Source organism: Carica papaya, chromosome 6, assembly GCF_054855325.1.
Source record: "Carica papaya isolate Zhongbai chromosome 6, ASM5485532v1, whole genome shotgun sequence".
Taxonomy (NCBI): domain Eukaryota; kingdom Viridiplantae; phylum Streptophyta; class Magnoliopsida; order Brassicales; family Caricaceae; genus Carica; species Carica papaya.
Genome location: NC_142314.1, coordinates 34,184,925 through 34,429,767, shown reverse-complemented (window position 1 = coordinate 34,429,767; position 244,843 = coordinate 34,184,925). Strand labels below are relative to the sequence as shown.

General features: G+C 34.8%; 28 protein-coding genes, 4 long non-coding RNA genes, 1 other non-coding gene and 3 pseudogenes across 77 annotated transcripts; 17 read left to right on the top strand and 19 right to left on the bottom strand.

The window, feature by feature from the left end:
- Positions 1 to 3,126: 3,126 nt before the first annotated feature.
- On the bottom strand, positions 3,127 to 3,751 carry LOC148253577 (germin-like protein subfamily 1 member 16 pseudogene; annotated as a pseudogene).
- Positions 3,752 to 4,282: 531 nt separating this feature from the next.
- On the bottom strand, positions 4,283 to 5,175 carry LOC110814924 (germin-like protein subfamily 1 member 16). Its single transcript, XM_022042511.2, has 2 exons — positions 5,016 to 5,175; positions 4,283 to 4,873 (listed from the first exon to the last, which is right to left on the bottom strand). The coding sequence occupies exons 1-2, from the start codon at positions 5,137 to 5,139 to the stop codon at positions 4,335 to 4,337; spliced, it is 663 nt and encodes a 220-aa protein (XP_021898203.1). The 5' UTR covers positions 5,140 to 5,175; the 3' UTR covers positions 4,283 to 4,334.
- Positions 5,176 to 8,371: 3,196 nt separating this feature from the next.
- On the bottom strand, positions 8,372 to 9,176 carry LOC110814921 (germin-like protein subfamily 1 member 20). Its single transcript, XM_022042508.2, has 2 exons — positions 9,053 to 9,176; positions 8,372 to 8,910 (listed from the first exon to the last, which is right to left on the bottom strand). The coding sequence occupies exons 1-2, from the start codon at positions 9,174 to 9,176 to the stop codon at positions 8,372 to 8,374; spliced, it is 663 nt and encodes a 220-aa protein (XP_021898200.1).
- A 3,900-nt stretch (positions 9,177 to 13,076) lies between these two features.
- Positions 13,077 to 14,099, bottom strand: LOC110814922 (germin-like protein subfamily 1 member 20). The gene is made up of 2 exons (XM_022042509.2): positions 13,908 to 14,099; positions 13,077 to 13,810 (listed from the first exon to the last, which is right to left on the bottom strand). The coding sequence occupies exons 1-2, from the start codon at positions 14,029 to 14,031 to the stop codon at positions 13,260 to 13,262; spliced, it is 675 nt and encodes a 224-aa protein (XP_021898201.1). The 5' UTR covers positions 14,032 to 14,099; the 3' UTR covers positions 13,077 to 13,259.
- A 1,703-nt stretch (positions 14,100 to 15,802) lies between these two features.
- Positions 15,803 to 16,816, top strand: LOC110814919 (germin-like protein subfamily 1 member 13). The gene is made up of 2 exons (XM_022042503.2): positions 15,803 to 15,984; positions 16,082 to 16,816. Exons 1-2 carry the CDS (start codon positions 15,861 to 15,863, stop codon positions 16,630 to 16,632), a joined length of 675 nt encoding a protein of 224 aa, XP_021898195.2. The 5' UTR covers positions 15,803 to 15,860; the 3' UTR covers positions 16,633 to 16,816.
- Positions 16,817 to 17,010: 194 nt separating this feature from the next.
- Positions 17,011 to 18,220, bottom strand: LOC110814920 (germin-like protein subfamily 1 member 14). Its single transcript, XM_022042505.2, has 2 exons — positions 17,965 to 18,220; positions 17,011 to 17,835 (listed from the first exon to the last, which is right to left on the bottom strand). Exons 1-2 carry the CDS (start codon positions 18,092 to 18,094, stop codon positions 17,297 to 17,299), a joined length of 669 nt encoding a protein of 222 aa, XP_021898197.1. The 5' UTR covers positions 18,095 to 18,220; the 3' UTR covers positions 17,011 to 17,296.
- A 933-nt stretch (positions 18,221 to 19,153) lies between these two features.
- On the top strand, positions 19,154 to 24,645 carry LOC110814972 (U11/U12 small nuclear ribonucleoprotein). Of its 5 annotated transcripts, none has more exons than XM_088222679.1 (7): positions 19,154 to 20,203; positions 20,309 to 20,623; positions 20,929 to 21,043; positions 21,582 to 21,689; positions 22,408 to 23,176; positions 23,266 to 24,149; positions 24,267 to 24,645. In XM_088222679.1, the coding sequence occupies exons 1-5, from the start codon at positions 19,254 to 19,256 to the stop codon at positions 23,068 to 23,070; spliced, it is 2,151 nt and encodes a 716-aa protein (XP_088078805.1). In that variant the 5' UTR covers positions 19,154 to 19,253; the 3' UTR covers positions 23,071 to 23,176; positions 23,266 to 24,149; positions 24,267 to 24,645. The 5 variants fall into 5 exon arrangements, with proteins under 5 accessions (XP_088078805.1, XP_088078804.1, XP_088078802.1 ...); XM_088222678.1 differs by having other exon boundaries at positions 19,154 to 20,623; positions 23,266 to 23,683; positions 24,072 to 24,149; positions 24,277 to 24,645; XM_088222676.1 differs by having other exon boundaries at positions 19,154 to 20,623; positions 23,266 to 23,683; positions 24,072 to 24,149.
- An 8,691-nt stretch (positions 24,646 to 33,336) lies between these two features.
- LOC148253576 (uncharacterized) lies at positions 33,337 to 36,722 on the bottom strand. The gene is made up of 6 exons (XM_088223404.1): positions 36,644 to 36,722; positions 36,444 to 36,505; positions 35,228 to 35,320; positions 34,739 to 34,793; positions 34,450 to 34,537; positions 33,337 to 33,595 (listed from the first exon to the last, which is right to left on the bottom strand). Exons 1-6 carry the CDS (start codon positions 36,720 to 36,722, stop codon positions 33,337 to 33,339), a joined length of 636 nt encoding a protein of 211 aa, XP_088079530.1.
- A 2,267-nt stretch (positions 36,723 to 38,989) lies between these two features.
- On the bottom strand, positions 38,990 to 40,019 carry LOC148253575 (uncharacterized). Its single transcript, XR_015821673.1, has 2 exons — positions 39,549 to 40,019; positions 38,990 to 39,459 (listed from the first exon to the last, which is right to left on the bottom strand). It is a non-coding gene; the product is annotated as an uncharacterized LOC148253575 (long non-coding RNA).
- Positions 40,020 to 40,571: 552 nt separating this feature from the next.
- On the bottom strand, positions 40,572 to 62,765 carry LOC110814928 (ubiquitin hydrolase). 3 transcript variants are annotated; one of them, XM_088222411.1, is made up of 4 exons: positions 62,473 to 62,765; positions 62,126 to 62,377; positions 61,269 to 61,472; positions 40,572 to 40,789 (listed from the first exon to the last, which is right to left on the bottom strand). In XM_088222411.1, exons 1-4 carry the CDS (start codon positions 62,479 to 62,481, stop codon positions 40,739 to 40,741), a joined length of 516 nt encoding a protein of 171 aa, XP_088078537.1. In that variant the 5' UTR covers positions 62,482 to 62,765; the 3' UTR covers positions 40,572 to 40,738. The 3 variants fall into 3 exon arrangements, with proteins under 3 accessions (XP_088078537.1, XP_021898208.1, XP_021898207.1); XM_022042516.2 differs by lacking the exon at positions 40,572 to 40,789 and adding an exon at positions 60,527 to 60,764 and having other exon boundaries at positions 62,126 to 62,371; positions 62,473 to 62,764; XM_022042515.2 differs by lacking the exon at positions 40,572 to 40,789 and adding an exon at positions 60,527 to 60,764 and having other exon boundaries at positions 62,473 to 62,763.
- LOC148253574 (uncharacterized) lies at positions 41,280 to 41,819 on the bottom strand. Its single transcript, XR_015821434.1, has 2 exons — positions 41,659 to 41,819; positions 41,280 to 41,484 (listed from the first exon to the last, which is right to left on the bottom strand). It is a non-coding gene; the product is annotated as an uncharacterized LOC148253574 (long non-coding RNA).
- LOC110814878 (putative serine/threonine-protein kinase PBL28) lies at positions 42,335 to 45,388 on the bottom strand. Of its 2 annotated transcripts, none has more exons than XM_088222713.1 (8): positions 45,230 to 45,388; positions 44,323 to 44,892; positions 44,192 to 44,215; positions 43,626 to 44,111; positions 43,417 to 43,532; positions 43,069 to 43,329; positions 42,792 to 42,992; positions 42,335 to 42,657 (listed from the first exon to the last, which is right to left on the bottom strand). In XM_088222713.1, exons 1-8 carry the CDS (start codon positions 45,327 to 45,329, stop codon positions 42,589 to 42,591), a joined length of 1,827 nt encoding a protein of 608 aa, XP_088078839.1. In that variant the 5' UTR covers positions 45,330 to 45,388; the 3' UTR covers positions 42,335 to 42,588. The 2 variants fall into 2 exon arrangements, with proteins under 2 accessions (XP_088078839.1, XP_088078840.1); XM_088222714.1 differs by lacking the exon at positions 45,230 to 45,388 and having other exon boundaries at positions 44,323 to 44,507; positions 44,614 to 44,681.
- LOC110814850 (uncharacterized) lies at positions 54,805 to 60,564 on the top strand. Of its 4 annotated transcripts, none has more exons than XR_015821433.1 (5): positions 54,805 to 56,102; positions 56,446 to 56,560; positions 57,365 to 57,980; positions 58,191 to 58,478; positions 60,010 to 60,564. XR_015821433.1 is itself a non-coding variant. In XM_088222410.1 (4 exons), exons 3-4 carry the CDS (start codon positions 57,392 to 57,394, stop codon positions 58,271 to 58,273), a joined length of 672 nt encoding a protein of 223 aa, XP_088078536.1. In that variant the 5' UTR covers positions 54,805 to 56,102; positions 56,476 to 56,560; positions 57,365 to 57,391; the 3' UTR covers positions 58,274 to 58,759. The 4 variants fall into 4 exon arrangements, 2 of the variants coding, with proteins under 2 accessions (XP_088078536.1, XP_088078535.1); XR_015821432.1 differs by having other exon boundaries at positions 59,946 to 60,564; XM_088222410.1 differs by lacking the exon at positions 60,010 to 60,564 and having other exon boundaries at positions 56,476 to 56,560; positions 58,191 to 58,759.
- Positions 62,766 to 69,371: 6,606 nt separating the features above from the next.
- Positions 69,372 to 71,112, top strand: LOC110814936 (transcription factor MYB3-like). 3 transcript variants are annotated; one of them, XM_022042532.2, is made up of 4 exons: positions 69,372 to 69,761; positions 69,853 to 69,995; positions 70,290 to 70,419; positions 70,599 to 71,112. In XM_022042532.2, the coding sequence occupies exons 2-4, from the start codon at positions 69,896 to 69,898 to the stop codon at positions 71,029 to 71,031; spliced, it is 663 nt and encodes a 220-aa protein (XP_021898224.1). In that variant the 5' UTR covers positions 69,372 to 69,761; positions 69,853 to 69,895; the 3' UTR covers positions 71,032 to 71,112. The 3 variants fall into 3 exon arrangements, with proteins under 3 accessions (XP_021898224.1, XP_021898223.1, XP_021898221.1); XM_022042531.2 differs by having other exon boundaries at positions 69,376 to 69,761; positions 69,859 to 69,995; positions 70,578 to 71,112; XM_022042529.2 differs by having other exon boundaries at positions 69,379 to 69,761; positions 70,578 to 71,112.
- A 1,839-nt stretch (positions 71,113 to 72,951) lies between these two features.
- On the top strand, positions 72,952 to 77,551 carry LOC110814949 (uncharacterized). Of its 2 annotated transcripts, none has more exons than XM_022042543.2 (8): positions 72,952 to 73,147; positions 74,243 to 74,572; positions 74,679 to 74,853; positions 75,315 to 75,492; positions 75,662 to 75,742; positions 75,990 to 76,097; positions 76,379 to 76,648; positions 77,149 to 77,551. In XM_022042543.2, exons 2-8 carry the CDS (start codon positions 74,272 to 74,274, stop codon positions 77,275 to 77,277), a joined length of 1,242 nt encoding a protein of 413 aa, XP_021898235.1. In that variant the 5' UTR covers positions 72,952 to 73,147; positions 74,243 to 74,271; the 3' UTR covers positions 77,278 to 77,551. The 2 variants fall into 2 exon arrangements, with proteins under 2 accessions (XP_021898235.1, XP_021898236.1); XM_022042544.2 differs by lacking the exon at positions 72,952 to 73,147 and adding an exon at positions 73,189 to 73,394.
- Positions 77,552 to 77,997: 446 nt separating this feature from the next.
- Positions 77,998 to 82,318, top strand: LOC110814985 (chitinase-like protein). Its single transcript, XM_022042599.2, has 5 exons — positions 77,998 to 78,499; positions 79,377 to 79,427; positions 80,890 to 81,023; positions 81,767 to 81,867; positions 81,986 to 82,318. The coding sequence occupies exons 1-5, from the start codon at positions 78,143 to 78,145 to the stop codon at positions 82,165 to 82,167; spliced, it is 825 nt and encodes a 274-aa protein (XP_021898291.1). The 5' UTR covers positions 77,998 to 78,142; the 3' UTR covers positions 82,168 to 82,318.
- A 1,570-nt stretch (positions 82,319 to 83,888) lies between these two features.
- LOC110814945 (phenylacetaldehyde synthase-like) lies at positions 83,889 to 85,497 on the top strand. The gene has a single exon (XM_022042539.2). The coding sequence runs from the start codon at positions 83,889 to 83,891 to the stop codon at positions 85,371 to 85,373; it is 1,485 nt and encodes a 494-aa protein (XP_021898231.1). The 3' UTR covers positions 85,374 to 85,497.
- Positions 85,498 to 89,543: 4,046 nt separating this feature from the next.
- On the top strand, positions 89,544 to 91,577 carry SWEET9 (Nodulin MtN3 family protein). The gene is made up of 6 exons (XM_022042461.2): positions 89,544 to 89,792; positions 89,892 to 89,928; positions 90,036 to 90,246; positions 90,334 to 90,495; positions 90,854 to 90,973; positions 91,061 to 91,577. The coding sequence occupies exons 1-6, from the start codon at positions 89,744 to 89,746 to the stop codon at positions 91,277 to 91,279; spliced, it is 798 nt and encodes a 265-aa protein (XP_021898153.1). The 5' UTR covers positions 89,544 to 89,743; the 3' UTR covers positions 91,280 to 91,577.
- A 41-nt stretch (positions 91,578 to 91,618) lies between these two features.
- Positions 91,619 to 95,487, bottom strand: LOC148253573 (uncharacterized). 13 transcript variants are annotated; one of them, XM_022042577.2, is made up of 13 exons: positions 94,855 to 95,487; positions 94,482 to 94,602; positions 94,210 to 94,342; positions 93,521 to 94,086; positions 93,349 to 93,399; positions 93,176 to 93,226; positions 93,003 to 93,053; positions 92,830 to 92,880; positions 92,656 to 92,706; positions 92,467 to 92,526; positions 92,248 to 92,327; positions 92,024 to 92,113; positions 91,619 to 91,926 (listed from the first exon to the last, which is right to left on the bottom strand). In XM_022042577.2, exons 1-13 carry the CDS (start codon positions 94,875 to 94,877, stop codon positions 91,890 to 91,892), a joined length of 1,365 nt encoding a protein of 454 aa, XP_021898269.2. In that variant the 5' UTR covers positions 94,878 to 95,487; the 3' UTR covers positions 91,619 to 91,889. The 13 variants fall into 13 exon arrangements, with proteins under 13 accessions (XP_021898269.2, XP_088079634.1, XP_021898271.2 ...); XM_088223508.1 differs by having other exon boundaries at positions 91,619 to 91,911; XM_022042579.2 differs by having other exon boundaries at positions 93,527 to 94,086.
- A 10,676-nt stretch (positions 95,488 to 106,163) lies between these two features.
- Positions 106,164 to 110,091, bottom strand: LOC110814976 (uncharacterized). Of its 8 annotated transcripts, none has more exons than XM_022042581.2 (13): positions 109,464 to 110,091; positions 109,091 to 109,211; positions 108,819 to 108,951; positions 108,133 to 108,695; positions 107,955 to 108,005; positions 107,782 to 107,832; positions 107,609 to 107,659; positions 107,436 to 107,486; positions 107,261 to 107,311; positions 107,090 to 107,140; positions 106,901 to 106,960; positions 106,677 to 106,756; positions 106,164 to 106,553 (listed from the first exon to the last, which is right to left on the bottom strand). In XM_022042581.2, the coding sequence occupies exons 1-13, from the start codon at positions 109,484 to 109,486 to the stop codon at positions 106,508 to 106,510; spliced, it is 1,332 nt and encodes a 443-aa protein (XP_021898273.1). In that variant the 5' UTR covers positions 109,487 to 110,091; the 3' UTR covers positions 106,164 to 106,507. The 8 variants fall into 8 exon arrangements, with proteins under 8 accessions (XP_021898273.1, XP_021898272.1, XP_088078057.1 ...); XM_022042580.2 differs by having other exon boundaries at positions 108,127 to 108,695; positions 109,464 to 110,090; XM_088221931.1 differs by having other exon boundaries at positions 108,127 to 108,695; positions 109,091 to 109,208; positions 109,464 to 110,090.
- A 75-nt stretch (positions 110,092 to 110,166) lies between these two features.
- Positions 110,167 to 125,755, top strand: LOC148253570 (bidirectional sugar transporter SWEET9-like; annotated as a pseudogene).
- On the bottom strand, positions 114,650 to 119,100 carry LOC148253572 (uncharacterized). The gene is made up of 2 exons (XR_015821345.1): positions 116,061 to 119,100; positions 114,650 to 115,902 (listed from the first exon to the last, which is right to left on the bottom strand). It is a non-coding gene; the product is annotated as an uncharacterized LOC148253572 (long non-coding RNA).
- Positions 120,536 to 124,328, bottom strand: LOC148253571 (uncharacterized). The gene is made up of 12 exons (XM_088221935.1): positions 123,698 to 124,328; positions 123,325 to 123,445; positions 123,053 to 123,185; positions 122,361 to 122,929; positions 122,189 to 122,239; positions 121,843 to 121,893; positions 121,670 to 121,720; positions 121,495 to 121,545; positions 121,324 to 121,374; positions 121,135 to 121,194; positions 120,911 to 120,990; positions 120,536 to 120,787 (listed from the first exon to the last, which is right to left on the bottom strand). The coding sequence occupies exons 1-12, from the start codon at positions 123,718 to 123,720 to the stop codon at positions 120,742 to 120,744; spliced, it is 1,287 nt and encodes a 428-aa protein (XP_088078061.1). The 5' UTR covers positions 123,721 to 124,328; the 3' UTR covers positions 120,536 to 120,741.
- Positions 125,756 to 126,163: 408 nt separating the features above from the next.
- On the bottom strand, positions 126,164 to 130,259 carry LOC110814978 (uncharacterized). 8 transcript variants are annotated; one of them, XM_022042587.2, is made up of 14 exons: positions 129,652 to 130,259; positions 129,279 to 129,399; positions 129,006 to 129,138; positions 128,314 to 128,882; positions 128,144 to 128,194; positions 127,971 to 128,021; positions 127,798 to 127,848; positions 127,625 to 127,675; positions 127,450 to 127,500; positions 127,276 to 127,326; positions 127,086 to 127,145; positions 126,866 to 126,945; positions 126,648 to 126,737; positions 126,164 to 126,550 (listed from the first exon to the last, which is right to left on the bottom strand). In XM_022042587.2, exons 1-14 carry the CDS (start codon positions 129,672 to 129,674, stop codon positions 126,514 to 126,516), a joined length of 1,419 nt encoding a protein of 472 aa, XP_021898279.1. In that variant the 5' UTR covers positions 129,675 to 130,259; the 3' UTR covers positions 126,164 to 126,513. The 8 variants fall into 8 exon arrangements, with proteins under 8 accessions (XP_021898279.1, XP_021898282.1, XP_088078050.1 ...); XM_022042590.2 differs by having other exon boundaries at positions 126,164 to 126,535; XM_088221924.1 differs by having other exon boundaries at positions 127,276 to 127,314.
- An 810-nt stretch (positions 130,260 to 131,069) lies between these two features.
- On the bottom strand, positions 131,070 to 134,971 carry LOC148253569 (putative receptor-like protein kinase At2g42960; annotated as a pseudogene).
- Positions 134,784 to 140,169, top strand: NPQ1 (non-photochemical quenching 1). The gene is made up of 6 exons (XM_022042514.2): positions 134,784 to 134,989; positions 135,981 to 136,285; positions 136,369 to 136,541; positions 137,896 to 137,992; positions 138,078 to 138,469; positions 139,545 to 140,169. Exons 2-6 carry the CDS (start codon positions 136,010 to 136,012, stop codon positions 140,044 to 140,046), a joined length of 1,440 nt encoding a protein of 479 aa, XP_021898206.1. The 5' UTR covers positions 134,784 to 134,989; positions 135,981 to 136,009; the 3' UTR covers positions 140,047 to 140,169.
- Positions 140,170 to 140,349: 180 nt separating this feature from the next.
- On the bottom strand, positions 140,350 to 141,816 carry SYP111 (syntaxin of plants 111). Its single transcript, XM_022042462.2, has 2 exons — positions 141,661 to 141,816; positions 140,350 to 141,489 (listed from the first exon to the last, which is right to left on the bottom strand). Exon 2 carries the CDS (start codon positions 141,459 to 141,461, stop codon positions 140,520 to 140,522), a length of 942 nt encoding a protein of 313 aa, XP_021898154.2. The 5' UTR covers positions 141,462 to 141,489; positions 141,661 to 141,816; the 3' UTR covers positions 140,350 to 140,519.
- An 11,206-nt stretch (positions 141,817 to 153,022) lies between these two features.
- On the top strand, positions 153,023 to 158,485 carry SIP1A (small and basic intrinsic protein 1A). The gene is made up of 3 exons (XM_088221723.1): positions 153,023 to 153,574; positions 154,432 to 154,704; positions 158,057 to 158,485. The coding sequence occupies exons 1-3, from the start codon at positions 153,278 to 153,280 to the stop codon at positions 158,213 to 158,215; spliced, it is 729 nt and encodes a 242-aa protein (XP_088077849.1). The 5' UTR covers positions 153,023 to 153,277; the 3' UTR covers positions 158,216 to 158,485.
- An 800-nt stretch (positions 158,486 to 159,285) lies between these two features.
- Positions 159,286 to 164,500, top strand: LOC110818461 (apyrase 2-like). The gene is made up of 9 exons (XM_088221722.1): positions 159,286 to 160,196; positions 160,771 to 160,899; positions 161,009 to 161,065; positions 161,152 to 161,244; positions 162,573 to 162,778; positions 163,043 to 163,134; positions 163,385 to 163,602; positions 163,704 to 163,893; positions 164,013 to 164,500. Exons 1-9 carry the CDS (start codon positions 159,879 to 159,881, stop codon positions 164,120 to 164,122), a joined length of 1,413 nt encoding a protein of 470 aa, XP_088077848.1. The 5' UTR covers positions 159,286 to 159,878; the 3' UTR covers positions 164,123 to 164,500.
- Positions 164,501 to 164,847: 347 nt separating this feature from the next.
- On the bottom strand, positions 164,848 to 166,186 carry LOC148253566 (uncharacterized). Its single transcript, XR_015812873.1, has 2 exons — positions 166,031 to 166,186; positions 164,848 to 165,837 (listed from the first exon to the last, which is right to left on the bottom strand). It is a non-coding gene; the product is annotated as an uncharacterized LOC148253566 (long non-coding RNA).
- On the bottom strand, positions 165,198 to 165,285 carry LOC148253567 (small nucleolar RNA Z102/R77). The gene has a single exon (XR_015812974.1). It is a non-coding gene; the product is annotated as a small nucleolar RNA Z102/R77 (small nucleolar RNA).
- Positions 166,187 to 166,189: 3 nt separating the features above from the next.
- Positions 166,190 to 175,692, top strand: LOC110818472 (Tetratricopeptide repeat (TPR)-like superfamily protein). Of its 4 annotated transcripts, none has more exons than XM_088206484.1 (4): positions 166,190 to 168,210; positions 174,395 to 174,768; positions 174,877 to 175,088; positions 175,282 to 175,692. In XM_088206484.1, the coding sequence occupies exon 1, from the start codon at positions 166,328 to 166,330 to the stop codon at positions 168,113 to 168,115; it is 1,788 nt and encodes a 595-aa protein (XP_088062610.1). In that variant the 5' UTR covers positions 166,190 to 166,327; the 3' UTR covers positions 168,116 to 168,210; positions 174,395 to 174,768; positions 174,877 to 175,088; positions 175,282 to 175,692. The 4 variants fall into 4 exon arrangements, with proteins under 4 accessions (XP_088062610.1, XP_088062611.1, XP_088062609.1 ...); XM_088206485.1 differs by having other exon boundaries at positions 174,874 to 175,088; XM_088206483.1 differs by having other exon boundaries at positions 174,395 to 175,088.
- A 3,391-nt stretch (positions 175,693 to 179,083) lies between these two features.
- NAC047 (NAC domain containing protein 47) lies at positions 179,084 to 181,388 on the top strand. The gene is made up of 3 exons (XM_088206486.1): positions 179,084 to 179,491; positions 179,735 to 180,057; positions 180,240 to 181,388. The coding sequence occupies exons 1-3, from the start codon at positions 179,329 to 179,331 to the stop codon at positions 180,804 to 180,806; spliced, it is 1,053 nt and encodes a 350-aa protein (XP_088062612.1). The 5' UTR covers positions 179,084 to 179,328; the 3' UTR covers positions 180,807 to 181,388.
- A 13,355-nt stretch (positions 181,389 to 194,743) lies between these two features.
- On the top strand, positions 194,744 to 196,936 carry EULS3 (hydroxyproline-rich glycoprotein family protein). The gene is made up of 4 exons (XM_022042568.2): positions 194,744 to 195,431; positions 195,802 to 195,924; positions 196,275 to 196,502; positions 196,623 to 196,936. The coding sequence occupies exons 1-4, from the start codon at positions 194,799 to 194,801 to the stop codon at positions 196,629 to 196,631; spliced, it is 993 nt and encodes a 330-aa protein (XP_021898260.1). The 5' UTR covers positions 194,744 to 194,798; the 3' UTR covers positions 196,632 to 196,936.
- Positions 196,937 to 199,445: 2,509 nt separating this feature from the next.
- THO1 (nuclear matrix protein-like protein) lies at positions 199,446 to 232,530 on the top strand. Of its 3 annotated transcripts, none has more exons than XM_088206366.1 (22): positions 199,446 to 199,691; positions 199,830 to 199,983; positions 201,693 to 201,776; positions 206,881 to 206,955; positions 207,632 to 207,725; positions 213,410 to 213,555; positions 213,683 to 213,754; positions 216,384 to 216,456; positions 216,547 to 216,612; positions 216,725 to 216,771; positions 218,948 to 219,019; positions 219,262 to 219,387; positions 219,465 to 219,530; positions 219,613 to 219,654; positions 221,015 to 221,131; positions 221,242 to 221,324; positions 224,331 to 224,397; positions 225,724 to 225,795; positions 225,994 to 226,044; positions 228,423 to 228,482; positions 228,624 to 228,773; positions 232,129 to 232,530. In XM_088206366.1, exons 2-22 carry the CDS (start codon positions 199,981 to 199,983, stop codon positions 232,390 to 232,392), a joined length of 1,830 nt encoding a protein of 609 aa, XP_088062492.1. In that variant the 5' UTR covers positions 199,446 to 199,691; positions 199,830 to 199,980; the 3' UTR covers positions 232,393 to 232,530. The 3 variants fall into 3 exon arrangements, with proteins under 3 accessions (XP_088062492.1, XP_088062493.1, XP_088062494.1); XM_088206368.1 differs by having other exon boundaries at positions 199,447 to 199,691; positions 207,642 to 207,725; XM_088206367.1 differs by lacking the exon at positions 213,683 to 213,754.
- A 6,388-nt stretch (positions 232,531 to 238,918) lies between these two features.
- LOC110819852 (NAC domain-containing protein 87-like) lies at positions 238,919 to 240,808 on the top strand. The gene is made up of 3 exons (XM_022049177.2): positions 238,919 to 239,333; positions 239,423 to 239,703; positions 240,035 to 240,808. The coding sequence occupies exons 1-3, from the start codon at positions 239,144 to 239,146 to the stop codon at positions 240,683 to 240,685; spliced, it is 1,122 nt and encodes a 373-aa protein (XP_021904869.1). The 5' UTR covers positions 238,919 to 239,143; the 3' UTR covers positions 240,686 to 240,808.
- Positions 240,809 to 244,843: the final 4,035 nt, after the last annotated feature.

Genomic DNA, 244,843 nt, shown 5'->3' with positions numbered 1-244,843 from the left:
AGTAAATAGGTAAGAAAGAAAAATTGTCATTTTTTGTTCACTTGTGCATGAAATTAAAAAGTTGTATGGATATTAATTTTTATAGGTTGATTTTTGAAAAACTCGAGTATGTATAGAATAAATGATTTTCTTCATGATAAATGAATTTACTTATATTAAAGCTCCATTAGTTATTTTGTGATTTTTATCAACATTTTTTTTTCGAATCATTGATTAACATGATATTCTTACTATGCTAATGTAGCTCACCCTTCTATTAATCATTTTAGATCAAGAGGAATAGGATTTAGATTCCGATCAGTAAGAAGGTTGTGAGTAGTTTACCTTTCCGGACTCCTTTAAGAGCTAGTGGAGATTAACCCATAAGATATTTATCTATTTGCTTTAAATAATTTATTTGCTTCTTTTTACGACCCATTGTAGTAGAAATACTCCCGTAACCCTATTGGGTATTCTAATTTACTGTGTAGGGAATGTAAATTCTAAAATTATTATTGGCTTCCGCATTTAAACTAGAAATTCATTTCCTTTAAGGTTTTAGGCCTTTATATTATCAGATAATTTGTAACTACAGGGATTGAACTTCTTCAACATTGGATTGCATCTAGTATAATTGGTTGTGTTTCATAGGGCCTTATAGAAGTAATTACTAATAAAAGAAAAAAATAATAAAAAAGAACTTTTAATTTCTTACCCCATTTAAGTAAGAAAAATGAAGAGGAAGAGAAAGGAGACAAACTTCAAATATTTATATTACAACAAAAATTAAGAGAAAGGTAAATGATCAATACTTCTTTCCATTACATTTTATCGTAATTATTAGCCATTATGTTCAGGAAATATTATTATAACATATATCAAATAGTAGATATTATACTAAAATATACTTTGTAAATATTTCACTACATCAATATCTAATTGAAATGTCTTAACAAGAATATAAGGCTTTTATAAGTGGATTTGACCCAAATATAGTGTTAGGTATTACCGTAAGTTGTGAATTTTGACTGTTGTAAGTAACAAAAATAATAGTAGTAGTATTTTCAATATTATAGGCGAAAGTGAATTTGTCCGATCGGGACCAGAAAAACATCTCCACGACCAAGAATTTTGTAGAAGAAAGTATTGTTAATTTGATCCGATGAAACAAAACCAATAAACAAAGTTCCTTCCAGAACTGTAATAATTTGATAGCCTTGAGGGTAAATATTAAGCGAAGCTATGCCACGAGGTACAAATTTAGCATACCCTAGTGTTATAGAAAGAGTGTTAAGTCCTAAAACTTTATCAACAAAAACAAATGTGGCACTAACTCCAAGTTGACTATCAGTTACTGAAGGAACGAAAAGCTCTGAATAAAAAAGTCATATGACGTGATATCTTTTATATTCTTACAGAAATTTTCATTCACAAACACTGCATAAAAATAATTATACATGTACATGTGTTATCATTTCCAAATGAAAATTGTCGAAATAATATTATGTATTGTTCTTTTGTTATTATCATTTTTGTCATATTCTTTTGCTATTATCATTTTTGTCATTTTTCAAAAGGAAAAGAGAAGGAAATATCTTTTTTTTACAAAAAGAATGGAATGAGAACATGGAGGTTTTAAACTCATTAAATATAAAAATTCCAGAAACTCATCAACCCATAAACCCAAGCCCATTTAAACCCAAAAAACAAAAGGAAAAAGAAAATCGATATTCACTAGAAGAACATAACATAATCTTGAAGGTTTAGAGCTTGAAGTCTGAAAAACATCTGAAAAGGTAAAGATTGGATTAATCCTTTGCGTTTTTCAGAAGAGGGTTTCAGCCTTGATTTTGCATACAAAATCTAAAGAGATGAGAAGATGAACATGTTGAGCCTTCACTATAAAGGAAAGAAATTTGAGGGAGGTTTCCAATTTCCAAAACTTTCAATGTCCCTTTGAAATGAGCTCACATAAGCTCTAGCTTGTTCGGTCAATCTGAGTAGAATGTTATTCTTTCAAGTTGTGGTTGACTAATTGCTAAAATATCAAGCTAGAACTTAGTGATGTTCAGTTTTCATTTTTCAATATGTTCTTTTGATTTATCAATGTAATTCTCACGTTATAAGTATAGGATTTTAAGATAAAATTACTTCAAAAATTCTAACGTAATATATAATATTATAATTATTGCAAACAAGCAACACACCACACATTTTGAACTTTTTTTTTTAGATGTACATAAAAAATTATATATCACCAAAAAACTCTCTCGATGAAAGCTCTCTCTATCTATAAAATATTGTGGCAAGCTAAGATGCATGATGAGAGAATTGGATTTTAAGTAAGCAAATAGAAGATTTCTTATGTGATTTTTAGCTTACTTTCTTACATCAAGAAATATGTTATTTACAATCTTTTGGGATGATTTTTAAATGAATTTGATAGCTGTTGAAATAATTATTCTAATAATATCAACAACATACCAAGTTCCAATTCATTAGGGATTGAAAGATATTGGTAATGATAATTCATTCTAACGTGAAAAAAAATTTAGATAGAGTAATATATTTCACTCTTGAGCCAAGCAAAAGTGTGGTTTACCTACGATCTTTCTGAATAAATTTGAAGTATAAATTTTTGTCTCCCATTAAATAGATGTTTTATGAACAAATCGATTGTTCTAGCAATGTTTCATATTCTCTGGAGAATAATTTTCTCCAAAATTTGTGAATTTTGTGAAGTAATTATAGGAAAGAATTTGTTTGATTTTTAAGATTTTAGAAATTCAAAAATTTATAATAAGTATTTACTTTGATGATTTAGTATCTAATTAAAGAGATTTTATATTATATTAAAATCATAATCACGAAATTAATACGAGATTAGTGTATTTTGTACTTCATTTCATTTATATTAAAAATAAAAGTTTAAAAAATTATTAAAAACAGATAAAAATGACCAAATATCAGAAAAATTAAGGAAAAAAACATACAGGGTTTATATTCAGTAAAATTAAAATGAGAATGAACATTGATGTATCCCTTTATTCATTACATTTTAATAGCATGATACAGCAAGGAAATTAACATCACAAAGCATTAAAGAAAAGTTCAATGGAACCTCCATTTTCATATCCAACTGCAAAACTAAAATAACATTTGTAACTTCTCCACCACATTAACGTCCAATTGGAATGCCCTCGCAAGAATTTCAAGATTAATAGGTGGATTCGATCCAAAAACTGCATTAGCTATTGTGACGATACCTGGATTTTGGCTGCCCAAAGCAGCAAAAGCAACAACATTTGTTTTTCCAATATTAAACTGAAAGTGAATCTGTCCAATTGAGAAGACAAAAACATCCCCGGGGTATAGTGATCTAATTTGATTATCTGTATTTCCAGGGATGTTAAACCCTGAAAAGAAGAAGTCTTTTGCTCTTATATCCATTGGGTTCTTATAGAAATTACCATTCACAAACACTGCATATAGAGAAATATATGTTTTTCAGCTACCTGTTGCATAACTTCTAATAAATATATTTGTTATAGTGCCAAGCTTGTGAATATCTTATCAATAGCTAGGCTAAAGAAAAGATTAAATCAAGAGAAAATAAAACTTTACTACCATGCTCGAGATCATCAATATCTACACAGAAGTCTTGAAGAGGACTAGGATAATAGGCAGAGGCAAAGGAGAATGCAAATGCCACGATTTGTTTTTCCAATATTAAACTGAAAGTGAATCTGTCCAATTGAGAAGACAAAAACATCCCCGGGGTATAGTGATTGATTTTATGAATTTGTTTATGAAATATATGTTATTTGCCGTTGTTGTAAAAAATCTTCAAATACATGAATATATATAAACACTAACACAATCTCAAAATTTTAAGTATATGAATTATAATTAAGTATAATTCATGAAACATAATTAAATTTAAGATATAAACTATTTATGAAAACTTAAAACACATATATTTAAATTTAATAAATAAAATATTTAAGAAATTAAAAATACATATATTTAAATCTAATATATAAATTACTTTAAAAAACTAAAAAAAAAATAGATACAAGCAAGATTTTGGTCTAACAATTAGTTTCCTATTGTGTATTAATCTGGCAGCTTCGTTGGATAACGTTTGTACTAGGCTTTCAATACACTAAAATATGAATTTTGTTTATGAAATATATGTTAAAATGAGCATGAAAAGAGAATATACCAACATTGAGGTATCCCATTCACCCCTTTATTCATTATATTTAATAGCGTAATACAGGCAGGAAATAAACTTCACAGAGCATTAAAAAAAAAGTTTAATGGAACCTCCATTTTCATATCCAACCGCAAAGCTAGAATAATATTTGTAACATCTTTACCACATTAATGTCCAACTGGAATGCCCTAGCAAGAATTTCAGGATCAATGGGTGGATTTGATCCAAAAACTGTGTTGGCTATTGTGATAACACCTGGATTCTGGCTGCCCAAACCAGCAAAAGCAACAGCATCTATTTCTCCAATATTAAACTGGAAGTGAATTTGTCCAATTGGAAAGACAAAAACGTCCCCAGGATATAAGGTTTTGAAAAAGAATGTGTTGTTATTTTGGTTGGACGCAACAAAACCAACAAGGAGAGTTCCCTCGACAACTACCAAGATCTCAGAGGCCCGAGGGTGAGTATGAGGTGGATTTTGTCCACCAGGTGCGTAGTCAATGCGAACTAGAGAAATACCGAGAGTGTTAAGTCCTGGTAATTGATCAACAAAAACAGCAGTCACATTTGATCCAACTTGATTGTCTGTGTTTCCAGGGATGTTAAGCCCTGAAAAAGAGAAGTCTTCTGCTCTTACATCCATTGGGTTCTTGCAGAATTTACCATTCACAAACACTGCATATGTAAAAATGTATACGTATTAGCAACCAGCTGCATAACTTATAAAAAATATGTACATTATAGTGTCAAGCATTCGAATATCTTACTAACAAATAGGCTAAAGAAAAGACTAAATCAAGAGAAAATGATTAATTACCAGCATCCTTGGGCTCATCAATGGCTACACAGAAGTCTTGAAGAGGACTAGGATCATAGCCAGAGGCGAAGGAGAATGCCAATGCCAAGATGGCAACAACGACATGAAGCTGAAACCCTTTCATTTTTACAAGGCTGTGTTGCTATATGTATTGAAAGTTAATCTGGATGGGGTGTGAGGATTTTGCATGCAGAAGCTGCAATATATATAGGCAGATCACATGCATATGTATCTTTTCAAAGAAGCAAGTCAATTACCGAAAATTCAGCGGTTGTTACTTATTCCATTCTTGTGTTTTTCTCATTTAATTCCTTTTAGCAATCTGTAGGAGACTCGTCGATTTAATTACTTTGCAGTAAAACCCAAGATATTAACGTTAAATGATGGTGGAGAAGTTCACCCTTGCTTGATTGTACTAATGAACAGAATTGCATAAAATTTTAAATGTTTGTTCCAATTTAAAATATTTTGCTTATTAAAACTTTTAATTAACCATTACTCTTCTTTAACCCATAATCCTTGTATTATTATATAACTACACATCTATAGTTCAGATAAATTAAACCAAGGAGTCTTAATTTATTAAGTACTAATTTTTTTTTTTTATCAGAGAGAAGAAACAGTCTATTTTCGGTTTAATCATACTTGGTAAGAAATTATCTTAATTAAATAATATTATCTAATTTATTTTACTTAAAATAAAAAATAAAAAATAATTAAAAAAAAATTTAAATGGGTATCTAGGGCAAGTGTAATTTATGCTATGAATCTTAAAAGGGTTAGTAAAATAGTTATTCACTAAAAATAATTTTAGTTAATAATTATTTTATATAAAAAGTTTAGTTATTTAAAAAAATAAATAAAAATTATATGTTTAGTTAAATTAATTTTTAAAATTTTAAGTGTAAATTTTTTATAAAAGTTTAAATCGTTGTCTAAAAATTGCATATAATAGCTTTTTGTTTTACATATATCAAAAAGTTCATTTTAGCTTTGATTGTTACTAAAATTTGATTATAAAAAAAACAAAAGCTGAAGTTAAAAGCTGAACCAAACATCCCTTGAATAGCTCAGAACAAATGAACAAATAGGAAAAAGAAAGTGTGAGTAGCACCAAGCACGTTAATTTGGCTGGTAAGTTTTGGTTCTATGCATGCATCTTCTGCCATAAGCATTGCATGGCTCCACATTTACTTTCTATATATATATTCAATTCCCTCGATGTACTCTCCTGCATCAGCTGAAATAGAAACAATTATATACATACATATATATGGATCTTAAAAATTTTAGGAATATAATTGTAGTGTTACTTGAGACATGTTTATTATGTATTTTTTGTACGAAAATAGACTTCTGAGTTACTCTTAAAATCCGGCTGTATAAGGAGGTCGCGCAATTTCGTGTGTGTGTGTGTGTGTGTGTGTGTGTATTGTATATGTACTGTCAATTATAAGTCATGTATTTATATATACCTATTTTACAAAATAAACATATGGTAAAAAACTTCATAAATGAATTACACCAAATAAATTATCTTCATCTGGCTGGAAAGAAAAAAAAGAAATGAAAAAAGAAAACAAACTTATATTGAAGTAAATGTGACCATTATATATACATATGGATAAGACTATTGGAGTAAAATTTGAGCTTTAATTTTAAATCTAATATTTATTTTATATAGTTTAGATATTAATCTCTTAATTTGGCCGGCAGAATAATCTACTACCGTTTATATTAAATTATTTATTATCAACTCTTTTTTTTTTTAATAAATAACGAGGTTGAACCGAATTTTTAATCAATTCTAACTATTGAATTCTAACCGTTAATAAATATTTTATTAATCTAAAAAAATAATTAATTCTGTAAACTTAATCCAATTTTATCGTTGCAGTTTTATTATATTCGTTATAACTATTCCAATTAAAAAAAATTGGTCTTTACAAAATATCTGAATTGATACTTTTGGTATTTATCTTGTGTCTATTGATTATGTAACAGGCAATTAAACCCATCCCACTTCCACCACCAATGCATTGAGATTGTCGTGGTTGTCGAGAGAATTCTCCACACTAGATTTGTGTCATTGAGTTAGGATGTAATCACTTGTTTACAAAAATTTAATACCTCGGAGATGTGTTGTTGTTCCTAATAAAAATGATTCACTTTCAAGTTAATATTAGAAAGACAAATGCAATTGCATTTACTGGTTTGAGTGTTAAATTGTCGGGTTGATCACAATAGTAAAGTTAGTTTTTAGGTCGAATTTGTTTGGAAATTATATAATACTTTATAAGAAATGGAAAAAAGTTAAAGTTGGAAATATTTAATTTTTTATTTATATTTATTGTAAAAAAAATTTCAAGTACATGAATATTTATACGTAATAGTACGATTTGTAAAATTTTAAATATATAATATCATAATTAATGAAGCATAACTAAGTTCAAAATATGAACCATATAGAAAAATTCAAAAACACATATTTAAATCGAATATATAAATTATTTAGGAAAATTTAATATTAAATCGAATATATAAATTATTTAGGAAAATTTAATAGTGAGGTATCTACGAGCACGATTTTGGATAATGTGTATTAAACTGGCAACTTAATTGGATAATGTTTGTTGTACTAAGTTCTTCCATCCTCCAGTGCAATGCACTAAAATATAAAGTATATCTTGCAGCGTTAAGCTTAATATGCATATAGCAATTTCCTTGTTTACACTCTCTAATGAATATGCGCATATAAAGGTAAATGGGTAAAAAGATGACAAACTGGGTCTTTTTTTTTTGAATCATTTTGAAATTGTAGTTTCTTGAAAGATATACTAATGCAGATAAATATAGATAAAATGCACGAAAAGTTTTTTAAGTGCATGTTAATAGTGCATATGTATGGAAATATAAAAATAATAATGCTGAGACATCATATATATATATATGTGTGTGTGTATATATTCAATCACAGAAGGAAAATATTTTTAAAGTGCTGCCATGCATATATATGTATGTTAAATTTTAATGTTATTTTTATATATTTCTTCAAGTATTATATGAATGTTTTTCAAAAGACATTGTGAATTTTATGAAGTAATTCTCTAGTGTGATTGGGTTTTATGATCATTTTATGAACTAAAAATCTTTAATTTTAAGAATTTTGTTGGTGAAATATATGTTGTAATGAGCATAAAAAGAGAATATACCAACATTGAGGTATACCATCGACTCCTTTATTCATTACATTTTAATAGTATAATGCTGGGGGGAAATTAACATCATAAAGCATTAAAAAAAAAAAAAAAAAAAAAAATTCAATGGAACCTCCATGTTCATATCCAGCCGTAAAGCTAGAATAACATCTGTAACTTCTTTACCACATAAATGTCCAATTGAAATGCCCTTGCAAGAATTTCTGGATCAATGGGTGGATTTGATCCAAAAACTGTGTTGGCTATTGTGATAACACCTGGATTTTGACTGCCCAAACCAGCAAAAGCAACAGCATTTATTTCTCCAATATTAAACTGGAAGTGAATTTGTCCAATTGGAAAGACAAAAACGTCCCCAGGATATAGGGTTTTGAAAAAGAAGGTGTTGTTATTTTGGTTGGACGCAACAAAGCCAACTAGAAGAGTTCCCTCGAGGACTACCAAGATCTCAGAGGCCCGAGGGTGAGTATGAGGCGGGTTCTGTCCACCAGGTGCGTAATCAATACGAGTTAGAGAAATACCGAGAGTGTTAAGTCCTGGTAATTGATCAACAAAAACAGCAGTCACATTTGATCCAACTTGATTGTCTGTGTTTCCAGGGATGTTAAGCCCTGAAAAGAAGAAGTCTTCTGCTCTTACATCCATTGGGTTCTTGCAGAATTTACCATTCACAAACACTGCATATATAAAAATGTATATGTATTAGCAACCAGCTGCATAACTTATAAAAAATATGTACATTACAGTGTCAAGCATTCGAATATCTTATTAACAAATAGGCTAAAGAAAAGACTAAATCAAGAGAAAATGATTAATTACCAGCATCCTTGGGCTCATCAATGGCTACACAGAAGTCTTGAAGAGGACTAGGATCATAGCCAGAGGCGAAGGAGAATGCGAATGCCAAGATGGCAACAACGACATGAAGCTGAAACCCTTTCATTTTTACAAGGCTGTGTTGCTATATGTATTGAAAGTTAATCTGCATGGGGTGTGAGGATTTTGCATGCAGAAACTGCAATATATATAGGCAGATCACATGCATATGTATCTTTTCAAAGAAGCAAGTCAATTACCCAAAATTCAGGGGTTGTTACTTATTCCATTCTTGCATTTAATTCCTTTTAGCAATCTGTAGAAGACTCGTAAAATTTAATTACCTTGCAGTAAAACTCAAGCCATTAACGTTAAATGTTGGTGGAGAAATTCACCCTTGCTTGATTGTGTTAATGAACAGAACAGCATAAAATTTTAAATGTTTGTTCCAATTTGAAGTATTTTGCTTATTAAAATATTTAATTAATTATTACCGCATTAACCCATAATACTTAATACTATTATATAATTACACATGTATGGTTCAAATAAATTAAACTAACAAATCTTAATTTATTAATTACTATTTTTTTTGTAATAGAGAAAAGAGTTTAATATTGGGTTCAATCATAATTGATAAGAAAGTGATTTGACCACTTAATTAAATAATATTACTTAATTTATTTTAAGTAAAATAAAGAGTAAAAAAGATAAAATAAATTAAACAGCCATATATATATTATGAACCTTAAAAATACTGATAAAATAATTATTCAATAAAAATATTTTTAATAAAAAATTATTTAATATTTGATAAAAATAATTATAAATTTTTTTATCAATTTAAGATGCAAAAATCATATATTTTGTGAAATTGATTTTTTATTAATTTGAAGTGTAAATTTTTATTAAAAATTAAAAGTTATTTTTTAAAAAATGTATGCACATAGTATTTTTGGATTTTAACTCTATCAAAAGCATATTTTATTTTTAATTATTACCAAAAACACTTTATTTTTAACCGTTTGATTATAAAAGTAGATATTGAGACATAAAAGCTGAAATCTAAAGCTGACCAAACATCCCTTAAGTGGCTTAGAACAAATGAACATATAGGAAAAAGCAAGTGTGTAATTTTGATTACTGTTTAGTACTAAGCACGTTATTGGGTTGGTAAGTTTTGGCTCCTGTGTATGTATCTTCTGCTGATCACTCGTCTACTATTTGACCATAAATATTGCTTTGTGTATATATCTTCACATTTACTTTCTTTGTATATTTTCCATTCCTTTGATTTACTCTCCTGCATCAGCTGAAACAGAAACAATTATACACACACACACACATATATATATATATATGGATCTTACATATTCTAGGAATATAGTTTTAGTGTTACTTATGAAATGTTTATTATGTATTTATAGGATTCAGTAACTATTTTTTTCAAGTACTTCATTCCAAAAATAGGCGACTGAGATTTCTTACTATATAAAGCATTATAAAGCCATCTAAAGGCTTGCATTATAACTATTGTTACAAGCAAACTTAGTAAGTGACAATCCTAAAAACCTTTTAAATTTATTATACGAGCTCCCAAACATATCTCTCAATATTTTGAGAGTTAATTTTATCATTTTATTAAGAATGAAATATAGTGTTAAAATTTAAAATGATTCCGAAAATTTTTTATAAATTATTATAAAAAATGAGCAACAAATCAAAAACTCAAAATAGAATAATTATTGGAAGGATGCTATACAACTTCATAATTTTATATACATATAATTTTTGTAAGTGGATCCAAGGTTAGACCAAATAGTTTTTTATTCAAAACTGTTTCAAATATTATTCTACCGAAATATTTCCGAAAAATCCCCATGTATTTGTGTACTCTATAGGTGGATCTTATAGACTATTGTGATGAGTTTCCTTTACCTCATGTTTCATTCCTATTGAGTGATAATGAACTTTACATTCATATGATTTTTATATGTTTTACAAGTCTCATTGTGAGGTAATGTCTGTTTATTTTTAAAATAAATATAACAACTGTTGATTACAGAGGTATTTTTCCTTTTATTCCGAACTCCTTTTCCTCATCAGTACCATGATTCAACTTTTAGGATATGGGGAGGGACTTCTACCTTTGTTGTTGTAATAATATACGACTTCTCGAAATGATTATTTTTACATTACGACAAGTTGAGCAACAGTAGCTTGAGATCATCAGGTTTATCAACATTAACTTATTTTAAGTGTCATATGTCAATCTGTATATTAATATTTTATTCTTATAATTTTATAATACTGTAATACGTAAAATTTTTATCATAAAATGTTCTATTAAGTTCGTTCAAATAATAATCATAATAAAAAAAAAATTTATTTATATAAAATAAAAATTTTTAAGATAAAATAATTATACAGTACAAAATATATGAAACAAATGTTATTAACATTCATAGATAAATATATTTCTAGCCAACACATCTCTTCACGTAAACAATGCTGAACTACTAAATTTGAAGTTAAATGGAAAGAAGGGCACGTGTGCTTACTCAAGAGCTTGGTATGGCAGAAGTAACGACTACTTGCCTCAGTTGGGGTTCAACAAGGGTTCAAGTAACGCTACACGTTCTGCGTAGCAAAAGGGAAATAATTTTTGATTACCTTACTCCTTGTCACATAGAGTAATAAATTTTTTGTGGATACAGAGATATACGTAATATGATAGATTTGAGAGAATGTCCTAATTCATTCGGATTGAGCTACATCAATTTGAATCAGAGTCTATCATCAATAAAAAGAAATACACTAATGATGTATTAAGGAATTTCAAATGGAGAATTATAAAGAAACATCTTAGGGCTCAAAGTGAAAATTGAGACTCAGAGTTGGCAAAAATTCAGCAAGATGTTTGCTTCATTTAACTGTCACTAGACCTGATATAATGTGTCGTTTAGTGGCTATAAACATAACATATATGTTTACAATTGTTGTCTGAAATTTAGTGTCTGGAAACTTGACTTTCATGATTTATGCAATCTCCAAATTGAGCTCGTCTATAAAGGTAAGATCTCGAAGGCCAAATTAATGGACTATGGCAGTTGACCTAAATGATCTTGGCTTTTTTATTGTTTAATTTCTGCTCTTGTTTTTCATGGACTTGACATAAGGAACATTTCATTAATAATAAAGCAACAAAGCTAAAGCATTAGTCTTTCCAACATTACATTAGAAATGAATTTGTCCAATTTAGAACACGAAGACGACTGTGCGGTACATTATTTTGGAGAAAAATGTATTATTATTGTAATTAGATACAGCGAAGCCAACAAAAAGAGTTCCCACAACAAGTACAGTGCCAAGATCTTTGTGCCTCAAGAATGAGTGTGAGATGTATTCTACCCACCAGGTGCGTAGTCTATACGAATAATCCAGAGTGTTAAAGTTCCAGTAATTGAGCAATAAATACAACAGTCATATTTGAGCCAATATGATCATTTGTGTTTCTTGGCAATCACTAAGCTCCATAACCATTACTAAAGATCAAATTTCAACAAAACAATGATCCAGATAAAAAGCCTAAGCAAAGAGAGTTAGAGAGGCTGACTCTACCACCATTCTTCAGATCTTCAATGGTAACTCAGAAGTTCACAAGGGGACTAGGATCTTATGCAGATGCTAAGGAAGAAGCCAATGACAAGAGAGCAACCGCTGCAAGGAACTTAAGACCTTTCATTCTTGAAAAAAGATAGCAGTTGCTGCATGCCTTGCTTTTCTTTTCTTGGTAATTGTTCTTCACTGAGTTAAGAATTTTGCATCGAAAAACCTGCCAACTTAGACGCAGATTGTAGGGATGAATTTTTTGATAAATTAGTAAACTTAGAGACTTACTAAATCCTCAATTAATGTAATTTACTAGTCAACGTTTGGTTTTGATCCTTTATTCCTTTTAGCAAGTAGATGAGTTGTCATATATCTATCTATATATAATATTTCAGGAGAGAGATTGAGGGAGGGATAAAGAAAGATCAAACCTGTTTATTATGTTATAATACTTAACTAGCATGAGCTAGAGACCAAAACATAAACAAACACACATAAGGCATTAAAGCCAGTACTTGAAGGATATTACACTATCCCATGTAAGGTGTGAACAACTTCTTCCTTATTGATTAAGAAATTATATCAAACTTAAAAATTTTTAATTGTAGGACGAGAATCGGGACTGCAGATGCTTCACGATATCTACATCCAATTGGAATGCCCTGGCAAGAACATCGGGATAAATTGGTGGCTTCGACCCAAAAACTGTATCTGCTATGGTAATCACCCCTGCATTTTGGCTGCCCAAACCGGCAAAAGCAACAGCATTTGTTTTTCCAACATTAACTTGAAAGTGAATTTGACCTATTGGGAACACGAACACGTCTCCAGGATACAGAACTTTGGCAAAAAGGGTGTTGTTGTTTTGGTTGGATGCTACAAATCCGACATACAGACTTCCTTCTAGGAGTACAAGGATTTCTGTACCACGAGGGTGAATGTGAGGTGGGTTTTGGCCCCCTGGTGCGTAGTCAATACGAACCAAAGATATACCAAGAGTGTTTAGTCCTGGAATTTGATCAACGTTCACTGTTGTCACATTGGAGCGTACTGGATTTTCTGTGTTTCCGGGAACATTCAGCCCTCGGTAGAAGAAATCATCTGCTTTAACTAGCTTTGGGTCCTTGCAGAATTTTCCGTTCACAAACACTGTCCACACACACACACACACACATATATATATGACAGTATTCTCAAACAAATGGAGAAACACTAAGATCAATGTGGTAGAAAAAGAGAAACTTACCACCATTGTTGAGATCAGGGATGGCAACACAGAAGTCCTGAAGGGGGCTAGGATCATAAGCAGAAACAAATGGAGAAACCAGAGCCAATATGGCAAAAGCTGTAATCAACGGTAAACCCTCCATTTTTTTTTAATTAAGCTTGATTATTAACTGATGATCTTAGGCAAGGGTGAGAAAACTTGTATGGTAAATCATTGTTTATATAGGCAGGATCTTTGAATTGGTCTATTTGTTTTTCTCTGAAGCAGGTAAAGATTTCAAATTTTTTCAATGGTTTTGTTAATTTTTTTTTATAAATTCAATGGTTAGTAATTTTGGAACAACTAACGATATTTATCTTCTTATTAATTGACTATTATGCTTACATGATCCATGTATTATATATACTTGGTCTAGAAGAACAAATCACCCCATCCCCTTTAGTTTAATGAGCAGATAATTTTAAGTTTCTACCATCATGATCTTTCATTTATATATATATATATATATATATATAGTAATGTAGTATGAAAAGTTAAGACTAAGTTAATCAAAATTAATTAAAATAATCAAAATGGATTAAAAATCAGATATAATTTTTTTAACATTAAAAAAAACATTATTTTTAATATATAAATATCCATAAAAAATACATAATACATAATATATATAATATATAGCTTAATCGCAACAATGGGATTTTGACAGAAAACCCTATACTCGGATTCGAGCAAATTTTTATTTTTCCATCTTTTCTTTCTCGGGTTTGAGCAAATTTTGATTATAAGTATATAATCCTCTTCATTTGAATAACAAGATTGATGTTGTTTCTATTAAATTTTGGCTTAAGTATGTATCACCAAATACAGCACCGTAGATAAGTCTTTTATTCTACTTTTCAACAGATTAGTAAAGCAGTACTGTTGGATTAATCTCAGTCTCTAAATTATGTGTGTGTGTGTATATATATATATATATATATAAATCATTATATTTGTCTTCTAGATATATATAGATCCTAGGAATCATTCTTTTGCATTCCATCTACCCTGTTTATGAGCCAATAACCATCATCCTTTGGCAACAACTTCTACCAACCAAATAAATAATAAAGTCATATACAGCATAGCATTTATCATGTAATGCAATATATATATACACACATTTAGTTCTCTGTAGATGTTGACACTTCATCTAAAAACTAGTTAATACCAAAATTCCCGTTGACCCAACTACTTCCTTTTGGTTTTCAGCAGCATGCAAGACTTGGTTTCTTCTAGGGTAATATAATCCATTCAAGCCCACATGACACTGGCTTTGTGTTAGCCTAAGATCATCTTACATGATGAATTAACTGTTAAAAACAACTTCTATACATATATATATATAGGAGTTTCTAATTTCAACAAATATTATATATAAGGGTATTATAATGGTCTATCTGTCCCTGCATTTTCCTTGTTCTTAAAATGGGAAAAGAGAAATATAGAAATTAAAGATCAAAGAATCTATGCAGACTGTTAGGTGGAAAAGATTACTTCCTTGCCATTTCTGCATAACTTGTTTTTTCCATGTCAAGCATCGTATTCATGATCTTCCTAAGTGAAATTAATTAAAAAAATGTGACAAAAAGCAGGTATGTACACCTAATATATTGAATAAATTCATCTTCTAGACACTAATTACCAACCATAAACATATATTTATGATAATTAAGAAAATATTTCTCATGTGTTTATCCAGTCAAAGAAGTTTAAATTATCATAATTACTAACCATAGACACTAAGTACTAACCACTGAAATTATTAAAAAAAAAAATTAACAGAAACCAATTGGAAGTAAGTGAAATCTTTACCTGCTTCAGAGAAAAAACAAATAGACCAATTCAAAGACTCCTGCCTATATAAACAATGATTTATCATGCAAGTTTTCTCACCCTTGGCTAAAAGCATCAGTTGCTTAATTGAAAAAAATGAAGGGTTTACAGTTGATTACAGCTCTTGCCATATTGGCTCTGGTTTTTCCATTTTCTTCTGCTTATGATCCCAGCCCCCTTCAGGACTTCTGTGTTGCCATCCCTGATCTCAACAATGGTGGTAAGTTTCTCTTTTTCTACCACATTGATCTTAGTGTTTCTCCATTTGTTTGAGAATACTGTCATATATATATATGTGTGTGTGTGTGTGTGGACAGTGTTTGTGAATGGCAAATTCTGCAAGGACCCAAAGCTAGTTAAAGCAGATGATTTCTTCTTCCGAGGGCTGAATGTTCCCGGAAACACAGAAAATCCAGTACGCTCCAATGTGACAACAGTTAACGTCGATCAAATTCCAGGACTAAACACTCTTGGTATATCTTTGGTTCGAATTGACTATGCACCAGGCGGCCAAAACCCACCTCACACTCACCCTCGTGGCACAGAGATCCTTGTGCTACTAGAGGGAAGTTTGTACGTTGGATTTGTTGCATCCAACCAAAACAACAACACCCTTTTCGCCAAAGTTCTGTATCCCGGAGATGTGTTCGTGTTCCCAATAGGACAGGTTCACTTCCAGGTTAATATTGGAAAAACAAATGCTGTTGCTTTTGCCGGTTTGGGCAGCCAGAATGCAGGGGTGATCACCATAGCAAATACAGTTTTTGGGTCAAAGCCACCTATTTATCCCGATGTTCTTGCCAGTGCATTTCAATTGGAAGTAGATATCGTGAAGCATCTGCAATCCCAATTCTGGTCCTATAACTAAAATTTTGAAGTTCGGTATAATTTCTTAATCAATAAGGAAGAAGTTGTTCACACCTTACATGGGATAGTGTAATATCCTTTTAAGTACTGGCTTTATTGCCTTATGTTTGCTTGTTTATGTTCTGGTCTCTAGCTCATGCTAGTTAAATATCATAATATAATAAAGCTTCATAATATAATATTCATATGTGTGTATATATATTTGAACAAAGTCTGTTTGTGTTAAGCTTAATCCCCTGAACGACTAGAATTGATCTATAACTCATTAAAAATTAGAAAGTGAGTTGGAATGGTAATTGATAATGATATGAAATATAGAAAAATGAAATTGGAAGTTACTGATTCTCTGTTTCTATAAAAAAACATATTTATATATATATATAGAGAGAGAGAGAGAGAGAATATTATTAGCTTTCACAAGATTCTGCCTCTGCATACCACAGACCATTAAAAATACATTGCTCAACTTCATAATATTCCACACTAATGCTGACACTCATAAATATATATATAAAGGAACTATTGCATAATATCCAAAACCAAACACAGAGAGGTCACTATCAACCTCTTTATACAATAAATGGCATACACCATAGACTTCATCCGAAAAACATACTACCATCGCAAGTGAGCTTAATGAATTATTCCGGTTTCTCTAACCTTTATCAGAACACTGATTGCAGAAACTTTATCACATTCATGTCTAATTGGAATGCTTTGGTGAGGACATGAGGGTCGATGGGTGGATTGGACCCGAAAACTGAATTTGCAATCGTGATAACTCCTGGATTTTGGCTGCTTAAAGCAGCAAAAGCAACAGCCTTTATCTTTCCAATATTGAACTGAAAATGGATCAATCCTACCGGGAACACGAAAACGTCACCAGGATTCAAAATTTTAGTAAAGAGAGTATTGTTATTTTGGTTAGATGCCACAAATCCAACGTACAATGTCCCTTCCAAGACCACTAGGATTTCCGTACCACGGGGATGAGTATGAGGTGGGTTCTGGCCACCAGGGGCATAGTCAACACGAACAATGGATATGCCAAGAGTGTTCAGTCCTGAAATCTGGTTGACATTAACAGTTGTGACATTTGAACCAACTCGATTCGTAGTATTTCCAGGCTTTGTAAGGCCTGAAAAGAAAAAATCATCTGCAGTCGCCAGTTTTGGATCTTTGCAGAATTTTCCATTCACAAACACTATAAAAACACAAACAAAACTTTATTAGTTGCAGTCTAAGAAATCAATATAAAACTAACACAAGCTCAATGAGAAAATGTAGGAAAGCTCGAAAGAATTCCTGATACGATGATAAGACCAATGCATACCGATATTCGATGGCTCATTGGTACCCACACAGAAGTCCTGTAGAGGACTAGGGTCTGATGCAGAGACAAAGGAAACTGCTATGGCTGCCAATAGAGAAGACATTACTGCAACGAAGCGAAAAACTTTCATGGTGATTTCGGATACTTCCCTTCACTTAATTATTGCTTGGTTGAGCGGAAGATGAATGATGGGTATTTATAGATGATACAGGAAATTATCTGCTCATAAGCTTTTCTCATAGCAAACAAAAATCGCCGGCTGTTTAATATTTGTTTCTTTTTAATAATATCAGGGCTGAAATCATTCTTCAACAACTACAAAATTCAACTAGTTTCTTCATATACTGACATAAACTGGTTTTGGATCAGAGTTTCCATAGCTGATAATTAATACAGTAGTTATGTATATATAGTATGTATACATATATATATATAATATTTCATATTCTAAGTTGTTAAAGCTGCAATGAAAATGACCCAACATCTACATGGCTAAGTAGAATGGTAAAAATCCTTACTTTTTATTGAATTTGACAGCTTCTTATCAGAATATATAAGTAAACATCAGATTTTAAAAAATGTTTCTTTTTTTTTTTTTATAAATTATCTAATAGAAATTAAGCTGTAAAAATGAGTCTTCTTTTATCTATTTAAGGTTAGATGATTAGGATGTGTTAATTAATTATTTGTCTTTTTGTTAGAATGTATGTATTCATCAGAGTATACAAATATCTATAACAACAAATGTTGAGTTTAAAATTTAAAAAAAAAAAAATTAACAGGTTAAACAATTTTTTCAATATCAAATAATTAATTTTAAAAAATATAAATTTAATAATATGTGACTTAAAATTTTATAGATAATTCAATAATTATATATATTTTTTAATAAAAAATTTAAATATTATAATTTATTTATTAAAATATATAAGAGCTTAATATTTAAAAAATAATCAGAACACAATTAAAATAATTTTTTTAAAAAAATATAAAAACTAGATTTTTTAAATTTTAACATCAGTTTTATAATTATTTGGTACACTTAAATTATTTCAAACCTATAAATTATTAAATAATATGGTTAGATCTTTATAAATATAAATTTATTTTATGTATGTTATATTTTTATTTTTGTTTTATAAAATTAAATAATAAAAAAAAAGTTATATAGAATTCTAAAATGTTATATGTTCTACTTTCTTCGGCGTTCTTCTTTCTTCGGTTATGGATCGTTGAGTTCTTTGGTTATAGTTCTCTCTTCAAATTATGTTTACCCAAACTCCATAACCATGAATCTATTCTCCCACCCTCAGAACCCTAATTTTTTCTTCCACTCTCCTCCCCTAACCACTAACCTTTCCCCTAATCTTCCCACTCCTCCTGCTCCTCCAGTTCCTGATCTCTCTGCAGCTCTCTCTTCTCTCAAAGCCCTCATCTCTCACACACACCAAACCCTCGACTCCTTCTCTAAAATCCTTTCCCTAAACCCTCATTCTCTCCTCCGGAAACCCGGAAATGACAATCTCGTCGCTTGCCCCGTCAATCCTCACCATCTCATGCCAACTGAGTCTCTCTTCCTCCACTCCCTTCACTGCCCATCTCCTCTTGACCTCACTCCCCTCGTTGCCTCTTTGCATTACCCAAGTTCCTTCAAGTCATCTTCCGAATTACAACACGAGACTCACTTTATTCAGTCTCTAGAAAACGCCGGCGATTCCGAGCTCTGCTTCTCTTTGGATGATTACGTAAATTTTGGGACTAATTTTTTTTACAAAGATTGTCCGGGTGTTGTCAACTTCTATGAGGTTGATGGTATAAGGAGGACCTTTCAATTGCCTAGGGTTTTATCTGTTGAATGCGCTAATTTTGTGGGTTTTGGTGAGAAAGAGGTGAAGAAGGGCTTTGACATCGAGGGCTTTAGTGTATTGCCATCAGATTACTGGGCAATTAGAAGTGAGATTGATAGCTGGGCGGATTATCCCTATACGTGTTCTTTTAATGTTCTCTGCGCCTTTTTGGGGTTGAAAATGGTTGATGAGGGCGATTTGAGGAAATGGCTAATAGCTAATTCTCCACGCTATGGAGTTATAATTGATGTGTACATGAGGGATCATATGTCGGTCCTGTTTCGATTGTGTTTAAGAGCAATCGTCTGGGAAGCATTTGGTTTGGTAGAATCAGCCTTGAAAGGTGGTGACTTAAAAGGGAAAGAACCAGAGATGAATTTGAAGTGTAAAAGGTTTAACTCTCCTGTTCTGGTTCAAGTGTTAACATGGTTTGTCTCTAAGCTTTCTGTTTTATATGGGGACGTTAATGGAAAGTTCTTTGCCATTGATATTCTTAGGCAATGTATAACAGAATCTGCATCACGGCTGTTGTTGTTTCCGTTGGAAAAACAGGGGATTGACATTCATAAATCGACAGAAGGATCTGAGAGATTAAAAAATAATGGCATACAGATTGAGGATATGAAACTGGAAGAGCCACTCGAAAAAGGTGGAAAGTGTGAACTGAAGAACAGAATGGAGGGATCTGTTGTCAAAGGTGTGGTTTTTGTGTCTCAAGTAGCTGCAGCCATTGCAGCATTGCACGAAAGGTCCCTTCTTGAAGAAAAGATCAGGGAATTGCGGTTTAGTCAACCAGTAACGAGATACCAAAGGTTCGTTATCTTTTACTTTGTGAACTTTTAGCGTTTATTTTCGTATTTAAATGATGATTTTTCGTTTTAACTGCTTGCATCTAGTTTATTTAGCACTACTACAAATGCAAATTTCATATTTACTTTGTTGTCTTACTTATGATAATGGTATTGTTTGAACAACTAATACTTGATTGTAATTAGACAACTAACTTTTCTATTATTGTTATTGCTTTGTGATAGTGTTATTTTTTATAACATGTACATCTTATAATATCTTGAGTTGTAAGGAATATACTCATAAATGTTAGTTGCCTTGATTATAGAATGACTGAACATGATATTCTATCAAAGAGAGCTGAAGAGGAGCGGATAAACCGTTCCAATTATAAGGCTATCATTGGGCATGATGGGCTTCCTCGACAACAAACATCTAACCAGGTATTGATTTTTCATTTTCAAAATTAATATTTCCCAAGTCATGCATGGGTTGTGTTTGAATTTAAGACCATGGTCTAAGTATATTAAAGAATTGACATAATCTTTTATCAAATGATACCATCCCGAAGTCTTCTCTATTCTCCTTTGTTGCTTTTTTCTTTGAGAACTTACACCTTTTAGTAGCTCTCAGTTGGGATGTTTCATGTCTGGTTGTAATTCTTTAGATGTTGCACAAAGTGCAGAGGCTGCGTTGCTGTTGGGAATTGAGTTGCTAAATAAGTCACACGGAACATTACAAGAGTCTGTATGTCTAAGGGGTTGTTAATTGAATCTATGAATAATTACCAATTTAGGTGTAAGCTTGTAAATTTGAAAGTTGGTTCCTAAAGTTGTTATTGACGAGCATGGCATCAGAGTCTTCAGTCATGAGATTCCATTTTTCTAGAGAAATCATTTTTAACTCTCTTTCTCATAAATTGATAAACGCTTTTATTTCTAAAAAAAAAAGAAGTTGATAAATGCTTGTGTTCATGTAAAGGAAACAAAGAGGACAAAGACTAGAGAAGAGTTATTGGCTGAAGAAAGGGATTATAAACGCCGAAGAATGTCATACCGTGGAAAGAAAGTAAAGCGAACAACTTTACAGGTGAGCAACGGATCTTGTTCAGAAGTATTTTTTAAGAAACTATGGTGCGGAAGCTCTGACTGTTCCTATGAAAACATGTGTAAAATGTTTGTCCATACTTTTCTTTTGGAGGTTTCTACCATCCTTTTAGAGTAAAGAAAAAGTAATTTAATGAACTAATGGAAGCTGCAGGTAGATATACTGTTTGAGGTTTGGCAGAAGTTACGTAGTGAGCCAGAGGGTCTGCCAAAGTATTCAAAAGAAATTTTGAATTTTTCATGTACTTAGTCATTTTGATTGTATTATAATTCCAACTGAATGTCCAGATGGTTTTGCCAGTATTAATACCCTGGTTCTCTCTGAAATTTCTTTCGAAAAGAAGCTGAAAAATTTTCTTAGTTCCTATATATTTTCACAGCTCATTTGGTTCATCTTTTATTCCGTTCCTTTCAAACTCCAATTCTAATTTTTTATGTTAGTTTTAGATGTGCAATTAAAACACAATTTGTTGTGGTTTAGTTACCCCAGTCTCCACTTAGAGTAAAAAATGAATCAAACATGACCTTGGCATAAAGAAATTATAGTTTTCTACATAAGTTTGTCTGTTTTCCTAGGTGCAGCACTGCGATCTGTCATTTGGTCTTAGAAACCTTCTTCTTTTGCTTTATATTAAACCTTTGGCCCCAAGCACACAAATATATATATTGAGAAAAGCTTGATGTGTATGCTTAATTTACAGGTTATGAGGGATATAATAGAGGAGTACATGGAAGAAATCAAGCAAGCAGGGGGTATTGGGTGCTTTGAGAAGGTAGATGAAGACAGAGGAATGCTACCGTCCAAATCAACGTCTTATCATGTAAACACTATGAAAGTTGATAAGCTTAGAAGAAGCAATGTTGACATATCTGAAGGAGCAAGAAGTACAAGAAGCACGGAAGACTATCATGGGAAAGAAGTAACAAATGATTATGATACCAAATCTAGAATGTCTGAGGATGATTTGCCTAAAGCTTATGAGAGATCAAGACGGGATCATCATGGGCACTATGAACATTTTGTAGATGATAGGAGGAATGATAGAGGAAAACCTAGTAAGGAGTATTATTCTGGAAGCTCACAAAGACACAAAAGTCATGGCAGATCATATGAGCAGAGCGGTCATCGGATGGAACAGGATGTTGATAATTTAACTATAACCAATAATCATGCTGTTAGAAGGTCTTCTTCTAGTCAAAACCATAGATCAGCATATTTTTCCAATCGTAACCTTCAGAGGAGTACCTTTGACCATCATGGTTCGAACTCTAGAGTACAAAATGCATTTGAAGATAGATATGATCCATCTGAATCAAATGATTTGTATGAAGATGATATCTTCAATGACCGGAAGTTAGACTAGAATAATAAAGTTTTAGAGTACTAGAAATGCTGTGTAAAACCATGAACTTTGCCATTCTATAAAGAGCATTATCCAGGGTGCTGTATAAATTCATGAGCTTTGCGGGGTAAGTTACTAAATTCTCTCTTATTGTACTTTTGGTGTTTTTCAACATAAGTTTTGTGTTTGACATGATTTATTCTCATAACTTTGCAGTAAGAAGTTATCAAGCTTCAGCTTTATGCAAACTTGTATCCTCCTCTGTATCCTTGATTATTTTATTGTTTGCTTTTAATCTTCCAGAAAACTTGGTAGCAATTATTTCTTTCTCCTCATCTTCATTTATTAGAAAATAATGGAAATGATGGGTATCCATATTAGGATATCAACTTCATCATATCACTTATAACACAAGAGTACCCGTTCATTATATTGGGACTGTCTGTATTTTAGTCACTGCCTTTTTTATCATTGTGATCACTTGCTATGGTTTTCTTTTGTTAATTCTTAAGGTACAAGGATGAAGTTAATTGGAGTAATTAAGATATTTGGGGAAATTTTTAGTAATTTGGGAAATGGATGAGCCATGTCTTATGAATGTGCATCTGAGTTGGACAAGCAGGATAATGATTCAGTATGCACCTTTAGCTTCATTTTTAAATTTTAAATTGGACAAGATGACTTGCTACCAGGTTTTTGCTAGAACTTTCTGCAGATTTTATCTGCAGGATGGAACTCCATTTCAGACTAATAAGAGATTTTTACTTGTTTTACTCTCATAGCTGGTTCCAAATTAAAAAGTCATTTTTATATTCCAACAATTCTTTTGCTGTTTCGCTGGTCATTTACAATCTGTACTATGAATTCTCTGTTGTCAATTGTTTGTCTAACCTTGTGGAAGCCAAAAAATTTCCAAAACACTCTTCAGAGAACAGTATACTGCATGTTGATAGGCTAAGGTAGTAGTTTGTATATGCTATTGTATTTCAAATGATATTCTCATGAGTTAATTCTTCTTTTAGGATGTATCTTTTTGGGGGTTCTCTAAATTCTAGATGGAGGTTGCTTGCACATATGGAAGTAGTTCCCACATTCATACTGTGAGTTAATTTTGCTTGTAGTTACAATTTTAGATTACAGCTTACAAATGCCAAGATCGCAATTAATAGGTTCTGCGAGAAACATGAGGAATTTTGTTGATCTTTGTTTTTATGAAGGGATTTGCAGGAACCATTTGTTACAAGGCGGTTGAAAGAAATCTTGATGATGGCCTTCCCAAACTGGTTGATTTTGTTTTTAAAGACAAAACGGCATGGTATACCTTTCTTCCTATGTATTCACCTTGTGTTGTTTGATATCATCCCAGGTGGCTATTCTGCTGACAGACATAACAAGGTAGCCATAGTATTAGCAGCAACTTGGTGACTTTTATGTAAAATGGATGATATGGTATACTTCCCTCTTCTCAAGAAATCTTTACTTATTTGAACAACCTTAGACTTGTTAGCTTGCTTTTGTAAATCATCTTCTTTTAATCAACACGTACAAGAATGTAATATTTTGTTGTCTATATAAGGTAATATCATATATGGTGAACTTTAATTTAAAAATAATAATTCTGAAGTCATTTTTAGTAAATTACTTAGAAGTGAGTTTGATTTTTTTTTTTTTTTCTTTTGTGGGTAGAATATTTTCCTAAGTGTTCTATGCACCTCCAGTTCTTTCCCCTCCCCCACTCTCTTCCCTTATTCTTGAATTTCTATTGATCCATATGGTCTCCCTTCTCCTGTAGGTTCTTCTATGCTTACCCTTCCATAACCAACATCTCACACCTTAACCCTTATCTTTCTTTATAACTACACCCGTCAGAGACTAGATTTTTATTTTGGGAAACTTGTAATCTTCTGTTCCGACCAAAAACAGGCGGACGAAGAGTTTTGACACCTAGCTCATCTTTCCAATTTGCTTTTGTTGGGTCTTCAGATATCATTTCCCATTGTTGAATCCCTATCAATGGACAGAATCGTTGATGCTTATCCTGACCTCCATAACATCTTATTACAACAACTTATCCATAAGAACAAGAGATTACTACCACTTGCAGAACACTGATGATGCTCTTAGGCATCTACTTCATCTTCTACACGAGAAAGAGAAAGGAACTTACTACATACATTTCCATAGTTCATTTCGAAGGAACTCAGAATTCACTTGCTTTAAACTGGTAGGTTTTTGCCAGAAAAAAAAAAAAAAAAAAAAAAAAAAAAAAAAAAAAGAAAAAAAAAAAATTCTAGACAATATTAATTATATCTAATTCCAAATCTACTAAAAATCTATATAGGTTTATTTTTTCAATTGAGATCTTCAACTTTTATTGTGTCATCTGACTTAAATGCTATTGACAATTTCAATCTAATTTATACATTTTGATATTTTCGTAAACAGTGCCTACTAATTACTATATTTTGTTTAGAAATTAGAATAATCCTTTGAACCTAAATATGAACTTCATGAACTGCTAGATGACCTTCATTTAACTCCCAAATGAATATTCAACTGCCCCTTATCTTTTTAACCTTTCAGAAAAAGTCACCCCTACACTTTTTCATTGTTGAAAAGTAAAAAATAGAAAATTTGTCTTCACGAAACAGGCAATCCATCATTTTATTTTGCATAATGGTTAAATTACATTGTCAGCTTTTTGTTGTCATTAGTCTTTGGGTTATGATGTCACGCCTCAATACTCAATATAAGGTGTAATTTTTGTTCATACCATTTTCATACAGTAGGTGTATAAAATATATACATGCATATATCAAAATATAATACAACTTAATATTTTACATAATATATACAGTAATTATATATACAAAATATGATGTCAAAATTTAGAGTTTAACAAAATAAAGTGGAAATTTTTCGAATATGTACAAAATATACAAAAATAAGAACTTTTTTTATGGATTCTACTCGTCTGACAGCGGTGCTGGTTCTTCATTCTCCTCTAAAAAATATTATGGTAAAATTTAATAAGTTTTATGAACTCAATAAATATTTTGGTTCTCTCAACTCAAATAAGATTTCATACAAAATACACAGAATGAAACAAATGTAATAGTGATGTTTCAATGCAAAATCCATTTACTATTTTTACCACTTCACATGTTTCTGATTAATTTATGAATTCTCTCGAATATCATATACAATCCTCAAATGTATATCCACATACTCTCAAAAGAATACAAATACACTCGAATATCATTTATCATCTCGAAACATAATCACATATACACAAAAGATCATATATACACTCGAAAGATCATTTATACGATTTCATCGCGCGATGTCATTTATGTCATCATCGAGGAAATGTGAAATGGATCCCCCCATCACATAGATAGCACACACACACACACACAAATCTTACAATTTTCACAGCAAGTACGTTTGTTAGGTGACTCACACTCATAAATACCTATCCACGTCTAAATCAAGTTTCAAACTCTATACATGTGTAGGTTCACCATGTCCACTGAACTTCAGCCACACACACACACTTTTCTCAATTCAGATTAAACGAGAAGGTATTCAAGGTCCCTACCCTATTCACTCCTACTCTCTCATTCCAAAATTCTTATCTACTTACCTCTTATTCCGTTTTTCTCTTAATTTTATTTCATTGACTATTTCACGACCTCAATTATTTCTTTTCTTTTTTATTTTTATCTTTATATTTTATTTCTTTTTCAATTTTTTATTTAATTAGAAATTTTCTTAATTCTCAATTTCGTATCTCATCACAGTCCAAATAAATTCTCAATATTTTAGATTTGTCGTCTAGTTTTATTTTTTCATAAATTTCTAATTGTTTAGGTTCACCGATCATAATTTGGGTTATGTTTTTCATCGAAAATTGGGTCAGTATTCGTTCAAATTTCAAAATTCATAATTTAATGAAATGAACGCAATTTTTTTAAATTCAAACCCGGTTGAGATTTAGAAATACTTACACTCATATACATCTTTCCAAATCTACCTGAATGTCCAAATTTCCGGTATATACACAACATAAATTAATTAAAATAACTTAAAATACTAAACAAAATTAATTTAATTAATTCTCAAGTTCCAATGACAACCCAACGGAATACTTGAAATTTTCGAGATCCATACCCAAAAAAATTTTCAGTTCTTCGTTCGGTGGATCGAATTTTCGTTTTGAATGAAAACTTTTCAACTTCTCGAACGGTGAATCAAAATCCCAAAAGACGATTCCGACCTCCATTCATGTGGAAGATCCTTCGGCTTCCATGGTGGATGGGTTTTTCCCATTCCTGAGGAAATCTCCTCGGTTCCCACGCGGGTGGGTGGCCCGGCCGAGCTCGCATGGCTAGCCTGACACCAGTCCCTCTCCCCCGCTGCTTAAACAACCACCAAACACAAAAAAATGGTTTTACCTTTGGTGTGAGCAATTCGGCCACGGCTTAGCTCCCGGTGGTCTCCTCTCGATCACCCCCCGACTCTTTAGCTTGTTTGAGTTCCGGATGTGATTTTCTCAAACCTATAAACCGATTAGTAAAAAGAATAAAAGAATCTAACGAAATAGGAAAAGAATTATCAGAAAATAGAGATGAAAGGGACGAAACATATTAGCTTTTTGTTCAGACACCAACGTCGCGATAGTTCGGCTTTGTATTTCGTTGTCACGCGGAGCTCCTTGGCCATGATTTCTGTTAAAATTAATGATTTTTTATGTTAAGGTTAAATTCAAAAAAAATGAAAATCCACCATGAGGATGTTTCACGGAAGGATACGTAAAATCCCATGCAATGTGTATGCATGATTTTCGGACAATCTGATTTGATCGATTGGTTGATGTAATCCGTTTAAATTTGTATTGTTATATATATGATGAAATAAAAGAAGAAAACAACTCCTTCTCTCCAGAAAAAGCACGCCTCTTTAGAACAGCAAAACAGAGGCAGTTGTATAAGCTTGCTCTGTTTTGTTGCCCTTTCTCTCCTCAACTTTCTCTCTCTAAGTTTGTTCATTCACAAAGCCTCCTTTGAAGCTTATTCTCCTTCGATCAACAAGTGGTATCAGAGCTGTTATCTTAAGGGACCTGTAAATCAATATACCCTCAAAAATCCAATGACATCCACTGGAACAACACCCTCTCCACACTTCAATGGAGAAAACTACCATGTATGGGCAATCAAAATGAGAGCTCATCTGAAAGCCTTAAGTCTGTGGGATGTTATTCTGGATGACAATGATCCTCTTTCACCAGGGGACACTGCCACTATAAATCAAATCAGAAGGCACGAGGAAGATAAAGCCAAGAAACCAAAGGCAATTGCTTGCCTTTTCTCGATCGTTTCGGATAGGGTATTTTTAAGGATTATGAACTTCGAATCACCAAAGGCTGCTTGGGAGAAACTTAAGGAAGAGTTCGATGGGGGAGTCAGAAGCAGGAAGGTAAAAATCTTGAGACTGAAGAGTGAGTTTGCATTGCTCAAAATGCAGGAAAATGAATCAGTGAAAGACTATGCATCCAAACTCTCGGATGTGGTAAACAAAATAAGACTACTTGGGGAGGATTTTCCAGAATCAAGGGTAGTAGAGCAGATTCTTATCAGCTTACCCCCCAAATTCGAGTCTAAAATCTCAGCCTTGGAGGAGCTAGCAGACATAGAGTCTATCTCCTCAGCTGAGCTGATAAACAAGCTTCAATCCAGTGAGCAACGTGTAAATATGCATGTTCGACAACATACTGAGGGAGCCTAAATTTCAACTCAGATCAAAGACAACTCTTCAACACAGAATCAAGGAAGAAGGAGTGGATGGAATCAAATTGGAAACCAGAATTCCAGTAAACAAAGAAAATATTCTCAGTATAGTATCTGTTCGTTGACAAATTATTCAGAAAATGAGTGCTGGTACAAGGGAAAGAAAACCGTTCGGTGCAATTTTTGTAAAAGGCTTGGTCATAAGGAAAAATTCTGTAGACAGAAACAGAAGCAGGAAGGATCACGACCAAAGCAGGAACAACTGCAAGCCAATATCACCAAGGTATCCTGTGAGCCAAGTGACACAATTCTTGTTGCACTAAATAGGCTGCCAGTGGAGGATGATACTCTCTGGGTGGTAGACAGTGGATGCACCTCCTACATGTGCAAGGATGAGGGCTTATTCGTATCACTTGACAGAACAATCACAGGCCAGGTCCGACTTGGAAATGGTATGCTGGAAACCATCAAGGGCAAAGGCAACATAGCCATTGAAACCAAGGAAGGTAGAAAACTTATCACTGATGTAAATTTTGTTCCTACCCTCTCATAGAATCTTCTCAGTGTGAATCAGATTACTGATCGAGGCTACTCAGTTGGATTCAAGGATAACTGCTGCAGGATATATGATCATGAGGATCGCTTGATTGCTTCCATCCAAAAGAAGAATCAAGTCTACTCCTTGAAACTCAGAGAAGTAGTTGAGAAGGCCAGTGTTGCCTCTGTAACTGAAGGTGAGATTTGGCACAGGCGCTTTAGGCATTTTCATGCGGCTGGGCTACAACAACTGTAGAAGGGAGGTCTAACCAAGGACTTCCCAAATATTGCAGTTACTGAGACAGTATGTGGTGCATGTCAGATGGGGAAATTGGCAAGGAATTCTTTTCCTTCGCAAGCAGATTGGAGAGCAAAAGATAAGCTGGCACTTATTCATTCGGACATTTGTGGTCCAATGACAGAAAACTCCATGAGTGGTTGCAGGTATTTTGGCTTGTTCATAGATGATTTTTTTAGGATGATTTAAGTTTGTTTCCTGTAGAATAAAGCTCAAATTTTTGGTGAATTCAAGAAGTTGAAGGCTATTGTAGAGAAGGAAAGTGGCAGTGTACTGAAGTGCCTTAGGACAGATAATGGGCTTGAATTCAATTCCAGCCAATTCAATGATTTCTGTTCTGAGAATGGGATCAAAAGGCAGCTCACAGCACCATGTTCTCCTCAACAAAATGGTGTCTCAAAGAGGAAGAACATAACCATTATGGAAATGGCAAGAAGCATGCTTGCTGACAAGCACCTGCCTAAAGCCTTGTGGGCTGAGGCAATGAACACTGCTGTGTTCCTGCTCAACATGCTGCCTACAAAGGCTGTAAAGCAGATGACACCGGCGGAGGCTTGGAGTGGCATTAAACCATCAACTAAGTATCTAAAGGTGTTTGGATCAGTGTGTTACTGCCATGTCTCGGATGACAGGAGATCCAAGCTAGAAATGAAGGCTGAGTTTGGAGTATTTTTGGGATACAGTATTGAAGCAAAAACATATAGAGTTCTAAACCTAAAAACCAACAAGCTTATGATTCGAAGAAATGTAACGGTGGATGAAAATAGCTACTGGAATTGGGAGAAGCTGAAAGTCGAAAGAGACTATGTCACAGTTGAAGAATGAAAGAAATCAATGACAGTATCAAACCCAACTCAAAGTGATGAAGAAGATGAAGAAGATGAAGAAGGTGAAGCAGAAGAGAGAATAAAAATGAAAAGTCTAACTGACATCTATGAGAGGTACAGCTTTGCCTCAAAAGAACCTTCCTCTGTTGAGGAAGCACTTCAGCAGCAAGAGTGGAGACTTGCCATGGAAGAGGAAATAAGGATGATTGACAAAAACAATACTTGGTCTCTGGTAAAATTAAGTACAAACAAAAAACCAATTGGAGTAAAGTAGGTGTTCAAAGTGAAACTCAATCCGGACGGGACAACAAACAAGCACAAGGCACGGCTTGTGGTAAAGGGATACTCCCAGCTTCCAGGAATCGACTACACAGAAACCTTTGCTCCTGTGGCCAGATATGAAACAATTAGACTTATTCTGGCCATGGCAGCTCAGTTTGGTTGGACTGTGATGCACTTGGATGTGAAATCGGCCTTCTTGAATGGTAAACTGAATGAAGAAATTTATGTTGAGCAGCCACCGGGGTTTATTCAACTTGGAAATGAGAGTCACATCTATCTTCTTCACAAGGCCCTATACGGCCTCAAACAGGCTCCACGAGCCTGGTATGATAAGTTAAATACATACTTACTTCACTGTGGGCTTGAGAGAAGCATGACAGAAAACATACTGTATGTGAATAGAGATGAAGACCGACTTATCACTGCAGTATATGTTGATGATATACTAGTGACAGGCAGCAACAAAAGGAAAATGATAGAGTTCAAGCTAAAATTAGAAAAGGAATTTGAGATGTCTGATCTTGGGGAAGCTACCTACTTCCTGGGAATAGAGATTCAACAAAGCAGCTTGGGTATTTTTCTTTCACAAGGCAAGTATGCCAAAGAAATTCTAAATAAATTAAACATGAATCACTGTAAATCAGTATCTACACCACTGGTGTCCAACCTAAAATTTTTAAAGGACGAGAAAGGTAGTAAAGTTGAAGAAGGGAACTACAGAAGTCTGATTGGGAGTCTTCTGTATCTCATAGCTACCAGACCAGATATTTTATTTGCAGTGAGTTTACTTTCAAGGTACATGGCTTCACCGAGGGAATCACACTTACAAGCTGCCAAACATGTGCTGAGGTACTTGAAAGGAACCTGGAATTTTGGTGTTCAATTCAAAGCAAGAGCTGAGGGTGGGTTAGTCAGCTACAGTGACAGTGATTGAGCAGGAAGCGTAGAAGATGCACGTAGCACAACTGGGTACTTGTTCAAACTAGGCTCCGGTGTTTTTTAATGGGCATCTAAGAAACAGGATACTGTGGCTCAGTCCACAGCTGAGGCTGAGTATGTAGCCGCAGCTACAGCAACTAACCAAGTAATTTGGTTGAGGAAGGTGTTCAACAATCTTAAGCTAGACAAACAAACACCTACAGTGTTGTATGTAGACAACAAGTCTGCAATTGCCATTGCAAAAAATCCAGTAATGCACGGAAGAACTAAATACATCAACGTTAAGTATCATGCTATACGTGAGGCTGAAAGGAATTAAGAAATAAAGCTGATACATTGCTCCACTGATGATCAGCTTGCGGACATTCTAACCAAGGCCCTGTCTAAAGCTAAATTTGAGGATTTGCGGGAAAAGGTGGGGATTGGTGAAAAAAGTCATTAAGGGGGAGTGTTAAAATTAATGATTTTTTCTGTTAAGGTTAAATTCAAAAAAAATGAAAATCCACCATGAGGATGTTTCACGGAAGGATACGTAAAATCCCATGTGATGTGTATGCATGATTTTCGGACGATCTGATTTGATCGATTGGTTGATGTAATCCGTTTAAATTTGTATTGCTATATATATATGAGGAAATAAAAGAAGAAAACAACTCTTTCTCTCCAGAAAAAGCACGCCTCTTCAGAACAGCAAAACAGAGGCAGTTGCATAAGCTTACTCTGTTTTGCTGCCCTCTCTCTCCTCAACTTTCTCTCTCTAAGTTTGTTCATTCACAAAGCCTCCTTTGAAGCTTATTCTCCTTCGATCAACAATTTCCTTTCCTTCTTCTTCCTCCTCCGTGATTTTCTCTCTTCTCCTCTCCCCGTGCGTGGCCATTCACGACTTTCCCTCTCTTCCCACTCGGCCACCCTTTTTTTCCTTTCCTTTCTCTCTTTTCTTTTCCCTTCCCCTCTTACTTTCAGGTCTCTCTCTTTTTCCCTCTCTCTTTTATCTCTTTTAGTTCCTCGCGTGACACCATTTTTTCCTTCTCTCCCCGATCGCCTATCTCAGTTTCTCCCTTTCTCTTTTTCGGCTTCTCTATCAAATAAAGGAAACCAATCTCTTTCCTTTGTGTACCCGTTTCCTCAACCATTGGATCCCTCACAAAATTGATTTGGACCGTCTATTTTTTTTAAAATCTCCTCTATCCGATCGCCTCAAGCGGTCAGATCTGGGCCGCCAATTTTTCTAATTTCCTTTGCCCCCTTCCACTTCTCCTTATTTATGTTTTTACCATTTTTTAATATACTTTCATTTTGGTCCTTAAAATTAATTAAAAGCCCCAAATTTTAAAAATTCTTTTCATTTACATATAAACTCCAATTTTATTATTTTTTTTATTTACATTTCTTTTCTTTCTTTAGGTGGATGTTATAATTCTCTCCTCCTTATAAAAATTTGGTCTTCTAAATTTGATATGTCACTAAAGTAGGTGAGGAAATTGAGCTCGTATTGAGTCTTCAGTCTCACAAGTAGCTTCCACTGGCGAATGATGTCGCAGAGTATATTGACTATCAGAATAGTCTTATTCCTCAATACCTGCTCCTAATAGTCCAATATATCTATGGGCATTTCCTAATAGGACATATCTTCCTCAATAAGAATCTCATCATACTGAATTATATGTGATGGATCATAATGGTATTTACGTAATATAGACACATGAAATACATCATGAACATTAGCCAACTCTGATAGCAATGCCAATCGGTAAACAATAGATCCAATTCTCTCCAGTATTTTAAACGGTCCAATGAAGCAAGGGCTTAATTTATCTTTTCTTCCAAGTCTTATAAGGCCTTTATTGGTGACACCTTCAAGAACACATGATCCCCTGCTTCAAATTCCAAACTCCTTCTACAATTATCTGCATAATTTTTTTGTTTGTTTTGGGCGGTTTGAAGGTTTTTCTTAATTAGGACAATCTTGGAGTAGTTTCTTCAATTAATTCAGGTTCAATTAATTTTTAATCCTTAATCTCTTTTCAACACACAGAGATCTGCAAAGTCTATCATAAAGTGCTTCATATGGAAGCTGTAGATGGTCGTCCCAACTTCCTCCCATCTCTAGTGCACAAGCCTTAAGCATATCTGCTAATGTCTGGATGGTTCTTTTCGTTTGGCCATCTGTTTGTGGGTGAAATATTATGCTGAATGATAAAGTGGTACCTAAGGTCTGTTGAAGACTTGTCCAAAATCTAGATGTGAAACGAGCATCTGGATTTAAAACTACTGATATTGAAATTTCATGAAGTCTAATAACTTCCTTAATATATAATCTGACAAGTTTATCTAGAAGATCTGTAGCTTTTGTTGGAATAAAATGGACTGACTTCATTAATCAGTCCACTATCACCCAAATAATATCATGGTTCAGTTTTGTTCTAGGCAAATCCATCACAAAGTCCATAGTGATGTGTTCCCACTTTCACTCTGTAATTGGTAGAGGTCGGAGTAATCACCCTACCTTTTGGTGTTCGGCTTTAATCCTCTGACATGTGAGATATTTACTAACAAATTCAAAGATATCTTTCTTTATCTTATTCCACCAATACCGAGATCGTAAATTTTGATATATTTTGGTGATGTCTGGGTGTATGGTAAATCTAGAATTATGTGTTTCTCTAATATGAATCTCTTTAAGTTAGGGTCATTAGGAATGCACAATCTTCCTCTGAATCAAAGCAACCCATCATCGTGAACACTGAAATCAGACCTTAAACCATGTTCAGTTTCTTTCTTCAAGGTTCCTATAGCAGTGTCAGTTTCTTGAGCATCTTTAATTTTCTAAATTAATACCGGTTCAATTCTTAAGCTGGCTATATACATTCTCCATTTGTGAATATGCCATTATAATTCTTGTAAGGTCTCTATAGTATTGCATTCAGAAGCTACTAGTTTTGTAATCATGTCGGAGGTACCACAACTCAGTGTATCAGCCACCACATTTATTTTCACTTGATGGTAGGATATCTTACAATCGTAATCCTTAAGAAGATTCATCCATCTATGCTGGCGCATGTTCAGTTCCTTCTGCATGAAGAGATATTTAAGACTCTTATAATCAATATAGATCTCAAACGTCTCTCCATACAGATAATAACGTCAGATCTTAATGCATGTACAATTGCAGCCAATTCCAAATCAATGAGTCAGGTAATTTCGTTCATGATTCTTTAATTATCTTGACCCGTAGATAATGATTTTGTGATTTTACATTAGCACGCATCCTAATCCCTAACCTGACGCATCAGTATATACTGAATATATCCATTGGGTAATATTAGTATTGAAGTTGTCATAAGTCGGTCTTTAAGTTCTCTGAAGCTATTTTCATAGTCTAAGGTCCATTCAAATTTAGTATCCTTCTTAATCAGCCGGGTAAGAGGGGTCGCAATCTTAGAGAATCTTTTTACAAATCAACGATAATACCCAACCATACCCAAAAATTTTCAGACACCCTTTACCATAGTGGGACATTCCAATCCCATGATAGACTCAACTTTTGCTTGATTTATAGATACTCCGTCTTTAGAAACCACATGACCTAAAAAGGCGATCTGTTCGAGCCAGAATGCACACTTACTTCATTTTGCATACAACTTTTCTTTTCTAAGAGTTTGCCTAACTTGTCTTAAGTGCTCAACATGTTCTACTCGACTCTAGGAGTAAATCGATATATCGTAAATGAACACAATAATAAATTGATCTAAGGCTCGAACATCCAATTCATCATGTCCATAAATACCGTTGGAGCATTCGTCAATCTAAAAGGTAAGCAAAAAATTCGTAATGGCCATACCTAGTTCTAAAGGCAGTTTTGAAAATATCTTCATATTTAATCTTCACTTTATGGTAACCGGATTGTAAATTAATCTTGGAAAAGATTTGGGCCCCTTATAATTGGTCAAATAAATCATCAATTCTGAGCAAATTGTATTTATTCTTGATGGTGACCTGGTTTAATTGTCTATAATCAATATACATTCGTTTAGTTCCATTTTTCTTATTAGTAAATGTTACAGGAGCACCCCAAGGAGAAACACTAGGGCAAACAAATCCTTTCTATGAGAGTTCTGTTAATTCTTTCTTTAATTTTTCCATTTTAGCTCTCACAGACTGTAAAGAGCAATAGAGATTGGTTAGGTGTTTGGTTGTAAATCAATAGAAAATTCTATTTCACGGTCCAAAAGTAAACCTAGAAGTTCGTCAGGGAATACATCTAGATACTCACGGACTACCAACACATCATAAAAATCAATCTTCTTATCTTTATCACCTACCACGTCAACTTTTACGTGTTAGGCTCAATAAATTATATAACTTAAATAACCATATTATATAGTAAATAACACCGTTCAATTACGAGGTAAAAGTTTCTTCATTAAGAATATTAAATACAATCTTCTTGTTACAACAATCTAAAGTCGCGTAATAAGCTGCTAGTCAGTCTATTCCTATAATTACATCAAAATCTCCTATATCTAAAAGTACAAAATCTATTTTTAATTTTCTACCAACTATCTCTATTGTATAATTTTTATAGATAATATCATAATGTAATACATTTGTGCTTGGTGTGGATATCATCAAGATATGCTCCAAATAAACAAGTGTAACACCCAATCGTGGTGTAAAAGTGTGTGGCACGAATGAGTGTGTGGAACCTGGATTTACTAATACCTTAGCTAGGTTCTTTGAGATAGGATACATACCTTGAACCACGTCTGGGTTTGCTTCAGCATCTAATGCCGTAAGGATGTACACTTATCCCCATCTTTAAACTTCTGGTTGTTCCTTCATAAGTGGGGAGTTACGGATCAAATGTTGTTGGCTACCACACTTGAAACAGGATCGAGTGACACGATGACACGGCTGATTACCATTATTTTTTCCACAAGTACGGCAGGTCTGTGCCTTACCAAGAGTTGATGGTGGTATAGGAGATATCTCTGTTACCATTCTGGGCCTCTTATCTTGTGAACTAAACCCTGGAATCTACTTTCTCGGAGGTACCGGGGGTCTAGAACTGCCTGCTTCAGAGGATGAACCCCTCAGTTTGCTTTCGCCAAAACCTCATCATAGGCCTTCAATTCTAGAACTGCAAGAGCATCCTGGATCTCTAAGTGTAGTCCCCACTAAATTTTTTTCGCCCTCTATCATTCATCAATTAGAATGGCTAGAGTAAAACGGGTCAATTCAGTGAATTTTCGAGCATATTCAACCATTGACAAGTTCCCCTGGGTGAGCTGCATGAACTCTAATTCTTTCTGGTGTCAGAGTCGTGCTGGAAAGTACTCGACGTTGAACGCCTCCAGAAATCTCTCCCAGGTGATGGGAACAGGTAAAGTTGTCCGTCTGAATTCCCACCAACAGTCACATTCACCCACAAGCAGGTACGTAGCTAGGATCACTTTCTGTTTAGAAGTCACCCCTAAAACTCGGAATGTCTTTTCAATTTCTTTCAATCATTCTTCAGCTTCAATAAAATTCTTAGTACCAGCAAATGTAGGAGGATGGAGTCTCAGGAACTTTCTATGACAATCTGGATCCATAACGACTAGTTCTGGTTTGTATAGAGTCAGTACTGGAGGAGGGCCAAGTATCCCTTCTCTAGGCTGGTTAACAAGCTTCTCTACCATGTGGTACAATCGATCAATATGCTCCTGTAAGGACATGTAATCAGGAGGTTGCTCCGATGGAGTCCATCCACGTCTCATCTTACAACCCTTCATTCAGAAAAAAAAAAAAAGAATTAAAACATTTTAAAATAACATTTCCTACTTCTCAACACACCAATAGTTGCAAAAAATATTATATTTAAACTCTACAATCTCATAAACAATGGATGATTCTAGAAATGTGGGCTCTGATACCACCTATCATGCCCTGACACTCAATATGAGGCACAATTCCTGCTCATGTCATTTTTATGCAGTGGGCCCATAAAATATATACATGCATAGATCAAAATATAATATAACCTATCATGTCACGTGATATATACAGTAATTATATATACAAAATATAAGGTCAAAATTTAGAGTTTAATAAAACAAAACGAAAATTTCTTAAATATGCACAAAATATATAAAAATAAGAACTTTTTTTACAGATTCTACTCGTCTGACAGTGGTACTGACTCTTCTTTCTCCTCTAAAAAATATCAAGGTGAAGTTTAATGAGCTTCATCAACTCAATAAATATTTTCATCCTCTCAATCCAAATAAGATTTCATGCAAAATACACAGAATGAGACAAATGCAATAGTGATGTTTTCATGCAAAATTCATTTATTATTTTTGCCACTTCACATGTTTCTAATCTATTTCTGAATTCTCTCGAATATCATATACAATTCTCAAATATATATCTACATACTCTCGAAAGAACATAGATATACTCGAATATCATTCATCATCTTGAAACATAATCACATACACACGAAAGATAACATATACACTCGAAAGGTCACTTCTAAGGTTTCATCACGTGATCGTTTATGTCATCATCAAGGAAAGACGAAATAGATCCCTCTATCGCATGGATAGCATACACACAAATCTTATAATGGTCATAGTAGGTACGTTTATTAGGTGACCCACACTCACAAATACTTATCTACGTATGTATTAGGTTTCAGACTTTATCCATGTGCAGGTTCACCATGCCCGCTAAACTTCAACCACACACACACACACACTCCTCTCACGATAAGATATGCAAGGTCCCTATCTATTCACTCCTACCCTCTCATTCCAAAATTCTTATCTATTTACCTCCTATTCCGTTTCTCTGTAAATTTTATTTAATTGATCATTTCACGACCTCAATTATTTTTTTTCTTTTCTATTTTTACATTTTTATTTTATTTCTTTTTTTTTCAATTTTTCACTTAATTATGAATTTTCTTAATTCTCAATTTTGTATCTCATCACAATCCAAATAAATTTTCAATCTTTTGGGTCGTCGTCTAGTTTCGTCTCCTCATAAATTTTCAATTACTTAGGTTCACTAGTTATAATTTGGGTTTTCTTTTTCATCGAAAATTGGGTCAGTGTTCGTTCAAATTTTAAAATTTATAATTTAATCAAATGAATGCAATATTTTAAAATTCAAACCCAATTGAGATTTAAAAATATTTATACTCATACACGTCTTTTCGGATCCGCTTGAATGTCCAAATTTCCTATGTACACACGACATAAATTAATTAATACACCTAAAAATACTAAACAAAATTAATTTAATTGATTCCCGAGGTCCAATGACAACCCACAGAATCCCTGAAATTTTGGGGATCCATACTCAGAAAAATTTTCAGCTTCCTGTTCGGCATATCAGATTTTCATTTTTGAGGAAGACTTTTCAGCTTCCCGAACGACGAATCAGAATCCCAAAAGGCAATTCCGACCTCTATTCCTACAAAAGATCTTTTGGCTTCCACGATGGGTAGGTTTTCCCCATTCTCGAGGAAACCTTTTCGGTTCCGGCGTAGGTGGGTCGCCCAGCCGAGCTCGCGCGGCCAGCCTAACACCAGTCTCGCTCCACCGCCGCTCAAACAACCACCAAACACGAAAAAAAAATAGTTTTACTTTTGGTGTGAGCAATTCGGCCTCGGTTTGGCTTCCGGTGGTCTTCTCTCAGTCACCTCGCGATTCTTTAGCTTGTTTGAGTTTCGGATGTGATTTCTTCAAACCTATAAACCGATTAGTAAAGGGAATAAAAGAATCTAACAAAATAGGAAAAGAATTATCAGAAAATAGAGATGAAAGGGACGAAACTTACCAATTATTTTTTTCGAACACCAACGTTGCGACAATTCGACTTTGGATTCCGTCGTCACGCGGAGCTCCTTGGCTGCGATTTCCTTTTCTTCTTCTTCCTCCTCTGCGATTCTCTCTCTTCTCCTATCCTCTTACGCGGCTGTTCATGGCTTTCCCCCTCTTCCCACTTGGCCACCCCCTTTTTCCTTCCATTTCTCTATTTTCTTTTCCCTTCCCCTCTTCCCTTCTGGCCTCTCTCTTCTTCCCTCTTTCTTTTCTCTCCTTCGGCTTCCCTACGTGACAGCCTCTCTTCCTTCTCTCCCCGATCGCCTATCTCTCTTTCTCCCTTTCTCTTTTTCGACTTCTCTCCCAAATGAAGGAAACCTTAATCTCTTTCCCTTTTATACATGTTCCCTTAGCTGTTGGATCTCACAAGCTCGACCTGGACCATCCATTTTCATTTAAATCTCCTCCATCTGATCTCCTCAAGCGGTCCGATCTAGGCTGTCCAATTTTTCTGATTTCCTTTGTCCTCTTTTATTTCCCTTTATTTATGTTTTTACCCCATTTTTTCTAACATACTTTTATTTTGGTTCCTAAAATTAATTAAAAATTTTAAATTTTGAAAATTCCTTTCATTTACATCTAAATTCTAATTTTATTATTTTTTATTTACATTTCTTTTCTTTCTTCAGGTGTATGTTACATATGAAGCAAAGTTGAATTATGCATACAATGATATTTGGCATTTTACAGATTTAAAAGTGTTTTGGATTTTAGAGACTTTGGTATCTTCTTTTGCTGGATTAGTTTCTCTCAATCCAAACATTCTCATCTGATATGTCCCGTTAACCACCAGCATCCATAATACCAAGTTGGACTTTTCTCTGATGGCCATTGAAAGAGGAAAGATTAGAGTGAGTTTGAGGGCGAAGATGAAGAAAATATTCATATAGATGGATTGTCAGATTTGCTTTCAGTTTTAGTATTAGGGTTTGTTTCTGTATTGGTTTCAGTCCAAGGAAGATAAAGAGCAGGATGAGCATTTCACCACTAGCAATAATATTGTCTCACTGTCATATCTCATCCATGAATAAGTTTGGTCTTAGCTACAACTAAACCATATATTACTAATAATTAATGTACTTTTAACTAATAAATTAAACATTAAATTACATATTTAACCTTCTGTATTAATCAATCAAACCCATTTCAAGTTGCACAGGCCGGTACCAAGCATGAGAATAGTCCTGGCATTTTCTTCTGCATATTACAAATATATATTAGTTCCAAATAAATTAAAAAAATTAAACTAAATTTAAATTAATAACCCAATTTTTTAAAATTTATATATGTAATATACATTTCAAGACACATGAATTCTTTTAACTTTTTTTATTAGAAATAAAGAGTTATACCACTATATTTATTTGAATTAAGAACACACATTACACCCATATATACCAAAAGCAAGATCAATATCATATATATTCATTTCAGAAGAATACATACATACATACCCATCTGAATTGTCAGTCGGCAAAACAACATTAAAATTTATTTGAATGGTTCAGTTGGCATCTGGTGATTTTTTATTCAACATAATAATCACTCATTTTGATTGATATTTCTAAAAACATACCATACCCCACCCCCCAATAATGACAAACACATTCATAATTTTCTGAGAGAAAAAAAATTTGAAAATTTTGAATAAAATAAAAATTATATAAATGGGGAAGGCAAAACGCACCCGTTTTGACGAGCGGAGGAGCTCCGGAGGAATCTTGTAGAGATCTTCATCAACGGGTTTGTGGGGCCTAACAGGCAATCTGGATCTTACGACGTCGTTTTGTAGCTGCTTACTCCCTTTACTTGCCGGTTCACTCACGTCACACACCTTTCCTTTGCTTTCTCTGCTCCTTGACGTGCGCGCCTCGCTTTTCCCCCACTCTCACCTGCAATTTTCCCTTAATTTTAATTTTAATTTTATTTACAAGTTTCATTCGTTAATTATTTCTTGTACATCAATAATAATAAAATTAATATAAAAAAAAAACAAACAACTAATTCTTTTAACGATAATACATAAACGTATAGCTCGACTCGAAATAATAATTTCATAAACATACAGATTTTCCTTCCTCATTTTCTTTCGACAGATTATCTGATGATCTTGCAGGAAAAGTGAACGAATAATGAGAATTAGAAGCGACAAAGAATTGACAAAATCGGATGATATTACGCAGGGGATGAAGTGTCGTGGGAAAGACGAAATGTTGGGTATTTTATACAGTAATAATGATAAAAACGATGCCGTTTGGGTTTGTATATAAACGATGTCGTTTCGGGTGTTTAAAGAAGATGGCTCAAGCTTTTCCTCTGTTCCTGCTTGGCTTTAGATATTATTTTGGGCTAATAGATTAAAAGAGATACAAAAACTTTCTAATTCAAATCATTAACATACAAATATTTAAAATAAATATTAATGGTATATAACTTAATTTATAACTTAATTTGTTATGTAAACTTTAAGAATATATTTAGAAATAATAATTGAGATTAACATAACTCTTAAGATACATGAAATTATTATATGATTCTTATAATTCTTATATATATTAAAATTCCTAAGAAATTAAGTATTTTTTAAGGAATTTAATCATTATTTAAAAAATATATTTTGGCATTATTCCATAAATTAAGAATAATTTAGATATGTCTCTTAATCTTTTTTAAAAAAGTTTGGATTGAGAACTGCAGGATAATATAAAATTTCATTTAAAAAAAATTAACTTTAAACTCCTGAATTTGAATTTATAAACTAAAAGGAATGAATGCTGATTAAGAGCTCAAGCTCTTATTTTCTCTAATTGTGCCAATAAAAGAACACACTCATCTGTACTTGATCACAATGAGTGAAGTAGAAAAAAGACTTGATTACAGTAATATAAACATCACAAAGTAACCTAGTTCATCACTAGTTTCAATGATACAATACTCGTTAACAATTATATATGAGTATGAATCAATGACAAAAAGATATAGCTCAATTTGATGTGTCAAACTGGAATCACTTCCATAGACTTGGCCATGGATGTTTCTGTCGAGTTTATCTCCACATTACTTTTCTGCAAACATAAGAAATGGAAAAAATCAGATGTTCTCCCCTGTGATTCACTCTGTTTTGAAAAGCTATATAGAGTTGTATATGTATTTGTTTGTGGGTGTGTTGGGATAACTAGAAAAAATTTGGCAAACAAACCATTTCAGTCACTGTGTTCTTCCAAGCCTTCTCAATCTCCTCGAAGACAACATCGATGGTGGGGCGACCTTTGCTTGATTTTGCGATACATAGAACAGCAATGTGCAAGATTGATTCGAAATCTGCACTATTGACATTTCCATTTAATCGTGGATCTTCGAAGTCAGTAAGTGGTCGCCTTCCCATACTCACATCCTTTGCCTAAATCTCAAAACCAGTACTCTGTTATTTTCATATGAATATGATCTTATAGACACTCGTAAGAAAAAAATATTACCTTTCTGGTGAGGTGTTCTCTGGCATCGAGATCTAGTTCAATGACTCGTTGTCCTGATAAAAGCTGCAAAGTAACAATACCAAAACTATATATATCACTAGCACATGTTAGCTTGGCATTGCTCATGTATTCTGGGTCCATATAGCCTATGGTACCCCTCACATCTGTGAATACTTTACTTTCTTCCATTCCAAGCATCCTTGCCAATCCAAAATCGGAGAGTTTTGCTTCCAAGTTCTCAGTTAAAAGGATATTAGTAAGCTGCAAAACAAAATACCCATATGCATATATAATGTCAACATTAAAGAATAAACAAACTGTATGAAGCTAGAAATTAAGTTGTATTACCTTAATGTCTCTGTGTACTATACATCCATCTATATAGTGATGGAGATATCTCAATGCAAGTGCACAATCTCTTAAGATTTTTACCCTTTTTTCCCATGTAAGAGCAGTATCTTTTCCTGAATTTAAACATACAATAGATTAGTATTAATTCAGAAACTAATATACTTCTGAATCTGATATAATGAAAAAATGTGGAAAAGTAATTTTACTTAGTAGATGTTGAGCTAAATTTCCTGCAGCACAATATTCGTAGACCAAATATTGTTCTCCATCCTCAATGCAGACACCGAATAAACAAACAAGGTTAGGATGTCGAATCCTAGAAAGACCTTCAACTTCCCTTACAAAAGAATCAGACGAGCTACTTTTATTGATATGCTTGATGGCAACAGCTTGCCCACTAGGCAAGTAACCTTTATAAACCTGCCCAGCACTTCCTCGGCCTAGGTATTGTCTTCCATTTTCAAGGTTTATTGCATTTTCAATCTCGTCCTTGTTAAATCTATAGAGGCTTGAAAACGTAACCTCTTTGCCATCAACATTTTTAAGAGGACTTTTTCTTCTCATATTGCTCTTGTTCTTGTTCTTGTTCTTGTTCTTGTTCTTATTCGTTGCGAGGTACTTTATCAGAACAAGGATGAATATTAGTGTGATTGTCGCGATAATTATTGCCAATAGTGCTTTTGCGAGGATATCTGATGAGCTAAACAATTTCAATCAATATTCAGAATAATCAAATTAAAAAAATCTGGAATTAAGAGTTTCATATACTCACTTTTGACTTTGAAATAACCTGGTTCTGTCAATAAATAAAAAAAATCATGAATCAGAATTTATACATAAAGAAATTATATCAATCTATCTCTCGTCCAATTAGCATGCGTTGACACAGTCTGTTTCCCTTACCAATCACATCCAAAGCTGATAAACACCTATAAAAATCATCAGTTGCATACGAATCATTCAATAATGTAGCAGCAATAGAAGTAACAACAGCGAATCCACACACTGCCTTCTCGTTATCATCATCATGCCTTCTAAGCTCCTCAAGCATAGACTCGATTGCAGACGATACAGCAGCATAACATGCGCTGCAGGCATCATCAAATGAAGGATTAAACCCAGAACACCAAGCTACAGCTGTTTGATACGTCTTCTTATTCTGAATTACTTCCAACGAGAGTTTTGAGCACTCACCGCCTCCATAGAAAAAATTATCCAGGCCACACAATGGCACAGATGCATATCGTTGCCTATGAAAAGAGCCACTACAATTTGTCCATAGATTTTCTTCTATGAAAATATTGCCATGATTCGTGGTATGCGCATGGAGTGCTAGGCTTTTCGAGAAGGAAGTGAGCACATTTTGACAGCAAAGAGTTGAGGGAATGCTATTCCAGTAAAGGACTTTCTTGTTGTTTTGAAGACAGTCACCAACTGGCTTATAAGGGTATGCATTGAAATCTAAAACACATGCTGCATTCATCGAATAATTTATCTTATTAGAAAATTAAGTTAAATATAAATTATGAATATGATAATTAATACATGTTTTTTAAATTTTTCTATTAATCTCTCTTTATTCTTTCTTTCATTTTATAATAAAATATTATATAGAACTAGATTATTTTTAAAAAAATTTTCTAACAGAGTTTTTATATGAAATTAAATAATTACATATTTTTTTTAATATAAAATTGAAGTAATACATATTAACTATAAATTTAATCTATACAACGAGAATATCATTAGGAAATGATTAAACTTATTATTTATAAATTAGCAAGTAGAAGTAAAAAAGAAAGTTATGTACCGGTGGAACCATCTGGGGAGTTTAATTCTTGCGAAGATACATAAACGAAGAAGGCCGGAACAATAAAGACTAGGTTCAATGAAAGATAACTTATTTTCATATCCTCGCTCGACGATATCGAAAAACGATTAGCCCATGAAAGTAATCAGAATATGATAACAAGTCACTGAAAGTTTTCACAGACAATAAGTGAATTCTATATTTATAGAAATGATTTTTTCTTAGTAATCATCTACTAGAATTTGAATATACTTATTAAATAGCTTGCTTCTTACAGCTAGCTTCCTTCTAACCTAGGATTCTCCGAGAATATCATTAGTATAATTTTTTGCTACTTCTTTAAACTGGCTGAGGACTCCATGGACTACTAAAGGATAATTATATATATATATATATATATAGAAAGCTGTTCTTAGGAACCAACTCCATTGCAGTTGTATTCTATGTAAAAAAGGCCATATATCTATCTATGCCCTCAATCATGTTGTTGTATCTTCAGCTTCTTTTATACTTTTTTTTTCACGATATATTCTTTTTACGTGAAAATAATACGTACGGATGATCATCAAGCGTGTAGATAGTTCATTAATTTACCAAAATTAATTTTAATGATGTTACAGAATATTACAGCACAGCATTTCATCGTTTGATAAAAGACGAAATTATTTTAGTAGAACTTGTAATTTTATATTAAAAAATACGTAATTATTAAATTTTATATAAGGTCTCCTGTCACATATCATTAATAACTCGAGTGAGTTTAAAATTTTAAAACAAAGAAAATCTTTTTATTTTTAAGAAAAACTTACCATATTTTGATTAAAGTGTTTTTTACATAATAAAATTATGCAATATAATATATCAATAGTTTGTTCTTAATATTTATAAACCAAATAACTATAATACATAAAAGACTATCTAATAATAAAAGAATAACTAGTTTAAAATTTTAGAAAATTACAAATATTAACCAAATAAAAGTATTTAAAAAATAAAATTTGGATTAAAATAGTGATGAAAAACAATTTCTTTTTATATAATTTATTCCTTCTTTTTTTGTGTCCCACACGAACAATGGATATGCCAAGAGTGTTCGGTCCTGAAATCTGGTTGACATTAACAGTTGTGACATTTGAACCAACTCGATTCGTAGTATTTCCAGGCTTTGTAAGGCTTGAAAAGAAAAAATCATCTGCAGTCGCCAGTTTTGGATCTTTGCAGAATTTTCCATTCACAAACACTATAAAAAACACAAACAAAACTTTATTAGTTGCAGTCTAAGAAATCAATATAAAACTAACACAAGCTCAATACTTATCATCAATGTGGATTCAATGAGAAAATGTAGGAAACTTCCAAAAGAATTCGTGGTACGATGAGACCAATACATACGATGGGCCATTCGTACCCACCCAGAAGTCCTGTTGTCTGATGCAGAGGCAAAGGAGACTGCCATGGCTGCCAATAGAGAAGACATTACTGCAACGAAGTGAAAAACTTTCATGGTGATTTCGGATTCTTCCCTTCACTAATTTATTGCTTGATTGAGGGAGGGATATATAGTGGGTATATATAGATGATACAGGAAATTATATGTTCATAAGCTTTTCTCGTAGCAAACAAAAATCGCCGGCTGTTTAATATTTGTTTCTTTTTAATAATATCAGGGCTGAAATCATTCTTCAACAACTACAAAATTCAACTAGTTTCTTCATATACTGACATAAACTGGTTTTGGATCAGAGTTTCCATAGCTGATAATTAATACAGTAGTTATGTATATATAGTATGTATACATATATATATATAATATTTCATATTCTAAGTTGTTAAAGCTGCAATGAAAATGACCCAACATCTACATGGCTAAGTAGAATGGTAAAAATCCTTACTTTTTATTGAATTTGACAGCTTCTTATCAGAATATATAAGTAAACATCACATTAATTGCTGTTTCTCCAAAAGCCCTGATTGGATGTCTTACATGACTGTTCATTAATATTATTTACGAACGACTATGTAAAAGTTTATTGATATTTAAAATTAATCATATTTGAATAATAATTTATTAATGTCTGACAATGACAGTTATTTTTATTTAGATTGATAAAATAGTATAATTGTATATTTGAGCAAATTTTTTATTTTAAAAATATATATAATTAAATATTTAAATATATATATAATTAAATATATAAATATATGTAATATCTGGTGCCGAAATTTGGCATGTAATTAATTTTAATATTCTAAAAATATATAAAAATCTATTTTGAAATTAATAAATTTATTTAATAATAAAAAATAGGTTATGGATAAAATTAAAAGTAATTTTGGGAAAGGGGGTGAAAATTTGGGTTCGGATGATATTTTTGAAAGATAAATCAGAAACTAAGAGTTAAAATATAAATAAAAAAAATTTGGCCACATAGGACCGCCCAGTCAGCAGCTTCGACGACTCGGCGCTACGCGAGAGGCCACACTAGCAATCCGCATGCCCCGCGATCGGACGACTCAGAAGCGATCCCACGAGTAGGGACGGTCTAGATCTGTTTCCTCCTTAGGCACGATCGGACGGTCGAGATTAAACGTGATGAACAGTCCAGATTCATTTCCTCTTTAGATGCGATCGAACTGTTAAGATCAAATACAATGAATGATCTAGATTAATGTGAGATGAATATAAATATTTCGCATCACACTAAACCTGAACCTTAGGCGTCAGCCTCCCATCAGAAAAGAAGAACTACTAGAGAAAGGAGCCGACCGCCAAAAAAGATAAAAATTGTCCTACCCGCTCAGAATTCGATTCCGAGCACCCCTATACCAGTATCAGAGCAAAACGAACGGCGGGTAAGTCGAAAACCGCCGGCAAAACCTAGTGAAGCCGCCGTGAGCAAAACCCGCAACCTCATCCGATGAGCCTCTTCTTTTTTCCTGTTTCGTGGGATTTTTCCACCATTGTGTTCACTGTTCTATTTTTTACAGATTGACTGAAGAAAAAATCTCAGCCGCTAAGGTGAGCCGACGAAGTCCCCATACCTGAAAAATCCCACCACTGGTAAGTTTCTATTTTCTGATTTTTTCGGCCAACCGAGACCCCCTAACGTATTTTTTCACAGGAATATGTATAAAGGCGGCCAAAACTGGCCGAAAATAGCCAGGTTGAGGTAAACCGCCGCCGTGGATGGTGATGTTGTCGCCGGAGCACGGCGACACCGCCGTGCTGGAACTCTGAAATTGGCCGAAAATGATTTTTAACACCAATTTTGAATTTTTCGGATATTTTTATATACGTGAAGCGTGTTTTAATCTTTGCATAAAAATTTAAAAAATCCGAGGACTGCGAGTGGGCAAAGTAGAAAGTTCGGTATTTCAGATACCGATTTGGGTAAGAATCCATCACCTTATAATTTGTTATGGAATTGAAGCTTAATAATCAATAATATGGTATTTTATATAATTTTAAAATTTTTGAGAATAATTACAGGTCACTAATGGAGTCAGAACCGGTTAGTTATTTATTTATTTGTCTTATTTAACTGATTGTATAATTTTACAATTTTAAATACATGATAATATACTAGAGTGGTTAAATGATTCAGTTATACTTTCTTGATGCATATATTACTTGTCTTGTGTGATTTATGGTTAATTTATAAAATTAAAAATTAATATGCAAACAGAAAATTGTTTGATTATATGAATTAATGAATGGTTGTCTTACTGGATATCCTAAGAGATGGTGGACGAACCGGGTACATAGGGAACCTTACCGTAAATATTACCTCATACCGGATGGGGTATCGATGGATGATATTTTTGGCACTCATACCGGACAGGATATCGATAGATGGTATTTTTGGCACTCATACCGGACGGGGTATGGGACAGTCGATTAGTTGACAAGTTTAGATATTGGTTCACGTGTAATGGAACATCCCTATGGGCGCCCAGAGATATTAGTAAGCAAATAAAAAGGAAAAGTTATTGTTTTTACTCACTTAAATATGAGATTATAATGTTATTTGAGTTATTCACTCTAAAATTGATTTTGAAAATCTCACAACGGTAAGTATGCAATAAATAATTTTCTTTATGATAAATGAATTTACTTAAATTAAGAGCCTCATTGATTGTTTTTATGATTTTTACCAACCTTCAGTTTCTGTATCAGTGAGTAGTATGATATTCTTACTGTGCTAGTGTAGTTTACCTTTTTATTAACTATTTCAGATGAAGAGAACCAAGATCCAAATCGCGATCAATAAGAGGATTATGAATAGTTCACCACTCAGACTCCCTTCAAAAGTTAATGAAGGTCGTCCTAGGATGCTCAGTTATTTACTTTTCGTTTATTTCTTTAATTTTTGTTTGTTCTTTTAGGAGTGACATTCTCGTAACTCTATTGGGCATTCTAAATTATTATGTAAGGAATCTAAACCCTAACTGTAATGTCCGGAACTGAAAAGGAGATAAAGACATGAATTGAATGCGGAAGCAAAACAATAGAGTTTAGGATTTACATTCTTTACACAATAATTTAGAATGTCCAATAGGGCTACGAGAATGTCTCTTCTAAAAGAATAAATAAAAATCAAAGAAGTAAGCGAAAAATAAATAACTGAGTGTAGCAACCCCAGAAATTTAAAATGGAAATTATATTATAAATATCAAATGCGGAAGCGAAGTCAAAATTTGAATAACATCCCTTACACTAAAACCAAAAACGTACTCATAAAATATAAAAGATTAAACTACCTAAAGGAGAAACTTGAAAGAAAAAAACTATGAATGTGACTAGGGAGTCTTTAGGCGTCCCCTTCGTCGTCCTCCTGCGGAACCGGCTCGAGAACGATATCCTCTTGATCTGAAATGATTAAATAAGGAATGAACTACACTAGCCCAGTAAAGACATCACGATATCTCACCGTCACGGAGGTAAAGGTGGGTAGAAAACACAAAAAGACCAATGGAGCATAATTTACAACAAATCCTTTTATTAATAATAAAACCTTTACCATTCACTTACCTCGGTGAAATTCATAAAACAATATATGAAAGCAATAACATCATCATCATCATGAAAACATATATATGAACTGTATAACATAATACCTATCAAACTTTTCGTAATTCAATCGTTACACAACATATTTTCCTGATTCACCAGCCCACTAGTATCCATGGGGATCCATAGGGGTCCCGCTACCCGTTAATCCTTAACACTTGAAATCCATTCCAGGGCCGTCCCCATACCCCGTCCGGTATGGGCGCCAAACCATAGACCTCATTACCCCGTCCGGTATGAGGGTGAAACGGGCCGTCCCCATACCCCGTCCGGTATGGACGCCAAAACATAGACCTCATTACCCCGTCCGGTATGAGGGTGAAACGGGCCGTCCCCATACCCCGTCCGATATGGGCGCCAAAACACATAAGATCTCTATACCCCGTCCGGTATGGGAGACCACAATCCCGGTAGGGTTCCCTACGGACCCGGTCCGTCCATCATCTCCCAGGATATCTAGTCAGGCTGACCACATTATACCATTACCCATTTACATAATTTTTCATTCTCTTTTTCCTCAGTCAGCATCATTAATCCACATACAAGCAAGCAAACAGTAATTTATGCTAAACAGACAACATACAGCATCAATATTCCGGTCATTTAATCCATAATCAATAAAACAGTAAAATATGCACACGAAACTATAAAATGAAAACATCGAACCTCATGCTGCATTTAAAACTGTAAAACAGGCCAAATAACAGGTAACCGACAAATACACTAGACTTGGGCTCTATTAGCGACCTTAAGCAATTTCACACATTCGTTGATTCATGAAATACCGTTTTATCATTTATTGAACTTTAAAACCGTGATAGGAAATAATGTGAGGGGTCCTTACACGTTTTGGGGTCCGAACACGGCTTCACAGTGCGCCTACAGGCAGTCCCTAATTTTCCCTGAATTTTTTCTCGGGGAACTGAAACGCACTCTGGTACCTGCACGTGTTCCAAAAAAATCCCAAATTAGGCCCAAGGCCCCTTTCGGCCAATATCGCAACTCCGGCACGGCGGCTCCGCCGTGCTCCGGCGACGGCACCGCCACTGGCGGCGGCGATTCGCCTCGGGCTGGCTGTTTTTGGCCGTTTCTGGCCGAATTCGGCCACACTGGCATCGGTCCCTGCGAGAAAACAACCCTAGGGCCCTCGGGGGGCCAAAAAATCACGGAAAAACAGAGCTTACCGGCGGCGGCGCTCTCGGGTGCGGCGGCTCTCCGGCGAGGTTCGTGTTTTGGTGATTCGGCTCTGGTCAACCTGTAGAGAAAAGAATGGTGATCACGGTGATATAAAAATTGCATCAAACGGAGGCCGGGAAGGGCCTCATCGGAGGCAAAAACTGAGAAGGGGCGCCGCGGCGCCGCTGGGCTTCGGCCGTGTATTCCGGCCGTTTGGCCGGGATTTCAGCTCCGATTTGGCCACAGGAGGAATCAGCGTAGAAAAACGAGTCGGGGGTACGAAATTTACCTCGATCGGCGGTCAAAAATTTCCCCGGTGCGGCGGCGTCCGGCTTCTGGTTCGTCTTCTCCGGCGAGCGGCAGGCGGCTAGGGTTTGTGGTCTTGTGTGGGGGTTCTATTTATAACCCTTTGCCTTTTGATCTCAGCCGTCCATTTTGTTTTAATCTGGGCCGTCCGTTTTTGATTGAATCTGGGCCGTCCGTGTGATTTCATCTGGACCGTCCGATCGCACGCTTGATCTGGGCCGTCCGATCGCGCCTACGAGGATCTGCCACGTGGCCCATTCCGAAATGACGTGGTCTTGCCACGTGGCAGATCCCGGTTGGCCGGGACTGCTGACTGGGCCTGCTGACGTGGCTGCCGACGTGGCTTTTTTTTCGGCCCCTTTCCGGGCGCTACACTGAGCATCTTAGAATGACTTTCACTAGCTTTTGTAGGAGTCCGGGTGGTGAACTATTCATAACTCTCTTATTGATCGGGATCTGGGTCTTGATCCTCTTAATCTGAAATAGTTAATGAAGGAATGAGCTACACTAGCTCAGTAAGAATATTACACTACTTATCGATACAGAAAATGAAGGTTAGTAAAAATCATAAAAACAACCAATGGAGCTCTTAATTTAAGTAAATTCATTTATCATAAATAAAATCACTTATTGCATACTTACTGTTGCGAGATTTTCAAAATCGACCTATAGAGACAATAGCTCAACAACATCATAATCTCATATTCAAGTAACTAAAAATAACAATTTTTCCGTTTTATTTGTCTACTGGTATCCATTGGGGTCCATAGAAATGTTCCACTACGCGTGAACCAACATCTAACCTTGTCAACTAACCGGCCGTCTTCATACCCCGTCCGGTATGAGTGCCAAAAATACCATCCCTCAATACCCCGTCTAGTATGAGGGTGAAATGGGACACCCTCAAACCTCATTCGGTATGAGTGCTAAAAATACCAATCCTTGATACCCCGTCTGGTATGAGGCGACGTTCACGGTAGGGTTCCCTGTGTACTCGATCCGTCCACCATCTCAGGATATCCAGTAAGGCTACCATTCATTCATTCACTTAACCAATCAATTTTCTGTTTACATTTAATTTTCAGTTTCACAATGTAAATTTAAATCAATGCAAGACAAACAATACATGCATCAAGAAAATACAACTGAATCATTTTACCAATTTTTGTATATTATCGTGTATTTAAAGCTATAAAATCAAACAATCGGTTAAATAAGACAATAATAATAAATAACCGGTTATGCCTCTATTAGTAACCTGTAATTAATTCTCGAAACTTTTTAAATTACATAAAATTCCGTATTATTGATAATTAGACTTCAATTCCATAACAGTAAATAAGGTGAGAGATTCTTATTCGAATCGGTATCCCAAATATTGAACTTTTTACTGCGTCTACTAGCGATTCCCGGGTTTTCTAAATTTTTTTACAGAAGTAAAAACATGCTTCACGTACCTAAAAATACCCCTAAAAATTCAAAATCGGTGTTAAAAATCTTTTCTAGCTAATTTTGAAATTTCAGCACAACAGCACCATCGTGCTTCAGCGACAGCACCACCGTCTGCAGCGGTTATTTGCCTTAGACTGGCTATTTTCGGCCAATTTTAGCTGGTTTCGATCGGTTTTATACTCATTCTTGCGAGAAAATACTTTAAGGGGCCTCAGTTAGCCCAAAAAAATCGAAAGACAAAAACTTACCAACAGCGGAATTTTTCAGTGGCGGCTCCGCCGACTCACCTTCGTGGCTGGCGGTTTTTCTTCGTCAACTTGTAAAAAATAGAATGGTGAACACAATGGTGGAAAAATCACACGAAATGGGAAATAGAAAGGGGCTCATCGGATGCAATTTTTGGTTTTTTTTCGCGGCAGCACCGCTGGACTTTACATGTGGTTTCTAACTCATCCACCATTCTTTTTGCTTCGATTTGGCCATGGGGGTGTTCAAAATCAAATTCCAAGCGAATAGAAGAATTTTTACCTTTTTTGGCGGTTGGAGGTGGCTCCGGCACAAAGGCGGATGGCGGTCGGCTTCCTTCTCCGACGAGGGGCTGGTGGTTAGGGTTTGGATTTGGTGTGAAGTAAGATATTTATATACATCTCTCTTAAATATGGATCGTTCATCGCGTGTGGCATCGAGTCAGCGTACCTTACCACGCAGCGCACTCTGGTTCGTCGGGGCTGCTGACTGGGCATTTTTTCTTAATTGTGTTTTGACTCCAGTTTTTCTGATTTTTCTTTCAAAAATATCCCCCGAACCCAAATTTTCATCTTTTTTTTCTCAAAATTATTTTTAATTTCATCATTTACCTATTTTTTTCTAATTTTACATTAAGTAAAAAGTTATAAATTTAAATTTTATATTTTTATATATTTTTTTTTAATTTTAAAATTAATGTCGGACTAAATTTTGGGACTGTACATTACATTAACTCTATTATTTTTGTTCCACATTTAATTTATAACTTTATTTTTTTTAAATTCTAGAACTTTACAATATGTGTATAAATAAAATTGATATAATTAAAATATTATATACATGTATAATGTATCAGTAAAAATATAAATACATATATATGATAAAATATATATATAATTAAATATATTATATATATATTTATATATAATTAAATATATATATATATATATAAATTTATGTATATATGTAATAAAATATATATAATTAAATATATAAATATATGTATATATAAAACTATATAATTAAATATATTATAAATATGGATATATAATTAAAAATATAAATAGATATTTATATATAAAAAATATATATGTAATTAAATATATATATATATATAATATTTTAAAAATAAGAAAAAGAATATAAGAAATGTTGAACAGAAGAAATTAAAGAGAAGAATAATGTTGTAAATAATAAAAAATATTATCAAATTATCACAAAATTATGAAATTTATAATTTTTTAAAAAAAAAATCATAGTTTTGAGAATTATAATTTAACTACAGAAAAAATTGTACAATGTATTTACAAATGCAAACAAACAGAAAAAAAAATATCATGAAAACTTTTTCATGAACAATCATCAAATAAGGCCTAATCTTCCCACTCCTCCAGTTCCCGATCTCTCTGCAGCTCTCTCTTCTCTCAAAACCCCCATCTCGCACCCACACCAAACCCTCGACTCCTCTAAAATCCTTTCCCTAAACCCTCATTCTCTCCTCCCGAAACCCGGAAATGACAATCTCGTCGCTTGCCCCGTCAATTCTCACCATCTCATGCCAACTGAGTCTCTCTTCCTCCACTCCCTTCACTGCCCGTCTCCTCTTGACCTCACTCCCCTCGTTGCTTCTTTGCATTTCCCAAGTTCCTTCAAGTCATCTTCCGAATTACAACACGAGACTCACTTTATTCAGTCTCTAGAAAACGCCGGCGATTCTGCTTCTCTTTGGATGATTACGTAAATTTTGGGTCTAATTTTTTTTATAAAGATTGTCCAGGTGTTGTCAACTTCTATGAGGTTGATGGTATAAGGAGGACCTTTCAATTGCCTAGGGTTTTATCTGTTGAATGCGCTAATTTTGTAGATTTTGGTGAGAAAGAGGTGAATTGTTTTGACATCGAGGGCTTTAGTGTATTGCCATCAGATTTCTGGGCGGATTATCTCTATACATTTTCTTTTAATGTTCTCTGCGCCTTTTTGGGGTTGAAAATGGTTGATGAGGGCGATTTGAGGAAATGGCTAATAGCTAATTCTCCACGCTATGGAGTTATAATTGATGTGTACATGAGGGATCATATATCGGTCCTGTTTCGATTGTGTATTAAAGCAATCGTAAGGGAAGCATTTGGTTTGGTAGAAACAGCCATGAAAGGTGCTGAATTAAAAGGGAAATAACCAGAGATGAATTTGAAGTATAAAAGGTTTAACTGTCCTGTTCTGGTTCAAGTGTTAACATGGTTTGTCTCTAAACTTTCAGTTTTATATGGGAACGTTAATGGAAAGTTCTTTTCCATTGATATTCTTAGGCAATGTATAACAGAATCTGCATCACGGTTGTCGTTGTCTCCGTGGGAAAAACAGGTGATTGACATTCCTAAATCAACAGAAGGATTTGAGAGATTAAAAAATAATGGCATACAGATTGAGGATATGAAACAGGAAGAGCCATTCGAAAAAGGTGGAAAGTGTGAACTGAAGAAAAGAATGGAAGGATCTGTTGTCAAAGGTGTGGTTTTTGTGTCTCAAAGTAGCTGCAGCCATTGCAGCATTGCACAAAAGGTCCCTTCTCGAAGAAAAGATCAGGGAATTGCGGTTTAGTCAACCAGTAACAAGATACTAGCGGTTTGTTATCTCTCTTTTATGATTTTCTCTTATATATGCTTTGCTTTATTTACTTTGTGAACTTTTAGCGTTTATTTTCGTATTTAAATGATGATTTTTCATTTTAACTGCTTGCATGTAGTTTATTTAGCACTGCTACAAATGCAAATTTCATGTTTACTTTATTCTCTTACTTATGATAATGGTATTGTTTGAACCATTAATACTTGATTGTAATTGGACAACTAACTTTTCTATTATTGTTATTGCTTTGTAATACTGATATTGTTTAGAACATGTACATCTTGTAATATTTTGAGTTGTAAGGAATATACTCATAAATGTTGGTTGCCTTGATTCTTAGAATGACTGAACATGATATTCTATCAATCAGAGCTGAAGAGGAGCGGAAAAACCATTCCAATTATAAGGCTATCATTGAGCATGATGGGCTCCCGCGATGACAAACATCTAACCAGGTATTGATTTTTCATTTTCCAAATTAATATTTCCCAAGTCATGCATGGGTTGTGTTTGAATTTAAGACCATGGTCTAAGTATATTAAAGAATTGACATAATCTTTTATCAAATGATACGTCTTGAAGTCTTCTCTATTCTTCTTTGTTGCTTTTTTTCTGTGGGAACTTCCACCTTTTAGTAGCTCTCAGTTGGGAAGATGTTTCATGTCTGGTTCTAATTCTTCAGATGTTGCACAAAGTGCAGAGGCTGCATTGCTGTTGGGAATTGAGTTGCTAAGTAAGTCACACATAAGTTACGTAGTGAGCCAGAGGGTCTGCCAAAGTATTCAAAAGAAATTTTGAATTTTTCATGTACTTAGTTATTTTCATTGTATCATAATTCCAACTGAATGCCCAGATGGTTTTGCCAGTATTAATACCCTGGTTCTCTCTGAAATTTCCTTCAAAAAGAAACTAAAAAATTTTCCTAGTTCCTATATATTTTCACAGCTCATTTGGTTCATCTTTTATTCAATTCCTTTCTAACTCCAATTCTAATTTTTATGTTAGTTTTAGATGTGCAATTAAAACACAATTTGTTGTGGTTTAGTTACTCCAGTTTCCACCTTGAGTAACAAATAAATCAAACATGACTTTCGTAGAAATTATAGTTTTGTACATAAGTTTGTCTGTTTCCTACATGCAGTACTGCGATTTGCCATTTGGTCTTAGAAACCTTCTCCTTTGCTTTATATTGAACCTTCAGATGCAAGCACACAAATATATATATTGAGAAAAGCTTGATGTGTATGCTTAATTTATAGGTTAGGAGAGATATAATAGAGGAGTACATGGAAGAAATCAAGCAAGCAGGGAGTATTGGATGCTTTGAGAAGGTAGATGAAGACAGAGGAATGCTATCATCCAAATCAACATCTTATCATGTAAACACCATGAAAGTTGAAAAGCTTAGAAGAAGCAATGTTGACATATCTGAAGAAGCAAGAAGTACAAGAAGCATGGAAGACTTTCATGGGAAAGAAGTAACAAATGATTATGATACCAAATCTAGCATGTCTGAGGATGATTTGCCTAAAGCTTATGAGAGATCAAGACGGGATCATCATGGGCACTATGAACATTTTGTAGATGATAGGAGGAATGATAGAGGAAAACCTAGTAAGGAGTATCATTCTGGAAGCTGGCAAAAACGCAAAAGTCATGGCAGGTCATATGAGCAGAGCGGTCATCGGATGGAACAGGATGTTGATAATTTAACTATAACCAATAATCATGCTGTTAGAAGGTCTTCTAGTCAAAACCATAGATCAGCATATTTTTCCAATCGTAACCTTCAGAGGAGTACCTTTGACCATCATGGTTCGAACTCTAGAGTACAAAATGCATTTGAAGATAGATATGATCCTTCTGAATCAAATGGTTTGTATGAAGATGATATTCCAACAATTCTTTTGCTGTTTTGCTGATCATTATTTTCTGTTGTCAATTGTTTGTCTAACCTTGTGGAAGCCAAAAAATTTCCAAAACACTCTTCAGAGAACAGTATACTGCATGTTGATAGGCTAAGGTAGTAGTTGTATATGCTATTGTATTTCAAATGATATTCTCATGAGTTAATTCTTCTTTTAGGATGTATCTTTTTGGGGGATTCTCCAAGTTCTAGATGGAGGCTGCTTGCACATATGGGAGTAGTTCCAACATTCATACTTTGAGTTCATTTTGCTTGTAGTTGCAATTTTAGATTACAGCTTACAAATGCGAAGATTGCAATTAACAGGCTCTGCCAGAAACACGAGGAATTTTGTTCTTATGAAGGGGATTTGCAGGAACCATTTGTTACAAGGTGGTTGAAAGAAATCTTGATGACGGCCTTCCCAAACTGGTTGATTTTGTTTCTAAAGACAAAAAAACAGCATGGTATATCTTTCTTCCTTTGTATTCACCTTGTATTGTTTGATATCATCCCAGGTGAAGCTATTCTGCTGATTGACATAACAAGGTAGCCATAGTATTAGCAGCAACTTGGTGACTTTTATGTAAAATGGATGATATGGTATACTTCCCTCATCTCTAGAAATCTTTACTTATTTGTTACCTTAGACTTGTTAGCTTGCTTTTGTAAATCATCTTCTTTTAATCAACACGTACAAGAATGTAATATTTTGTTGTCTATATAAGGTAATATCATATATAGTGAACTTTAGTTTTAAAAAAATAATCCTAAAGTCATTTTTAGTAAATTACTTAGAAGTGAGAGTTTGATTTTTTTTTTGTGGGTAGAATATTTTCCTCAGTGTTCTATGCACCTCCAGTTCTTCCCCCTCCCCCCACTCTCTTCCCTTATTCTTGAATTTCTATTGATCCATATGGTTTCCCTTCTCCTGTAGGTTCTTCTATACTTACCCTTCCATAACCCACATCTCACACCTTAACCCTTATCTTTCTTTTTAACTACACCTGTCAGAGACTAGATTTTTATATTGGGAAACTTGTCATCTTCTGTTCCGACCAAAAACAGGCAGCCGAAGAGTTTTGACACCTGACTAAACACAGCTCCCAATTTCCTTTTGTTGGGTCTTCAGGTCTCATTTCCCCATTGTTGAATCGGTATCAATGGACAGAATGGTTGAGGCTTATCCTGACCTCCATAACATCTTATTGCAACAACTTATCGATAAGAGATTACTACCACTTGCAGAACACTGATGATGCTCTTAGGAATCTACTTTATCTTCTACACGAGAAAGAGAAAGGAACTTACTACATGCATTTCCATATTTCATTTCCAAATTACTCAGAATTCATTTGCTTTAAAACTGGTAGTTTTTGCAGAAAAACAAAGAAGGAAATTCTAGACAATACTAATTATATCTAATTTCAAATCTACTAAAGATATATATAGGTTTTGTTTTTCAATTGAAGTGATCAATTTTTATTATGTCATCTGAGTTAAATGCTATTGACAATTTCGATTTAATTTATACATTTTGATATTTTCCTAAACAGTGTCTACTAATTATCTTGTCCTAACTTCTTCCATTGACAACCCATTCATGTGTTTAATGCATTTTAAACTCAAGATCTATATCGAATCATACTCATAATTTTACTATATTTTGTTTAGAAATTAGAATAATCCTTTGAACCTAAATTTGAACTTCATGAAATGCTAGGTAAGCTTCATTTAACTCTGAAATGAATATTCAACTACCCCTTTATAGTTTTATCCTTTTTACCGTTCAGAAAAAGTCACCCCTGTACTTTTTCATTGTTGAAAAGTAAAAAATAGAAAATTTTGTCTTCAAGAAACAGGCAATCCATCTTTTTTTTTTTTTTTTTGCATAATGGTTTAATTACATTGTCAGCTTTTTGTTCTGTGATTAGTTTTTGGGTCATGAAGCAAAGCTGAATTATGCATACAATGATATTTGCCAAATTGCCTCATTAGAAAAGGGCAAGCAAGAACCTACTCAATCGACTTATTCATGGAAGTAGGGGGGGCGCCCAGCGAAAAGGTAAAAAAGTGAATTTTGCTGGATGAATTCATGGTAAGTAAAGTGTATATTTATTTATTTTGTACTTGTATGCAATTAAGATTGGATTTCACTAAAAATCTAGTCAAACTGAAAGAAAATAAACTCAATAAATGAGTTTGGTGAACCCATTCTGATCTAGCACAGATTTGAATTTTTACAGATTTAAAACTGTTTTGGATTTTAGAGACTTTGGTATCTTCTTTTGCTGGATTAATTTCTCTCAATCCAAACATTCTCATCTGATATGTCCCGTTAACCACCAACATCCATAATACCAAGTTGGACTTTTCTCTGATGGCCATTGAAAGAGGAAAGATTAGAGTGAGTTTGAGGGCGAAGATGAAGGAAATATTCATATAGATGGATTGTCAGATTTGCTTTCAGTTTTAGTATTAGGGTTTGTTTCTGTATTGGTTTCAGTCCAAGGAAGATAAAAAGCAGGATGAGCATTTCACCACTAGCAATAATATTGTCTCACTGTCATATCTCATCCATGAATAAGTTTGGTCTTAGCTACAACTAAACCATATATTACTAATAATTAATGTACTTTTAACTAATAAATTAAACATTAAATTACATATTTAACCTTCTGTATTAATTAATCAAACCCATTTCAAGTTGCACAGGCCGGTACCAAGCATGAGAATAGTCCTGGCATTTTCTTCTGCATATTACAAATACATATTAGTTCCAAATAAATTAAAAAAATTAAACTAAATTAAATTAAATTAATAACCCAATTTTTTTAAATTTATATATGTAATATACATTTCAAGACACATGAATTCTTTTAACTTTTTTTTATTAGAAATAAAGAGTTATACCACTATATTTATTTGAATTAAGAACATACATATTACACCCATATATACCAAAAGCAAGATCAATATCATATATATTCATTTCAGAAGAATACATACATACATACCCATCTGGATTGTCAGTCGGCAAAACAACATTAAAATTTATTTGAATGGTTCAGTTGGCATCTGGTGATTTTTTATTCATTCAACATAATAATCACTCATTTTGACTGATATTTCTAAAAACATACCCCACCCCTCAATAATGACAAACACATTCATAATTTTCTGAGAGAAAAAAAATAAATAAATTATGAAAATTTGAATAAAATAAAAATTATATAAATGGGGAAGGCAAAACGCACCCGTTTTGAAGAGCGGAGGAGCTCCGGAGGAATCTTGTAGAGATCTTCATCGACGGGTTTGTGGGGCCTAACAGGCAATCTCGATCTCACGACGTCGTTTTGTAGCTGCTTACTCCCTTTACTTGCCGGTTCACTCACGTCACACACCTTCCCTTGCTTTCTCTGCTCCTTGACGTGCGCGCCTCGCTTTTCCCCCACTCTCACCTGCAATTTTCCCTTAATTTTAATTTTAATTATAATTTTAATTTTATTTACAAGTTTCATTCGTTAATTATTTCTTGTACATCAATAATAATAAAATTAATATAAAAAAAAACAATTCTTTTAACGATAATACATAAACAACTCGAAATAATAATTTCATAAACAATAATAAATTTGCTCCTTTCACTAATTAAATTATGGGTTAATTAAAAAAATTAATTTTGAACCAAAATTTCATGATATTATTAACGAGAATACTAAAATAACAACTTTATAAACAAGAATAAAATTTGCTATTCCACTGACTAAAATTATGGGTTAATTAAAAAATTTCATGATATTATATTTTGGAGCATGGGTTTTTTCTCGTCTTTACATATAAATATATATATATATATGAGTGGAGTGTACAGAGTAAAGCCAAAACGACAACACTTTCCAAAGACTGTCACTTTGAGGACCAAATTTTTCTCTTTTTTTCTCATTTCTGGCTTATCCTTTTATCTCATTCTACAAACAACCACAAAACTCCATGTTCAAACTTCTGCTTTCTCTGCAAATAATACTCTCTTTCTCCCCAACCAAACAAGAACAAACACAAAGAAAAAGGTAAAAGAACAGCATGAAAAAGGGTCTGAGCTGAAGAAACAAACCTTTTTATTTGGAGGATCCAGAGTACGAGAATGTTTCTTGAAATCAACAGCATATAAATCATTATTGTTATTAGTTCCACCGCCAGCAAGACGATTAAAGTTATAAGGATCTGATTCACCAGATGAAGAACTGAACCTCAGTAAACCAGCTTGTCTTGCACTCTCGAAATACTGAGTTATTGGTAGATCATTTGCATGATCCCAGTCTCCAAATGCTGGTATTTGCCCACTTCTCTTGTAGTAGTACTGATCCTTCCAGAACCCAAAAAGAAAAAAGTAAACTTTCAATAAGAAAAAAACAAACCCAGGAAGAAAAAAGAAAAAAGTATGAGCAGAGAATTACTTACATGTTCCATCGCGAAAGGTGGAAGGAATGTATGTAAAGGTGATGGAGTTGCTCAAAAAGGTGTTTAAAAGAAGGTATAGGGAATGGGGATTGGGAAAAAAAAAACCCACAGAGGATATAGATATAGATTCTGTATAAGTATAGGCAAACACAGAAGAATGGTTAATTTAGAGAGAGAAAGTTTGGAGTTTGCTTTTATGGAAAACAGTTGGAGCACAGTACTTGAAGAAGAGAAGAGAGAAGAAAGATGAGAAAGAAGAAGTTAGGGGGCTTATGTTTTGTCAAACTTTCTCACCAGATTTAAAGCCGAAATTTTTTGGAAATGATTTGATTTTGTTTTTGTAAAATTTAAATTTATTAAACATAAATTTCAAAGTAAGATTTTTTTTTTTTAATTTTAAAATTGAAAATATAATATATGAATAAATTATAAAAAAAAGTATTTATTTCTTTAGTACATGTGTATCAGTTTGGTTGCGTAAATATTTGGAAATCTAAGCCTGTGACACTTCAAAATTCTTCTATAAATGACACAGGCTAATATATAAATATGTACAATAAAGCAGTACCGTATATGTATATTATTGTACATATTATAAATTAATAGTAATTATTTTATAATATTCTATTTAATAAATTAAAATTTTAATGTATTAATTCTTTTAATAAAATTATGTTAACAAATGTAAGTTAAATTTGAATTTATTATATTTATAAACGAATAAAAAAATCATTAATTACTATAAGAATATAAATAAATAATTTTTACTGGTTTCACGCGGTAGACAGACAGGCGGGTCCCCCATTCTCCATTGCAGGTTTTTTTGTTCACATAGGTTTGGGAGCTTTAACTGTTACAAAAAGTGAGAGTCATCAATTTTTATAAAATACTTTTTATTCAGAAATTAAATATATATATATAATAATAATTTATTAATAAATTATATTCTTAATTTTATTAAATTAAATATTATAAATTAATTATCAATAATATATAATACAATAATAAAAAAAATAAATCATATTTTTAATAAAATATTTTTTTATCGCTTAACAAAAATTTTTTACGGAGTAGGACAAAGTGAACACTAATGGTGTATATCGTGCTACCATCAAAATTTCTTGCTGTGTTGGTCTTATCAGATATGAGAATGGAATGAGCATTGAGAGCTTTAACGGAAAGATTGGTAGTTGTTCGATTCCGCAGACTAAATTTTGAAGGTCTTCGATAGTTTTTTATAATTCGCTTTGAATATTAGACACCGCAATGTTATTTTAGAAATGGATAGTTTTTTAAATGTATGTTTACTTTTTTAAGAAAAATCACTGTACAAATGTGCATACTACACTTGTTCAGTAAATCAAGAACTTCTTTTTATATAATTGGCGTGTCTCAATTCAACAAACTTACTATAAAAAAAATAAATGAACATTGATTTTTCATTACAACTAGGTCTCCATCAACATATTCAGATGTCTGGTGAATAACTTCTCATAAATGATATGGTATGTGTCTTTTGACTCTGATATGCATGAAGAACTTTTATGAATAATTTCCCTATATTGTAAACAATATATATATATATATATTGTCATTCTGATCATATAATTTGATTAATAAAATATAGAAATTAAAAAAAAAAAAAAAAAAAAAAAAAAAAAAAAAAACTTTTGCCTGCAGGAAAACAAAGAGAGTAAAAACAGCTTTCATGTCTGCAGTGTACATATTATATATTATAATGGCTGTATGGCAATTACAGGCTTACTGTTGAATTGGTGCCTTCTCCACTAAAAGCTACCCTCTGTTTTTCTGTAATTAAAAATAAAGAGAAGAGACAGATAAAGGTGGAAGGAAAGGAGACATGAACAACGACTTTTTGAATTGCAGGTCAAATTTTTCCTTCCACATCTTAACCTAATTTTGGACTTCTGACTCTTTGCAGACTCCATTTTTCAAATTAAGTTTAAACCAAAATTATGTAATTTTTACTCTCTTTCTCTCTCTCTCTATATATATATATATATATGTGGGTATATATCTATATGAGGTGGGATATTCAACAATTGCTTGAAAAAGAATTGAGTTTAAAATAATTTGATTAATGGGTTGGTTCAACTTTAGATAAACCCATTTAAAAAAGACTAAGACTTTACCTAAAAATTTTGGACTATAACGAGTCTCATAGACTAATTATTGATTGCTTCAAACGCCATCACCAATAATAGCTCTCTGTTTTTCCATATTCTTGATGCTTAAACGTGATAGGTTCGTGGGTGAAGATTAGTGGAAAATGAAGCTCAAATGGAAATGGAAATGGTAATGGAATCTTGTATAATACAGTCAAGATATGATATTTTATAATATGTTTTTATATCCCCAAGCAATAAAATAAAATACCCATTTCATTTTGTTCTGTAACTCATCAAAAAGATGACAACTTGGGGGATGAATTTCCATGGAGGAAAGAGAAACTGAGTTGATGAAAGAAAAGGATTTTGTCTGGCAAGCATGAAACTACCAGTCATAATGTATTTTTATATCCCCAAACAATAAAAAACAAAATACCCATTTCATTTTGTTCTGTAACTCATGAAAAAGACGACAACTTGGGGGATGAATTTGCATGGAGGAAAGAGAAATTGAGTTGAGGAAATATAAGGGTTTTGTTTGGCAAGCAAGAAATTGTCATTCATAATGTATTTTTACACCCCCAGTCAATGAAACAAAATACCCATTTCATTTTGTTATGTAACTCATCAAAAAGGACACAACTTGGGGAGGGGGTGAATTTCCATGGAGGAAAGAGAAATTGAGTTGAGGAAAGAAAAGGGTTTTGTTTGGCAAGTAAGAAACTTCCATTTTTGCAGAGAAAAATATAAATTTAAGAAAAGAGAGAAAACACCGGCTCCTCCCCTCTCTCCCCGCTCTTTTCTCCATCTGAGTAACCTCGTGGAGTGATTTGTGCTACCAAATCTTGACTTGTGATTCAAATCAAGTTATTGGGGAATGTGAAATGGGAAAAACAAAGGTAGAAATTAGACCCATTGCAAACATGAATATTAGTGCATTGGATTTTTTACTCAAACCCTTTTCCTAAAAGAGTCAATTCCATAGAGAAATAAGGAAAGGAAAAAAAAAAAAAAAAAAAACTTAATCTTTTTCTTTTTTGGAAGTCAAAACTGGAAGTTACTCGATGCCAGAGTGAAGAAAACAGGGCTGAACTACTCATTTTGTTGCTTGTTTGCTTTTGAAAACAACCGACCATGGAAAGACAGGCATGGAAATTAGAATAATGGGATTTCAAAAAAATAAACTTGTCATTTAATTAATTTCATTTCCAAGTTTTAAAATTTAGGTATATTTTATTGTTATAAATAAGTTATTAGATGAGTCCAAATGTTGAACTCTTAATAGACTTATAAAACTAACCAAGTCCAAATTTTGAACTCCAAATGAGTATGCAACGAATATGAATTTAATGATTTACATATCTTGCGCTCATTCCATTATATATATAATTAATAATTTTTTTATTATTTCATTTTAACTTTATTTAAATTAATTAAGTTTTAATTAATAAATATTTAATATTATATATTTTATATTTATTACTCACGAAGTGGGTGGTAGATAAAAAATTTTTCACTCGTTAAAATTGTAATAACATTTAAATTTTAAAAACTAATTTAATAATTTATTTTTTAAAAAACTAACCAAAGTTATTATATTGACATAATAAAGTAGTAACATCAAATGTTCTTGGAAAAGAAAAGACTTTAAGGAAGATGCTTTAATTAAGCTGTCAACTTTTTGGGTACCAAATCATTCATTCTAATCTTGTGGTAATTTCATTAAACTCTTTTCACTTTTTTATTTTATGATGTTTTAGTACCAAATTAAAATGTACTTTTTTCAACTTAAATTTTTAAATTATTCTTAATAATTCTAACACTATATAAAATACAAATCCAAGAATAATTTTAAGAAATTATCGAAATTCAAATAATAAAATTATTCAAGTTTATATAAAACCTCATATGAAATTAAAACAATACAATTTTAAATTTCATAAATTTTATTGTAATTTGGAATATAAGAATTTTTTTTTTTTTTTTTTTATCATCATAGCATACTTATGCTATACATTTAATTATGATTTATACAAATAAATTTTATGTTAGTGGTACAACTTTTGAACAATTTGACCTACAACTTGGGCCTAGTTTTCTCTGAGTTGACACTTAGGCTTGACCCAACTGAATTTTATTTATAAAAAGAAACAAATTCTGATTATTATAAAAAGCTTTAAATTTTTCTTAATTACTTAATTACCAAAAATGCATGAAAATTAAATCTATTAAAATTTTTAAATTTCATAATTATATTTTCAAAATAAGGAAATAAAATAGTGTCACTTATAAGTAATTAAATAAAAATAAATTATTTTATTGTCTTATTATATTTAATTTCAATAAAATTAAATAAAAATGTAAAAATTAACTCGGGTGATGTTATTAATAAAAGATATTTGCGATTTACAATAAATTTATAATATTCAATCTCGTGATAACTGTTTAAATTTCAATAATATGAAGTGGAGAATTTTTTCTACTTCAAATTCTCATAATCCATCAATCAATCACAGTATAGGTTCTTCTTCTTCGAAAGTAAAGCAACAGATTCGCGGCGAATGATGCTGCTCTGGTGCACCAGCAACAATTGCAAATATACTAACTACGAATTTCAAATTTCTCAATGAAGAAATTATGAAGAATTCAACTCTGCCTATCCAGCCGGAAGGGGAATCAATTGTTAATAAAATTATCGACGAAATGTCAACAGTAAGTATTATTGATAAATATTTGAAATTTTGTCAAATAATATTAGCTGCTGACATATTCATAATCCAACAAGTTTCTGTTGATAAAGTTACGACAAAATTAGCAACAAAAACAAAATCTGTTGATTATAACTCGAAAATACCAACTAAATTTTCGATTGACTTTTTGTCACTAATTACAGAATTACCGATAGAAAAATAGCCGTTGCTGTTACAATTGGTTTGCCAACTAGTTGTGTGAGAAAAGCATAAAGTCTATCAATGGATTATCCACCATCAATGCTCTCAATAATTCATGATCCAAGCCGGACATCATTTCGTTGATGCCTACAGTAATCTTTAGCTGATAGTCCATTGAACAATTACAAATTTCATCACTAAACCCGTCACAAAAGCAAATTATTTGGTAGCCGCTAGCAGAACGAAAACGGAAGAATTTGGTTAGCTCTATCTATTTTGTTGCTATTAGTTATCCTGATATAGAAACTTTCAATTAAAACCAGATAAGATCTACACCTATATTTCAACTCTGATCAGTTTTGGCTAATTTTAGCCAGTTTTGGCCGTATCCTTGCAGAAAAATACGTTATGGGCTTCAGTTGGTTGAAAAATTACAAAAAAGCAAACCCACCGGTGGGGGAACCTTCAAGTGCAGCGGTTCTGCCGGTCCTCTTTCGCGACTGAGATTCTTTCTTCAGTTAATTTTCGCAGAAAAGGACAGTAAATACAATGATAAAAAAATCACGTAAAACAGGAATTGAGAATGGACACATCGGAGGAGTTTTAGCTACAGCGGCTCTGCTGCACTTTGCTCGCGATTTTCAACTCACCCGCCGTCTCTTTTGCTTTGATTTGACCATAGAGGTACTCGGAATCGAATTCTGAGCAGGTAGAAGAAATTTTTACATTTTTTATCGGTCGACGGTGGCTCTGGTGCAGCGATAGTCGATTTCTTTCTCTGATGTCTGATTTTTCTTCTCTGGCGGGGGTTGGCGGTTAGAGTTTCGATTTCTGTGTTATGTGAGATATTTATATTCATCCTGCATTAATTTGAACCGTCAATCGCGATCAATTTCGTTTGTCCGATCACGTCTAAGGAGAAAATGAATATGCACTGTCCATCGCAATTTGATCTCGACCGTCTGATCGCATTTAAGGGAGAAATAAATTCAGGCTGTTCACGTGTGCGGAATTGACCTTGGGCCATCCAATCGCGGGGTGTGCGAATCGCTTGCGTGACATCCCATGTGGCACCTACATCAGCGTGTCTTACCATGTAATGTGCTCTGGTTTGTCGGGACTGCTGACTGAGTGGTCTTACGTGATACAATTTTTTTTATTTGCACTTTAACCATTTGTTTTTAATTTTTCTTTCAAAAATAACATCCAAACCTAAATTTTTATTCATTTCTCCTAAAATTATTTTCGATTACATCTATAACTTATTTTTTTAATAAATTCAACCAAAAAATTAAATTAAATTAATTTATAAATAAATTTTTATTTATTTCTATATACAAAAATTGATGTGGACAAAATTCTAAGCATGCGTATTACACTTGATAATTCGTGATCGAAGCCAGACATCATTTCGTTGATGCCTATAGTAATATTTAGCTGATAGTCCATTGAACAATTACAAATTTCATCACTAAACTCGTCATAAATTATATTTGTTTTTCTTATAATAATTGGAGATTACTTCAAACAAATTATTTGGTAGCCGCTAACATAATGAAAACAGAAGAATAAGGTTAACTCGATCTGTTTAGTCACTATTAGTTATCTTGATATAGAAACTTCCAATCAAAACGGGATAAGATCTACCCGTAAATTTCAACTCTGATGAAGACAATACCAGGAAATACAATTCTTCCCGTCTCAAATTTTATGTGTTGTACTAATTAATACCCCCTTTTTTTTTTTTTAAGAAAGGCATCAAAATTCCAAATTTACGCAACATTATCAGTTACTCCCATTTGAGAATGACCTTTGTTTCATCAAATTATTCAAACATAAATGTCTACTGGACCATTGATCTTCATTTATTTACATTCTGTACATATTTTGTTAGAACTATATATACATATATATGTATTATGTATAGTTAATAATGATCAGTTATATAGAGGGTGGAAAGAACACGGATCATTAATGTTGAAAGAGAAAATCATGTGTGTTCTTGTGCTCTTGTCTGGAAAAATTTCGTTCTTTAGGTTATCTTCAAAGGGTTGAAAATGATAAATATCACATGATTAAGTATTAGCTTATTAACTAATGAAAAATTAGTAGGCGGATTAAGAAATTGAAAAAAAATAATGAGGACCACCATGAGTGTCTATTGAAGCTGCTTCATCATAAACAAAGATAAATCCGTTTCATGCTTGGAAAGAGCCATGGACCATTCACCATCTCTGCATGCAGTATCTATATAACTCTACATATATATGTATGTAATTGTCTTCTTTTATTAACTATTAATTGTTGTGAGAGTGAAATTGTAAATCAGTAAGTGGTATTTATAGTAGCCGCTTGCACAGTTGCAGGTTGTGATCAGACAGGGTTTTCAAGCTTAGTAAAGCTATGGGAGGAGCTGCATGGACTAAAGAAGAAGATTACTTGCTCAGAAAATCTGTAATGCAATATGGAGAAGGGAAATGGCATCTCATCCCTCTATTGGCTGGTAAATCACATGTATACACACACACGCATACATACACACACACATATATGTAAATATATGACCCACAACATAAAACGTGATATTGGAGTCCCACATCGAAAATAAGATCATATCGTAGAGTTCAATAACATAAAACATGTTTTTAAAATTAGTGATCGAATTTGTTTTAGATGAATTTGAATCTTAACCCAGATGAGTATTATTATAATAATGGGGTTTTGGGTCTTTTTTTTATTTACTGAAAGAGTTAAAGAGATATGTATAATGATGGATGTATATTACATGGTTATCAAGGTCTAAACAGATGCCGGAAAAGCTGTAGACTGAGATGGTTAAACTATTTACGTCCAAACATCAAGAGAGGGAGTTTTGCAGAAGATGAAGTGGATCAAATCATTGAGCTCCACAGACTTTTTGGTAACAGGTAAATCATCTTCTTCCCAAATCCAATATGTATATGCTCTTAATAATACGTACATATATTTAAGAAGAAGAAGAAGAAACTAATTAGGGTTTGTTTAATTTTGCCGTATATATTCATATATATATATATATATGCATGTATGGATGTTAATGGTCCAGGTGGTCACTAATTGCTGCTAGACTACCAGGAAGAACAGCTAATGATGTGAAGAACTATTGGAATTACCATTTGAGTAGAAGATTCAATTCACAAGATGAAAACAAACACAAACAAATCACTAGAAAAAATACTAATATTCATGCAAAACCAAATTCTTCTACCAATTCCAAATCAATTAGAGAAATCTCACAAGTTAAACAACAAGATATCAGCACATCAACAGCACCAATGGAGGGCTCTGGTCAACTGGTAGTTGAAGCAGAATGCAGTGATCAGCAGTTGCAGGCCGATGAAGATGGTACAAATGGAGGCAATCAAAACTTTGAAGCCAAAAATTTGTGCGATGAGGATTTCAAGATTCAAGATGTTAGAGATGATAGAATTGAGGGTTTTAGCCAGTGGGATTGGGATGATTGGATACTGGGTATGGATTTGTGGAATGGAACATTGTGATCAATGGGTGATTTTCTTTTAATTTAATTATTCTGGATTACTGTTTATTGAGTAATTATAAATGTGTGATTTAAATGTTTATGTTAAGATATTATAAGTTGAGATAAGTTATTCAAAAGAAAAAATAGTTTAATCGATTATTTTTAGATGTTATATTGAGTTGAAAACATAGATCAAACAAATTTTTTTATACTTTGTGTTGAAATTTATATATAAAAAAAAATGAGGTAACCGAGATTTGAATATTAAACTTTGATTTTGACACAACAAATTTTAAATAATAAATTACAAAAAAAAAAAACTTAAAAGTATAGAAACTAAGGAATATATATAACTAGTGTACATGTAAATGTAAGGATTATATATACATATAACACTTCTCATTAAACATGGATTAAAAATATATGAATTTCTAAGCCATATATACAATGGGATTTATATATTAAAATATCAGTAATAGAATGTAATGTGTATAACCTATAACTTAAGTTACTATATAATAATTAAACCATTTAAAATAGTAGCATTATTTAGTAAACTTTTTTGGGATAAGTAAAAATAGTGTATTTAACGCTTTTACTAGATTATATACTCTTAATTAATATGCATAATCCCAATTTGTTTTTGAGTTTTTATTTAGGTGGTGACTCCCCTTATAATTTTCTTCAAGTTGATATATAGGTTTTCTTTTATATATATTCTTTTCAAGATCTAAAAAGCTTAATAATATTATAAGAATTCGAAAAAAAAATACACACCGAGACTGTTGTAAAATGAATAATTAGTAATTTTTCTATTTCCAACCACTTATATGATTATCACCCGGATACTTTAATTTTGTTCGATCTCTTTCTTATTTTAAAAATATAAAGTAGATAAAAATATATATATATATATACATAAATTTAAAAAATAAAAAATTGAGGAAAATGAGTCATAAACTTTATATATATATATATATTGTCTTTTAATGAATTTATTATATCCATTTAAACTTGTCTTTATGAAACTCATTTCATAATCACAATTTTTTTTTTTTTTTGAGTTAGAAAACGTGACTTGTCTTAAATATATAATTTACACTATTCTAAGAGTAAAAACATGTACTTTGATAAAATAGATCTTACACCATCATATCTCCTCTCCTACTAAAAAAGAAAAATTTTAAAGACAAAACCCAAAATCATGCATAAGGAATAACCCATTTGAGAGTTTTTTCATTGTCACCAATTTACTTACAAAATATCGAATAAATCTCTTTAAATATTTTTTTAAAAAAATTAATAATAAAATATTATAATGACCCGTCACATCCAATATAGCACGTAGAAAATTTCAAAATCATCGTATTCTTATGTGACATTGTTGATTCACTTTATTTCGAACATTTTTCAATATATTAAGAGAAATCACTTAATTTATGGTACTTTTCTTAACATTATGATATGTAATTTTTTTTCAATAATTACATCAATAATTTATCTTCTTTGATCTCAACAAGAAATAACAATAAATTTTCTTGATATTTTTTTATAGAAAAAAAAAATCATCGTAAGAGATATTTTAAATATTTTAACATTGAGACTCTCAAAATAAAAAATCTAAATTTATTAATTATAGACTTATAATTTTTTATATGCATTCGTCTCGTATCTCATTAAGTATGAAATTTTACTTATTTTTTCTAAGATGTATTGAGGTAGATTGGCGGACAACTCGCCTTAATATTCATCTCTAAATAAAACATAATCACTTTAAAAATAATTTAAAAATTAAATTGTAATTTTATCTTTAATTCCAAAAAAAAAAATCAATTTTATCTTTAATTTATTTAAATATGTTATTGATAGCTTAAGAATAAAGCAATATTATTGCCCTATTTTGAGGATCATTCAAATACAGTTATTAAGCGCAGACAATGACGATAAATTTGCACCGAGGTGGTTTAATTAGGCGCAGACAAGATTAAAGAAAGAATAAAGCCACTAAATTTCCATTGAAGAAAATTCAGACGACCTAAAAGGAAGCTTCCTGTAGCAACTTTACTTTCTACTCTATTATATATACCTTCTTCTTTCCATCACTGGTTATCTTCCTCTGTTAATTTTTATCCCTGGTAAGTTTTTTGTTTAAGCAATTACTCAAATGAACTTGTTATCTTTCTGGGTTTTTGAGATTTTATTGCCAACAATTTGATCGGCGTCCTTCTGAATTAACTGGGTTCAGATTGGTGGTATCTTGATTCCACGATGGGAAATGGGAATTTTAGAACATTTTCCTTTATTTCTTTTTTTTTTTTGGTAGTCCAGCGGAGGGTTTAAGGAGGTTTATCATGGGTAATGGTTTCTTTTTCTTCGCGATCGGTAATCATCTGTTTAAATTTGTGTTTTCTTTTGCACGTAATTTCATTGTTAGTATTATGTTTTGGCCGAGAAAGGGCATTTGGTTTCGAATTTCTTCCTGTGTTTGGATGCTGGGAAACTTCAGGAAAATGATCAGCTGAGTGCAAATTAACACGTGCGCTAACCCGCGTAATTAAAGACTAGCGGATTGATTGTCTGATAGTATCCAGTAGTATATGGGTTTTTAAAAGTTCTGTTTTTGTTTTGTGATACTACCATAAAGGAAGGTGTTGTTGATTCCATTGATTGTGCTTGTGATTAATGAAAGGGTTGGAATTTGCACCATGCAAAACCAGAATAATTTTTTGTTCGAAAACCCAAGAATCAAAATTTGATTATCATATATGTGAATAGGCTTAGTTCAAGTAGTTTGAGTTTGTTTTTTTTTTCTTTTGAATTAGAATGTATGCATAGGTGATATTTATACAATAATAGTAACATAATCTCTTAAAGATAATATACATAACATAGCTCCTAACGAGGTCATAGGTAAGTCCGCTACTCGAAGTTATGTCCTTACAGGTCCACCATCCAGCCAAAACATAGTTGGTAGTTCAAGTATTGGAGTTGATATAGACATAATGACATACGTTATTAAAATTATGACTGGTAGATAAGTTGTTAAACTGCAGAAAATAATATATTTATGGGTAGGCTAAGGTAATGTGGATTGTTAAACTGTAATTACTGCTTGCACTTCCCGTAAAAATGTGGTTGTGTTTAACTATTCTTCACTTGTTATATTTTTTGAATATGATATTTGAAGTCATATATGAGTTCTTTTAGTGAATGGTGCTTTGGTAAAGCAGTGGTGTCAGACATAATCAATCCTTGGTAAATGGCTTATGTTCCTCCACACAAGCGGCACTCAGATGATTCAGGGAGACCAGCACCGACTCCAGAATTGCTTGCTCCTCGTTTTAAAAGGAATCTTAATCTGAAGGCTTCTCAATCTAGTACTGATAAAAGTGGAAAGATTATATATGCCGATCATGCTGTCTCCAGATGGTTTCCTGTTGGCCTGACCGATGATAACCAGATTCCTTCATCTGTTCAGCTTGAGCCAGTTTCAGTGGAATTTATTGAGCAAAAAATAGGAGGAAAACCTCTTGCTTTAGTCAATGGTCATCTAGATGAAGGTCAGTAATTTTCCATTCTCATGGTAATCTTTATTTTATTGTACTAGTTGTTGCTTATGTGGAGATGTTAACTTACTTCCATTCACCTTGTCATGTAATTTTCTAGAGAATAATGACCCGAGAGTAGACATATTGAGAAGCCCATGGGCATCGATAGCAGAAAATGTGCTGCAAGACCTACTGTCTTCCTTTGAAGCCCTCAAAAATCAAACAGATTGCCAAAAGCTTGATGAAGTAAAACCAACATTGGTTGCTCGCTTTGGCAGAATTCTTTTCCGTGGGTAAGTGACCCAGGTTATCTGATTGATTCTTCTTTTTTATTGCTTGCTATCATGTTTCAATTCATTTGCTGCTTTTTTCCTCATAATAATTCGAGTTTAGTGAAGATCTCATGGAAGGAGTAGCGGTATACACAAACTATTTGACAAATTTAATAACAAATTGAGTATAAAGAATATATTTACCCTAGTTGTTAGATGTTTGTGTGGTGTAGTCGTTTCTATCACTCATGTGATTCAGAATAGATTAATTTGTTGCCCCATGCTGAGCATAATATCATTAACAAATATGATAATTTCATTTGGTTGTGTACTGCTTCACATATTCTTCATTTGATGATATTATGTTCAGTAAAAGTTTTTGGGGTTCTGCAATACCAGGTGATCAAAGATGTATTTCACTTCATTACTTTCAATCAAGTGTAAGTTGCAATTTTTATGGAGTATTAATTTTCTTGATGCAGGGGCCCCTCAACAAACTTATCAAATATCCAAAAGGCTCCAATTTCTGAAACAACCGTGAAAAAGTTGAAGCGATTGTTTTATACAAATATTCCTAGTTCTTACATGGAAAATGTTTTAAGTGGAGTTTTCCGAAATATAGGAGATTCTTGTGAGGAGAAGGATATATACCATGTGAAGGTATCTCTTGCATTGTTGGTTTTTTCCCAATTTTTATTTATTTTTCTCTTCAAATATACTTTTTTCATTTGATTCATTTAGGTACCACCTTCCTGTCAGTTTGCTTTCTTTTCTTTCTTTAATACATTAAGCCTTTTATGCGAGTTTTTTTGTTTTAAATCTTGTATAGCTGTCTGATAAGATACAACCGGAAGCAACTATTTCATGCAAATGTAGCATAAAGGAAGATAACAAGCTCACTCTATACAAGGCAAGTTTCCTCATTTCTTCCCTGCTAAAATTGTAAGCATTAAATTTGATCTTTCTCGTTTTTATTGCTTTTTTATCAACCTAAAACATCTATCCTTTTTTATTTTTTGCTCCTGATGCTGTAAAAGTTTTATATAATGAAAGCAATATTTTGTTGATTAATCTTGTATTATTACCTTTTGAATTTCTTGTCTCTTTTGTATTTCCTTTTTAACTTTCCGTAAAAGCTTATGTCAAAACATTTGTAGGTTGAGCTAAACCAAGTGCGTTACTTTGTCACGGACATATCATGCCTCGGTAAGAATTTAGACATGAGGCTGATGTTATGCAGCAAGAGAATCCTAACTGCTTTGACTGTAAGTCAAATTGCTATAACAGAGTTACTGTGCATATCATTTCAACAATTTACTGACATCCTCTTATTTTCTGAAGGGAAAGGCTTGAACAGCGTGAAATTTCAATTTTCATAAATACTGATGCAATTTTTTCTAATCTCTTTTTCTCCAAATCCTTACTGCTTTCCTCTTGGATGGAATTTTCCCGCAACATGTAGATTTACCACGTCATAGAGTTTTAGCTTAACTATTAATTACGAGAATAAGTCTTATGAACAGATGGATAATACGAACTGTTGCAGGATGATGAGATGAATAGTATTAAGCAACTGATTGATTCAGCAATTCTCGATCCAAATGTGAAAGGTGGTTTGAGATGGCCCCTGGGGAAGGCATCTACTGGAGACAGATTTAGTGTTTGTGGAGTTTGGCACACAATAGCCAAGTCTTATAGTAGTCCTACAATGAGGCTCAAGGTAAGACAAGCTGATCGGTTTGATTTTAGGACCGGCAGTGGGGAATATACTAGGGAGATTACTCTGAAGCTGAAAGGACTTGTTTCGAAAATGCAGGTAATGACTGCTCATAGACCAACTTCTTGACCTTGGCTTTGTCGTTTGTGAAAACAAATCTCCGGTCCTTGCTGACTTCTCCCAGTTCTATGCCAGCCTTTCATATTTCTGAACCTATTACAGTGTTCTCTTTATGTATGATGGTTCCACAAAACTCTGGTGGCTGTGAATTAGTTTCACTTGCTTTTGCATTTGAGGGGTTTAAGTAGAATCTCTTATAGATATAATTACAGTTTTCAATTTCCATTTTAAGATTTTCATAAAGAATTTGAATTTATATAGCGATAAATTATTTTCATCAGAGGCCTTGAGCTCTTGCTGCTTTCTTGCAAAAGTTAAAAAAATTGCAGAAATGAAGTGAAAACTTAAAAATCTTTCAATATTGATTCTGTACTGTAAATTGAACATATTGTATTATCGCCTGGCTTTCTTTTTTTAGTTGTTTCAGAGCAATAACTTTAGAAATTCGTAATAATTTTTACGTGCTCCGAGCTTTTTAGGAAGAGAAGGTCGAAGAAAGCACGATCTCTGATATGCTCAAGGACAACTTGCGGTTGATATGGGACAAGTTCTTGTGCTGGGAGCCAGTTTTAACAGAAGGCCTTGCAAATATTCCCAACTCTGCATGACAAGCATTTGCAGAAAGAAGAAAGAAGAGGTGAGAATGAGGTAAAGCATGACTGGAATTTGAAGGGTATTTTGATTAAATGATGTAAAAGAGTTGTATGAGAGTGAGGTAAAGTATGTCTTACATATATATATATATATAAATATATATATGTAGTACTGAAGAAAAAGATTTGAAGGTGTGAGGTTTGTGTTGTATTTGAACTTATCTTGATTCTCTTGTGATTTATATTTCAGATTTTGATGTTATATTAAATAATTGATGGATTAAACCTACAGCTTTAAGGTGGTAGAATGCAGTTTAATATGTTCCAAGAAACGTGTAGGAGAAAATTGTAAGATCCAATTTATAAACACAAGTATAAATATGTTGGACTATTTCTTTAACGTTATCCAAAATTTTTAAAATTAAATTTTAATTGTTTAATTAATAAATGAATTAATGGTTAAAATTTATTTTTTATTAAATTCAAAAAGCTAAAATAATTACATAAATAAATTTTCCCGTATAGAATGAGCTAACGGATGGATTCATGAAATCTATAGTATTTTTATAATTACTTATAAAACTATTTTTATTAAATAATAAATAATTTTTAATGAAAATATTTTTATTAAATAATTATTTTAATAATATGTTTAAAAACATATTATAAATTAGGACCGGTTGAAAAAAGAAAAAACACACAACGGATTGTTTGGACGGACGGAGAAACTAATTCGCACACGGAGCAGCGGAGACCGCGGAGCCAAACACTTTTTACTGTCTCTGGTTATTCTCCGGTTCCTTGTGGATTCATAGCACTGTTGCTTCAAGCTCTACGAGATTGTCAAAAGCAAAGTTAAGGGAAGAAAGGATTTTCGAGTATGAAACATATCCTAACAGCCAATTCTTCATACTCTTTTCTTACTCCATTTTCTTCACTTACTCTGAAAAATTCAAATCATTTCCCCAGAAAACACAAATTCTTCTTCAGAAACCCAAAAGCAAAGCCCCCCCGTTTCATCCCAATTTGCTCTTCGGTTCCTACGAAACCATCGAATTCCCACGAGCTGTCCAGTCCCAATGAGTTATTACATAATTCGGTTTCATTGGAGGAAGACGCATGTCGGAGTGATTGGAAAGTTCAAGTCGGTAGCCCAACTCTGCCCTCGTTTCTTCCGCCATGGAAACTGAGCTTGAGTGAGAAAGCGTTCTTTCTCTCGTCCTTCATCGTTTGCACGGTATTCTTTTATTCTAATAGTTATGCATATTGGATTTCTATGTAAGTGTGTGGGTGTGTGCACGTATTTCTGGTTTTTGATTGAATGCTGTGTTTAATAGGTTTGAAAACTTTAAAATCTCTGTTCCTAAAAAGGAAGGTAACAATTTCGAATTCTCTAATGGGGGAGTTGTATTCATTTTTCTTTTTTCAAAGTATATCTTTGAGGTTTTGATCGGATGAGTTGTTTTCTGGGTTTAAATTCTGCAATGGGCAGAATTTGTTCTCTCCAGTATCAAGTAAATTTGGTAAATTGAACTGTATGATAAATTGGGCATTTATGAAAAATGTGGAATTGCCTAGGGTTATATTTCTTGGTGGTTACGGCCACTCGTATGTGATTGTGCATGTCATCTTGACTTGTAATAATTAAAATTTTTGACAGATCTTTTACCTGATTAAGCTTTTCACATGTTGGTGTTGGTTTTTCAAGACAAAATATATGGGTAAAGATTTTTGTATTTGCATTTATGAATGATTAAAAATATGTAAAGATACGTCAAGGAGAATAATCTGTTTGCAAAAAAGGATTAATGTTTTGTTACACTGACAAACAAGTGAAGTTGTGCATAAAGTTCAGCTCTGTTATGAGTACTTTTAAATTGATGATACTTAGGAGTAATTTATGGGAGACTTGATTAATTGTGGTTCTGAAGAGAAGTTGAGAATAAAATTGAAAACTCTTAAGAAAATTAGAATTTTGTTTCTATTTCAGAATTTGTATCTTTAATAATCTGGCTTGGACTTGCTTGGTATAAATGTCCGGGAAAAAAGACATTGTCTTGGGCTGTAAAATTTAAAATCGAAAATTTAATCTCTTTCATTTTCATTAAATGCAGACATCAGTGGCTTTTACAGCCCTTGTTATTGCAGCTGTTCCAACACTCTATGTAAGTTATTTTGCAGTATGTTGGAGTTTAGTTTAACTGCAAGCTTTGTGCATTTCGTGTGAGCTTGATTACTATTGGTAGCATCATAACTTTCATTTTTTCGCTCATTGGGCCTATACTTTCTTAAAAGGTCGTATATTTGCTATAATTATTGTATACTAGAGATTAGGTATGATTCAGTTTCTAAACTAAAAAACTGAAAATTTATTGGATATTTTATGGAATTGCCATGTTGAGCTTAAAGCTTTGGCCAACGCCTGTCTGTTAGAAGATTCAAAGCTTTGAAGTTTCTTCTGCCCTGGCAATGATAAGACGTATTGACACTCAATGTAGTTTCTCTCATCCACAACAACTGTTTTAAGAATAATTTTTGTAATGATTTTGATCTACGTTGTTGGCTTCATGATTCTATAACATCTATTGTTTTATCCAAGTTTCTAAGTATCAAACAAATTATGTCTAAATTTTTTTTTAAAAAAAATATTGAAGTGGGTGCTTGAAACTTTCTAATCTTGATGCTTTATCTCTTCAAAACTCAAGGTTGAGTTTTCATCTAGCTAGAGGAGGATGATATAAAACAAGGTCTTGAATGGAAGATTTTTGTAATTATTATGATGTTAGTACTACTAATTACCTAAAACTCTATAGAAAGTAGTAATTAGTTTAAATAAGTTTTAAGTCCTATTAGGAACTTATTTCCTCTTTATTATTTTGATTTTCCCTAATTAGTGCAATCTTCTAGAGGATAAAATTGATTGTTTGTTTTCTCCTATAAGGCATAAGTGAGCTGTTAATGTGAAAGAAGATTATTTTCCAATTTTTCAAACCCTAGTTCATTTTGGAAATCCAGTATAAGAAGTTTGTTATTCATGAGGACATGAACCTTGTTTCAATTTCTACAGTTGAATGGCTTAATTTTCAACACTATCACATCCACAACCATATAGACTAGCATGGATGGAAATATAAGTCTTTGTATTCCTCTCATTGTAGATGACTCAAAAGGTAGCCTGGGGAATAAGTTTAACCTCTTATCCTCGTGAATGCATCCCCAAGTACAACGCTCTTCCTTCACAAATCTGGCTATGACTAAATTCAACCCCAATAAAACGTGAGTCAGATTTCACAGTTGGTGCACAAACGGACACCACAAAAAAATATAATTGTGGATACTATGCACATCGAAACCTGGGATCAAATCAATAGTTAAATGAAATTTCAGGGACCATGAAGTTCCTAGCACTCTCCAATTGTTGCACATTGTTACCAATATGGATAATATACTCCATGATTCAATGCTCTAGGATTGGCTTAGAACTTGCTTCTTTTGAAGTTCAAATTGTTAGTTCTGTTTTTTAATGATGGTAATAATAGATCTCATTTTTTCTGCTTCAGTAATGAGTTTTATTTATTTATTTATAAATAATAACTTTTCTTGTTTGGTTTCTCAAATGTTCCTTAGGCAATGGGCAGAGCTGCTACCTCTCTTTCAAAGCTTGCAGATACAGCTCGTGAGGAGCTACCTAGTACCATGGCTGCAATTAGACTTTCAGGCATGGAAATAAGTGATCTTACACTTGAACTGAGTGATTTAAGGTGACAATTTAAATGATTTTGTTTTTCAAGTCTTTTTGGTCTATTGATAAATAGATTATTAAGTTCTTATTTTTTATGCTTTTATGCATGTGTTTGAATCTTGTTTGCTTTCTCAATTCTGTTTCTCTGCCCAGTGATATGCAATGAAGGTGGTAAGATGTCCGTGCTGGAAAAGACAAAGACTGACCAGAATAAGCTTTTAGTAAATTTCTTTGCAATTAGTAAGAATTGAAAGTTTTGCACTATGTAGACCTGAAAACATTAATTGGAAAAAGGCAATAAAATGAACCAGAAATACCTGGCATTTATGTGGAACAATCATTACTTCCAATCACAACAGTATCACCTTTCTGAGTGCATTTAGGGCGCTTGAATTTGACATCCTTCTACTGTTGCACAAGATAAAGCTTTCATTTTCAGCTGTTTGAGCATGCACAAGTTCACGTATGCATAATACATACACGGTCTTTCTTTCATTAAAGAAAAGACTCCCAACTAGATGATATCTCACAGTATTAGATAGTTGATTGGTTGATTGTTAGATGTTAAATTACGAGCAAAAGTTAGTCTTCCCTCGAGCAAAAGCAGGATCGAGATTAAGGAACAGCTGAATTTCTCAAGTTGTACACCAGTTACAGGGCAAAATGTTTTTTCCGTATTTAATATGCTATCTCTTGTTTCATAGGTTTCTCATGGTCTGTCATGATTTATAGCCTTGATATGCTTATTTTAATTGTACTCAGCCAAGAGATAGCCGATGGGGTCAACAAATCAGCCCAAGCCATGCAAGCAGCTGAGACTGGAATTCGACAAATGAGTGCGCTTGCTCGCCAACAAACAATATGTAATTTGCTCTTCTTATTTTTTTATTTTTAACTGCTGAATAATCCTAACAATTTACTCAACATTCTTCTCCATATACAATGGGGTCTTACTGATGTACCTGTATATTTATTGTACAGCTATGATTCAGGAGCGTGCAAGCTTGCCTATCATCTCATTGCAACCTGTTCTTGCTGGTGCTGCAAAGAAAACATCTCGTGCTGTTGGTCGTGCTACGAAGACTGTCATGAATATCATATCTAGAGGTGAGTTCAGCTCTGAGGATGAGGATGCAAGTGGAATTGATAGGGTGGAAATGTGAGAGGACGTTATTTTTTTCCCCCCCTCTTCCACCGCGAAATAGTTACCATGTACATTAAACACCATTAGCACTAGTGGTTGGATTACTGTCGCAGGATAATGTAAATGTGCTGAAATCTTCAAGTTCAAAGGAAATCAAACCATTAGCACCAGTCGATTATTGGATTGTTTACTTTTAGAGTATGGTTTCTACTTTTTTTACTTTTTATCAATTTCTAAGAAACCTGAAAAAGTTTCATGTGTGGAATATTTCTTATAAGTTCTATTTCTTATAATTATCATCTTGAAGATATGTAATTAACTATAAGTTTATCAAATTAGTTTATGAAGATTAATTAACATTTATTATAGTTTAGTATTCAATATTTTTTTGTTATAATATTTTTTTTATCTATTTTAAATGCTTAGTGTTTTTTTATTTTTTATTTTTTTGAAAAATATCTATTTTTTTTTTTATCATCTTGGATACATTATATTTTTTTGTAATAATCAATATTCAAATAAATACCTCTAAAAGATAATAATCATATTCATTCATATATATATAAATAATATATTAACAAAAAATATTCTATAAAAATAATAAAAGATAACAATCTTATAAAAAACAAATATCAACTCATATCAATTCATAATGTAAACTATTTTTTTGTATTTGAAAATATATTATAAATGTGCATATATAAGTCTATTTATTTTAATTCATAATATGTGTCTATCTTAGGCTGATGGGTTGTGACTTGCATGTGATGGATGAATCATGCATGTGGTAAGAGTATTTATCAGTATTAACCTATTAATAAATTGAAAAAAAAAAAAAATATATATATATATATATATATATATACAAAACATTAGTCTAAGTAAACATACCTGAATTAAAAATACATCTTCCATTAATAAATAAAAATTAATTTTAATTCAAATATATTTGATTTCATGCTACATATGAAGATAGTAAGACAAGGTAAATAAACCTTTCAAAACCTCAAAATTGCCTCAAATGCAGTTGTTAGGCAAAGTTCAAAAATAATTACCAAGTAGATTAGAGAAAGATGTGATTTCTTGAGGATTGAAACTTGAAAATTTAGGAGAAAAAAAAAAAGGTCAATCTGGCTCGAGACACATTTGAGACGAGATTTCGAGAAGATTCAAAATTAAAAATTAAAGAAAAATGCAATTTAAGAAACAAAATCACTTAAAAAAGATAATCTTTTTTTTTTTAAATTTTTACCATAAATTAATACTCAAAAAATATAAGAGATCTAACTAATTATCGAAATAAAAAATTAAGCTAATTTGTTATAACACATGTGTGACAACGAATTCAAATACACTTAAAATAAAATAAGATGAGTAATAAATGAAGAATTATAATTGCTCTAGATTTAAAGACAAAGTGCATGTGGGACAAAGGCTGGCTTTTGAACTTGAATAGTTAATTGTTTGACTTTCATGTTTCGGAAGATCCTAAAGTAAAGCCGATCAGATCAGAATAAATTGCTTCTGAATTAATAGCAAAGTCCATGTTTGATCCCTCTGTCTACTTCAAACTAAGTCTTTTTAATTCAAGTATTTGTGGAACTAAAAAAGCAGTAAGCCCCAATATATACATGCTGCCATTCGGGCTCAACAAATCCACTCAAGACATAGTACTTTTGATTTTCACTTCCGCAAACAATAGTGTGTGTGTATATATATATAAGTAGTCTGGTTTTGCAAATGAGTAGCCTCTCAAGAGACCTGAATGCATCCCCTTTAGAGCCTGAAAATTTTAGGGTAGAGTCCAAAAGAGTGATTGACTTCATAGCAGATTACTACAAAAACATTGAAACATACCCAGTTCAGAGCAGAGTGAAGCCTGGATATTTAGCAGGCAGGTTGCCAAGCTCGGCTCCATTTTCCCCAGAATCCTTGGAAACCATTCTCCAGGACATAGCCGAGAACATTTCACCAGGTCTTACTCATTGGCAGAGCCCTAACTTCTTTGGTTACTTCCAAGCCAACGCAAGCACCGCTGGCTTCCATGGCGAAATGCTTTGTTCAGGCCTCAATGTGGTTGGTTTCAACTGGATTTCTTCCCCTGCCGCCACTGAACTTGAATCACTTGTCATGGATTGGATGGGAAACATGCTCAAACTACCATCTTCCTTCTTGTTTTCTGGGTCTGGTGGTGGAGTCTTACATGGAAGTACCTGTGAGGCAGTTGTTTGTACTTTGGCTGCCGCAAGAGACAAAACCCTAAACCAACTTGGTGGTAATTACCAAAACATTACAAAGTTTGTGGTTTATGCTTCTGATCAGACGCATTTTACCCTTCAAAAGGCTGCCAAGTTGATAGGAATTCCTCCATCCAACTTTAGATCTCTCACCACCTCATTTCCCTCAGGCTTTTCACTCTCGCCAGAGAAACTACAATCTGCCATTAAAGATGACATCAAATCTGGATATGTGCCATTGTATGTATGTGCAACAGTTGGAACCACAGCAGCTGGTGCAGTAGATCCTATTCTGGAGTTGGGAAAGGTTGCTCAAGAGTACAACTTATGGTTCCACATTGATGCAGCTTATGCAGGGAGTGCGTGCATATGCACTGAATTCCGCCATTACTTGAATGGAGTGGAGCTTGCTGATTCAATAAGTACGAACCCACATAAATGGCTCCTCACCAATATGGAATGTAGTTGCTTGTGGGTTAAGTCACCTTCATCATTGGTGGATTCATTATCCACCAAATCTGAAATTATGAGAAATGCTGCTACTGATTCCAATCAAGTAATTGACTACAAAGATTGGCAGATTGCACTGAGCAGACGATTTAGAGCTTTGAAACTGTGGATTGTCATCCGTAGGCATGGTCTGTCTGGTCTCACATCCCACATTCACAAGGATATAAAGATGGCAGAGCTTTTCGAGAGTCTAGTTGCAAAAGACAAGAGATTTGAGATAGTGGTGCCGAGAAAGTTTGCATTGGTTTGCTTTAGGTTTAAGCCAGAGAAGGAGAACCAGGATTTATCAGAACTGAATAGTAAGCTGTTAAATGCTGTGAATTCGAGTGGGTGTGCATTTATGACTCATGCAGTGCTGGAGGGTGTTTACACCATACGCTGTGCGATTGGAACAACGCTTACCGAAGAACATCATGTGGTTAATCTTTGGAAGCTTATTCAGGAAAAGGCTCAATCCCTGATTATAAATGAATACTAAACCACCAGCACAGTAGTCTATAGTCAAACTCCTAGCGCTCCACATAAAGAGGAATTTGATGACCAAATCTTGAGCAAGGATGGGAATGGGAGACAAATGATTAGCTAGCATGGTTGAGGAGATACTTTTTACTGCAAATATGCAGTCATTTTTGGCAGACAGACCAGTAATAGTAGAGATCTTCAAGCTTTTTGTCAAGGATTGAATCATATTGTCTGTTAGTAGTTATCTTTTGGTGTTAGTTTTTTTTGTCTTTTCCTGAAAGATAGCCACTATGGAATACTTTTACTGCAAATTTGCAGTCATTTTTGGTAGATAGACCAGTAATAGTAGAGATCGTTAAGCTTTTTGTCAAGGATTGAATCATATTGTCTGTTAGTAGTTATCTTTTTGTGTTAGCTATTTTTGCCTTTTCCTGAAAGATAGCCACTGGACTATGGAATATATCCAGCATCATATCTGCTTTGCAGCATTTCTAAGTACTGCCTACAGTAGTTAGTTATCCTGCTTTATCTTTAGCATAAAACCTAGTAGGATGTAAGGGAATGTTATGTGAAGATTCATTGTCTTCCATAACTATCACTCTTCTGTGTCTCCCCAGCCCTCTTCCTTTCTCTGCCTCCATTCTAACCTACTTCCTATGCAAACCTTGTATTCCTTCCTAAACAAGTCAGGGAATCATTCACCAACCTGCGCTCTTTAATTAATATTGTTACTAATGCAATTTCTGGTTGATAGTTCCAGTTATGGAGTTGTCAGAATGGTGGCGCAGTGCAAAACACTAAATATATATATACTTAAAAATTTAGTTTTTGGAGTAACAGCCTGTCTTATTGGAAGCGGAATCAGATGCTAGAGAATATAATTCTGTGGTAAAAATCAAATATTTTTAAGGATTAAACTGGTACAAGATAAGGTGTTAAACACCTGCTCTATAGCATAGACAAAGTGACCGACGAGTTTCATATGCATTCCTATGAGCTAGCTATTATGCCATGTGTAATTGTTACACTCACGCACAACTAAAATTTATCAATTTATATATATACAAGTCATATGGTGGGAATTCAAGAAAGAAAAATATGATAAAAACGAAATTACTTAATTCCAGTCTTGTGATTGTTTAGATCAATCCCATTAATCCACAAACAAGAAAGGACTACTTTAGCATGTGAAGCAAACATAATATAAAAACCTTAAAGAAATTGAAGGTAAAAAAAAATCCATTTATTAGTAAAAGTAATCAACATATTAAGCAGTAAAATAATAAACACCAATCATAACCCCAATTGCCTTGGACCATATGTATCATGATATATTCATTTTAACCCCTTCAGCCAAATACTTATCCTATAACTTATTCGTAGGTGCATATGGAGAATCGAGAAAGTTTCGTTGATGAATGGATACAACCCGAGAAAGGTGCAGCAAAATATGGATTACAGAGTTTTAACTACTCATTCTGTAGGTAAACTCTAAGCATAATGGGGGCACACGAATCATAAACAGGATCATTACCCCAAATTAAAGCATATTTAGTCTGATTTCATTGTTCTAACACAAAAGGGAGGATTCAAAATAGAATACGGCATTTTGAGAAGAGTAAATGGCGGTAATACAAGGTTTAAATAACTACATCAAATCATCCTCCTCTATTCATCATTTAAACCCGTCGTTGAACATGATTTACATGTAAAAATCAGTATATACCTTTTGAAAGTAGCTGGGAAAAGAATGCTTACATTTCATCTTATGCTTTATCTTATTGCTCAGCTTCACAATTCCTTTTCTGCTCTGTATCGTTCTGCTTTTTCTTCAAATTTTTGAAACCTTTCTTCTCCCCGTTTTTCTCGAGTCTCGAAGTCAGAGAAAAGCCAAAACCGAGCTCCCTCTTCCCCCCTCTTTTCTCACGTCCCGAAGTCCAGAGAAGTAGGCCAAATCAAGCTCCCTCTCTCAGAATCCTCGAGCTCTTCCTTGAAAAATGGCCTTCATCCTGTGATTCCTGCTTCAAGGAAATCCTAGCCTTCTCACGCAGCCTCCGCTTGCAACAGCCCTTCTCCATTCTTCTACGCATGCAACTCTTCTCTCTCTTCCAGGTCAGTCGACCGTTACAACTAGTCGAGATTCATCGTGATTTTATCTCCTGCTTCGCAACTTCTATTACCCTCAATGTGCTCGATTCATCATCATCTTGCAGCTCTCTTAATGTCACGCCCATAATTTTCTCCTCTCTCTCTCTCTCTCTCTCTCTCCTCGTCTTCTGCGACAATTACCTCCATTTCATTCTGTTTTGAGAACCAAAGAAAACCTACCTTCTGCTTAAACGTCACCGTTTTCCTGCTTAAACCAAAGAACGAATTTGACTAAATCAATCAAATTAATGAAAAAAGTTAAGAACAACAAATTAATAATATTAATTTAATTAATTATTCAAATTCATTCTTTTGGGTTATTTTAAAGTGTCCAAATAATATTTAAAATAAATAAAAATATCATAAAACCAAATTGTAACATGAAACATTATAAATTAAATTGTAACAAACGTCAAATTTTTGAGATTAATTTGATAATTTTTTTTTTTTCATTATTTAGTACTTCAAAGTTATTCATACCTTATATATATATATAATGAATAATCTATTCAACGTTGATTTATATGTCGCATACTGTGAAATAATCACAAAAAATTTAAATAGCATTAGGTATATATTTGTATTTCATTTTTATTTTTATTCTATAGGATTAGAATTTAAACCAAAATTTAATCTTATTATGTATATAATAAATGATATTTTTTTATAATTATACTTAGAATTTAACCTAAATTTTAATCTTACTGTCTAATTTTCTAGGAGACTTGGAAGACTTTGAACCACAATATAAACACAATTATAATAAACAATATTTGCTCATACTAATTAGATTTGTTTAGCTTCATCTTTTGGGGTTCTATATTTATGTTAAAAAAAATATATATATATATATATATGAAGAACAGCCTCAGAAACGTATTGTTGCTTTGGCATCATCACAGGGATTTGGTATTCTACCAAAGATTCATTAAACAAGACAAGAATGCAGCCACAAGTTTATATTTTTTAAATACTTCAATATACATATATATGTACATATATGTATATATATATATACACGAGTCAGCAGTCGAGTAGTGATTAGTGTTATGCATTTCCAATCCCATGCTTGTACGTACACTATAATCCACCTGGCTGGCCATAGTTAGCTACGTTACAGAATTTGGCAATAATATATACATATACATATATATATTTGTATATAATTTCTAATAATAAATATAAATATAATTATTGTATGGCAAATCTAATTAGAACAAAAAATTAGTCATACTTCCTACATGATAGAACGAATTAACATTTCTTGCTCAAGCAATACCTTGTATTTGTTAAGAGATAACCAAATCAATTTAATTCATATTTTGTTGGATGTGAATCCATATCTATATACATACCCACTTATATAAATACATGAATTTTAGGCATAGATATAAACTTTAAATTTTTTAGTTATGTAAAATGCATGATTTTTTTTAGAGTTATTTTACCGTCTCCTGCGTTAAATAATAATAAATTGAATTAATTATCTTAAAAATTTAAGTTAATAAATACGGAGAATAGATCTACAAAATTTTTAATAAAAATTTTAATGAAAAACTCAGATTATCAAATTATTTTAAGTAATAAATTGAATAGATTATCGTAGAAAGTTAAACGAATAGAAAAATTGTACAATTAATTATCTACACTCAAAAACAATATAGTTACTTAAAACGGTATATAATTGAATATTAATATTTCTTAAGACCAAGTTATAAGGTAGAATTGGCTTTAAGACTAAAGTGTAAATTTTTGTGATCAATATGAAATTATATGTTTTATACTAATTATTTATTAAAAAAAATTAATACTAATACTTGATACAATGAATTTCGTGTATATGGGTTGGCAAGATATTTAGAGGAGTACATAATTCACGTACTAATATAAACTATATAAACATTATGGGTCTACAGCTAATTAGGAAACAAAAATCTCTAATATCTATAATTGTGCTATAAAATTACCAAATGCATCAGAAAACCAAACTACATGGAAAAACAAGAAGAAGAAGAAGAAAAAAAAAAAAAAACCCAGTTGCCTAACTCATCTTCCCAGCCAGCTACCACTCCTGTATAAATGAACCAACTGGGAAGAATGAAATTAAGTTCTTCACAACATTAAGCTGGTAATTAACTAGAAATATACCCGGAAACCTTGGATTTTGAAGAACTTCACCAATCAAACCCAGAAAAAGAAGCTCTTATACCTAAGTTGCAGAAAATTTTCTCCATTAAAATGGCATTCTTGACACTTGATCAACTGGCTTTTGTATTTGGTCTCTTGGGTACAAACTATAGAGTTTCATATTTTTTCTTGGATTATTTTGTGTTCTTAATCTATATATATTAATTTTTCTGGTTTGCTAATTTCTTGTTTTGCACAGGTAATATTGTGTCATTCATGGTGTTTTTGGCCCCAGTGTAAAGAGCATTGTCCTTCCGTACTAACCTATATATATATAATATTCATATCATATTTCATCATATATATATGGTTTATATCTAATGATCTGTATATATGTGATCAGACCAACATTTTACAAGATTTACAAGAAGAAATCTTCAGAAGGGTTTCAGTCTATACCTTATGTAGTTGCATTGTCTAGTGCAATGCTGCTACTTTACTACGGATTTGTCAAGGCACATGCTTACATGATTATCACCATCAACGGCATTGGATGTGCTATAGAAATTATATATTTATCTATATACATCACATATGCATCTAAGGAGAAAAGGGTAACAAAAATTCGGTTACTATAATATACATGTGTTATCATTTAATATTATTATTATATATATATCATCAAACTTTTGTATTTTCAGATTGCTACGATAAAAATGATACTCATATTTAATATTGGAGTATTTGGCCTTATGTTGGCACTTGTAAATTCTGTCGTACCGCAGTCAAAGCGCATAAATGCTGTTGGGTTGATATGTGCTGCTTATAATTTAGCTGTATTTGCAGCTCCTTTAAGTATCATGGTATGTTTAAATTAGTTTACTAATCATCTCTAAAACTTAAATAGATAGAATGTCATCTAATACATTATTTATAATGCAACATATTTTTTATGCATAATCTTATAAAAATTAAAATATAAATAACGTATGGTACTAAATTGTACATAAAGTTAATTTTTAATTGAAGTGGCGTATTAAAAATCAAATACTAATTCTCTTATTCTCATAGTTTATTAAGTAGTAGAGTGAATCGATTATGGTTAAAAGATTAAATTTATAAAAAAAATTATTCAATCAACTATTTATGTTTTAATAATACAAATATTTTGTTCAAAAATTTTAAACGGATTTATCATTAAATGTGTTGGTGATATTGCAGAAACAGGTGATACGGACCAAGAGTGTTGAATACATGCCTTTCCTTCTGTCTTTCTTCCTAACTCTCTGCGCTACAATGTGGTTCTTTTATGGACTTTTTATTAAGGATTATTTCATTGGAGTGAGTACAATGACTTCATAAAACTACCTACATAAATATGTGTGTGTGTATATATATTTAAATATATAATATTTATTGTGTTTTCAGCTACCAAATGTGCTTGGATTCATGTTTGGAGTTGCTCAAATGATATTATACATGGTATATAAGGAATCCTCAAACAAGAATGGTGATACAAAATTGAGGGAGAAAAATCAAACTGTGTCGACTTCTATGGTATCAATCAAGAACATAGTTGATGATCATGTAAAAGATGGAGACAAAAAGATCTGCACTTACAGCAACTCAAATGTCAACAATATCTAAATTATCATATCATAAGTGTTTTTTTACTAGATTAATAGAAAATATTTTAAAAAAAAAAAAATACTTGTGGATGATTTTTAAAAATTAAGTTATTATAAGTATTTGAAAAATAAAAGTACGTAGAGGTAGGAAAAAAAGTAATGGTTATGGATGTCTCAGTTGGACATGCAAGTATGAATCAGTTGTATTTTTTTTTTTTTTACGTAATTAGTTTTTAAATAAATTGTCTGAATATCATTAACTCATTGTATTAGTTTATATACGAGTTCGATAAATACGTATTTTATAAAACTCTTAATATATTAGAGTAATTATTTATAATTTTATAAGTGTAACTAGTACATTTTAATTTCTTTTCTATATTATTTAAATAAAAATTTGAATTGACTTGGTTACAGTTATAATATTGACATTAAGATTTTACAATCTCTAAAAATTAATATTATAAATGTACAAATATATCTCATGCAAATCTTGCAGAGTTCACAATATTTCATTAAATTTTTTTTTTTTCTACCATTATGTTCACAATAATTTCATAAGTATCTAAATACCTCATTTCCCAAATCCCAAATACACCCAATACACAGAATTCTTCTTCAATTCAAAATCACTCGAATTTAGCCTCCTTCCTGCCAATTTTTGCACTGTAAATACAAAGTATTAAAAAATATATGAGATTACACATCTCAGCAAATGCAAACAAAAGGCATAAAACAGTTAGAATTAACCAAGCTACCATACCTTCTCCCCTCCTCCTTCTGGATATCTTCAAAACTTGAGACCATGCATTCGATATCTCCATCGTTGTAAACAGCTTTCATATAGCTATTTCTGGCATAAACCATATATAATTCAGCCATGAAAATATATGTGTTTTTTGAATAAAATATTATAGGAAAATAACATTTAACCATGTAAAATGGAAAAAAAAAAAAATTGATAATATGAAAATCAAAAGGTCTTACCTAGCTAATTTTTGAAGAATTGAGTTCATTTGAGACTCAATATACTCTTCATCAACAATTGAAGGCCTAGGATGTTTAAGCTGGCACCAACACAAATGAAAACAACTCAGAAAATGTCAAAGTTCCAAAATTTCACACTATGCAAAATGAAACAGAAAACGAAAGATCGTGCCTGTGTGCATTTACATGCTTATACTTGAGAGAAATATATAAGTTTACCTCATGTTTTTGAACAATTATCGGCTTTCCCATGCGTTGTCCGGTTGGATGCTGCAAATTCTGTAAAGGTGCTTTAGAATGAATACAATGATGGAGAAACAACTTAAGCCTAACTGTTAGAATTTGTTTTTTTTTTTCTTTGGACTATGTGCGTTTACATCCTTATCATCGAGAGATAAAGAGCTTCACCTCATGTCTTTGAATAAGCTTCGGCTTCCCCATGCCATGCCTTGTTGGAGCCTACAGTTTTTCAAAAGTGTTTCAGAATAAATTAATTGAGACGCAGCTGAAGCCTGATTGCCGATGATTTCTTTTGTCTACGTGCAATTACATGCTTAATACTTGAAAAATAAAGAGTTTCACCTCATGTCTTTGAATAAGCTTCAGCTTCCCCATGTCATACCCTGTTGGAGCCTGCAATTTTTCAAAGGTGTTTCAGAATGAACTGATGGAGACGCAGCTAAAGTTTGATTGCCGATGATTTCTTTTCTGTATGTCCAATTACATGCTTATACTTGAGAAATAAAGAATTTCACCTCATGTCCTTGAATAAGCTTCGGCTTCCCAATATCTTGCCCTGATGGAGCCTGCAATTTTTCAAAGGTGCTTCAGAAAGAATTGATTGAAACGCAGCTGAAGTCTGATTGCCGATGCTTTCTTTTGTCTACGTGCAATTACATGCTTATACCAGACAACTAAAGAGTTTTACCTCATGTCTTTGAATAAGTTTCGGCTTCCCCATGCCATGCCCTGTTGGAGCCTGCAATTTTTCAAATGTGCTTTAGAATGAATTGATTGGGACGCAACTGAAGCCTGATTGCCGATGATTTCTTTTGTCTACGTGCAATGACATGCTTATACTTGAGAACTAAAGCGTTTCACCTCATGTCTTTGAATAAGTTTCGGTTTTCCCACGCCATGCCCTGTTGTAGGCTGCAATTTTTGCAAAAATGCTTCGGAATGAATTGATCGAATGCAACTTAAGCCAAATTACCATAAATTTCTTTTATCTATGTGTATTTATATGTTCAAACCTAAGATACAAAGAGCTGACCTTAACCTCTTGTCTTTTAATAATCTTCGGCTTGCCCATGCGTTGCCCTGTTGGAGGCTGCAATTCTTGCCCAAGTGCTTCAGACCGACTTAGAATTTGACGATTTGGACGCAACTTAATCCTGATTATCAGAGGCTTTTTCGGCTGCTCCAGTTGAGGCTCCACTCCAGGTTGCGAGTATGACAAAGAAGCTTTCTTTTCATCTGGAGCACGGTGTCTTGAAAATGAATGCAAACGATTTTGCACTGCTTTCAGTTTATTCGATTCACCATAAACTTCTTCTTGTCCCAAATTCTTATTTGCAACTGCTTGTTGCAACTGATTTTCCATTGCTTTCAATTTATTCGATTCACCATAAACTTCTTCTTGTCCCAAATTCTTATTTGCAACTGCTGGCCTTGGGATAGATGGTTTGTGCCTGTGAGAGCCATGAAGATCTTTCAATGACGGTGGTTGATTCTTCGGTGCTGAGTTCTTCTTAAAAGTATTGTGTACACCAGAATCTTTTCTGGCATGTATGTACTTGGGCTCAATACTTGTATGTACTTGTTTAGACAAATGATCACCTGAATGAAGTACCAAAAAGAAAGTATTTTAAGCTGTTAGAGAACAAACCGTAAGAACAGTAAAGCAGATGCATTCTTATATATAAAGAGTCACAAAGTAACTTAATTGGCAGCGAACTTTACCAACTTTAGGTCTTTTTGCAGGTGGTGCAGGAAGTTCAGAATCCGGGCCGAACAGGAAAGAATAGTCCCGAGATTCTCTAATCATTTGACATTTCGTTTTTCGATCAAGAACACTAACTGATCGAGTTTTGTCCTGGATGGGGCAATTAAAATATGATTATTTTGATGCTAAACTAGACCCAATAACCTTAAGCAAAAATGGAAATTGTAAATTGAAAACTGTCTTACGATACAAACGAACATACACTCGGGAGTGAGGTGATAATACTCACAGTAATTGTGGGTTTTACAGACTTGGTTGCCAACGGCCGCTGCCTCAGTGTTCTTTCTCTGATCAGTCTTTTAACAGCGGCAGGTTGGGAGGAGTCAGATATAAAGAAGGAACCAGAGCTGCTGTAAAGATAAAGGCATAACAGATTAGATATTAGGGCAATCGGAAGCTTGAAACTATTTCTACTTTAGGGCATAAATCATAAAGGAATAGAAAATCAAGAACTCTTTGGAAGTTCTTGCAGGAAAAAGACGTTATAAACGTTAAATCAAATTAAATAAAACTAATCTTCTTCTCATGAGAAAAAGACTCAATGTTTCTTCTTAAGAAAATAAATCGCAGAAGGGAGAAGAAAAAATCGTAAGGCAAGGAACCTTGTATGAAACCCCACGTCCATGGTCTCCTTAGAAAAGGAGAGACGTAAATATCAACAGCGAGAATCATGTCTTTCGGATTCTCCAACCTCGAGCTACTCAAGAACAGAATCAAGATTCCCATATCGTTCGACTACAAAAACTGGCGAAATTCCCGGATTTCAGATTGAATCCTTCCGAAGGCCGGTCGAAATCAGAAATCTTGATCGGTGATTCTCTCTCGTTCTTGGTCAACTGGGAGAAATTGACCCGGGCTGCCGAGAGCCTGGTTATCGGCAGAGAAGAAGAAAGCCAAGCCGTGACCGATTCTTGGTCCGAGACTTAAACTGGGTCGGACTCTCTGGTGAGTCCCACGACCCCGTTTCAGAGGTGAGAATGTTGCAGAACGTGAAAGAAGAGAAATTGAAGAAGACATTCTCCTCCGCTGTTCTCCTTCGACTCCAAGAAAACAATAACCGGAAAAAGAAGTCCAAAGGGATGAAATCACTTACAGATTTTTCTTCCTCATTTTTTTTTTTTAACAGATTCTCGGAGGATATTACTGGCGCAAAAGGTATGAAAAGATGACAATGGAAGCGGCAGAGAGTCGAGAAAATCGGATGATATTACGCAAGAGGATGAAGTGGCGCGGGGAAGACGAAGTGTTGGGTATTTATAGGGTAACAAAAATACAAACGATGTCGTTTTTGTAGTTGCATTAAAACGATGTCGTTCGGGTGTTTGAAGAAGATGGGTCGTGCTCTTCCTCTGGTTTTAGGCTCGGCTCTTTGATATTATTTTGTGGTAATAGATTAAAAGGGCTAAGCTGGAGTTTGCTTTTAGGTTTTATTGTGTTGGGTTCCTTAATTTGGGTCTTGAAAAGTTTTAAGGTGTTGTCCAATAAGAAATGTTCCCTAACTCATCTTCCCCGCTGCCACTCCTGTATAAATGAACCAACTGGGAAGAATGAAATTAAGCTGGTAATTAACTAGAAATATGCCCAGAAACCTTGAATTTTTAAGAACTTCAACGATCAAACCCAGAAAAAGAAGCCCTTATACCTAAGTTGCAGAAAATTTCCTCCATTAAAATGGCATTCTTGACGCTTGATCAACTAGCTTTTATATTTGGTCTCTTGGGTACAAACTACAGAGCTTCATATTTTTTCTTGGATAATTTTGTTTTCTTAATCTATATATATTAATTTCTCTGGTTTGCTAATTTCTTGTTTTGCATAGGTAATATTGTGTCATTCATGGTGTTCTCGGCCCCAGTGTGAAGAGCATTTTCCTTCCGTACTAACCTATATATATATAATATTCATATCATATTTATCATATATATATATATGTGGGTTATATCTAATGATCTGTATATATGTGATCAGACCAATATTTTACAAGATTTACGGGAAGAAATCCTTAGAAGGGTTTCCTTACGTAGTTGCATTGTTTAGCGCAACGCTGCTACTTTACTACGGATTTGTCAAGGCACTTGCTTACATGATTATCACCATCAACGGCATTGGACATGTTATAGAAATTATATATTTATCTATATACATCACATATGTATTTAAGGAGAAAAAGGTAACAAAAATTGGGTTACTATAATATGCATGTGTTATCATTTTATATATATATCATCAAACTTTTGCATTTTCAAATTGCTACGATGAAAATGATACTCATCTTTAATATTGGATTCTTTGGCCTTATGTTGGCGCTTGTAAATTCTGTCGTACCGCAGTCGAAATGCATAAATGTTGTTAGGTTGATATGTGCTGCTTATAATTTAGTTGTATTTACAGCCTCCTTTAAATATCATGATATGTTTAAATTAGTTTATTAATTATCTATAAAACTTAAATAGATAATAATATCATCTAATACATTATTTATACTGTAACATATTTTTTATGCATAATCTCACAAAAATTAAAATATAAATAACGCATGATATTAAATTTTACGTAAAGTTAAATTTTGATAGAAATAGTGTATTAGAAATTAAATACTAATTCTTTTATTCTCATAGTTTATTAAATAGTAAATTGAATCGATTATGGTCAACACACCCATGTAGACTGTTTCCGCAAGAGGGTAGTGTTTAAATTGCCTAACGAAGAACCTTTTTCTGTATGGGAAAAATCAATGAATAAATGAGTTTTACGTTGAAATAATGTGTTAGAATGAATATATGCATGAATTACAATTTATCTATGTCCTTGATAGGGAACGAGGGTAAGAGACTTACACTCCAGGAGATACCAGTGGTAAGGGATTTCCCATACGTATTTCTGGATGACTTTTCAAGACTGCCACCCAATAGAGAGGTCGAATTCATGATAGAACTTCAGCCCGACACCCAGCCCATCTCCAAGGTTCCCTACAGGATGGCGATATCAGAATTAATGGAGTTAAGTAAACAGTTACAAGAGTAACTGGATAAGAAATTTATTCGGCCTAGTGTGTCACCATGGGGAGACCCGGTATTGTTTGTTAAGAAAAAGGACAGGACTATGAGAATGTGCATTGATTATAGAGAACTGAACCAAGTGACAATAAAGAATAAGTATCTGTTACCCAAGATCGACGATTTATTTGATCAGTTGCAAGGGGCACAAGTATTTTCAAAAATAGATATGCGTTCGGGGTATCATCAGTTACGGGTAAGAGCCGAAGACATTGCTAAGATGGCATTCCGCACTGGGTATGGACATTATGAATTTCTAGTGATGCCTTTTAGACTAACGAATGCTCCTGTAGTGTTTATGGATATGATGAATCAGGTGTTCAGACCCCTACTAGATTGCTATGTCATTGTCTTTATAGATGACATATTGATTTATTCGAAGGATTCGGGGGGAACATGTGGAACATTTAACAACTGTGCTAGGGATGCTTCAGAAAGCTAAATGTATGCAAAGTTCAGTAAATGTGAGTTCTAGTTGGATCAGATAGCATTCTTGGGCCATATCGTGTCGAGAGATGGGGTATCAGTGGACCTAGCGAAAATAGAAGCAGTGGTGAAGTTGGAAAGGCCAAAGACTATGACAGAGATCATAAGTTTTTTGGGGTTGGCGGGATATTACCGTCGGTTTGTGCGAGGGTTCCGAGTATTGCGGCACCTCTTACCAAGTTAATAAAAAAGAATGTGAAGTTTGAATGGGATGAGAAGTGTGAGAGCAGTTTTTAAGAGTTGAAACGTAGATTGACTACTACCCCAATATTGGCCATTCTGTCGGAAGAAGGTGATTTTGCAGTGTATAGCGACACATCTCATGTGGGGTTGGGTTGTGTATTAATGCAACGGGGGAAGGTTATAGCATATAGGTCCCGGCAGTTAAGGACACACGAAAGGAATTATCTAACACATGATTTAAAGTTGGCTGCAGTAGTCTATGCTTTAAAACTGTGGCGACATTACTTATATGGAAAAACATTTGAAATTTATACAGATCATAAAAGTTTACAGTACTTGTTCACACAGCGGGAATTGAATATGCGACAGAGGAGATGGATGGATCTGTTGAAAGATTTCGACTGTAGGATCAAGTATCACCCCGGACGGGAAAATATGGTGGCTGATGCTCTCAGTCGTAAGAGTACTGGGGTGCTCCCATTTGATGGTGTCTGAATGGTTTTTGCAGGAAGCCATGCAACACTTATGTATTCAAGATGGGAACAATGGAAGGTATGTAGCTAGTTTGAGGGCACAACCTAACTTGGTTCAAAAAATAAGAGAGGGATAGTTGGTGGACACCGAGATGTAGAGGATCCGGAAGGGGGTAGAACAGGGGACAGCAAGAGATTTTGGAGTGAAGGATGATGGAATACTCAGATTTCAAACCAGAATATGCGTTTTCAGGGATCGTGCGATACGAGAAGAGATACTCAGTGAGGCACATGACACCAAGTTTTCCATACACCCGGGAAGTACTAAGATGTATAAAAACCTATATAAAAGTTTCTGGTGGAGGGGCATAAAGAGAGATGTGGCCGAGTATGTGTCAAGGTGCTTGATATGCCAGCAAGTGAAGGCAGAGCATCAGAGGCCTGGGGGTTTATTACAGCCCTTACCCATACCCGAGTGGAAGTGGGAACATGTATCCATGGATTTTGTGACTGAGTTGCTAGGTAACCGTAAGAAACATGATAGTATTTGGGTGGTGGTTGATTGTCTAACTAAATCTTCTCATTTCTTAGCAATGAAAGTGACGGATTTAGTGGAGCAGTTGGCTAGAATGTATGTCAAGGAGGTGGTAAGGTTACACAGCATTCCTGTATCGATTGTTTCCGATCGGTATTCCCGATTCAGCTCCAGATTTTGGAGAGGGCTGCAACAGGCTTTGGGTACTAAACTGAGTTTTAGCACAGCTTTTCACCCACAAACGGATGGGCAGACGGAGAGAACGATACAAGTATTGGAAGATATGTTGAGAGCCTGTATTATTGATGTGGGGGGAGATTAGGAGGACATATTGCCCATAATAGAATTTACATACAATAATAGTTATCACGTCAGCATCGGAATGACTCCTTATGAAGCTCTGTATGGTCGACCCTGTAGGTCACCAGTGTGTTGGAGTGAAGTGGGAGAGAGACAGTTGTTGGGACCACAAATGGTAGAAGAAACTACGGCTAAGGTGCTGGTGATACGGCAGAATTTACAAGCGGCTCAGAGTAGACAGAAGGGGTATGCAGACAATCGCATGAGAGATTTGAGCTTTGAAGTAGGGGATCATGTATTCCTGAAAGTATCTCCCATGAAGGGTTTATTGAGGTTTGGGAAGAAAGGGAAGTTAAGTTCTGTTTTATAGGGTCATTTGAGATTTTGGAGAAGGTGGGGGTGGTTGCGTACAGGGTAGCGCTCCCTCCTCAGTATAGTGGGGTTCACAATGTGTTTCACATATCCCTACTATGGAAATATCACCCGAATCCGAATCATATTTTAAGGTGTGAATCGTTACCATTGGAGAGTGACTGATCTTATGAAGAGGAGCCAATCCGGGTTCTCGAACGACAAGAAAGGAAGTTGAGGAACAGGGTGATACCTATGGTGAAGATACAATGGAGGCATCATGCAACGGAGGAGGCAACATGGGAACAGGAGGACAAGATGAGACGAAATTATCCAAGATTGTTTGGAGGTAAGATAACAAAATTTATGGGACCAAATTTTTTTTTTTGGGGGGGGGGGGAGTATATGTAATAATTGGAAAAAAAAAAGAATGAGGGGAGAGTGCAACGGCCCCGGAATTTTAAAGGAAAATGTATATAAAAGAAAAATTCTAAGTGCGAAAGCGAAATAAAAATTTTGATTAATATCCCTTACACAATAATCCAAACGTACTAAACGTATGAAAGAATAAACTAAATAAAGTAAATACTAAAGATGAATGTTATAAATAAAACTATGAAATCTTTAGACATCTACTCGCCGTCTTCCTGTGGGACGGGCTCGGGAACCAAGTCTTCTTGATCTGAAATGGTTAAGTAAGGAATGAGCTACACTAGTCTAGTAAAGACATCACATTATCTCACTGTCACAGAAGTAAAGGTTGGTAGAAAACAAAAACGACCAATGAAGTATAATTCATAACAAACTCATTTATCAATAATAAAAACTTTTACTGTCCACTTACCTCGGTGAGATTCATGAAAACAACTTATGAGAAACAATAACATTATAAACATCATAAGATCATGCACACTCTGTAACATAACACATATCATACTTTTGTATTTCAATCATCAGGCAATAAATTTCCTCTTTCATCAGCCTACTAGTATCTATGGGGATCTACAGGGAGTCTCCGCTACACGTGAACCATTCACATTAATAACTTAATTCCAGGGCCGTCCCCATACCTCGTTCGGTATGGGCACCAAAACCATAAACCTCAATACCCCGTCCGGTATGAGGGTAAAACGGGCCGTCCCCATACCCCGTCCGGTATGGGCGCCAAAACACATAAAGTCTCCATACCCCATCCGATATGAGAGACCGCGTTCTCGGTAGGGTTCCCTATGGACCCGGTCCGTTCACCATCTCCTAGGATATCTAGTTAGGCTGTCGACATTATCCATTTATCAATTCACATACCTTTTTTCATTTTTCTTAGTCTCAATTATCCAATCAAACATAAATACGTAAACCAGTAATTGACACCAAACAAGGCAACACAACATCGGGTTCACAATAATTCAAACCATGATAAATGAAACCGTGATTTATGCATACGAAACTCTAAAATAAACACATTATGCATCATACTGCATTTAAAACTGTCAAATAAATCAAATAACAACTGACCGAAAAATACATCAGATTCGGGCTCCATTAGCAACCTTAATTAATTAATTATATATATATATATATATTAATTCACAACATACCATTTTATCATTTATTAAGCTTTAATACCGTAATAAAAAATAGGGTGAGAGATCCTTACTTGTTTCGACGTCTGAAATCGGGTTCTCACTGCGCCTACGGGCAGTCCCTAGATTCCTTGAATTTTTTTCCAGGAACTGAAACCCACTTCCAGTACCTGCACATGTCCCGAAAAAATTCAAAATCAGACCCAGGGCCTATTTGGCCTTTTCCGGCCGTTTTTGACCGAATTCGCCCAAACTTGCATTGGTTCCTATAATAAAACACCCCTAGGGCCCTCGGTGGGCCAAAAAATTACATAAAACCGAGACTTACCGGCGGCGGAGCTCTTGGGTGCGGCGGCTCCTCTAGCACGAGTCGTGATTTAGTGTTTTGCTCCGATTAGCCTGTAGAGAAAAGGACGGTGGTCACAGTGGTATAAAAATTACATCGAACGGGAATCGGAAAGAGTCTCATCGGAGGCAAAAACTGAGGAAACTCGAAGCGGCGCCGCTGGGCTTTGGCGGTATTTTTCGGCCAATTAGCCTGTGGTTTGGCTCCAATTTGGCCACAGGTGGATTCAGCATCGAAAACCGAGCTAAGGGAAGAAATTTTACCTTGTTTGACGGCCGAAAAGTGCTCCGGTGCGGCGGCAGGTGGCAGCAGCCGGTTCCTCCGGTGGCTGGGTCGTCTTCTCTGGCGAGGGCTCTAGCGGCTAGGGTTTGGGGTTTGGTGTGAGTGAGATTATTTATAACCTTCTCTTTTTAATCTGAGCCGTCCATCATGATTTAATCTGGGCCGTCCGATCGCGATTAAATTGGGAATAAATCTGAGCCGTCCATCACGATGCGATCTGGGCCATCCGCACACACTTTTAATCTGGGCCATCTGTACGCGCGGGAACGGAGCTCGGCCGTCCGATCGCGCGCACGCAGATCGCCCATGTGGCTCCGTCTCGCGTGGCTCCCCGCATCAGCGTCCCTACCACGCGGCGTGTCCTGGTTGGCCAGGGCTGCTGACGTGGCGCTATTTTTTCTAAATTACATTTTGACCCCCAATTTTCGATTTTCTTTTCAAAAACACCCCCAGAATCCAAATTTTCACCACTTTTTTTTCAAAATCATTTTCGATTAATTCTCAAAAATAATTTTACCCCATTTTACCTTTTATTATTATTTCTATTTCTATTAAATTAAATTAAAACATATAATTATTACAAAATAAATTAATTATTAAAATGAAATAAAACAAAAATAATTCCAATAAAAAAATAATAATAAAAGGTTTGGGTGTTACAGGGAGGGGGGGAACGACGCTGTTTTGAAGAGGGGAAAACGACGTCATTTTGAAGAGGGGAAAAAAGACATCGTTTTGAAAGGGAAAAAACGATGTCGTTTTGAGGAAACTGGTGGGATATAAATAGGGGATGGGGAAGGAAAGAAAAGGAGAAGAAAGAAAAAAAAAAGGAAAAGAGAAAAATAGAGAAAGAAGAGAGCGGGAAGGAGAAAGAAGATAGGAAGGAAGGTTCCAGAAAGAGAGAGAAAGGAAGTAGAGTGGAGAGGAGCGAGACAGGAGAGAAAAGGAGACCGCAGACGATGATAGCGCGATCGGCAGGATGAAGGAAGATGGAAATGGGAGATACGGTAAAGATTCAATTTCATGTGTTGATTTAGGATTTGAAATGCGGATGAGAGATTTAGAGGTGTAGTGTGTATTTGTGTATACTTATGGAGGTGGCGGTGTACGGAGGATGTGTGTGTGTGGTGAGTGAGGTATGTGGAAGGAAGTAGGTCCGCGTGAGTGCCGCGGGAGGAGAGAGAATGAGGATGGCGGTGCGAGTGAGGTCCGAGAGAGAGGTAAGGGTGCGAAGTGAGTGGAGGTCTGGAGAGAGAAAGATTTGTGGTGTGAGTGAGGTGTGTGAGAGGGAGCTGGCCCGTGTGAGCATTGCGGAAGGAGAGAGAAAGATTTGATGGCGGTGAGAGTGAAGTCCAAGAGAGAGGTATGGAGGCGGAACGAGTGAAGGCCGGGAGAGAGAAGGATTCGCGGCGTGAGTGAGGTCTATGAAGGAGTGGAGTGTGTTTGTTTAGGGCCTTGTGAGCGAGAGTAAGTACAGAAAACACCGAGGGATGAGAGAGAAATAGTGGGTGGAGTGAGTGAAGTTGGTAATGGAGTGAGTGTGTAGTGTGAGTGAGGTTCGTGAGGGAGAGGAGTGTGATTGCTGGAGCTTTGGGAGAGAGTAGGACTGGGTGAGCACCAAGGGGGAGAGAGAGAAGGAGTAGGGAGCATGAGTGGAGTCTGTGACGGAGAGGGAAGGCAATGTGAGTGGGGTCTGTGAGGGGGAGGAGTGTGGTTGTTGAGACTGGTGGGGGAGAGCAGATTTATGCGGGCGTGTCTGTAGGAGACCGCAGAAGGAGAGAGAAAACAGAACGCGGTGTGAGTGGGAACACTTGGAGTATATTGTAGGTAGAGGGGGAAACGAGGAGCAGTGGGAGGTTGGGATTAATGCAAGCATAAGAAAGGAAAACGGGGTTGGGAGTAGAGGTATGCTGGGAAATTTGAGAGTAGGAAAGGGAGACTTGTGGAGCGTGCATGGTGGGAAATTACACATAGGTGGTCGTGCCGTGGTGGTCGTCAAGGAGAATTTGCAGTTGTGCGCAGGTTAAATATTACTGGATACACTATAGAGGGAAATCCCGACGGGAGAGAATGGTGACTGTGTGGCCCATTAGTGGTCGAGAGGTGACTAATGGTCGCCGATGTTGGTGACGGGAGAAAATGATAACTGTGTGCGTATGTGGCCCATTAGTGGTCGAGAAGTAGCTAATGGTCGCCGATGTTGGTGATGGGAGAGAATGATCAGTGTGCGTGTGTGTGGCCCGTTAGGGGTCAGTAGTTGGATGATGGTCGCCGATGTTGGTGACGAGAGTGAATGATAATGGTGTGCGTGCGTGGCCTGGTAGGGGTCGAGAGGCGGACGGTGGTCACCGATTTTGGTGGTGGGTGACAATGTTGGCACGCCTGGGGTGGCGTTGGGGGACGGTAACCCTGGATAGGTATGATCGTTGGGATACCGGGGTGAACTTTAGCCCTGAGTAGCCTCATAGTGATAGTAAGGGGGGGGGCTTGGGTTAAGTAATGAAATATTGGTAGAAGTATGGGATTTTATATTGTTGTATCTCATACCTGTAATTTGATTCTTACTGTACTGAGTTATATGGACTCACTTTTTATTCTTTACAAATGATGTAGGAACGGCGTCCGGATCGAAGTTGCTGGCGTCCGAACCTAGTGTATAGGGCAACAGAATAAAGATTTTCTTTTCTTTTGACAGAATTGAGTGTGTAAAAGTTGATGGTAGTATAGACAGTGAGTACGGTTGTATTGTATGTAATGTCTCGTGCATGATTGTAGGTTTATCTTGACCTTGAATATAAGATCGTGATAGCGTTTTTATGTACATGACTGATTTGATTATGAAATTTGTTGTTTTTAATTACGCCCTAGACGTGAAAAGAGGAAAAAGGAAAAAAAAAATCTAGTGCAATGCTGTTATTTTACTACGGCTCTGTCAAAGCACATGCTTTCATGATTATCACCATCAATAGTATTGGATGTGTTATAAAATTGTGTATTTATCTATATACATCACATATGCATTCAGAGAGAAAATGGTAACAAAGATTCAATTACTTTAATATATAAATATGTTATCATTTTATATTATTATTATTATATATATATATCATCAAAATTTTACATTTTCAGATTGCTACGATGAAGATGATGCTCCTTTTTTAATATTGAAGTTTTTGGTCTTATGTTACTAAAATTATTCAATAGTTATTTATATGAATTAATTATAAAATATGTTGTTAATATTGCAAATGGATCGAGAGTGTTGAATACGTGTCTTTCTTTTTATCTATATTCCTAACTCTCTGTGCTATAATCTGGTTCTTTTATGAACTTTTTGTTAAAGACTATTTCATTGCGTGAGTGCTATACCTTCCTACAATTACCTACATAAATATATGTATCTGTATATATATATGTATCTGTATATATAAACATTTATAGTGTTTTCAACTGCCAAATATGCTGGAATTCATATTCGGAGTTTCTCATATGATACTTATACATGCTATATAAGGATGCAAACAAGAATGCTGATACAAAATTGAGGGAGAATGACTAAATTCTGTCTACTTCTATGATATTAATCAAGAACAAAGTAGATGGAGACAAAAAAATCTGCAATTGCAGCAACTTAAATAAAAACAATGTCTGAATTATTAAATCACAAGGACTTCTTTATTATATTATAGGAAATATTTTTTTATAAAAAATATTTGTGGGTGAATTTTAAAAAATAAGTTATTATAAGTATTTGAGAAAGGGAAGTATGTAGAGGGAGGAAACAGAGTAATAGTTATGGATGTATCAGTTCATATGCAGATTTGCAAGTATGGATTAGTTGTATTTATTTTTTTGATGTAATTCTTTTATAAATAAGTTGTTCGGGTATTATTATCTCATAAATTGTATTAGTTTATATACAAGTTCGATAAAGATGTACTTTATAAACTCTTAATATATTAAAAATAACTATTTATAATCTTATAAGTGTAATTGGTATATTTTAATTTTTATTTATATTATTTAAATAAAAATTTAAATTGACTTAATTACAGTTATAATATTAACATTAAAATTTTACAACCTTCCAAAATTAATATTATAAATGTACATATATATTGCTTGCAAATCTTGATTTTCAAAAATTATACTATGAATAATAATATTTTCTAATTCAAAGAGTGCACAATATTTTATTTTAAGAACATTTTCTTTGTTATAGCATTATGTTTACAGATTAGTTTTTCTTTCATGTTCAAAGACAGTAAAAAATTTCATTATATCCAGAGAAGTATATAAATACCTCAATTTCCAAATTTCAAATACACCCATACTCTTATTTTTATTTTATTTTATTTTTTAACAATTTTTACTTTCTTTTCTTTTCATAATCTCTCTTTTCTTTTTTCTCTCTCTATTTTTTTATATGGGGGGGGAGTCTTCACTGCTGCAAAATTTCTCAGAGAATTCTTCTTCAATTCAAAATCTCTCAAATTTATCCTCATTCCTGCCAAATTTTGCAGTGTAAATACAAAGCATTCATCAATTTATGAGATTAAACATCACAGCAAATGCAAACAAAAAACATAAAACAGTTGGAATTAAGCAAGCTACCATATCTTCTCCTCTCCTTCTGGATATCTTCAAAATTGGAGACCATTCATTCGATATCCCCATCGTTGTAACCAGCTTTCATATAGCTATTTCTGATACAAATCATAGTAATTCAACCATGAAAACATGTGTTTCTTGAATCAAATATTATAGGAAAATAGCATTTATCCATGTAAAATAGAAAAATGGATAATATGAAAATCAAAAGGTCTTACCTAACTATTTTTTGGAGAATTGAGTTCATTTGAGACTCGATATACTCTTCATCAACAATTGAAGGCCTAGAACGTTTAAGCTGGCACCCACCATAAATGAAAACAACTCAGAAAATATTCAAGTTCCAAAATTTCACTCTACGCAAAATGGAATAGGAAATGAAAGATTGTGCAAGTGTGCATTTACATGTTTCTACTGAAAAAAGAGAGAGAGATAGGTTTACCTCATGTTTTTGAACAATTATCGGCTTTCCCATGCGTTTTCCGGTTGGAGGCTGCAAATTCTGCAAATGTGCTTTAGAATGAATCCAATGATGGGGAAACAACTTAAGCCAGACAGTCAGAATTTAGTTTTTTTTTTCTTTGGACTATGTGCATTTACATCCTTATCATCGAGAGATAGAGAGCTTCACCTCATGTCTTTGAATAAGCTTGGGCTTCCCCATGCCATGCTGTGTAGGAGGCTGCAATTTTAAAAAAGTGCTTCAAAGTGAATATATTCTCACAACTCAAATCCAATTACAAGAGATTTATTTTGTCTATATACAATTATGCGCGTATACTTGAGAGATAAAGAGTTCTACCTCATGTATTTGAATAAGTTTCGGCTTCCCCAAACCATGCCCTATAGGAGACTGCAATTTTTGCAAACGTGCTTCAGAATAAATAGATTGGGATGCAGTTAAAGTTTGATTGCCGATGATTTCTTTTGTCTATGTGCAATTACATGCTTAATACTTGAAAAATAAAGAGTTTCACCTCATGTCTTTGAATAAGCTTCAGCTTCCCCATGTCATGCCCTGTTGAAGCCTGCAATTTTTCAAAGGTGTTTCAGAATGAACTGATGGAGACACAGCTTAAGTTTGATTGCCGATGATTTCTTTTCTGTATGTCCAATTACATGCTTATACTTGAGAAATAAAGAATTTCACCTCATGTCCTTGAATAAGCTTCGGCTTCCCAATATCTTGCCCTGTTGGAGCCTGCAATTTTTCAAAGTTGCTTCAGAAAGAATTGATTGAAATGCAGCTGAAGTCTGATTGCCGATGCTTTCTTTTATCTACGTGCAATTACATGCTTATACCAGACAACTAAAGAGTTTTACCGCATGTCTTTGAATAAGCTTCGGCTTCCCCATGCCTTGCCTTGTTGGAGCCTGCAATTTTTCAAACGTGCTTTAGAATGAATTGATTAGGACGCAACTGAAGCCTGATTGCCGATGATTTCATTTGTCTACGTGCAATGACATGCTTATACTTGAGAACAAAAGCGTTTCACCTCATGTCTTTGAATAAGTTTCGGTTTTCCCACGCCATGCCCTGTTGTAGGCTGCAATTTTTGCAAAAATGCTTTGGAATGAATTGATCGAATGCAACTTAAGCCAAATTACCACTGATTTCTTTTGTCTGTGTGTATTTATATGTTCAAACTTGAGATATAAAGAGCTGACCTTAACCTCTTGTCTTTTAATAATCTTCGGCTTGCCCATGCGTTGCCCTGTTGGAGGCTGCTGCAATTCTGGCCCAAGTGCTCCAGACCGACTTAGAATTTGATGATTTGGACACAACTTAATCCTGATTATCAGAGGCTTTTTCGGCTGCTCCAGTTGAGGCTCCGCTCCAGGTTGTGAGTATGACAAAGAAGCTTTCTTTTCATCTGGAGCATGGTGTCTTGAAGATGACTGCAATTGATTTTGCACTGCTTTCAGTTTATTCAATTCAGCATAAACTTCTTCTTGTCCAAAATTCTTATTTGCAACTGCTTGTTGCAACTGATTTTCCATTGCTTTCGATTTATTCGATTCACCATAAAATTCTTCTTGTCCCAAATTCTTATTTGCAACTGCTGGCCTTTGGATGGATGGTTTGTGCCTGTGAGAGCCATGAAGATCTTTCAACGACGGTGGTTGATTCTTTGGTGCTGAGTTCTTCTTGAAAGTATCGTGTACACCAGAATCTTTTATGGCGTGTATGTACTTGGGCTCAATGCTTGTATGTACTTGTTTAGACAAATTATCACCTGAATGAAGTATCAAAAAGAAAGTATTTTAAGCTGTTAGAGAACAAACCGTAAGAACAGTAAAGCAGATGCATTCTTATATATAAAGAGTCACAAATTAACTGAATTGGCAGCGAACTTTACCAAGTTTAGGCCTTTTTGCAGGTGGTGCAGGAAGTTCAGAATCCGGGCCGAACAGGAAAGAATAGTCCCGAGATTCTCTAATCATTTGACATTTCATTTTTCGATCAAGAACACTAACTGATGGAGTTTTGTCCTGGATGGGGCAATTAAAATATGATTATTTTAATGCTAAACTAGACCCAATAACCTTAAGCAAAAATGGAAATTGTAAATTGAAAACTGTCTTACGATACAAACGAACATACACTCGGGAGTGAGATGATAATACTCACAGTAATGGTGGGCTTTACAGCCTTGGTTGCCAACGGCCGCTGCCTCAGTGTTCTTTCTCTGATCAGTCTTTTAACGGCGGCAGGTTGGGAGGAGTCAGATATGAAGAATGAACCAGAGCTGCTGTAAAGATAAAGGCATAACAGATTAGATATTAGGGCAATCGGAAGCTTGAAACTATTACTACTTTAGGGCATAAATCATAAAGGAATAGAAAATCAAGAACTCTTTGGAAGTTCTTGCAGGAAAAAGACGTTATAAACGTTAAATCAAATTAAATAAAACTAATCTTCTTCTCATGAAAGAAAGACTCAATGTTTCTTCTTAAGAAAATAAATCGCAGAAGGGAGAAGAAAAAATCGTAAGGCAAGGAACCTTGTATGAAACCCCACGTCCATGGTCTCCTTAGAAAAGGAGAGACGTAAATATCAACAGCGAGAATCATGTCTTTCGGATTCTCCAACCTCGAGCTACTCAAGAACAGAATCAAGATTCCCATATCGTTCGACTACAAAAACTGGCGAAATTCCCGGATTTCAGATTGAATCCTTCCGAAGGCCGGTCGAAATCAGAAATCTTGATCGGTGATTCTCTCTCGTTCTTGGTCAACTGGGAGAAATTGACCCGGGCTGCCGAGAGCCTGGTTATCGGCAGAGAAGAAGAAAGCCAAGCCGTGACCGATTCTTGGTCCGAGACTTAAACTGGGTCGGACTCTCTGGTGAGTCCCACGACCCCGTTTCAGAGGTGAGAATGTTGCAGAACGTGAAAGAAGAGAAATTGAAGAAGACATTCTCCTCCGCTGTTCTCCTTCGACTCCAAGAAAACAATAACTGGAAAAAGAACTCCAAAGGGATGAAATCACTTACAGATTTTTCTTCCTCATTTTTGTTTTAACAGATTCTCGGAGGATATTACTGGCGCAAAAGGTATGAAAAGATGAGAATGGAAGCGGCAGAGAGTCGAGAAAATCGGATGATATTACGCAGAGGATGAAGTGGCGCGGGGAAGACGAAGTGTTGGGTATTTATAGGGTAACAATAATAAAAACGATGTCGTTTTCTGCGGTTGTATTAAAACGATGTCGTTTGGATGTTTGAAGAAGATGGGTCGGGCTCTTCCTCTGGTTTTTTTTGCTGGGTTTGGATATTATTTTGTGGTAATAGATTAAAACGGCTAAGCTTTAGGTTTTATTGTGTTGGGTTCCTTAATTTGGGTCTTGAAAAGTTTCAAGGTATGTCCAATAAGAAATGTTCCCTAACTCATCTTCCCAGCTGCCACTCCTGTATAAATGAACCAACTGGGAAGAATGAAATTAAGCTGGTAATTAACTAGAAATATGCCCAGAAACCTTGACGCTTAATCAACTGGCTTTTGTATTTGGTCTCTTGGGTACAAACTACAGAGCTTCATATTTTTTCTTGGATAATTTTGTTTTCTTAATCTATATATATTAATTTCTCTGGATTGCTAATTTCTTGTTTTGCACAGGCAATATTGTGTCATTCATGGTGTTCTCGGCCCCAGTGTGAAGAGCATTTTCCTTCCGTACTAACCTATATATATATAATATTCATATCATATTTATCATATATATATATATATATATGTGTGGGTTATATCTAATGATCTGTATATACGTGATCAGACCAACATTTTACAAGATTTACGGGAAGAAATCCTTAGATGGGTTTCCTTACGTAGTTGCATTGTTTAGCGCAATGCTGCTACTTTATTACGGATTTGTCAAGGCACTTGCTTACATGATTATCACCATCAACGGCATTGGACATGTTATAGAAATTATATATTTATCTATATACATCACATACGTATTTAAGGAGAAAAAGGTAACAAAAATTGGGTTACTATAATATGCATGTGTTATCATTATATATATATATCATCAAACTTTTGCATTTTCAAATTGCTACGATAAAAATGATACTCATCTTTAATATTGGAGTCTTTGGCCTTATGTTGGCACTTGTAAATTCTGTCGTACCGCAGTCGAAATGCATAAATGTTGTTAGGTTGATATGTGCTGCTTATAATTTAGTTGTATTTACAGCCTCCTTTAAATATCATGATATGTTTAAATTAGTTTATTAATTATCTATAAAACTTAAATAGATAATAATATCATCTAATACATTATTTATACTGTAACATATTTTTTATGCATAATCTCACAAAAATTAAAATATAAATAACGCATGATATTAAATTTTACGTAAAGTTAAATTTTGATAGAAATAGTGTATTAGAAATTAAATACTAATTCTTTTATTCTCATAGTTTATTAAATAGTAAATTGAATCGATTATGGTCAACACACCCATGTAGACTGTTTCCGCAAGAGGGTAGTGTTTAAATTGCCTAACGAAGAACCTTTTTCTGTATGGGAAAAATCAATGAATAAATGAGTTTTACGTTGAAATAATGTGTTAGAATGAATATATGCATGAATTACAATTTATCTATGTCCTTGATAGGGAACGAGGGTAAGAGACTTACACTCCAGGAGATACCAGTGGTAAGGGATTTCCCATACGTATTTCTGGATGACTTTTCAAGACTGCCACCCAATAGAGAGGTCGAATTCATGATAGAACTTCAGCCCGACACCCAGCCCATCTCCAAGGTTCCCTACAGGATGGCGATATCAGAATTAATGGAGTTAAGTAAACAGTTACAAGAGTAACTGGATAAGAAATTTATTCGGCCTAGTGTGTCACCATGGGGAGACCCGGTATTGTTTGTTAAGAAAAAGGACAGGACTATGAGAATGTGCATTGATTATAGAGAACTGAACCAAGTGACAATAAAGAATAAGTATCTGTTACCCAAGATCGACGATTTATTTGATCAGTTGCAAGGGGCACAAGTATTTTCAAAAATAGATATGCGTTCGGGGTATCATCAGTTACGGGTAAGAGCCGAAGACATTGCTAAGATGGCATTCCGCACTGGGTATGGACATTATGAATTTCTAGTGATGCCTTTTAGACTAACGAATGCTCCTGTAGTGTTTATGGATATGATGAATCAGGTGTTCAGACCCCTACTAGATTGCTATGTCATTGTCTTTATAGATGACATATTGATTTATTCGAAGGATTCGGGGGGAACATGTGGAACATTTAACAACTGTGCTAGGGATGCTTCAGAAAGCTAAATGTATGCAAAGTTCAGTAAATGTGAGTTCTAGTTGGATCAGATAGCATTCTTGGGCCATATCGTGTCGAGAGATGGGGTATCAGTGGACCTAGCGAAAATAGAAGCAGTGGTGAAGTTGGAAAGGCCAAAGACTATGACAGAGATCATAAGTTTTTTGGGGTTGGCGGGATATTACCGTCGGTTTGTGCGAGGGTTCCGAGTATTGCGGCACCTCTTACCAAGTTAATAAAAAAGAATGTGAAGTTTGAATGGGATGAGAAGTGTGAGAGCAGTTTTTAAGAGTTGAAACGTAGATTGACTACTACCCCAATATTGGCCATTCTGTCGGAAGAAGGTGATTTTGCAGTGTATAGCGACACATCTCATGTGGGGTTGGGTTGTGTATTAATGCAACGGGGGAAGGTTATAGCATATAGGTCCCGGCAGTTAAGGACACACGAAAGGAATTATCTAACACATGATTTAAAGTTGGCTGCAGTAGTCTATGCTTTAAAACTGTGGCGACATTACTTATATGGAAAAACATTTGAAATTTATACAGATCATAAAAGTTTACAGTACTTGTTCACACAGCGGGAATTGAATATGCGACAGAGGAGATGGATGGATCTGTTGAAAGATTTCGACTGTAGGATCAAGTATCACCCCGGACGGGAAAATATGGTGGCTGATGCTCTCAGTCGTAAGAGTACTGGGGTGCTCCCATTTGATGGTGTCTGAATGGTTTTTGCAGGAAGCCATGCAACACTTATGTATTCAAGATGGGAACAATGGAAGGTATGTAGCTAGTTTGAGGGCACAACCTAACTTGGTTCAAAAAATAAGAGAGGGATAGTTGGTGGACACCGAGATGTAGAGGATCCGGAAGGGGGTAGAACAGGGGACAGCAAGAGATTTTGGAGTGAAGGATGATGGAATACTCAGATTTCAAACCAGAATATGCGTTTTCAGGGATCGTGCGATACGAGAAGAGATACTCAGTGAGGCACATGACACCAAGTTTTCCATACACCCGGGAAGTACTAAGATGTATAAAAACCTATATAAAAGTTTCTGGTGGAGGGGCATAAAGAGAGATGTGGCCGAGTATGTGTCAAGGTGCTTGATATGCCAGCAAGTGAAGGCAGAGCATCAGAGGCCTGGGGGTTTATTACAGCCCTTACCCATACCCGAGTGGAAGTGGGAACATGTATCCATGGATTTTGTGACTGAGTTGCTAGGTAACCGTAAGAAACATGATAGTATTTGGGTGGTGGTTGATTGTCTAACTAAATCTTCTCATTTCTTAGCAATGAAAGTGACGGATTTAGTGGAGCAGTTGGCTAGAATGTATGTCAAGGAGGTGGTAAGGTTACACAGCATTCCTGTATCGATTGTTTCCGATCGGTATTCCCGATTCAGCTCCAGATTTTGGAGAGGGCTGCAACAGGCTTTGGGTACTAAACTGAGTTTTAGCACAGCTTTTCACCCACAAACGGATGGGCAGACGGAGAGAACGATACAAGTATTGGAAGATATGTTGAGAGCCTGTATTATTGATGTGGGGGGAGATTAGGAGGACATATTGCCCATAATAGAATTTACATACAATAATAGTTATCACGTCAGCATCGGAATGACTCCTTATGAAGCTCTGTATGGTCGACCCTGTAGGTCACCAGTGTGTTGGAGTGAAGTGGGAGAGAGACAGTTGTTGGGACCACAAATGGTAGAAGAAACTACGGCTAAGGTGCTGGTGATACGGCAGAATTTACAAGCGGCTCAGAGTAGACAGAAGGGGTATGCAGACAATCGCATGAGAGATTTGAGCTTTGAAGTAGGGGATCATGTATTCCTGAAAGTATCTCCCATGAAGGGTTTATTGAGGTTTGGGAAGAAAGGGAAGTTAAGTTCTGTTTTATAGGGTCATTTGAGATTTTGGAGAAGGTGGGGGTGGTTGCGTACAGGGTAGCGCTCCCTCCTCAGTATAGTGGGGTTCACAATGTGTTTCACATATCCCTACTATGGAAATATCACCCGAATCCGAATCATATTTTAAGGTGTGAATCGTTACCATTGGAGAGTGACTGATCTTATGAAGAGGAGCCAATCCGGGTTCTCGAACGACAAGAAAGGAAGTTGAGGAACAGGGTGATACCTATGGTGAAGATACAATGGAGGCATCATGCAACGGAGGAGGCAACATGGGAACAGGAGGACAAGATGAGACGAAATTATCCAAGATTGTTTGGAGGTAAGATAACAAAATTTATGGGACCAAATTTTTTTTTTTTGGGGGGGGGGGGGAGTATATGTAATAATTGGAAAAAAAAAAGAATGAGGGGAGAGTGCAACGGCCCCGGAATTTTAAAGGAAAATGTATATAAAAGAAAAATTCTAAGTGCGAAAGCGAAATAAAAATTTTGATTAATATCCCTTACACAATAATCCAAACGTACTAAACGTATGAAAGAATAAACTAAATAAAGTAAATACTAAAGATGAATGTTATAAATAAAACTATGAAATCTTTAGACATCTACTCGCCGTCTTCCTGTGGGACGGGCTCGGGAACCAAGTCTTCTTGATCTGAAATGGTTAAGTAAGGAATGAGCTACACTAGTCTAGTAAAGACATCACATTATCTCACTGTCACAGAAGTAAAGGTTGGTAGAAAACAAAAACGACCAATGAAGTATAATTCATAACAAACTCATTTATCAATAATAAAAACTTTTACTGTCCACTTACCTCGGTGAGATTCATGAAAACAACTTATGAGAAACAATAACATTATAAACATCATAAGATCATGCACACTCTGTAACATAACACATATCATACTTTTGTATTTCAATCATCAGGCAATAAATTTCCTCTTTCATCAGCCTACTAGTATCTATGGGGATCTACAGGGAGTCTCCGCTACACGTGAACCATTCACATTAATAACTTAATTCCAGGGCCGTCCCCATACCTCGTTCGGTATGGGCACCAAAACCATAAACCTCAATACCCCGTCCGGTATGAGGGTAAAACGGGCCGTCCCCATACCCCGTCCGGTATGGGCGCCAAAACACATAAAGTCTCCATACCCCATCCGATATGAGAGACCGCGTTCTCGGTAGGGTTCCCTATGGACCCGGTCCGTTCACCATCTCCTAGGATATCTAGTTAGGCTGTCGACATTATCCATTTATCAATTCACATACCTTTTTTCATTTTTCTTAGTCTCAATTATCCAATCAAACATAAATACGTAAACCAGTAATTGACACCAAACAAGGCAACACAACATCGGGTTCACAATAATTCAAACCATGATAAATGAAACCGTGATTTATGCATACGAAACTCTAAAATAAACACATTATGCATCATACTGCATTTAAAACTGTCAAATAAATCAAATAACAACTGACCGAAAAATACATCAGATTCGGGCTCCATTAGCAACCTTAATTAATTAATTATATATATATATATATTAATTCACAACATACCATTTTATCATTTATTAAGCTTTAATACCGTAATAAAAAATAGGGTGAGAGATCCTTACTTGTTTCGACGTCTGAAATCGGGTTCTCACTGCGCCTACGGGCAGTCCCTAGATTCCTTGAATTTTTTTCCAGGAACTGAAACCCACTTCCAGTACCTGCACATGTCCCGAAAAAATTCAAAATCAGACCCAGGGCCTATTTGGCCTTTTCCGGCCGTTTTTGACCGAATTCGCCCAAACTTGCATTGGTTCCTATAATAAAACACCCCTAGGGCCCTCGGTGGGCCAAAAAATTACATAAAACCGAGACTTACCGGCGGCGGAGCTCTTGGGTGCGGCGGCTCCTCTAGCACGAGTCGTGATTTAGTGTTTTGCTCCGATTAGCCTGTAGAGAAAAGGACGGTGGTCACAGTGGTATAAAAATTACATCGAACGGGAATCGGAAAGAGTCTCATCGGAGGCAAAAACTGAGGAAACTCGAAGCGGCGCCGCTGGGCTTTGGCGGTATTTTTCGGCCAATTAGCCTGTGGTTTGGCTCCAATTTGGCCACAGGTGGATTCAGCATCGAAAACCGAGCTAAGGGAAGAAATTTTACCTTGTTTGACGGCCGAAAAGTGCTCCGGTGCGGCGGCAGGTGGCAGCAGCCGGTTCCTCCGGTGGCTGGGTCGTCTTCTCTGGCGAGGGCTCTAGCGGCTAGGGTTTGGGGTTTGGTGTGAGTGAGATTATTTATAACCTTCTCTTTTTAATCTGAGCCGTCCATCATGATTTAATCTGGGCCGTCCGATCGCGATTAAATTGGGAATAAATCTGAGCCGTCCATCACGATGCGATCTGGGCCATCCGCACACACTTTTAATCTGGGCCATCTGTACGCGCGGGAACGGAGCTCGGCCGTCCGATCGCGCGCACGCAGATCGCCCATGTGGCTCCGTCTCGCGTGGCTCCCCGCATCAGCGTCCCTACCACGCGGCGTGTCCTGGTTGGCCAGGGCTGCTGACGTGGCGCTATTTTTTCTAAATTACATTTTGACCCCCAATTTTCGATTTTCTTTTCAAAAACACCCCCAGAATCCAAATTTTCACCACTTTTTTTTCAAAATCATTTTCGATTAATTCTCAAAAATAATTTTACCCCATTTTACCTTTTATTATTATTTCTATTTCTATTAAATTAAATTAAAACATATAATTATTACAAAATAAATTAATTATTAAAATGAAATAAAACAAAAATAATTCCAATAAAAAAATAATAATAAAAGGTTTGGGTGTTACAGGGAGGGGGGGAACGACGCTGTTTTGAAGAGGGGAAAACGACGTCATTTTGAAGAGGGGAAAAAAGACATCGTTTTGAAAGGGAAAAAACGATGTCGTTTTGAGGAAACTGGTGGGATATAAATAGGGGATGGGGAAGGAAAGAAAAGGAGAAGAAAGAAAAAAAAAAGGAAAAGAGAAAAATAGAGAAAGAAGAGAGCGGGAAGGAGAAAGAAGATAGGAAGGAAGGTTCCAGAAAGAGAGAGAAAGGAAGTAGAGTGGAGAGGAGCGAGACAGGAGAGAAAAGGAGACCGCAGACGATGATAGCGCGATCGGCAGGATGAAGGAAGATGGAAATGGGAGATACGGTAAAGATTCAATTTCATGTGTTGATTTAGGATTTGAAATGCGGATGAGAGATTTAGAGGTGTAGTGTGTATTTGTGTATACTTATGGAGGTGGCGGTGTACGGAGGATGTGTGTGTGTGGTGAGTGAGGTATGTGGAAGGAAGTAGGTCCGCGTGAGTGCCGCGGGAGGAGAGAGAATGAGGATGGCGGTGCGAGTGAGGTCCGAGAGAGAGGTAAGGGTGCGAAGTGAGTGGAGGTCTGGAGAGAGAAAGATTTGTGGTGTGAGTGAGGTGTGTGAGAGGGAGCTGGCCCGTGTGAGCATTGCGGAAGGAGAGAGAAAGATTTGATGGCGGTGAGAGTGAAGTCCAAGAGAGAGGTATGGAGGCGGAACGAGTGAAGGCCGGGAGAGAGAAGGATTCGCGGCGTGAGTGAGGTCTATGAAGGAGTGGAGTGTGTTTGTTTAGGGCCTTGTGAGCGAGAGTAAGTACAGAAAACACCGAGGGATGAGAGAGAAATAGTGGGTGGAGTGAGTGAAGTTGGTAATGGAGTGAGTGTGTAGTGTGAGTGAGGTTCGTGAGGGAGAGGAGTGTGATTGCTGGAGCTTTGGGAGAGAGTAGGACTGGGTGAGCACCAAGGGGGAGAGAGAGAAGGAGTAGGGAGCATGAGTGGAGTCTGTGACGGAGAGGGAAGGCAATGTGAGTGGGGTCTGTGAGGGGGAGGAGTGTGGTTGTTGAGACTGGTGGGGGAGAGCAGATTTATGCGGGCGTGTCTGTAGGAGACCGCAGAAGGAGAGAGAAAACAGAACGCGGTGTGAGTGGGAACACTTGGAGTATATTGTAGGTAGAGGGGGAAACGAGGAGCAGTGGGAGGTTGGGATTAATGCAAGCATAAGAAAGGAAAACGGGGTTGGGAGTAGAGGTATGCTGGGAAATTTGAGAGTAGGAAAGGGAGACTTGTGGAGCGTGCATGGTGGGAAATTACACATAGGTGGTCGTCAAGGAGAATTTGCAGTTGTGCGCAGGTTAAATATTACTGGATACACTATAGAGGGAAATCCCGACGGGAGAGAATGGTGACTGTGTGGCCCATTAGTGGTCGAGAGGTGACTAATGGTCGCCGATGTTGGTGACGGGAGAAAATGATAACTGTGTGCGTATGTGGCCCATTAGTGGTCGAGAAGTAGCTAATGGTCGCCGATGTTGGTGATGGGAGAGAATGATCAGTGTGCGTGTGTGTGGCCCGTTAGGGGTCAGTAGTTGGATGATGGTCGCCGATGTTGGTGACGAGAGTGAATGATAATGGTGTGCGTGCGTGGCCTGGTAGGGGTCGAGAGGCGGACGGTGGTCACCGATTTTGGTGGTGGGTGACAATGTTGGCACGCCTGGGGTGGCGTTGGGGGACGGTAACCCTGGATAGGTATGATCGTTGGGATACCGGGGTGAACTTTAGCCCTGAGTAGCCTCATAGTGATAGTAAGGGGGGGGGCTTGGGTTAAGTAATGAAATATTGGTAGAAGTATGGGATTTTATATTGTTGTATCTCATACCTGTAATTTGATTCTTACTGTACTGAGTTATATGGACTCACTTTTTATTCTTTACAAATGATGTAGGAACGGCGTCCGGATCGAAGTTGCTGGCGTCCGAACCTAGTGTATAGGGCAACAGAATAAAGATTTTCTTTTCTTTTGACAGAATTGAGTGTGTAAAAGTTGATGGTAGTATAGACAGTGAGTACGGTTGTATTGTATGTAATGTCTCGTGCATGATTGTAGGTTTATCTTGACCTTGAATATAAGATCGTGATAGCGTTTTTATGTACATGACTGATTTGATTATGAAATTTGTTGTTTTTAATTACGCCCTAGACGTGAAAAGAGGAAAAAGGAAAAAAAAAATCTAGTGCAATGCTGTTATTTTACTACGGCTCTGTCAAAGCACATGCTTTCATGATTATCACCATCAATAGTATTGGATGTGTTATAAAATTGTGTATTTATCTATATACATCACATATGCATTCAGAGAGAAAATGGTAACAAAGATTCAATTACTTTAATATATAAATATGTTATCATTTTATATTATTATTATTATATATATATATCATCAAAATTTTACATTTTCAGATTGCTACGATGAAGATGATGCTCCTTTTTTAATATTGAAGTTTTTGGTCTTATGTTACTAAAATTATTCAATAGTTATTTATATGAATTAATTATAAAATATGTTGTTAATATTGCAAATGGATCGAGAGTGTTGAATAGGTGTCTTTCTTTTTATCTATATTCCTAACTCTCTGTGCTATAATCTGGTTCTTTTATGAACTTTTTGTTAAAGACTATTTCATTGCGTGAGTGCTATACCTTCGTACAATTACCTACATAAATATATGTATCTGTATATATATATATATATATATATAAACATTTATAGTGTTTTCAACTGCCAAATATGCTGGAATTCATATTCGGAGTTTCTCATATGATACTTATACATGCTATATAAGGATGCAAACAAGAATGCTGATACAAAATTGAGGGAGAATGACTAAATTCTGTCTACTTCTATGATATTAATCAAGAACAAAGTAGATGGAGACAAAAAAATCTGCAATTGCAGCAACTTAAATAAAAACAATGTCTGAATTATTAAATCACAAGGACTTCTTTATTATATTATAGGAAATATTTTTTTATGAAAAATATTTGTGGGTGAATTTTAAAAAATAAGTTATTATAAGTATTTGAGAAAGGGAAGTATGTAGAGGGAGGAAACAGAGTAATAGTTATGGATGTATCAGTTCATATGCAGATTTGCAAGTATGGATTAGTTGTATTTATTTTTTTGATGTAATTCTTTTATAAATAAGTTGTTCGGGTATTATTATCTCATAAATTGTATTAGTTTATATACAAGTTCGATAAAGATGTACTTTATAAACTCTTAATATATTAAAAATAACTATTTATAATCTTATAAGTGTAATTGGTATATTTTAATTTTTGTTTATATTATTTAAATAAAAATTTAAATTGACTTAGTTACAGTTATGATATTGACATTAAAATTTTACAACCTTCCAAAATTAATATTATAAATGTAAATGTATATTGCTTGCAAATCTTGATTTTCAAAAATTATACTATGAATAATAATATTTTCTAATTCAAAGAGTGCACAATATTTTATTTTAAGAGAGTTCTTCAATTCAAAATCTCTCAAATTTATCCTCATTCCTGCCAAATTTTGCAGTGTAAATACAAAGCATTCATCAATTTATGAGATTAAACATCACAGCAAATGCAAACAAAAAACATAAAACAGTTGGAATTAAGCAAGCTACCATATCTTCTCCTCTCCTTCTGGATATCTTCAAAATTGGAGACCATTCATTCGATATCCCCATCGTTGTAACCAGCTTTCATATAGCTATTTCTGATACAAATCATAGTAATTCAACCATGAAAACATGTGTTTCTTGAATCAAATATTATAGGAAAATAGCATTTATCCATGTAAAATAGAAAAATGGATAATATGAAAATCAAAAGGTCTTACCTAACTATTTTTTGGAGAATTGAGTTCATTTGAGACTCGATATACTCTTCATCAACAATTGAAGGCCTAGAACGTTTAAGCTGGCACCCACCATAAATGAAAACAACTCAGAAAATATTCAAGTTCCAAAATTTCACTCTACGCAAAATGGAATAGGAAATGAAAGATTGTGCAAGTGTGCATTTACATGTTTCTACTGAAAAAAGAGAGAGAGATAGGTTTACCTCATGTTTTTGAACAATTATCGGCTTTCCCATGCATTTTCCGGTTGGAGGCTGCAAATTCTGCAAATGTGCTTTAGAATGAATCCAATGATGGGGAAACAACTTAAGCCAGACAGTCAGAATTTAGTTTTTTTTTTCTTTGGACTATGTGCATTTACATCCTTATCATCGAGAGATAGAGAGCTTCACCTCATGTCTTTGAATAAGCTTGGGCTTCCCCATGCCATGCTGTGTAGGAGGCTGCAATTTTAAAAAAGTGCTTCAAAGTGAATATATTCTCACAACTTAAATCCAATTACAAGAGATTTATTTTGTCTATATACAATTATGCGCGTATACTTGAGAGATAAAGAGTTCTACCTCATGTATTTGAATAAGTTTCGGCTTCCCCAAACCATGCCCTATAGGAGACTGCAATTTTTGCAAACGTGCTTCAGAATAAATAGATTGGGACGCAGTTAAAGTTTGATTGCCGATGATTTCTTTTGTCTATGTGCAATTACATGCTTAATACTTGAAAAACAAAGAGTTTCACCTCATGTCTTTGAATAAGCTTCAGCTTCCCCATGTCATGCCCTGTTGAAGCCTGCAATTTTTCAAAGGTGTTTCAGAATGAACTGATGGAGACACAGCTTAAGTTTGATTGCCGATGATTTCTTTTCTGTATGTCCAATTACATGCTTATACTTGAGAAATAAAGAATTTCACCTCATGTCCTTGAATAAGCTTCGGCTTCCCAATATCTTGCCCTGTTGGAGCCTGCAATTTTTCAAAGTTGCTTCAGAAAGAATTGATTGAAATGCAGCTGAAGTCTGATTGCCGATGCTTTCTTTTATCTACGTGCAATTACATGCTTATACCAGACAACTAAAGAGTTTTACCGCATGTCTTTGAATAAGCTTCGGCTTCCCCATGCCTTGCCTTGTTGGAGCCTGCAATTTTTCAAACGTGCTTTAGAATGAATTGATTGGGACGCAACTGAAGCCTGATTGCCGATGATTTCATTTGTCTACGTGCAATGACATGCTTATACTTGAGAACAAAAGCGTTTCACCTCATGTCTTTGAATAAGTTTCGGTTTTCCCACGCCATGCCCTGTTGTAGGCTGCAATTTTTGCAAAAATGCTTTGGAATGAATTGATCGAATGCAACTTAAGCCAAATTACCACTGATTTCTTTTGTCTGTGTGTATTTATATGTTCAAACTTGAGATATAAAGAGCTGACCTTAACCTCTTGTCTTTTAATAATCTTCGGCTTGCCCATGCGTTGCCCTGTTGGAGGCTGCTGCAATTCTGGCCCAAGTGCTCCAGACCGACTTAGAATTTGATGATTTGGACGCAACTTAATCCTGATTATCAGAGGCTTTTTCGGCTGCTCCAGTTGAGGCTCCGCTCCAGGTTGTGAGTATGACAAAGAAGCTTTCTTTTCATCTGGAGCATGGTGTCTTGAAGATGACTGCAATTGATTTTGCACTGCTTTCAGTTTATTCAATTCAGCATAAACTTCTTCTTGTCCAAAATTCTTATTTGCAACTGCTTGTTGCAACTGATTTTCCATTGCTTTCGATTTATTCGATTCACCATAAAATTCTTCTTGTCCCAAATTCTTATTTGCAACTGCTGGCCTTTGGATGGATGGTTTGTGCCTGTGAGAGCCATGAAGATCTTTCAACGACGGTGGTTGATTCTTTGGTGCTGAGTTCTTCTTGAAAGTATCGTGTACACCAGAATCTTTTATGGCGTGTATGTACTTGGGCTCAATGCTTGTATGTACTTGTTTAGACAAATTATCACCTGAATGAAGTATCAAAAAGAAAGTATTTTAAGCTGTTAGAGAACAAACCGTAAGAACAGTAAAGCAGATGCATTCTTATATATAAAGAGTCACAAATTAACTGAATTGGCAGCGAACTTTACCAAGTTTAGGCCTTTTTGCAGGTGGTGCAGGAAGTTCAGAATCCGGGCCGAACAGGAAAGAATAGTCCCGAGATTCTCTAATCATTTGACATTTCATTTTTCGATCAAGAACACTAACTGATGGAGTTTTGTCCTGGATGGGGCAATTAAAATATGATTATTTTAATGCTAAACTAGACCCAATAACCTTAAGCAAAAATGGAAATTGTAAATTGAAAACTGTCTTACGATACAAACGAACATACACTCGGGAGTGAGATGATAATACTCACAGTAATGGTGGGCTTTACAGCCTTGGTTGCCAACGGCCGCTGCCTCAGTGTTCTTTCTCTGATTAGTCTTTTAACGGCGGCAGGTTGGGAGGAGTCAGATATGAAGAATGAACCAGAGCTGCTGTAAAGATAAAGGCATAACAGATTAGATATTAGGGCAATCGGAAGCTTGAAACTATTACTACTTTAGGGCATAAATCATAAAGGAATAGAAAATCAAGAACTCTTTGGAAGTTCTTGCAGGAAAAAGACGTTATAAACGTTAAATCAAATTAAATAAAACTAATCTTCTTCTCATGAAAAAAAGACTCAATGTTTCTTCTTAAGAAAATAAATCGCAGAAGGGAGAAGAAAAAATCGTAAGGCAAGGAACCTTGTATGAAACCCCACGTCCATGGTCTCCTTAGAAAAGGAGAGACGTAAATATCAACAGCGAGAATCATGTCTTTCGGATTCTCCAACCTCGAGCTACTCAAGAACAGAATCAAGATTCCCATATCGTTCGACTACAAAAACTGGCGAAATTCCCGGATTTCAGATTGAATCCTTCCGAAGGCCGGTCGAAATCAGAAATCTTGATCGGTGATTCTCTCTCGTTCTTGGTCAACTGGGAGAAATTGACCCGGGCTGCCGAGAGCCTGGTTATCGGCAGAGAAGAAGAAAGCCAAGCCGTGACCGATTCTTGGTCCGAGACTTAAACTGGGTCCGACTCTCTGGTGAGTCCCACGACCCCGTTTCAGAGGTGAGAATGTTGCAGAACGTGAAAGAAGAGAAATTGAAGAAGACATTCTCCTCCGCTGTTCTCCTTCGACTCCAAGAAAATAATAACTGGAAAAAGAAGTCCAAAGGGATGAAATCACTTACAGATTTTTCTTCCTCATTTTTGTTTTAACAGATTCTCGGAGGATATTACTGGCGCAAAAGGTACGAAAAGATGAGAATGGAAGCGGCAGAGAGTCGAGAAAATCGGATGATATTACGCAGAGGATGAAGTGGCGCGGGGAAGACGAAGTGTTGGGTATTTATAGGGTAACAATAATAAAAACGATGTCGTTTTCTGCGGTTGTATTAAAACGATGTCGTTTGGATGTTTGAAGAAGATGGGTCGGGCTCTTCCTCTGGTTTTTTTTGCTGGGCTTTTGGATATTATTTTGTGGTAATTGATTAAAACGGCTAAGCTTTAGGTTTTATTGTGTTGGGTTCCTTAATTTGGGTCTTGAAAAGTTTCAAGGTATGTCCAATAAGAAATGTTCCCTAACTCATCTTCCCAGCTGCCACTCCTGTATTAATGAACCAACTGGGATTCTTCATAGTATCCCCAGCAACCATGAATTTTGAAGAGCTTCACCGATCAAACCCAGAAAAAGAAGCCCTTATACCTAAGTTGCAGAAAATTTCCTCCATTAAAATGGCATTCTTGACGCTTGATCAACTGGCTTTTGTATTTGGTCTCTTGGGTACAAACTACAGAGCTTCATATTTTTTCTTGGATAATTTTGTGTTCTTAATCTATATATATTAATTTCTCTGGTCTGCTAATTTCTTGTTTTGCACAGGTAATATTGTGTCATTCATGGTGTTCTCGGCCCCAGTGTGAAGAGCATTTCCCTTCCCTACTAACCTATATATAATATTTATATCATATTCATGTTTAAATTAGTTTACTAATTATCTATAAAACTTAAATAGATAATAATGTCATCTAATACATTATTTATACTGTAACGTATTTTTTATACATAATTTCACAAAAATTAAAATATAAATAACGCACGATACTAAATTTTACATAAAATTAAATTTTAATAAAAATTGTGTATTAGAAATTAAATACTAATTCTTTTATTCTCATAGTTTATTAAATAGTAGAGTGAATCTATTATGGTCAAAAGATTAAATTGATAAAAAAATTATTCAATCAACTATTTATGTTTTAATAGTACGAATATTTTGTTCAAAATTTTTAAATGGGTTTATAATTAAATGTGTTGGTGATATTGCAGAGACCGGTGCTACGGACCAAGAGTGTTGAATACATGTCTTTCCTTTTGTCTTTCTTCCTAACTCTCTTTGCTACAATGTAGTTCTTTTATGGACTTTTTGTTAAGGAATACTTCGTTGCAGTGAGTACTATGATTTCATACAACTACCTACATAAATATGTGGGTGTGTGTGTATATATATTTTATATATATAATATTTATCGTGTTTTCAGCTACCAAATGTGTTGGGATTCATGTTTGGAATTGCTCAGATGATATTATACATGATATATAAGGATGCAAACAAGAATGGTGATACAAAATTGAGGGAGAAGAATCAAGCTGTGTCGACTTCTATGGTATCAATCAAGAACATAGTTGATGATCAAGTAAAATATAGAGACAAAAAGATCTGCACTTACAGCAACTCAAATGTTAACAATGTCTAAATTATCATATCACAAGGGTTTTTTTATTAGATTAATAGAAACTATTTTTTTTTTAAAAATATCTGTTGGTGATTTTTAAAAATTAAGTTATTATTAGTATTTGAAAAATGAAAATACGCAGTGGTAGAAAAAAGAGTAATAGTTATGGATGTCTCAGTTGTACATACAAGTATGAATTAGTTATATTTATTTATTTTTATATAATTTTTTTATAAATAAGTTGTCCGAGTATCATTATCTCATAAATTGTATTAATTTATATACGAGTTCGATAAAGACGTACTTTATAAAACTCTTAATATATTAAAGTAATAATTTATAATTTTATAAGTATAACCGGTACATTCTAATTTTTTTTTTTATATTATTTAAACAAAAATTTGAATTGACTTGATTATAGTTACGATATTGACATTAACAACCTCGAAAAATTAATATTATAAATGTACAAGTATGTCCCTTACAAATCTTGGTTTTCAAAAGTTATACTATGAATAACAGTGTTCTCTATAATTCGCAGAATCTACAATATTTCACTTTAAAAATATTTTCCTTTTTCTAGCATTATGTTCACAATAATTCCATAAGTATCTAAAAACTCACTTCCCAAATCCCAAATACACCCAATACACTCATTTTTCTTTTTCTTTTTCTTTAGAATCTCTCTTTCCTTTTTCTCTCTGTTTTTTTTTTTTTTTTTGTATGGGGGGGTCTTCACTGCTACAAACTTTCTCACAGAATTCTTCTTCAATTCAAAGTCACTCGAATTTAGCCTCCTTCCTGCCAATTTTTGCACTGTAAATACAAAGTATTCAAAAATTTATGAGATTACACATCTCAGCAAATGCAAACAAAAGGCAGAAAACATTTGGAATTAAGCAAACTACCATACCTTCTCCCCTCCTCCTTCTGGATATCTTCAAAACTGGAGACCATGCATTCGATATCTCCATCGTTGTAAACAGCTTTCATATAGCTATTTCTGGCATAAACCATATATAATTCAGCCATGAAAATATGTGTTTTTTGAATAAAATATTATAGGAAAATAACATTTAACCATGTAAAATGGAAAAAAAAATTGATAATATGAAAATCAAAAGGTCTTACCTAGCTAATTTTTGAAGAATTGAGTTCATTTGAGACTCGATATACTCTTCATCAACAATTGAAGGCCTAGGGCGTTTAAGCTGGCACCCACCACAAATGAAAACAACTCAGAAAGTGTCCAAGTTCCAAAATTTCACACTATGCAAAATGAAAAAGAAAACGAAAGATCGTGCCTGTGTGCATTTACATGCTTATACTTGAGAGAATTATATAAGTTTACCTCATGTTTTTGAACAATTATCGGCTTTCCCATGCGTTGTCCGGTTGGAGGCTGCAAATTCTGCAAATGTGCTTTAGAATGAATACAATGATTGGAAACAACTTAAGCCTAACTATTAGAATTTTTTTTTTTTTTTTCCTTTGGACTATGTGCGTTTACATCCTTATCATCGAGAGATAAAGAGCTTCACCTCATGTCCTTGAATAAGCTTGGGCTTCCCCATGCCAAGCTGTGTAGGAAGCTATAATGTTTACAAAGGTGTTTCAAAGTGAATATATTGGGACACAACTTAAGTCCAATTACAAGATATTTATTTTGTCTATATGCAATTACGCGCTTATATTTGAGAGATAAAGAGTTTCACCTCATGTCTTTGAAAAAGCTTCAGCTTCCCCATACCACGCCCTGTAGGAAGCTGCAATTTTTGAAAAGTGCTTCAGAATAAATAGATTGAGATTGCAGCTAAAGCTTGATTGTAAGATGATTTCTTTTGTATATGCCCAATTACATGCTTATACTTGAGAAATAAAGAGTTTTACCTCATCTCTTTGAATAAGATTCGGCTTCCCCATGCCATGCCTTGTTGGAGCCTGCAGTTTTTCAAAGGTGTTTCAGAATGAATCAATTGAGATGCAGCTGAAGCCTGATTGCCGATGATTTCTTTTGTCTACGTGCAATTACATTCTTATACTTGAGAACTAAAGAGTTTCACCTCTTGTCTTTGAATAAGCTTCGGCCTCCCCATGCAATAGCCTGTTGGAGCCTGCAATTTTTCAAAGGTGTTTCAGAATGAATTGATTGAGACGCAGCTGAAGCCTGATTGCCGATGCTTTCTTTTGTCTACGTGAGATTACATGTTCAAACTTGAGAAATAAAGAGTTTTACCTCATGTCTTTGAATAAGCTTCGGCTTCCCCATGTCTTCCCTTGTTGGAGCCTGCAATTTTTCAAATGTGCTTTAGAATGAATTGATTGGGACGCAACTGAAGCCTGATTGCCGATGATTTCTTTTGTCTACGTGCAATGACATGCTTATACTTGAGAACAAAAGCGTTTCACCTCATGTCTTTGAATAAGTTTCGGTTTTCCCATGCCATGCCCTGTTGTAGGCTGCATTTTGCAAAAATGCTTCGGAATGAATTGATCGAATGCAACTTAAGCCAAATTACCATAAATTTCTTTTGTCTGTGTGTATTTATATGTTCAAACTTGAGATATAAAGAGCTGACCTTAACCTCTTGTCTTTTAATAATCTTCGGCTTGCCCATGCGTTGCCCTGTTGGAGGCTGCTGCAATTCTGGCCCAAGTGCTCCAGACCGACTTAGAATTTGATGATTTGGACGCAACTTAATCCTGATTATCAGAGGCTTTTTCGGCTGCTCCAGTTGAGGCTCCGCTCCAGGTTGTGAGTATGAAAAAGAAGCTTTCTTTTCATCTGGAGCACGGTGTCTTGAAGATGACTGCAACTGATTTTGCACTGCTTTTAGTTTATTCAATTCAGCATAAACTTCTTCTTGTCCAAAATTCTTATTTGCAACTGCTTGTTGCAACTGATTTTCCATTGCTTTCAATTTATTCGATTCACCATAAAATTCTTCTTGTCCCAAATTCTTATTTGCAACTGCTGGCCTTGGGATGGATGGTTTGTGCCCGTGAGAGCCATGAAGATCTTTCAACGACGGTGGTTGATTCTTTGGTGCTGAGTTCTTCTTGAAAGTATCGTGTACACCAGAATCTTTTATGGCATGTATGTACTTGGGCTCAATGCTTGTATGTACTTGTTTAGACAAATTATCACCTGAATGAAGTACCAAAAAGAAAGTATTTTAAGCTGTTAGAGAACAAACCGTAAGAACAGTAAAGCAGATGCATTCTTATATATAAAGAGTCACAAAGTAACTTAATTCGCAGCGAACTTTACCAACTTTAGGCCTTTTTGCAGGTGGTGCAGGAAGTTCAGAATCCAGGCCGAACAGGAAAGAATAGTCCCGAGATTCTCTAATCATTTGACATTTCGTTTTTCGATCAAGAACACTAACAGTTCGAGTTTTGTCCTGAATGGGGCAATTAAAAAATGATTATTTTAATGCTAAACTAGACCCAATAACCTTAAGCAAAAATGAAAATTGTAAATTGAAAACTGTCTTACGATACAAACGAACATACACTCAGGGAGTGAGATGATAATACTCACAGTAATGGTGGGCTTTACAGCCTTGGTTGCCAACGGCCGCTGCCTCAGTGTTCTTTCTCTGATCAGTCTTTTAACGGCGGCAGGTTGGGAGGAGTCAGATATGAAGAATGAACCAGAGCTGCTGTAAAGATAAAGGCATAACAGATTAGATATTAGGGCAATTGGAAGCTTGAAACTATTACTACTTTAGGGCATAAATCATAAAGGAATAGAAAATCAAGAACTCTTTGGAAGTTCTTGCAGGAAAAAGACGTTATAAACGTTAAATCAAATTAAATAAAACTAATCTTCTTCTCATGAAAGAAAGACTCAATGTTTCTTCTTAAGAAAATAAATCGCAGAAGGGAGAAGAAAAAATCGTAAGGTAAGGAACCTTGTATGAAACCCCACGTCCATGGTCTCCTTAGAAAAGGAGAGACGTAAATATCAACAGCGAGAATCATGTCTTTCGGATTCTCCAACCTCGAGCTACTCAAGAACAGAATCAAGATTCCCATATCGTTCGACTACAAAAACTGGCGAAATTCCCGGATTTCAGATTGAATCCTTCCGAAGGCCGGTCGAAATCAGAAATCTTGATCGGTGATTCTCTCTCGTTCTTGGTCAACTGGGAGAAATTGACCCGGGCTGCCGAGAGCCTGGTTATCGGCAGAGAAGAAGAAAGCCAAGCCGTGACCAATTCTTGGTCCGAGACTAAAACTGGGTCGGACTCTCTGGTGAGTCCCACGACCCCGTTTCAGAGGTGAGAATGTTGCAGAACGTGAAAGAAGAGAAATTGAAGAAGACATTCTCCTCCGCTGTTCTCCTTCGACTCCAAGAAAACAATAACCGGAAAAAGAAGTCCAAAGGGATGAAATCACTTACAGATTTTTCTTCCTCATTTTTGTTTTAACAGATTCTCGGAGGATATTACTGGCGCAAAAGGTATGAAAAGATGAGAATGGAAGCGGCAGAGAGTCGAGAAAATCGGATGATATTACGCAGAGGATGAAGTGGCGCGGGGAAGACGAAGTGTTGGGTATTTATAGGGTAACAATAATAAAAACGATGTCGTTTTTTGCGGTTGTATTAAAACGATGTCGTTCGAGCGTTTGAATAAGATGGGTCAGGCTTTTTCTCTGTTCCCTGCTGGGCTTTAGATATTATTTTGGGCTAATAGATTAAAAGGGATTTACATAAACTTTCTAATTCAAATCATTAATATACAAAAATTTAAAATAAATATTAATAGTATATAACTTAATTTGTTATGTAAACTTTAAGAATACATTTAGAAATAATAATTGAGATTAACATGACTCTTAAGATACATGAAATTATTATGTGATTCTTATAATTATTATGTATATTAAAATTTCTAAAAAATTAAGTATTTTTTAAGGAGTTTAATCATTATTTAAAAAATATCTTTTGGCATTATCCCATAAATTAAGAATAATTTAGATACGTCTCTTAGTCTGTTTTTTAAAAATTTGGATTGAGAACTGCAGGATAATGTAAATTTCCTTTTAGAAAAAAAATTTAACTTAAAACTCCTAAATTTGAATTTATAAACCAAAAAGAATGGATGCTGATTAAGAGCTCAAGCTCTTATTTTCTCTAATTGTGCCAATAAAAGAACACCCTCATCTGTACTTGATCATAATGAATGAAGTAGAAAAAAGACTTGATTATAGTAATATAAACATCACAAAGTAACCTATTTCATCACTAGTTTCGATGATACAACACTCTTAACAGTTATATATGAGTATGAATCAACGATAAAAAGATATAGCTTAATTTGATGTGTCAAACTGGAATCACCTCCATAGACTTGGCCATAGATGTTTCTGTCGAGTTTATCTCCACATAACCTTTCTACAAACATAAGAAATGGAAAAAATCACATGTTATCCCCTGTGATTCACTATGTTTTGAACAGCTATATAGAGTTGTATATGTATTTGTTTGTGGGTGTTTATGGGTGTGTTGGGATAACTAAAAAAAACTTGGCAAACAAACCATTTCAGTCACTGTGTTCTTCCAAGCCTTCTCAATCTCCTCGAAGACAACATCGATGGTGGGGCGACCTTTGCTTGATTTTGCGATACATAGAAAAGCAATGTGCAAGATTGATTCAAAATCTGCCCTATTGACATTTCCATTTAATCGTGGATCTTCGAAGTTAGTAGGTGGCCGTCTTCCCATACTCACATCCTTTGCCTAAATCTCAAAACCAGTACACTGTTATTTTCATATGAACATGATCTTATAAACACTCATAAAAAAAAATATTACCTTTCTGGCATCGAGATATAGCTCAATAACTCGTTGTCCTGATAAAATATGCAAAATAATAATGCCAAAACTATATATATCACTAGCACATGTTAACTTGGCATTGTTCATGTATTTTGGGTCCATATAGCCTATGGTACCCCTCACATATGTGAATACTTTACTTTCTTCCATTCCAAGCATCCTTGCCAATCCAAAATCGGAGAGTTTTGCTTCCAAGCTCTCAATCAAAAGGATATTAGTAAGCTGCAAAATAAAATACACATATGCATATATAATGTCAACATTAAAGGATAAACAAATTGTATGAAGCTAGAAATTAAGTTGTATTACCTTAATGTCTCTGTGTACTATATATCCATCTATATAATGATGGAGATATCTCAATGCAAGTGCACAATCTCTTAAGAGTTTTACCCTTCTTCCCCATGTAAGAATAATGTCTTTTCCTGAATTTAAACATGCAATATATTAGTACTAATTCAGGAACTAATATATTTTTGAATCTAACATAATGAAGAGATGTGAAAAAGTAATTTTACTTGTAGATATTGAGCTAAATTTCCTGCAACACAATATTCATAAACTAGATATTATTCTCCATCCTCGATGCAGACATCGAATAGACAAACAAGGTTAGGATGTCGAATCTTGAAAAGACCTTCAACTTCCTTTACAAAAGAATCAGACGGGCTACTTTTATCGATATGCTTGATGGCAACAGCTCGCCCACTAGGCAAGTAACCTTTATAAACCTACCCACCACTTTCTCATCCTAGGTATTGTCTTCCATTTTAAAGGTTTATAGCATTTTCAATCTCGTCCTTGCTGAATCTATAGGGGCCTGAAAACGTAACCTCTTTGCCATCAACATTTTTAAGAGGCCTTTTTCTTCTCATATTGCTCTTGTTCTTGTTCTTATTCTTGTTTGTATTCGTTGCAAGGTATTTTATTAGAACAAAGATGAATATTAGTGTGATTGTTGCAATAATCATTGTCAATAGTGCTTTTGCGAGGAAATCTGAAGAGCTAAACAATTTCAATTAGTATTCAAAATAATTATATTCAAGAAATCTAGAATTAAGAGTTTCATATACTCATTTTTTACTTTGAAATAACATGATTCTGTCAAGAAACAAAAAAAATCATGAATAAGAATTTATATAAAAAGAAATTGTATCAATCTATCTATCTGCCCAATTAGCATGTGTTGATATAGTCTAATTTCTTTACCAATCACATCTAAAGCAGATAAACACCTATAAAAATCACCAGTTGCATACGATCATTTGACAATATAGCTGCAATAAAAGTAACAACAACGAATCAACACACTGCCTTCTCATTATCATCATCATGCCTTCTAAGCTCCTCGAGCATAGATTCGATTGTAGATGATACAGCACCATAAGATGTGTTGCAGGCATCATCAAACGAAGTATGTCCAAGGAGAGCTTTGAGCACTTGCCACCTCCATAGAAAAAATTATCCAGGCCACACAATGGCACAGATGCATATCGTTGCCTACGAGAAGGGCCACTATAGTTTGTCCAAAGATTTTCTTCTATGAAAATATTGCCATGATTTATAGTATTCGCATGCAGCGCTAAGCTTTTCAAAAATGTCGTAAGAACATTTTGACAGCAAAGAGTTAAGGGAATGTTGTTCAAGTAAAGGACTTTCTTGTTGTTTTGAAGGCTATTACCAACTGGCTTATAAGGGTATGCATTGAAGTCTAAAACACATGTTGCATTTATTGAAAAATTTATCTTATTAGAAAATTAAGTTAAATATAAGTTATGAATATAATAATTAATACGTGTCTTTTAAGTTTTTTTATTAATCTCTCCTTATTCTTCCTTCCATTTTATAATAAAATATTAAATAGAACTAGATTATCTCTTAAAATATTTTTCAACAAAGTTTTTATATGAAATTCAACAATGAAATATCTTTTAATATAGAATTGAAAGATCACATATTGACTATAAATCCAATCTATATAACAAAAATATCAATAGAAAATGATTAGACCTATTATTTATAAATTAGGGAGTAAAAGTAAAAAAAAAAAGTTAAATACCAGTAGAACCATATAGAAAATTCAATCCTTGCGAAGATACATGAACGCAGAAGGCTATAACGATAAAGACTAGATTCAATAAAAGATAACTTGCTTTCATGTCCTTATCTGATGATACCGAAGAAAGATTAGCCCATGAAAGTAATCTGAATATGATCACAAGCCACTTAAAATTTTCACATACAATAAGAGAATTTTATATTTGTAGAAATGGTTTTTTCTTAATAACCATCTACTAGAATTTGGATATACTTATTAAATAGCTTGCTTCTTACAGTTAGCTTCCTCTAACCTAGGGTTCTCTGAGAATATCATCAGTATAATTTTTTGCTACTTCTTTAAACATGCTGAGGACTCCATGGGTCAGTAAAAGATAATTAATTATGTATAACAAAGCTGTTTTTAGGAACTAACTCCATTGCAGTTGTAATCTATATAAAATTAATTATATATATGAATATATCTTTAATCATATTGCTACATCTTCAGCCTCTTTTACATTTTTTTTGCGATAGATTCTTTTTACGCGAAAATAATAAGTACAGAAATCGTCAAGTGTATAAATAGTTCACTAATTTATCAAGATTAATTTTAGTAATGTTGTGGAATATCACAGCACAGCATCTCATCATTTGATTAAAAAACAAAATTATTTTAATAGAACTTATAAATTTATATTAAAAAGTATATAATTATTAAGTTTTATGAAAAATCTCAGGTCACATATAATTAATAACTTAAATTTAAAATTTTAAAATAAAGAAAATCTTTTTATTTTTAAGAAAAATTTATTCTATTTTGATTAAGGTGTTTTTAACATAATAAAATTACACACAATAACATTTTGTTTGGGTTTCGTATAGTTTTGATTATTTCTTTGACGATGTTTGTAAAAACTAATTTTATCAATAGTTTATATTTATATATTTATGAACCGAAAAACTATAATGCATTAAAGTCTATCTAATAATAAAAGAATAACATCCAAAAAAAGTTAAACTAAATTAAAAATTGCAAATATTAACCAAATAAAAGTATTTAAAAAATAAAATTTGGATTAAAATAATGATGAAAAACAATTTCTTTTTATATAATTTATTCCTTCTTTTTTTGTGTCCCACACGAAACAAGAATTTAGAACAAATGAGGGTAGGATGAAGTGTGGACATACTACGTAATCGGTCTCGTCTCCACACGATCTCTTATCCGGGTTCACCTGCAGCCAAGCCCAAGAGGCTGCAACTTGGCGATCTTCTTCTCTTTCCTCTTCTCTTTGTAATTGTCTCCTCTGCAATCTGCCTGTATTTTTAGCTGCCATGAAAAGCAGCATTACTAATACCACACCAAGGTAATCACTTTCTCCCTCTCTTTCTCTCTCTCTGAACACTTTATTTTCTTCTATACGTCTTGATTGTAGAAATGGAGTGACTTGCAGAAATGTCTAAGCAATTAGGAAGAAGATAATTGTTTTCTTAGTGGTTGTGTCGATTGGGAGAAGTTCATATCTTGTTTAAATTACAAAGTTGCTGCCTGAGAAATGTTTTTTTATCCGATAAGTTGATAGTCATATTCTTTTTATCTGGGTTGTATATAGGTTCAAGAGTCTCAGACAATTTGATATTTTGTTATCCTTTATAGTGATTTGAAATTAGGTGATACATTATACCCATTAGTGGAAACATAATCCAGGTTATGTACTCTTACCAATTGCTAAGGACAATCAGGTATTCACTTCTGAAATTGTAAAAGCATTCACCTTCAGTGTCCAGAAGGGCTTTTGGGGTCACATAGGGTCTGTTTAGAAGGGGAGAAGTGAAAGGGGAAGTAATAGAGGTTGTTGGTCCTCGCAGTAAATTATTAGTTGGGTAGTTTGTGTTAAGTAGAAATATATCAATACATGAAACATGTTTTAATTTTTACTCTTTAAATTTAATGTATGTTCAAGAAAACGTATAGTTTAGTTTGCAATGAAGAAAATGATAAATGGAAAAAATGATGAGGGTTAAAAATTTTAAAATGTTATTCTCAATGTTTTCTAGAAAACCATTCTTATTTGTGATTGTGATTGTGATTGTGATTGTGATTGATAATTTTACAAACACAAACGCATTTGAAAAATGAAAACTAGAAAATAATTTTATGTACTGAATGAATCCTTGACTATTTGTGAGCAAATGAAGCCTAATAGTTTGTGAATGAATCCTTGATTATTTGTAAATGAAGGAATCTATTATTTTGATCACTTTAATTCTTGTTATGCCAATTACAGAAAGTGAAAACCTTGAAAAAGAAAAAGAATATACTAAATAAATGTGTTGATATGCATGAATTACTCTCAGATTGCATCTAGGAGTTGAGAGATTGAAGTATGGCATTGACGACATGTTCTATTTGTATGTGGCATGAAGAAAGGGTTGGAGGTTCATGTATAAGGTCTAGACCTATAAATTATGGAAGATGCAGTGAGAGGGTAACTCAATTTCATGGGATAGGATTTTGGCATGGTACCACAAATTCAAAGTTCTCTCGATTGATAAAATCTTATAGAAGTCACTATGGATTGGAGTTAAGATGTTTGAATCGACTGCCAGACAGGATAAAGAAGTCCTCTTCTAAGCATGGCACGAATGCAAGAAGAACTGAGGTAAAATTGTTTTCTTCCTTTTTACTATTTATGCTATTATTATCACTTTCTCTTTCTCATTTTCCTCTCTATTTGTCATTAAGGAAAAAGGTGAATTCGAACATTTGGCATTAACTGTGTCAACTGTACTGAAAAGATGGAGTCAGTCACAGTCCGCGAAACTTGCTGGTGTTTTGGCTTGTGTGTTTGTCATGATTCCATCAGCTGCGGCTGTTGATGCTCTCAAAACCTGTGCCTGCTTATTAAAGGAATGCAGGTATTCCATCTTCTTTTATAATTTCTCAGATTTTGTAGCTGGAGTTCTGCTCTTCCTTGATATGTAGAAATACTATAACTAATGTTGTAACCGTCTTCTTATCCTGATTCCCGAGCAAAGAAAAAAAAACCTTTTTACTGTTGCTAAAGGCCTCGGTTCAAGAATTTAAGGGAAAGTGGATTGGCTACTATTGCAGTTTTCGTTTCAATAATCTGTTTTTTAAGCTCTGAGAAACTAAATTTAATGTAATCTTCAAGGCTTCTGCTTAGAATCCTACCTGATCCAGCTTGCTTCTTTTTTGGATTCTTCTGTTTCCTTCTAGTTGCATTTTCTGTAAGCTATAGTGTTCAATGCAACAAGTGATGAGAACATTGGTCAACTTCCAGGCTCATTCATGAATACTTCAAAAAGTCTTTAAGCTTTTATGTACCTTAATTCAATGGCGAGAATTTAAAATATGATAGGATGGAGGTGGGAGGGGAATGAATTACATCCATCTGAGGACAGGTCTTTCCCTTCACAATTCTGAGTTGAAGGTCATCTTTAGTTCTTAATTATATTATCTTTAATGAGTAGAAATGATACTTCATATGTAATGTTCAATCTTCTTTTGATGCTTCGTTGAACTAAGTCCCTAGGCTTTTGCCTTGTGTCCACTTTTTTTATGCTGATATATCAACTTTTGGAGAAATATAAAATGCAGAAGCACATGGCAATATCTCTTTGTAAGCCAAAAATGCCCAAGTTCACCATTAGTTCTGAAGTTCAATATTAATTTTGACTTAAAAATCTTTAGGAATGTTGTTATTCATTTTGTTTTCCCATCAAGATATTGTATTCTTAACTGAAACAATCCTCAATTTTGTTTCCCCAGTGCAGGTTATATAAGAAAATGGATACCTACATAACATGTCTAATTGATTGAAGATCATCTAAGTTATTTGGGAAGCTGTATTCTCGTAGGGATAGGAATGCCTTGCTAGTGAGTCTTATTAGTGTATTATTATGTATTTTTGTTTAATTCCTTTAGTAGTGTCTTATCTTCTTGTTGTTTTATATAGGATTTTGGTCATATTAGGGTGTGTAGACATCCTATAAATACATGAAGGGATTCATCATTATTCTATAAACTGCTTATGAATAAAAACCTACCAATATTGTCTTATTAAATTTAGTGTCTAACAACTCTATGATCATGCTGATGATAACCTATGATTGCAGATTGAGTTATCTTCCCTTCTTTTTCTTTTGTTTTAAAACATATTCTGGTATGCTACATCACTAATAGAGTAGCCTATATCAAAAAGCTATATCCTCCTTCATTCAACTGTATGGAGCTTTCTACTGTTGTCAGGGTAGAGCTTGCTAAGTGCATTGCTAATCCATCATGTGCGGCAAATGTTGCTTGCCTCCAAACATGTAATAATCGGCCTGATGAGACAGAATGCCAGGTTTGTTCTGAATTCTAATGGGTATAGCTATTATCAACAACGGAGCCAAATTCTGGTTATACTAATATTCTTAGAGTTATTGCAGATTAAATGTGGGGACCTCTTTGAGAACTATGTTGTTGATCAATTCAATGAATGTGCAGTCTCAAGAAAAAAATGTGTACCTCAGAAATCTGATGCCGGGGATTTTCCTGTACCTGATCCTGCTGTTCTTGTTAAGAGTTTTAACATTGCAGATTTCAGCGGGAAGTGGTTTATAACCAGCGGCTTGAACCCCACCTTTGATACTTTTGACTGCCAGTTGCATGAATTTCATATAGAATCCAACAAACTCATGGGAAATTTGTCTTGGAGAATAAGAATGCCAGACAGTGGATTTTTCACTCGATCAACTATGCAGAAATTTGTGCAAGACCCAAACCAACCTGGGATTCTCTACAATCATGATAATGAGTATCTTCACTATCAAGATGATTGGTACTTCCCTCAAGTCTGCAACTCTTTCTCATGTTTGCGCACTAGATTTTTTTTAGCATTTTTATGAAACCTACCAAGGTAATTACTATGAATATATTTTGCTCTTTGGATACTTAATCAGGCAACATAATGAGTTCTGATGCCTCAATTCATGTTTGTTGAATGGACCAAAAAGCTAGTGTATACAGTCTAATTGGATTATTCTGATTCCCTTATTGATGGTGAAAACTACTCTCCATATTACAGGATTTGAGATAACTTTTATGAATCTGGTAATTCTGATGCAAAACAAGAAAATCTTGACATAAAAGTTTTTAGTGATAAATCGCTAGCCTTTGTGCTTTCTCAGAATATTGTTCTGTCTACAGTCAAACATAATCAGTTTGCGTGATGTAAGCTCCGAAGAAAAATTTTATACCAGTTGTAGCATTTGTGCAATGGAAAGCAACATACTTCCTTGAGAAATGCATTTAGCTTTTTCCCCCAAATGTGGGTATTATTTTTCTTTCACTTCCACAAAAATGTTGCAGAATTCGGAATGTAGTCATCTTGCTAACAAATTGGCAGCCCTGTAATGTGGCTGACCAGCTAAAGTCTTTGTTCTCCTGTTCTTCAAGTCCACTCTGGCTCTGGTAACTCATTTTCATTCTTCAACATGAGTCAGATGTTAAATCTTCCATGCTAGTCAAGTTTTGTCCATCCGCGCAAGTAACCCCTGTTTTTTGGCTTTATATTAAATGTCCCTCACTTTTGTGTCTTTCTGGTTCATGTCTTGAAACACAATCTATTTAACTATCACCGAGATTCTGATTGGTGATCCATCAGCAAATGTGTGTTTGATTGGGCCGAGAATTGATCTAACAAGACATTTGACCAAAAAGCTTGAAACTTTTACAGATACTAGAACTCAGGATAACTTAGGGTCTCTAGTTGCTATAGCCTTCCTTTTGTCACGGAAAATAGCCAGCATACCATTCAACCAAAAAGCTTAAAACTTACAGTTTTTCTAGTTGTCTGCTTATTTTGTTCACTTGGAATCGCAAGTCAAACCCTTGAATTTTGATGAAATTTGCAGGTATATTCTATCATCCAAAGTAGAGAACAAAGACGATGATTACATATTTGTATACTATCGGGGCAGGAATGATGCATGGGACGGTTATGGTGGTGCAGTTGTATATACAAGAAGTAGGGTTTTGCCAGAAAGCATTGTACCTGAACTTGAAAGAGCAGCCAAAAGTGTTGGGCGAGACTTTAACAAGTTCATCCGAACTGATAACACTTGTGGACCAGAACCTCCTCTTGTAGAAAGACTGGAGAAGACGGTAGAAGAAGGAGAGAAGACCATAATAAGGGAAGTTGAACAAATTGAAGAAGAGGTAGAGAAGGTAGGGGAAACTGAGATGACCTTGTTCCAGAGGTTAGCAGAAGGATTTAAAGAGTTTCAACGAGATGAAGAATATTTCTTAAGGGAGCTAAGTAAAGAAGAGAAAGATTTATTGAGTGAACTAAAAATGGAGGCAAACGAGGTGGAAAAGCTCTTTGGACGAGCACTGCCAATTCGGAAACTGAGATAGAATTGAATTTTATGCTTTATGCTTTTCAAATTGTACATATTCTTTTCAAATTTTATGCTTTATTCTGCTTCCTGAAAGATATATGAAGATTACATGAAAAAAAATCACATAGCTTCTGCTTCACTGACATATCTAACTTTATACATCTGCCGTTTGGTACCATTACACTAAGAGAACTATGATTTACAAATTGTTAATCTATTATTTAAAAGAAAGTTTATGCTTGAATAAGGGTTTCTCTTGTAAAAAGTTGCAAATTTTAAAAGGGTATTCAGAAAGAAAAGAAGAGCTGAAACAGAGAAATGAACTGAAAATGTCATCAATAAAAGAATAAAGCAAAATGAATAAACCTCAGTACATCCCAGTCCAAGACTAGGTACATTTGCAAATCCCATGTGATCATATCATACATTTCACAGTGACAAGAAAAGAAGGAATAACAGGGAATTAACTCCTTCACTGCGACACCCAATTCAAGAACTACTAAAGCTAGTAGCAATAGGAATCACAATCACAAGAATCAACAATAACAGAAGAATAATCCCAATACACATCCACTTCCTGCTGCTTTTCTGATACGCCTTAGCACTCTTGAGCTCATTTGCACCATCTTTCACATAGTGACTAGCACTCATTACATGATGCTCGATATCATCCATCTGTTCTCCCTGTGCCTCCACCATCACCGCCATGTCCAAGAACACCTGGTGCAGCTCCAGCAAGCTTCTCTCAATCTCTTTTGCTGCATCATGCCTGTCCTGTATCTCCACCACTGTCTCCAACACCTTACCTTTACCGTGCTCCTGAATTGCTCTACTTAAAAACTCCTCTCCTCCATTGCTATCAGAAATGATCTTATCTATGATTTCCTCATCTGGGTACTCACCAGTTACTGTAAAGTACCTTCTTCCAACAGTCTCCTTGTACTCGGTCATCACCTTCTGTCTCAACCCTTGAAACTCCATCATCAGCTCCTTCAACTTTTTGCGCAGACCATTGGTGACTGCAATCCTAGTCCTGTAAATTGGGGTACCTTCTTTGCATCCAGAAAGGCGCTTATTAGCAATATTTGCCCTGTCCATCTCCTCAAGCTGGGACCTTATGCTCTTCGCCTTTTTCAGCACTGTCAATATGTCATTGTTGATTTTGTGACGCAGCAATTTGAGGGACTCAGACTTGTGCATTGACTTGCTTTCTTCATTGGATTCTTGGAGCCTCCCTAGGATTTCACGAATTACTCCCATTTCTTGCTTTACTTTCTCTGCTTCCTCGAGAAACAGACCTAGGTTTTGGTCCATGGAATTGGCTGTTGCAGACATCTCTAGATCATAGTCTGGTCCAGCTTCAAGGTCTTTCATTGCTTCCTTCTTCAGATCTACATAGCTGGTGAAAGATTTTGTCATCAAATCATTCATTTTGACCTTACAAAGCTTCTTCCAACACCTGAAATAAACAACAAAAGAAATATAGTAGTCAGCTCTGTTTTATGGGTATTTCAATCTAAAATCAGATCAACTTATAAACCTTAATTTCTTCAACGTTAGAAACAAATACGATCGAAATGGAAAGAAAATCGAACTGAAAAATCAAATTAGTGAAATGGGTCCTGCATACCTTCTTCAACTGGGTAAAAGAACTGAAAATTCAAATTAAGAAAGGAAGGATTTTTTTTTTTTTCTGGCAACAATGAAATCTCAGGTGGATTTTTAAAATGAAATCTCAGGTGTTGGGAGATTACAATGTAGTTAATTTGAAAATGGAATTTAAAGGGGTACTTAAAAGGACGTGAAATTAAAAAAGATAAGAAGGAATTTAGCCGTTGGAATTTGCAACGGCTACATTTCTGAAAACGTCCGTTAGACTTGAGAGAGAGAGAGAGAGAGAGAGAGAGAGCCATTTAATCCGTTACGTCAGATTTCGCTCACTTTGTTGGGGCAATTGTAAAATATTTGATTTTTCGTGTACTGATTTGAAATTTTACCCAAAAGCGAATACCACTTTGCAAATTCTGGGGGATCGTCGCGTTTTTCAATCTCTGGTTGCGATTCGACCACATTAGTTATTGTAAATATATAAATATATAAATATATATACAATCTTATTTTTAAAAAATTAATTTTTAATAACTATAGATTGTTGAATTTAAAAATGATAATATGGTGAATTTTTATTTTTTGATATGAATTAATAATAGTGATAATTAACTAATATTCCCTAATAATATATATTGAATAAAGGGAATGTCAAATATCCACGTCAAAACTAAAATAACTATAATAACGTAAAAATTTTAAATTCTTAAATCTCATATATGATCGATTTCAATGAGCTTTTTCAAATTAATATTTTTTATGATCCGACTTTATAATTTTTTCAATAAATATTAGTTATTTAATCAAGTTTTAAACGATTTTTTAATTTATTTAATCAAGTTTTAAACGATTTTTTAATAAGATCGATTTTGCATTTCGTATGCAAAATTTAATTTAAAACTTTAGATAAAAATGTTATTAAGATATTGGGTGCTTATAATATCTTGCCTCGTCTGCATTTTGATGATTGATTGAGCAAATAAATTAACTTTAATGTAAATTTATTGTGTGAAGAGTTTATAATAAATAAAATAATTACTTGAAATTCTAATGTTGCAATTCAAGTTCCCACGACTTAGAGATAAGGGCTTAAATGGCAAACTGTGACTCGCAAAAGATTTTTTTGAGTTTATGATATCTAATTTTTTTCGTATTTATATGAAAAGAATGTTATTATTTATAATTATTTGTATATTACATGTGTAGCACCCGGAAAGGAGGAGGAAAAAAAAAAAAAAAAAAAGGGGGGGGCCACGTCAGCAGCCACGTCAGCAGTCCCGGCCAACCAGGGCTTGCCACGTGGCAAGATCGCGTCACTCCGAAAGGAGCCACGTTGGCGATCCGCGTGGGTGCGATCCGACGGCCCAGATCAATCGCGCGATCGGACGACCCAGATTCAATCAAAAACGAACGGCCCAGATTAAAACGAAATGAACGGCTGTGATCAAAAGGCAAGGGGTTATAAATAGAACCCCCACACCAGACCACAAACCCTAGCCGCCAGCCGCTCGCCGGAGAAGACGAACCAGAGGCCGACCGCCGCCACCCGCCGCCACTCGCCGCCGCACCGGGGAAATTTCCGACCGCCGATCGAGGTAAATTTCATACCCCCGACTCGTTTTTCCCCACTGATTCCTCCTATGGCCGAATCGAAGCCGAAATCCCGGCCAAACGGCCGGAATACACGGCCGAAGCCCAGCGGCGCCGCCGCGCCCCCTCTCAGTTTTTGCCTCCGACGAGGCCCTTCCCGGCCTCCGTTCGATGCAATTTTTATATCACCGTGATCACCATTCTTTTCTCTACAGGTTGACCGGAGCCGAATCACCAAAACACGAACCTCGCCGGAGAGCCGCCGCACCCGAGAGCGCCGCCGCCGGTAAGCTCCGTTTTTCCGTGATTTTTTGGCCCCCCGAGGGCCCTAGGGTTGTTTTCTGACAAGGACCAATGCGAGTGTGGCCGAATTCGGCCGAAAACGGCCGAAAACAGCCAACCCGAGGCGACTCGCCGCCGCCAGCGGCGGCGCCGTCGCCGGAGCACGGCGGAGCCGCCGTGCCGGAGTTGCGATTTGGGCCGAAAGAGGCCCTGGGCCTAATTTGGATTTTTTTTGAACACGTGCAGGTACTGTTAGTGTGTTTCAGTTCCCCGGAAAAAATTCAGGGAAAATTAGGGACAGCCTGCAGGCGCACTGTGAATCGTATTCGGATCTCGAAAACAAGTAAGGACCCCTCACCCTATTTCCTATCACGGTATTAAAGTTCAAAATGATAAAACGGTATTTCTTGAATTAACGCATGTGTGAAATTGCTTAAGGTTGCTAATGGAGCCCGAGTCTAGTGTGATTGATGATTTACTGTTATTTGGCCTGTTTACAGCTTTAAATGCAAAATGAGGTTTGATGTGTTCATTTTACAGATTTGTGTGCATGTACTACGTTTTTATTAATTATGGGTTGAATGACTGAAAAACTGATACTGTATGTTGTCTGTTTGGTATGAATTACGATTTGCTTGTTTAAATGTGAATTGATGATGCTGATTGAGGAAAAGGAAAATGAAAGATTGTGTAGACTGATAATTGTATTATGGGGGTCAGCCTGACTAGATATCCTGGGAGATGGTGGACGGACCGGGTCCGTAGGGAACCCTACCGGGATTGTGGTCTCACATGCCGGACGGGGTATGGAGATCTTATGGTTTTGGCGCCCATACCGGACGGGGTATGGGGACGGCCCGTTTCATCCTCATACCGGACGGGGTATTGAGGTTTATGGTTTTTGGCGCCCATACCGGACGGGGTATGGGGACGGCCCGTTTCACCCTCATACCGGACGGGGTATTGAGGTTCATGGTTTTGGCGCCCATACCGGACGGGGTATGGGGACGGCCCTGGAAACTGATTATGAATGTTAAAGGTTAACGGGTAGCGGAACCCCTATGGACCCCCACGGATACTAGTAGGCTGGTAAATGAGAAAAAAGATATGTTGTACAATGATTGAATTACAAGAGGCGTGATAAGTGTTATGTTTTACAGCTTAGATTATTCAATGATTATGATAATGTTATTGTTTTTCTCATATTGTTTTCATAAATTCCACCAAGGTAAGTGGATGGTAAAAGTTTTATTATTGATAAAAGGTTTTGTTGTAAATTATGCTCCATTGGTCTTTTTGTGGTTTTCTACCCACCTTTATCTCCGTGACAGTGAGATATCGTGATGTTCTTACTGGGCTAGTGTAGCTCACTCCTTAATTAACCATTTCAGATCAGGAAGACATGGTTCCCGAGCCCGTTCCGCAGGAGGACGACGAAGGGGATGCCTAGAGACTCTGTAGTCATACGCATAGTTTATTTTCGAGTTTTCTTTCTTAGTTAGTTTAACCTTTTATATTTTAAGTACGTTTGTTTGGTTTTTCGTGTAAGGGATGTTAACTGAAATTTTGATCTCGCTTCCGCATTCGATATATTTAAATACTCATTTCATTTTAATATTTTCCGGGGCCGTTACAGTTGGTATCAGAGACGCATTTCCTCGGACCTATCCCTTACACTATAGTCCTTTAAAGAAATACTCACCGATGGGTCGTTACTCAACCATTCCTTGTAAATGCAGGTACACAGAAATGAGGAGAGGAAGGCCCCCACTAAACCGAGCGGCCCAAGATAATTCGCTTCGGGAGGATTTGGACAGATTATATGAGATGGTGGAAGCTCTCGTAGCTGCCCAGCGAAGGCAAGAGGAGAGAAGGGAGTTACCCGGACCTCCTCCGCTAGCGCAGGTTGAGCCCCCGTTACAGCAGGCTGATCCCGAGCCACCCCGGCAGGAGCCTGTTCCTCCACAGTACCACCCGGCACCACAGCCGCGGTACGACCCGGTACCACAGCCACAGTACCAACAGGTACCGCCACAGCATATTCCAGTGCCCCCACCCCATCAGCAGGCGCCACCACAGGGTCCCCCAGTTCACCCTCAGCCGGCCCCAGTTCCTTTACCTCGGGACCCCGCTCCCTCCTTGATCGACCCTGGCTTCATAGAGAGGTACAGGAGACTGAACCCTTCTACTTTTTCGGGGGGATCCTCTTTTGAAGAGGCCCAATACTGGCTGGCGGAGACTGAGAGAGCCTTTGAGACCTTGGGAGTAATTCCTGAGCAGAGGGCTGCCATTGCCTCCTACATGCTGGTAGGGGAAGCAGTACGCTGGTGGGAGCTCAAGCGGGCCACCCTGCCTGTACCAGTTACTTGGGAGCAGTTCCTAGCGGCTTTCCATGCGGAGTATCTCCCTAAGCACATCCAACATTTAAAGGAAATTGAATTTGCTCAGTTGGTCCAGGGTAATATGACAGTGTCGGAGTATGCCCGCAAGTTCCTGGAGCTGGGCCGACATGCCCCGGAGACATTGTTGGATGAGGGCCGAAAGGCCAGGAAATTCCAGTGGGGTCTCCGCCCGGAGATCAGACAGCACTTGTTGGTGATGGAGCTCGAGACATATTCGACAGTCCTGGCAAAGGCGCAGATCATAGAAAGGAGCTTCGACACCCGCCCTCAGCTAACGGGAAGTTCCCGACCTTCAGCCCCGCTCCGCAGGCCAGCGCCTACCATGCCTGTCCAACCCAGTAAGAGACCCAGGCCTGCCGTTCAGGGCCCTCCTCAGGCTATGGGGGCAGCTAGTGGGAAGATCTGCCAGTACTGCGGCAGGGATCATGGGGACCGACCCTGCTACCGCCTCAACAACACCTGTCGCATATGCGGCAGTGCCCAGCACTATGCGAGGGAGTGCCCTAGGAACCAGAATCAAGGGAGGCCTCCAATCCAGGGCAGAGTTTACAACCTTACCCAGAAGGATGCCGATGCAGACCCGGACATGGTACATGGTATGTATACTATCTCTGGCCACATTGCTCATATTTTGTTTGATACTGGTGCATCACATTCTTTTATTTCACATGTTCTTGCTTCCAAAATTTGTGTATCACCTGATAGACTAGATTCATTATTGTTTGTATCTACCGCTGGGGGGGAGACATTACTAGGAGAGGTTGTCTACAGGGCATGTGCCGTGGAGATAGCAGATAGGAAATTGAGGGTAGACCTGATAGGGTTAGACACAGGGGATTTTGATGTAATCCTAGGAATGGATTGGCTGGCGGCGTATCACGCCACCATAGACTGCTTTAATAAAAAGATTGTATTTAATCCTCCCAACGAGGAGCCATTTACAAGTTAATAAAATTATTCGGTACTGATTCTCCCTAATGACAAATTCTTTTCTTCTTAATTCCCAGTGCGTTGATATTGTATTTTCCCTAACTAGGTAAACCCAAGAAGGAAGTTTGTATCCAAGAGATTCCAGTAGTCCGAGACTTTCCAGACGTATTTCCGGATGAACTGCCCGGTCTACCAGGGGACAGAGAGGTTGAGTTCACCATAGAGTTACAGCCAGGAACCCAACCCATCTCGGTAGCTCCTTACCGAATGAGCCGCATCGAAATGGAAGAGCTAAGGAAACAAATCACTGAGCTACAAAACAGTGGCTTCATTAGACACAGCATTTCCCCATGGGGTGCCGGGGTTACTTTTGCAAGGAAAGGAGATGGAACGTTGAGGCTGTGTATTGATTATAGAAGGATAAACAAGGTAACAATTAAAAACAAGTACCCTCTCCCCCGGATTGATGACCTTTTCGATCAGTTGCAGGGTGCACAGGTCTTTTCTAAAATAGATCTACGATCAGGTTACCATCAGGTAAAAGTGAGAGCAGAAGACATCCCCAAGACGGCATTCCGAACCAGGTACGGACACTATGAGTTCCTGGTTATGCCGTTTGGGCTAACCAACGCCCCGGCCATCTTTATGGATCTAATGAACAGAATCTTCAGAGAGTTTTTGGATAAATTTGTCATCGTGTTCATCGATGATATCTTAGTCTACTCAAAAAGTAGAGAAGAACATGCTCATCATCTTGCCCAAGTCCTCCAGGTACTCAGGGAAAAGAAGTTGTATGCAAAGTTGAGCAAGTGTGGATTTTGGCTCGAGCAAACCGCCTTCCTAGGACATGTTATATCGAAGGAAGGGGTGTCGGTGAACCCCGAAAAGGTTGAAGCGGTACTTGGTTGGGAAAGGCTGACAACAGTTAAGGAAATTCGCAATTTCCTAGGGATGGCGGGTTATTACCGCCGGTTTGTCGAAGGGTTCTCCAGTCTAGCAGCCCCTCTAACCCGACTCACAAAGAAAAATGCAAAGTTTGATTGGAATGAGAACTGCGAAAGGAGTTTTTCAGAATTGAAGAAGCGACTGACTACTGCACCCGTGCTGGCTCTACCGAGTGGATCAGGAGGGTATACAGTTTATAGTGATGCCTCCTATCTGGGCCTGGGTTGTGTCCTGATGCAGCATGGAAAGGTTATAGCATATGGGTCTAGACAGCTAAAGAATCATGAGAAGAACTATCTTACCCATGATTTGGAGCTTGCCGCAATCATACACGCCTTGAAAATCTGGCGCCATTATTTGTATGGAGAGACCTTTCAGATCTACACCGATCATAAGAGTTTGAAGCACATCTTCACTCAGAAGGATCTCAACATGCGTCAGAGAAGGTGGATGGAACTCCTCAAGGACTATGATTGTGACATCCTATACCATCCAGGTAAGGGCAACGTAGTAGCCGATGCCCTCAGTAGGAAGAGTGCAGGCACCCTAGCCCATCTGATGGTTTCGGAATGCAGGTCCATTGGGGCTACGCAGCAGGTTCGACTGCAAGATCTGAAGAGGGCCACATGTTTGAGCCACCTAGCAGTCCAACCCGAGTTAATCCAAAGAATAAAGGAAGCCCAGTCAATCGACCCCGCCCTAGTAAACCGCAAGAAGGATGCAGAACAGGGAGTGAACTCAGAATTTCAGATCTCTGCCGACGGATTGATTCGTTTCAAGGACAGAATGTGTGTCCCAGACGACAATGAATTAAAAAGAGACATCATGACAGAGTCCCATAGTTCAAGGTTCGCCATGCATCCAGGAAGTACAAAAATGTACCAAACTATGCGACTCCGATTCTGGTGGAATGGGATGAAGAGAGATATAGCCGACTTTGTATCTAAGTGCTTGGTATGTCAGCAGGTCAAAGCAGAACATCAACGCCCAGGGGGGTTGCTTCAGCCTTTACCGATTCCAGAATGGAAGTGGGAACACATCACCATGGACTTCGTATCGGGACTACCCAAGGCACGATCGGGACACGATGCCATATAGGTAATTGTTGACCGACTCACTAAGTCTTCCCACTTCCTGGCCATCAGAATGACCGATTCGTTGGACAAGTTGGCAAGAATGTATGTCCGGGAAATAGTCAGACTGCATGGGGTCCCAGTAACAGTGGTATCCGACAGGGATCCCAGATTCACTTCTCGGTTTTGGAATAGTTTCCAGCAAGCTATGGGAACAAAGCTGTCCCTCAGTACTGCCTTCCACCCCCAAACCGATGGACAATCAGAGAGGACAATCCGTACGCTGGAGGATATGCTCCGAGCTTGTGTCCTTGACTCCGGAGGCCATTGGGACGACCATCTACCCCTGATAGAGTTTGCCTACAACAAGAGTTACCAAGCAAGCATCGGCATGGCCCCATACGAGGCACTATACGGGCGTCCGTGCAGGTCACCGATTTGTTGGGAGGAAGTGGGCGATAGAAGATTGTTTGGCCCGGATTTAGTGGAAGAAACCACGTCCAAGATAGTTAAGACCAAGAAGAACATCCAGACAGCTCAGAGTAGGCAAAAGAGCTATGCTGATACCCGGAGGAGAGACCTGACCTTTGAGAAAGGTGACCGTGTGTTTCTTAAAGTCACCCCCTTCAAGGGAATCAGTAGGTTCGGCAGAAGGGGAAAATTAAACCCCAGATACATTGGACCCTTTGAAATCTTAGACAAGATTGGTACCACTGCCTACAGACTTGCACTGCCCCCTGAGCTCTCCCGGGTTCACAATGTGTTTCATGTATCTATGCTGCGCAAGTACAATCCGGACCCTTCTCATGTCGTGGCTCATGAACCGCTTTCACTCCGAGAGGACTTGTCTTATGAAGAAGTACCGGTCAGTATCACGGACCGAGAAAGCAGAATACTCCGTAACCGGGAAATATCATTTGTAAAAGTCTTGTGGCAGAACCACACGCCTAGGGAGGCGACTTGGGAGCTGGAATCAGAATTTAGGGCCCAATATCCTCATCTGTTTGATCAAGAGTAATGAGGCAAATTTGGGGACCAAATTTCTTTATGGGGGGGAGAGTTGTAGCACCCGGAAAAAAAAAAAAAAAAAAAAAAAGGGGGGGGCCACGTCAGCAGCCACGTCAGCAGGCCCGGTCAGCAGTCCCGGCCAACCAGGGCCTGCCACGTGGCAAGATCGCGTCACTCCGAAAGGAGCCACGTTGGCGATCCGCGTGGGTGCGATCCGACGGCCCAGATCAATCGCGCGATCGGACGGTCCAGATTCAAACGCACGGACGGCCCAGATTCAAACGCACGGACGGCCCAGATTCAATCAAAAACGAACGGCCCAGATTAAAACGAAATGAACGGCTGTGATCAAAAGGCAAGGGGTTATAAATAGAACCCCCACACCAGACCACAAACCCTAGCCGCCAGCCGCTCGCCGGAGAAGACGAACCAGAGGCCGACCGCCGCCACCCGCCGCCACTCGCCGCCGCACCGGGGAAATTTCCGACCGCCGATCGAGGTAAATTTCATACCCCCGACTCGTTTTTCCCCACTGATTCCTCCTATGGCCGAATCGAAGCCGAAATCCTGGCCAAACGGCCGGAATACACGGCCGAAGCCCAGCGGCGCCGCCGCGCCCCCTCTCAGTTTTTGCCTCCGACGAGGCCCTTCCCGGCCTCCGTTCGATGCAATTTTTATATCACCGTGATCACCATTCTTTTCTCTACAGGTTGACCGGAGCCGAATCACCAAAACACGAACCTCGCCGGAGAGCCGCCGCACCCGAGAGCGCCGCCGCCGGTAAGCTCCGTTTTTCCGTGATTTTTTGGCCCCCCGAGGGCCCTAGGGTTGTTTTCTGACAAGGACCAATGCGAGTGTGGCCGAATTCGGCCGAAAACGGCCGAAAACAGCCAACCCGAGGCGACTCGCCGCCGCCAGCGGCGGCGCCGTCGCCGGAGCACGGCGGAGCCGCCGTGCCGGAGTTGCGATTTGGGCCGAAAGAGGCCCTGGGCCTAATTTGGATTTTTTTTGAACACGTGCAGGTACTGTTAGTGTGTTTCAGTTCCCCGGAAAAAATTCAGGGAAAATTAGGGACAGCCTGCAGGCGCACTGTGAATCGTATTCGGATCTCGAAAACAAGTAAGGACCCCTCACCTTATTTCCTATCACGGTATTAAAGTTCAAAATGATAAAACGGTATTTCTTGAATTAACGCATGTGTGAAATTGCTTAAGGTTGCTAATGGAGCCCGAGTCTAGTGTGATTGATGATTTACTGTTATTTGGCCTGTTTACAGCTTTAAATGCAAAATGAGGTTTGATGTGTTCATTTTACAGATTTGTGTGCATGTACTACGTTTTTATTAATTATGGGTTGAATGACTGAAAAACTGATACTGTATGTTGTCTGTTTGGTATGAATTACGATTTGCTTGTTTAAATGTGAATTGATGATGCTGATTGAGGAAAAGAAAAATGAAAGATTGTGTAGACTGATAATTGTATTATGGGGGTCAGCCTGACTAGATATCCTGGGAGATGGTGGACGGACCGGGTCCGTAGGGAACCCTACCGGGATTGTGGTCTCACATGCCGGACGGGGTATGGAGATCTTATGGTTTTGGCGCCCATACCGGACGGGGTATGGGGACGGCCCGTTTCATCCTCATACCGGACGGGGTATTGAGGTTTATGGTTTTTGGCGCCCATACCGGACGGGGTATGGGGACGGCCCGTTTCACCCTCATACCGGACGGGGTATTGAGGTTCATGGTTTTGGCGCCCATACCGGACGGGGTATGGGGACGGCCCTGGAAACTGATTATGAATGTTAAAGGTTAACGGGTAGCGGAACCCCTATGGACCCCCACGGATACTAGTAGGCTGGTAAATGAGAAAAAAGATATGTTGTACAATGATTGAATTACAAGAGGCGTGATAAGTGTTATGTTTTACAGCTTAGATTATTCAATGATTATGATAATGTTATTGTTTTTCTCATATTGTTTTCATAAATTCCACCAAGGTAAGTGGATGGTAAAAGTTTTATTATTGATAAAAGGTTTTGTTGTAAATTATGCTCCATTGGTCTTTTTGTGGTTTTCTACCCACCTTTATCTCCGTGACGGTGAGATATCGTGATGTTCTTACTGGGCTAGTGTAGCTCACTCCTTAATTAACCATTTCAGATCAGGAAGACATGGTTCCCGAGCCCGTTCCGCAGGAGGACGACGAAGGGGATGCCTAGAGACTCTGTAGTCATACGCATAGTTTATTTTCGAGTTTTCTTTCTTAGTTAGTTTAACCTTTTATATTTTAAGTACGTTTGTTTGGTTTTTCGTGTAAGGGATGTTAACTGAAATTTTGATCTCGCTTCCGCATTCGATATATTTAAATACTCATTTCATTTTAATATTTTCCGGGGCTGTTACAACATGTTAAATAATAAAATAATATAGATGATAATGATAAATATTAAAATAAAAGTATCAAATTAAATAAAATACTACTAATAAAAATATGATATAATAAAATGAATAGTATATACAAAACAAAGTTATTACATGAAACGTCGAATACGTATTTGATACTCAACAAACACTAAGACTTCCACGACATAAAAAAAAATTAAAAAAATCACTTGAAGTTGAAATCTTAGGGTTTAAGTTATATCCAAATTATGATATAATATAATGTTTTAAGTCAAACATAAATTTTGGTTTGTCAACAAAAAGGTCAACATGAAAATTCCAAAAACCCAATAGATCAAGACCAACTAATTATTAAATATGATGATACAACTTTTCTTTAGGGATATTCATAATTGAAAATTGATTTCATAGCTTAGTAATATAAATTAATTATATTTTATTAGACTATAGTAAACACCTATGCATGCTATTTGCCATTCATATAATTATTTACACATATAATATAAAAAATATATAATGATAAAAAAGTTTCTTAAAATATATATAATATATATATATATAGTAAGAGAAAACGTAAAAGAAATATATGGTTAAAAAAATAAAAATTAATCCAAAAATAAAGGAAAGTAGCACAATAGTTGGAAACATCTCATGGTAAGTTTATCTTTTCCTTCCTTCCTCGTAGAAGTAGAACTCTTTGTTAGGTAAATCACTCGTTATTTATCTTCTCAACCAGAAGAAACCAAATAAAAAGAGTTTCTTTAAAAATGTTGAAAAAGAAAAGGTCAAATAAAAAGTAACCCACTTTGCCACTTTAATCTCTCTGCATATAAACCATTTGCCCACATCTGCATTGGGTCTGACGAAGCAGAGACCGAGGAAGCTGGCCTTGTTACTTCCATGGTGATTGCTTCTTCTTTTTCACCATTATCATAGCTTCATACTGTAACAAAAAGGAGACTACAAGAAATCCATTGATATACAGCAGCTCCTGCAAAAATGGGTCCGATAAAGGCTGCGATTGGGGATATGATCTTGACCTTCATGTGGAATTTCTTTGCGTCGACTTTCGGATTGATGACCGTCATGATTTTGGGGGCTGCTGGTCTTCAGGGTGTGGCTTGGGCACCTGTGCTCATAACCACGCTGCTTGTGTTCATCTTTGTGTTTATTTTTGGTTTGATTGGCGATGCCCTTGGTGGGGCTAGCTTTAACCCCACTGGAACCGCCGCCTTCTACGCCGCCGGAGTTGGAAGCGACTCCCTCCTCTCCATGGCCATCAGGTTTCCTGCTCAGGTATTTGTCTCTTTAGTTGAGTGATTATATCAAGTGTTTGTGTGAATGACAACCTTGATCTGGGTTTACGATGTATGTCTTTTATTGTACTTGATCTGTGTTTGTATATGTGTGTTTATGTAATGATAAGATCGTTTGGTATGAAGTTAGAATTCCCAAATCTGTGAATCTGCCTTTTGTATCTCTTGGCTTTAGACAATCTGAATGAATTCTGGGCATAAGTGTGGTTTTCTATATGTTGTTTACATTCTTGAATATTCCTTTTTGAAAGAGGAAAATTTGTGATGCTTAAGAGCAGTAATGCCTCCATAATTTTCTTATATTTCATGACAATTTAGTAACTTTAATGTCAATATACGTTGTTAGAAGATTAAGTAGAGACGTTTTGCCGTCTAGGTGTCTTAGTAGAATCTTTTTGAATCACTCTTCTTTTCATCCATGCTCTTTCAATTTTTCCTTTTTTTTCTCTAAAGGATAAAGTTTGTGATGGTTCCTTTCTCATGTAGTTGAAAGGAAATGTAATTCATGGGTATACCTTTATAGCTGCCCATGTGAATTCGTAACTCTTCTTTTTCTTTTTGGATCCTATCCTCTAGCTTTTTAAAGGATAAAGTGCCCATCTGCAAAAAGAGAAAGATATTTCCTGATATTAGATGCAAAGTTACTTCTGATGGAATTTTTGGGCATAAGGTATTTCTATCGAGCCAATGAGATTTTATGACTCATGTTTGTTTGATCAATTAATCTTTTAGTGATATACTGGAAAAGTGAGAAGTAATTCGTAATATATTAAAGAGAGAAAACATGACGATGATGTGGTTAATGACATTATTGACTGTGGCATGTCTTATTGACAGGCTGTAGGTGCTGTTGGTGGTGCTCTGGCTATCACAGAGGTGATGCCAATACAATACAAGCACATGATTGGGGGACCGTCTTTGAAAGTCGAACTGCACACCGGAGCGGTTGCTGAGGGGATTTTGACTTTCTTAATTACCTTTGCAGTCCTGGTAATTATCCTGAAGGGTCCTCGCAACTCGGTGTTGAAAACATGGTTACTTGCCGTGGCAACTGTGGCCTTGGTTCTTTCAGGTTCTGCTTACACTGGGCCCGCCATGAATCCTGCCATTGTGAGTAATCCAACTCTCTTTGCATAGCATTCTCATTTTTAAATTCCTAGTACTAGATGTGGTTATTTCTGCATTATAAAAGGTATACTAGTACTAGATGACGAGATACATCTCCTCTAAGTATGCTGCTAATAAAGTATGCGCTATGCAGCAATAGATAGTTTTGATTTTATGTCTTGAAGATATATTTGTTTTCAATATATTGATATTCTATCCTACACCATATTTGTAGTTATGTTTGTACTGGAATCTTCCTTCGTTACTTTTTTTTCTTTTGACAATGATATGTTACCTACCAAGTAAAATTTGTTAAGAATTGCCTTTAAAGAACATGTTAAGAAATGAAAGGAACTGGAATTGCAGTCTTGTAAAGATGTCTGAGAACGGAAATTTAAACTTTTTCTTTGGCTTTTTTAATTTTTGGAGCCTCTGTTGGACAAACCAAAGCCAGCATCAGTAACAATGTAGCTTTATAAGGTATTCATCGAAGGCTTAAGTCACCAGTTTCTCTGTTATTACATATGCAACACCTTATACTCTATATTGCTGTGCTCCTAAAAGCTCAGAAAGGGATAGATATAAAGATATCGTGGTTAGAATATAAACTAAAAGGTTCCACAAATGTGAAAAACAATTTACCATATCCTGGAAGTAACTTAAAAATAGTGACCGTTACACTCTAAGCTCCAAAAGAACACATCAAATAGATACAAGGGATAAACCTCTGAGGGGTATGTAGCTTGAAGTAAACCATTAGTGTCAAGTTTTGTTTAGGATCATGGTTCGGATAAAAACTCTAACTTTAGGGGAAGCATTTTTCTTCAAAGTAAGAGGGAGAGAAAGCCATGTTTTGACTTAAAGGATGCTGTATGAGAAGTTCAGAAAAGGATCTCCGAGTGTAAAAGGCAGAAGAACAAAGGTCCACATTCTATGATAAAATCTTAAGAGTCGGGTAGCACCATTTAACAATTAAATCATGCAATACTGTTAAGTCCTGCTCTATTTTTACCTTCATATAAATTAGAGTCATACAAAATTTCCGATGCTAATTAAATGTTTTGAAGATGTCAATATTTTCCAGGGCCTTTTTTACTTCTTGCTTCTTTGTCAGACTGTAATCTAATGAGTAGTGAAGTGAGGATTGTACCTTCATATTTATCTGATGAAAATTTGTGTACAAAGGAAGAGAACCTTTCCGCGGAATTTTTTTTTTTTGACAGTTGTGCCAAATTGTTTCCTATAAAGGAAGATAGTTTTTTCATGGAAATTATTTGACAGTGTGCTTTACAAATGAAATACAACTATTTGAGTTAGAAATTGGAATCTGTTTTGTTCCTTCATACTAGTAATACTAGTAAGTTACACGTTGATCTTGAATAAAACATGATGATTAAGGGATAGGAGGGGGCTGTGGAAATAACTGATATCACCTCTCCTCTTTCCAAAGCATCATTTGCATAGATGAATTTAGTTTGTGTTTGATACATGAAAATATTTTCTAGTTTTTATTTTCTGTCCTCATATATTTGTGTATTCTGTATGTAGGTAAATCTATATTTACACATGTATCTATAGTTACATGCATATAGCAGTATGTGTATGTATATGGATACACACCTGTATAAACATGCATATTCATGTTCATGTGTGCATATACAGTATCAAGTAGAAATAACAAGAAACCCCAGCTGTTGCTTTACATTCTTGCTGGCTTTCTCCAGACTGCAGGGTAAAAGCCTGAAAAACAAATAAAAAGCATTCTTCTAGAAAATACTAAAAATTTTTAGACAAATTATTATTTTAGTCCCAGAACTATTTGCCTTTATAATTCTGTCTCAATTATTTTTTCCCGATATGATCCCTGAAGAACAAGATTTTTTACTGAATTGTTTTACAAAAATTGAAAAGTTATTTATGTCTTGCATTGGTGACATAAAAAATAATTTAAGAAACTATAATAATTATATTTAAGATTATGAATTTTAAAAAATTAAAAAAAATTGTTATTGCAGGTCTTTTTTTCTGCTTCTAGTGTCTACTATTGTTATCTGCATGACTTAAATAAAACAAGTTGTTATTGGTGTTAAACTTATTACGTTAATGTTTAATTGCTATAACTTTTAAACTTTATGGAAAAGAGAATATAGATATTACAAAAAAGAACTTCTATCACTTTCTCTTAAAAAATCTCACAGTTGTATAAACAGACGATGAATTGAAACAATGTTATAATTTTAAGGACCAAAACGTTATAAAAATTTAAAATCTAAATGTAATATAACAAGTAGTTAAAGAACTAAAATAGTTACTTTCAAATTATGCTATTTTTTTATTTTTTATTAAATATTAATTTTATCTTCAACCATCACCTGTGTTTTTATATAGACACATATGTATGGGAAATAAAAACTAAAAATATTTTTTTGGTACATAACAAAGCCTAATGTTCCTAATTCCTTATTTGGAACTGTGCAAGTGGGTTATTTTTGTAATGTTCTTTTCTTTTGACTACTAAATTTGATTAACGTTTATAGTCACTTCGTGATATAGAAATAATCTAGGTAGAGATAATTTTCTGGTGTTCTCTTGTGGATTTGAGACAATGTTTTATTTCAAAAGGAAAAGAACCCTCTATCACCTTTTGTGGTGTCCTAAGAGGGTAAGGATATGGGACTAAGCTGCTATCAATTGGGTTTTGAGTAGATCTATGTGGGTTGGGGTAAGTTGTTTGCATGCAATGGTATTCGGAGTCTTAAGTCAATGAAGAAGCTTATTGCAAGCATTCCCATGCCACTCTCTGGACTATTTGGCATGAGAGAAATGGGAGATTCTTTAAAGGGCTTTTCGTCAATTTTTCCAGTCTTAGTGCTTGTTGGTTCCAGAACAGGTATTTTGTTTAATGGTTATCCCCTCCTCTTGGGTAACTTAATGCCTCATAGTGTTTTCCACTATAATTTTCGGTTTTCTTCAGCCCTAAAATCTCTTGCTTACAAGGTTGGCACCCCCACGATGCCCTTGGATGTGTTCCATTATCTCAAAGGATGTTATTCCAGAGGTCATGCTTTGGCAGTAGTCCTACTTTCTTGTTGATTTCTACAAAGTGAATCCAAAGGCAAACAGCTTGGCTAGAGAATGACCTATTAAAGACATGGCCAGAAATTGTGCTCTTGTACTCACTGTGTAATGCATTCTCTTTCTTGTTTTCGGAACAAAGGATACTTCATTTGGTTGTGATTATTGAATGTTGAGTATAGAACGAATTCTTACGTATTGATTTCCGAGGAGTTGTTTACTGAATATGGCAATTCTCAGATGCCTTGTCATAGCTTAAAATCATTTATTTCTCATGCAGGCCTTTGGCTGGGCATACCAAAACAATTGGCACAACAGCTGGGAGCACTTTTATGTCTATTGGATCTGCCCATTCATTGGAGCAATTTTCGCTGCTTTAGTTTTCCGGATTATCTTCCCCCCAACGGAAGTAAAAAAGAAGAAACAGAAGAAAGCCTGAGGTGGACTAACGAGTTCCATTCAAGGTTGTTGAGTAATGAGCTCACTTGTAAGACTGAGGTGGACTAACGAGGTCCATTCAAGGTTGTTGAGTAATGAGCTCACTTGTCCATTTGACATTGTCGATAAAGGTTTCTGGGACTGCAATAAGAAATATTTTTCTTTCCGTTTCTTGTTCTCATTGCTACTTTATAATGGTTAGACTGTCTTAATTGTAATGGATTGGCAATTTAACCATTCAGTTGAGAGCAAGTGATTTTCTTTGCATCTATTATATTATCTTTTCCATACAGTTTGTATGGCTGCATAGGATGCCGCCACAGAAACTGGTGTGCAGTTTCAGTCATCTTCTTCCTCGCCTCACAGCTGTTTGATTTTGATTCTTTAATTTTATGCACAGTGTAGTTTCGATGCAGCCTTGTATAATAGTAGCAGATTAGCCTGTTCCAACTCGTGAGAGGCTGCAGATTGTGCTGGAAATGAATTTGAGATTGCCTTAAAATGTCTTAAATTCAATCGTCATAAATTACAGAGGCAGCAACTTTATTGCTTTAGAAGCTGGTAGCCTATGATCATGCCTTCTGTTGGATCCTGTCATCTTATTCCCAACATTCCCATAATTTTTTTAAATACTCTTGCTTGAGTTTTACACTTGTTCATACTTCCTATACGTATCACCTGTATATGTATATCCTCAGCACCTGACTGACTATATGCTTTTATGAACGAGGCAGCGTAAGTTTAAAGACAAATCCATTATTCTAGCTTCTTGTTCACCTTGACAACTGCATAAAGAAGTATTTAAAAGCTTACCGTCATCTGGGTCAACGTGCATTATTAATGTTGAAATTAGTCCATCATAAATTACCATGGCTTCTATACTTAAAATTAGGCAGATCTTCATCAGTTAAAACGCGCTTTAATTTTATTTGACGCGTCAAATATTTGGAACAGTTTGTATGTATTGAAATTAAATTATGTCTCTAAAAATTAAAAATTTATAAAAAAAGGTACTTTCATTGGTTTATTTATTTTCTAAGTAATTTTCTGTCACTTTACCGGCAATATAAGGAAGGAAACGAGAAAGTAGAAACCAGCCAGTAATAGCCACCTTTCCCTTTCATTTTTTCCCCTAAACAACGCCAATGTATATCTAAACACATCAATAAATAACGCCACCATTGTTGTCTCACAGTAAAGATCAAATCTTTATATGATATCCTATCGACCATCTTCGTCTTCTTCATTCCATTTTCTCTGTTGGTCTTGCTGACTCCTTCCTTCTAGGAGAAACAGACGAACGCCCGAAACCCCCACCGAGAAAATTACCGGCTCCTGCATTGTCTCTGTTTCTGCGACACGCATGCTCCACGTTTTAGATCTGGAAAACCCACAATCAAATCAATCGTCCGTTTTATTCTTCTGGGTGTCTTTTCACTTTTCTTTCTCTACTGTTATTTAAGTGAAAGACTGAAGTCCTGGAGTCCCTAACAGAGCAATCGCAGTCCTTAAAACCCACCCCGACCGCCACCGGGAACGGACAGATCCGGTACCGGTCGCCTTCCTCCGCTGAGCTTCTGGAGTCGGGTCCCGCTTCTGCTTCCTCCGGTGCCACGTCTCCCACTTCCGATCAGCAGCAACAGTACCTCCTCATCGACGGCAAGATGATTAAACGACCTATGGGGAGACATGAGTCCCTTTCCGACAAGATCCACAAGTATCGAGGGGTTCTCGTGGTTGTGTCTGTGCCCATCCTACTCATTATGTTCGTGCTCTTCCTTATGCCCAACAGCTCCTCGTCTGATGCGGTGATTGAAGAGTACGAGATTAACAGCCGGAAAGTATCGCCCAATTCTAGGAGTCCCAAGAGCTATGCTGTCATCTTTGATGCCGGAAGTTCGGGTAGTCGGGTGCATGTCTTCTGTTTTGATCAGAATTTGGATCTTGTTCCTATCGGCAAAGATCTCGAGCTTTTCGTGCAGGTAATGGGTTTCTATTCTTTTTAATTTGTTGGGTTTTGCTTTCTCCGGTTCTGGCAAGTACTAATCTTGACTTTTCGTCGAATTTTACCTTTAGATGTAGTTTCAAGATGCTGCTTACTTAGAACTTAGCAATGTTCTTATTCTTAGGACTTATTTCTTTTTTGGGTTCTATCCCTTGTGGTTTTGATCCTGATTTACATAGTTTTATCAGAGTTTAGTGTAGTGGAGTTTTGGTATTGAAACGACATAGGCTTAGACTTAAGATGCCATGAAACTGTAGTCTGGGGATGTTTGTTTCGTGTTGAGAGCTCGAATTTGCATCTGCAACATGTTGGATTCACTAAATCTATGGCTTGGATTCTGTGAATTTATCTGAGTTTCACGTGAGATGCGTAATTCAGCTGGCTTTATTAGAGGAGAATAAGCGAAGGTCTTTGAACTGCCAGTTAAACAATGCTGAAGTCTATTTTTGTTGGCTTTTTTTCTTTTGTTAGTGCTGTGATGTAGTTTATTGCTTAAGATTGCAGTAATAGTTTGTTTGTGTTTATTTCTTACTTTATCATAGTCGTTGTAGATAAAACCAGGTTTGAGTGCCTATGCAAATGATCCAAGGGAAGCAGCCAACTCGTTAGCATCACTTCTTGATAAAGCAGAAAGTGTTGTGCCCCATGACTTGAGGTCCAAGACACCTGTCAGAGTTGGGGTGGGTAATTTGTCTCTGCATTCTGATCATGAAACTGATATCATTTGAATGGTGTTTCAATTCGCTCGAATTCTTGTCAGCATAACTGATGTGGGACAATATTATGCAGGCGACTGCAGGATTGAGGGCATTAGGTGCTGAGACATCTGAGAAAATCTTGGAAGCGGTATCTCTCCATTCAGATTGTTTTCATTGATCAAATTCATATGCTCACCTAGTGCTTATTATTTTCTCAAATTTCATTTTTTTAAGGTCAGGGACCTTCTGAAAGACAGGAGCACCCTGAAACTTGAATCCGACGTGGTAACTGTTCTGGATGGCACTCAAGAAGGTTCTTATGAGTGGGTATGTTGCCTGGGATATAACAAATTTATGTTTAATAACAATGGTTGCATCCATGAGATTGCTGCATGGGGGTTTGAATGAATGTATGGGTTTATTAGTTTCTAGCTAGCATGAGGAAAACTGAACAGTCTCCCAGTTTCCCCTTAGTTGATTGCACTCATGGCCTTGCACTTCACCCCATTACATATAAACTTTGCAAGTCCAAGTGTTGACAAGGTGATTGCAACATATATGTTTAGTATACCTACCATGTGTAAGTCTAGTTTACCATGCATTATTCTCTTCATCGTGGGGTTGGCCAAGCCTTACAACACTGCATTTGTGTCAGGCACTGTCATAACCAAGTTTATCCAATTCTTCGTTATGTAATTCGACACAGGAGCAGCTCACATGTGGATACATCTATATGCTCATTCTAGCTCTTAGCCAGCAGTGGATGTTTGAAATTCAGTTTGTTCTGTTTGACAGAACCTAAAACCAAAATACTTTTGGCTCGGAAATCCTAAAAGTAAAATATACTAAGCAGTTGGTTCATTTCTGGTATTTCAGTTTTAATGACTTTGCAAGAACCAGTTCAAATTAATGGAGAAATAACTGTCTTAGAAAGGATAAGAATTTAGAAACCCGAAGAAGGAATAGATGAATAAAATTATGTTTATCTGCTTTGTTTCTCTCAGTTGATTTAATCTATGGTATTAGCATTGATAAACTTTTTCATAGGAAATGATGCAGCAGAGGACCACTTGAATCTGGGTCCTTACCCAAGTCAGGATGCACCCTCTACCAGGCTAATGCTTGGGGATGCAGCTCTGTCAAAAAGCCAAAACTAAACCTGAATCAAAATTTTGAAAACTAAATCAAATGAAACTGATTTGATTGGTGAACATTTTCCAGCTTGGAGCAGATATTGCTGGCCTCCCGCTCTCTGTTGTCGCTAGCCCATAACTTGACATGCTGGCTTATTTGTTTGATTGCTCCTTCAAGTCCTTGAATGCTCTGTATCACAAAATTTGTGAATGCCTTAGTATGTCTATGGTTTACTGTTAAGGCCTATGCTTTTACCTACAGCCTGAGTGAGCATTTGTTCATCTTATGGTTAGTTCTTTAGTTGTGTGGCTTCTTTATAAGCATCATATAGTTGGTTATTTTCTGCCTAGGTATCCTAGTTTTCAATTTTCAGCATTCAGCCTGGAAAATGATTTTTCAATTTCCCTGCAAGTATTATTCGACTATGAAGATCTAATTTGCGGGGTATATACATTAGAATGATTTTTACAAAATCCGGATTTTTTTTTGTTAATATTGTTCTGAAGTGTTGTATTCAACAGGTGACAATTAACTTTCTTTTAGGGAATCTGGGAAAAAAATATTCAAATACAGTTGGAGTGGTTGATCTTGGAGGGGGTTCTGTTCAAATGGCTTATGCTATCTCAGAGGCAGATGCTGCAAAAGCTCCAAAAGTACACAATGGAGAGGATGCATATGTTAGGGAAATGCGTCTGAAGGGAAGAGATTATTATCTATATGTTCACAGGTTTCATTCTTTCCTGTTATAAATAGGTTGTCTGATTTCATAACTGATTCTTTGTTGGTGTTTTATCTCATAGATTATTGGGCCACTTTATATCTTTTTCATCAATTACTTTATCGTTTGTCTTCTCTTCAATTGTATGTAACGCAACTGTCCTACTGAAGATGTCATATTTAGGATGCAGTATTTTTTGCCACCGCACCTCAAAAAAATTTGGTTTTCTAGTTTTCTCTCTTAGTTAATATAGTTTTCACAACTTCCATGCAGCTACCTGAGCTATGGTTTACTAGCAGCTCGAGTAGAAATCTTGAAGGCTTCTGATTCCTCTGGCAACCCATGTATCTTGGCTGGTTATGATGGTAGGTCGATTTACTTAAGAAATAAAGTGGCCTAGTTTTTTCTTCATGGTATTCTTCTGCCTTCAAGATGCATGCTGTTCCCATGCTTTTGCAGATTTATTTCCGCTTCTTTTGTAAAATATAACTAAATCACTTCTCATTTTGGTTGCTCTGGGATTATAATATACAAAATTCTACTTTTCTTCTGAATATCATCATTGAAATAGTGAGTATTAAAAGGTTTTCTTCCCTCTACGCCATTGTTTGTCAGGTTCCTACAAATATGGAGGAAAAGAATATAAAGCCAGGGCTTCTCCGTCTGGCACGAGTGTGGATGAATGCAGGAGGGTAGCTATCAATGCTCTCAAAGTTAATGAATCTACATGTACGCACATGAAGTGCACATTCGGCGGAGTGTGGAATGGTGGAGGGGGTGATGGACAGAAACATCTATTTGTTGCTTCATTTTTCTTTGACAGGGCTGCTGAGGTAGTATATTATTAGTTATCCATGTTTTAGTTGTTATTGAGGATGATTAAGAATTTCTTTTCATTCTGGGTAACTCTTGCTAACTTAAATTTTTCCGTTAGACTGGTTTTGTTGATCCCAATGCACCTGTCGCAAAAGTACGGCCTGTGGATTTTGAGGATGCAGCCAAGCGTGCTTGTGAAACTAAGCTTGAGAATGCGAAATCTGCATATGAAAATGTGGAGGAAAATAATCTCCCATACTTATGCATGGATCTCGTGTACGAATACACACTACTTGTTGACGGATTTGGTAAGCTCTGATTATGGTTTAACAAATAATGTAAATATACAGAATCTCATAAACAGTTGAAAAGTGCACAGCAGGAATCTGATATGTTCATGTTCCTTTCTGGTGGTTCTTGTGGACAGGACTTGATCCATGGCAAGAGATTACACTGGTGAAGAAAGTTCCATACAATAAATTCTTTGCTGAAGCTGCATGGCCGCTGGGCAGCGCCATAGAGGCTGTATCTTCATGAATGCAAAATTGAACGAATGTAACAACTGCAGTTTTCAAGCGAAGCCCTAGTGGTAATAACATTTGAGAGGTCAATACTTGCATGAACCCGGAAGCACCCAAGATATGCTTGACATCGTCGGAATAATGAGAGGAAGTAATTCGATTTATGTTCATTGTAATTATGTTTTCAAAATGCTGCTCCAATTTATAATTTTGACAGAGTGACTTTAGTTATTCTTCAATTAGTCATTGAGAGCAGACAGAACAACACTATTACATTTTGTTTTACTTCTATAATTCTTTTTGGTCTGCATTATCTCTGTTACTTTGAAAAGAAAAATCTTCGTAAGAGATAGACATTCTTTATCAATTATCAAATCAATTCTATTCTTTATTATTTTCATGTTCTGTTCTGCTATTTAAAGATTGAAGTCAGATTATTTGCATGTTGTTTTAGAGCTGCTTTAGATGTATATCCTTCATTCAATCTATCCAAGGCAACTTCATGATTCATGTCTAAAGCAAACCCATTATAACAAAAAATGGAGGAGTTCTTAGAAGAATTAGAAAAAGTCGACTCAGTCTTGTATTACTTTATATACACAGGTTGGCATCTCCTTGATGTCAATAAACTTTTCACACTTTGTATCTAAATTTAATAGTATATCTAAATTTTATATATTAATAATTATTATTTAAAAATAAACTAAGAATATACAAAAGCTTAAACAAAACTTCATGAGATAGAATAACGATATATCCTTTTCATAGTATTTTTATTTCTTCATACTCAAACTTGATAACTACTACATCATTCACATGAAATTCCAATTCAAATATCTACATTTTTGAAAGTGCTTCTATGCATAGAAAAAAAGTAGCTAAAACAACCCAAACAGCTCTCAATTCTCATCCATACAAAAATTACATTTGGAAGTTGGTCCATTACAAATATTGTATTCATCTCGATGCATGATCAGAAAATAATTCATCTTTAAACACAACTTATCTTTTGAGGAAAAAGCCATGAGAGGAATCAAGGAGAGAAAAGAAAAAGAAAATTGGGTTTAAATCATTTGACAAAAAGATTGAGAAAATGATCGGATAGAGCTAATACCTGGTCAGTGCCATCATTCTGCAATCAAACCAATAGGGAAGTATATGTTATTCATCATATCATTTCTCAAAATACCAAATGTATGTTTTTGTTGTACAAGAAGCTGTGTGAGACAATGAGGTCAACTGATCACAACCACTGGTCGATTAGCTTCTCGATCCTTTCATGCATTTGGCTACAGCCCTTTTGGCCATTTCAAGTGAAAGAGTACCCAATTCTCAATCCTGGTTCTAATTTACACGAGACAATCTTCATCAATCAGTGGATTTGGCAACAGCCCTTTTGGCCATTTCAAGTTAAAGGGCACCCAATTCTCAATCCCGGTTCTAATTTACACGAGACAATCTTTATCAATCAGTGGACTTGGCTACAGCCCTTTCATCCAATGGTTACGCACATGAAAAGCATAAGAAATTATTGGCATCTGTTCTTGGTTTTTTTCTTTTTTTGCGTAGTCATGTCCAAGTCAGATTAAAGGAATATACCAAATTGAAAATAAATATCAAATCAAACTGATCATTCATCTGTTCATGTGATATTGAACTGTATAACATGTGTGAATATATGAAGTATATATAAACAACAGATTCTCCTCTGCCTGCTTAAACCCAAGCCATCTGCAAGCAAGCAACATAACTCATTATTTTTCAGAAAAACGAACATGAAAGAGAAATGTTCATTAAATTTTAAACATTGTAATTCAGATAAAGAAAGAAAGTAAATAATGGCAGATCGGAACCAATCCCAAATGAAAGAAGACGTTAAAATTACAAAAATTAAGAAATGAGAAGGAGAATCATAACGCATTACCGATCTGCTAAAGCCAAAAAACTGCTTTGATCAGATCGTGTGTGTTTAGAGAATGAAGTTTCATTTCAAACCTGCAGTCTTCCGATTTGTAGTTCTAGAAATCACAGGATTTATATATGGTGAACAGTCACTGAAGAGAATAAGCGCCTGAAATGGACCTTTTATTGGTCGGCTGAAGGAAAAAAGTCAGGGTTAGGGTTTATGTTGTAGGCCGGGTCGGGTCGGGTTTATTTATATTACGTGCTCTGTGTTCCATTCGTAAACTCTACTTTCTGCAAGCTTGTTTAGTTTCTAGAAATGCGAAGATTCGGTACAATACGATCAAGACTATCGCTTTTTTCAGTTTTAGTCAACTCCAATTTGAAATTAGGGTATGTTAAACCGACCCTTATATCAAATTCCAGTGTTGAACCATCTTCTAGCAGTTCCTTGGACTTTGGCGTGCCGTTTTCCTTCTCTTCTTTCTCCACCTCAAGTCTTGAAACCTCAAGTTTCATAAAGGTAGAGAAATCAAAAGAAACTGCTAGCTGCTGCAACACTGATAGTGATGCTGATGATGGGGATGGGGATGATAGCAAGGATGTCGACGAATCTGTTTTTGAACAATTCGGATTAAAGGATGGAGGAAGTTCACAGGACGCGGAGACCATTTGGGATATCCTGAAGGGATGTGGGAACAATCGTGTGGAGATGAAAAACAGGCTTGAGCAATGTAGTGTTAAAGCCTCATCAGAGCTGGTAACTGAGATTCTTTCACGGGCTCGAAATGATTGGGAGACAGCATTTACTTTCTTTCTATGGGCTCAGAAGCAGCCAGGTTATTATCATTCATTGCGTGAATATCACATGATGATCTCAATTCTGGGGAAGATGAGAAAGTTTGATACTGCATGGGCAGTCATTGATGAAATGAGGAGGGGAAGATTAGGTGAATCTCTTTTGACTCCACAGACTCTTTTGATCATGATCAGGAGATATTGTGCTGTGCATGATGTTGGACGTGCTATTAACACCTTTTATGCGTATAAAAGGTTTAAATTTGATGTAGGAATTGACGAGTTTCAAAGTCTATTATCTGCACTTTGTCGATACAAGAATGTGCAAGATGCTGAGCACTTGATGTTCTGTAACAAGGATGTGTATCCTTTTAACACCAAGAGTTTTAATATAATACTTAATGGATGGTGTAATATAATTGGTAGTCCACGTGAGGCAGAGAGAATTTGGAGGGAGATGGGGAAGAGAGGTATTCAACATGATGTTGTGTCATTTGCAAGTATCATGTCTTGCTACTCAAAATCCAATAATCTAAATAAGGTGCTTAAACTTTTTAGCCAAATGAAGAAGTTGATGATTGAACCAGATAGGAAAGTGTATAATGCAGTTACTCATGCACTTGCGAAAGGTAGGTTTGTAACAGAGGCTATCAATCTCCTGAAAACAATGGAAGAGAAGGGTATTGCTCCAAATATTGTTACTTATAACTCACTGATCAAGCCTCTTTGTAAAGCACGAAAAATAGATGAGGCTGGTAAAGTTTTTGATGAGATGTTGCAGAGAGGACTTTCCCCTACTATTCTAACTTATCATGCTTTCATGCGTGTCCTGAGGACAGGAGAAGAGGTGTTTGGGCTGTTGGAGAAAATGAGAAAGACGGGCTGCGAGCCAGTTAATGATACCTACATAATGTTGATTAGAAAGTTTTGTCGGTGGCGCCAATTTGATAATGTCTTTAGGTTGTGGAATGAATTGTGTGAGAATGGGATTGGTCCTGATCGTAGCTCCTATATTGTGCTGATACATGGCCTCTTTTTTAACGGTAAGTTGGAAGAAGCATACAAATATTATATGGAGATGAAGGGGAAACATTTATTGCCAGAACCAAAGATAGAAGAGATGCTTCAAGATTGGATGTCTGGTAAACAAACTGCAGCACAGTGTGTGATGGATTTAAAGGATAGTCAATGCAGTCAGTTAATTGATAAAACAACATCAGCCTCCAAGAAGTTTCATACAGACTTTCTTCGACAGGCAGAGACTAGAAGAGTTGTGAGGGAGCGAGGCTTTTCTTTTTGGGAACAGTAGGCTTCATATAATGACAGATTTTATGTGTCTCTGCGGAGTTTATGTGCAAGGAAATTGCTAATCAACCACTTTTTACCGCCCATGGATACCGTCAGGTGCAAGACATTTTTTTTCTTTCACCATCTTGAATACAGAATGCCTTTTAACTGTTTGATAGAGTTGTTACAAAGAGTACAGGAACAAAATGTATTGATTTATGTGTTGATGAAAACCTGTATCTAGACACAACATCCTAGATCCATTTATCCAAATGCGATAGTCATGTCTAGAGATGTAGGTAGACTCTTAGAGAACTTAGTCATTGAATCAAGATGTTTAGAGACCTCCTAATCATTTATGGATGTAGTAAAATGCATATTCCAAATTGTATTGGCAGAAGAGTCCATATCTATAACATTACTAATCGCCACATTCATGTCCTTGGCTAGAGAAGAACATTGGGGCATCTAACACATACAGGACAACCGTCACCACTATCCACCCAAAAACTCATGTTCTTCCTATTGGCAACAATAGACACTATATTCTCGATGGAGGGGTTCAACTCTCTGCTTATCCACCTCCACAAACTGGTCCCATACAACTATTTATCATTCCCAGTCCTCCAACCCCTACACATAATCCCACATTTAGGAACTATTTGGACTGATAGTGCTTGTGCTATGCGTTGCCAAAAGTGCTATAAAATGATTCTCAGAAAAAATAACTGTAAGTTGAGAGTATTGTAGTGTTTGATAAAGCTTGCTATTAAAAGTGTTGTTAATACAAAAAGTGATATTATATTTGATCAATAATGTTATAGAATTAGCAATAATTGTTGAAATAGTAAAAAATTGCACAACAATAAAAAATTAGTTATTACAGTTATTTGAATAATATTAACTATTCTTCTTAAAAAAATGTCTAATAATTTAAATTATTTTTAAAATATTTTTATATGTTTATTTTACTTTTAATATAAATATTTATTTTAAATTATAATTATTTAATTTAAAAATAATAATTTTAAATAATTTATGGTAAATTATTTATGATCAATTAATACCATATTTTTTATTTTCAAATTATTAAATTAATAAATTAGTAAAACATAAGCTTAATAGATACACTTATTTAAAAATGTTATTTATTTCGTATATAACAAGTCATATTTAGAAGCATGAATTTCGAGCTTTGGAGTTCACCTTTATCAGATGCTAACAACAAATTCTGCATTTACTTAAAATTCTCATGTGTTTTGTGACTGATCCAGACTTTTGTATTTTGGAGCCAAAAAATAGACACAAGCCATATCTCCAAAAAACTATACATATAAACATTATTCATATTCTACAGGACAAGCCATATCTCAAAAGCATTTATTTTCAGCTTTTGAGTTCACCTTTATCAAAAACTAAAATATATTCTACTTTTACTTGGAAAACTTTTGTCTTTAGCATTTGACTGGAGTTCTGCATTCTGGCTGGAAAAGAAAAAACAGAAGTATGGCAAACTAGGCACTTATCCCAGATCACCTCCCTTCAAAAAACTGGCCTTTGTGCGTCATAAATCTCAAAAATCATTTCCATAAGAGGATTCTATTCATCTTAATTAAAGATCGAATAGCACAACCCTTACTGAAGAGATTGTTTCACTAACTTCCAAGCTCTTACGTGGTATAGACACTGATCTTTTGAATTCCTCCAAAGGAATCAACACTGAAGTGCCCACTAGTGGAAGGGATATGGAAAAGGAAAAACTGGCAATTGTGATAATATGTTCTTGATAAAGGTTAATCTCCCACATTTGCACAGATACTTCCTCTTCCAACTAGGCAACCTCTTTGATGAGATTATCAAGAACATGAGTAGTGGAGATTACAATAACTCAATCTCAATACCTCCTTGATAAAGATTATGTAAGCTCCACTAGTGGTTTCCTGGTGGTGCCAAACCCTTAGATGAGGTGCCTACAAAAGCTTGCAGCTTCCAAAAGTCTGCACAGTTGTTTAACTGTTGCTGGGACTAGCCAGTTACAGAAAACTTCAGCTTCTTTGGATCAATTGAAAGACCTTGGGCAGAGAGGCTAGATGAAATGCCTATGTAGTTAGCAGGCTCCCTAGAAAGGTGCACTTCCTGCAGTTGGCAAGTAAAGCGCTGGTCCTTAACATGATGAAACCTTTCTCAAATGAACAATATGGTCTTCCATTCTATAAGTGAGTACATTATCCCAAAATACCGAAACAAGTTTTCTGAGAACTGGCGTGAACATATTAATAATAAGGCTTTGGAATGTGGAGGGGTTATATGTTATGCCAAATGGCATAACAAGAAATTCATAGTGACCATCGAAGGCAATCATATGGGTGCCAGGAATTGGTGATAACCTGCACGTGAGAGTATCTTGGAGAGAAGCAAAGCTATATATTATCTATCTCTGACATTAGATGATTCAGTGCTCGGTAATCAATGCACATTCTCCATGTGTTATCTTGTTTTTTTGGTGGCTTGGTTGGGGGGGGGTAATCTAGTTAGTTCTTCAAGGATATCAGATTAAGAAAAAGTTCTGCAAAGCAGTTAGGTGTTGTGGTTTGTTGTAAAGACTAGTTAGTGGCAACAGAGTAAGGTTATCTTTGGAAGTGTGACTAATTGTGGTGCTGCAAAGCTCCACAATAGCGCTAAGGAACTCGGTAGCTTTCTCTTTTCAATAGTACTTCTTTTTCTATGTTAGAAAAAAATAGGTAGGCATATTTTTCATCGTTTTCTGATCTTCCTTGCTTATTTGCTTGGCAGAGTCTAGTAGTCAATATCTTTTTTTTTAAAGTAAAGCAGACTTCATGAATTGTTTCTCGAAGTTCCAACAGAAAGTTCCCATTGTTTTTTAGCCAGTATCAGAGTCTAGTAGTCAATATTCTTTTTCATAGTAAAGTAAACTCCTTGAATTGCTTCTCAAAGTTCCAACAAAGAGGTCCTGTTGTTGAACCACTGGACTCACAACATTGTGCCATAACTTCTTAATTTGAGGATTAGGAAATTTGCAGTAAAGGTAGCACCTTTAATCGACCAATGGAGCTTTCGATACTAGCAAGTGCACCGGATTTCTTGACCACTGGCTACAGTGACCTTTAGTGGCCCAGTTGAAGTGAGTTTAAGATTCTGTCTCTTGGCTGCGGATGCATCCAAAATGTTGTCAGTGTTGCCCGAGTCTAACTAGATATCAAGAGAGTTTTTATTGCATTCACTAGCAAACCATATTGTGTCACAGGTTTCTAAGTCCTGGCATCGTCCAATAGCATGTAATTATACACTTGGCTTATCAATCAAGGAGGTCATGGTTTCTGCAGGCTGTTCCTCCTTTTAATCTTGATCCTGTTCATATCAATGGTAATTGGATATGTTTGCTTTTTCGTGTATTGATGTCCAGGTGTTTACCTTCACGGTAGAAACGTTCATTTCTAACTTCTTTTTTTGCATATACTTCTTTACCAGTTACGCTAATATCCAGGTAACTCAGGTTTCAAATTAATGTTTTGACGTAGGGTTTTTTGAATGGTAGTGGTGGTGGTAAGCACATCTTGTTGATGGAAGAAAAATTGTCATCAAATAATTGTTATAGTTTCTGTGAGAATCTTGCTTGTGCCAATTTAGTAGGTTCCTTCATCTGAACCATTTTTTGGATTTCTTGTTTGAGATCTATGGAAAAGATACTCACTTGATAGCCCCCAGGTAGCCTCACTATATCATCATTTAAATTGATTTCTCATTTGTTGGACCTTCATTCCACCAATGAATCACAATGAGCATTCTCATTGAATCTGGTGGTCTTTAGAATATTCAAGCCACGTTGGATAATCGGGGGATATTTAATTCTGCATGTAGGTTTGGTAGAACCTTTGGTTCTGATGGGATGGCATCAATTTGGAAGAGATGATCTTATTTGTAGAGCAAAATTTGGCACAGTTTCGATTTTTGTACATCTTGTCGGTAGTTTACAGATGTTAACTGCTTGGCGTGGTGGTGGCCATTGGTCTTGGGTTCATTGCTAAGGGTTGAAATGGTTGAAGATTAAGGAATAGTCCTTTCTGGAATAGTAATGAAATAGTTTGCGATGTTTCTTTCTAGACCGATGGGCCAAGTAAGATGAGTAGAGTGTGTTCAATGGGGTTAGAATGAGTTTGAGGTCTTAGAGAAGATGCTCGCCTTCTGGAACTTGTTACCAGCTCTTTCAGTTTTGAAGAATGATCTTTTACTTCTGGTTCGTCTATTCTTTCTTCAGATTGGCTTGTTCTTGTTTCTTGGCAATCTCAACCATTTCTTCTCTGCCATGGATTTTCATGATATTTTTAATTAATTATTTTGATCTTTTGATATCTCGTGATGGAGTATTTTCTGAAATTTCCATTTGTATGGTAACGATGGTGGTTATGGCAATAGTAGTGGTGCGATTGGGGCAGTAGTGGCAGTAACAATGACAGTGATGGCAGTATTTGCAGTGGCAGTGTCAATGGTGAAGATAGCAGGGGTGGTAGCAGTGATAATGGAAATGGCAATGGGATGGTGGTGATAGCGACAGTAAGGCTGGTGAGAATCATGGTTGTAGCATTTTTGTCAAAGAAGGGGTTGAAAGAAAAAATTGAAAGGATTATTTACCTGGATGGATATTGTTTATTCATTTCTCATGAGGTGATATTAGTATCCACCTTGGGTAAGGTAACTAGTTCGACTAAGTAATTTATATTCTATTCAACTAAGTAATTTATCTTTCAAACGTTACGTAGGCTAGAAAAAAGGCTTTACCCACACTTTACTGCATCATGTCCATTATATCAAATGTAAGCTTAGGATTCAACAAAACTGAAAGAAATTTTCATTTAAAAAAGAAGGAATATACCTGGAATGAACTTATCAGTTTCCATATTATTCGCTATCTGGGAAGGTTCTGCTTAAGTTCAAACATTGAAAGCCCACAAGTTAGGTTAAAAAAGTGGTGTATTAGTCTAGATTTCTTATGTTTCTTGGTGCAGGCAGGATAAGCTAAAGTAGTTAAATAGTCATGAGTGGGATAGTATCGTAAGCTTATCTTTTGTGTAAAAAGATTGTCATAATACTACTGAATTACAATAGTTCAAATATTGGTATAATTGATATAATAATCTTTAAAGTAGTTTTTATAATAATTTAAAAAATGCATTTTTTATTTTAAGAATTATGGAAAATTAAAATATAAGATTTAAAAAAAAATGATTAATTGAATAAAAATATTTTTTTAAAAAAAAAAAAAGAAGAAAAAAACAATGATTGTGGCAGTGCAGTGATTGGTGGACATTAGAAAAAAAAAATTAAATGATTTTCTTAAACGAACTAGGTGGGTCACGGATATGGTGCTTTTTCACAGTAATGGAGATGAATTGCTACTTGGATAGAGTAGGATACTACTCTAATCCAAATTTAAGTCTTAAACGAAGAACATTGTAGGGAAAACCCACCTTATTTTGTCTTTCTGTGTTAAACTTAACCTGCATTGTACTGACTTTATATGTGCATCTTCTTCAGTTCACTGTCTTTAGATCTATCCAAATTAAGTGAAAGGATGAACGGGCAACTAAGTAGTTACTCAGGCTGAGAAGAGAGCAACCTGATTTGTTGTTCTTTTCCTCATTCTTCTATTTTTCCCCTTTGTGGCTGGGAGAAGAGAATGCTGCCTAGTTAAAGGCTTATTTTTCCCTGCGATGGAGCATTGCTCTCTGTAGGAGACTGCTGAAACTAAGTGAGAATCAAGTTGTACCAAATGCAGCCAGTTTGTCACCTTCCCTTCAGATCTTGATATGGTATTGGATGTGTTTTATTAACTAAAGTCTATCTTGGGGTGGTTAAAAGTCTACGTATTGATCCACCCAGGAACAGGTAGTGATAAAAAAATTTCTGTTTTGTCAAAATTGGGCACAGTCTGAATGTTGTGAAGTTGACATGATTAACAGTGTCATTTAGCTTCATTTTTCTGTTCTTGGTCAGAAACATGGTAATGAAGACTTTGACACTAAGCACCTCCATTTTGTTGCCTTTACGAGTATTCCATCATTACAAGAAATGAACGCGTTTTCCTGTACTTATCTCCATTTTATCTACCATAAGGTTGCGTTTGATTCAATTCTCATTCCACTCTCCTTGTCTGTATATTTAATTTTTATTAGTTTTGACATGTAGAATTAGAAGATATTGTGTTTAATTAAATGGGAATTGAACTGGGAAATCGATCGAAAAGCAGCATAAGTTTACTTCATCTTTAACAATGATCCTGCAGGCATTTCCAGCGTGTAGTAGCTGTACTGGAAGAATTGTGTCGGATGAGGCAACAACGAGTATGAAGGGTCAAGGAATGCTGTTGGTCATTTTTGTGTGAAGCACCCAAGTTATAGTTGGAAAGTGCTCTGCATTTCCTTCCCACAGTTTTGTGAGCAAGATTTTATATCTTGATTTAGAGAAATTCCAGGTTAGGCCTAACTCATCATCATGTAATATTTCAAATGGGAAAACCGGTGCATTTCCATTTGAAAATCCAGTAACGAGTAGCCACTAGATTAGGTGAACTGCACGTGGAAAACTACAGGGGTCTCTATCATCTCATTGTAAGAGTTGAAAATCAGCTACCTAATGCCTTTGTCATTCGTGCTTTTGGTGCGTTTGACTAGTCTAATTTGTTACTTCCTACTCTCATTTTTCCTGTCAAATTCCCCTAACAACTTGATGTAATGACTAATTACACGATGGGATTTTGATTAGCAGCTGATGCTACCATGTTCTGTCTCGAGGCAAAGATCCCACTGTCATTTCTGCACAGTGGAAAGATATCCATGTGAATGATTCACTGTCATTTCTGGATTTTCAGTTGGCCTCGAACCCTTTTTTCCTTAAAAGTAAATCAAAAGTCAAGGTTCTCATAACTAAGTGGAGAGATGCTCTTGACCATTATTCATCTATGGCCTTATTGCATGGAGGTAACACTTTTGAAATTCTCTTATTGGCTTGACTTTGTCTTATACCTATCTGTAAGTTGAACAAAAATAAAAATAAAAAAAAATAAAAAAATAAAGGACCAAGACAAAAATTATGGGCTATCTTGTAATGAAAAAGTTGTAATTATATTTTATTAATATCTTCATATTTGACATGTGGGTATTTGAATTCCAGCTGAACAAGTTACCTACTGTTTGGGAGAGTTGGAGGAGGAGGAGGAGGAGGTGGGAGGTGGGAGGTAGGGGGAAGAACCCATTGCAGTCCCAGGTACTTTAATATTTTACATCAGACATGACATAAGATTCAAAGTATCAACCCAGTTTTTGCATGAAAGAATAAATATTACGCGTAACTCATCAGCCAAAGACGAAAGAACCAATGAAGGACAAATACTCAAGTCTTTGGGAATTTTATGGATAATCATAAACTTTATTTAGTATGTTTGTGCTCTGCAACCCTAGTTTGTCTCTTTCTTCCTCTTTCGTCTAAATTTGGCATCTTCCCATTTCTCAACCACTCTTGGCCTCATTTATCCTGTGGAAAATCTTAACAAAATTAATATATTATTATTTGTTGTTGATTTAATTAATACCCCCCCATATTAGCTTTCTTAAAGTATTTTCAACACATCTTTTCCTGCAATCAAACATAAGATTAGCTTTTTTAATATTTAACACCTCCTAGGAATCAAAGATCCTTTTTTTTTTTTTTTTTTTTCTCTAGTCCTTAAGCTACCCATCTTGTTTGTTTTCTCAAAAAAAAAAAAATTTATATTTATATCTCTGGTTTGAACTTCGTGTATGTATATATATATATATATATATCAAACTTAATTAACTATAAAATTAGTATAACATTGACAAAAAGAAAATCAGTCTTCTCCTAAAGTTTAATACAAGTTTTCTCTTCATTCATAAACTACACCGGTTGCTGCCTGTTTTGAACAGAGAGAATACTTCATCACACACCCAATTTGCTGTTCTTAAATGGTAAAAAAAAAAAAAAAAAATTAGAAGTAAGTTTCCGGGTAACAAAGGAATCGTACTCTTCTGAGTCTTTACTACCATAGATCCGAGCTGCATACAATTTCTAAAATATATATATATATATATTCTTGGGTTTTGGAATTTATATGGTCTTAGTTTTGTTATGAGTAGACTTTTTTTCTTTGCATAATCTGTGTGATAGGAAAGATTCATTGTTAGGTATTTATGATATTGACTAAATCAAAACAAAACAAAACAAAAATTGCACGCATTAATCCTCATCACGTATACATACATACATACATACATACATACATACATACATACGTACGTACGTACACACACACACACACGTGTGCTCAAAATCATTCGGTGGTTTGAATAGGGTTTTGAATTTAATTGGGTATTAGTGGATGAGCTCGGTGTTGAAGGTGAGTATGTTTTTCAAATTAAATAAGACTAAAGAAACTAATCATGAACCGAGAATAACGAAATTGAACTCGTAATGCTTTTAAAATAATAATAATAATTAGCTTATGTGGGTATCATGCTTTAATTCTTAATTAATCATCTCACTCACCCCACATGTGAATCCTATTAAATTATATATTTATATATACATATACATATACATATACATATACACATGAGAGGTGGACTCCTATGAATCTTACAATGCCATATATATATATAATAATGGTAAGTAGATGGTAGGATTAGATCCACGTCATAGTGGTATACTTCATCTTTTTTTATTTATTTATTTATTCATTTAATTGCATCCCACAAATGAAACATTGAATTTTAAAATAAAATGTTGCATTATTCTAAGCAGCCCACGGTAATCACATTTTTTTAAAAAAAAAAACTTGAATTCTCTTTTAACCATTAAAAAACAAAAAACAAAAAAAAAAAAAAGTTGTATAATCACATTTATTTATTTCTTTTTTGTTGTATTATATCTTTTAAATAATAAATTTTAATAGATTATCTAAAACTTTAAGCTCTGAATAATTATTTATATTTTAATACGTTTTATTGTACATAAATTCTTCGGAATAAAAACGTTAATCAAATATGAATCCATCAAATTTTATAATAAATTAATTTTTAATAGAAATAATATTGTCTCGAAATTTTCAACTAATAATAAATGATTTAGTCAATTATTTACATTTTAAATTATTTAAATATTTTTTTTTTTATCTCGCACTAGCTTTAATAATTTATATACCTCTTTTCTTTCCAACTTTCAAATTGGTCCCAAAAAAACAAAAAGAAAATTATATAGATTTAATGATTTAAACAGTAAAATCTTGGAATTTCATAATGAATTTTCACTTAAAATCTTGAAAATTAACTTGATATATTATTTTCTTAGCTATTACATAATTGATATATATATATATATATATATAATAATAATTTCTATATAATCTTTAGAACAAAAAGAAAAGATGAACAAATAACACATGGCACATTGGTCATAAGTTGGATACTTTTAACAACATTGATGGGAGGGTAGAGAGATTCAAAGATGAAAAGTTGGATACTTTTACTTCATGGATAAGTCTATGTTATAGTCTCTCCTTTATGACTAACACATAAAGGACCAATAATAGAGTGTTCAATTCTTTTTCATCTTTTGAATTGGGTAATATTGTAAATAAAGAGAATCCTTCACTAATTTTTGTGAATTCACAATATTATTTATATGTAATAACAACAAAAACATCATTAAGAGAAAGTGGGTAATATATATATATATATATTTAACTGTATAAACAATCTTATCAAAGAAATTAGTTGAATCAAGAAATTTCTTAAAACTAAGATCAAATTTGTAACAAGTGATTCAAAAAATTTTGTTTATAAATATCTAATTACGCGGTATCTTGTGTTATGAATTCCGAAAGTACTGTTAAAATAGTTATTGATTAAAAATATTTAAAATTAAAAATTATTTAGTGTTTGACCGAAATAATTACAGAAAATATATGTTATTACTTTTAAAAATATAAATTTTGTATTTGTTGAAATTTTATGTGTAAAATTTAACATCATTTAATTTGAATTTATGTTTTTTTGGGTAGTAATTAAATAATTTTTTTTATAAAAAAAATTTCTTCAACTATGAGACTAATTTTCTCTTAAACAAAAATAATTATAAGGATAATTTTTTTTTACCACAAAAAATCTAATATTTGAAGAGTTTTTTTTTTTTTTAAAAAAAAAAAAAAAGAGGGAAGTTTGACGGCCTTATCTGCATGTCGCTGCCTTCTTCTTTTTTTTGAGTGTTTGTGTTTTGTCCTTAGTGGCTGCATTCACTCTGAGGTCCCCCACCCTCCATAACTCCCACACACCACCATTATTATATACGTACTTATATATATATATATATATATATATCATATATCATATATATGTATGTATGTATGTATGTATATATCTCCAATCTTCCTCTCTCTCCCTATCCTTAAAAACAGAAAACTAAGACTGGTCAAGAGATATACACATATACGGCATGATGACTGAGACTACCACAATAATTGTTTAATCTTCCAAAATTTTTAATTCAAATTCCAAATAATCCAAAAAGAATAAATTAATTATATTAAAATAATATAGATATTATCTTATATAAATAAAGTTTATACAAAGTAAAATTATTCACACACACAAAAAAAAAAAAAAAAAAAAAAATCTACGTAGTGAATAAGATAGTCAAAATAAATAGACAGCCGAAAACTTGTATAATAAATAATTTCGTAATATATATTTACACGATTAATTAGGAATTAATTGAAATAATTAGTGTTGTTGGAATGAAGAAAACGACAAAAGAGTTGGATCGACACGTGTCAAGTTATGATGTAAAGAATATGATGTCATGTAGATGAAGTTTGATTCTCTGATCAGCCGCCATATATCTTTTTACTTTACTTTCTCCTACGTTGATGACAGAACCAAACCAAACCAAACCAAACCAAACCAACCAATCATCTTCTCAAATCTCCTTCCAGCTAGCTCCCCTCTCCGAACTCCATCTTCCTTTGCCCTAATCCTTTCCACGTCACGACAAATTCCCACAACCATATAATCCCTCTCCATCCTCTTCTCCCAAAAATTTCAATCCCCTTCTCTCTCTCAAATCCCACCCTTCTCTCCTCCTTTCTTCCTATAATTTTCTGCAACTAGTTTAATCCCCCAACTTCTTTGGAGTTTGGTGATCAATATGAAACACCCACAATCCAGTTTGCCTCCAGGGTTTAGATTTCACCCAACTGACGAGGAACTAATCCTTCATTACCTTAAGAAGAAGGTTTCCTCCATTCCCTTCCCTGTTTCCATCATAGCTGATGTTGATATCTACAAGTTTGATCCCTGGGATTTGCCTGGTACCCTCTTTCCCCCCCCCCCCCCCCCCCCCCCTTTTTCTTTACTTAATACAACATGGGTGTTCTGTTTTTCTTCATATTTATACATGTATACACTCTTCCCATCTCTATATAATCTGTAATACGAGTGGGTGATCTCTGTTCTTGTTATTGTTTGTGGGTATATATGTTTTGACTGACATGTTTTGACATGGGGGATTGTTTTCTTATCTTGTTTTGTTTGTATTTTTGTTGGGTTACCAGCTAGAGCTCCGTTTGGTGAGAAAGAATGGTACTTTTTCAGTCCTAGAGACCGCAAGTACCCTAACGGAGCCAGGCCAAACAGAGCAGCTGCATCTGGATACTGGAAGGCGACTGGCACAGACAAGGTGATCATAGGTTCATCAATGGCGGTTTCAGGAGGAGGAATGCAAGAGAATATTGGTGTGAAGAAAGCTCTTGTCTTCTACAAGGGTAGACCTCCTAAAGGAATCAAGACTAATTGGATCATGCATGAATATCGCCTTACAGACACAGCTAATAACAATAACAATAGACCAGTCAAGACTAAGGATTCTTCCATGAGGGTATGCACCACAAATTTTATTACATATAATCTATATAGAATGGACCCTTTTGGTTTACAAACCTTGTTTGCATATGCTCTCTGTTTAAACATGACTCTACTCTAGAGGTTTAAAACTATATAACATAATATATATACTACAGCTAAGTCTGACTGCTAATATGATTCTGAAAATCTTTTCAGTTGGATGATTGGGTTCTTTGCCGGATTTATAAGAAGTCACATGCATCTACAACAACACCAATGGCAGCAAGTGATCAGGAAGAGGAAGAAGAACAGGTCGTCCATGAAACCCTTCTGCCAAATCCTTCAATGAACAACATGACAACTCTCAAGCCCCAGAAATCTTGTTCATTCTCTAATTTATTAGATGCCATGGACTACTCTCTGATCAGTAGTTTTCTCTCAGACTTCCAAGGTACCGAAACCGGATTCGAATTTCCCCCGCCGCCTAATCCCAACACTGCTGATCAGTCAATGTTCAATAACTACACAAACAGCTACGGCCATGTTCAGCAGAAGCTGCCTCATTTGAGCTCATCCCCTCAAATAGGGGACGAAAACCGGCTCAAGCGCCAGCACTCAGTGGTAGATGAAGAAATTTTTTTGAACCCATCAAAGAAAATAATCAATTCTTGCAGTTTTAGTAACAGCATCAACCAGAATGATGTTCCTCAGTACAATTTCTTAAACCAGTCATTCTTGAACCAGCAATTACTGTTGAGTCCTCACCTTCAGTTTCAAGGATAAAACAAAGAATCAAACATTAAAAGAAGAAGAATAACCCATGATTGAGGGAGTGTTTAAGAGTTGATATGAAGGAATGTACAGAAGGTTGTGCTTGTGATTTAGGTGTTGGATAGTGACAAATTTGGATTAGAAACGTTGAATGGTATCAAAAAGAAAAGATACCTCGATTTCAGAAAAGAAAAAAGAAAGATGGGTGATTGTGGAAATTACAGAAAATAAATTGACAAGGAATGATTTTTGTAGGGGATAAATTTTCAGGGTAATTGAACTGGGAAATCAGATGAGGTCAGATCAAGTCTGAACAGAGTTTGTGGTTTGATTATGATGCTGTAAGATTCATTTGTAGAAAAAGATTATCCTTGTAAATTGAATCATTGGAACCCTCTGCTACAATTACAATGTCAAGAAGAAAACTGTAGAATCATGGCAGTCACTATTGTTTTCACAAAATGGTCTTATAAAAAAGGTTTATTATTATCTTCCTTTTAAAAGTAGGAGATTCAATCTTCAAATCAGAAAATTTGTAAACCTACATTGTAAATATTTTTTAGTTTAATTTTCGACAAATTAAATGTTCTTTCATCTTCCCTATTATTTTTTTTTTGTGATATTAATTTTTACCATCTTCAAGTTCATAATCTTTTTTTTTTTATTTGGTAATATTTTTAATGTAAATAACTTCATAAATATTATAGTATAAAAGATAATATTATTTTTTATTTAACTCGTATTTTTAATAACCACAATTGTGACGGTCGATAGTATAGTAGGAGAGGTGGAAAGAGGGGATGGGGGGCGATGAAATGGCAATGATGGAAATCATTATGGTAACGACGGTAATAGCGATGCCAATAAAGAGACAACAATAATTTTGACAACAGTATTAGTGACGACGACAATAATAATGATGATATAAATGATGACCAAAACAATAATATTGTCAATAATTATAAAAAATCATAATAATAACGAACGGTTATAATAATAAAAGTAATTATAAAGATAACATGTACAAAATAGAGGTAAGAGTAGTAATAATAACGACAATAGAGTTGCGGTGATGAAATTAATATCATTAGAGATAGCAACAACCACAACAATCATAGTAGTGATCTTAACAAAAATGATACATGTGGGGTGATAGTGACGATTAGTAATAATAATAGTGTATTAACTAGTAAGAACGGAAATATTATGAATTTACAATAATAAAAGTGAAAGTGGTAAAAACGTTCAAGTAATTACAGTTGTAAAAAGAGTACTGATTGTAATAGTAATAACGACAAAAATAGTTATAAACAGTAATAATTATAGTGGTAATAGTAATGATAACAACAAGAATGATGAAAACAATTTATAAAAATTGTGTTATTTTTATCAAAATGATAGATATGGGAGAAGAGAAAGTATAACGAATATTCTTTATAACATTGCTTCCGTGCTTGAGTGCAATGGGAGGTTTGATTTGATCCTTTAAGAAACTTTGACTAGCGAGTTTTATAATTTTTTTTAATTTATTTGATGCGTTGTTTATTTTATTAATTTTTATTAAAATTAATTATTTTATTATTATTATTATTGTTATTATGTATGCTTATAAAATTATATATAATAAGAATAGTGATAAACTAGTAGGGTAATTATGAATTAAGTAAAAAATTATATATAGTTTTATATAAGAATATTCCAATAATTATTATAATGAAAGAATAAAGTTTATGAAAAGATAATTAATCTTTTGGACCGCATGAGATTTACTCTTATCCTCGAAAATTCAGAAAGCACACACACGAGCTTCAATTGATGTTCAAATCTACATTCAAAAATTATATTAAAGTTTTTTATTTTTGAATTAATGGTAATTATATAATTTATAAAATTGCTACAATATTTATGTAAAATCACCCAAAAAAAAGAAGCAAACTAGAGATTATTTTATTAACAAAAAAAAATTATAAAAGTTGGACCTATGACAACTTATTTCAATAAAATTCACCATAGAATTTAAATATAAATTGAAGTAACTTAATTTAGAAAAATACATGTAAAAGTAAATTTAAAATTGTTTAAACATATCCATGAATATGAGATTAGCACTAATGGTCTAGCAAAGTAGTTAATCTAGCAAGTTAGAATTGAGTAATGGGTTGGTATCTTTTTTAATTAATCAACAATTAATCTTATCTTTTATATATATATCCACACACCCATATATCTCAATAAGTGTTTGTTCATGATAAGTTCCTTGTTTACTTATATATATATATATATATAAATACCCACTTGAGATTAAGGGAATAAATGGGTAGACTTGAAAACTACTAAGTTGAATTGACCAAAGTTTGGTACAATTGGATAACAATTTATAATTAATTATCATTATACATTATACTTGTTTTGGTAAAAATTTATTACTTTTCTCTAAAAACAATCTTTCAAAACCTCTAAGCAAAGCCAAAGTATGGATATTTGATGGAGAATCATATCCACATATTTTTTATTAAAAAATCACAATAAATTTAAGTAACACAATGAAAAATTTATTATACAAAAATTTTAAATACGTAGAACATTTAAATGAAAATTTTTATATAAAAAAAAAACGAAATTTTGTAATGCATTATTCTAGTTTTGATTAAAATATTATAGAATTTCAATTTTGTCATTTAAAAAAAAATACCACTCTTTAATTTTTTAAAGAAAATTCAAAGTAATCTTTATAATAAAATCTAAAATAATTTATTTATTTTTTGTGCAAAGTATTATCAATACTTAAAAACAGACATTTTGATACCCATAAAAACATGACATACACATTTCAATATTTGCTTGGATTGTCGGCAATCCTAATATACATCACACATTCACAATGCTAAAATGCACATGGTAAATTAACATTACTTAGTGGAAGATACATACATACATATATATATGTGTGTGTGTATAGATATTTAATTTGATCACAATTATGTAGTGGAGAAATTAGTAATATAGAAATAAAAAAATAAAAAAAAACATGTGCACAAATAATTTTCAAAGTAAAAAACATTTTTAATGTAGCCCACTAGCATGGGCTAGCGTGGTGTGGTCACTCCATTCCATTAATTTATGGTCACATGTTTGTAGAAATGTCTCTTTCTGCTATTGATGTTTTTGTTTTCCAAATTAAATGAAATTTTTTATCCGTTATAATTATGTTATTAAAATAATTTAGTAATTCACTTAAAAATATAATACGTTCATTAAAATTTAATTTAATTTAATTATCACAATTCTATCAATATATTAGTAAGATAAATTATTAGATTTTGTTAAATTAAATATTATAAATTGATGTCTCACAGTTTATATTATACCACAATATAAGGTTAAGTAGTAATGATGAAATTAATAGGTATACGTCATGATAAGAATGAAAGAAGCGAAGTCATTGAGGTAATAATAACATAAAAAATAAAAGAAATTATGACGATAACGAAAAATATAGTAATTATAATTGTGGTAGTAACGACGACAATAATAGAAATCACATCTAAAAATAGAGCTCGTTGTTAAAAGAATAAATGTAGGGAGAGAAAAAGGTAAAATAATTTAATTTAAAAAAATTCACTACATGATTTAAATATAATTAAAATAATTTAATTTAGAAAAATAAATTTGAAATGGTTTAAACATATCCATTAGTATGAGATTAGCACTAATGAGTCTAGCAAGTAGAATTGATTAATGGGTCACTATCGTTGGTAATTAATCAGCAATTAATCTTATATTTATCCACTCACGTACGTACATACATACATACATATGTATATATATATACACATATATCAAGAAGTGTTGTGCATGATGAGTTCCTTGTTTACTTTATTTTTATTTTTTTAATAAATACCCACTTGAGATCAAAAGAATATTTGAAGGAGAATCATATCCATATACAATATATAAACTCTACTAGAAAATTTTTAAATTGTTTTTATGAAATTTATTTAAACTTGCACAATGAATTTACTTAATATAATAAAAATTTTGTTCCAAGAAAATTTTAAATATATAAATGAAAATAAAATAATGCACTTAAATTTTAAATAATAATAAAATTAATGATAACATATATTTCAATATAACAATATTTTTAGTCTTAATTTAATAAAAGAATTTTAAATGGTTACTAATCCTAATTTAATTTTTGATGATAATAAAAAATTTTAGTAGTAATTCCTCTAAGAAAAGATTATAATAGTAATCGTAATTCCTAATTTAATTTTTAAAGACCATATATTATAACGCATTAAGAAATAGGGTAAGCCTCAATCTAGGTAGCATCATAAGGCAACATTGACATATTATTTAATTATGACTTGTAATTTAATTATATATACATATAGTTATGATCTTAAATTAAGCTAAGAAAAAAAATATATATATACACTTTAGTGGGAGTTCCAAATGGGCCGACTTCACAATTAATTGGGCCTGTGGAATTAACTTGAAGCATACCAAAGAAAAAGTTTAAAAGGGAATATAAAGTAAAAATGATAAGATGATAATATATTTCACTTTTTCAAACCGAGATTAAATATAAATTTAATAAAAAAAAATTATGACTAAAATAATGAATTCATATCTTAGTTTTTAAATAAATTTATTCTTGTATTAAAAAAAAAAAAATTGAATTTGATATATCTCTATTATCAATTGTTATGATTATTAAATTAGTTGTCACGTACCAAGTATGACTACATGTGACACTTAGTATCATCACATTAATACCGGTCTATATATATAAAAAAACAAACTTAAAAACTTATTCTTCGTAGTCTCCACTTGTCCTACATGATTTTCTTCTTATTCATACTCTCCCCCAACTAAAAAACCTTTTTCTCTCCTACTTCGTGTATTGTGACACCACAGCTGTAACAAACTTAAGCGTTCTATAGACCCAAATTTCACCTATGCTCTCTATTCATTTATATTCACGATCTCATTCAAATCCAAATAAGCAACGTGCATTCAATTCAATAGCTATCTACATCAATCCTATTAAATCCACTTTACAATTAATAGTTTTGAGTGACAAATAATCCAAAAAGAGAAAGAATGTATGTTTAGTATAGAGAAGTAAACTCGTATGAATGTCCAGTGTGAATTTTATATGCTAGTGTCTAATTAACTTGATTCCTCTACATATTGTCCCACCGCTTGGGGTTCTAGCTTCGAATCCTGCCTTATTGTATATGTAAATGACATACAGTGAGCATACTTTAATCCAATAAAAAAAATTCAGAATTTCAAAGAAAGTATGGAAATACATTTAAACCCCTAATCCGACACTACTCCTACACCTATAACACAATACTACTCTCACTCCTCCCTATGACCTTTTAGTAACATCTATCCGACAAGACCATCATCCCATTACCTCCACCATTTAATTCCTTAATGCACACACAACTATCCCACTTCAACTCACCTCATTAACTACCATATCACATTCATACCAGCCCATGCTCTGTTCACTCACCCTACACCTCCACACTATAACAGCACCACCACAACATCACCTCCAAGATATATGCCATACGTTTCCTGTACCCATACTGACTTTTAATGACCAACCACACAATTACCACAACAATATTCACACTCCACACAGTAAAAATACACACACAGCCTCGTCCTTGCTACCACATCACAATCAATCGTGAGCACCATCCATATATATATATATATATATATATCGGCCTTAGTTCGGCCACTCACGCATACGCCAGCCATATATTCATACACACACCACATTTGTCCAAGCAATCACAAAATCAGAATTCATGGAACACAGTCTACACTCACACACACTGGCCTTAATCGGCAATACTCACATAACGATAATATACACATATACATACAGTCACGTCTCCCGAACTCGCACATATAGTGCACACTCATACACACCGGCCCTCAATCGGCCACACACACACATATTTTCAATAACACCAGCATCAGCGGATCAACCTTCCTCTTTACAATCGCCAATATCGGCGCACCAGCACTCCAATTCACGGCACCAGCATCAGCACCTCAACACCTCGAAACGGCAACGCACATCACTATTCCTAATTTCATGTAGACTCCCTCTCTCACCTACAGCCCCTACTTCCCACACATTCTAGCTCATTTTCTCCCTCACGAATATAAACCTAAACACACCATTTACCACACTCTTGCTCTACGATTGGCCTCCTTCTTTCACTTCTACCACCAAACAATCTCTATTCACCGTTCTCCGCACTCTACTCCTTCAGAATCATGAATCAAACACCGAATCGACCAGATAAAAATTCACACCTATATTACCATACAAAAGCCCGAAATTAAGAATTTATTTACCTCTAGCTTCCATCGTCTCCTAGGTTTGTAGAACACGTTCACTTGCATCTCTTTTCGACTCCCTCTTCCGAATCCCCTTCCAAATTTCCTCAATTTCCCTTCTCCCCTATTGCTCGATCTCTCCTCCTTTTCCCCTGTTTCATTTTCTTTCTTTTTCTCTTTTCTTTTCTTTTTTCTTCACACCACCCCTATTTATATTTTCTTTCTCATTTAATCTTAGCCCTTCATTCTACCATTCTAATCCTCACCATTCACCTAACCCACCAGTATATTACAACACCCCCGCCCCCTCCCTTAAAAAAAATTTGGACTCTCAAATTTTGTCACATTACCTCAAATGACTACAGATAGTTAATTCTCATCTCATCCTCTCATTCTCAAGTTGCCTCCTCATTATTATGATACTACCACAATATCTTCACCATAAACACTACCTGACTTCTCAATTTCATTTCTTGTCTCTTTAGGATCCTGATCAGTTTCTCTTCATAAGTTAGATCCCTTTTCAATGGAAGTGACTCAACTCGTATAATATGCGTCGGGTCTGGTTGATATTTTCATAACATCGATACATGAAATATATTATAAACCCCAGCATACCTTGGAGGGAGTGCGATCTCCGCACCCACTTTTTTAAGAACCTCAAAAAGACCTATAAACTAGAGGCTTCATTTTCCTTTCTTTTTAAATCTGAACAAGCCCTTTATGGAAGATGCCTTTAAGAATACATGATCCCCTACCTCAAAAGTCAAGTCTCACCTCCGGTTATCTACATACCTCTTTTGCCTACTATGTGTCATCTGTAGATTTCTTCATATTACCTCCACATTTGCAGTAATCTCCTTTACTAATTTCAGCCCAATAATTACCTCTCTCCGACCTCATCTTAATAAAGGGGTGACCTGTAGGGTCTGCCATATAGAGGCTTATAGGGAGCCATTCTGATGCTAACATGATAATTATTATTATATGCGAATTCCATAGAGGTAACATCTCTTCCTAATTTCCTCCAATGTCTACAATACACGCCCTCAACATATCTTCCAATACCTATATAGTTCTCTCCGTTTGTCCATTCGTTTGTGAATGAAAAGCTATACGAAAGTTTAAGTTAATACCCACAGCCTGTTGCAAACTCTGTCAAAATCTAAAAGTGAATCTGAGGGCTCTATCTGAAATAATAGAAACTGGAATCCCATATAGTCTAACGATCTCTTTAATGTATAACCTGGTCAACTGATCAACTGAGTCTGATACCTTCATAGATAGAAAATGGGATAACTTGGTTAGGCGATCCACAACTACCCAAATATTATCATGGTTTTTGCGAGTCCTTCGCAATTCAGTCACAAAGTCCATCGATATGTATTCTCATTTCCACTATGGTATAAGCAAGGGTTGTAATAACCTCTTAGGCTTCAGATGTTTTACCTTCACTTGTTGACACGTTAAACACCTTGACACAAACTCTATAATGTTCCATTTCATTCCCCTCTTCCAATAATATCACTGTAAATTATGGTACATTTTGGTACTCCCAAGATGTATAATAAACCTAGTATTGTGAGCCTCTTTAAGGATTTCCTGTCGTAATTTGGTATCATTTAGAATACACATCCAAGTTCCAAACTTGAGTAATCCATCACTATGCACACTATACCCCGCTGGTACCCCTTGTTCGACCTGTTCTCTGATAACCTGTAACTCGGTATCCACCAGTTGTCCCTCCTTAATCATCTGAATCAAAATCAGCTGAGCTCTCAAGCTAGCAACACACTTCACTCGACACTGTTTCCAAATTTCTAACCATAGCATTGCCTTACGTACCTCCTACTCATATAACATAAAATGTGCCAACATTCCGGTGCTCTTCTGACTGATGGCATCTACTACTATATTGTCTTTTTCTCGATGGTATCAAATTTTACAGTCAAAGTCTTTTAACAAATCTATCCATAGTCTTTATCGCATATTCAATTCTCTCTATGTGAATAAATATTGCAAGCTCTTGTGATCAGTTTAAATTTCAAAAGTCTCTCCATATAGGTAATACCGTAATAATTCCAATGCATAAATTACCGCCGCAAATTCCAAATCATGTGTTGGATAATTTTTTTCGTGTACTTTTAACTGTCTGGATCCATAAGTAATTACATTCCCATGTTGCATAAGAACATGACCCAACCCTAAATATAAGACATCATGGTACATTGCAAAACCCCATTCCACAGACAGAATAATCAATACCGATGTTATAGTGAGTTTCCGCTTAAATTCATTAAAGCTAGCCTTGCAGTCATCATCCCACTAAAACTTTACACTCTTTTTAGTCAGCCGAGTAAGCGATGCTGCAATACTAAAAAAGCCTTTGACAAACCTGCAATAATATCCTGCTAATCTAAAAAAACTCCTGACCTCTACCACAATGCTCGACCTTTCCCAGTTCACTATTGCTTCCACTTTCATGGGATCCATAGATACTCCCTTTTTCAACACAATATGACCTAGAAATGATATTTGCTCTAGCAAAATTCACACTTATTGAACTTAGCATACAACCTGAACTTTCGAAGGATCTTCAATACAATCGCTAGATGTTTAACATGTTCTTTTGAATCTTTGGAATATACCAGTATATTATCTACAAACACTATCATATAGTAGTTTAAGAGGGGTTTGAATACTCGATTCATTAGATTCATGAATATTTCATGTGCATTTTTTAGTCCGAAAGGCATAACAAGAAATTCAAAGTGTCTATACCTGGTGTGAAACATCATCTTTGATATGTCCTCAGCCCTCACTCTCAGCTGGGGATATCTAGACCATAAGTCTATCTTTAAAAATGCTCTAGTCCCTTGCAACTGATTAAAAATGTCATCTATCCTCGAGAGTGAAAACTTGTTTTTTATGGTTACTTGATTTAGGTCTCTGTAGTCTATGCACATGCACATAATCTCATCTTTCTTCTTAACAAACAATACCAGTGCTCCCCCCGATGACACACTCAGTCTTATGAACTTCTTATCCAATAGCTCCTGTAATTGCTTTCTCAGTTCCAATAATTTTGATCTTGCCATCTTGTATGGGGCCTTGAAAATAGGTTGTGTTCCCAGTTGTACTCTATTGTGAACTCAACTTTTTTTTTTCTGTTGGTAAGCCAGGAGGTCATTGGGGAATACATCAAGAAAGTCTCGTACTACTAGTATCTCCTGCAAAATGAGTCCCTTACGCACTTGACCTATCAAACACGCTAGTAAGAACATTACTTTTCTCGTATATGAACTCAAAATGTCGCACACCACAATCATATAACCCATCAGTATATCATGCATTATGATGTATAATAATCAATGAAAGTACAACCATTTATTACCACCTCTAACCCAAAATGTAATTTTTTTTATGCAATACAATTCGTCCCTCTTTTGTTTACATAGCGAAGGGCTCTTCATTTGAAATTTTAAACACCACTTCTTTACGGAGGCAGTCTATATGTGCATGATGAGTGGCGAGCCAATCCATGCCTAAAATTACATAAAAATCTCTAATATCTAACATAATCAAATTTGCTTCTAATTCCCTCCCGGATACTTCTACCTCACATTAGTTATATATTACATTAGTATGTAGGACACCACTAATGGGTGTGGATAATGTAAGTACGCAATCTAACACTACCAGGTCTACTCTCAACTTAGATGTAAACATGCATAAAGTGAATGAGTGTATGGCTCCCGAATCAATCAAAACCCTAGCAGACAAAACCACAACATAGAGTATACCTTGTATCACTTCTGGAGTGGCCTTTGTATCTTAAGCAATAAGGGCAAATACCAAACCATGCACCAATGGTCTACTGGGCTCCCTAAGTAGGGAACAATCCTGCACAAAGTGCTGGGTATTGCCACATCGGTAGCATCCTCAACTAATTACAGTACACGGGCAATCTCCATGACTCCTGCCATAACATGGACAATCTGTACTCCTCGGGGTTATGTGGTGACATGGAGTTAAGTCTTACATTGTTCTCTGTCTTTTCTTATTCTGGCTAGATTGTGATGGTATCCGTTTGTGGCCGAAAAATCCTCTATTGTACTCTAGTTGTTCCCTAAGCAGGGTCTCTAGTAGATGTGTCTTCTCCAACACTGCTTGATATGTGGGTAAGGCGAATATCGCTACCTGATAATACAGTTCCGGTCTTAACCCCTTTTCAAACCTCCTAGCCTTCTTCCACTCATTCATCATAACCTCTGGAGCAAATCGTCCCAAGCTTATATATCTTTTTGTAGATCCGCCATTGACAGTTTTCCTTGTCGAAACTTTACAAACTCGACTTTCTTTCTGCTGTCTAATAAAGTCTAAAAAATACTCTGCATTGAAGGCCTCCAGGAACATTTCTCAAGTTACTGGGGGGACTAAGGCCCCCCTCTTTAAACTCCACCATCACTCTGCCGATCCTTTCAATTTAAAAGTAGCTAGTTGTACTTTTTGTTTCGGAGTAACTTCTATTACATCAAATAGTGTCTCGATTTTTTTTATCTAATCTTCAGCCACAAGTGGATCGGAGCCCCCGTTGAATGCCGAAGGATTGAACATCTAATACTTCTCAATGTTACTCGTGTCTACTCCACCCTGACTAGCATTATATTATGGGATGTACTAGGCCTCTGCTCAGAATTCTCTCTTTTGTATCATCATTGCCAAGCTTTCGACCATTCTACACAAGCGGTTAAAATCATTTTGATGACTAGTTATTTTCCCCACTTATGGTGCTGGTGGAGCGGAAGTTGGTTTCTGGTGAGTAGTGGGTGGTGCAAGTGGATAAGTGGTCAGTTCTTAAAGAGCAGAGAGGGTCACCTTATGAAAGGAATACGCTCCCTACGGTGCCGTCGGTGGATCCTGAGGTGTTGGGGTAGATCCCCTCCTAGGACGACCTCTGTCTATCCTCATCCCTTATCCTTGTCTACTTGCATCACAATAGCCTCCATCAGTCACTCGCCCTGAAATGTGCCTACAATCTACCACATAATTTAACCCTAAGAACTTGCTCTGATACCAACTGTAACACCCCTGGTTATTTTATAGCCCTAAATTTCACATGTGCTCCATTCATTTATATTCACGATCTCATTCAAATCCAAATAAACAACATGCATTCAATTCAATAGTCACCTATATCAGTCCTATTAGTTCTACTTTACAATTAATAGTTTCGAGTGACATATGATCCAAAAAGGGAAAGAATGTATGTCTAGTATAGAGAAGTAAACTCGTATGAATGTCTAGTGTGAATTTTGTATGTTAATGTCCAGTTAACTTGATTCCTCTACGTATTGTCCCACCATCTGGGCTTTTAACTCTGAATTTTGCCTTATTGTATCTGTAAATGACATACAGTGAGCATACTCTAACCCTGTATAACAAATTCATAATTTCAAACAAAGTATGAAAATATATTTAAACCTTTAATCTGGCACTACCCCTATACCTATAACACAACACTATTCTCTCTCTTCCCTATGACCTTTTAGTAACACCTATCTGACAAGACCACCATCTCATTACCTCCACCCATCTATCTCACTTCAACTCACTTTATTAACTATTATATCACATTCATACCAGCCCATACGCTACGCTCACTTACCCTACACCTCCACACTATAACAGCACCACCACAACATTACCTCTAGGACACATCCCTACGTTTCCTGTACCCATACCGACCTTTAATGGCTACCCACACAACTACCACATCAATATTCATACTCCACACAGTGAAAATACGCACACAGCCTCGTCTTTGCCACCACATCACAATCAATCGTAAACACTATTTATATATATGTATATGTATATATCGACCTTAGTTCGGCCACTCACGCACACACCAGTCGCACATACATATACACACCACATCTGTCGAGGCAATCACAAAAGCAGAACTCATAAAACACAATCCACACTCACACACACCGACTCCAATCGGCCACGTGCATAAATCTGTAATATACATATATACATGCAGTCACATCTCTCAAACTTGCACATACAGTGCACATTCACACGCACCGGCCCTCAATCAGCCACACATACACACATATTTTCAATAGCAACAGCATCGGAGCATCAACCTTTCTCTTTACCGTCGCCAATATCGACTCACCAACACTCCAGTTCGACACCAACATCTGCACTTCAACACTTCGAAATGACAATGCACATCACCATTTCCAGTTTCATGTAGACTCCCTCTCCCACCTACAGCCACTACTTCAGACACATTCTAGCTCATCTTCTCCCTCACTGAACATAAACCTAAACACAGCATTCACCACACTCTTACTCTATGATTGGCCTCCTCCTTTCACTTCTACACTAAACAATCTCTATTCACCATTCTTCGCCGCTCTACTCCTTCAAAATCATGAATCAAACACCGAATCGACCAGATGGAAATTCACATTATATTACCAAAAAGCCCGAAATTGAGAATTTATTTACATCTGGCTTCCATCGTCTCCTAGGTTTGTAGAACGCCCTCACTCGTATCTCTCTTCGACTCCCTCTCCTGAATCCCCATCCAAATTTCCTCAATCTCCCTTCTCCCCTGTAGCCCAATCTCTCATCCTTTTCTCGTGTTTCCTTTTTTTTCTTTTTCTCATTTTTTTTCTTTTTTTTTAATCTTAGCCCACCCCTATTTATATTTCCCTTCTCATCTAATATTAGCCCTTCATTTTATCCCTATAATCCTCAACATTCACTAGTACATTACAACAACCCAACTCCTTGCGTTACTTATTTTGAGAATTTCCATAAAAAAAATTATATAACTGTAACTTCTTACAACTATAAAATATTTAAACAAGAGAGAGAAAAAGAGATTAAAATTTTCGAGTTTTGGAGACTACAAAGAAGAAGAAGAAGAAAATCGTGGAGGATGACGAAGTGGAGATTACAAAGAAGAAGTTTATGAGTTGATTTTTGTTTTGTTTGTGGAGCAATTTAAATCTAATATTTCAAGGTTAGTTTAAATATTACGTGATATCTGATGTGATATTCAATTGTCACACTAATCAATTATAATTATGTATTGTTAAATTTAACAAGAAAAAATTAACTTAACAACAGTAAAAGTTGGTAATATAGAGGAATAAAATCGAAATTTTTTTAAAAGCAAATGAGTTCATCTAATTGAAGGAATTTATTTGAACAAAAGTTTAATAGTGTTGGAATTAGATGATTATTTTAGCCCAAAAATTATTCTAGTATAATTATAAATATATCATTTAATAATATCCACAATAAAGGTTAATTATCACCAATATAATAATGTAATTGCTAAAATTTTTACAGTCTATTTGAATGTTATAATTATAAAATTTTATAATATTTAATTTAATAAAATTCAGAATTTATTAATATGTTAGCAGAATTATGTTAATAAAATTGAATATAACATATTTGAACTAAAAAAAATATTATGGTAGTAAAATTTAAGTAAAAGAATATTATTCGAAGTATATTCACACATATATATTATAATTTTTCTTTAAGATTAGACGAGAACAGCAGAATCAGCATCAACGATAATCATCAGCAATAATGGAGTTCCCCTTCGGTCATCACCACCACCACCACCACCGCAGAAATGATGAAGAAGATGACAGAGAAAGGCCACACTACCCGCCACCTTCCGCCGCTGAATTTTCCGATCCTCCACCACCACCACCACCCTCTTACTACCAACACAACGAGTTTGAACCACCGACTCGAGTAACCCACACCCACCACTCCGCTGGCTTCAATCAGCAAGACCCAGATTCCTTCAATTACCAACCACGGCCACCCACCCAGGTCACCCATCTGCATCACTCCGGCGATTACCCACCGGAGTCAGGCTACCACAATTACCCTCCAGAACCAGAAATGACTCATGGGTATCGTCACGATCAGCGACCAGGTTATCATAATTATGCCCCCGCACCGGAAACAGAAGTGATCCAGTTTTCTCATCAAGGGAATCCCGACTCTTATCGACCGGAAGCTGAGACCCATGATCCTTTCAGGCCTCATCTCCCTTCTTTCCTGCACCAGCACACTCATCAGTCAAGTGGTGATGGATTATCCTCTAGACGCACTGTTAGGGTTTTTTGCAAGGCGAATCCTGATTACTCTCTCGCCATCAGAGATGGCAAGGTCATTCTTGTGCGATCTGATCCAAGAGATGAGTACCAGGTATATATATGTCAGCCCATTGATCGATCAATCATCTATTTGCTTGGGTTTCCCTCGTTACTTTTAAAAAAAAATCTAAGCTTTTTAATCTTTATTAATTTACCCTTTCGATTTGTCTGTTATTTGTGCATGTTTTGTCTTATTAGTGTTCTGGTTGGCTTCATTGAGACTCCTTTTGATGCTTGTTAGATACGAGATTTTGATTATTGCCATGGGTATTTTTTAATCAAGATAGCAAAACCCATTTCATTTTCCATATATTGATATTTTTCTCACATTATTCCGAGTCACGAATTTTGATTTTTGATATGCTGGTTTAACTATTTTATGTTTCTTGGTTTGATTTGGTTTTACTGTTTTGTTTTTGTAGCACTGGTTCAAAGATGAGAAGTATTCAACAAGAGTTAAGGATGAAGAAGGCCTACCCTCCTTTGCTCTGGTTAATAAAGCCACTGGTGAAGCCATGAAGCATTCCATTGGAGATACTCATCCTGTGAGAACTCTCTGTAATTGTCTTTTTGCTTTACTTGTTTATGCTTTGAGTTGTATTTGTTGTATTTAACGACTCAAAAAATACATCAGGCTAATATGAAAAGATTTCCATTTGCTTAAAAATTGTTTCTGAATTAATCATATTAGCAGTTGAAGTGCAGGTTATCGAAATTTTAGGCTCTTATATACTATATAAAACAGATGAACTATTTGTTCTATGGTTCTCTGTAAGTTCCACGTATTAAAGCAAGATCATACATTCTTTTGCTTGAGAGTTATCTCGATATGTGACAAACTTCTGAGCATTTTTCTTGAGCCCGTGTTCTTGCCTCTCTTGTTATATTTCTGCAGGTGCAGCTGAGGCCTTATAAACCTGATGATTTTGATGAGTCTGTACTGTGGAGCCAGAGCAAGGACTTTGGTGATGATTTCAGGACCATAAGGATGGTTAACAACACTCGGCTGAATGTTGATGCCTTTCACGGGGATAAGAAATCTGGCGGTGTTCGTGAAGGCACTATAATTGTGCTCTGGAAATGGAATAAAGGAGACAATCAGCTTTGGAAGATAAGGCCTTTTGTATGCTTCTTCTCAACTAAGTGCATTACTTTGGGAACTTACTCCAATCTTTCTTACATTTTGAAGCTCATTTTATCATTCTTTCTCCCTTAATTTTCTCCTCCTCTGTTACTTGTGTAGGACGCATAATTGGTGGTGTTGCTGGCATGGACTAGCTAGTATTGTGTTTGCAAGACTTCAGTTGCGGATTGGTTTTCGATTTTCTCCCTTTCTTGGTGCTTCCAGCATGAGACTCGGGATCTCTTGGCAAGTCTATGACTATGTGGTTGGTGTTTTCTTTAATTAGATTATGTGGATGTAATTTACCTTGTGTGATTAATATCTGCCCCCGAGTCCCTCCTTGGTGATGCTTGCAGCATATGCCATTTTATGTTACTTTTAGACTATGTGCTGTGCTTGCTCTTGATCTATTTATATCTATCTCCTATTTAAAACTTCTTCTAGCATGCATATTTCGATATCATCTCTAGAAGCTAACTCAACGGATTTGCAACAATCAACATATTCATATCACACGGCTTATACACTTGGGAGTTCATAGTCCATGCATCATCACGCTCAATGAAGCGATAAAAGATCTCTTGCTTGTTTCCTCTAAAATTATCACCGTCCATTACATATACAAATGGAAATAGGGTCGTATGTAAGAGGGATCTTTTACGATTTGAATTTATCAAACCCATTTCGCATGGCGAAATCCTGCAAACAGAAGGGTATAATGATCTGGGGAAGTGCTTTTCCTTTTCCTTTTTCTGTTACTTTCATCAGGAGACCATTATTGGGGGGGTGGTGGGGAAGGAGATATAACTATTTGCATATGTTTCATGTGTTGTGTGGACCTTATCAATCATGGGAAATGTGGAGAATACATTTCTTTTGGAAATCTCCTATTTTAATGCTACCTGGTGTCCATGATTCCGAAATATAGAAGCTTTCAAGGACTCTGTCTTAATTTTTTAGTAAATCATACAGGAGATATTGTATAAGAGTTTTTTTTGTTTTGGGTTTAATGTATTGATTTTTCAAAAAATAATAATTTAGTTTTGTATAATTGAAAGTTAATAATTAAATTAAAAGTTGATTAGGAAAGGTAGAAGACTACTTTTATAATTATTATTAATTTATTTAAAATTTATTTATTTTAAGTAATAAATTAAAATTTTTGTAATTAAATTTAAAAAAATTAATTAAAAATGAGAAATGATTTATATAGTTTAAAATTAATCCACAACACAAATCCATATTCTATTGGCTTATACGATGATTACACAGAATAAACAAATTTATGATAAGCTAATAATTTGCTTCTGCTTCATAATAAGTAAAAAGTTTTAAAAAAGTGGGTGACAATGATTTGATACGGTAAAAAAATAAAGGTAAACTTTGGTAACATTACAATGCATTATTTAAAAGAAGGAAACTATAAGATTAAATATAACATATTATAATTTTTAGCACGAGTTATTGTTTTAGTGAACCTATTAGTTACTTTACAATTAAATCCTAAAAATTGGTTTCGTTATGTTAAATTTTAGTAAATCATAAGGTAATAAAAATTTTGTTATTTCTTCAATTACTTATGGTGTGGAATAGTTAAATTTAAGGAGTTTTAATTTTAAAGTCTATTACTTATGAGTATAAAATGATGATAGAGATATTAAATATTTAAAATCTTTAAATTGCATTCTTATTTTTTATTTTTTGGGTTTAAATCGACTCGCAATTTTTAAAAATATGCAAAACATTATTTTACCAGTATAAAAAAATTAACATTTTCAAATATTGATACACTTAAGCGATGATGTATGTATTTTAATCTATGTGAACTCTACATAGATAACACGTGATATTCATGTGAACCCATATAAAAAAAATACTAGTTATGTTTTGAATTGTTGAGAAGATATCGTGAAGACAACTCTTGAGGGTGAAACAGTCTTTTACTAGGACATGAAGGGTGGCTACATCAAAGATTCTAATGAATTGCTCCTACTCAAGGACGCAGTCCTCGTATGCTATTCACTTCATCGCTCCTCTTTTTGTTGTTGGGTTCTTTAGAAATTGACCATGAAGATCTATTATGGATGGTTTCGTGAGCCCTTATAAGATGGAACTTTGCCTTTGTAGAGAGAATAATTATAAAGGACGTATTGGACAATGTTGTTGGTGGATGAGAGAAATAGGATGATGAATTTTGATACGAGGAGGGTTCAAGGATAAAGTGAATTGGAGAGGAAAAGATGAGGAAAAGAAGATTGGAGAGGAAACGATGGGGAAAAGAAAATTGGAGGGTTATAAGCTGAGTCTGGTTATCTAAAGCGTTAAGTTTTTCTTGTATGAAAATACCATTGAAATTCACATTGTTGGTATTATTCATAGAAGCTTTCTTGCAATTTCGTTGGAAATACCAACGGATTCGTGTGAAAGAAAAAGATAGAAGGGAGCCCTTGTAAATAAAATCGTACGAGGGCTATAACAACATTGCATGAGAGAAGCAATACCCGTATATATGTAGCGCTTTTTATATAGGCCCATGTGGATGTCATGTATCATTTACGTGATCTTTATGTAGATTAAAATAAATGATATCATCGTTTACGTCTATTGATATTTTATTATGTTGAATTTTTTATTAACGAGAAATTAATTTTTATATTTTTAAAAGTTAATGATTGAGTTAAATTCTTTTGTTAACTTCACAAATCTTGAACTCAAGCAATAAGAAAATGCATTAAAGGATATAATATTTTAATTAATTTAGAATACTAACCCTTAAAATCGTGTGGAGACCATATTTTAGCCAATAAAATGCAAGTTTAAAACTCAGTTGACGAGTAAATTAACAAAAAATATTTTTGATGAGTAATTAGTAAAATTCTTTAGTTTCATTATTTTTGTTTTCAATTATATATAATAATAATAATAATAATAAGAACAAAGAAATAAACGTACACCCCGCAGGTCCGGCTTCGGAGTGTCTTAAAAACAGTCATTTCGAAACCGAACGCCCCAATTCCGAAGTCGCAGCGAGAGACTTTTCCTCACCGTCGTTTCCGCCCAATTGCTTTGGAAGGGCAGTCGCTAACCCTGTCGGCACGTATTCCTCCGGCGACGAAGTAGAGTAACTGATGTTCATTGCCATTGCTGCAGACGTCGTCACAGTCAGGTGTTCATTGAGGGGTTCTCCAGGTCTGGCTTTCAGATACCGAATTCTACTTTAATCTTTTTTCTACCTTAACTGTCTCTAATTCTCAATTAGGCTTTAATTGCAGATGAAATACTGTAGACTCAATTTCTTTTTCTTCTCTTTGTTTCTCTGGAAAACAGAATTGGCCGCGTTGTTCTCACGCAGAAAAAACGGAAGAGCTGGCTCTATTGGTGCGGCTTTGGTAGTTTTCTCAGTTGTTAACTAAATTGTTGATTACAAGTGCAGATAGTTGCAGTTGTTCGCTAACATTGAAGAGATTACTCCGATTAAATGGTAACAGCTGGTTTCTCTCTCTCTCTCTCTCCCTCTCTCTCTCTTAGTGCGGATGCTGTTCAGGGGTTCTAGTTATATTTCCACTTTGAAACAAGTTCCCTGTTCTATGTCTCCATATTATTCCTTCTTCGACTTTGGAACCAGTGGAACGCGATACATGCTTTTCTTATGACTCTTAACTAGAATAAGCAAGGGAAATATCAAATGAAGACTGATTGACTATGGCTTTTGTTGGGAAGAATAGACTAATTGAATAATGAATTCGTTCACTTGTAATTTTTATATTTGAAGTAAGTCATAACTTTTCAAAATGTTTTCTAGAGTTTAATGGAGTTATCATGTTAGGAGGTTTGGCATAGTTAAGTAAATGGTAAAAAGAAATTTCAAGTGTTTTTTCCTTGCAAATTCTCTTCAATTTCCAACTTTTATTAAATTGGTAGATTATGTTTGTTCTTTTTTTTAAATAAAAGAGAAGTAGTATTATTATGTATAAAGGCACCAAGGGAGTACCACCTGAAAAATACAAAATTAACAGTCGATCAGATGGTCCATAACAGCCCCAAAATCTTCCCAATCAGTTATGTCATGATCAATCAAAATAGAATCAAAAGTATGGAACCATTTATCCCTAATATTTATAATGTCTGTTTCAGTACCCTCAAAACCCCTAGTATTCCTATCCTTCCAAACCACCTACATAATAGAAAGTGGGATAAGGAATAAATCTTTTTTCTTATTACATAAACTAGCCCACGCTCACAACTCTTTACTAACACTACCCGCCATGGCCCACATCATTCCCATAATCCCATACAAGCACTCCCAAATTGTGTAGACCATAGGACAATGAAATAACAAGTGATTGCATGATTCTTCTTCAACCTCGCTCATGTAACACCTATTGGTTATTATCATTCCTCTCTTTCTCATAGAATCAATGGTCAAGATTTTTTCTTTGACAGCTTCCTATATGAAAAAAGCAATTCTAGGCGGAGTTTTTGACCTCCAAATTTGATTAAACGATGCTGTCTTGGCATTCTCCTCACCATTTTTGGCAATAAGATTATAGTAGGACTTCACTGAAAATCCTTTTTTCTTGTCCAGTTTTCAGATTCTTTTGTCATTCTCATTACTCACCTTCAAAACAGCAAGCCACCAAAGCAGATTACAGTATTCTGCCTCTTCATCCTCCTTTAAACTTCTTCTGACCTGAATACACCACCCTCCCCCCCTTCTCCCTTCTCAAACGCCTTCTCCACAAGAATATCCCTCTCACTAGCAATTGCCAAAATCCTTGGGAATTTATCTTTCAATTTAAAGTCACCAGCCCACTCATCCTTCCAGAATTTTATTTCAGCCCCATTACCAAGCTGCCAGCGTAAGCAGTCATAAAAGTTCTTGCTGTGGGTGCTGATTTTCTTCAATAAACTAGACCCATGGCGTTTATATTTCCCTCTCCTACCCTCATCCCTCTCCCAATCACCCCAAGGTTTGGAAATATTAATTTGCAATTCAAAACCAAATTTGTTTAAAAGTGAATTTCAATTGTTTAGAATAATTCTAAAGCAAACATGTGAGTTTACAATGTCATATCTTTTTGATGGTATTAATTTGTTTCAAACATAATGTTAAACTACTTGGATATTATTTTTGAAGATTAGTCTCCTTTTTAGCATGTGGAAATATTGTTCTTTATCTTCGTGTCTCAGGAAATATTCAAGAAGGCTATACTGCAGCCAGGGCCAATTGAAAGTTTTGCTCTCCAGACAGTTCAAGAGGTCATAAAACCTCAGGTAATTGTGATTCACCACCTCTTCAGAATTAAGCCTTCTCTGGTCTGGTACTGTGAAAGTTGGTGCCTGTGTTACCTTGTTAGTTATCATAAACTAGGTCTGACTCCTCTCTTCTTTTTTTGTTCACTAAAAATTCTGCTTATTATTTTTATTTTGGAGTATATGCTTCCATCTGTGTATGGTTGGCTCTTGTTCTTGTACATCCTGTTTGGGCCTTTAGGGTTTTCTTTTTGTTCTTAATCTTTCGAAAGTGTACTGGGGAAATAATTTCCCTTTAGAAACATGTTACCTTTTACAGTTCTACTTTTAGCGGAAGCATGGGTCTGAAACACTGGAACTTGTTTTCTGAACAATGTTTTGGATATATTCATAAGGTTTGAGCATGGAACATGTGGTTGCATGATTCTGCATTCCTTTTGCATAGAAAAGTATCATTCACCAAAATCGTATCCTTCCTAATCAGCTTGTTCAGTGTTAAAATGCATCCTCTAGCTGCCTTCCAAGCAAAAATACTATTCTAAGGAAGCATTAACTTTACAAGTTTGCTTGAAAGGAAAGTCATTGCTCATAACCCTTCTCTTGGCCAAATAATTGTAGAAGGATCTAATGGAGAAAATCCCTCTTGCATTGAGCCTCCAAGTGGGGTGATCCCTAGTCCCATCAAGTCTAACTCTAGAGCGGGTGAGAAATAGTACCTCATACTCCTTGACTTCCCAATTATCGAGGTTCCTTGTAACCTCTCGAACCACTCACCATTCCTCATAGTGTGAAGGAAAGACTCTTGGATCAAGGCGTCTTTGTATTGAGTGACGACATAGATCTAGGCGAATTGGCTCTCAGTGTACCACTATCTAACCATGCGTCAGTTCCACAGGCCGAACCTGTCCCCGTGCCACCATCATCTAACCATGCATCAGTTCCACACGCCGAACCTGTCCCCATGCCACCACCATCTAACCATACATCAATTCCACAGGCCAACACTGTCCCCTTGCCACCCTCCAATTGATGCAATTCTAGAACTTCCTTTTATCCATGTAGATTTTCTTTCACATCCCATTACTATGGGGCTTAGATGAGTCTCTACTGAACTAACCTTTGTCTACCATGCCAAACGACTTTAATCACCCTCCACAACAGATTATCATTCTCGTTCATGAATGTTCAAAGCCACTTCTCTTGAATAGCCATATTAACCTCCACCAATGATCTCAGTCCTAGTCCTCCATTATGAATTGGCCTTTTGATCTCATTCTAAGCCACAAGATAGTACTTTCTCTTCTCCTTAGAATCTCTCTCATAAGAATCTGCATTGTATGATTTCCAATCTTTTGTCCCTCACAGTAGGAATTGTCATCAAAGACATGTAATAAATAGGGATGTTGACTATTGTTTTCCTTCCAGCCAAGCTCTGTTCGAACCTCACCACCACAGGATCCCATGTTGAAATTTCCTTATATTTCGCCTCCTGGTGGCAGACCCAAATATTTAATTGGTAAGTCGATACATTTACATCCCAGGATACTAGACAATTTGCTAGCATCTCTCCCATTGCCTAGTTTCACCAACTTTGACTTAGGACGACTAAAATTGAGGCCAAATACTGCTTGTAAACTCAAAATAACGCATCTAATATTGAGTAGAGACCTTTCATTTGTTCTCAGAAATGCAAAGTATCATCAGCTAGAAAAAAGTGAGTCACCTCTTCCACTCACTCATCATTGTCCACCTTCAAACCCTTAGACATTTCCGAGATCTCTAGTCCTCGTACATAATGTTTTATTGGTTCCTTCTAAGTAATTCTCTTTTTGTTAGGTTGATAAAAAGCTAACATACCCCTTCAACTGGGGGCCTTGTTTCAACCAAATATATCAGAAAAATGAAACTTTAACTGTTTATTCTGTCACCTAATATCATGCTATAACGGCAAGTAGGTTCATACAATATGTTCTTTTGGATTTAATAATCTTATAATGTAATGCAATGTAATTAATTTTGTAAAGCAATATGATGTAATTCATTACATAGTTGAGGGACTGTAATCGTGACAACAGTTTTGGATATAATCATCGTTCTAGTACAAGATTTATTGCATGGTTAAATAGTGGAAACAAACAACACGGTCAATTTTGATTTTTTTAGATAAAAAGTATAAAATGTGTCATTAAATATAAGCATCAAGGGAGTGCTAACCCATATACACAAATTTTTACGTATCAATTAGAGTATCAATTAGCTCTCCTATATTCTCCATGGAGTACAACAGTTTACCCATAACCAAAACAGCAAGATCTGGAACCATCTCTCTTGAATTCTATCTATACCCTCTTCCACCTCATCAAAAATTCTCCTACTTCTTTCTTTACACACTACCTAAAAAATTTCTAGTGGAATAAGGCCCCAATGTTTTTCCCACTAGTAATATCCTTCCAAGCCCATATCTCCTTTGTAGTACTAGTCATAACCCAACTGTATTCTAGAATCCCATATGCCATAGACCATAAACTATATCCTATAGGACATTGAAGCAGAATCTGGTCGCTAGTTTCCTTCACTCTCTTACATAAGCAACACCAGGTAACCATGATCTTTCCTCTTCTCATTAGCTTATCGATCAAATAAAGAACTTATTGATGGCCAATATACACCCACAAACTGCTTCCCAAGGAAAAAAATGCTATCTTTGGAGGGGCATTCACTTTCTAGATTTGTCTAAACTGAAATTGCCCTTATTGTCTCTTTCTTGGCCAAATATCTGTAAAAGGTCCCAGCAGTAAATTTCTCAGTTGCACTAAGGGTTCATATCGGTTGATCATAATCCTCTTTCAGCAAAACCGATGTCAAAGAGCTTAATTAAGATTCATATTCATTTATTTCACATTGAGATTCCGCACAACCTCCAGATACCACTCCCTGCGTCCCCCGCCTTCTCCAAATGCCTCTTTAACAGAAATGTCATTATAACATGCAATAACAAAAATCCAAAACCTGTTTCTTTATGATTACAGAGGAAGCACGGCCAATTTTGATTATAATGTACCTCTGTTTTTACATTATATATTTTTTTTGAAACAAAAATGTATTAGTGTATTAACATGGTACCAAACAAGGGTACCAACCCATTTATAAAAGAATTACAGAGTAGTAAGCATATCAATGACAATCCCAAAATCCTCCTCATTCATCATATCATGTCCTTACAAGCTTGTCCCAAAATAATTAAACCATCTATATCTTAATTTATATAATCCTACTTCTTTCCTATCAAATGCTCTAGCATTTCTTTCTTTTCAAATAACTCAAAAAACGGTCAATAGAACCAAAGTAGAAACACGAACATTGATCTTAAGCCCATCCCAAGCCCAAATTTCATCCCTAACATTCCCAGCCACAACCCAATTAATCCTCAGCAGCCCATAAATTATACACCACACACTATAAGCCACGGGACACCATAAAAGTAAGTGATTGCAAGTTTCCTCTGCACACATACAAAGGTAGCATCTATTAAATAATAAACTGCTCCCTTCTTTTTAATTTGTCCATAGTGAGAATACTTTCCCTGCTTGCTTCCCGCGCAAAAAAGGCCACTCTAGGAGGGACTTTAGAATTCTAAACTTGTTTAAAAGGGAAATCCCAACTGTTATCCCCATCCCCACCAATCAGCATTTTGTAGTATGAATGGACAGAAAAATTTCCCATTTTTTCTAACTTCCAGGAGACCTGATCTGAGCCCTCTTTCACATTCTACTTCTCCAAAAGCGCCAAAAGTTCTTGAAACTTTTGAATTTCCCAGTCATTTAAGTGCCTATTCACTCTAACAGACCATACGACACAATCATTGCAAGTTCGGTATGCATCAGCCACCAACATCGATTTCAAATGGGCAATTTCAAAAATTTTGGGAAACCCATTCTGCAAACTGTCATCACCAACCCATTTGTCACACCAGAAACTAATTTTATTCCCTTCCCCCAGGTTCCATTTAATACAGCTGTAGAACCTCGGCCATTGTTTCATTATATTCTTCCACAAGCCTCGTCCATGATCCCTAGAGCTGGCCCCAGCACATACTGCATTCAGATCAACCCAGCGGAGAAGCACAATTTTTCTCCATAGCTTGTAATCTTCATTCGAAAACTTCTATAACCATTTTCCTTGAAGAGCCAAATTCATGTTGACTAGAGATCTTCTCCCCAAACCACCACTATGAATTGGTTTTTTAACCTCCTCCCACTTAACCAAATGGTATTTCCTTTTTCTATCTTCATCGCTCCATAGAAATCTACATTGAATAGGTTCCAATTTTCTTGCAATTTCTTTAGGGATGGTGAGTGTCGAAAGGTAGTAAATAGGGAGGTTGGACATAGTGCTTTTGATTAGAGTTAAGCGGCCTCCCTTTGATAGGAAATTCCTTTTCCAACTCGCAAGTCTATTTTCAAACGTTTCAATAACCGGTTTCCAAGTACACTTATCTTTGAATTTGGCCCCCAAAGGAACCCCCAAATATTTCATAGGAAACACCAATGCCTTGCACCCCAAAACCTTGGCATATTCGCTGCCATGCCCATTACTCCCAGTTCTACCAAGCTCTGATTTTAAGAGGTTTATTTTCAGCCCCGATGCAGGCCCCTGATTTTAAGAGTTTTTTACATTATATAGGTTATTAAAGGAAACCAAAATGCAGTTAGTGCAAATTAAAGTACAGCCTTGATGGTTTTGTTCTCCTTGATCATTTTTCTTTTCATGATCTGCTAATTCTTTATAATTTTGAGATTTCTTAAGTTGTCCTAGGGTAACTTTCTCTGCTTTTCCAGTTGACTAGTGCATTCAGTTGTTGGTGTTTCTGGATACATTTTAGTTTAGTTATCAAAATAAAATGAGGAGGGAGAGATCCATGGTTTCCAACTGCATGAACACTTTATCATTCAGTCACAGTTCTTATATAATTTATTTACCAAAGTTGTATTAGCATAAATGATCTTCACAATGATGCACGGTGACCATAATGCGTATGTGTGCATTTTCATGGTTTCCATGTCTGGTTTTGGCAATCATGGTGTTCAGTCAAATCTTACTTGGTGAATTGAATATCATTTGACAGAGACAAACGAAACTAGCCCAAGATGAAAACCAATTATTAGAAAATATACTTCGAATGCTGCTTCAGGAGCTGGTGGTATGTTCATGTACCTGTTCAAAGAGTTCTATGATTTTGGTTTTTATTTCGTATTTGACATAAGATCGAACCTAGTCATGCTCAAGGTACATAATTCTGTTCTTTATTTCTTTTCCTAGAGGTTTAAAGAAATTTCCTTCTGTACTTGCCAAGTTATTGGTGCCAGCACTTCATAAGGAAAAAGGAAAAAGTAATGTAGCTCTTTTGGGGAAAATATTTCACTTTTTAAATTAGAGAACAACACATGTTTATTTCTAATGATAATTTCTTGATGATTTTTGGTTTACCTGTAAATTTGACCTTTCAATTTTATTTTTTATTCATTATTAATTTACTTAGATGAAGAGACTTAGGGATAAAGTATATGAAAGAGGTGATTAATGGATAGAGTTCAGAATATCAAATATAGCATACACAACTGAAGTAAAAAAATAATACATGATGGAACATCTATCTTGCCTTCTATATTGATAACATTATCTTGACCAACAATTTCCTAAAACATGAAACATAATCACCAAGTCGCAAAGTATTTGCACTCGCCAAGTTGCAAAGTGTTTGCACTATGTTATTTTGCACTCGCCAAGTTGCGAAGTGTTTGGACTATGTTATGGTCCCATCTATAATTCGTGAATTTTGTCTTTGTTGATCTTTTCTTAACTTATTTTTCTGATAGTCTTCTGCAGCTCAGTCAGGAGAGCAAATAATGCACTATGGACAGTCAATAGATGATAGCGAAAGTACCCAGGGTCAAATTCCTCGTCTTCTAGGTCAGTAGATGTTTTTCTGTACGCTATAAACTTATGTACTATAAAGTCTGTCAGACTTTTTGTTCTTTTCTTCCTCAGAAGCTGTGGTTGCAAACATAGATTCAGTATTCTATTTTTCTTTTCTGATGATAGAAACTGATACGAGGGTGCCAAATAATACATCTTTTCTTTTAACAAAAAGGGAAAGGGAAATATCGGGTTGGAGTTATAATAAGTGAACCAAGCAATTCAATGAATGTATTTGAAATAATTACATACCATGTTCTAATGTTCATCATAGTCTAAGTTCTTGGGCTGTACCTACATTTAACCTCTTCGAAAGATGGTTCCTAAAGAATGTGTGAAGATAGTAGAGCTATTAATGAGATGACTATCAAGTATAAGTTTTTATTCCCAGGCTTGAAGATATGTTTGATATGCTAATTGGTTCTAGTTGGTATTGGAGATAGATCTCCACATTAGGTTTGGGTTAGACTTGGTGAAGAATGGAAGACTGCCTTAAAAACCCAAGATGTATAATTTGAATAGAAGGCAACTAGAGGTCTGCGCCAAGGTGATCCTCTTTCTCCACTTCTATTTATTATTGTTATGGAAGTTTTTAACAGATTGTTGGAAAGAGCTGGGTCATTGCATCTGATCAAGGGGGACGAGTTTGGCAGAGGTCACTCGAGGATGGAGGTATCTCACTTGTTTTTTGCAGATGATTCTCTCATTTTTTGTCAACTGTAGGAAAGGATGATGCTCCACCTCTGCTGTGTTCTTTTATGTTTTCAGGCGGATTCTGGGCCAAAGATCAATCTCAATAAATCTGAATTGGTTAGAATTTGTGACAGAAGGGATGAGAATGAGCTTGCGGAGGTTTTTGGTTGCGAGGTGGCTTAGCTTTCGATAAAATATCTTGGTATGCCTTTGGGTTCTGGATACAAAGAAACGAAACATGGGATCTCATGGTTGAGATGTTTGAGAAAAGACCTGCAGGGTGGAAGATGAACTTTTTATCCAGAGGTGGCAGGTTAACTTTGATTGAGAGTACATCGTCCAATCTTCCTATCTAGTATTTATCGGTTATGACGGTTCCAGCCAAGATTGTTAGGAAGTTGGAACATATTCAATGTCATTTTCTCTGTGGGGATGAGGAAGGCAATAGAAGATTTCATCTGGTGAAATGGAGTAATGTGAAGAAGTCACAACATGATGGGGGCCTTGGATTGAGGTTGATTGTTGAGATGAATAATGCTCTTCATGGTAAGTGGTTGTGGAGATATTCGAGAGAGGACGGGAGATTGTGGAAGAGGGTTGTGGAGGCTTGTTGGGGTAAGGGGTGTTTGGGTGGGGAACTAAGGGATTTGTATAGACCTCATGACATGAGTTTATGGAAGAAAATTAGCATGGAGAGTAAAAAATTTCTTGAATGCACTAAATGGAAGGTGGGGAAGGGTGATAGAACTTGTTTCTGGTTGGATGAATGGGTTGGTGAGGGTAGGCTAAAAGGTCTTTTCCCGAATATATTTGCCATTGCGGCTTCAAGAAATATGAGAGTGGAGGAGGATTACACTGTGATGACTGGGAGATGAGAGTGGTCTGTGAATGTCACAATAAATTTGAATGATTGGAAGTTGAGGAATATGAAGCATTACTTCTTATGCTATCATAGATTCAGCTTGAGAGTCATAATGACCAGCTTATGTGGAAATTGAGAAAACAAGGGGACTTTTTTGTGAAGATCTTTTACAAGCATTTGACTAGTAGGGAAAGGAATGATCATGATCCTTTTCCAGCAAAACAATATGGAAGACAAAGGCTCCCCCAAAAGTAGCTTTTTTTGCTTGGGAGGCGAGTAAGAATTGTATTTTGACTGTCGATAAGTTGATGCGGAGAGGTAAAATTATGGTTAATTGGTGTTGCTTGTGCAAAATGGATGCAGAATCCTGTAATCACATTCTGCTGTGGTGACCGTTGTTTATAACATATGGATTATGGTATATAGTCTCATGGGGATCAATTGGGTTATTGCGGGATCGGTGAGGGATGAGTTATGGGCTTGGGCTGATTTATATAAAAAGAAAAAATATTTGCTCTTAATTCCTCTATCCATCTTTTGGGTTGTTTGGAAGGAAAAGAATGTTAGAGCTTTTGAGGGTGTTGACAGGGAGATAGTTAGTATAAGGGATAGATGGAGATAGTTAGTATAAGGGATAGATGGTTTTATGTCTTTGGTTCTATGGTCTTGGGTTATGTCATGACTAGGTTGGAAGATTTTGGGCATGTCATTGATCACTTAATTGAACTGTAAATATTTTTGTATATATGTGGTACCCCCTTTTGGTACTTTTGTGAATAATATATCTATATATTTTTATTTCAAAAAAAGAGTGGTTAGTTTGGGACTTCGAGCTGCATCCTCCTTTTATCTTGTTTGAAATGGCGGAAAGCTTTAAAATCTGAGATGGATAGTTTGAGTGCTTAGTCTGGGAGTTACTGCTGCAGAGAGCCAATATTTTCAATCCAAGATGACCTCATAGAAGTTAAATTTCTAAGAATAAATGGTTTCAGATTCTTGGTTTTTGTTACATGATCATCCTCTGGATTTTATGAAGGATTTAGCAAAACTTGTTGATACTTTGGTTGACTTGTAAATTTTGTATATGAGTGGCACCCTCTTGGTGCTTATATCAATACAATTCACATTTTATATTTAAAAAAAGAACTATATTTAGAAACTTACATTTTCAATCTTCTTCTCTTTTTAGTATATACATATAATCTCCCAAGAATAATATCTTCCATTCTTTTTATCTCGAAAAAAAAAATCTTCCATTTCCTCCTTCTAGCCTATATCCAAGAGATCTTAAAGCTCTACCTCTTTTGTTTTAGCTCTACTACAAATATCCTTTCAAAAGTTCATATAAATCAAGATTAGTATAAATGAAGTATTTGTTATTTTATTGAAATCAATGCATGTATTCCAACAGAAAATACCCATGACTTCTTCACCTTGACTTTTACAACCGCACATGATTTATGCGACCGGTACCAACTTGCTTTCACACTGCAAGGATCTAGAATTGGAGGAAAAAATTAATTATTAAAAAAATAGCTATTCTAAAAAAAGGAAAGGCAAGATTTGCTGCTTGAGGACAAGCACCTTTTTGAGGGAGGGTGTATTGTTATGTGCCACATGGCTGATGGAAATGATATACACATGGCTGCTAGAGTGGGATAAGTATGAAGGTACTTTCTAGGATATTTGGGATAAGTGTTGGTAGTGTATAGGATGTGGGTGTAGTTACTTAGGTCGGATAAGTGAAGTTATTATTCTTAATAAGTTATTTTTTCTTTTATAAAAGTTATACTAATTGGATATGTAGACAAATTTGTCAAAAAAGTTTCTTGATTATTTTAACTCTAGGAGATTGTTGCATTCTCTTGTAATGAGCTCATACTATTAACAAAATCTCATAACTAGATCTATAAGTCAGAACCATAGCATACTCCCCCCAAAGTGTGGGATACTGTTTGCTCATGCCATAATCATACAATGAGATAGGAAGCAAGATATCTAAATTTGTTTGGCAGACTCAATTCGGCCTAAAGGAGGAAAAAAGTCTAGTCCGAAGCTTCCAAGCTCCCAAAGAATGCAAAAGCAGATTAGGGAAGACTATTATTCTCCGATCAGTTAAAACTCATCAAGCACACATTAGGGAAAAAGCAATTTGGGGTCTGCAATTGATGCAAGTTGTTAATATAATTCTATCACCCTGTTCGAGATAAACACTCTTCCATTTAAGGAGCTTTCACTTTCCAAAAAGTGGAGGGAACAATAACTTTATTGTTATTGCCCCTGTAGATGAGGTTATCAAAGAAAGATCTATAGATAGGCTTTTGAAGAATCAATTTACCAAATTAAAATTTGAAATCAGGTTGGAAGTGGAATGAAAAGGCTTCGGTAGAGAAATCAGAGACATCAAGTTACAAGTTTCTAAATCATTTAGATTTCAAGAAAGTGGGGATTCCATGATACACAGTTATCATGAAGGGGCAAGGGGAGCAATTGGATGATTGTCTGCTAGAAAGTCGATAAAGATGAGGAAAGAGAGATGAAAGTTGTGTATCCTCCGCCCACATGTCTTCCCAAAAGAGAAAATGGGACCTATCCCCTACCCTAGCCTGCACAAGTGGATGAATTAAAAAATAGGCCTGCGTAGTTGCTTTCAAGAGGTTTATGTAGTGGATGGAAGAACCTGCTTTAGTGTCCCAACTGCTCTACTGTAGTGTGAACTTGCTTCTTATCATTCTGTGCCTCAAAGACATGGTCATTTAGAAAACGCCATAACTATTTGATTGGGAGAGCAATGTTTTTAGACACAAAATTCCCAAGATCTAACTTAGCTTCCTTCTTAGGAAAGCAACAAATCTCCCATTTCACAAAATTATCCCAATTATTCTCACCAACATCCAACTAAAAGAAATCTCTAATGATTTTCTCAATCCTCTTAGCAATCCCAACATGATTTAAAACAAAGAGACAAAACATAATTGGATGCTAGACAAACATAGATGCAAAAGGGTTACTCCACCACTGAGAGAGAAAAGGCTAGATGCAACAGAGTTACTCCACCATTGAGACAGAAAAGGCTAGATGCAACAGAGTTACTCCACCACTGAGAGAGAAAAGGCTCCTTTCAACTCTCTAATCGCTTAGAGATTTTTCCCACAACTAGATCTCATAAACAATAAGACATCGGTCAATCCAAGAGTAGAACATCCCACAAGGTTGGCCAAACTCCTAGTAACATTCTCCTCCAAGTTGACAACAGCATAACCACATTTGGCTAATCTGACCTTCAAACTTGATATCAATTCAAAAGTCTGCAAGAGGAAATGATATTATGAAAATATTCTTGTTTTGAGGAAGAAAAAGAATATCGTCATCCACAAGTTGCAAATGCTAAACTTCAATCTCTTTACTTACAAGGAAGCCCTTCATGATGCCACGCTCTATATTTCTTCTGATCATGTTGCTGAGGACCTCCACCACCAGAGTAAAGAAGAAATATGAAAGATGGCTTCCCTTGCCTAATATGCTCTTTTGATATTTGAACCAAGATTTGGGCTCACCATTAACAAGAAAAGGAAAAGAGGTCTGAGGAAAAACTGGAAAGAGGATAAGCTATTCTCCAAAAGAAAAGACACAGAGCAAAAGCTGTATTAATACAAATTAGCAACCAAATGCATTTGCAGCATAGACAAGAAAATATCCCTGAAGAAACTATGCGCTTTAGCAGAAAGAAAAGCACAAAACATTGTCTTTTCTTTAATGTCATCAAAAGATTGAGACATGTGCTTAACTATTGTAGCATTTGTCTCCCGTCAGAGTTCCCAAAATATAGCATAATTAGCCTATCTCCTGAGCATCTTATAATTTGTACTTCAATGAAAACCACATAAGAAGTGGAGATGAAAATCTCCAAGTAAGTATGATGCACCCAAGAAACATGGAAGAAGAAAATCTTTACGAGTCTGGTTAATAGTTAGGCTCTCCTTCTTGGCTGATACTTGGAGCTATATATATTGTGTGTTTTGTTTTCTTTCGGGGCAGTAGTTTAGTAGTTTTCCTATTTTTGATGTTATTCTTGGTACTTATGCTTGCTTTCTGACAGTTTTTTCATTTGGTAATTTGTTAGATGTTGTGCTATATCTTTGTGAGAAAGAACACGTAGAGGGTGGTATGATATTCCAGCTGCTGGAAGACTTGACAGAAATGTCTACAATGAGAAATTGCAAAGATATTTTTGGTTATATAGAAAGTAAACAAGATATATTAGGAAAGGTAAGTTTATAGAATGCTTCAGCACAAATTTTTACATTTTTGTCACTGATTAGTCATTTCATATATGGTTAAGTTATTCGACAATGGTTGATGCTTGTCCTTAATCATACTGTTGTGTTATGCATAGCAAGAGTTATTTGCTCGTGGAAAACTTGTGATGTTGAGGACATGCAATCAACTGCTTCGTCGTCTATCAAAGGTAGACAATGAGTCCATTGTTCTCCTTTTTGGTTTCAGCTAATTGATGTTTCAATGCCAAAAGTTTTTGTGGTTTCCTTGGTAAGAGACATTGGAAGGATTTCTTGTAGTATGATGATAATTGATAATCTTCTTTTCTTGAAATAAAAAGTATGGCATGATTCATTAACTCACAAGCACCAAGGAAATATCAACCCATGTAAAAAAATGTATTTACATGTCAATTAGAATATCAATGAGGTCCTCAAAATCTTCCATTGTATACAGAGGATTATCCATAACCAAAAAGTGTAGGATCTGGAATTATTTATCTTTAACCCTATCAAAATCATCTTTCACCTCTCAAAAGCTCTCATGTATCTCTCTTTTCACATCACTCAAAGATAGCAAGGGGAATGGAACTCACATGTTTCCTTCAACTAATACTCCTCCAGGCCCAAATCTTTTCCATTACTGAACCAGCCATCGCCTAACTAATTTCCATTAACCCGTAAGCCATCGTACATAACTTATACGAAAGTGGACACCAAAGAAATATGTGATTACAAGACTCTACCTCCCTCTTGCATACAAATCAACCATTCACCAAAATCTTTTCCTTCCTCATCGGCTTGTCAATAGTAAGCATACACACACGATCTACTTCCCACACAAAGAAAACAACTCTGGATAGAGTATTAACCTTCCAGATTTGCCGAAAAGGAAAAAATCTTCGAGTGTCATTGTTAATCAGATACGCTTGACCTAGAAACTCCATATTGGTTGGTCATTGCTCTCGTTAATTAAGATGAAGGAGAATGTATTGAAAAGAGTCTCATAATTCTTAAGTTCCCAAATATTGAGGTTTCTCATCACTTCCAGATGCCACTCTCTTTCCTCCCCCCATCCTCCCCCCTCCTTCCATCCCCCCTCTCCCCTCCTTCCATCTTCAAATGACTCAAAAATCATGATATCTTTGTGCGGTGCAATACAGAGATGTGGCAAAACTGATCCCTGAGCAATCCCCCTCTAAGCCAAGCGTCCTGCTAAAAGTTGATTTTGTCCGCAACGTCGACTCTCCACCTGATGCAATGCTGGAATTTGTTTCTATCTATGTATATTTTCTACATCCCTTTCCCATGCAGTCTAGTCAATATCCTGAAGTACCACCTTCTATCCACCATACTGAACTTTGTCACTATCACTCTCCACCATAGGATACCGTTTTCTTTCATGAATCTCGAAACTTTTTAATTTTATCCTACACTACCTAGTGATATTTTTTCTTATCCTCATAGTTGCTTCAAATGAATCTACATTGAATTAATTTTAGTCTCTTGGCAACACTAAATGGGATTGTTGAAACACAATGAACTAAAGGGACACCGTCCAAATACAAAAGAATGATCTCCTAGTTTCTAAAAATATCAATGATGTCCCCTAGGTGGTCCTTGTTGGGGACTAGGCGAATCTTGGACTAGAAACAAAGGATCTCAATTATTGGAGACTGAGAATCTTTCCTATTTTATTAAGTTCAATATAATACTTCCGTCTGTAGCCAGTTTTCTATATAATTAAGTTCTTATTCTTGATTTCACAATTGTTGTCATATCCATAGATATGTGAAGTGTTTCTCCAGAATAACAACAAGAGCAATGCAAATGTTTCAATTTATTCTTTTACAAACAGTGATATCTAATTATATCAAGTGGGAACAACTACGTTCAAACTCTCTCTTTGTTTTCTGTCCAAATTACCCACAAAAATGGCCAACAGAATGAGAGCAATCAGTTTTTTCTGTTTCCCGTCTGCCTTGATATCGTACATTCCCTAGGTTCATCTGCAGGCTCCACTGACTTCCCAATCACCCACTGACTTCTATACTTGCAGGATAGAAGTTACCATGACAACAGATGATTGGGAGACTCTTCCTTGTGTCGGCACAAAAAGAACAACCATTGACAAGCACCTTCTTCGCGTTCTCAAGTTATCTGGTAGAATTTTGCTCCAAGCAGCTTCCCAAGCCAGAAATGAAATATGAGTTGTATTCCTTGTTTTCAAGATCTTCTTCCTAGTAAAAGGCTTCCAGGCGGAACTGTAAAGGAGCCAACTTGAGGGGATACATCTTGAAAACTAGAGGGTCGATTTCTGCTCCATCTAGTTGGTGATCATGTGAAGTGGGGAGTCGTACTCTAGATAGGCACCTCATGATAAAGAGATTGGTTAATCATTCTCTCACAAGAATAGTTGCTCTTTTTCTCCTTTTTTCTGTTCTTTTTTGTACTCTTTTCTCCCCTTCATTAATATTTTTCTTTTATATATTAGAAAGAAAAATCATGTTTACATTCTTGGACAAAGTTGAACAGCCTTAGAAATTGATGTCTGAAACTCACAATGCACCAAACATGTTTACATTCGCACCAAACATCCTCCTGAAACTCACAATGCACGTTCTCCAATTTTAAATGGGATACTTGAAACAAAGTCTTCCCACCTGCAAAATCAACATCATTTTATCAGAAAAAGAACTTATTGAAACTAATTCTACTCTTAATCTTTTTGGTAATTTTTATTTAAAATTCTTGTGGCTAAAATGTCATCTTCTGTGATTCAACTTTCTTGAGATGTATTCTGCTTTTGCTTTGAAACAGGCGAATGATGTGATTTTTTGTGGAAGAATTCTCATGTTTCTTGCTCATTTTTTCCCACTATCTGAACGGTCAGGTATTTTCTGTTGTTCAGTCTTTATGTTCAATTTCGTTATGCTTATAGTTTGTGGAATAGCTTTTTTAGGTCTTTTTCAAAATTTTGCAGCTGTGAATATAAAAGGTGTTTTCAATACATCAAATGATACCAAATATGAGAAAGATCCTCCTCTTGGTACATTTCGGGCACATCGTACATTATTAATTAAGTTTCAGGTTTTAATTTTTATTTACTATTTGTCGGAATCTTGCTTGATCGTGGATACTAATCTTTCATTGCTTCTCAGGAATTTCAGTTGATTTCAACTTTTATAAAACCTTTTGGAGTCTACAGGTAAATTAGCCTGCATTTAGACAGTAATCTATCTGTTGATTAGTCAAATTTTGACTTATGTATTTGGTGCTTGCACCTCTTTTCTTTCTCTCTCTCATCTCCATGCAAACACATGCATAGACAAGCAACTGTATGCATACACACAAATCTCTCTTTCTCTATCTTCTTGATGTGACACCACCAGGAAATTGACATGCATAATATACTTTACTAGAGATAGTTATTTTCCTTCTCTCTTTTCCCCCATTCTTGTTCTCCCCATTTCGTTTCTTTTCTTTTAGCAGTTTAAGAGTATTTGTGGTTGCTTGAGTCTTGCTCTATCTCTCTCTCATGCTTATGTGCGCATCTTGGTTTAGCTGCATCAATATTTGATTTTAGAATCCCATTTTTACAAACATTGTCTCAAGTTTGAACAATGCTCTACCAGCTTCTTGATTTCCTTGTCTTTCTTATATATATATATGTAAGATAGAGAAAGGGAAAAGAGGAAGGTATATGAGCAGAGGTTAAAAGATCATCCCAGACAACAGAAAAAGAAAAAAGAAACACAAACAATAAAAAGAAAATCATTACAGAACTGAAGCCCAGGCCCTTTGATAATAGCTAAAGAGATATCCCTAAAATACATATGAGGCTTAGTCCAAAGAGAAGTCAAAGAAGTCATTCCGTTCTGAAGAATGGTAAAGAATGATCCTTAAATAACCTAGGATTTTTGTTAACAGCTATTTTGCAGCTAGTATATTGTCGATTAGCTTATTAAGCATAGTTGTAGATGGCAATAATCAGGAGTTAATTGCTGTATCTAGAGTTGCTATTTAGGGGCATTTTCTTATTTCATTGCTTTGTGATGGTTGCTGAATTTATCTTCCTTAGTCTTTACCTTGTAATTCTTTCCTCTCTTATTTAAATTTCTTCCTTTTTATCAAGAAGAAAAGATAAATTAACCAATACTTTTATCTGAAAGTCTGATAAGCTTATAATCAGTTTATGAAATTTGAAACTTTGAGTCAATGTGATGGCTCCCATATTTTGTTTTGGGAAGATCTCTGGACTGGGGATCTCCCCATTGCTAATCTTTTCCCTCGCTTCCTCTCTTCATGCCATCACGCTCTCATATGCATTTCCTTCATCAGATGGATGGGCAAACCACTTGGAATTTCTTCTTTAAAAACCTCAACGATCATGACCCTGAAGACATGGTTTTTTTTTCTTCTAACCTCCTTGAGCCTTTTTGTATCTCGACTTCCTAATAGTACACTTTGCACCTTGGAGTCCTCTAATTTGTTCTCTTGCTGGTCTCTCTTTTCTCATCTCACCCATACTTCCTCTAGCCTCCATGAGTGCCTGTGCATATTTGGAAGACTAAGATTTCCCTAGGAGGTTAAGTTTTTCGCTTGGACAGTTGCTCTTGATAGGCTCAATACTAATGATCTGATCCGTCGACCTATTCTTGCCATTTCTCTGAATACGTGTTCTATGTTTTAAGTTGGTAGAATCTAATAGTTATCTCTTTTTTAGCATTTTGAGGTAGCTTGGAGGCTTTGTTCTGTCTTTTTAAATATTTTCGGTTGTTGTTGGGTCCCCCCTCTATTGACTGTTTTCTTTCTAATCCTAAATGGAGGCAAGAATGAGAAGGATGTTTTGTGTGTTGTCGAGATGTACTATTTTGGCTATTCTGTGAGTGTCGTGGTTAGTGCATAATGCTAGGGATTTCCAGGATCAAACTAGCCATCCATCTTTATTTTGGGACATAATGGCTTTCTTTGCTGCTTTATGGGCTAAGTGTCATGATTATTTTACGGATTTTTGTTTGGCTATCAGCAAAGGGTCTGAAATACTTTGTTATTTTGACGATTTTTTTTTCCTTTTTAGGAAGATTTTTTGCCCTCTGCCTTTGTACCTTTCTCTCCTCTCTCTTATAATATGTTTTTCATCCAAAAAGAAAAAAATGCAGTGAGAAAAATTAACAAATATACTGTTATTACAATTGTTTTTTTGTTCCACCATCTTTACTTATGCAGTGTATGTGCATGTCATTGATCTTTTATTTTAAAGCTCTTGATTTTGTCCTTCGTGCAAAAAGAGAATCTCCGGGCCTTTGTTAGCCACTTCTGATATAGTCATGAGGAGAGATTCTCACATAAGTGTACTGATACTTTTTTTTTCTAAACTACAGGAACATTTTTGTAGCCCAACGTCTCTAACTATTGCACCTAGCAAATGGCAGAAATTTACATCTAACTTGATGGTATGATTTTTAAATGCCTAAACAATTGTCTCATTTTAATTATGTTGTTTCTTTGTCTGTTTTCCATATGTTCCATAAGTATAGTTGTCAATGGCATGCATTTCATATGTTGAAAATTTTTTCCAGTGAGGATATGTTATCTCTATTTTTCTATCCAATATTCAAATCCATCCAGAAAAAGATTCACAGAAATTGGTGACTAATTGGTAATTCACTCCTTTTCTCAATTTTCAAATGTTTAGGTTGTATTGAATACCTTTCAAGCCCAGCCGTTAAGTGATGAAGAGGGACATGCTAATAATCTGGAGGAAGAGGCAGCAACCTTCAGTATAAAATATCTAACAAGCAGTAAATTAATGGGTTTAGAGGTAACCACCATTTAGATGGTGTCTGTATATAGTTTCTAGCAATCGGTCTTAGCTGTTCTATTTCTATTTGATGACAGTTAAAGGATCCAAGTTTTCGACGCCATTTTCTTGTGCAGTGCCTCATATTGTTTGACTATCTGAAGGTAATAATTGTAAACGTATCAACTCTAAGAATGTATGTTTCCTTCATCTAATGGATGAAATCCAACTCTTGCTTTCTCATAGGCACCCGGGAAGACTGACAAAGATTTGCCATCTGAAAGCATGGTTAGTGCTTTTCCATGGTTGGTTTATGAATCTATCCCCCTCCCAATGTTTTTTAGTTAGATGGATATTGCTTTGTTTTCATTAATTAAGTTATCCAAAGCAAACCTTTTATTTTGTAAAGTCTACTCAATTGTTGTTTAATTTTCTTTGTTGCAAAATTTGGTTGTTGTTTGATGGGTTCAAGTTTTGTTGTTTAATAGCTAATTAGGTCATTGATTCTGTCTGCAAATTGGGGAATAGCTTCATGTAACGAAGCAGATTTTTGATCATATTTTAATAGCTGATGAAGTTGTTGAGTCCTTTCTCAAGTTGGGTTTACCTTTGTGGAGAGTAGGCAAATTCTTGATGCTCTTCTAACAGCTAACAAGGTTATTGATACCATCCTGAAATTTAAAGAGAGTGGAGAGGATTTTTATTTCATTGGATATTGAGAAGACTTACGAACATCTGTCGTGGCCTTTCTTTTATATCTCTTGGAAGGATCAGTTTTGAGGAAAGGTGGTGCAAGTGGCTCTAACAGTGTATCTCCACAGCTTCCTTTATGGTTTAACTTGATGGAGTGCCTAATGAGGTTTTTAAGCCTATAATTGCTGTGGTGGATTACAGAGCCATTACTAGGACTTTTGCTCCTAATAACAAGACTGTAACCTATCTGTCAATTTTAACCACTCTGACCTGCAGCCCCCAGGAATAATTATCTTCTTCTTTCTACCTGCAACAAAAAATTCGATAATCATTGAAAACCTTTCCTCTTGGATTCTCACTCACTAAAGGCAGAATGTTTATTGGGTCCTCTAAACACCATTCAACAGAATATTGATTTCTAGCTGCCATAATCCCTGAGAAAATCCTTAAATCACCATGAGAATCAGAAATTTGAGCCCTCTGACAGACTTGGAGATGCTAATTACCTACCATAATAACACAGAAAGTTCAGAGAACCATAGTTACCATGCACTTCTTTTACCACATGACATACACCTGTCTCAATGAGTGGGAAGGTAAATATGACTTCTCTGATGTTCTTATTTCATAATCAACTCTAGCAACCTCCTCTATTATATGGTAAACTGAGTGGGAAGGTAAATGTGAGTTCTCTGGAGTTCAGTTTCTTCAAAAAGTTGTTTCCTATTATCTGATGTCAGTCATTCGACATTATCAAATCAGCTATACTTTTGATGCATGTATAATTGAATAATACGTAGTTTATACTTCATGGGAATTTGTCTCTATCTTTTGCAATATTGTGACTCAGCTGCCTTGCTTTCTTGCTTAGAGCTGTAGATAGACCTAATTAATGCATATATACATATTGCAAAGTGCAAAATATTTCTTTAACATCCATTCTTGTTTATTTTAGAAGGAAGAAATAAAATCTTGTGAGGAGCGTGTAAAGAAATTGCTTGAGATTACTCCGCCTAAGGGAAAAGATTTCCTTCATAATGTTGACCATATATTAGAACGTGAAAGAAATTGGGTGAGCTTATCCTCTCTCTTTCTTGATATTATGGATCGCGTGTACTTCTATTTTTCACATAACAATTGTCTTGCCATGTCCCAACGCATTCCAAATGTTTGTGTCCTCAGTTTTGGTGGAAACGTGACGGGTGCCGACCATTTGAAAAACAGCCAACAGAGAAGAAACCGGTCCAAGATGGAGCTAGAAAACGGTATGCAGTTTTATACATTAATTTCCTTCTTTTAAGAAATAAATCTTATTATTTATTCTTATTAGCAGTAGTTATCCCAGAATTTTATATGCTCAATACCTATTGTTTTTCCCTCTCTTATGGGGGAGATCATGTTGGAAGACCTGGATAGTCAATGTGAGGAATCATGCATGAGGATCTTTTGCATAATTATTGTCTTTAATGTTAAGCGTATGGATAAAATGTTCTTTCTTCTTTTTTTCATTCCTCCAAAGCTATAATTATTCAAGAATAGGCATCTAGTCCTTTTAGGTAGAAGAAGAAATATTTTTGGAAAGATAAAAAAAGAAGTTACATAATTTGAGGATTAGATATGCTCTTACAACATAAAAATTAGAAAGCTAGAAAACAAGGTGGCCATAACACAAGATACTACCCATTTCTTTTGCAAAACAACTAAAGAGACCGAAAGCCCTCACCTGAAGTGAAGCTGAAAAAAACACCACTTTGTCCCAATAGAATATGGAGATTGAAAAGTGATCTTTAAAGAATTTGGCATTCTTCTTCAGCTACAATATCCATGAATTTGCAATAAATAACTTATCTCTATTGCATTTTCCACTCCTTACTCATACCAAAACAATGTAGAAAAAGTTGATGGAAACCTCAATACCTAAACCGCCATCCTTCTTAGGAAGGAGCGAACCTCCCAACTACCAAGATGATCTCTATTCTCACCAGCATCCAACCACCGAAAGCATCTCGTAATTTGTTTAGTGCTCTTGGCTACTATTGCCGAATTCTAAAAAGGGAAAGGTAATGCATGGGATGCTAGATAAGCATGTAATCAGCAAAGTTACTCTAGCACCAATAGAGAAAATGGCAACCTTCCAACTTCCTAACTCTTAGAAATCTTCCCCACAACTGAATCTCAAAGAAGATCTAGGATTCCTCCTCCCCAAAGGAACTCCAAGATACATAATCAGCTTTCCCAAAATATAACATTTTACAATAGTGTTCAAATTCCTAATAACATTCTCCTCCACATTAATGTCTGCCAAGACAGTCTTATTTTAGACGTGAAACATATATAGATAGGTCGTGGGCTGTAATATTTCAGCAGAGATTCAATAACAAGGTTTCTCCTTTTCTCTGTAGCTCTTTCTAACAACATGGTATTAAAGCGTCTGCAATCTAAAGGAGTGTGCTATTTTTATCACTCATCTGTAGGCTTAAGTTTTGCTATTGGAGTGTACACACTTGCAGATTTTACTGATTGCAAACTAGTTGATTCATCTGTGAATTTGCAAGGAAGTGATCATTGTTGATGCAAAAAAAAAAAACCAGCTTGGGAGTAAGAATGGCTTGCTTTATGAGAACCTATCCTTGCAAATAGGTCGTATGGAGTTAGATGGAATTTTACTTGTGTGGTTAACATCCTCTTTATGGTTCATCCAAGCTCGAGGTCTGCCAGGGTGTCTCCTTCACCATGTCATGGTCCGTCAATTCCATGCAAATCCAAATTGCTCAAGGTTATTTGTCGCTAATTACTTCCCACAAGATTTAGAATTTAGCATCTCAAACTTACTCAAGCTTGCTCATTCTTAAGTGTGAAACAATTCGCAGTGAACTATGAGATAAGGTACATGGGACAAAAGAAGGTGAGATTATTGTTTCTCAATATTTTACTGAATTGACTGGTTCATGGCAAGAACTTGATTAATATACAGCCTTTTGGCAAGCTTGCTTGAATATGCTGCTAAGTTCTAAAACTTGTGGAGAAGGAGCATACATACGACTTTCTTGCTAGTTTGAACATAGAATATTGCTAAAAGAATAAACTGAAATATTATCCTTGTTGGCATGTAGAACATATTCTTATAGATGTCAATACACTTTACGAATAGCTGAAATCATTGACCAATGTCTCTCAGATGAGGATCACTTGAAATTTGACTAGTGTGGGAAGCCGAGGCATACTGAAGGGTTGATTGAAGATGCATGGCTGACCAACTAGGGTCTATGGGATAAAGAAACAAATGGGTTTCACAAGGCCACGAGCAAGCCTGTTCAAAACTATGGAACACGTGACAATTAATACTAGGATTTTTCCAATGAAGAGGAGGAAATCATAAAACATTTCTGGTCTTGGCTAGAGTCACACTGAACTACAGTTGCTTCTTTCCAATTCGGATTTGCATGATGATTCATAGATTATAGGTTCTACACCAAAAAATACGAAAAACTTCTATAGGCATCGTCTAACAAAAACCAGACAAGGCCCCCCTTTTTTTTTTTGTTGTAGATGGCTTGGAATGGGTAAGAAGATGGCAGAACCAAAACAATAATGTCCACTAAATTCTGTAACTTAATTCTCTTATACTATGGTAAAACAATATATTGAAATATTGCCCTTGTTATTATGTTTGAAGGAATCGCATATGATATTTATAGGGATACCTAGGAGCAAGAAAAGAAGACTAAAATAGAACCTAACTGTATAGGACATTAGCTACATCTGAAACAACTGAGAAATGCCCTATTATTCTCTAATAGCTATCTTTCCAAATAATTTAGAATCATGTCAAGTTTTTCTGTGTTGCTTCCATTCAAAATTCTAAATTTTAATGTTGATTGTGGTTGGAACATAATACCAAAATTCTTAATTATTGTATTAGTCTTACATATGCTCTTTTGCTAAATTCTATCTTCACATGCCATTTGGAATAGTATGATTTGTTTTGGCACTCTTTGGGGCTAAGGCACTTAGATTTTTTCAGATTATCTATGTCTATTCACATAAAAGAATGAGGATGCTGTCTTGTATTGGTATTTGCCACATTCTCCTTTCTTGATTCCTTTTTTTGTTTTTCTTTATTTTTTTAGTAGGATAACTGATTCTTGTTCTTTGTTATTCTGTTTCCATCTTAACAATATCATCTTTTTCTATCAAAGAATTTCAATGTTGATTATGTCCATGAAGCTCCTTTTGAAATCTTTTCCTAATATGCAATTAAAAAATTACAGGAGGCCAAGGTGGAGATTGGGAAATAAAGAACTTGCACAGTTGTGGAAGTGGGCAGATCTGAATCCGGTGTGTATTATTTGTTCACCAACTTCAGGGAATTTCAGTAGAAAAGCAGTGTAGGATTATAAATTCAAAAATATATCAAGTAGTCTACGAGGATGATGCTGCATTTGTCCAACCAACAAACAAGCAACCTACTCAGTCAATCAAGTAGAATAATGAAAGGAGAGAACTATAGTGAAAGGATAGGAGGAAGAAAGGGAAGAAGGGAAGAGGAATGATGGTATTGAGAATAGATGATTGAGAAAGAGAGGAGTAAGGAGAGGGAGGATTTGGGAAGAAGAAACCAATAGAAAATATGGGAGTAGGAGAAAATCGAAACAGCTTGTAGTGTGTTCATTAAAAAAACATCATGGTTTCTTAGGTTTCAAAAGGATAGGTATGAATAGAAAAAAGCTTGGTCTGCACAATGTGGCTGCTCAATAACAATCAAGGGAACAACTCGCAACCCAATGTTAAAAGTGAGCCAAAATACCAAATGAATGCTAATGCTATCTTTCCCACAGTCCCACAATCCTAATTAGAGCTTAGAAGTGTATTTGGATTCGCTTGAATTACTGCATATCTGTTATTAAGAATAACAAATTTTAAATCTTATAAATATTTTGACATGTATCTTCTTCTTTTGTATGTTAACGGCACCCCTTTACTTGTAAATATTGTACATACTTCTTTTTAAAAGAGCACAAAAATAATAAAATTATATAACCTGTTTTGGAAATGTATGTTAGCATCTAGAACACTTGTATGTTTGGGTTCTGTGTCAATAGGAATTCCAATTTTATCAATGAACTTTCAAGATCAAGTTCATTTTCCTGATATTAGTAGGAACATTAAAATTGCATTCTCCAGCATGAAAACTGTTGCTATCTTGCTTGCCTAATGTTTAGGATTTTGGTAACAACCTTGCAAGTTGCATTATCTACTCAGAAGAACTACTTGTGCTGCAATAATGCATTGATCAATGCAGCAAGTTGAAGGGGTTAGAAAAAAAGGTGCTGGCAATAGGTTTGCCAATAGGCCAAAAGGCACAAAACAGTTAAGGTCATGAATACACCATCTGCTCAGATAACTGAGCATAAAATTCAGTCAAATTTGCTGACATGATTTTATGACATTGTTATATAATCATGTTCTTTGTTGGATTACATAATCTAGAACTTCCTCTGACTTTGCGAGTGGAGACTTTTGAATACTAATTTAACTTTCCAATGAGAGGGATGCCTTATGTCCTCTAAAGATATGTCGTTCCATTTTTATTTTCCCTTAAGCTACTTCATGATTTACCATTTGTTTAGAATTCTGCATAATTTATCTTTATTGACATGGCAGAATGCCCTGGTTGACCCTCAACGTGTTCGAACTCCTGCTATCACCGAGTACTGGAAACCTTTGGCAGAAGATGTAAGCACTCATTTACTTGAAATTTATTGAGACACTCAAATGATATAGCAGGTGTTTGTTATTCTAATTCCTTGGAAGATATAGTCGGTGTTTGTTCTTCTCATGTGCGTTTCAAATTCTTATGATGGAAACTTATCTTGTCTGTATCTGTTAGGTTTGCGTTTAATTTTCTGATTTTGTTTTCTTTTATAATCTCAGATGGACCCCTCAGCAGGGATAGAAGCTGAATATCACCATAAAAACAACCGAGTAAGTTTTTTCTTTTTTAAATATTCATACTTCTACAGTGTCATTAATGACTTTCCAATGGTGTTTTCTACAATGCGGTATTACATTTTGTCAACTGTTCCACATGCTGAAGCAAGCTTATTCTTTTGGAAATATATAATTTATAGGAATTTCTTGCAGAAAAAGTTAGAGAGGTTTTGAAATGTTAAAATATCAACAACATTAAAATTTTAAATTTTATAGATTTTTTTTGTCTAATAAAATTGCACTTCTTTTAAATAGGAGGGGAAAAGGATGACTAAGTTGACGCTTGAATTGTAATTCCAGGCTGGTAAATATGAAAGGAGCATTAGCAACTTGTTTGCTTCTATAGACTGGAAAAGGCTAGAATTACTTGTCGAATTAGTGTAAGAACAAAGGATCATTTTGTCTACGAACTGTGCCTACACATCAGACAAATTTCTTAGGAAAAAACTCCAAAGAATCAATGGAGAACTTTGGGCATGGAGTGGAATTCCAGATCCTAAGCAGAGGAAAGAATTCCTATCTCTCGTCCCTCTTGATTTTTTGGGTCACTAAGAATGAAAGGAATTCCGGAATTCTTGAACATACCACAGTCTCCTTTATTTCCATTAAGGATAATTGCACTAGGACCCTGACCCTGTGTATTTTGTTTAAGGATGATCCTATTACTCATGCGGTGGATATCATAGATCTTTTCTGTTGTTTATCTTTTGAGTGAGATTCCTTCTTTTACATATGGGTGGCACCTTGTAAGGATCTGAGTGCAAATAGAGAAAAATATATTAGGAAATATAAGATCTGCAGGGGTGCACGAAAAAAACTATGGAAATGTTTGCAGGAAATCCAAACCCGAGGGGTCTTTAATCATCTCAAACTCTTAGTTAACTAGCCACTTCTTCTTCCATCTTCATCCAATGAATTTAGGAATTTTCTCTACAACTCTTTAGATTTCCATGGAATATTGACTGTTTATTTACTTGTTCATGCATATGTTTTTTCTATATAAATCACCTATTTTTATCTATTTAATCAATCAATGAATGAAATATTTTGAATACATTATTATTATCTCCCTTAAATTTTTATCTCTCTCAATATCTATCTTTCTCAAGTCCTTATATTTCTCCTCTCACTCTCACTCTCTTTATCTCAAACCCGAATACATAGTTTCTTAAAACAGAACCATGTACCCGGGTCGTGACACACCTCCAAGGTGGCATGCAATATGGTGTACGTTTTTGCAACATGGAGAGTTGTAGGTTTATCCTCCAGCATTGGATGTTTACTTTTCCACTCATTTGAGAGGTAGGATGAGAAGGAAAGAGTACAAGGTTTATGATAATGGCAGTGTCTTTCTTGGGGGGTTGGATTCTATGGTTGGAGTATTCTGCAGGGTCTTTAGTCAATATTACCAGCATTCCTTGTCATATTTAGAACAAAGTGGTGCTTTTGATTACAGACATAAATCGTAAGTTACTAATATGCCTAATCATCTGATTAACTGTGAAAGAGACAATTAGAGGGCTTTCGAACAGGTTTCTAGACCCATCAGATATAATTCTTAATATTTGGCTTCAAATCCTTAGTCTGTGGATGAATAGTCACAATCTCATTGAGCAAGAATAACTGATGGACTTTGTGGATATTTTATCTTGTATCTTGTAACTAATATGTACCATTCTTCTCATGCGAGAATAGAATGTTATGTTTTATTAATTACATGGGAGTATTTTACTAATATTCTTCTATACAGTAAGTTACACATATATACTTTCAAACAGTTCTTTTTAACAGAAAAGAATAAGCTTAAACACATAATACATCCTTGTACTATTCCATTTTTCTATTTAAGCTCTTAATGTATATTTTGGTCTAACCAGGTCCCTGTAGTTTTAGTAATTTCTCAAATGAGCCCCAAACTAATCTTCTTCCTCGCCAACTAAAACTCCCCACCAAGCCCTAAGCTTGACCAATCCCAACCCCAAAAACATCCCAGTTCTTGACCTGTCACGTATGGCAGAGAAACGGAGAAGCAGATAAGCAGATAAGCAGAAGTCCACATAGAAGCAGAAGCGAAGCAGATGGCTCTGTAGCATTTTGAGAAGCAGATAAGTGGAAGTAGACGACTCTATAGCGTTTTGAGAAGTAGATAAGTAGAAGCAGAGAAGCACACTGCGAATGAAGGGGAGAGAAGTAGAAAAGGAAAGAGAATACAATTGTTTCCCCTTTATTCTTTTTTTACCATATGTGTATATATAACTAATGTACATGCATTTATGGATATATTCAGCTATATGTATATGTAGTATGGAGTATTGACCTTCACCGATTAAAGCTTTGCCTTTTAAATGATACTGCATAATGTTTTTATGCAGGTTTACTGCTGGAAAGGCCTTCGATTCTCAGCACGACAGGACTTGGATGGTTTTTCTAGAGTATGTGCCATTTAAAACTCTCAATATGTAATTGCAGTTCACTGACAATGGCATTGAGCGAGTTGTGCCTCAAGAACTTTTGCCATTTGATGTCCAGTCCAAATACCAAGCCCACTGAAACTTAAATGAATATAATTGCAGTTCACTGACCATGGTATTGAGGGAGTTGTGCCTCTGGAACTTTTGCCACTTGATGTCCGGTCCAAATACCAAGCTAAACCCAGTGACAGGTCTAAACGTGCTAAAAGAGAAGAAACAAAAGGTGCTTCACATCAAACTGAGGAAACTCAGGTATCTTTTGCACCTCATTTTAAATTTTTATTTTTTTTCTTTTGTAAAAAGTTCAATCCAATTACAAAAATGAATATGAAAAAAATTGCAGTGAGTAGATGGGCTGTTCCTTAAGATTGAGAAACTATCAAGTTTACCTGTGTATGTCCTATAATTTCGTGAGCAGTTACTTGAAATGGTACCTACCACCCAAAAATGCATAATAGAGATGGTTAGACTAAGGAACCATCTACCAAATTATGTTGATCATTCTGCCTCTGATTAATATGCACAAATGTGGTGTGATGTACTGCAAAGCTAGTGAGCTTGATAAAGAGAAGTAAATAGTTAGAAAAGTGAGCAAAGGAGATAAAAAAATACAACTGTCCTGGATGTGTAGGCAAGAATCAGAGAGGATCTTCTTTCTTCTTAAAAAAGATTCTAATTCTTATATTAGGTTAGGACTTGTGATTTTTGGCCTAAGAAATTGAGTGCTTTTAGGAATCTTCCTTCTTTGCTTCTGCATCAGATTGTTGATCGATGTTGATGAGTAATGGCAAACCTACTATAGTTATGTACCAAGGATGGGAAGATTTTCCAGAAAGTTTTTGTTATTATTTAGACAGAAATCCAATTGGGTTCTTGATTGCCCATGCATTAATATGCAAATATAAGTTTTTTTTTAATGGAGCTCAGAAAGAAAGTAAGACATGCTAGCTTCATCAGAATTATTAAATTTCGAATATAAGAATCAAAGGATGACTTTGGTTATCAAATGATTGAACAAGCTAGTAACGATTTACTTAAGATACCTAGCTGACATCCATAAAAATATTTAATGAATTATAAGTTCAATATATCATGTTTAGTAGGAAGACAAATATTCTCTGCTCATAATCAGAGAGTCTTCCAGAAATTGTGTGAGACTAATAGTTTTCGCTTCTCACCTCATGCAAAAAACTTTTTTCTCCACTTAGCCTTATCCCCCTCAAGGAGTATTTTACTGATAGGTTCTATAGGAACCTGATGATCCTATTTGGTCAAATACCTGACAATGAACTCCTATGTTTCTTTGATTATAATACTATGACTGACAAAAGCTTTTGGATATTATCTTCTTAGGTATACAATTCCTTTTCCTCTTTGCTTCAGTTCCATGTGTGGGATGGCTCTTCTATTCTCTTCTTGGAGGATCCTCGGTTGGGAGAGTAACTATTTTCTACTATAATTTCCTTGCATTCATGGGCATTTTCATGCCATGATAACCCTATCTTTTTTTCCTGAATCACCAAGATTCCTACTTCTCTTGGAACTAAATTTTAGAAACCTCGATGACAGGGAATCTTTGGATTTGGTCTCTCTTCTTACTATCATTGGATCCTTCCGTTAGTCTTTCGAGACGATCTTTAATAAAATTTAACTAAGCAATGGGAAGAAACTTAAAGGACAGTGAAAAGGATTTAGAAGGAAAAGAAAAAAAATTTCTCTGGTCAGATTTTATAATGAGAATAAATAGAAATTTTTTCATTGAAAATTATATTTCTCCTTTCCTTTTCTATTCCCCCAATTTGTAAGAGAGAAATTGGTTTTAATAGAAAATGGGGGATCTTAACGTTCCTTTTTTTTTTAAAGAAAAGTATAGAAGTGTATTGATGATAGGTGCCAAGGGGGCACGGCCCATGTACAATTTTACATATTGATGAGTATATCTACAATGGAAGCAAAATCAACATTACTATCAATATGATGCTCAAGTATGGTAGAGCTTAAATAGTGAAGCCAATTGTCTTTTAAAGTGTTGAAGTCTAATTCTTTTCCGTCAAAAGCATGTTTGTTTCTTTCCTTCCAAATGACCCAAAATACCGTGAGGGGGATGAGTTTGAAGAGTTTGTTTCTTTTGCTAAGACCTTCCCAAGCAAGAAGTTCCCCAAATATTGTGTTTGCCATGACCCAAGAAAGCCCCAGCAGGCCAAGAATCATCACCCAAAGTTTATGAGAGAAAGGACATCAAAGTAGAAGATGATTACACAATTCTGGACCCATTTTACGGAGATAGCACCTGTTTGCTATAGAAATTCCTCCTCTCATAAGATTATCCAGGGTAAGAATTTTTTCTTTAGCAGCTTCCCATGCGAAGAAAGGGATTCTGGGTGGGGCACCAGATTTCCAAATGATTTTAGCTGAAATTTTCAATTGATTTCTGCTGATCCGGCCATCCAGGTAGTCATAGAATGAGCTGACAGTGAATTTGCCACTGTTTTTGTGTTTCCAGCACAACTTGTCTCCATGATTTTTAATCTGGATGTGCGACAGACAGAAGTAAAGCTTCATATTCTTCAATTTCCCAATCCTGAAGGTTTCTCGTAACAGTAATGTTCCATGTAATAATGCTGTCCGAAGTGAGAACCCCCTCCACGAGGGCATTTTTGAATTTAGAGATGGTATAAATCTGTGGGAATCTATCTTTGAGAGCTGCAGTTCCGCACCAGGTGTCATTCCAAAATTGAATTTTGTCACCTTTGCCAATAATCCAATCAGTACAATCAAGAAAAGTCGGGCTAATGTTTCTTTTTACTGTACTCATTTTCATTTCTTATCTAGAATAGATTGGTAAACATTCAAGTTTCTTTTTATTCCCACTACTACTCCCAATCTAAACATAATGTAAAGCTCAGTTGAAATTTTTGTCTCTAGATTCCTCTGGTTCTTGCTCTTGTGAATCTTTTTTTCACTTTCTAACTTAAAATACCCCCAATTTGTCTTGGTCTTTACTAATTCTTTCTTGAGGGAAAAGGTTTTGTTCAAGGATAAAGTCTTTGTTTAGGCTATGATTTCTGGAATAAGTAAACAATTCTTCTTTTGAATTCATCTAGAAGTCATTCACTTCAATTAGGAGGAATGAAAATTATATCAGAAGATGGGTAAAAAGAAATGACCCCTGGACCAACTGAAATTGATGGAATTTGGAACGTAATTTTCCAATTCCACCTGAAACTTCCAATAAGTTTAATTTTTACCATTTTAGAGAGAATTTTTTCTTCTCCTAGTTAAACTATGTATATATTTTCTAAATGAATTCTATAAAAATTATTGATTTGTCCCAAACATAGCCTTAGACTGACTTATTAACTCAAATAATACATGCAGTCTCATAGACCATATAACTGATATATAGATCAGTTCTATTAAAAAAGAATTGAACAAGTAAAGGATGTGTTGCTTAGAAGCATGTTGTAGTGAACTCGTGGTTACTTCATGGAGCTTGCTGATAAGAGGCTACATGTACTTTGAAGCACATTCTTGTCATTATGAGCATATTGGTTGTTTAACTTCATTTTATCGTCTTTATTTTTTATAATTAATCCTCTTTTTGCAGACTACAACACGGGCAGGTGAGATTGATGGTGATGGAACCAGAGCTGATATCGAAGCATCAACAGCAGCTATGGACACTGATGCAGCAATGGCCAGCGGCAATATATCGCAAGGAGGCACTCCCACACCTGAAGAGAACCAAAAGCAAAGTCCTGATACAGATCTTGGCCAAGAGGCAGGTCAATTAGAAGCAGATGGTGAAGCTGAGCCAGGATTGATAGATGGGGAGACAGATGCGGAGGTTGATTTAGATGCAGCTGGCTGAGATGTCGATGAAGATGTGTTTTTGTGTTTTGTGTCTTGCACAAGCCAAACATAGTATTAGCTAGCTATCTGGATTAATTCTTAGTGAGCAGCAGACTGTCACAACTCTATATCTTATGCAAATTCAATTTCTTCATCATCTTCTTTCGTCGTTTGATACGGTAGTCCTCATGTATATTACCTAGTGTTTCAGTATTGTTAAAAAGTGAGAACATGATTGATTTCAGAAATTCTTAAAAGGAAACAAACCAAGGTCCAATTAAAACTTGGTAGGAGTCTTAAAATTGGGGAAAGAGTGTTGAAGTAGTTAGGTTTTAATTTCTTAGTTATTTTAGCCAACGTTTACGACTTTATATTAGGCCCAAACTTCTATTCTTTTTAGGCACAAATTTTTTTTTTTTTCTTCGAGTAAAAAGAAACAAACAATTAATAGGGAATGCAAAGCATCCTGCACAACACAAGACGTTTTGGGCTTATTCACAGCTTCCCTAGCCGAAGCATTCTCCACCCAGTTACAATTTATAGAGATCCTCTCATCCTCTCATTACCTTTTTTTAAAAAAAAATAGACCTCTTTTATTGATATCATCATAGCAATACATCATAGTCGGGGAGGTAAGGTCTTCCATACATGAAAACTGGAGTAAGATCGGGCATTCCTAGTAATCCGGTGTGCCACTGCGTTTTCTTGTTGTATGATCCAGTTATCGGAAATGTTGTCTCAGAGTTTACGATAAACCTAAATTCGGAGTTGTTCGGGATCTCGGGAGCTGATGGCGGCTGCTACGTTTTAGGCATCCATCTCCAATATGCCAGGTCCCATCTCTCATTGCTCTGTAAAGTACATTTTTGATATAATTATATATTTTATGAAATTATATACGTTGTAGATTTTATCTATTATTATCATTGGACCCAAAACGTGATTTTGCAGTGACTAATCGTTAAAAATATACCAAATATAATTTTCTCTACTAATTAGCTGCTACTTAACTGTAATAAACTCTAACATGCAAGTAAACGAATGTGTTTACACATTACAAATACTTAAATCAAATGTATTTTAAACTCTCTTCACCCTCCTCTCTCTCTCTCTCTCTCTTCATTGCTAGTTTCTGTAGCTGCAAACTGTGCAAGTTCGCGCTGAGTACAAAATGTTTATGAGATTGTTCATGATCTCTCATGTTTTATAATGTTTGCGACGATAATTTATTTTATTTTTCGTATCGTATCAGCATTCAATTTAATACGTATAGTGTTTATTTATATTTTATACATCGTGTTTTATATTACAAGTACAAGTTAATGTTCGTTCTAACACTAATTAAATAACATTTTAAGTATTTTATATTTTTATGCTAATTATATTTTTAGCTAGAACTTTTTATTTACTCAATAGAATGTTTGTACTCATTTTGCATTGAACTAAAATAACGTTAAGATTACATGGTTAAGTTCAGCACAGTAGTAATACGACCAAAAGATAAAAAATATACATCTGTTTATTGATCTAATGCATATTTATATTACAATTTTTTAAAATGCTTAACATAATACACCTAATATATAACTTGTATATGTATTTTTATCGAGTGATTCTATTTCATCTGTGTTCGATATTATTCTTATATCCATATTGAATGTTTAAAATTTTCATTGTATTATACTAAACTATGTTTATACATTTTATTTATTTGAAATTGGATTAAAAGTAATAAACTTTTAACTCTTAACCCAATATTTTTATCCTAAACTTGTACACAAACTCACATAATTTGGATAAGCCATTATGTTTTTATAAACAGGTTTATTGTTTTGCTTTGATTAGCAGCATCCTTGACATCATTAACTGTCACAAATTTGCTTATTAATTTCCTAAAAGAATTCATATGTGAATTATTGGAGAATTATTTTCAATGATTCCCAGTCTTTTTAAAGCAACCCTCTTCGTCAACCTACCCTGATTAATCACTTATATAATTGCAAACAATCTGCATTAATTAATGCATGCACTTGCTGTAATTAACATGCTTTTAAGCCAACAATCAATATATATACATATATATATATATATAGCTTTGCTAAAGTGAAAGAGAAAATTTCGTGCTGTATAATTGGTGCATGCATGACTACAAAACTGTTTGCATATATCAAGCTGGCTCAGAAATATATTGATTGCTAATTGGAAAAAAAAAATAGTCAAGATATAGAGTATATTAAAACCCCAGATGGTTAATTAAATAGTTTCAACACAACGGTATCGATAATAATAATAATAAAAATAGTGATAATAATAACGATAATGGCTAAAAAAATATTCTCCCAAGGGATCTAAGTGGAAGAAGAAAATATTTTTATCTTTTGGTGTATTTTTTAGAAAAACCCTAAAAACAATGTTTTATAATTTTCTGATTTATCATCATTTGTTCCTAATTTGCTCTTACCCATTTATATTTCATACATTATAAACTTTATATATATATACATATACATTATAATCAGTATTTAATTCATCATCCAATAATTATAAACCTAGAAGGAATTGGTTTCTATTTTGTGGTTTTTGGGTAGTAATCAAGAGAGGGACATTTCTGTCACATTGCTTATTTCTGTTACTTTCTTCAACAGTTATCTGTTAGTTTAATAGTTAGGGCAGTTGGATGTAATACTCTTAATTAATGGACACATCAAACACATACTGTATATATCTATATACTTATATGTCTGTCTCTCTCTCTCTCTCTCTCTGTGTATATATATATATATATATATAGAGAGAGAGAGAGAGAGAGAGAGAGAGAGAGAGAGAGAGGATAGGGTGGGCTAGAAGGTGGACTTTAATAATAAAAAGAAAAAAAAAACTCTACCAAACCAAATGAAAAAGTCATGTAATTTGACTTTTGAAGGATCAAAATCACTCTTTAATTTAATGAAAATTAATTACTTAATTAATTACGAGATTAGAAAAGATTATCTCTTTCATAGTGACATAATGCTTAAGCTTAAGTCCCTTACTCTCATCTCTAATTATTCTATCTGTCTCAAACCATCAAACACTGTATCATCTTAATTTTCTTAATTATTATTATTATTTTATGTTTCCACATGACCCTTCAATTAATAATAATAATAATAATTCAGAGGATATATATATATATGTATATATGTATAGCTGCCCCACTTGATTCGCAAGTATGGAATATAGTATTAATTAAAGAGATTAAGGTTTAAGATTGTCAATAAAAAATTAAAAATTAATTAACTATAAGATTAAAAAATATGACAAATTATGCAGTACCCAAGTTGTATATATATATATATATATATATATTTAAATTGACATATTACTACCCATCATCACTCATCGGCGTAGTTGAATGACATCATAATCCCCTCATTTTTATGGTGAGAATAAAAGAAAAATAAATTAATTTAAGAAGAATCTCAGTAATACTTGTGGGTTTATTATTTTTGGAAAATATTATTTTGTTATATTATGTATAAATAGAAACCATTTTATATTTCTAAAAGTAGACACCATAAATATTTAGGTATATTTTTCTGTATATTTTAGAAAAAATAAATTAATTACACAATGGGTTTCTGAATATAATATTTAAAAAAAAAATTAAATAAAAATAGAATGATTTTTTGTTGAAATAATAATAGAAATTTCAAATTCAGAGAGAATATATTCTTAGTTGAAATTATAATTTTCAAGAAAAACTAAAAAAAAAATTAAAATTAAAAATAAAAAAGATGAAGAGCGAGGGTGTGAATAATGTGTTGCGCCTCCACAGGGTAGCTCCCCAGAACGAGACACGTGGACCAATCGCGACGGGTAAGTAAATGATTTGGGATTGTGATGATGTCAGCATGCGTCAGGGGATTGGGGATTGGGGGAGGCTTCTTTGCTTGGCAGTTTCGCTTGGGGCCAAAGTCAACAGTGTTTTTTTTTTTTTTTTTTTTTTTTTTTTGGGTAAAGCTTGAAAACTTTCTCAACCCTTGTGGGGTCCACACGTCTTCTTAGAGAAACTCTCTTCCGTATAATTTAATAGTATAAAATAATATATTACAATTAATTGCATCATAATTTTTAAAAAAATCTAATTTCTATAAATAATAAATGTTTTATATGGAAAAAATATATATATATATATATATATAAAGTTGACAGTTGTTTAAAAGAAATTAAGTGATGACGTGGCAAAAGAAATGTGAACGGAAAAGAAAAGCTGAGATGGAAAGTAAAGAGCCAACTCAGCACCATCTCATCAGCATCAGAATCACAGTATGTCAACACGTGGTTTGGATTTGGTTGGACCCCACCTAATCATTCAACTTTAACCACCTAATTTTCACACTTAATCCCATATTAATTTTCACATTATCCAATTAATAACTATTTTAATTACCACTTAATTAATTTTTTTGTGTGGAGCAATTTCGAGGCAAATGCAAAATCTCAAACTAATTAATTTTTTAAACGGAGTTATTGTCAGAACCGTAATTTATTTTTTTTATATATTTTTTTGGCGAACAATATTTTCAACTTCTCCGCGCCGGAATGTTTTAACGTTTTTATTTTTATTTATCCCGACTAAAGTAAAACGCCGCGTTTCGTTCTCTTTTGCCATTAATTTAATTACACCATTTTGTCAAATAATATAAATTATATTTTGTAGTAGTTATCTGAATGTTTTTTTTTTTTTTATATAATAAAAAAATATCATAAATTTGAGTCATATTATGTATTTATATATGTTTTATTTTAAGTTTATTTATATTATTTTATTTAATTAATAAATATATATATATATATATATAAAAACCCCAATTAGAAAGGTATACTATTAATTTTGACAAAGATCTTTAAAAAGGGATTAATTAAAGCTATTGTTTAAGTCAAAGCATTAACCTGCAGTATGCAATTCCACCTATAAAATTGTCTCTATATGCCGAGACCCTTGTCGTGAAACACATATAATATGTATAATGTATGTATATAAATGGTCAAAAATATTTTAGGTTAATATAAAAAACGGACCATTAAAATATATTAAAATTAATTAAGAGATTCACAAGATGAAATTAAATCCTGAAAATTTATGGCAGATAATAATATTTTACTATATATTTAAAAATTAAAGATAATTTTCAAAATTATTTTAAATAAAATTACCCAAAATTAAAATCTTTATTTTCTATATTTAAATATTATTTACTAAACAAAGAATGTGAAAATAATCTGTTTGTTGAAAATTAATTATGAAGAAAAAGAATTTTATTATATATAAATAATAATTAAGATTAATTTCTACATTCAAACTAATGGGTCTTGTTGATTGAACAGATTAAGCCTGCAATAAAATTGAACAAGACAGCTAGCATGAATATTCTGCATATGTTGTCAAATATATATACATACATATACATGTATATATATATATATATATTTCTTTGAAGTTTCATATCTGTTTATTTTTTCTTTTTCATTTTGACTTTTGTTTTGGGATTCATAACTAGTATTAGTCTTGGAGCTTCCCTTATTCAGATCACCTTTCTTTGAATGGCCAAAAAAATTATCATTTTTCCATTAAATCCAATTTGATGATATCATTTACACATACACATACATAATTATATATATCTATATCCCCATATATATATATATATATATAGGTCAAAAATATAGATGAGCCAAGCCAACAAAAATCAACCTAAAACTGAGCCACCCATAAATTTATGTTTGACAATTCATATATCGATCATGATAATATAAACCCAGAAAGTAATTATATAATTATTTTATATACTTTAATTAGCAATTTGAACAGAATCCAATTCAAAAGTATATTCTCATTTTTGTATTAATATCATAATTTTCAAACCAAGAAAAGTTTTACTCTCTACTAAAATTTCAATTTCCAATCTTATCTTATCCAAATTTACTTTTTTTTTTTTTTTTTTTTTTGTACAAAGATAAAAAAATTTTAGTTTTCTAAAAATTTAATTCGACATATTAAAATTATTTTTTAAAAAATTCCATTTTTTTTTTTATTTTTTACCAAGTGGGATATCAAATTAGGGTTTTTAAGGAGATAAATGTCAAATAATTAAATCCAAATTGGGGGTAGAATGAATGAAAATGGGTCCATTCATAAAAAATAGAAAGCTCCATTTTTAACCATTTCCTCTTCTTTATTTTTTATTTTTTATTTTTTTAAAAATAATAATAATAATAATAATAATAATTTATACACTCGTTTTCAAACAGGTAGATATGGCTAAAAGAAAGGAGAAGGAAGACAACACAGAATAAATTAAATATAAGAAAACAAATAAAGAAAGAAACAAAATACAATTGAATTTCTCAATCAGGCTTCTTCAACAAGTTCCTTGCAGCTTACGGATCTGTCATCTTCTTCTTCTTCTTCTTCCTCCTCTTCTTCCTCCCCCCCCCCATGGAGTCTTTTCAAGAAGCTCCTCTATTTAAGCACCCTTTTATCTCTTTCTTATACTTTTCTTAACCGCTTTTTCTTTGAATCCTCTCTGCAACTCTTTTAATCTTTTTTCTCTCATCTTCATCACCTTTCTCTCTTAAATCCCTCCATATATTTATAAAATCCCCTTCCCCTTTGTTTCTTATTACCCTCTTCGGTTTCAGCGGCACCAAATAACCGTGTTTGCTTTTGGTTATTTCATAATAATAGGAAAGACAATAAAGTTTGATGCTTAGAATTAATTGCAGCCATGGATGATCAAGAAACAGTTGTTAACAAAGGAGATGATCTCATGGATTTGCCTCCTGGTTTTCGATTCCATCCCACGGATGAAGAGATCATAACTCACTATCTGACACATAAGGTGGTTAACAGCAACTTCACTGCTTTTGCTATTGGTGAAGCTGATTTAAACAAGTCTGAACCTTGGGATTTACCAAGTAATCATCATCATCATCTTCTTCTTCTTCCTCCCCTTCTTTCTTGTTCTTAATTCTTCTTCTGATCTTAATGAGTTTTTCTTTTGCAGAGAAAGCAAAGATGGGGGAGAAAGAGTGGTACTTTTTCTGCCAGAAAGATAGAAAGTATCCAACCGGTATGAGAACTAACCGAGCAACAGAAGCTGGATACTGGAAAGCAACTGGAAAGGACAAAGAGATTTACAGAGGAAAAGGTTGTCTTGTTGGGATGAAGAAGACTCTTGTTTTTTACAGAGGGAGAGCTCCCAAAGGAGAGAAAACCAACTGGGTTATGCATGAGTATAGACTTGAAGGAAAATTCTCTTACTACAATCTCCCTAGGTCTGCAAAGGTATGCACTATTCTCACTAAACAACAAAACATGTATATATGTACGTATATTATATATTCATTTCGATCGTTTACTCCTTTTTTTCTTTTGGGTTTCTGTTAAAATGATGATTCTATAAAAGGGAAATTAAAAGCTTTGATCTTTTTTCTTTTATTGATTGCTTTTTGTTGAAATTATATGTAGCTTTCTTCTTGCTTTTTTGAAGTGTTTGGTTAAGAGTTTCTTTCATGGAGTAGTCTTTTTCTTTGCTTTTGTGTAAATCAAGATTCTTGATATACATACAATTGAACATATCTATATAATACTTACATATATATGTTCGTTTTGACAGGATGAATGGGTGGTTTGTAGGGTTTTTCATAAGAACACATGCATCAAGAAAACTCCATTAACACCCGATCATCATCTGTTGAGAATGAACTCTTTTGGCGATCATCATCTTGATCAGTTCATGGATTGTCCTTCATCACTGCCTCCCCTAATGGAACCCACCTTCTCCCCCTCTCCTCTACTGCCTGCCACAGATCAAAATGAATTCAAGACCTCCATGAATGCACCGGCAAGATCCTCAGATGGAAACTATCCTTTCTCTCATGCAAACATGATCAACAACAGCAACAACTACATTCCTCAATCTCAGATTAGCGCCAACATTTTCAACCCCCAAAACCAAGCTAATTTCTCCTTCCAAACATCTCATTTCAATCCTGGCTACAACAGGACTAGTACTTGCGGTGCAATTCCAAGTGTATCGCGTTCGGGGTTCGAAAGCAATGAGATGATTTTCCGAGCATTAGCAGCAAGAAACGAAGAACCAAAATTGGAAAGACAGTGCAAGATGGAGCAATTCTCGTCGAATCAATCCATGGTGAGTCAAGAAACCGGGGTCAGCGCCACTGAGATATCATCGGTGGTCTCGAAGCAGGAGAATAAATCTAATTATGATGATATTGCAGATTTAGATTGTTTATGGGACTACTAATTCAAGAAGAAGAAGAAGAAGAAGAAGAAGAGACTGACGCAGAAGATAATTGATTGATATTATTTGGGGTGAAGATATTCAAGGATTAATTATACATACAGTAAGATTATTATCAGATATATACATACATGTGATGATCTGAAGCAGTCTTTTCCAGCTGGGTAATTTGTAGTGAGAGTTAGCTTGGAATATTTCCAAAAAGAAAAAAAAAAAAAAAAAAAAAAGGAGAAGAATACATTGTATAGATAGATTCATGGTGTCCAAAGATATTTTCATTGATTTTCAGGGTTTGAATTTAAATTTATTGACATGATAGTACATAGATCAGGTACCATGAACATTAGATATATGTATATGTACATGTATTCTTTCTTACTATATAGTGCAATTATTTCTTCATTTTTCCCTTATCTTCTTAATTAATTCCTGCTGGTGTAAAATCAATTGTAAAGTTCATTAAATTAATACTTTGTTATAATAAAAATTATCTTATACTAATCTACATCGAGCAGAATTCTTTGTTTTTGAATTTATGATAATAAAAATGTGTATATATACACTATACAAATATATAATTTTGCAGGTGAATGACCAGGTGGAAATTAATGAACGTATAGAAAGAATGAGATGAACCAGGTCATGTTGTCACGTGAATTATTCCCTGAATCTATGCAGCAAATGACTCCTCTTAATTGTTTTAATTAATTACTAATTAAATATTATGTATTAATTATTCAAAACATATACATATACATATACATATACATATATATACACACACTGACAATAACAATTATCAGGTTGCTTCAACAAAATTAAAACTTGTGTCTAAAGAAACTTATTATTCCATTAAATCACTACATGTGTCTCTATAAATTTCTTAATTAATTATTTTTTTAGTTTCTAATAATTTTAATTATTATTATTATTATAAGATGCTATATTAATTATAATATTTATTCTTATATATCCATACTTTTTATACAAAAATTATTGGATAATCTTTTTTTTTTTTTTTCTTCTTTCAGATTTTGTTAAAGGTGATGGGTTACTTTTAACTCTTTGACTCTTTTGTGCACTTTTTAATGAAGTTGTTATCAATAAGGCAAGATACATACATATATATATATAAAAGTTACATTTGATATTAATTATAATTATAATCGAAACTACCAATTTCAAAAATTACAAGTACTAATATTTTAAAACAAAATATTTAATTTCATTCTCGACAGAATTAAATAAAAAAATGGTTAAAACTTTTTTAAAAATTTTTGATCAACGATACCATCAAAATGTATTCAATTAAAATTTTATTAAGCCATTGAGGCGAATCTAAATTTTTTTAGTATATGATTAAGTACGAATAATAATACACTTTAAAATTAATGATGTAATCATAAAATTCTCATATGGGTTATTGTAAGAGAAGACATTAAAAGATACATGTGAATCAAATGTGAAAATTTATGTGGTGCATGTGTGCTATATATATATATATAAATGTATATGTCAATTAGCATATACTTACTTTCCATAATTGGAAGCCAAGTTTCCAAAATGGTTCATACTTGCGGGAAAAATTAACCGCCCTTTTTCGCTCCACCATCTTTTTTTACACTGAATTTCAGGGAATTTAATTAATTTTTATTTTAAAATTAATATATATATATGTAATAATTAATTATATAGAAGTATTTTAGTTGAAGCAAAGAATATACTATAAGTATATAATATGTACACATGGAGGGGATTACAAGGAGGCAAAACGGCATATTCTCGGAGCTTTAAAATTAATTTTTTTAAAAAAAAAAAAACAAAACAAAACCCTGATTTGTTGCATGAAAACATGGGGACAGTAGCCAACCCGTGCCCGCCACCACGTGTTAACCGCCTGTCACCTGCGAAAAATGAACGCGCTTCTTTTTATTTTCCTAATATTTATTAATTATTTAATACAACAAATATATATATAATAATATTATTATTAATTTATTTTATTTTATTTAATATTTTAATGGTCATCCCACATGGCACCCATGTAATTAATTAGCCTTCATTCTAATCATGATCTGTATTACATTAATATTTTACCAAGAACATATTACGCGTTTTATACATGTGATTTATATAATATAATATATATTTAGCAAAATTAAAATGGAATTTATTATTTTTAATTATAATAATTTTTTTATTAGTTGTTCTCCACTTAAACTATATATATATATATATGATGATATAATAATTTATAATCTCACTGTAGATTATAATTAAACTCCCCCGTTGTAAGTTAGTTTTATATGAGATATAATACAATGCTTCGTAATTACAATATCAACAACTCTCTAATATATTCTTAACTAATTTTAATTTGTCATGGGAATGATAATCAGTGAGATCTGCGCAGACATATACATTTATATTTATCTATTGGGTTCGAAATCAACTCGATCTTAATACATTAAATCTGAATTTATTTTATTTTAATATTATTTTTTACTAATTCAAACCTACTATTTAATATAAAAAAAAAATCACTACGAATCAAATTTAAATTTAATAATTTAGCGAATTTGAGTCAAATAATCAATGAGGTGTCGAAATTAAAATGGATAATTTATGTACCGTTTAAATAGTTAAGGATAAGAGTGGTGAAAACAAAAGTTATTCTCTTCCGATCAAAAAAATCAAACAGGTTTTGTTTTTTAATTGGCAAGTGCATATTAACCATGTTTATCAAGAAGCAAACTATGTATTAAACAATCATACAGTTTATGATCAACACATTTAATTTGGAGTACGTATTTTGGATGATCTGCCTTATGACCTAATTTTTTAGATTCAATATGATATGGTCGTAATAGGATACCATCTGATAATTTACATAATATATTAAATTTTTGTAATCTCTTTTAATATATAAAAAAAATTAAAAAATCAAAGTTAGAAATATAGTCATGGCTAATCTATAATACCCGGTCGTTACATAATCAATTAAGATGACATTTTAAGTATTGATTAATTTACTTTATATAATAAAACTAAAGTTTTCTTTAATACATATATTTTAAAAAGAAAAATTATTTTTGAAAATTATTTATATTTTTTCTACTAATATACGAATTAATTAATAATAATAAATAAGAGCGAAATAAATTATAAAATTAGAAGATTTCAAAATATTATTTTTAATACTTGATTTCTATAAAATTATTTTACTTCTACTTTAATTATCTCAATTACAAAGATGTGTATAAATACATATGATAATATAAAGATGTGTATAAATATATATGATTTTTTCAAAAAATTGTAAAACTTAAAAAATATTGTCATTCACAAAAGAACAAAGAAACCAAATTCTCTGAAAACACATGAATGTAAAAACTAATAATTTATTCATAATTTATTATAGATTAGATATTTAATGATGATAATAATGTAAACACATATGTATATATATATATATATATATATATATATAATGAAACATGGTGTAAACGCGCACGCACGCACACACACACAGAGATATATATATATATATATATATATATGTATATGTATATCCATGGGCATATCCCATTTTATCAATCATCAAGCTGATGATCAAGAAGCTGTCACAGCAAATGATGGGAGATTTAATGCCGATGATATTGACTTCTAATCAAACCTTAACCTAATCTTTACCAGTCATTTTGACAACGATATATATATATACATATACATATATATCATGTACATATTATACCTGTAATTTGTATTAGATTAATATAAATGTATACGTAATCTTCTAGATATCGATTCACATCATGACGTCAACGAATATATATAATGACTGTTACTATTTCCGAGTCCCACAGTTCTAGATTATACACACACACACATATATATATATGTTGTTAGATACATATTTCATCGTGAATTTGGAACAAGAAAAATCAAAATTCTATCTAAATCTTAATAATTAGTTACTAATAAATTTCAATGAAAGTTCCTTCAAAAAAATAAAAATAAAAAATTTATGAAAATTTGAGTTTTCATATATACATATATATATATATGATATTTATTATGAAAACTATTAATGATGGAACCAAACTTTGAATTTTGGTTCACGATTTCCATACATAAATTGTTATAAATTGGTGATTTTAA

What these genes read in the sequence shown, in the direction of transcription:
- LOC110814928 (XM_088222411.1), bottom strand. An exon ending in TGGATCCTCCAAATAAAAAG is followed by an intron (nt 61,473 to 62,125) that starts GTTTGTTTCTTC and finishes GGAAAATTGCAG; the next exon opens with GTGAGAGTGGGGGAAAAGCG. An exon ending in TCCTCCGCTCTTCAAAACGG is followed by an intron (nt 40,790 to 61,268) that starts GTGCGTTTTGCC and finishes TGTAATATGCAG; the next exon opens with AAGAAAATGCCAGGACTATT.
- LOC110814878 (XM_088222713.1), bottom strand. Translation starts at nt 45,329, where the DNA reads ATGAAAATAAGTTATCTTTCATTGAACCTAGTCTTTATTGTTCCGGCC. An exon ending in AGGTTATTTCAAAGTCAAAA is followed by an intron (nt 44,112 to 44,191) that starts GTGAGTATATGA and finishes TTAGCTCATCAG; the next exon opens with ATATCCTCGCAAAAGCACTA. An exon ending in GAGAACACCTCACCAGAAAG is followed by an intron (nt 42,993 to 43,068) that starts GTAATATTTTTT and finishes TTTGAGATTTAG; the next exon opens with GCAAAGGATGTGAGTATGGG.
- LOC110814922 (XM_022042509.2), bottom strand. Translation starts at nt 14,031, where the DNA reads ATGGAGGGTTTACCGTTGATTACAGCTTTTGCCATATTGGCTCTGGTT. An exon ending in CCCTGATCTCAACAATGGTG is followed by an intron (nt 13,811 to 13,907) that starts GTAAGTTTCTCT and finishes GTGTGTGGACAG; the next exon opens with TGTTTGTGAACGGAAAATTC.
- LOC110818461 (XM_088221722.1), top strand. Translation starts at nt 159,879, where the DNA reads ATGATTAAACGACCTATGGGGAGACATGAGTCCCTTTCCGACAAGATC. An exon ending in AAGAAGGTTCTTATGAGTGG is followed by an intron (nt 161,245 to 162,572) that starts GTATGTTGCCTG and finishes TGTATTCAACAG; the next exon opens with GTGACAATTAACTTTCTTTT. An exon ending in TCTTTGACAGGGCTGCTGAG is followed by an intron (nt 163,603 to 163,703) that starts GTAGTATATTAT and finishes TTTTTCCGTTAG; the next exon opens with ACTGGTTTTGTTGATCCCAA.
- LOC110814985 (XM_022042599.2), top strand. Translation starts at nt 78,143, where the DNA reads ATGAAACATATCCTAACAGCCAATTCTTCATACTCTTTTCTTACTCCA. An exon ending in CAGCTGTTCCAACACTCTAT is followed by an intron (nt 79,428 to 80,889) that starts GTAAGTTATTTT and finishes AATGTTCCTTAG; the next exon opens with GCAATGGGCAGAGCTGCTAC. An exon ending in CTTGAACTGAGTGATTTAAG is followed by an intron (nt 81,024 to 81,766) that starts GTGACAATTTAA and finishes AATTGTACTCAG; the next exon opens with CCAAGAGATAGCCGATGGGG.
- SWEET9 (XM_022042461.2), top strand. Translation starts at nt 89,744, where the DNA reads ATGGCATTCTTGACACTTGATCAACTGGCTTTTGTATTTGGTCTCTTG. An exon ending in TTTTGTATTTGGTCTCTTGG is followed by an intron (nt 89,793 to 89,891) that starts GTACAAACTATA and finishes TGTTTTGCACAG; the next exon opens with GTAATATTGTGTCATTCATG. An exon ending in ATGCATCTAAGGAGAAAAGG is followed by an intron (nt 90,247 to 90,333) that starts GTAACAAAAATT and finishes TTGTATTTTCAG; the next exon opens with ATTGCTACGATAAAAATGAT.
- LOC110814945 (XM_022042539.2), top strand. Translation starts at nt 83,889, where the DNA reads ATGAGTAGCCTCTCAAGAGACCTGAATGCATCCCCTTTAGAGCCTGAA.
- SIP1A (XM_088221723.1), top strand. Translation starts at nt 153,278, where the DNA reads ATGGGTCCGATAAAGGCTGCGATTGGGGATATGATCTTGACCTTCATG. An exon ending in CCATCAGGTTTCCTGCTCAG is followed by an intron (nt 153,575 to 154,431) that starts GTATTTGTCTCT and finishes TCTTATTGACAG; the next exon opens with GCTGTAGGTGCTGTTGGTGG. An exon ending in CCGCCATGAATCCTGCCATT is followed by an intron (nt 154,705 to 158,056) that starts GTGAGTAATCCA and finishes TTTCTCATGCAG; the next exon opens with GCCTTTGGCTGGGCATACCA.
- LOC110819852 (XM_022049177.2), top strand. Translation starts at nt 239,144, where the DNA reads ATGGATGATCAAGAAACAGTTGTTAACAAAGGAGATGATCTCATGGAT. An exon ending in TGAACCTTGGGATTTACCAA is followed by an intron (nt 239,334 to 239,422) that starts GTAATCATCATC and finishes TTTCTTTTGCAG; the next exon opens with AGAAAGCAAAGATGGGGGAG. An exon ending in ATCTCCCTAGGTCTGCAAAG is followed by an intron (nt 239,704 to 240,034) that starts GTATGCACTATT and finishes TCGTTTTGACAG; the next exon opens with GATGAATGGGTGGTTTGTAG.
- LOC148253571 (XM_088221935.1), bottom strand. Translation starts at nt 123,720, where the DNA reads ATGGACGTGGGGTTTCATACAAG. An exon ending in AACTTATTCAAATACATGAG is followed by an intron (nt 121,375 to 121,494) that starts GTAGAACTCTTT and finishes TTAAAATTGCAG; the next exon opens with CCTCCTACACAGCATGGCAT. An exon ending in AGCTTATTCAAAGACATGAG is followed by an intron (nt 121,195 to 121,323) that starts GTGAAGCTCTCT and finishes GCACATTTGCAG; the next exon opens with AATTTGCAGCCTCCAACCGG.
- THO1 (XM_088206366.1), top strand. An exon ending in TCAAATTCCTCGTCTTCTAG is followed by an intron (nt 207,726 to 213,409) that starts GTCAGTAGATGT and finishes GTAATTTGTTAG; the next exon opens with ATGTTGTGCTATATCTTTGT. An exon ending in CCCACTATCTGAACGGTCAG is followed by an intron (nt 216,457 to 216,546) that starts GTATTTTCTGTT and finishes AAAATTTTGCAG; the next exon opens with CTGTGAATATAAAAGGTGTT.
- LOC110818472 (XM_022047375.2), top strand. Translation starts at nt 166,328, where the DNA reads ATGCGAAGATTCGGTACAATACGATCAAGACTATCGCTTTTTTCAGTT.
- LOC110814924 (XM_022042511.2), bottom strand. Translation starts at nt 5,139, where the DNA reads ATGAAAGGGTTTCAGCTTCATGTCGTTGTTGCCATCTTGGCATTGGCA. An exon ending in TGATGAGCCCAAGGATGCTG is followed by an intron (nt 4,874 to 5,015) that starts GTAATTAATCAT and finishes TTACATATGCAG; the next exon opens with TGTTTGTGAATGGTAAATTC.
- SYP111 (XM_022042462.2), bottom strand. Translation starts at nt 141,461, where the DNA reads ATGAATGATTTGATGACAAAATCTTTCACCAGCTATGTAGATCTGAAG.
- LOC148253576 (XM_088223404.1), bottom strand. Translation starts at nt 36,722, where the DNA reads ATGGTAACAGAGATATCTCCTATACCACCATCAACTCTTGGTAAGGCA. An exon ending in TACTTGTGGAAAAAATAATG is followed by an intron (nt 36,506 to 36,643) that starts GTAATCAGCCGT and finishes TTACGGCATTAG; the next exon opens with ATGCTGAAGCAAACCCAGAC. An exon ending in TTCAGTGTTCACGATGATGG is followed by an intron (nt 33,596 to 34,449) that starts GTTGCTTTGATT and finishes AATTTGAAGCAG; the next exon opens with GGGATCATGTGTTCTTGAAG.
- LOC110814850 (XM_088222410.1), top strand. Translation starts at nt 57,392, where the DNA reads ATGGAAGAAATCAAGCAAGCAGGGAGTATTGGATGCTTTGAGAAGGTA. An exon ending in TGATCCTTCTGAATCAAATG is followed by an intron (nt 57,981 to 58,190) that starts GTTTGTATGAAG and finishes TTCTTCTTTTAG; the next exon opens with GATGTATCTTTTTGGGGGAT.
- LOC110814972 (XM_088222678.1), top strand. Translation starts at nt 19,254, where the DNA reads ATGAATCTATTCTCCCACCCTCAGAACCCTAATTTTTTCTTCCACTCT. An exon ending in CCAGTAACGAGATACCAAAG is followed by an intron (nt 20,624 to 20,928) that starts GTTCGTTATCTT and finishes CCTTGATTATAG; the next exon opens with AATGACTGAACATGATATTC. An exon ending in TAAAGCGAACAACTTTACAG is followed by an intron (nt 21,690 to 22,407) that starts GTGAGCAACGGA and finishes CTTAATTTACAG; the next exon opens with GTTATGAGGGATATAATAGA.
- NPQ1 (XM_022042514.2), top strand. Translation starts at nt 136,010, where the DNA reads ATGGCATTGACGACATGTTCTATTTGTATGTGGCATGAAGAAAGGGTT. An exon ending in CGAATGCAAGAAGAACTGAG is followed by an intron (nt 136,286 to 136,368) that starts GTAAAATTGTTT and finishes TTTGTCATTAAG; the next exon opens with GAAAAAGGTGAATTCGAACA. An exon ending in TGCTTATTAAAGGAATGCAG is followed by an intron (nt 136,542 to 137,895) that starts GTATTCCATCTT and finishes TACTGTTGTCAG; the next exon opens with GGTAGAGCTTGCTAAGTGCA.
- LOC148253573 (XM_022042577.2), bottom strand. Translation starts at nt 94,877, where the DNA reads ATGGACGTGGGGTTTCATACAAG. An exon ending in TTAAAAGACAAGAGGTTAAG is followed by an intron (nt 93,400 to 93,520) that starts GTCAGCTCTTTG and finishes CAAAAATTGCAG; the next exon opens with CCTACAACAGGGCATGGCGT. An exon ending in AGCTTATTCAAAGACATGAG is followed by an intron (nt 92,707 to 92,829) that starts GTGAAACTCTTT and finishes GAAAAACTGTAG; the next exon opens with GCTCCAACAAGGCATGGCAT.
- LOC110814921 (XM_022042508.2), bottom strand. Translation starts at nt 9,176, where the DNA reads ATGAAAGGGTTTCAGCTTCATGTCGTTGTTGCCATCTTGGCATTCGCA. An exon ending in TGATGAGCCCAAGGATGCTG is followed by an intron (nt 8,911 to 9,052) that starts GTAATTAATCAT and finishes TTATATATGCAG; the next exon opens with TGTTTGTGAATGGTAAATTC.
- EULS3 (XM_022042568.2), top strand. Translation starts at nt 194,799, where the DNA reads ATGGAGTTCCCCTTCGGTCATCACCACCACCACCACCACCGCAGAAAT. An exon ending in ATCCAAGAGATGAGTACCAG is followed by an intron (nt 195,432 to 195,801) that starts GTATATATATGT and finishes TTGTTTTTGTAG; the next exon opens with CACTGGTTCAAAGATGAGAA. An exon ending in CCATTGGAGATACTCATCCT is followed by an intron (nt 195,925 to 196,274) that starts GTGAGAACTCTC and finishes ATATTTCTGCAG; the next exon opens with GTGCAGCTGAGGCCTTATAA.
- LOC110814920 (XM_022042505.2), bottom strand. Translation starts at nt 18,094, where the DNA reads ATGAAAGTTTTTCGCTTCGTTGCAGTAATGTCTTCTCTATTGGCAGCC. An exon ending in CAATGAGCCATCGAATATCG is followed by an intron (nt 17,836 to 17,964) that starts GTATGCATTGGT and finishes GTGTTTTTATAG; the next exon opens with TGTTTGTGAATGGAAAATTC.
- LOC110814978 (XM_022042587.2), bottom strand. Translation starts at nt 129,674, where the DNA reads ATGGACGTGGGGTTTCATACAAG. An exon ending in GACGTGGGGTTTCATACAAG is followed by an intron (nt 129,400 to 129,651) that starts GTTCCTTACCTT and finishes TTATCTTTACAG; the next exon opens with CAGCTCTGGTTCATTCTTCA. An exon ending in AGCTTTTTCAAAGACATGAG is followed by an intron (nt 127,327 to 127,449) that starts GTGAAACTCTTT and finishes TAAACATTATAG; the next exon opens with CTTCCTACACAGCTTGGCAT.
- NAC047 (XM_088206486.1), top strand. Translation starts at nt 179,329, where the DNA reads ATGAAACACCCACAATCCAGTTTGCCTCCAGGGTTTAGATTTCACCCA. An exon ending in TGATCCCTGGGATTTGCCTG is followed by an intron (nt 179,492 to 179,734) that starts GTACCCTCTTTC and finishes TTGGGTTACCAG; the next exon opens with CTAGAGCTCCGTTTGGTGAG. An exon ending in CTAAGGATTCTTCCATGAGG is followed by an intron (nt 180,058 to 180,239) that starts GTATGCACCACA and finishes AAATCTTTTCAG; the next exon opens with TTGGATGATTGGGTTCTTTG.
- LOC110814936 (XM_022042531.2), top strand. Translation starts at nt 69,896, where the DNA reads ATGGGAGGAGCTGCATGGACTAAAGAAGAAGATTACTTGCTCAGAAAA. An exon ending in TCTCATCCCTCTATTGGCTG is followed by an intron (nt 69,996 to 70,289) that starts GTAAATCACATG and finishes ATGGTTATCAAG; the next exon opens with GTCTAAACAGATGCCGGAAA. An exon ending in CACAGACTTTTTGGTAACAG is followed by an intron (nt 70,420 to 70,577) that starts GTAAATCATCTT and finishes TTAATGGTCCAG; the next exon opens with GTGGTCACTAATTGCTGCTA.
- LOC110814976 (XM_022042580.2), bottom strand. Translation starts at nt 109,486, where the DNA reads ATGGACGTGGGGTTTCATACAAG. An exon ending in GACGTGGGGTTTCATACAAG is followed by an intron (nt 109,212 to 109,463) that starts GTTCCTTGCCTT and finishes TTATCTTTACAG; the next exon opens with CAGCTCTGGTTCATTCTTCA. An exon ending in TGCAAAAAGGCCTAAACTTG is followed by an intron (nt 108,696 to 108,818) that starts GTAAAGTTCGCT and finishes TACTTCATTCAG; the next exon opens with GTGATAATTTGTCTAAACAA.
- LOC110814949 (XM_022042543.2), top strand. Translation starts at nt 74,272, where the DNA reads ATGGCTTATGTTCCTCCACACAAGCGGCACTCAGATGATTCAGGGAGA. An exon ending in GGCAGAATTCTTTTCCGTGG is followed by an intron (nt 74,854 to 75,314) that starts GTAAGTGACCCA and finishes TTCTTGATGCAG; the next exon opens with GGGCCCCTCAACAAACTTAT. An exon ending in GAATCCTAACTGCTTTGACT is followed by an intron (nt 76,098 to 76,378) that starts GTAAGTCAAATT and finishes GAACTGTTGCAG; the next exon opens with GATGATGAGATGAATAGTAT.
- LOC110814919 (XM_022042503.2), top strand. Translation starts at nt 15,861, where the DNA reads ATGAAGGGTTTACAGTTGATTACAGCTCTTGCCATATTGGCTCTGGTT. An exon ending in CCCTGATCTCAACAATGGTG is followed by an intron (nt 15,985 to 16,081) that starts GTAAGTTTCTCT and finishes GTGTGTGGACAG; the next exon opens with TGTTTGTGAATGGCAAATTC.